At 40.2% G+C, this 243,793-nt stretch overlaps 1 protein-coding gene, 2 long non-coding RNA genes, 1 other non-coding gene and 1 pseudogene across 11 annotated transcripts; 3 read left to right on the plus strand and 2 right to left on the minus strand.

Moving 5' to 3' along the window:
• Positions 1-26,477: 26,477 nt before the first annotated feature.
• Positions 26,478-34,112, minus strand: LOC110122964 (uncharacterized). Its single transcript, XR_002309378.2, has 2 exons — positions 33,991-34,112; positions 26,478-26,918 (listed from the first exon to the last, which is right to left on the minus strand). It is a non-coding gene; the product is annotated as an uncharacterized lncRNA (long non-coding RNA).
• Positions 34,113-62,682: 28,570 nt separating this feature from the next.
• BTRC (beta-transducin repeat containing E3 ubiquitin protein ligase) lies at positions 62,683-243,450 on the plus strand. 8 transcript variants are annotated; one of them, XM_070470049.1, is made up of 15 exons: positions 62,683-62,837; positions 121,833-121,940; positions 158,309-158,386; positions 176,667-176,756; positions 219,552-219,783; positions 225,390-225,576; positions 230,057-230,153; positions 230,795-230,932; positions 231,408-231,526; positions 233,202-233,451; positions 233,939-234,057; positions 235,239-235,349; positions 236,754-236,832; positions 241,011-241,203; positions 243,117-243,450. In XM_070470049.1, the coding sequence occupies exons 1-14, from the start codon at positions 62,790-62,792 to the stop codon at positions 241,170-241,172; spliced, it is 1,818 nt and encodes a 605-aa protein (XP_070326150.1). In that variant the 5' UTR covers positions 62,683-62,789; the 3' UTR covers positions 241,173-241,203; positions 243,117-243,450. The 8 variants fall into 8 exon arrangements, with proteins under 8 accessions (XP_070326150.1, XP_070326155.1, XP_070326156.1 ...); XM_070470052.1 differs by lacking the exon at positions 62,683-62,837 and adding an exon at positions 63,143-63,220; XM_070470050.1 differs by lacking the exon at positions 62,683-62,837 and adding an exon at positions 63,150-63,239.
• On the plus strand, positions 176,195-176,266 carry TRNAC-GCA (transfer RNA cysteine (anticodon GCA)). Its single transcript has one exon. It is a non-coding gene; the product is annotated as a tRNA-Cys (tRNA).
• LOC110139766 (uncharacterized) lies at positions 184,083-196,385 on the minus strand. The gene is made up of 3 exons (XR_002314575.2): positions 196,304-196,385; positions 195,153-195,421; positions 184,083-184,161 (listed from the first exon to the last, which is right to left on the minus strand). It is a non-coding gene; the product is annotated as an uncharacterized lncRNA (long non-coding RNA).
• On the plus strand, positions 206,108-206,754 carry LOC110139807 (large ribosomal subunit protein uL6 pseudogene; annotated as a pseudogene).
• Positions 243,451-243,793: the final 343 nt, after the last annotated feature.

Genomic DNA, 243,793 nt, shown 5'->3' on the forward strand with positions numbered 1-243,793 from the left:
TACTTCAAATAATAGTAATATTTACCATCTATTGATTAGATAGAACAACTAGAAACAACTCTAGAAAGCTGGTATTATTATCACCATTTTACAGATGAGGCTCTGAGTGTCTTAGGAGTTGAACAAATGACAGGGATGATCCATAGTAGAAACAGAATACAAATGCAGAACTACATGACACTAAAGTCCCTGCGGTCCAGATACATCATGTTGCTTCTCTTCTGCCATATAATAGAGAGCAAGACTCTTGTCTTATTCCTCTTGAGATATGCTCTGTGTTGCCCAAGTAAGAGCTTAATAAGGGATTGTTAAATTAAAGGAACTGATGTGCAGGAAGAGACTGGAGCTCTTGCATCAGGGAAGACCAATCTAGGTGTTGTAAATTCCAGTGACTGACCAGATTCTGTTGGAATCTGACAAGCTGCCCTTGGAATCAGGAAACCTAGTTCCCCGATAAAAGAGAGAGACAAAGAAAGAAGGAGAGAAGAGGGGAGGGAGAGAGGAAGGAAGAGAGAGAGGGGGAAAAGGAAGGAAGGAAAGAAGCAAAGGAAAGAGGATTGCCAGTCCAGGTTGGATGCATGAGACAAGTGCTCAGACCTGGTGCACTGGGATGACCCAGAGGGATGGGATGGGGAGGGAGGGGGGAGAGGGGATCAGGATGGGGAACACATGTAAATCCATGGCTGATTCATGTCAATGTATGGCAAAAACCACTACAATATTGTAAAGTAATTAGCCTCCAACTAATAAAAATAAATGGAAAAAAAAACATAAAAAAAAAGGAAAGAGGGAAGAAGGAAGGAAATTTCACTATCTTTAATCAACTTGGGCCACAGCTTCCTCATCTATAAAGTGGAGATAATAATACTACTCCGGCTAGTGAGAGAACAAGAGGTAGGGTTTTGTATTTGTAAACTGCAATGTTAAAAATTGATAGAATTTTAAAATCCTAGCCATCATCTCTGGGGCTTTATAAAATACATGGATTCTTAGGATTCAACCATGGAGATACAAATTGGCTTGATTCAGGGTGGAGGCTGGGCATATACATTTTTTTAAGAGCTTCTCTGGGTGACTCCAGGGCTTGGCTAAGGATAAAAATTGCTAGGGTAAAGATATACATTATTATTATTATCATTATTCTCTTTTGGGGGGTGGAAATGGGGAGACTCCTTTCAGAAGAGTCTTCTGTAAAGCACAGTGATCCATTTTAAGTCCTTAGATGAGGAACACTGTCAGTGTCTTTATACCCTGGCCATCTCTAGCCTGGAGTCTTAAAGGCAGGTTTGTGAGGGTATATATTAGGGTGTGCATGTGTTTTCAAGACTATATGCCTGGAAAGGGCAGTAAGGAGAAAACCAATCATGCAGGGTTTCTATATTGAGAGGAAGACACTAGGGACAGGAAGAAGAATCAGTCAAGTTCAGGGGGGCTCAGGCCCTTGGACTTTTATCCCTAAGAAACAAACAAAAATGACACCAGACTTGGCTCGTGGAGGAGCATGGCTGTTCCTGTCTCCCTGATTTGGCCACAGCTGGGGTCTGAGTGTTACCCGGTTTGGCCACAGTGCCAGCCCTGCCTGCCCCTGACCGCTGAGCTGGGGAGGCCTGGAATCTAGCCTGGAATCCAGCAGCCATCCTTCTTCCTGTTAGTCCTCTGCAGATCCTGTGCACCCAGGATATTGTCCATCCTTGAGCAGTAAGAGAGGGTCAGAGCAGGGCAAAAACCACCTCTCCTACTCTGCTCCTGCCAAGCTGTCCAAGGCAAGCAGTTCACATTTTGGGTTTCTTCCACTATTTATACTCAGGAGAGGGACCCTGGGGACCCCATGGGCCCAAGCTACTGCCCCTGCTCATCCTGGGGTGGGAGGGAGGGGAGGTCCTGCTTAGGTTCAGAGAAGGATGTGGGAGAGAAAAGAGGAAATAAAACAGAGGGCAGGATTAATGAAGTGGCTTCAAGAGCTAATAGTGCATTTACCAACATCTCCTCCTCTGACTCCCATCCAGGAGGAAACTGGCCACAGCCCTGAGGCAGGCTGTCCAGCTCTCAGTCCACCTCTTAGGGATCCCAAGGCTGGAAAGAGGCAGACAGCCTTTCAGATGACAGAGACAACCTCTCTTCTCTTACACCCCAATCTCTGGAAATGAGATTGGTGTCTCAGCCCCTCCTGTGCAGTGCAGGTCCTTTCCCAGAACTACCAGCTTCCAAGTAGCCAGTGGGAGGTACATTATTTGGCAGTGTTTGGGGGATCCTGCCCCCCACTCCAGCATTCAACCACAGGGATACAGCCCTGGCCACCTTCAATAGTCTCTTTCAGCCTGTACCCATCCCATGCCCTCCTCTCTCCCAGGCCTCCTCCCCAGAAGCTGACCTGGAGCTGGATTCCCAAATAAACAGTAACTAATTGGATTAGGAGCTGATAATATTGTTGACCTTTCTTAATGTCTGCTGGCAGTCTTTCCACCACACTGAGGCTTAATTGTATGGGGTGGGGGGAGGGTGGGGGACTTCCAGGAGTGAAATGTGACCCCTGTTAACCTCAGATAAAATGGGCTCAGCGTCTTCCCAAGTGCCTGTCATCCCCCATGGAGCAGGAACACACACATGCTCCCACTCTCACCAAATAATTACACAGATGATACACACATGCATAGGCATGCATGCAGAGATGCAAACACACCCAGAGGCACACAGGCATCTCACCCAAATCCACACCTGACTTTGAACATGGATCCTACATGTACACAAGCCATACAAACATGTGTGCATGCAACATCACATATATGATAGACAAATATATGCACATACACATACACAGTCTCAAATACAAGCACAGAGATACATTTAGGCAAGTATAATTACATACTTGATGCATAATAGGCTAATAGACATACTCATGAATACACACAGATGCACACACATACACTGACATGTGCACATATACTCAGACATGATGCTGAATAAAATGAGCATGCACAATACATGACACGTGTCCACATGCGTGCATAATGTGCACATACCTTTGCCCCCGGACAAGACAGCCCCTGCCGGCCCCCCACATAGATAGTCTGGCCCACCCCACACCCCATCTCTTTCACAATCTCTGTTACTTCCACTTTCTACTTGTTCCTGGGCTTCCTGGTTGTGTTTCTGGGACCCTGTTTTTAATGGGTCTCTTGGAGCCCGGCCCCGTCTCTCTGAGTGTCTCCATCGCTCAGAACCTCTGGGGCCCTGCCGCTGCCTGGATCTCTCTCTGCTCCTGAGATGCCGAAGTTGAAAAGGGCCTGGCTGGCAGAGTGGTGGGGAGAACATGTAAAGAGAAGAGATTAGAAGAGCAGGGTATGGGCAAGGAGGCCAGAGAGGGTGGAGAAGAGGGTCAGGGGGAGAGGACCCGGAAAGAGGGGAGCGGCGAGGGAAGGGGAGCGCGGGGCGGGGGAGGGGCGCCTGCCTGCTCGCAGCAGATGTTGCCGCTCCTCGGATGGAGCTGTTAATGTAAGTGGAGTTTGTGCAATGGTAATTAGGAGGGCCCTCATTACCCTGGCGGAGCCGGCTGAGAGCCGATAAAGCCGAGGGGGAGAGGGGCCGACATCAGGGTAATGGGGGAGCGGGGCCGTTGAGGAGCTGGAGCCGAGCCGGGACCGCTCCACGCGCAGCTGGAGCCCGGCGAGAGGGCCGGGGAGGGGGGCGCAGACCGGGCCAGGAGCCCCCGGGCGGAGCAGGGGTGCGAGCGGGCGAGTGTCGCGCGCGGCTGCCTCTGCGCTGGCCTTGGTGCGGCCGCGCGGGAGAGGGTGTCCTGGAGCGCGAGCTGGAGGACTGGGGCTGCCTGTCTGCAAGGGGCAGGCGGCGAGCAGGGTACCAGGCCGGAGTGTCCGTCTCAAGTGCAGCCCTGGGACGGGGGTTGGGGGGTGGGGGACACCCCCAGAGGCCTATGCACCTATATTCTGAGACCCCTGGTGGCCGGACAGCGGTGGAGCCAGAGGGTGGGGACATGAAAGGACACCCTTCTCCTCTAGTGCCTCCCCTCCCCCTGCTCCAGTGCCTGGGGATCTAGGACTCATCCAAAGTGACCAAGACATGGTCTCTGGAAGAGAACAGCCTGGACGAGAATTAATATCTAGAAGGAAGGTTCCAGAATGTTAGGTCACAGACTGGAGGAGACCAGCCAACATTCAGGAGTTAGCCTTCAGCCAGCATTCAGCCAGGATTCAGAGTTAGGGAGGAGTATAAACCCTAACTCTTGCCTCCTGGGAGTAGGGGGGGTCAGTGCCCCCCCCCCCCCCACCTGATCCTCTCACAGGTCCTCTTTTCCTCCTTCCTTCTCTCCTACCCTTCCTGGCAACCTTCCCTCCCCTGCCAACCCTAGGGGAGGGCCCCAAGCAATGAGAATGTTGAAAGCGGAGCCCCAGCATCCTTAACTAAGCACCTTGCTTCCCTTGGGCTTTGCAGGAAGGGGAGCAGAGGCAAGGGAAGCAGTGAAGCACTTGTACCTCTGCTCCCTAGCTGGGAACCTGGGAGCCCTTCCCAGACCTCCAGACTGGGGTCCAGGGTGGTGAGTCCGTTTTGCTATTTACCATCCAGGAATTTCCAGGATGAGCCCCCAGTGCTTTTCAGACTAAGCATTGAGCAAGCCCAGTCTTCCTAGCTGACTGAGAGCCATCTTCACAGAACGGGCCAAGTCCCCTTCTCCTCCTGCTCCCCCGGCCCAAGGCCAGACAACCCTGGGAAGACTTGCAGGAGGCAAGGAATCTGCCACCATGGCAGGGAGAGGGGAATTGTGGGGGTGTCTTTGAGAGCTCGCTTTCTCCATCAGAGGGTCCATCATCCCCTTTTAAAATCCCTTTTTCACACAGCCCCCACCTGCAGCTGCTTTCAGAAACCCAAGGTCATTGACTCCTGCCACTTCGGTTTACTGACTTCCCAAGGAGTGTATAAAGCACCCTCCCCTCCTCGCCCCCATTATGGAAAGAGAGGAACAGAGAGGGGGATTTTTTTTTCCTTCAAGCTTTGAGGAAGAGAAAGGAAGGACTTGCCACGACCAACCCCAGAGGGAACCACGTCTCCCAGAGAACCAACAGGGATGTGGTATCTCTGAATAGACCTGGGCTGAGGGGAGACCCCAGACGCCCCTCCCCTCTTCAGCAGCGTGGCAGAGTAGGGGTTAACAGGGAGAGGCTGCAAGATAGGAGCAGGCGGTGGCTCCCGCCCCCCCCCCCCCCCCAGAGTTGCTGACTCTTCCTTTTTGTTCGGGCTGACAGCGAGCACCTGGCGTGCTCCTGCAACAATATTGTTTCTGCCTCCCTCCCCCCAGGCCCCAGGCTCCCCTCTCTCTCCCCCTCCCCACCCGCAGGCAGCCTTCCCCTCCGTCTCCTTTTCCCCCAGCCCCTCCTGCCAGCGGCCTCCTAGGAGCACCCCCCCCAACACAACCACAAGCACGGACCCTGCGGTGTCAATAAACACAACATATGCTGCCATTAATGTGAAAATCGTGCCCTCTACTCCATTCATCCCCTCAGCCTGCCCGCCCGCTGCGGGCAAGGGTAGGGGGGTTGGGGAAAGAAAGGTCAGGTGGGAAACATTAACTCCCCTCTTTTTTTGAACTGCTTACCCCTCACCCCCACCTCCAGAGAGGGAGAGGAACTGGAAGAGCACGGATGGGAGAGGGATAGGGGTGTTCTGAGACCTGTGTTCTCCCCCAGAGTCTCCCAGATGGAAACAGGTGAGCACCCTCCTCCAGCCCACCTGCCTCTTGAGCTTCAGGGGGACAGGAGTAAGGCCGCAGTCAGCCCTCCCACAAACGGCGCCGGCGCCGTTGCTGACAGGCTTCTCCTGGGGGCAGACGTGGTCAAGGGGGTCTTCTCCTCTTGCAAGTCCAGCAATCATCTCAGCTCCTGGCAACCTTCTGTCTGTCTACCTGAATTATAAAAGACAAACCAGAAGGGTCCTCCAAGAGGGCTGGGCTTCAGAAAGCCCTTGTGAAAGAAGCCAAATACTTCAGCTGGCTAAGGGAGTGGCCTGGCCTCAGTCTCCTCAACTAAATCACCAGTGCCAAGGCAGCAGGGGATAATAAAGATAAAAATAATACAATAACAACAGCTAACATGTATTGAAGGCTTATTTATGTACCAGACATTGTGCTAAGCACTTTACAGGCTTTATCTAATTTGTTCCCCGGAAGGCCTCTATAGGGAAGTTACAACTGATATCCCCATTTTACAGCTGAGGAAAACAGGCTTGCTTAGGACAGCTAGCGTGTACTGAGTGCTCACTGTCCTCCAGGCCCCGGTTGGAGTTTTCTACATATCATGTCAATGACCCTCTGAGGTTAGCAACACTATTGATGCCATTTTACCAAGGAGGAAACTGAGGCTCAGAGAGGTTCAGTAACTTGCCAAAGTTTCACAGGCAGCAAGCAGAACTTGGCCAGGAATTCAGGTCTGTCTGACAGCAAAGCTTATACTCTTGGCCCCTACACTTTGTTGCCTCCTTTTTCTTCTGTATTTTTCTCCATCTCCAGTAGCACCCGCAGTACCTACAACTCCCTCCCCAACCCAAGCTCACTCCCAAGATCAGACACATAGTGGGACAATGGCTTCCCAGTGGCGCTAGTGGTAAAGACACAGGTTCCATCCCTGGGTCAGGAAGATCCCCTGGAGGAGGGCACAGCAACCCACTCCAATATTCTTGCCTGGAGAAGCCCATGGACAGAGGAGTCTGGCATGCTGTGATCCACAGGGTTGCACAGAGTTGGAGACGACTGAAGTGACTTGGCACTCACACATGCACAGGACAATGGGGAAAGAAAAGCCAGAGTTGAGACTCTCATTCTCTGCCCAGGTCCTCACTCTTTCCACTGTCACTCTCTGGTGTACCCATCCAGCCTGTGTACTCACTCTCCCCTCACCCCCATGGCCAGCCTCATTCTGAGGGGCCGCTGTGTACAGGCAAAGTGCCCCTTTAGGCTCCCAGAGCACAAAGATATTGTGCTTGGCTCTGCAGCTCCTCACTTCTGAGACTCCAGTTGCTTTATTGATACTAACTTAACACATCCCCCACTTCCCCACCCGACCCGGCCCAGTCTGACGGGCAGAAATCTGCTGCCTGGGCACCACCCTGACCTCTCTTTTCCTCTTTCATTATCCGCTCTGGGCACCAGGGAGCCAGCACCAAAATTAAAACAATAACTAAGCCCGAAGTGGACCCAGCAGCCCCCACTCCACCCAAGGGAGGGAAAAAAGCCACAAAAACACCTGGAGAGGAGAATAATCAATGGAAGGGGAGGGGTGACCCACTCCCACACCAGCAGCCCCCCACCCGCCTTAACCCTTTATCCCCTGCACTGAACCAGGAATCTCAGACCCCATCCTATAAAGAAGCAGCAGCTCCTGGCAACTGTTCAGCCATTTAGTGCTTTGGGGTTTGAATAAACAAATCTGGGACAGTGAGGTCCCCAGAAGCCCACAGTTAAGAAGGACTAAGACCCCTAAAGGAAGCCAGTGTTACCATAAACAAGAAGTACCTTCTTGGGCAAATTGCTGGAGAATTGGTTGATCACTTACTTAGTGGTGTGTATCAAATGCTTTATAAAGTGCACTGCTTTATTTGATCCTCAGAACAACCTCACCTGTAGGCATTTTTGCTCCTATTTTTCAGATGAAGAAACTGAGACTAAAATGAAATGACTTGCCCAAGTTCATCTCAGCTAGTAAGTGGCAGAATCAAGCTTCAAACTTCTACTCCAGACTCTGTTTTCATAGCCTACAACTTAACCATCCGGCTGAGCTTTCTGCCTGGACCTTTTCCCGGGGCTAATGGAGTCTGTGTAGACAAGTAGGCTCAGTTCAGGAACCTTCTGGCTTCAATCTCACTGAAAGGAACGGAGATCAGTGAAGGCAGGACCCAGGTCTAGGCCTGCTGAGGCCAGCAGAGGGGGCTGCTGTAGTTGAGGTCAAGTGCGGGAGTGGGAAGCTAGAAGTGCCTATCCCAGAAAAGTAAAAGTGTTCCACAGGGCTCCCCAGGCACTCTGCCCCCTGCAATGTCTATGGGCCAGTTGCCTCAGCGCAGGGTGCCCTTCCCAGGGGAGGGGGAGGGGCAGAGTTAGCCCCGCTGAACTGTCCTAACTGTGGAGCTCTACACAGAGGACCTCCCCTCCTCGTCTTTCTGCCCTACGAGTCTTCTAGAAAGAGTATCTCAGCTACTCCATCCACCCCACAGCAGGATACCCACATCCCCTAGCAGGCCCCACTGCCCCACCCCAACACACTCCAGCCTCTCAGCGTCGTCTTCTTTTTAAAAAATATTTATTTATTTAAAAAATATTTATTTATTTAAAAAATATTTATTTATTTGGCTGCACTGGGTCTTAGTTGCACCAAGTGGGATCTTCAATCTTCATTGCAACATGTGAACTCAGTTGCTTGGCATATGGGATCTCGTTTCCTCACTAAGGATTGAATTGGACCCCCTGCATTGGGAACTTGGAGTCTCAGCCACTGGATTACCAAGGAGGTCCCTCCCAGAGTCTTCTGATTGTCCACTTACCTTGTTATTTTTCATTTTAATTCTGCTGACATAAGAACAGAACTTTTCCAAAAAGTTCCAAAAACAGAAAACTGAAAGAAAGATGAGAAAAAACTAACTCATATCTAGGCACTGTTCTAAGGACTTTGCCTAAAACTTGCACAACAATCTTTAGAGATAGGTACCCCTGTTCTACAGACGGAGGGAAGGAGGGCCTGGGAACTCATAAACTGAAGCTGGAAAATGACATAGCTGGGATTTGAATCTAGGCAATTTGCCCTTTTGTAACACTACTTTTTTCCCCCCAAAAAAGAAATTCTTCAAATTCTTTATTGTGCATTGGACTGCAGAATAAAGGAACAGCATTCTTGCCCACCTTTATATTCTTATAATAGGGTAAAACGTAGGGTACATACGATTGAGCTCATGCTCAATCATGTCCAATTGTTTGCAACTCCATGGACTGTAGCCCGTGAGGCTCCTCTGTCCATGGAATTTTCCAGGCAAGAATACTGGAGTGGGGTGTCATTTCCTATCCAGGGAATCTTCAAACCTGTATCTGTTATGTCTCCTGGATTGGCAGGCGGATTCTTTACCACTGGGGTCACCCAGGAAGCCCTAAACATACTGGGACCTCCACAAAAGTACACCCAAGGCCATGAGGACTGCTTGTCACACCCCACAGGGAGATGGCCTGATGCTCTCAACCTTGGCTGTCCTGGGTGCTAGATCAGCCACGCTGACTTCCTAGTCAGAGATAAGCTGAGCCAATAGAAGAGACAGGTCTGACAAGGTCTTCAGGCCTTTCCATAACTCTTCCCATTGCCTCACTGGTCTCCCTTGACTCTCTAGGTACTGAACTAGTCTTGGCTTCTAAGTCCTCACAGTCCCCCAAATTCCTGCCTCTACCTCCCTCCAAAGACTAGTCACGAGGACCCTTCATGGCGCTGACCTTCAGAAGTTTTGGCTCCCTTTCCCCAGTTCTCTCTGTTCTGCCTTTTGTCCTGGAGCATATTTGTGGTGAGGGTCGGCCCTGCCCTTGGGAAGCTTAGCTCTCTCACATAGCAGCTTGGTTTCAAGCTGTCCTAAGGACAGATGCCCTGGTCCCAGGAGCCCATCCGCTGCACACCTGCCCCCTGCCCACAGCTGACCAAAGACTTTCCTTTGCCACCCCCTCAACACAGCCCTCTATTGCTCTGATCCTGACGTCAGCGTTTCCTCCAAATCCCCACACTGCCTCCCGTGACCCACTTAGAATCCTAACTCTCCAGACTTAAAATAGAAAACACTCAACACAAGCTTTTACACTTTCCGCTACCAGCTGAATAAAGGCTATGTCCTTAGCAAAAACAATAACTGCCTATTACTAACAATAGATGCCCACCAATTCAGTACCTATGGCCATTCATTTGCTCAGCTCTCCCCAAGGCATTTCCTACCTGTACTCAGACTGTATAAGTGCCTGAGTGTCTCTCTGGGTGTGGTACTTGTGTGTGACAGTGTTCTGGGAACGGCTATTGTGTACTATGCTTTCTCTTCTCCTTGGGAAAAACTCTGAAGTGGCTGCTGGCCCTGGGCTCATCTGTAATCTGGGGCATTGATCGGGGTTCATTGATAGCTGATTGTTTTCACACGTGACTCGGTCACATTCCTCTAATCTCCATCCTTCTGCTCAGTTTGCATGACAAGAAGCGGCCTCAGTGGGGAGAGGTCGCTCACCTCTGACCAGGATATAATTGGAAAAAGAAGGTCATTGCTGCCTTTGCTTCTGGGGCAGATCAGCTTCGTTCCATTTGTGTCATGAGCTCTTGCCAGCACACACTCTCAGTGACGTGGAGACAATGGCTGTGCCCCACAATGGGGCCCACAGAGATGTACTCAACACAAATCATGAGACCCATGCTTGCTCTCATCAGGACAGGCATGTATGACAACAGACACACACAACAGGGGCTCTCAACGCTGAGGATAACATCAATGACACACAGGACAACACGTGACATCTACACATAGAGGACGCACAAAGAGATGCATAAAAACAATGATTACTGATGACACAGGTACCCAATGACACATACACACAGTGAGACACATATAGACATTTTGATGAGGGCAAAGAGCCCAGGCTGAGCTACCATACCAAACAGGAAAAAAATGTTCAATAGTCATTCCTTCTTCAGGCAATGCCTGTATGGGAATATATCAGAATTACCTGGATAGCTTTGACAAAGTGCATGTTTCCAGGAACCCCTGCAGGCCCATACACACCCCTTACAATACGAGTGCGTGTGGATCGACAACGTTTATGTTGAAAAGCTCCCTCAAGTAATTCTGATATGCCCCCAGGTTTAGAACCATTGAACCAGGCTCCCCTCTACTGGGTGGCAGAATTTGCCAGTAGGGTTGTGGGGCTGTATTTTATTTTCTCAGTTTGGGAAGGGACAGGCAGGAACTGAGAAAAGGATTCGCCTATAGCTGGAAGATTAGGGGCCAAACAGTGGCCAGGAACCGAAAGAGTTAAAACTGGGCATTGATCCCGGCGACCTTGGCTGGCCTCGTTAGCGCCCGCACAGCACACACAGAAGGACCCTTCGCGCGGGGACTGTCCCAGAGACTCGCCTGCGCTGCGCCGTTGGGTTGCGAAGGCCCAAAAATCCCACATCGCCTCCGAAGCCGTGTCAGCTGCAGCCTTGGGTATCTTTGGGGAACCCTGGTTAGGCCTTGGCCCGGTGATCCAGGCCCCGAGGCACTTCCCCGTACCATGCTGGGCACTGTAAAAAATCAGAAAGTTTCTTCTGTTCGGGGCCCCGGGAGGGGCCGAGCTGCCCTACTCCCAACCCGGCCTCGCAGGGAGGCCTCCAGGAAAGGACAGAGGGCACCGCGCGGGGACCGTGCGTCGGAGGCGACGGGTCACTAGAGCCCCGGCGAGGTGGAGCGGAGATCTACGGGGACAGCACAGGGTCCCGCCGCCCCCTGGCGGCTCAGTGGCAGAGTTGAGGCTGGGGGCGGGCGGCAGCGGGGGTCTGGCCGCTCCGGGACAGGTTCCTTCTTTCCAGAGACGAGTGGGGGAAGGATGTTGAAGAGACACCCCCACGAAGACTGTCCTGTCCCCCCTCACTTCCGCTCTCCCTCTGTCCCTTTCTCAATTTTATCTCTTTATCTCTCTTTCTCCTCCCCCATCTCGCCCACTCTTCCTGCCCTTCCCCCTCCCGTCCTCACTCCCTCTCCTACCCACCCCCCTTCCTTTCTCTCGTCCTTCGCCCGCTCCATCCCGCCCCCGCGGGGCAGCGCCTGGGTGCGCCCGCTTGGCAGTTAGCCCATTAGATCTCGTACTATTGATCCGCTTCTGAGCTGAAGCTGACAGCCCCCCTCTTCCCATTCTCTCCTTGTCCCCATTCCTGCCCGCCCCCCCCCCCCCATCTCCAGGCGGTCCTGGCCTGTGCCTTCCCCCCCCACTCAAACCCCCACGCGGGCTGCGCCGAAGTCTCGCCCTCACGAAGGACAAGAACAAATGTAATTAACGCGACTAGCGAGGGGGGTGAGCCCCTACCCGCAGAGGCTCGAGCCGGGGTCCCAGCGGTCCGCCCCTTGCCCGCCGCCTCCCTCCCGCCCCCACGCTTCCCGCCCCCCGGAGCGGGAGCATTTGGGTTGAGCTGCGCCTGCCCTATAAATCCACATATAATTCTCGCCTTTCCTGTTCAGCTAAGGAAAATAAACGTGTAAGGCTGTTTCTGGGAGCCCAGCTCAGGGACCGCTCTAAATTCTCCTCTTATTGAGTCCAGGCTGGAAATCATTCAGTTCGGCGGCGCGCCCCCACCCTCCCCACCCCCTAGCCCGCCGCAAGCCCGCGCCCGCGCCCGCCGCGCACACGCACGCGCGCACACGGGAGGCAAGAGCCGGGTATATAAATATCTCCAGCTCTCCCCATAGCCGGGCAGATTTATTCCGCTGCCAAGCCTGCAGAAAATTGACTTGTTCATGGAGGCGGCTATTGACACATCACCGGGGGGAGGGTTAGGGGAGAAAGCAGTGGAGCCGGCGCCCCTCCATTATACGTTAATGTAATCAGCAGTGTGCGAAATGACTGCGCGGAAAATAGCATCACTGACATTTATATTAGAGGATATTGATGGCAGGAGCTGTGACCGCATCACTCTGCCTCCCGTTTCCACGGATTGACACAGGAGCCTCTTGTTGGCTCCATCCACGCTCGCCTCCCCTCCCCCCTCCCCCTCCCTTGCCTTCTCTCCCTCTCTCCACCCACTGCCTCTCTCCTCGCCTCTCCCCCACCCTCCCAATTCACTCTTACAAACGCTAGTTTTCCAGATAATTCTTGAGCACCTACTGGGTGCCACGTGCAGGGTCTCTCCCGCGCGCCTGTCTATAGGTTTCTCCCTTTCTTTCTTTCCAACTGTGCCCTTGCCCTCTTTCTCCCTTTTCCCCAGCTCTGCCTCCTCCTCCCCCTTCCCTGGCTCGGTGGTTGGACCGCTGCTGTCAGAGCAGATAGATAATTGAAAAATGGGCCTCACCTTTGCAGCCAGCAGGAGTGGTTCAGGCAGTTACGGCCGGGGTTACCTACTCCATCTCAGGCCCAGGCTCCAAAAGAGATTCTGAGGAAATTGGATTTTACATGGATGTTTTATTCGGGCAGAGGCTTTAGTGTATATAAATACAGCCGAGGAGGCCTTGGCGGCAAGGATGAGTGAGGCGAGACAATCCCGCCTGGGGCCTGGAGGCTCAGGGGAGGCAGACAGGCCATGTGCTCAGCTCTGGTCCCAGACCTGGACATCAGCGCATTTCCTCCTCAGCATCTGACACTAAAAGAGGTTAATGCCTCTGAACAGCTCCTCAAAACCTGCCTTGGGAATTTTAAAAGTGTGTGATTGTTGACAGAACCATGTACTGAGAAAAGAAGGAAATATACTCAAGAAGTTTGAGGACTGATTCAGTAAATATTTATTGAACCCTTAAATTGCGAGGTATTGTGTTTGGGGCACATGAGTATGTTAGACATGGCTGCTGATTTCAAGCACAGTTTGGAGAGTGACAACCTGGGGTTTCAGGTTAGGGACAAGGAAGGGGAAAGGAGTGAAAGTGGTTACTGAGATCATTTCTCTGATCATCCAATCACCTGAGAAGCCTGGATGAAGAAGCAGAAGGGAAGCAGGTCAAGCTGGGGGATGGAGAGTCCTACCAGCTCTCCAGTCTCTCTGTCCTAGGCTGGTCCACAGAGCTTCTGGAACATTTTAGACAACTGTAGTCACCAAATCTATAGGCAAGTTCACATCCAAAATGTTCTCAGGGAATCTGATTAAGTCCTTCAGAGGGCTAGGGTGATAGATCATCAAAGACCAAGGTGAGGCCTTCCAGACAGACCAGCTGCAAGGCATGAAGAGGGCCTGAATGAGAAACCCTTTGTGGGAGACATAAATTGAAGGCACATGAGCCAGTGAGGGGCATCAGACGACAAGGGAGGTGAGATGTGGGTGTGGGAAGGAGGGAGTAGATGCTTAGGGGTCTAGAATAAGGACTCCTCCAGGCGTTTGAATGCCCCAGTCCCTATAGGAAGGCCTCTGTTTCAGTCATGGGCAGGGTCTCTTCTGTGCCTGGTCTGATCTCTGATTAGAGTCTATGTGGTTGACAGCTGTAGCCCGAATCATTTTCGTTTCTTGAAAGAAGAGCTCATGAGCCAACCCATGATTGAAGGACTGGTATTAAGGTGAGAATAACCAGGCTGAATGATCACCGAAGGGCCAGGGGATCCGTCTGCACTCAGAGCAGAGACGACAGCTGCCTTATCCCAGCCACATTGCTGAGAACTGGACCAGTCCTCCCCCAGATTCCAAAGCCCCCCTTCTTCTCCGCAGCCACATTGTTCTACTGTTACATCATCAGCCTGCGGGGGCAGGACAGGTGCTGGATAGATCATGGCCATCCCTCCAGCTGCCCCACACACATCCCAGACACTTCCACATGGTATCTGGGAGCTCCAATCCAGCTCTAGGATGGGAGTACTCTGGGGTAACTGCACTTCCTGTCTGACTTCTGTTAGCATCTTTCCTCTCTCCTGTGGATTACATTCACTCTGACACCTTGAGTCAGACACCCTTCCCAGCTATCAGGAAGCCAGGCCGCTCCCACTCACCAGCATTACTTGTACCTCCTTCTCACCTCTGCTCTCAGAGAACTGCACGAACTCATGTCTCTACCCCTCAGGTCTAATCTTGGTTTTGTCTTCCCTTCCTTGTGACTCATTTGACAAAAGATTCTGTGTCCTGAGATTCTGGTCTTACTCCTAGTCTAGAAACCCTTGAATAGGTTGGTGATGAGAATGTGAATATGTGTGTGTGTGTGTGTGCATGTACCTGTGCTCACTTGGGCACTGCATGCCCAGGGCACAGGGGACATCATTCATGGAGCAGGACTTGGTCCCACCCTGCCTTCCAAATTAGGGAACTGACATGCTGAAGGAAAATGAAGGAGCAACCAGGGAAGTAACCCCCCACAGCAGGAATGATGCCTCTCAGTCCTGCATGCCTTATCCAAATGGGATTCTGGGAGGTCATTCTTCCACAATCATTTGCTCAGTAAGCCATCAGGACCCCGTGACATGGGGGCCGGGGTGGGGGGGTGGGGAGGGAAGAAGGTACTAGAAACAGCCATGTAAGACTCAGCCATTCATTGTGATTCAGAGCCTGTCCATTCCTTCCCGCTTATGTGAGAAGGCAGCTGGAGACAGGGCTCAAAGGAGAATGGACCTTTGAAAGATAGAAAGCCTGTTTCCAGGGGGCAAAGGAAGCCATTAGGAGCTGGAAGGAGGCGGTCTGGTTGGAGAAGCCAGGCTTCATAAAGGTGTGTTTCCAGCCTTAGCAACAAAGCCAGTGTTAGTTATGCAAATATGATGAGAAACACCTAAACCCTCTGGAGTTCAGATCTCTCACTGGTTAAAAAAAAAGGGGGTGGGGGAATGTCCTTTTCAGCTCTAATTTCTGATTCTAAACTGGTGAATGAATATGTTTAGAGAGCCCAACTTGGGATGAAAGAAGGAAGTTCACAGTTAAAGATTGAGACTTACAAAAGGGATAAAGAAAGATAATTGTGGGGCCAGTTTTCTGAAATTGCTCAGAAAACTCTTTGGAGGTTGAGAACCTGTTGGAGCCAGGACAAGTACAGAGCAGGAAAGTGGACCAGGTTTGGGCAGAGGGGAGGCAGGGATAGATCCAGAAAGCAATGCCCCCTAAATTTGTCTCAAGCGGATTCTCTGCTTAGAATTCAGCTGGTACAGCCCAGAGATCCAAGTAACCTAGAAGCTATTAATTCAAACGACAGGAATCTGTACACTCTTACGTTTTGTACTTTGGAGGGTAAGGGGTTAGTTTGTTTCTCTGGAGTTACATAGTCTCTCTGAAACTATGAAGTTTCCTAGTTGAAAAATGTTGTTATAGCATCAGGGTAAAGAACCCACCGACCAACGCAGGATACACAAGAGACGCGGATTCGATACCCGAATTGGAAAGATCCCCTGGAGAAGGGAATGGCAACCCCCTCCAGTATTCTTGCCTGGAGAATCCCATGGACAGAGGAGCGTGGCGGGCTACAGCGTATAGGGTCGCACGGAGTCGGACACGACTGAAGGGTCGCTTCAGTCGTGTCCGACTCCGTGCGACCCCATAGACAGCAGCCCATCAGGCTCCGCCGTCCCTGGGATTCTCCAGGCAAGAACACTGGCGTAGGCTGCCATTTCCTTCTCAAATGCATGAAAGTGAAAATTGAAAGTGAAGTCGCTCAGTCGTGTCCGACTCTTCGCGACCCCATGAGCTGCAGCCTACCAGGCTCCTCTGCCCATGGGATTTTCCAGGCAAGAGTACTGGAGTGGGTTGCCATTGCCTTTTCCGTAGCACACAGGCCCGCACGAGCTATTAGGATAGAGAAGGGATCAGGGCGCCCCTAGTGGCAGAGCCTGGTGATTGGCAGCAGCAGTACCACTTCAAGACGGTGCAGAGGCTGCAGGCAAAGTGAAGCAACCGGAGAGAGGCGGTGGGGGGCCCTATAAGTAACGGATACACCACCAGCCCCTCCCGTCTTGACTCGGAAGAAACAGGACAGGTGACCTGGGAAGCTTTGTAGCAGAAAGCCGCCTTAGAAGACAATCCCCAGAGGGAAAAGACTAGAAGCCCAGAGCACAGGAAGCTAGGAGCCAGCAGGCCGGGGAGGAGAGAGAAGAGGGGAGGGAAGATATCCCTTTCCACGGATGTGCCTTGGCCCCAGCCCAGGCAAAGAGGGGCAGATTTCTGTCTAGTCCCAAGCCCCTGCATCTGCCACCTTGTTTACCTCGTGCCTATTTATAGTTGCAGGCTCCAAGCCCGGCATGGGACTCTGCGATTTATGTGACTATAAACCTCCAAAGGGCACTGGACTCTGGCAGGGCATAGATAAAGACAGGGGCAGGCCTCTCAAGGTCAAAATGGCCACCCACCCAACCCTGTTGACCTTATACCCCACTAAAGGGCAAGAGGTCATAAGACTGGGCTCAGGCAAAGAAGGCATGGGTGGAAAGCCACAGTCACCTCTTTGCCTCTTCCTACCCTGAGCTGGTTCAGTTTAGGATTGCAAGCAGGTTAGAGAGGACCTGTTTGGTTTGATTTTCCCTTTGGGAGGTCGTTGGGAAGCTCTGTGTGGGAGGGTGGATCTCATCAGGGGATGACTGATTTTGGAGAGAGTGGATGAATCTAGCCTTCTGGGAGGGAGGGGAGAAAGGAGCTCTGCCACCCAACTCTCACCTGCCCATCCTCTTAACATTAGAAGGGAAGAAAAATCCTGATGGCTCAGACAGTAAAGAATCTGCCTGCAATGTGAGTTCGATCCCTGGGTTGGGAAGATCCCCTGGAGAAGGACATGGCAACCCACTCCAATATTCTTGCCTGGAGAAGTCCATGGACAGAGGAGGCTGGCGGGCTACAACCCATGGGGTCCCAAAGAGTCAGACACAGCTGAGCGACTAACACTTTCAGAATATTCCTGGCCACTGGCTTCCTTCTGGGAAGGCCTTAGGAGGCCTGAGCCAGCCCACCTCTCACTGAGGACAGGGTGTGCTAGTCTACCAGCTCCTGGGCCTCTGATCACCATGGGATTCTGCTCAAGCAGAATGGCCTGAAGCCTTCCCTTTAGAGGCAACCACTACTCGGCCTCTGGCTGTGCATCTACTTCTTGTCTCTCTCCATTGCCTGATACCCTGCAGCCCCCCATGTGTTCTCACTCCACTGCTTCCCCCCAAAGTACCCACACTGTGCGTGCCAGAGGGAGCCCTGCTCCCTCTGCTATCCCAGCCTCCTGATGTGCCCTCCCCCTCAAACCCTTTGCACTAGTCTCCACCCCATGATTTATCACAGAAGTATGGAGGCTGAATGTAATCCAGCTCTGTGTGTGTGCATGTGTGCGTGAGTGTAAGGATGTCCTGGATAAGTGGACAGTCTCAAATCATAGGCCAAATGGGTATGAACATGAAGGAGAAGAGAGACTCAAAATGACCTTCTCCTCAACTGTTTTGTTATTTTCTCATCAATCTCTGGTCTGCTGGGTAAGTCTGAGGGCTTTTAGAGGGGAAGTACCTCCTTAGAGCCCCTGTGACCCTGTGGCCATTTCTGACCCTGCTTTGGCCTTCCCCTCCCCCCTCCCACCCTTTTGGGGCTCAGCTGCCTCAGGATTGGACTAAACCTGGTGGGAGGTAAGCAGAGCTGGGGGTCAGGGGTTGCCCAGCTGGGATCAACCCACCAGCAGTAGGAGGGGCACTGAAAGATACTGAACCATCAGTTAATGTGGACTCCATCCCACCTGGGCCTGGCCTTGGTTTTGGCCTCAGAGAAGGATTGGTCTCTGGGTAAAGTAAGACTCCAGGGAAAAGAAGATGTCCTGGGGTATAGGCCAATTCTCAGACCTGTTCCTCTGTTTTCCTTTCCCATTGCAGCCCGTGGAGGATGTGAATGAGTGAACCAAGTCAAAGTCCTTTCTTCCTCTGAAGAGGGGAGTCAGGGAATGGAAGAGATTCCAGAGAGTCCCTTTTTGCTCACCTATTAGTCCCCCTTTTCTCTCATACCTTCTGTGGGGGTGAGGGTGAGGGAGTCTGGGAGACAGAGGTCAGGGGTGAGGACAGTGTCCAAGGACCTGAGGAGAAATCAGGGACCTGGGTGGGGATGGGGTTCAGTGGAGAGGAGCCAAGAGGAGGGGCTGGGAGGAGGACAGGGCTGGTCCTCTTGCCCTCTCCCAGAGGGAGGCAGCAGAGGACCATGGGAATTGCCCCAACCAGCAATCAGCAGTTCGGTTCCCTTTGTGTCTCCTGTCCATCGTGGACCCTATTCCAAGGGACTCACTTGGATGGAGTTTGTACAATTCCAGTCTATGCCCCTCTGCTGGAGAGAGATTTGGGGATGTCAGCCTATTTTTGATTTGGCCCCCACAAGCCCCTCTATTCATTCCTATGCAGGGACTCGACTCCTCCTTGTCTAGAGCTTAGAAAATATACCTTTGTTCATTCCTCCACCTCCTCAGCTTTCCCAATTCCCTACCTCCCTTGGAGACCAAGATCCAGCCCTGAGTCACCACCCTGAAGAGGCCCAGTCTATCTAAGGGAACTTCTCTGCGCCTGCTGGGCCATGACCAGATGTTCCAGTCTGAGTGTCAGTCTTCCCTAGGGAGTTCTGAATGAGGGTCAGGCCCACACACTTCTAAAGTCTCTTTTCTCCTACCCACATTTAGGTACTCACCAGGCCCACATACCTGGGTATGAGGACCAAGTCAACCTGGAGATGCACAAGGGCAGCAGCTGGGTGGAGGAAATCTGAGGTGTGACCTTGAGTGAGATGAAAAACCAAACCCTCCCAGGCTAGAAACCCTCTCCCTTCTGCCAGCATGGCATCTCTCAGCCTGGTTGGAAGCTGGGGACAGGGGACAGAGCACAGATGGGTAGGGAGGGCACTGATCAAGGAAACTAACATCTCAGTTGCTGGCAACTCAAAGTTAGGGAAATAGAAGGAACCCAGAGGCCACAAAGTTACACCCTGGGGCAGAGAGAACATCTCCTAAGGGGCCACTTGGGCATGGGGTAGAAGGAGCTAGAGACAAAATGGCCTTGGTAGGAAGATAAGACTGACCAGGTTTTTCAAGAAGAAAGAGGGCCAAAGAGTTTCTTTTGAACCCTTATTCTGGGGTATGGGTGCCTGAGAGAATTGAAGACCTAAACTCTGGGGAGCGGAGCTGAGATCCAACAGAAAGGAGCATATGTGTTTGTAAACCAGTACAGCAACAGAGAGGCAAAGTCAGGGAGTGGCAGGATGGCACTTTTCTCTCTCACCCAGTCTCCTGTTGTTGGTTCTAAGAAACCTGGGACTCGGAGCGCCCATGATGTAAGGCAGCTGGCACCTTACAGATCTCCTAGCCTAGACCTGTTGTTCAGACAGGGAAGGAGAAACTCAGAGAGGAAAGGGAGGCCCTAGTTCCCAGACTGTACCAGCGTCTTGAGTCCTGCTTGGCCATCTACCAGCTTCGTTCTCAGACCCCAGATAAACTTATCCGGTGGAACCCCAGGCTGAGCTACCTTCCCATAGATTTCTTCCCAGATCAAATGGGTGGGTGAATGCCCCCTGCCAGACCCACCCCACTGCTGCTCTAGGTTTAGATCCTTCTGGGTCTGGCTGAGCAAGGAGCCCTGGTTGGGAAATCTCCCTTCTCATTTCTCTTCCAGATTGGGGTTTCTTTGGGGCTCCCTCTGCAGCTTAACATGTCACTGTCTTTCTGTTAAAACATCTTGCCCACTCTGCCTCTGCCTCTCCTCCTTTCTCTCTCCTCCTACCTTCTCTCCCCCCCTCACCCTCCCCCCCCCGCCCCCCCACCGATCCCTCCCCTAGATAGAGCCCCTGAACTGCTGAGATGAATCTCTGAAGCTCGTGGTTTTGGCCTGTGTTCCTGGTAATTGAGTTGAGGTCCCTGGTCGTGATGGGGGTGGGGCGGGGGGAGGGGGAAGTGGCTGCCTGTGGTCCAGGCCTCCTCCCACCATGCACAGGCCGGCTTAGCCCACCCCACTGGGATCCAGCAGAGAGGGTGAGGAGGAAGTGGTGAGGCATCCTCTTCCCCAGTCTGCCTTCTCCAGCTCTCTGCCTCCCTCTCTCCCCCTCCCTGCTTCATCTCCAGCACAAATCACATGGTGACAGCCCCATCCAACCTTTGGGGAAGGGTTTGTAAATGTGTCTTCCTTAGCTCTGATCTCCAAATTGTTCCTTTTATTGCATTTGTCACGGTGAAGATTAAAGTCCCTGGGTGGCCTGTACCACAAATCACAGAGTCTGCTCAGGGAGCAACTGCAGGTTGGGAACCGATGGAGGGGTCTGGGCCCTGTTACCACCTGTATGTGTGTGTGTGTGTGTGTCTGTGTGTGTCTGTGTGTGTGTCTGTGTGTAGGTGTGCACACACATGTATGTGCGTGCACCCACAAGCACACACTTCTATCTGTGCTGTGGATTTGTACCCAGGACCAGGAAGATGTGTCCTTGATGTTGTCATTCTAAGCTGTTGGCCCCCTTTATAGCACAGCTTGTGACCTCTTCCTCCAGGCTGTCTTCCAGGATCACCCCACCCATTCCATGGTGAGCATCGCTGTCTCTCCTATATCTTCCGTTAGGCAAGAGGGGAAGCTATGTTCACATCACAGATATTTCAAAATAGCCTTCTGGGTCTCTGGCCACATCAGTCTCTAGATCCCATCCTGGCAACACTCTGAATGGGTCAAGGGCAGCTAGACCCAAAGCCCCCAAAGAACAGCTGACCTTACCCTGCCCCAGCACCCCTAGACTCTGACATTTTTTTCTCATCCTGGGACATAACTGAATTTAGAAGGGACACAGCTAAGATAGAGGAGACCCAGCTGAGGGACCCAAAGGACAAAAGCTCCCTTGTACACATGCACTGAAAAACAGTCCCTTTCCTTCCCTCTTACGAGGTAGGCTTCCTGCCTGTCCCTCATGCACATTCATAACATTCAAATTTATGCCGTAATCTCCGCCGCTCCATATGTATGAGCCTTTGATGGGTGTTTGGGTTTATGGGATGCACCCAGCCCTCCGCTCCCTCACCCGCCCACCGCCTCCAACCACTGCAAAGACGCTCGTACATAATTGACATCGGCAGATTCTTTCATTATACAAGATTTAGCATCTGCTCGGGGATCGCTCGCTCCTCACTCACTATAGATGACTTTTCCCTGCGTTTCCTATTATCAATTCAAATTAGCCCCATTTCCCCACCGACCAGTGCAGCGTTTACACTTGACAGTGAGGAAACAGCGAGGCTGTAATGGACTTCTCAATTATTTAGGCCCAGTTAGGCCAGGACCCAGAAGGCCTCAACAAGGGGGTATGCAGAGATGGGGTCATCATAGCAGGGAGAATAGGGTCACCATTACTTCGTCTCTGTCTGGTCTTCTTATAACCTTGCACCCTCACTTTCCACCCTGGGGAAGGCTTCCTCTCCCATCTGGGTCTCTAAGGGGCAGGGTAGTCCCTTTCTGTCCACCCACTACTCAGCAGCAGCTTTTCTCCCTCCATCCCACCTTCCCCATCTCTCATTCCATCCGTATTGGCTCCATATGTGTACCTAATGGGCTACCAGTGTAAACCAAAGAAGAGGTATTAGCAGCAGCCAGGTTCTGACCCTCTCCCCTTAAGATGTCTATCTTCAAGTGCATCTCTGTGATAATCTGAGGTGGTGGGCTAGGAATTCAGAGAAAATGGTCAAAAAAAGAAACAGGCATCAGGGAAAGACATTGAAATGGCATGCAGCCCTAAGAAGAGAGAGAAACACACCCAGAAATGGAGAGATGTATGAGAGCCTAAGCGAGCTGACAGAGATGCCTCTGGGGCTTGGGGAGAAATCACAGGAAAGCAGAAGGCCTGGGTGAGGCCCTTTCTCAGACCACGCTGGCTGCGCAGAGCTGTAATTAGGTCAGTGCTGCCCACCCACTGGTCTGACTAGTCCAGGCCTGGTCTCCTGTAGTAACTCATGGGCCCCCTGAGCCCACTAAATGACCTAAGTACAGGGCAGAAGCTCCAAGTCAGTGAGGCACTGGGCCTAAGTCCTGATTCCAGTCAACCCATCTCAAGGGGGCGCCTCCCTCACCCATCTCTTTGGTCCCTACGCTCTCCCCTCCAGCCCCCAGCCCCTCCCCTTCCCCAGACCAGATCAGCTTCCAAGGACAGATGTGGGGGAGAGGAGGTGGCAGGCAGGGTCTGAGAGGTTCTGGGATTAGAGGAGTCTTTCCCATGCTCAGCTTCTTCGGAATCAAAGAATTCCTCCATCTGATTGGATTTACCCTAAGTCACAGGCGTGTGGGACCTTCTTTCCCTCAGCAACAGCTGGAAACAGCCCTAAATATGATTAATTAGCGCTGTAAAAAGTCCCGGACACAATTAAGATTTGTGTGTGTGTGTGTGTGTGTGTGTGTGTGTGTGTGTGTAGAGGGGTCAGGAGTGGGGGGAGTGGGGTGGATTACCAGCTATGTCTAGGGCCCTCCAAGGAGAGTAGAATGACATTTCCTCAGAGACATTCCTCTGACATCCATTTCAGGCAAGGGTCATTTTATCCGGTCTCCAGCTTCTGAGCATATTAGCCCCTTTCTCTGTCCCAGGGGTACTGCTTGATTTTCTGCTTTATTCCTTGATAAGGGGGGAGGGCGCGTGGTTTCTGGGGCAGGTGCCTCACTCTCTTCCCTCTACCACAAGCAGAATGTCCTCTGCCAAACCTCAGTTCCTCTTGCTGGGTCATTCTAGGGATCAGGGACACATGTGCAAATCTCAACATAGCTCCTTAGACCCAAGCCCAGAGGGATGTAAAATAGGAACCTCAGAGAAAGCTGAATAAATGAACTGCCAGCCAAGCTTCCTGCCCTGGGAGATATCTCACTTTCATCCTCTAAGACAGGACAGAGGTCATCTCTTTGGACTTCCCCCTCCCCACCAACCCCGCATCTCTAAGATGACAAAAGCTTATTCAGTGAGTCCTCTCTTGCCTCTTCTGTGATTTGGGTAATTGTTCCCAAAGATGTGGACATCCCAGCTTTGATAAGATGCTGGTTATGATCAATGTTATTTATAATCCTGAAAGTGAAGGAGACAGGAGCACAGACAATTCCCTCCAGTGAATCATCTGAAAATCAGTTCTCAAGAATCTTTGAAGGAGCACTTGATTTTAATTTATTTTCTTTATTACAACGGATCGATAGTCTGTTTTGCTGAGATAACTGAGCCCAGGAATAGGTTGCCTAGGTTCTGGCACTGATGGCCAAAGATGTAATGGACCAGAGGAGTGTGGAAAAGTCCCAGACTTGGCATCTCCTCTCAGAACCCTTCCAGGGTTAATGGCCTGAGTGCCTAGGGCCTCTGCTTTATGGCTGAGTCCCCAGCGGAGGGATCTAGGAAGGCTTAGAGCTGCTGAGTGGTCTTTGGGAGAGAGCTACCACATATACTGATGGACTTTATAACAAGCAGGGACCTAAACCACTGGGATTGTAATTCATTGTCCTGATATCAAGGTCAAGGAGTATATTGACACTGCTTGTCAGTCCTCAGCCCCAATACAGGCTTGCTGTGAGGATCAAAAGCAAGAGGGCTGTTCCAGGGGCCCTGGATGCATGTGTGTTGGCTCTATCATAGGGGTCAACTGTATGGTGCGCTCCCCTACCATTTCCATTTACACCCTTTGGGCTTTATAGTGTCTCACCATCAGGGAGAGAGGGAAGTGGGCACAATGGGGTGAGCAACAGACTTGGGTCCCAGTGGGCAAAATAAGGAGAAGGTAGAGGGTGGGAGATTGGCAAGAGGTTGCCAGGAAAGTAAGCTGAGGATGAGCAGCTCCTCTGTGAGTATCCTATGCTCTGCTCCTTTGGGCCTGATAATGGTGTTTACACAGATGGCTCCATGTATCTTTGTAGCTTAGTCTGTCTCTGTGTTGTCTTTCTACTCTTGTGTCAATACTTTGTGACCCTATGGCTATGGATAAGTGTGTCACCAGAAAGATCAAGAAACTAGGGAGTTATGCAATAGATCAAAATCAGACTTCCTTGGATTTGCTGAGCACAGTATTTGAAACATGAAATTGAATGCCTTTAGGAGAGGCAGTGCCTTTGAGCCACAGATCCCACCACTCCCTATTGCCCTCCACTGGTTGCTTCACATTTATATAATCTGCCTGGTGCTGCAGTCTTGAGTCTATGACCGCTTGAAAGGAAGGAGATACGCTACTATGGGTCCATGAATTGTCTCCTGAATAATTAGTCTCCTTCAGAGACAAAGGCTGGAGTCCAACCATCACCAGATTTCCTGGAAATGAGGGTTACTGGGAACCACTTTTTTTTTCTCCCCAGAGTCAGGAACACCTTTATTGAGGGAAGGAAACAAGTCTCATCTTTCTACGAGAGAGAGGTTCAAGATTATACAGGTGGGAATGGAACCCAAGCTGCATCAGTGGAACTCTTTGCACACTGCCTCTTCCCTTTACCAAGTCAGTTCTGAGCTGAGGTAGAGAACTGAGATATGAGAGAGGTCGAGGGAGAAAAAACACAGAGACCCCGAGGGACTCATTTCAAGCTGGTGTGTCCTGGACATGGGCCTCTGCCAGAGGATGGAGGGGGTTTGGGATGACACCCTAATGGGATGTTTGCTGGGCAGACTGATTGCTCAAACAGCCCATTCTGTGGCCTCACAAGAAGGCAGGGCCCCCTTCCTGTCCAGTATCGTATCACCACCCTGCTCCATTCTCCATCTTTCTGGGAGAAAGGAAAACTTGGGGGCCCAAAGAAGGGTAGACTCTTTTTTGTTCTCGAAGCTTAGAAGAGGTAGCTGGGAATGTGTGAGGTTTGATTTGGGTCTGGGGTTAGGACTTGTTCTTTGCTCCTGCTCCACCTTGGTAACCAGCCTTCCAGAACTCTCAGTGGATCCTGTAGGGTAAGGCCCCTAGGGGGACCAAAGTAGGATCAGATCTACCCCTGGGATCCCCCATTCAGCCAGCAGCTTCCAGAGTAGGAATCCTGATACAAGCCTTTCATTTGACTTCCAAGAAGCTAGGATAGAAATGTGGAAGGACTAAAGGGTGCCTCAGAGGTTATATAAGGGGGTAAGAACTTTGTAGTTATTTACCGAGTGTTTATTTTGTGCCAGATATTGGATTGAGTATTTTACATACTATATCTCAATCATCCTCTGAGGAACGTATTACTTACTTTCTCTCAGTACTCAGATAAAAGAAACTGAAGGTCTAGGAAGTTAAAAGTCACATAGTTATTATGTGGTGAATCTGATTAAATTTGAATTTCAAATAAACAATAGTTTGGTTTTTTTTTTTTAAGCATAAATACCCAAGAAAGCATGGGTACACTTTTGCTAAATTTGTTGTGTATTTGAATTCAAATTTAACGGAGCACCCAGCATTTTCTCTGGCAACTCTAGGGTGGGGCCCGGCCCTGCAACAATCCCCCAGGAAGCCCTGGGGGATACAGGCCTGATGTAAAAGGAAACGCCATGGACAGAGGAGCCTGGAGGCTCTAGTACAGGGGTCGCGAAGGATTCAGACTCGACTTAGCAGCTAAACAGCAGCAGCAAATGGTGGCCTAAGCTTAATAGACTGCTTAGGCTGCGAAGACTGCTTAGGCTGCCCTTTTCTCTCTTGCTGATTGTCGCTGATGCCTCGCAGAGCAGGGCAGGGCTTGGAATCTGGGCTCACCTTCTGCCCCGCCCCCCGTCCCAGCCCGCTCTGCCCTGGGGGTGTCAGAGGTCACACCCCTTCATCAATCAGGAGAGATGGGCTGCTCAGTAGGAAGCGGCAGACCATAGGTCTGCACAGCCGGGAACCATGAAAGAAATTTTAAATTAAATTAAAAATTTCAAGAAATGTGAGCTGGCAAAAAGGCGCTTAAGCAGTCATCACGGGAAAAATTAAAACTGTGACATTTATTGTCCGGTTTCGCACTGAATTATACAATGGGGGCGGGGTGGGGTCCATTGGAGAGCCGGTTCAAGCTTTCCAGCCTCTGAAGGTCTAGCCCAGCCCTCCCTCCAGAGCGGGCCTCGCTCTGGGCTGGCCTGGCGGATGGAGGATGTGAGAGCGACTCCTGGTCCGCATCCCATGCTCTCGCGCCCCGCTCTCCTCCCGCCTTCCATCAGACCCCGTTCTGGGACCACACGCTGGTCCTGCCCGGGCTTCCACTCCGGTTGGCGTCCTCCCTCCTCCGCAGGCTGAGCTTCGCGCGGCTCCAGCCCGGGCTCCACCGCCTGCTCCAGCGCTCGCTCATGCGTCAGCTCCGGTTCAGGCTCCGGCTCCCACTCCCGGCACGGCTGGCTCTGCTAGCTCGGGGCGTCTCCCTACTGAAGAATTATGTTGCATAAAGCAGCCGCCACCATCTTGAACTGGCAGTGAACTTTGCTTTCTACATATAAATACAGATAGCAATCACACCCCAATCAGCGCTGAGGCTTCAGGGCATCATCTCAGCAACTCTAACTTTCCCATTACGATAATGTGATTTTCACTCAGTCTATAATATCACCAGCCATGAATAAAGCAACTGGCTCTTTCTGTCTCTCTCCTCCCTCCCCCCTTTCTGTGCCTCTCTCCCACCCTCCTCAGTCTCTTTCTCTCCCTGGTGCTCTCCTCTCCTGTCTCTCTCTCAAACCCCTCCTGGTGTCACTCTCCATCTGTATCTCTGCATCTCTGAGCATCTCAGCCTTCCTCTCCCAGTCTCTCCTTCCTCCTCCTCTGGGACTCACCTTCCCTAATTACTAAAGACAGGACTAAAGACAGTCCTCCGGGGCCTCAGTAAAGTTCTGTTCCCCACCTCTGTCATCATCTGCCTTTGCCTGAAGGTGAGAAACTGTGGGATTGGAGGTGGTGGGGGTGGCCTGCAAGGCTTTGGGAAGGTGATGAGATGGGGAGGGGAGGCCAGGACTTGGCTGTCTCCCTTCTCTCTCTTTCTCTTTCCTTAGGTAACAGGAAGGCTCTCTGTGAGGATTCCCATCAGGAACTGAAGCATCCAGCAAGGAGAGCTGAAAACTGCCTTCTTAGGAGAGAGTCCTGGCGGTCTTCTGGATACTGGGGGCCCCAAACCCAATCAGGTTCCAAGTGCCAGACTATTGTGAGTACATACAACTGGTGAGAGGATACTCTAGAGAAGCCTGGGGAAAAGGAGAACCTGCCCAACCTTCTAGGGCTACTTCTGAGTACCTTGTGCATGCACTTGGCTATTCAGGCTGGGCTGCCTTTGCCAGGACATGTGTTAAAAGTCCAGAGACAGGGAACTTCCCCAGTGGTCCAGTGGTTAAGAGTCTTCTGCCTTCTAATGCAGGGGATGCGGGTTCAATCCTTGGTCGGGGGAACTAAGATCCCACTTGCCATAGGGTGTGGCCAAAAAGTAAAAAATAATAAAAGTCCACAGACAGTCTTTATCAAGGTGTCAGCCACCTTGTCAGAGCTCCTGGAAAGGCCTTCTCTTGCCTTCTTGGACATTCTCTAGGATGGTGGTAGTGCTAGTTAGGGGGTTGTCTGTGCTGGTGGTTCCTTTATCCATCCCCCTGGGTTTGTATTCCAATTCTTTCACCTACTAGCTTTGAGGCTGTGAACAATGCTCTTAACTTCTCTAAGCTTCAGTGTCCTCATCTATAAAATGTGTAAGGTACAGTTCCAGCGAGGCAGAAAAGGAAAGACGACCTCAACAGAAGTAGGTTACCTTTATTCAGGTAAGGAGGGGCAACAGTCGGCCTAACGACCAGGCTGAGCGCCGAAAGGGATCAGGGAGGCTTCATACTTATAGGGAGGTTTGTGGAAGCGATAAGGGAAACGTCAATCAGGCGGGATCTTTTGAATATTCTTTTGTTGAGATGACACTTGTAGTTGGGCAGGGGGTGATAAGTCTTCTGGGCGGGTGTAGGGGGTGGTAGGTTTCCGGACAGGGGGTGATAAGTCCCAGATAGATGCAACTGGCCTGGAGCATCAGATGGAACTAAAGTTGTGCTTTGTTTTCTCTGAAGTTAGATGATTCAGCAAGGGGCCTTTGAGACTGTTGTTCTCTTTTCTAGGCCCAAAAGACTCCTTCAAAATGAGACTAATTACAGTACCTATCTAGTGAACAAAATAATGTGTATAAAGTGCTTAACACGGTATTTGGCACATTGTTCGATAAATGTTAGCTATTATTATTACTATTACCAAATATTGAATAATGCCATATATATAAAGCAGTACATCATAGAAATTATGAGCCTGGGTTTTTAGAGTCAGACTGAATTTGGGTTCTAGCTTAGGTACTTACCAGCTTTGTGACCTTAGAAAAGTCACTTAGCCTCTCTGAGACTCAGTTTCCTCATCTGTAACAGCAGTAATAATAGTCCCTTCTTCATAGTGTTGTTGTAAGGGTTACTCAGGCTAATCTAGTGTTTGGCACAGTGCTGACGTATGCCACAGGCTCTAGAAGTATTAGTGATTAAGGATCAGACATGGCATATCCAGCCATGAATGAGGCAAACACTGGGGTTGTTCTGTGGGTTATTTTCTGGGCCCTGACCTTTTCTATTACTCTAGACCATTGATGGTCTTGATCTTTTACTTCTGTGGAGGTTGAGGGTTTGCTTTAATTTCCCTGGCTGTTAAATTATCACCTTTTCAGCTGCCCACCTAGCAGAGGAGTGGGACTAGAATTCCCGCTTAGCCCCTTTGCTAGGTAAGAGTGGTGAGAGAAGGGGCTTTTGAATGCCCTGTCTTAGGCAAGGGTGACAGTGTCCAGAAGGCAACTCTGGGATGTGCTCCCTAAGGAAGGGTTGACAAATTAGAATCAGACATCTGCATTCTGTCCATTTCTGTGTTTCTAAGTGTTTATGGATCCATCTCTTTGCTTTTATTTATTTATTTATTTTTGGTTTCTCCCTGAAGATTTCTTTGGAGGCATTCCCAGCCTGATCTCAGATGGAAGAAGGGAATGCAGACTGTTCACCTCAGTTGGGCCCTGAAGGTGAGACAATCAGAACTCCCAGCTCTGGGGCCTGGAGAGGCAGAGCCAGAGGAGGAACCTAGGACCACAGTGTCTGGCCAGTGGGTTATTTGGATCTCTTTGGTCAAACCTAGCCTCTTTGCTTGGCTCCCGGAAGAAGGAAGCTACCCTTCAATATCCAGAGCCATAAGCCAAAGCAGGCTTAAAGAAGTGTTTCAGCCAAGGGAACTTGAACTTAGAGTCTGGTCTCCTCCCTCCTCACCCCACTTGTCAAAGACAAATAAAACATAGTCCATCCCATCCATATGGTCAAAAACCAGTGGGGGAGGCAGGCATGAAAGTAAGGAAGTAAAACAGAGAGACAACAAAGATAACTACAGGTTGCAGTGAGGACAAAAAACAAAACAGTGGTCAGTTCAACCTAACCTGTGTTACCTGAGACAGGTATCACTTCCTAGAGGAACTGGTGCTTCAGCTAATTTGCAAATGTGGGCAGAATGGAAGGGGGAAGGGAAGGAAGGGCCCATAAGGCAAGGGGAATGGCATATACAAAAGCCTTGAGGCATCGAACAGCATGGCACATTTGGAGACCTGCTGTACAGAGGGTGGGGTGGAGAGGTCACTCTGGGGGAAGCTGGGGACAGAGGACAGATAGTAAAGGGCCGTGGGCAGTTGTGCTTTTATAGGGGCATTAGCAGTGGAATGATTTGCATTTCAGAAAACTAGCTGTGAAGAAGGTGAAGAGAATGGAGGGAGGGATGTAGCCAGAAACACTGGAGGCTGGGAGGTCAGTAAGGAGGCTCCTACAACTGTGCAGGCAAGAGACAAAGAGGACCTGAGCTATGGCAGTGGGGTTGGAGGTCCTGAGACCAGGGAGAGCCTTACAAGGGCATGGACAGGATTTTGTCCACTGGTTGGAGGTGGGATGTGATGGGGGAGAGGATTCCTGGATGACATCCTTGGGTGAATGATTGGGAGTGTTGGAGGTGGGGAGGTGGGGAACAGAAGGAGTGGAAGGGGTTTGGGGTGAAGGCAAAATACTGAGTTCTGATTGGGACATGTACCCACTTGGGGGATCCAGAGTACATCTCAGCAAAGATACCCTGGAAGTTACAAGGCTATTAAGAACAATTTTATATCCATACATTTGGAAATAAAGATGTCTGGTAGGGAGTTGGAAATGGGTGTGTGGAATTCAAGAGAGAAGCCTTGTCAGGGTATATGGATTTGAGAGTCACCAGTATATGGACGTGTATTAGGGCCATGGGAAGGAGGTCCGCTACTTGGGAAAGACATGAGAAGAGAAGAGGGCCAAGAATAGTCTTAGGGAATGTCAACACTTAGAGGAGTGTGTGGTTTTCAACCTTGACAGCACATTTTGATGAGTCAGGGAATTTGAAAAGCACCAGTGTCTGGGCCCCACCCTAGAACAACTAGATCTGAAACTCTGGGAATGAGCTGTAAAAGTTCCTCGTGCATGCGTGCTAAGTTGCTTCAGTCCTATTGGACTCTTTGTAACCCTATGGACTGTAGCCCACCAAGCTCCTCTGTCCATGAGATTCTCCAGGCAAGGATACTGGAGTGGGTGGCCATGCCCTCCTCCAGGGGATCTTCCCAATCCAGGGATTGAACCTGGGTCTCTTGGTCTCATGCATTGGCAGGCAGGTTCTTTACCACCAGCGCCACCTGGGAAGCCCAAAAGTCCCTCAGGTTGTTCTAAAATGGAGTTGCGGCTGAGAACCAGTGACTCAAAGGGAGGGCAGAGGAACATGGCTAGCAAAGACTGAGAAGGAATATTCAGGAAGGTAGGAAGAATTTCGAGGAGGGAGAATTCCAAAGCATCAGATGATGCAGAATAACAGTGGTTGAACTCTACCCAGCACTCATGCTCAGTCGGGGACTTGACATGAACTCACTGAATCCTCCCAGGGGCTTAATGAGGCAGGTGCCAGTATTATCATCGCCATTTTAGAGATAAGGAAACCAAGGCACAGGGATGTTAAGTACTTGCCCAGAGTCACACTACCAGTAACCAGAAACCAGGATTCAAGCCCAGGAAGGTGACTACTGAGTCTGTGCTCCTAACTGCTAGCCCACCTTTCCCACCAAGGGTGGAGTGAGGTGAGCACTGCCCATGGTTCTAGCCCTTAGCTGATCCATACAGCCTTCCAAGGGGCCCGCTGTTCTCTTCTCTCTTCCCTTCCTTCTGTCTTTCTCTCTTTCCTTTTTTTATCCCTCCCTACATCACTAAGGCAGCTGCCCTTCATCTCTCTGGCCATCCCCTGGTTGACGGGCCAGGTAGAGCTGGTTCTCCTCTCTGTTGGTGAGACCACACTTTCTGCCCCTAACCGTGTGGCCACAACCATGAGCACATGGCCGGTAGCCTCTTCATTCATCATGCTGAGCTGAGCATCCTTTTTAGGTCTTCACAGTCTAGAAGTGGGTGGGGAATTGGGGTGATACAGAAGAAATAAAGGCTCTGACAGTCCTGGGAAGTAAGTCTTTCTGGGGAATTGATACTGTGATAGATACTGAGGAGGAAAGAGACTGGAATCCATGTTCACATGGAGGGAATATCAGCCTAGTCAGACACCTGGGACACCCCTCTTCACAGCTCCTGCCTGATTCCCCCAGGCCTGGAGGCAGTGGTTCTCAACCAGCCTGCATGTTAAAATGTAAAAACATACTACAAGGACCACCTTCTGAACAACTGGAATCTCCAGGGGTAGGGCCCAGGCACTGATGGATTTTAAAAGGTCCCCAGGGGATTTTAATGTAGCCAGAGTTGAGAACCACAACCTCAAGAAGAGAGGTCTGGATAAGTATAACAAGACAGTGCTTCTAACTCTCACTTTATCATTTCATAGCTGGTGGTCTTGCATAGCCCATCAGACCTCTTTGAGCCTTAATTTTCTTGTATCTGTAAAATGGGAGTAGTAACTCGTCCCTGCCTGCATTATACAAATTGTTATGTTGCTCAGGTAGACTGTTGAATGTAGTATATTTTGTTAATTATATAGAGCATTATATTAAAAGTGAGGTGGAATTAACCTATACAGACACAAATAGATGCAGGTGTTCACTTAGCACTCTAGGGGTACTTGAGTGAGAACACAGACACACATACACACACATACATACAACAGACAGCAGTTGGTTGGGCTCTGAAAGAAAAACTGTGGTTCTCTGGACTTGGCCTTTTATGTTTTTAGCCTTCAGAATATGCCATTAAAATATGGAGCATTGATCTGGGTGTGTGCACACACACGCACAAATGTATGTGCTTAAATGATTGCTAAAGTGTGGCATCATTTGAGTCTGCCTGTCAGCCTATCAGAAACGTCATCTATAACCTTCACTGTTTGCAGTTTAATCTCCCCTGCCTCCCCGAGGGCCCTGTTCTGACATTTTAAACCCCATAAATGACAGTAGTGCTCTAAGCCATTTTGAAAAAAGCCAAGCATTTGGAAAAAACACATAGAGACATACCCCTAAATTCCCCTTCCCTTGAACACATGCTCACTCACGCTCATAAGTGGAGCTCACACCCTGCACTGGCCAATTTAGGAGAAGTCACAGATATGGGCCATCATAAGCACACGTGTGTGATGGCAGGACACAGATGCATGAGAGCCCAGTCGTGTATCTGGGGCCTTTGTATGTGCTCCAGTGGGCACACCGCAAACACAGCTTTCTGCCCCTATCCTCAAGTCCTATTCATTCAAAGTTCCATGGCTTTGAAAGAGAATCAAAGAATCCAGGCTCCTTGGAAGGCTGGTACTGGGAACAGTTGGGTAACATAGGAGACTAAGGGGCCCCAAATCTTGGGTTTAGTGTTAGGCAAGGATGTATCGATACATTAATAGGTTTAAGGTTTCCACTCTTGGAAAGCCTTTGGGTACAAAGGGATAACGAGCAAATTGTACTCCACCCTACCAACAACCAGATAGCACACCACATTTGGGGAACTGGAATGAAAAAAGAAAACCCAGAGATGCTTATTAAAGGGATGAGTGTGTGAGTGTAGAAGGACAAGATGTGGTATAAGATGTTGACAGGAAGCCCCATAAGACAGGGCCCTGTCAGCTCCTGGCTGTATCCCTAGGGCCTGGCACCGGGTTTACCACACACCAGAGGCTCATCAGTACTTGATGAATGAATGACTGAAAGAAGGTGTAAACACTAGAGTGAGTAAGTAGTAAGGGGAGTGTGTATGTGTGTGTGTGTGTGATGGAATTGGGAATGGGGCTGGGAGATTGGATAGTTAAGGACAGTTTCTTAGAATAGATAACTTCTGCTCTAGGACTGAAGGAGAGAGGCCCACATCACATCTAATATCCATTTGTTCCAGGGTAACTGGCTGGCTTTTCTTGGTCTAAACTATCTCTGATTTTGCAGCAAGATCTCCCTACTCAAAGGCAAGACAGACTTTTCTCCTATATGTGAGGAGTACGTACCAGCAGAGGATATGGACTCTGAGCAGCTTGATTCTGAGGGGCTCTGTGGATTCCTCATGGTATGACTGGCTCCTATGGCCCTCCCTCCCCACTCAAGTCATCGTGCACTTTAAGGAACTTGTTTCCATGGCAACCATTTAGTGTCAGAAAATGAGGCCTGTGACGTCAGAATGGGGGATGGGGTGAGAAACCTCCATCCCCCATGTCCCTGGCTCCCCGCTCAGTGTCTGCAGCCTTGCAGGGAAAGCTCCAGAAGAGACGAAGTACACTGCACTCCTGAGGAGCACAGGTTCTGGGTCAGGCAGGGCCCAGAAACAGGGACTGATTTGGAGATCTGACTCACCTGGCAGTGTCCCTACCTACCATTCCACTCCAAAATGCTGGCAAGGCTGAGGGCCCAGTAATGAGACAGTGTGGGCATACTTGGAAGGGTAACAATGATCTGGGACCATTGCCTGTCCCCTGGGAGAGAGGGATCCAGGTTCTCTTTATAAAGGGGGCTGTAAACAAGTAAACATGACATAGAGGGAAGGAAGTCTTGGTTGTAGGAGACCTGTCATCATACCTTAGGGATGGATGCTTTGGTCTAAAGGAGGAAAGTACATACTTTAAATAAAAGAGTAGGGACTTCCCTGGTGGTCCTATGGTTAAGACTCCAAGCTTCCACTGCAGAGGCACTGGTTCATTCCCTGGTAGGGGAACTAAGATCCCACAAACCACACAATGCAGCCAAAAAAATTTTTTTTTAATAAAAGAGGAAGAAACCCAGCTATGAAGGCATCTAGAGAGTGTCAGAGAAAGAATTCAGTAGGCACTTAGCTCTCTGAGTCTTGGTGCAGAGAATAAGACGTAACAGAACTACAGCAATTTAAGCCCCTTAGATCCTTAGGACCATGGCTAGCTTTCTGAGGGAGTCTGGTCTGTTTGGGAAGGTCATTCAAATCAGAAGATGAAAAAAAGAATGCAAAGGACCTTGTCCTTAGGAGAAAAAAGAAGGCTGAGTGTTCATTTACTGGACTTCCTGGCCGAAGTAAGTGAACCTCATCACACCAGCTGGGCAGGCCCTGCTGTGGAGATGATGAAGAGGACAATGATGATGATGATGATGGCAAACAGCAGCAGCTGTGTTTCTCAGGGCACTTGACATTTTCCTCCTTGTGGTAGGCCAGTTGGCAGGTAGGCAGGAGTTGAATTGTCTGTAGGTTGGGTCTGAAAGTGGACTCTAGGGTGGAGATGACTGTGCAGGAGCTTCACTGGGGAGCCCTTGGGATTATCGCCAGTGCAAGGAAGGAATTGGAAAGAAGCAAGACTGAACTGGAGGAGAAGTTGGGTTACGCTACTCAAAAAAGGCCTTAGTCAACCACATGGAGGGCTCTGAGGCTGCAAGGCCCTTCAGGACTGTCTGGAGTAGAGAGAGGGGGCTGGGCCTTCATATGGCTGGGGTGACCAGGCGCTGGATGCAGGCTGCCCAGGGGAAGGGCCTGACCTTAAGCGCAACAGCTCTCTTTGGCAGAGACAACTCCAAGGAAAGCTGACAGGCCAGGGAGGCACCTGGAGATAGTCCTTGAGGACTGAGGGAAGCGTGGCTTTGCAACATGGCCTCCACCACAGCAATGACCACTTTTCCTTTTGAAACTGAGGAAAGGGAAGTTCAGAGAGATGTCATGAACTGCCTACTCATACTGCTGTCATACAGGTAGGGTTGGAGTTTAGTTTCAGCCTCGTAGACTTAGTCTTGGCTTCATGGAGAAGAAATTTCAGTGTAAAACTCCTCTGAGTGACTGCAAGAGCAGATCATTAAGGGAAACTCTCACTGAGTCTCCGTGGAGGACAGGCCACTGGAGCTAAGGGTTCCCAAAGTGGGAGGCTAAATGGAAAGCTGTCCATACTGTCCTTGGGCAGACAGAGTCAGGATGCAGACAGATCCTGAGCCAAGTCTCAGCTCTGCCGGGGTCTAGGGAGCTTCCTCCCCCTCTAGAAAGGGCAGCCCTCGCTTGAGTGTGCTCAGTCACGTCCAACTCTTTGCAACCCAATGGACTGGTAGCCCACTAGGCTCCTCTGTCCATGGGATTTTCCAGGCAAGAATACTGGAGTGGGTTGCCATTTCCTTCTCCAGGGGATCTTCCTGACCCAGGAATTGAATCCGTGTCTCTTGCGTCTCCTGCATTGGCAGATGAATTCTTTACCACTCTGCCACATGGGAAGCCCCTGGGAAGGGGAGGCTGTGATTCTTAGCACAGAAGTCACAGACCTGGCTGATCTGGGCTGTGAGAGAAACTTCCTGACAGTTGTGTTGAGCTGATAGAAAGAAATGGGGCTTTGAGAATATTATTCTGTCTGCTTGATACCTGGTCCCTGGTCCTCAAGGAGTGGAATCTCTGAGGGTCTCCCTGGGAGCTTCTAAAATGGGACAGAACAGTCAGTACCGGTCGAGTCATGGTCAGCCTCAGTCCCAGGACCAACCAGCTGCATCAGGAAAGCCTGGCAGAAGACATTTGTTTGCTGAGGGATTGACAGTGGTGAGGAAAGGAGTGGACAAGGTGACAGAAGGTGAGAGATACCAAGGCAGAGAGAACAGAGAGGGGACTGACTCTCTGTCAGAACCAGCCATCCTGACAGAAACAAGGTGAAGGAATGCAGTCCCTGGGCTGGGCCATCTAGATCCCACTGAGGATTCTGGAAGTCTCTGAAGAGTGTTATGAATATGTGTGGTTGGGGTGGGGCTGTGACAGGATCAGGTGAGTGTAGGAAGTAGAGTGAAGTGAGTCCACACCCCTCCCTCACCTGCACACTTGAACTGAGGGGTCTACGGGCTGTGAGTGACAATGGTTTCTCACAAGTGTCCCTGGCTAGGAGGTGGGAAAGAGCCCTGAGCCATCACTGGAAAGACCCAGAGATGTGAGAGGCAAACGGATGGGAAGCTGATGGCAGCCTGGGAGTTTCTGTCAGGGATGCTCATGAGGATCTGCCAGCCTCTCCCCAGTTGCTCTTTGCCCTGAGGGCCATGGGCGTGTGCCCCCAGGACCTGGTCCTTCTTGTGCTTCTGGGAGGCAAGAGTGAGTGGCCACAGTTCTGTCTAGGAGACTCTGTTCAGAAAGGGACTGTTGATTTTTTTCTTAAAAAACTCTGTCACCTCGCCCTTCCCCCACACATTTCCCTTCATGACCTTGTGACTCCTCCATTAGGTCTCCTTTCTTCTTGCTTCAAGAAAAAGTCAGGTGGGGAGGGCTGGAGACCAGGGAGGGAGGCGAGCCGGCAGAGAGGCTGAGCCAATCGCGGGTCTGCAAGGTGCAAAGCAATCAGCAGAGCCGCTGGTGAGCGGGTCACTCAGTAGTGTGCACATCAGGGTGAAATCCTTTCAGCTCTTCGCCAAACCCCTAGTGAAAGACAATCAGGCTCGCTGTCACCGAGCTAATTCTGTCTATATAAAAGCAGTAATGAAATTCACGGCAGGATTACCCTCTCCATCCAATGGGCCAGCGTCGTGGTGACATATCTCTCTTATTGCCCGAATGTAACACACCATCTAATTTACGTCGTGTAGCGAGCAGGAATGAAATGTTCATAAAGAATTGCTGCATCTCGTCACCTTAACTGCGGCCCGGGGCTCTGAGGCATCTGTCAGGGAGAGGAGCAGGAGGAGGGAGGGCGGGCGGGACTCAGGGAGCAGCAGCCAGGGGCAGGGGTTCTAGGGATGGTTGTTTCTTAATAGGGTGAAGTGAAGGCAGAGGGAGGTGGGGCAGGGGTAGGGTAGGGAGAAGAGTGGGAAAGGGGGCCAATGGAGGGCTTTGGGGGAGACAGGGATAAATAAGGGTAGGATGGAGTGGTCTGGAGGGAGTGTTTGGAAGTCTGTGAGTCTGGGGAGCCAGAGAATCTGAGAGAGTATGTGTGTCTTTGGGTTTGGGTGACTTTGGGCGGAGACATGAGTGCCTGGTTCGTTGGGAAAATGACCCTCCGGGTGCCTCCCAGATACTGCAGGGCCCCTAGTAGTCTCTCTCATTCTCTGGAGGTGGAAATCCATCCGCTTCCGAAGGCTGTCAGAACCAGACTCTTGGTTTTGTGAGAAAGGAGAATTTTAATAGAAGTAAGCAAGGAGCAGGCAGACACCAGAGGCAAGTTTACAAACTTTGGAGTCATCCATGGCCCCTTGGGCTCCTGTGTGCACTGCAGGACAAGACCAGCTGCTAGCTCTCTCACCTCCACTCTAGTGTTTCACCCATCCATCCTTTTCTGTCTCCACCACCCCAGTCCAAAGCCACTGCCATCTGTTGCCTACCTAACTCAGCACCCCACTGACTGGTCTCCCCCCGTGGCCTCTTGCCCCCTCAACTCAGCCAGATAGTGGTCATCTCACTACTATCGACCCTCAACTTGAAACCCCACTATGGTGTCCCCTTGCTCTTAGGACAAAGACTAGAACTCACATCTCTGACTTTGCCCTACACTCTCAGTTTCACACTGTGCTCCAGCCACATTTGTCTTTTCCTATTGTCTGAATGTGCCACATTCTAACCAGCCACTGGGGTTGCTCACAGGCTTCCTTTCCTTGGAAGATGCCTATCAGCGCAGCATTACCCCTGCATGACTTTAACTCCTACTCTCACTTCAGATGTCAGTCGAAATGTTGGGGCCTGGAGAAAGCCTCCTGTGACTACCCACACTTGGTCAACTTGGCTTTTCTAGCATCATTTCCTTCCTGTACAACACAGACCACGTACTGTAAGGAGAAATTTCCTTTTGTGACCATCTGATTACAGCCTGGACTCTGAGCTCCATGAGGGCAGAGACCCTTATGCTTCCATCACCTGGTACAGAATCCAGGGACACTGTAGCCGCTCAATAAGTATTTGTGGAATGAAGGCATGTGGGGTCTGCACAACCATTACAGGCTAGAAGCCCTGCTACTTCCTTCTTCCATTCATTCAGCAAACACCTACTGAATGTCTCCTGAGTGCCAGGCATCGTCAGAGGCTCTGTGGTCACTAGGCTAAACAAGTGAAGACACAGTCTCTGCCTCTGAGGAGCTCACAGTCCAGGGAAGGGGACAGGCAAGCACAGAAAGCAACCAGGGTGCTAAACATGTCCTATGCTGCTTTACTCCAGAGACAAGCCATGTCCTGGGCCCGTATCAGAGCCCCCATGAGGAGGGGTTGATCTTCCTGGGCTATACAAAATTCTCCCAGACTTCCCCTAGACACAACTCAGACATCTATGGGGAAAAAAAACCTTAAGAAAACAAATTTATTAAAGAAGCATAACTGGATTTCTCTTACCAGTGCTAATAACAACAAGAAGCATTTATTAGAATCAATTACGTGCCAAGCACTTCATCTCATGTAATCCTCACAATGACTGTGACTCCTACAGATTATATTATCCCTGATTCACAGATGAGGAAACCGAAGCCAACTGATATAAGTAACTTGCCCTAGAAGGTCACACACCTGGCACACAGTTAATGCTTAACAAATATTTATTGAGTGAACGAGTGAATGAGAATTTAATAGGTAGAAGGGACAGGTGTTAAACCTAGAATTTCTGGCTCCAAAACCCGTGGGCTGTTTATTATTTATTTCAGGCAACAAAATTTTGGGGCTCTCAGGCTCTGGTCAGTGTTAGAAAAATAATCTGAGGTTGGACTTTGAATCTATGCTTCCTTCTGACCCAGACCCTCGTCTGAACATCCATAGCCTTCCTACAGATACACATGACACTTCAGATACCAGGCTTGGCCATGGCAGGAAGATTAGGTTTAGAGAAGACCAGACCTTACTGTATCTAGGGAAATGCCCCCAAGGTGAACCCTTCCCAATCCTGCCCTGTCTTCCTCCAACACTCCAGGCTTAGGTTAGCTTATCAAAAGTCTAGGAAGAGGGAGTTCCATTGTGGCCTCCTGGTTAGGATTCCGGGCACCCCGGGTTCAAGCCTTGTTGGGGAACTGAGATCCTGCAAGCTACCTGGTGGTACCAAAAATAAAAATGTCTTGAAACAGTATGATCAAAACAAAGTCTAGGAAGGTATCTTTGTGGAAGCTAAAATGTCATTCTTATGTGTACATATCAACCACATCTTGTACTCTCGCTCTTGTGCCTAAGCTGTGTTGTCTTTTCCATTGATTCAGAGATATTTACTCACCAGGATGATATATATCTATGTGGGATGTTGAGTGTGGACCTGTGTTCAGGTAAGTATACACATGTATCAGTAAACTCATTCTTTCATTAGCTCTCTCATATCCCAGTGATATCTGTTCTCTGGAGACACCTGAGTCTGTAACCTAACATTCCCTCCCTGAAAGACACCTGGGAACATGGGTCCCTGAAGCTGTCTTTCCCTCTTGCTTCTAGCCGCCACTCCTGAAAACTGTACATGACCTTCCAGCTACTGCTGGCAGGCCACAGAGTGGGATTGTGTGCCATATGTTTCCTCTTATTTTGAGGAAAGTTCTGCTCCCTGGCAGTGGGTAAATGTCTCTTTATCAAAGAGCTAATGCATGGATGTATCATCAAAGAGATAATATATGCCTGACACACAGTAATCTCTCAATTCATGTTAGCTATTAACATTATTATAGCTCATTTGTCCTCCTTGACCAGAGGGCGTCCCTCCTCCCCACAGCCCTCCCAGGGCTGGAAGTACAAGTAACCATATCCACTCCTTCCAGAGAGCCGTGTGAGACTTGGTGCACTTACAAAGACCTCCTGGGGTCAGAGGGCTCCAGGCCATTTTCATCTATATCTCTCAGTAGGACAAAAATCTCACACACCCCTGGCAGGTAGGACTCAATCATATTTTTAAGTTTCTATAAAATAAGTCTCAAGAGTATCTTTAGACATCGCATCCAAAATCCAAAACCTTAAACTTCTTTTTTTTAAAGTCTTTTGCTGCACTACTTGGTATGTGGGATCTTCATTCTCCCACCAGGGATGGAACCTGTACCTCCTGCAATGGCAACATGGAGTCTTAACCAATAGACTGCCAGGAAAACTCAAAACCCTAAACTTCTAAGACCCAAATTGTTTCCTACACCCATCTTCCTGCAGTTGACATCTTTCTTCCTAAACTGGACCGAAGCCAGACCCACTGGACAGTGTCCACCAGGGAGGAGCAGTTGCAATCATAACACCTGATAACCTGAACTCCTTTCCTTTGGCCCAAGTGGCCTATCCTTCCAGCTAGTGATCTGTTTTGTGGCTCTGCCAGGGGTTGACATTCTAAACCAGACCCACTTCTTCAGGTGAAGCAAGATATCATTCAAGTTGGATGGATACAGAGCATTCAGTAGCAGAGGCTGGGAAGGGTGGGGATGAAAGAGAACTCAACTATCCTAAAGAATCAGGATTTGCCAGACAGTATCTGCCCTTAAATTGGCACCAGGCATTCTTTTCAGGGTCCGTGGAAACCCAGGGGTCTGTACCAGAAGTGAATTAAGGCTTGTTTGATTGTTTTTGTACAAGCAAGAGGGGAAAGGAAGATTCTATGGAACACATAAACTAGAGGAGGTTGGTGATGGATTAAAAATTGGAATCCAACCCTGTCAATGTGTTTATTTGATTTCCACATTTTCCTCCCCCCTTTTATTCCCACTCTTCTTCCCCTTCCCCCAGACTGACATAAATGAAACCCTGATGGCTATTTCAACTGCAATCTTATATATCCAGGGAAGCCTGAGCGTCCCAGCTGCTGGCCGCCTCTGATCCTCTAAACCCAGAGAGGCCAGCTGGTCAGAGTTCTCAGGGATGGCAGACCCCAAGTGCAAATTTGGCTTCTGCTACCAACAGACTCTGATCATGACAGATCACTTAACTTCTCTGGGTACTAGCCTTAGCCTCCTCCTCCCCTCTCCAACACCTCACCTCAGATGATAGCAAGAAGCATCCTGAATTTCTTGAAAAATGATTCTAGAAATTCACCTTTCTGTTTCCCCTTATAATTACCAGATCAGAATGTAGTCCCCATGAGGATTAGCAGGATCTTGGGTGGGCCAGTCCTCTTCTCTGTTGGCCCGGACAGCTGTTTAGTCACCAGCCAGCAGGAGAGAGTGCAAGTGGGTGGATGCAGCTCAGCCCTACTGCTGCATTCAAGACCCATTGTGATAACAGCAAAGATAATTGTCCAGCTTCCTGGCTTGTCTGAGGGCTTTGTGTGTTCCTCCAGATACCATATGGTTCAAAACTGTCAGCCTAGGGAATTCCTTAGCAGTCCAGTGATGAGGAGTCTGAGCATTCACCCATGAGATCCTAGGTTCAATCCCTGATCAGACACTTAAGACCCCACAAGCCACGCGGCATGGCCAAAAAACCAAAAAGCTATGTCAGCCCAAAGTAACCACCAGCATCCAGCCTGCTTGGAGTTCAGTATGACAGCAAGGGGATGTCTAATATGTAGATAAAACTCAAAGGCCCTCAAAAAGGAGAATAATTGATGACTTAAAGAAATAGACATAAATTCTATTAAGTATGGCTCAACTCTTTGGCTCTCCAGGCCCTTCCAATACCAGAAACTCTATTTGGTGGTCATTCCCTGCTCAGCGTCGTTAAATTCTCTGGTAATCTGCGGGGATGTGTAATTATGCTGTAGTTAGTGTTTGTTCACTTAGTAAACCCTTGGTGTAGTTACCATGTAAGTCAACGGTATTTACAGGGTATTTTTTCTGCCTGTAACTCAAAGCCTTACCGAAACAAATTGGAATTGCCTTCTGGAGGCCATTGTTATAAATTACAGACCCAACATCTGTCCACATCTGCAATGTCTAGACAGCCTGTCTCAGCTACGAGAGAGGGGAGAGACGGGAAGAGACGAACGAGGGAAAGTGAGGGAGACATGAGGAGTGGCAGAGGGAAATCTCAGAATCACATAATTTTTCTCTGCAGAGGTTTGCCCAAATGACTCCTGTGCTGGCTTCTGAAGTGGATCTGACTCTTCAGAAGCTAACACCAAGCTCTGGAGGGTCCAGGAGCTGACCATCATCCCTGAGTGGGTTGGCAATGCAACCACTTCCTTTGGGCCACCTTTCTGTCCCCGACGGGCTGTCTGGTCACAGTGAAACCTGAAAGTTACAAATACAGGAACTGATGATGGCCCGAGTCAGGAGAGCTGCCGTTTCTCCAAATTCCCTCCAAACCCTCACCCGGCTGCTCCCTGACTCTCATCCCCATCTGGCTCAGCTTTTGGGGGCAAGGCATTCACATGCCTGTCTTTCCTGTGGTCCCTCTCCTGCACCCGCGATAAGGAGCCTGCCCGTCAGCTGAGTGATTGTATTTTTTTACAGTTCCTAGCACAAACCTTCTCATTTATATGTAAAGCAGCCATTAGTCATAGCTCCGTTCCCACACACTGCCTGATGTACAATCACATTTTGCAGCGGATGAATCTTTCCACACAGCTGCTCTGCTATGAATAATCCGTCTCCAGGCCCATAAATCAGAAAAAAATCATGCACCTCGTTCGCCTGATCCTTACACAAAGTCATATATTTTACATGAGGACGAGCTAAATATTCATGAGTCTTAAAGGCTTTCTTCATAGGCACTTGTTGGGGTTGTTTTCTACTACTGGGGGGATACCAAGGTTGTATTTAGGTGAACCAGGGATTTTAAAGAGGATAGAAGAGGGAAAGGAGAGGGAATCTGTGTGTGTGTGTGTGAGAGAGAGAGAGAGAGAGCGTGCAAGATTGATAGAGTCTAAGCTTATCAGTCTAGGAGTCATGTGGGACAAAGGGTGCTCACGTGAAGTCTTAAAAACATGATAAATACTTGTTCACCTGAGCTTCTATCCTGCTCAGAGCCATGAATATTGCCTCGCATACTTTCAAGGTCATTTCATAACCTTTGCCCTCTGACCTATGCAGGAATGACTCTGGCCCTTCACTGTATAGGGAGGTGCCTGGGATCCCCACCCTGATTTGATCAAAGCAGAATGCGGGGTGAGAGACCAGAGACATGGGGAATGAGCAGATAAAAAAGGAACCATTTTGATGCTAACAAAGCCTGTGACCCACACACAGCTTCAGACCTCCAGCAATTTCCAGGGTTTTTGTTTCCAACCTGTTCTGGTGCCAGAGAGCATTTAAGGTGGCTTTGCTGCCCCTGCCTGCTTTATTTCCATCCCCTGGTCTACCTCCCTCCACTCACCCTCTTAGCCCCCCAGGCCCCGATTGCTGCAGTCAGCTCAGAGGGCCCACGCGCTCTGCCAGGAACACTCTCCCAGCACAGCTCCTCAAACTGCCCCTATTTCTTGAAATGCAAATGTTGACCCCTTCAAGAAGCCTCCTTCCAATCTTTAGAGGAGAGGGAGTGTTACCTGCCTGGCCGCGCAACCTCCCCCTGCCGCCATCCCTAGCTAAACCACTCATCACACCAACTCGTCTGCTGGCAGGTACTTTTTCATTTTATTCTGGCATTCGCTCAGCATTTGTCTGTGTGTTCAGTGGCGCTGTCTGTCTGACTCATTATACTGTGGTCCACAGTGGTGGTGATGATGTGTCCTCACTTCTCTGGGAAGGTTGAAAATTCTTCATCCTGGATTTCACTGGCTAGATGAAGGACATGTTTCTAGGTAGGTTTCTTGGATTTAGATTTGGAAACAAACATAAGCTCTCAGACCCTTTCAGCCTTCAGTGGATGATGATGCCTTGTGTTCCATTAGCTGTCCTCTGATAAAGAACTGTCCCCAAACTATAGTGGCACCTCTGTGGGGACAATCACCTCTCTGTTTAACAGATGGGCAAACTGAGGCCTAACCTTGGCGAATTACTTTCTCAAGTCAAATCAAGAGGAGATGACAGGACATTACAATTGCATCCAAATTAACTTTTATGAATTTGACTCAGGTCATCAAGTTTTTTCCACCCACCCCCATGGTAAAAGATCAGACATCAAAGCCTTTTCTATTTCTCCATGTTCCATGGGCTTATGCACTCTGCTCCCCTTTGCTCCTCCAGCTCTCAACCCACTCTTAGTAATGTTCAGAAAGAATAAAGTAAGAAACCTGCCAGAGAGGAGGAAAAAGTCCAAACAATCACAGATGGCCGGCTCGCAAATTTAATTTTAAATCATTCTTTATTATCCAAAATATTAAAATTAAAGCTATAATGCCCAAAGGAAAACACAGATTAAAACCCCCTATGTTTCACAGCCTTTTCCTCAGGGGGTCCCCGAAACACTGAGTAAGAATGCTTTGAGAAGAAAGCAGGCGTGCAGGAGCAAAGAGCCAGCTGTAGATCATTGAGCCAAACTCTCGGTGACTGACCCAATCAGCTTCCCTTAAAGCCAAACACCAACTGTTTCATATGCAATTAATGATTGCCCTGGCAAATGAAAGTGCATCAAGTCATCACAGGCATCGTTGAATGAGAAGACACACAGCAGTCACAGGTAGCTCATCCCTGGCATCTACATAATGATATTACCAGGCTCATCTAGGCTCAGGATTTAATTCTGCAAAACACCATGCACTAAATATTTATATTCATAAAAGGGCTATGGGGGAAAAAAGCCCACATGCTGCCTCTAGACTCCCTATTTGTCTAGAATAAGCTGCTAACTCATTTGCTGGGGTGTATGGTTGGGGGTCAAGGGCATCCATCAAGTGTCAGTAGAATTCCAGTGTTTCTGGCCCCAACTTCACCCTTTGAAAAGGCTCATCGCTGGATTGGGTATTCAGAGATACCCAAGAGAAAGCAAAGCCCCTTCCTTCCCTGGATATGTCAAAGCAGACACGGAGGCCCCCTCATGTTTCAGTGAGAAAGTAGAGCAGATGAGAACGTGTTCCCCTGTCTCTGGTGCAGAAAAATGAAAGTCTAGAGAAGGAACAGAGACTGTTTAGAATCATACCTCACAAATTTTAAATTGCAGATATAATTCCAATTCTTGGCACCACCACATCTGAACTGTAAAACTGAAGAAGAGAGCTTCTCCAAATAATCACAAATAAACCAATGCTGATGGAAAGAACAGGTGTTCTCTTTGGCTTCTTGGATTTGTCTCTATTTTCTCTATTGGATCCTAATTCTGAACCACAGTCTTTACTCAAATGTTCTCTGCAGTGCACTCTTGGGCCTGACACCTCCAGCGTATAAGGCACAGGACTAACGCAGCTTGGCCTCAGGGGTTGCCAGGATCATTTCCACATCCATCCTGAAGGCTGCTCTCCCCAGTTGCATCTCAAACCCAATTCTTTTTTTTAATTGAAGTACAGTTGATTTATAATGTTGTGTTGATTGCTGCTGTATAGCAAAGTAACTCATATATATATGTATATATATACACATTCTTTTTCATATTCTTTTCATTATGATTTATCATAGGTTATTAAGTATAGTTCCCTGTGCTATACAGTAGGACCTTCTTGTTTAACCTTTCTATATATGCTGTTCTTCAGTCACTAAGTCGTGTCTGGCTCCTTTGCTACCCTATGGACTGAAGCCTGCTAGGTTTCACTGTCCATGGGATTTCCCAGGCAAGAATACTGGAGTGGGTTGCCCTTTCCTTCTCCAGGGGATCTTCCTGACCCAGGGATTGAACTCGTGTCTTCTGCATTGGCAGGTGAATTCTTTACCTCTCAGCCACAAGGGATGCCCATTCTACTTAAACCAGCTTGCATCTGCTAATCCAAACTCCTAATTCATTCCTCTCTGCTCCCCTTCCCCCACCACCCTAGCAACCACCAATCTCTTCTCCATGTCTGTATTTCGGCTTCTGTTTTATAGATAGGTTCATTTGTGTCATGTTTTAGATTCCACATATAAGTGATATCATATGGTATTTGTCTTTCTCTTTCTGACTTCATAGAATATGATAATCTCTAGTTACATCCATGTTGCTGTAAATGGCATTGTTTTCTTTTTTATGCCTGAGTAGTATTCTGTTTTATATATCTTCTTTATCCATTCATGTGTTGATGGAAATTTAGGTTGCTTCCATGTCTTGGCTATTGTGAACAGTGCTGCTATGAACATGGGGGTGCATGTATCTTTTTGAATTATAGTTTTGTCTGTGTATTTACCCAGGAGTGGGATTGTTGGATCATATGGTAATTCTATTTTTAGTTTTCCGAGGAGTCTCCATACTGTTTTCCACAGGTACTGTACCAACTTACATTCCCACCAACAGTGTAGGAGGGTTCCCTTTTCTCCACACCCTCTCCAGCATTTATTTGTAGACTTTTTAATGATGGCCATTCTGACTGGCATGAGGTGATACCTCACTGTAGTTTTGATTTGCATTTCTCTAATTATTAGCAATGTTAAGCATCTTTTCACGTGCCTCTCAGTCATCTGTACTTCTTCTCTGGTCTCTTTAGGTCTTCTGCCCACTTTTCGACTGTGTTGTTTGCTTTTTCTGTTGTTGAGTTAAAATCCAACTCTTCATCCAGCCCCCTCTGCCCTTTTTTCTCCTTGGCAGAAAATGCAGATGATGGAGACTGTTGGTTCCCTGTGCACACCATGACTTGGAGCCTTCAGCAGCTTTTCCAGGGGTCTGCATATTATAATCAAGATGAGATCAGCTAATAAAAATTACTTTGGTTACAATCCAAAAAGATTAACCAGCCTTAAGGGTTTCATGCCTATGCATTACACTTTTCAATTTTCCAACAATTAAGCTAACAACAAATAATATTGACAAATAAACTGCCAGATCTGCTAGCTGAAGCCCTGCCATGGCAAGCAAGAGTTGTTCTGCTGCTAAGTGATCTTCTAGCCATTGCCTGCTTGTCAGGTCCAGCCTGTGAGTTCCAACAGGCTGGGGCACTGGCACTCTAGCTGCATGGGTGAAGGGCAATGAGTGAAGCTTGTTGGTTTTGTTTTTTAAAAAGATGATAATCCTGAATCTTGCCCTCCTGACACTTTAGAAGAATTTTCCTCGTTTCCACTGATTTATCAACATCCTGCTAGAGAAAATCCAAGGTAAGGAGACCTATATTCTTGTGAGGCACAACTACATTAACTCATTAACTAAGTCAGAGTCACAAATTCAGGGCCTAATATAAACTAGACCCAGCACTAATAAAATCTGGGGATAGGCCCAAGTCTCAATGAAAACCCTCTCCCACACAGATGCTGCTTGAGGTCTATGGAGGCTAGACTTCAGCCCGCCAGGTTGCCTGGGCATTAGCAACAATAACAGGCTGCAAGATGTTTTGGCTCCTGTCTACAAAGCTAAGGCCCAATTACTTCTCTGGATATTTCTATTACTCAGGTTTGGAGAAGAAGATAGCAGGAGGAAGGGCTAGGAGAGGAGGACTACAAAGGGAATAAAGGTCATTGTTATCATTTAATGAGAGCTTACCATGAGTCAATCACTGTGGTCAGTGCTTTCACTCAGTAATTTATATAATCTTCAAAATAATCCTATGAAGTAGACCCCCATTTTACAGCTTAGGAAATAGAGGCCTGGAGAAGTTAAATAGCAGTTCCAGGAATTGAACTCAGGTTTTGGTTCCAAAGCTTGTCTATGCTCTTTGCCACAAAACCAGTGAAAACTGCTGAACAATTATAAATACAGAAAATATATTTCTGTAGCAGAATCTAAATTATTATTATTATTATTTTTTTTTGGCCAGGTCTCGAAGCTTGCGGGATATTCGTTCCATACCCAGGGGTCAAACCTGGGCAAGCTCGGAGTCCTAACCCCTGGACCACGGAGGAAGTCCCAGCAGAATCTAAATTCTGATCTAAGTTAGAAACAGGACATCTAGCCTCAAAGTCATACTCCCTTTGATACAATGTTTGATCTTCATCAAAATCAGCTAATATATGGGACCTCTGGTGGTCCACTGGCTAAGGCTCCAGGTTCCCAATGCAGGGAGCTTGGGTTTGCTTCCTGGTCAGGGAACTAGATCCTGCATGCTGCAACTAAGACCAGGAACAGCTAAATAAATAGATAATGAAAAACAAATATCTAACAAGAACCCAGTCTCCTAGGCCAAATGGGACAGTGAGAGAGTGTTCTATTTCTTCAATTATGAGAAACAGAAGATAATCTTAAACTAAATAATCTGAGAAACTTGTTAAAAATGCAGATTCATGGGCCCCACCCAATCTTCTTGATCAGAATCTCTGAATAGGGGGCTTGTGAGGCTGCTATTTAACAAGGTCTCCAGATGATTATTATTCATCCAAGAAAGGAAAACCATTGACATGAACTATGAACACTGCCCTCAAATACATGCCAAGCCCTGTGCCCTGGCATCCAGGCCACTAATCTGACCACAGGCAGCCCTCAGCTCCTTCACTCTCCCTCTACCTTCAGTCTTTAATACCTGCTGACTGCATTTCTTCCTCCTGTCTTTATTTTAATTCACCCTGGTCCCTGACCTCATCTGTGCTCTCTCCTCCTCTCCTCACCTGTGTTTGGGTTTTACACCTGCCCCTTGCCTGCTTTGGCCTCTTTCTTTCCTCTCTTTTAAATGTAATTTTTATTTAAGTGTACTATACATACAGAAAAGTGCACAAGATAATAAGGTTACAGCTCAATGAATTTTTCCGAAGTGTATATACCCGTGTAGCCAGCATGAAGTCTCTCTCTCTCTCTCTCTCTAAACACAAATTTGACTCTAAATAGCACTGAAGGGTAATTTAAGTCTGTAGTCTCTTAAAGGGACAGTTGGAAAGGGAACTTCCACCATATATCATTCCTTAAAACCTTCTTGTATAAGCTTCTCACCACCAAAATCTCTCTGCCTTCTTCTCTTCCTTTCACAAGTCTTTATTCAGCACCTATCCTATTATGTGCTGGGTCCATAATGATGAACAAGATATCCCTGGGTCCTGCTTTCATGGCACTTAAAGTCTCACAAGGGAGACAAATGAGACACAGAAAGGAAACAACAAATTGTGGACTTCCCTGGCAGTCCAGTGGTTAAGAATCTGCCTGCCAATGCAGAGGGCACGAGTTTCATCCCTGGTCTGGGAAGATCCCACATACCACGGGGCAATTAAACCCGTCGGCTGCAAAAACTGAGCATGCATACCACAACTACTGAAGCCCGCTCGCCCTGGAGCCTGAACTCTGCAACAAGAGAAGCCACTGCAATGAGAAACCCATGCACCACAACCAGGGAGTAGCCCCTACTCACTCACTAGAGAAAGCCTGTGCACAGCAGCAAAGACCCAGCCCAGCCAAAAATAATAAACAAAATGTACATTAATTTAAAAAATTATAAATTGTGACAATTGCTCTGAAGGGATTAACTGGGTGCTCTGGTGCCTGGAGGGTGAGGAGGTGAGGCGGGGGGTGGGGGGGGGGGAGGAAAGAGTAGTTTATGAACAAACTATGAATGAAAAGGGCAGAATGTGAAGGCAAGGGCAAGGCCGTGAGGTGGGACACACCTTGGATCAAGGCAAGAATTCTTTCGTTTCCTTTCTCTTGGTGACCTCTCCAACTCTCTCCTACCATCTTTACAAATCTCTTCTTTTCCACCCGAAGCTTTCTACCTTGTCTGCCTCTTTTTATAGAAATAAATTACCATTTTCTCTCTTACAGCATAATAAAGTGTTCATCAACCCAAACCCTGACTGTTTAGTGAGGTAGAGAAGGGGAGAAGAATGTGAACTTGAATTTTTTTTTTTTTTCTTTTTCTGGCTCCAGAAATGTTTGAACAGGATTTATTCACCTACTCTTTGGAATCAACCCTCAGTCATCCTGTTGTCCCTGAACTAAGTCTACAGGAAGCCTCTGAGTTGCCTCCTTTCTCTGGTTTCTCACAGTTATCACTGGGAGACCCACAGAGGAGCTCTGTTCAGGAACTCAGATGTTTAGAATCAAGAAGTCTCATCAGTGGTTTTGGCAGCTACGCTGTTTTGTTTCTGAGCTAACACTGCCATCAATGATAGCCCTGTCATTAAAGGCAGGGGGCAGTACAGTCTGTGCCCCAAAGGGTTTGGTTGCGAGCCGTTCTAACAATGATGACTTGAATAAGAGTGTTACAAGCACAAAGAAACCTGAGGATTCAACAGCAGCCCTCTGATTCTGTCATCTGGCTTTCTTCCTGCCCATGTCAGTGTGAGGCCTTTGTACCCTCTGACCCTAGAGAGAGGCAGAGCAAATCCTTCTACTAGTCTCTTCTCTCCTTTTCCACCTCCATCCCCCAGCCTATCCTCAGATCCTCTTACAGTCCTGCCTGCCATGATCTCTCAGTTATCATTGGGAGATTCATCTTTGAAGGACTCCCTCAGTCAGACTCCTTGACAGGTGACTGAAATGGGGAGAATGTTGGGAAGTGAGCCCTCATAACGAAGTAATTAGATCTTTCAAAAGCCCAGCTTTACAGCCCTTTTTGCTTCTCCGGTATTGGGTGATAGAGCACCTCATTCTGTTAACTTCAACGTCCTGGAGAAGGTGAGTTAAATTAAAAAAAAAAAAAACTATTCTTCCATACAGAGATTCAAGTTAAGGCCTCAAAGTCAAATCTTGGTATACAAAATTTTTTATGTCCTCTGTGTTCCAGTCCTTGACAAAATTCTGTCCAGTCTTTATCATCATTATCACCACCATCTAACACTGACCAAGTCCCTATCATAAGCTAGGGCCTGGACAAACTGCTTTATGTGCACCTTTTCCTCCTGGTCCTGCTAAACCTAGACTGCTGAGCCTGACCCATGACAGTGATTCTGTGGGTCAACCTCCAGGACTACGAATGAGGCAGACCCTCAGACTAGCACTGGCACCAGCAGGGAGAACCAGGGAACTGGGGGACAAAGTTTAGATGCCTTGCCCTCTGACACTTGGGACATGATTGGGACAGTTTTCTGACAGACACTGGCGAGCAGTAGCATTTGGTCATGTGTCCACTTAATAACTATGAGGAAGAGATTAGCTTGGGATAGTGGAATTCCCACCTCTGGGAAATGACAGCAGCCAGATAAAGACATCATCAGCTTGAAGGAATGGTAGTGATGGGATCTGGACAAAGGTCTGTTGAAGAGAAAACAACCCATACAAACTTAAAAATCTATAAAACAAGGGAGGGTCAAATAGTGTCTAACAAATTTAAGCAAAGAAATAAAGGAATTACAGCATGAAAATCATTAATATCTGAAGCTGGGAAAAATATTCAACAAACACATAAGCTATCTTTTTATAATCAAATGAATACTCTTTTTGTCTGTTCTGGACAAAGGTTTCTGATTTGGATACTATTGTTAATAAATACCAGACCACCTGACCTGCCTCTTGAGAAATCTGTATGCAGATCAGGAAGCAACAGTTAGAACTGGACATGGAACAACAGACTGGTTCCAAATTGGGAAAGGAGTACGTCGAGGCTGTATATTGACACTCTGCTTATTTAACTTATATGCAGAGTACATCTTGAGAAATGCTGGGCTGGATGAAGCACAGGCTGGAGAAATACCAATAACCTCAGATATGCAGATGACACTACACTTATGGCAGAAAGTGAAGAAGAACTAAAGATCCTCTTGATGAAAGTGAAAGAGGAGAGTGAAAACATTGGCTTAAAACTCAACATTCAGAAAACTAAGGTCATGGCATCCAGTCCCATCACTTCATGGCAAATAGATGGGGAAACAGTGGAAACAGTGGCAGATTTTATTTTTGGGGGCTCCAAAATCACTGCAGATGGTGACTGCAGCCATGAAGTTAAAAGACACTCCTTGGAAGGAAAGTTATGACCAACCTAGAGAGCATATTAAAAAGCAGAGACATTACTCTGCCAACAAAGGTCCCTCTTGTCAAAGCTCTGGTTTTTCCAGTAGTCATGTATGGATGTGAGAGTTGGACTATAAAGAAAGCTGAGTGCCGAAGAATTGATGCTTCTGAACTGTGGTGTTGGAGAAGACTCTTGAGAGTCCCTTGGACAGCAAGGAGATAAACCAGTCCATCCTAAAGGAGATCAGTCCTGAGTGTTCATTGGAAGGACTGATGTTGAAGCTGGAACTCCAATACTTTGGCCACCTGATGCGAAGAACTGACTCATTGGAAAAGACCCTGATGCTGGGAAAGATTGAAGGCGGGAGGAGAAGGGGAAGACAGAGAATGAGATGGTTGGGTGGCATCACCGACTCAATGGACATGAGTTTGGGTAAACTCCGGGAGTTGGTGATGGACAGGGAAACCTGCATGCTGCAGTCCATGGGGTCGCAAAAAGTTGGACATGACTGAGCGACTGAACTGAACTGTTAATAAATGCATTTAGACTGTGGGTTAGACTACCTGCAGGAGAATCTGTATTAGTTATCTATTGCCACATAACAAATAACCCTCTAATTTAACAGCTTAAAATAACAGTAAATATTTATTATCTCATAGGGGTCAGGAATTTGAACAGTTTAGCTGAGTGCTCTACCCAGCATCTCATGAGGTTGTGTTCAAGATGTGGGCTGGGTTTGCAATAACCTGAAAGCTTAACTGTGACCGTTAGATCTGCTCCAAGAGAGTTTGCAAATGTTATTGGCTATTTGGTGAGGACTGTTGGCAGAAGGCTTCAGTTTCTTGCTCTATGGAACTCTCCATAGGGCTGCTTGGGGTTCCTCATAACTAAATGCCTTATATCTCCCAGAGCAAGTACTCCAAGTGAGTAAGGCAGACCCACAGTATTTTGTATACCCTAGGCTTGGGAGTCACCCTCCATCATTTCTGCAGTATCTCATTGGTTACACAAATCAGTCCTATTCATTATAGGAGGGATGTGAATAACAGGAGGCAAGAATTATTGGGGGTCATCTTGGAGGTAGTCACCACCATACCTTTGTTCTTACAGCATTCTATTTAAACCATTCACTTCAGACTGGGACTTGAACCCATGGGTGCCGGGACTCAAACCCAGCCAAAACCTTACTGGAGACTCTAGCCCACAGTGTTTTAATTAGAATCACTTACCTGATGTCTGGTCTTAGTGAGGCTCAGCTTCTATGTGTCTCAGCACAGAAGGAATTCAGTGAGAGGCAAAGTGAGAAGCAAGAAATAAATTTATTAATATAGCACTCTTACAAGAAATGCAAGCAGGCAGGTGAGGAAGCTCTGCCTTGAGGATTAAGTGGGCTGCAGTTTAATAGTCAAAGGAAAGGAAGAGAGGAAAAGAAAAGACTGCCTTCTTCGAGTAGATATCAGGCTTACATCACTAGCTCCTCCTCTGTATCAGGCAGGAGAATGTCTGACTCTATGAGGTCAAACGAGGACTGTCATATTACTGTTGTTGTTTAATTGCTAAGTCATGTCCGACTCTTTTGTGACCCCCATGGATTGTAGCCTGCTAGGCTCCTCTGTCCATGGGATTTCCAAGGCAAAACTACTGGAGTGGGTTGCCATTTCCTTCTCCAGAGGACCTTCCTGACCCAGGGATTGCATCCAGGTCTCCTGCATTGCAGGCAGATTCTTTACCATCTAAGCCACCAGGGAAGCCCCTCTATAGTTAGACAAGCTTGCTTCATTCCACAAGGTTCCGATAACCTTCTTGAGTGATTAATTTACAGTGGTCTCCCAAAGTTTCCCAGGTTTCCCTCTCTATAGAGTCCTACTGAGACTTCTACAGCTATCTGTATATCTATCCTATTTTATCCCTATCACTATCAGGGGCACACAATTACAATTTGCCCCATTCCTGATGATGCTCACTGTTTTTTTTTTTTTTTTCGGGGTGGGGGGGGGCGGCGCATACTACGTCTTGTACAGGATCTTAGTTCGACAATCAGGGGTCAAACCTGTGCCCCCTGCAGTGGAAGTATGGAGTCCGAATCACTGGATGGCCAGAGAATTCTTGATGTTCACCTTGATCTAAAGTTATGTCTGCCAGTCTTCCCCACTGTGAAGTTACTCTTTTCTTTTTCAAATCATTAAGTATATTGGGAGTCATATCTCCATTATTCTTTGAGTACTTCCTTGTGTTCTGGCACAAAATTTTCTAGGTTCATCTTGTATTTTCCTTGTCCTAGCCCTAGAATCAGCTATTTCCCCAAGGAACACTAATTCCTTTTAGTGGAGAATAGTATTTAGAAGCTAAGATCTGGATGCTAAGTCTAGTTACTATTATTGGGTATTGCTGCTCCAGGGCTTCCCTGGTAGCTGAGATGGTAAAGAATCTGCCTGCAATGCAGGAGACCCTGGTTCAGTTCCTGGGTCGGGAAGATCCCCAAGAGGAGGGCATGGCAACACACTCCAGTATTCTTGCCTGTAGAATCCCCATGACCAGAGCAGCCTGCTTTGATACTGTCCATGGGGTCACAAAGAGTAGGACATGACTGAATAACTAAGTACAATGCAGCAGCATTGTTGCTCCAAGGCCCTCACAGTGGGCAGAGCTAGGGAATGTACGTATACAACGTCTCCCTTCACTGCTGCTCGCTTCTTCCTCCACATGGAAGCCCTTACCATATCAGTTGGGCTCCAACACCCCATGCCAGATCATCTCTCAGCATAGACACCAACTTTGTTCTGTCCTGCGTAATAGTTTTAAGACTAAATTATTCAGGAAGAAGGTCCAAACTGAGCCCATCTTGATTGTATTTGCAAATTATATGAAATTTAGAGCTATTAATTGTTAACATTTATTGAGTACTTACTACATGCCAGGTGATGTTCTAAGGATTTTCCATGAATCCTCAGGCCAGCCCAATGAGATCGGAACTATTAGGGTCCCCATTTTGCTGATAAGGCATAAAGAGTTAAAGTAATTGCCCAAGGTCACACGGTTACAGGACTTTTAGAACATATTCTTAAAGAGGAGGAGGTATCCTGTGTCCTCCACAGCATTTCCCTGATGTAGGCCTGGAACACAGATACTGTACTGCTAGATATCCTCTGGGGACAAATTGCCCCCAGCTGAGAACCAGTGGTCTAGAACAACAGTAATCGAATCTAAGTAAAGCTGCTTCTTGATTGTTTGTGCTAATGAATGAAAGAAAGGGGATAAGCATAATCCAGAAGGGCAGAAAATGCAAAAAAAAAAAAAAAATGTCTCTTTTCTCTGTGTGGCAGAGATTGCTTGTTGCCTATTCCAACATCCATCATAAAGGCATTTCTTCAACCTTTCTCCTCCAGCTCTATACCCCACCTGCCTTACCCATACTCTCTCCCTCCATTTCTGTCACTGAAGGCTAATCCTTGCATCTGGATTTCACTATATCTTCTTAGACTCCCCTATTTCTACCTCTAACCACAGTGAAGAGAAGAGTCTCTTCTTCCCTGGATAGCCATATATCTTGTAAGAAGAGACTCAGCAGTCTCCATTTCCTCACCTTTCCTCTTCAACTCACCGCAGTATGGCATCTGCCTCCCCCCATGATTCACACTTACCAGGTTTTCCTCCTGTCTCTCTGGTCACTTCTTGGACTCCTGTTGCTGGCTCTTCTTCTGTTCATCCTGTAAATCTTAACGTTCTTCAGAATTTCATCCTAGACCTGCTGTTCTTCACAATGCTTGCAGTTTTCCTGCATGACTTCATCCTTTCCTTCAATTGCCACCTATATGTTGAAGATCCCTATCTACAGTCCAGGGCTTTCTCTTCAGCTTCAATTCTGAATATCCACCTGCCTCTTTGATGTCTGAATCCATGTAGAAGTCTCACAGGTATCTTGAAGCAATCTCCCCCCCCCAAAAAAAAACCCCATAAAAACTGATTATTTTCCCACTACCTGTTCCTTCTTTTCTGTTCCCCGTCTCAAAAATAGCACTCCTCATTCATCCTGTTTCCTGAACCAGATACCTAGAAGTCATCTTTGACACATCCTTTTAACATCGTCCATGACATATCTAATTAATCACTATGTCCTACAGATTCTATCTCTTCAACATCCCTGCAATCTATCTGCTTTCTTTTTTCATCACCTCCCTCATCAGACCTCCGTCATTCCTCTCAGCAAGATTTCAGCAACCTCATAATCCTTTTCCCAGTCTCCAGCTATAAGAGATTTTCCAAAATTACAAATCGGGCCATGCTGCAGCCCTGCTTTAAAAAATGTTCAGTAGTTTCTTGCAGCCCTCACAATAAAGTCCAAATTCCTTAATTTGGCATATAACCTGGAGTGAAAGTCAAGATATTTTATAGTTGGTAAGGCACAGGCACTGACCCCAGTTAGAAAGGATGTCAGCTGGTTCACCTGACAGTGTATGTTGGCTGAATAATGGCTTTGCCTATAGAGCCCCTGCTATTGTCTTCTGCACCCTCATCTAGTGCCACTCTTCTTCTAAAGCCACCCTAATCTTGTTTTGGTTTTCAAACTGCACCATCAAATGCAACTTGAGACTTCCCTGGTGGTCCAGTGGTTAAAAATCCACCTGCCAGGGCTTCCGTGATGGCTCAATGATAAAGAATCTGCCTGCCAGTGCAGGAGACATGGGTTTGATCCCTGGTCTTGGAACATCCCATATGCTTTGGAGCAACTAAGCCCATGTATTGCAACTATTGAGCCTGTGTTCTAGATGGGGAGCCAAAACTATGGAGCTCATGTGACACAACTACTGAAGCTAGAGCCCCTGTTCCACAACAAGAAAAGTCACTGCAATCAGAAGCCGGAGTATCACAACAAAGAGTAGCCCCCACTTGCCACAACTAGAGAAAGCCTGTGTGCAGCAAGGAAGACCCAGCATGGCCAAAAATAAATAACAAAATTTTTATAAAATGTCTTTGCCTGAAATGCTCTTTTCAGCAGGTTTACCATTACTCCACCCCACCCCCAATCCACAGAACTGCCCTGAAAGGGATTGACTGCTCTATCCAGAAAAGAATGGCTTTGGCCTGTGACAGTGGGCGTGCCTGTTGAAGGAACCCACACTGTTAATGATTCCTTCTACTTAGGCACAAAAGCATATAGCCTCAGTGGGGTTAGCAAACTTCCCTAAATAGAGAACTGACTGTTGATCTTTTATGAGGACAAGGAAGTAAGGTGATGGTGGAGACAGGACGGGAACATTCTTTAGCTCCCAGCTAAAATAGTATCTTTCCTGCTAACTGAAATACAAATAACCTTCCCACCTCCACAGGACCTCTTGACCTAGGATTAAGGCTATCAGATATTCAAATAGTTGATAGATATTTAATCAGTTGATCACTTTACTTCCATTTAGCTTTCAGCTTTGATTGGCTGTTCTTAGGGATTCCCTTGTAGCTCAGTTCGTAAAGAATCTGTCTGCAATGCAGGAGACCTGGGTTTGATTCCTGGTTGGGAAAGAAACCCATGGAGAAGGAAATGGCAACCCACTCTAGTATTCTTGCGTGGAGAATCCCATGGACAGAGGAACCTTGGAAAATAGAGGATTGTGGTGGTGATGGGGGTGGGGATTGTTGAATAGTTCTAGATTTTGGAAGGCAAGGTAGGCTTAGAGGAGAATCTGGATAGCAGAGGTCAGCAAGAAGGCACTGAGCATCCAGACTCCAAGGTAGCAGTCTTAAATCTGGCTGCAGATTAGAACCACCTGGGGACTTTCTAAAATTACCATTTCCAAGGGCTTCAGTTCAGTTCAGTTCAGTCGCTCAGTTGTGTCCAACTCTTTGCGACCCCATGAACCGCAGCACACCAGGCCTCCCTGTTCATTACCAACTCCCGTAGTCCACCCAAACCCATGTCCATTGTGTCAGTGATGCCATCCAACCATCGCATCCTCTGTCATCCCCTTCTCCTCCTGCCCTCAATCTTTCCCTGCATCAGGGTCTTTTCAAATGAGTCAGCTCTCGCAATCCACAGACTTATTAAATTAAGGATAAAGCTTGGGCACCATTTTTTTAAAATAAATTTCCTCAAATGACTTATTTGCAATTAGGGTTGAGAGAAAAATGGCAATGGGATGAACAGAAAGCACAGACATGTGTAGAATATTTCTAGCTCTGTCCTGCTATGTGTTATAAGTACAGACTGCAGAGGGTAAGAGGGGCAGAGTAGTTTAACAAAGGGCAGGATCCTTGTGGGTTGGAGTTGCACAAAGTAAAATATACACATTGGCAAAATAAAAGGGGGGCTGGTAGTTTGGTAACCCTGAGTGTGGTAGAGTAGTGTGATAAGGTGTACACTGTCCTGGTGTTTCTGTACTGCAATTTGGCTCTATATAGCCCAATTAATGGAGAAGGCAATGGCAACCCACTCCAGTACTCTTGCCTGGGAAATCCCATGGACAGAGGAGCCTGGTAGGCTACAGTCTATGGGGTCGTGAAGAGTTGGACATGACTAAGCGACTTCAATTTCACTTTTCACTTTCATGCACTGGAGAAGGAAATGGCAACCCACTCCAGTATTCTTGCCTGGAGAATCCCAGGGACAGTAGCCTGATGGGCTGCTGTCTATGGGGTTGCACAGAGTCGGACACGACTGACGTGACCTAGCAGCTGTAGGCGCAGTCCAGTTAAGTGTCCCTAATAGCCTATGAACCAGCAAATACGGTCTTAGGTGTGTATTCCCAAATATATTCTCATTCACGGAAGAATGTAAGAAGTTGATCACTGCAGTGTTATTGGGAACTGGAGTCTTTTTATTTATTTAGCTGCACTGGGTCTTAGTTGAAGCATGTAAATTCTTTAGTTGTGGCATGTGGGATCCAATTCCTTGACCAGGGATCAAACCCAGACCTGCTGCATTGGGAGCATGGAGCTTTAGCCACTGGACCACCAGGGAAGTCCTGGGAACTGGAGTCTTCACTGGGAGAGTGAATGGGTAGACTGTGGGGAATACACGCCATTAGACTATTCAGTTAGAAGCATCATGTTTGATGTACATAGCAATGTAAATGGATCATAAAACCACAGGTACTAGGTGAAGAAAGTATGAAACACATGAGATACATAACAATATTACATTTGTGAATTAAAATTTTTTTTCCATTTATTTTTATTAGTTGGAGGCTAATTACTTTACAATATTGTAGTGGTTTTTGCCATACACTGACATGACTCAGCTATGGATTTACATGTATTCCCCGTCCGGATCCCCCCTCCCACCTCCCTCTCCACCCGATCCCTCTGGGTCTTCCCAGTGCACCAGGCCCGAGCACTTGTCTCATGCATCCAACCTGGGCTGGTGATCTGTTTCACCCTTGATAGTATACATGTTTCGATGCTGCTCTCTTTAAACATCCCACGCTTGCCTTCTCCCACAGAGTCCAAAAGTCTGTTCTGTACATCTGTGTCTCTTTTTCTGTTTTGCATATAGAGTTATCATTACCATCTTTCTAAATTCTATATGCGTTCATTTGTGAATTTAAAATTTAACATGCAAAACAATATCTATTTTGCAAAAACCATACAAAGCAAGAGAATGCCAATCTCATTGGGCAATATTTTCATTCTTCTCTATGGATAACAAGGGCTTCCCTGGTGACTCAGATGGTAAAGAATCTGCCTGCGATGCAGGAGACCTGGGGTTCAATCCCTGGCTTGGAAAGATCACCTGAAGAAGGGAAGGCTGCCCACTCCAGTATTCTTGCTGGAGAATTCCAGGGACAGAGGAGCCTGGCAGGCTACAGTCCATGGGGTCATAAAAGAGCCAGACACGACTGAGTAACTAACACCTAAAGTAAAATAAAACAAATGACTTCTCAACAGTATTTTACAGTTAAAAGACTGTTAACCTCCCACCCAAACTGAACTCTCCTAGACAATCTTGCCTCTATATTTTCAGACAACATGGTCATCCTGCCTCTATGTTTCCTTTGTCAAGACAGCTCTGATTACTAGGAAGCATGAATCTGAGTCCTGTGTCATTACAGTGTAGTTCAGTGAAAACAGCACAGGCCTTGCAGTTAAGCAGATGGGGTTAGAATCCTGATGATGTAATTTGCTGGGTGACTTGATCAAGTTACTTATCTCTTCTTAGTCTCACTTACTTCATCTGTAAATTAGGGATAATAATACCTGCTTTACAAAGTTACTCTGTATTAGAAATTATGAATATAAGATACCTAGTCACAAAGAGCTAATAAAGTGACAGCTGTTATGATCATCACCACCATCACTATTATTATCCCATCCAGGGGTCCTACTTTACCCTATAGAGCTATATACATATGCCTTTCAATACTTTAAAATACTTGAATTTATTTGCCATGTTATTCCTAAGTACTCTTTTTTCAGAGTAGTCATTTATCAATATTTTCTCTTTCAGTTATCTTGTCCTTGGCTGTGCTCCTGCATAAGATGTTTACAGAACATGGTGCCCATAACTGAACAAAGTACTCCAGGTGTGGTCTTAACGCTTCAAAACAGAGTAAAACCATAAAACTGTATTCCCCAGACACTACTCTCTTTAAGTTGCCTAACTTTCAAACTTTAGCTTTTTTGGCAACCATATCACATACTGCCTATGAAAAGTTGCAGGTAGTTTTCACATGAATGCATTTTGAGTCTTCATTTTGCAATAGTAGTATAACTTAATTTTTTTTTTTTCATTTATTTGGCTGCACTGGGTCTTAGTTGTGGCACCTGGATCTTCCTTACAGCATGTGAACTCTTAGTGGGGCATTTAGGATCTAGTTCCCTGACCAGGGGTGGAAACTGGGCTCAGTGCATTGAGAGTAAGTAGTCTTAGCCACTGGACCACCAGGGAAGTCCCTTTAAAAAAAAATTCAAGCCTATAACTTTTTTTTTAAGAGTATAACTTTTAATTAACTTTATTATATATTAGGAAATGTGTGAGTTCTGAGGACATAGGGATGAGTAGGACAAAGTATCAACATACTAGAAACTTAAGACCAATTGTGTTGACCTTATGGTCAACATAAGGTCAATTGTGTTCACTACTGAATCCCCATCTCTCGGGCATAATTACCTGCACACGGTTATATGTGCTATTCGTTGAATGAACAAATGAATAAAATATACAGTGGAAGATTTCCCTATAAACGAAAAGCTATTTCCCTATTTATTTTATAAACTCTGATATTTTGTACAAGTCTGTCACTTTTAGCACAACCCTAGTGTTTTCGCATTTTACGGTAAGCTGATTTCCAAAATAAATTCGTACAGTCCCCTTTAAGGCCAAACTAAATATTACATGCTTTATTTGCTGGATGGCCATTATATCCCACCATTAAAGACCTTTTGGAAGTACCCATTTAACCCTGAATGCAGGGCTTACATCTCAGGGTTAGCAGTAGCCGGCTATGGTTTCTGAGCGCTAAACACCCGAGAATTTCCTGAGTCGAGTTCTATTAGACTCTGACTTATAGTGGGCTAGAATAAGGTGGAAGTATGGCGCGATGACTTAGGACCTTGAAACTCTGCATTTCAGCATGAAGCTACTGCTAGGTGACCATAGGCCCAGCGTCTCAGTCGAAATCAGTCCCTCAGACGCCAGACATAGGCAATTGCGGGGGGGGGGGGGGGATCCAGTTCTCTATAACAAGTTAGGGAGGCCCTAGCGTCTCTGTCCTCTCACAGCTTTTTCCAGTATTTGGGCTACAGGTGAGGCACTGGTCGCCATCTTGATATCAATTGCCAGGCAAATCGCCACTGGCGTCGCTCGGTAACCACGGAGACACCGATGCCCCTCCCGTTTCTCAGCTCTAGAGGCTGCAAACTACGATTCCCATACGCTGATCCTCTCTACTTGACGGTCAGTTGTCTGGATTTGGCTTGGGAGCCACCGCGACCCTACCGCAGTGAACCGCGGGAGTTGCAGTTCGCGGTGTGGCGTCACTTTTTGCTTCAGGAAGCTCCAGAACCACAAATCCCGTGAGCCAGCGGGCAATACGCACGCGCAAAGGACAACTTGTCCTCCCTGGCCCCCCTGCCAGTGCCTGAGAGGTAAGAGGGCGGAGGAAAGGAAGAGGAGGCGGGATTCGGGCGCTGCGTTGGCTGCGGCCTGGCACCAAGGGGGCGGCCCCGGCGGAGTGCAGACCCAGTGGCCCCTGGCGATTATGGACCCGGCCGAGGCGGTGCTGCAGGAAAAAGCGCTCAAGTTTATGGTGAGGAGAAGGTGCAGGCCGGGGAACTGTGGAGGCGGTGCGTTGGCGGCGTCGCTGAGGCTCGGGCCTGGGCCGCCTGCCCGCTGGAGGAGGGCGCAGCGAGACCCTGGGCCGAGGCTGGCGGCGGGGGCGGCTGGAGGGACGGGACGGGAGCTCCTGGGAGGTAGGAGGGGTTGCGGAGAGGACCCGGGGGTGGGGGCAGCAGCTCCGCCATCTTGCGGATGAGAGGCCAAGTGACAGCGGGAGCTTAATCGGGGAGGGGTCTCTGGGGCGCGCGGGGCCCTGGAGAGTAAGGGGCGTAGGGACAGTTACTGAAGAGCTGAGGAGGCCAGAAGAGACGCCGTGAGGCCGCTGGCAGGGCCTTGCCGGTGTGAGGGTTACGGGTGAGGTCCTGGAGAAGAGGTGCATTCAGTAGTGGGGAAGGGGAACGCTGAACAGTGAGAGGAAAGATCCTGGGAGTGGGAGGTGGGTGGAAAAAACGGGCAAGGCTGGATGCTGATGGATCTAAAGTAGAGCAGAGAGTGGACTGGTGGGAGACTTATAGTCTTGTAGAGTGAGGTGGAAGAGATAGCCTTTGACTTCAAGGTACAATCCCAGCTTGGCCAAATGTTGACAAACTCTGGAAAGAACTAGGCCTTACTTAGGAAGGAAAGGACTGGGGACCGGGATCTAGGACTGTGATGACAGGCTTTGGGAAAGAGAAGAGGTTGACTAGATGCCAGAATTACAAGTATCAGGAAAGGGTATACATCCTCTAGTTTGAAAGAAGACAGAAGAGGTTCACTGGTTAGGGAAACCTAGGTACAGGAGATTAGGGGCAAAATTAATGTCTAATAGGGTAAAACAAAACTTAATGCAATATTGTAGAGACAGTAAAATGTGGAGACCAGGTGCGGTATCACTTTTTGGGAATGGAAAGGCTATGCAGATTAACATCCAAAGACTCATAAGAAGAAATAAAATCACTGGAGAAATTTAGGAGATAAAAGGGGGAATGCAGATAGTGGAGAATAATAGGAAATGTCAGGGTTAGTAGTTACTTAGGAGTTTTAGGTTGAAGCATAGCATGAACTTGGATTTTGTGGGTGTGTTCTAATCCCTTGGAGTCTAGTTCTTTAACTTTGTATCATGTTTTTCTTTTTTTGATATGTGTATGTTTAGCAAATTTGTATAGCTATTTGATGCATTTAATCTGATGCTTCATTTGTATATCCCAGATGTAAAACCAGACTTTGTGGTTACAGCTAAAGAATGATGGGGTGCATAGACTTCTTTCTGTCTTAACTGGTGTCCATAGGGACCATTGATATTATTTGCAGTCTATTTGCTTTTTCAGAAGTAATTGTAACCTGTCACTCCAAATCTTTATTTCTTTTGTTAGATAGTTGTTATTTTGTGTCCTTGCCTTAGACACCAAAACAAATCTAAACAAACCATGGCCACTAACCTAAATGAATTTAGGCTTTAAACTGCTGTGTTTACAAGAATATCATTTCAGAGTTTGGTCAAAATTACTATAACTTTATTTATTTTGTATTAGTGCTTTCTAAAATGCCTAAAGTTCAAGTGTATCTTTAACAAAATTCAATTAGACCTGAAGAAAGTTCTTGAGTTTCTGCCCAATGTTGAAATTCTAAAATATTAAGAGGCTTCGAAATTGTTTTGGACTTCAGAAGTGAGATGAAGTTGCTTTGTATGTACAGCTAGCTTCTGAATTTAATTAAGAAAAGTGACAGCTGCTGATTTTTGTTTTTCGCTTAGAGGTTGACTCAATCCTAATCTTGATATGTGTCAGATTTATGGAATAATGTGGTTTTAACAGGTCATAAAGGGACCTTATGAGATCATCTTCTTTACTCCCTGATAGACCTCAGCCTAGGGACATTTTCAACCAGTTGATCTCTGCTTTGTACCAGTGAGTTGTTTTGATAATGGTCTCCTGATTGAGTTAAAGTTGGAGCTGGAGATGGCCATGAGTAGTTTGAAGCTTTTGGGACACCACACATTATTAAATGTTGAGTCAGTTTCCATAAGGAGAAGCCAGTTTTTCTTCAATTTTAGTTATTTTCATTTTTGACCTTGCCTGCTGTTACGGCTGATGTTTGAGAGAAGGTCAACTGGAAAAGGGTCACCAGGAATGACACCTTAATAACTGAAATGGAATGGAGAGTTAAAGATTTGGTATTCTTTTTCAGCTCAGTGCTGTGCTTAGTCGCTCAGTTGTTTCTGATTCTTTGAGACCCCATGGATTATAGCCTGCCAGACTCCTCTGTTCATGGGGATTCTCCAGGCAAGAATTCTGAAATGGGTTGCCATTTCTTTCTCCAGGGGATCTTCCCAACCTAGGGATTGAACCCAGGTCTCCTGCGTTGCAGGCGGATCCTTTACCGTCTGAACCACCAGGGAAGCCCTTTTCAGCTCAGTAACAGTCTTATTATGAATCTAAGTCACAACCTGCCTTTGGTCCCATTTACCCTGTTATAACATGTTTCTTTACTTAGTCATTTGAGATAGGAAAATATTTTATTTGTGCTTGCACCTGGTAATTAATGCACAGTACACATGGAAAAGACTATCCTTTTAATCAGATTGAAATTTTTGTATAGTATTTGGCTTTATTTTGTCCTTATCCTTTCCCTCAATTGTGAGGTGTGAATGACAATTTTTGTACAGGATGCCCTGATTTCTGCAGTTTAAGAAAATATAAAATTTTGTTTAAAATAGCAGCATGAAATAGATATTCTCTTTTATGAATTTTGCTCACTGCCGTATTGATGTATTAATTTGATTAATTTTTACAATAAAACCTTATCAGTGAGACCGATTCAGATCTGACCATAATTCACACATGGTCTAGACTTTTAATCTTTGAATATCTGTACTATTTCTATATCTGTCTATCCTTCGGTATTTTATCTATTTATATGACAGGTTGAGGGATGGATTAGAAATTTATTTTTAAATGGACAGGATAAACTGGTCCCAGGATCTTAGAACTAGGAAAATTTGACACATGGATGAAATAATTTCAGGAGGTATAAAATAGTTTTTTTATTGATAGATAAGTGAAACAGTGTAAAGGGTAACTTGCTGCATAACAAACATAAATCTTTCATTGATTGGTGCATTTTCTGTTTTGCCTGGTGTTGGCTGGAATGTTCAAAATTGCCACAGTCTCTCGTGGCTGGCCCAAAATGGCCACAGTCTCTCACGGTTGGCGATTGTCTGCGAGTTCAACTGGCAATAAGGCCTTCTTGTTCTCCTTTCTCCACATGGCCTTCTTTTGGATTTCCTTAAAGCATGGTGTCTGGGTTCTAAGAAGGGGAGCATTCCAGGAGATAAGAAATAGAAGCCGGCCAATTCTCTTAAGTCCTAGGTTTGGAAGTTGAGCTATTGGTCAAAGACAGTAAAGGCCGACCCAGAGTCAGAGGGAGGGAAAATAATCTCTCCCTGTAGACAAAAAGAGTAGCATGCATGAACAGAGAGAAGGAAATTGCTGGGGGCCAGGACCTTTTGAGACTGGCTACCATAGATGCTGTTCTAGTTGGACGCTCAGGCTAAAAATACAGATGGGATCAGCCACGTTTGTGGCTATTAACACTTGGAATGCTTTGGAGACATCTCATTTTTGAGATTAACTTCTTAAAAAACTATCGTGCTCTCCTGCATGATTTGTCTTAATAATGTTACTATAGAGATAATACTGGATGAATTGATAACGATTCAGGAAATTTTATTTAGTTGAGAACCATATATATCTAAAAACAAGAAATTGCATTTTAAAATAAGTATTCAGATTTTTCACTGTGATGGACTTTTCTTTAAATCAGTGAGATTGATTACCAGCTGGTTGGATAACATTTGAAGTTAGTTCTTAGTTTGTCAGAGTTTCTGTATATTAATATCTCTTGCATGCATGCTCAGCAACTCTTTGCGACCCCATGGACTTCAGCCCACCAGTTTTTTCTGTCCATGAAATTTTCCAGGAAAGAAGACTGGCATGGGTTGCCATTTCCTACTCCAGGGGGTCTTCTTGGCCTAGGGGTCAACCTCGCATCTCCTGTGTCGCTTGCATTGGCAAGTGGATTCTTACCTGTTCTCAATTTAAATTATCCTTCAGTTTCTTTTCTGAATACTCTTATATAGGCATTGGAGTATGAAATTACAAATTAATGATAATTCTTTGTGCTCATTTTCTTGATTCATGTTTTTGATAGATGTACATAGTAAGTTACTGAAAGTGAATTACTATGTGGAGTAAAAATTCTACTTTGAATGAATGCCAGAAATTTTTTATTGCTAAATTAGAAAGTGAACTTTCAAAGAAGACTACTTATTATTCTATATTATTTATGTATTTAAATCCTTAAAGAAGGAAGCAATTAAGAATTTTTTTCCCTTTATAAAGGGAGATGAGACATGATGTAAGATCTTGATCATGTATAGATAAAATTATTTGTGGTAAATAGCATTATAATTTATAAAAAGCATGAATAAAGAAAAAATAATCTTTGTGGTATTAAAATATTTTAAGATACCATGTGCTTTCTAGCAATATTTTAATACAGCATGAAAGTGCTTTCTAAATGTATATAATAAGAATTCATTGTGGATGAAGTAGAAAATATTTACCAGTGTTTAACAGTCTTGGTCACTATAAAGAAAACTGCCTTCTTAATAAATCAAATCCATCATCCTAACATCAGCAGTGGAGGAGGGAGACAATCTCTATGGGAAAGGTCCGCCTGATCTTACCACTTCACCTAGTATTCTACTAGATTCACCTTGTGCTGAACGAATCGCTGGATAATTTCCTTTAGTTTTCCGAAGTCTGATTGAAACTAAACTAGAACATTTTACAGAAGACTCAGAGATAGCAACAGTGGAATAGATACTGAGAGTAATGTTGAACTAAGACTCTGATTTGTTCCCTGGGGCACTATCACCATAGTTCCTGGATTGCCTTTGTGCTGGCCAGGGTGGGGATGAGGAGCAGAGGGGCAAAAGTCACAGAACTGGGAGAGAATTTCTGTCTGCTTAAGGGAAACCTTTTGAGTTGGAATTTCTTCTTGATTTCTTGCTCCTTTCTGAGATTTGGCTCTCCTTTCAGGTGCACTTGTCTCCCTGTTCCCAGGCTTGTGACCTGATTCTGTCTGTATCAATTATAGGATAAACACAGCAGAAATGGGAGGGTTTTGTTTATTTATTTTTCTTTGTTTTTAAAAAATATGAACAGCCATGAATAGCTAATATGTATGTATTTGGTGTTTACTAGTTGCTATTCTAAATTCTTTACATATACTGTTGTTTAATCTTCCCAATAATTCTGTAAGATAGATTCAGTACTATTGTTGCTCCCATATTTGGATGAGGAAACTGATTCCAGAGAGGTTAAGTAACTTGAGCAAAGTCACTCTGCTTAGCAAGAATCCTGGCAGTCTGACTTGAGACCTACACTGTATTTCATCCTTGAGGCTCAGAGAAACAGTGGAATATGACAGCATATTTCTTTGCTGGCCAAATGGACCAGAGTGGAGAATTACTGTCCAGGTTTATATACAGATTTTCTGATGATCTGAATTATTAGGAAATGAAGTTGCCACAGTATCATTGTATCGATTGGCTATTGCTGAGTGATAAACCCCACAATATGTCATGGCAGTATAATGATAGATACTTATTCTCAAGAACATGTGGGTTTGCTGAACATTGGATGAGAGGCTGAATTTTGTTGGATTTCTCTGGATTTGGCTGCTCAGTCAGGACTGTTTCACATATTTTTCTGAGACTGAGACTGAAGAGATAGTGACTTCCCAGGCTGAGCTGTCCTTATAGCTATAGTAGAGATGCAAGAGAGCAAGACCACTGGTTCAAATGCCTTTCAATCACTGGTTGTATGGTACCTGCTGATATTCCATTAACCAAAGTAAGTCACAGGGTCAAGTGAGGAGGTAGGAAAGTATATGCTGCCCATAGAAGGAGTGGAAGAGAGAGCAACTTGCATAATAATCTACTGTAGTAATAATAATCTGTAATAATTTAATATACTCGATTTGTAGAAGAATAGTAAAATGCTTACCCTTAGAACTATTGTGTTGGTGCTATTCTGAGTAGCACTTTCTCGTTTTGGTTGTCGAATGACACCCAATGCAGCATGTCTCTCTGTATCATGTTGTGTAGAAAAAAAAGTGTTAAAGAAATAATCAGAATCTTGACTTTAATCCACAGTGATAGCCTGAGAAGTTCACCAGTATCACAATACTATTTTTCGGTACTTGGGAAAGGTAAGGTCGATGTGGCTCCAGCAGCATTTGTAACAGAATGTGAAGCAAGGTCACGCATGGTGCCCTAGTAACTGCCTTGCTGTTAGGGTTAGAGCTCTTAATAACCCCTTCTCTGCACCTAAACTGAGGGCTGCAAGGGTACTTTCTGATGTCTGGGAGACTTTCAGGCTTTCTCTGAAAAACTGTGGAAACAATCGTAGCGTGTGGATAATGTTTTTGCAGCATGGATGCATAAATCCTTGTACCTCTCAGGAAGTATGACACTAAACTGTTAATGTGGTTACTTGTGAAATGGTGGATTATGGGTAATATTTCAAAAATTTCATGGCATCTGAAGATCTGTTAGGAAACACACAGCACAAAAAGCGTTACTTAGGTTGTTTTACTTTTTCCTATGTTCCTTAATGTTTTCTACATTTTGACAGTGAATATGTATTGTTTTTAATCAGATAAATTAAAATTTAATATATTTAATGTTTATGTTTAAACTTTTAAAAACGTATATATTTATAAAACAAGTACCCCAATGAAGACCTGTACTTGGTCATGGAGTGCAGCGTAGCAGGTGTACTGGCTAGTGGATTGGCAGTGATGGCTTGAATAGACATCTCACTCACCTCATTTTGTTAACTGAAAAGTCTTAACTGTTAGACTTGCCTACTTAAGAAGGATCTTTCTCTCTCCCATTCCATCCCCCCAAGTTCATTTTAAATTGTAAACTGCTATGTATAGTGTTAACACAGTTGATAAATTATATTACTTAAACTGCTGTATGTATCTAAACTTCACTGGAAGTTTAGAACTCTGTGGTTCTCAATTGTGTTGGAGCACTGCATTTTCCTATTCAGAAGTACTTGGCAAAATTAGTGAGTTGACAACTGGAAATGAGGCCATGGCAGTTGGCCTGCACCATGATTTGATAAAAATATAAACATAATCTAAGTGCAAAACGTGTTATGTGTGGAGGGAGGTGGTTATGGGGGCAGGAGGAGATGAAGACACAAAGTTAAGTAAAACTTCTGTCTTCTCTAGAACTCCACAGTTGGTTGAGAAGACAGGCATTTATAAGTATCTCTTAAGGCACACTTTGGTAAGTGCCAAAGTAGAGGTGCAAAGTGCTATAGAATTTAAGGGAGGGGAAATTAGCCTTTTTTTTTTTTTTTCCATTTATTTTTATTTGTTGGAGGCTAATTACTTTACAACATTGCAGTGGTTTTTGTCATACATTGAAATGAATTAGCCATGGATTTACATGTATTCCCCATCCCGTCCCCTCCCACCTCCCTCTCCACCCCATCCCTCTGGGTCTTCCCAGTGCACCAGGCCTGAGCACTTGTCTCATGCATCCAACCTGGGCTGGTGATCTGTTTCACCCTAGATATACATGTTTCGATGCTGTTCTCTTGAAACATCCCGCCCTTGCCTTCTCCCACAGAGTCCACAAGTCTGTTCTATACATCTGAGTCTCTTTTTCTTTTTTTGCATATAAGGTTATCGTTACCATCTTTCTAAATTCCATATATATGTGTTAGTATACTGTAATGGTCTTTATCTTTCTGGCTTACTTCGCTCTGTATAATGGGTTCCAGTTTCACCCATCTCATTAGAACTGATTCAAATGAATTCTTTTTGATGGCTGAGTAATATTCCATGGTGTATATGTACCACAGCTTCCTCATCCATTCGTCTGCTGATGGGCATCTAGGTTGCTTCCGTGACCTGGCTATTATAAACAGTGCTGCGATGAACATTGGGGTGCACGTGTCTCTTTCGGATCTGGTTTCCTCAGTGTGTATGCCTAGAAGTGGTATTGCTGGGTCATATGGCAGTTCTATTTCCAGCTTTTTAAGGAATCTCCACACTGTTTTCCATAGTGGCTGTACTAATTTGCATTCCCACCAACAGTGTAAGAGGGTTCCCTTTTCTCCACACCCTCTCCAGCATTTATTGCTTGTAGACTTTTGGATAGCAGCCATCCTGACTGGTGTATAATGGTACCTCATTGTGGTTTTGATTTGCATTTCTCTGATAATGAGTGATGTTGAGCATCTTTTCATGTGTTTGTTAGCCATCCGTATGTCTTCCTTGGAGAAATGTCTGTTTAGTTCTTTGGCCCATTTTTTGATTGGGTCATTTATTTTTCTGGAGTTGAGCTGGAGGAGTTGCTTGTATATTTTTGAGATTAATCCTTTGTCTGTTGCTTCATTTGCTATTATTTTCTCCCAATCTGAGGGCTGTCTTTTCACCTTACTTATAGTATCCTTTGTTGTGCAAAAGCTTTTAAGTTTCATTAGGTCCCATTTGTTTATTTTTGCTTTTGTTTCTAAAATTCTGGGATGTGGGTCATAGAGGATCCTGCTGTGATTTATGTCGGAGAGTGTTTTGCCTAGTTTTGGAAGTGTTGGCCACAGCAATCAGGGCAGAAGAAGAAGTAAAAGGAATCCAGATAGGAAAAGAAGAAGTGAAACTCTCGCTGTTTGCAGATGACATGATCCTCTACATAGAAAACCCTAAAGACTCCACCAGAAAATTACTAGAGCTAATCAATGAATACAGTAAAGTTGCAGGATATAAAATTAACACACAGAAATCTCTTGCATTCCTATACACTAACAATGAGAAAACAGAAAGAGAAATTAAGGAATCGATACCATTCACCATTGCAACAAAAAGAATAAAATACTTAGGAGTGTATCTACCTAAAGAAACAAAAGACCTATACATAGAAAACTATAAAACACTGATGAAAGAAATCAAAGAGGACACAAACAGATGGAGAAATATACCGTGTTCATGGATTGGAAGAATCAATATTGTCAAAATGGCTATTCTACCCAAAGCAATCTATAGATTCAATGCAATCCCTATCAAACTACCAACGGTATTTTTCACAGAACTAGAACAAATAATTTCACAGTTTGTATGGAAATACAAAAAACCTTGAATAGCCAAAGTAACCTTGAGAAAGAAGAATGGAACTGGAGGAATCAACCTGCCTGACTTCGGACTATACTACAAAGCCACAGTCATCAAGACAGTATGGTACTGGCACAAAGACCGAAATATAGATCAATGGAACAGAATAGAAAGCCCAGAGATAAATCCACGAACCTATGGTCACCTTATCTTCGACAAAGGAGGCAAGGATATACAATGGAAAAAAGACAACCTCTTTAACAAGTGGTGCTGGGAAAACTGGTCAACCACCTGTAAAAGAATGAAACTAGAACACTTTCTAACACCATACACAAAAATAAACTCAAAATGGATTAAAGATCTAAATGTAAGACCAGAAACTATAAAACTCCTAGAGGAGAACATAGGAAATTAGCCTTAACTGGGAACAGCTTTGGAAGGTTTGAAGAAGAAAGCTTCATATTGGGTCTTGTGGAATATATAGATTTTGCAGACTTATTTCTGAAGTGGCTGTTCCGGGAAGAGGGAGTAGTTTGGGTAAAGGCCAGAAGATCAGGAGATGGTCAGCACAGTAGTAGATACACATGATTTGAACATAAGGTGGCATAGCAGACAAGAAGGAAAAAAGACTGGGAGGCTAGGGAGTTTAGATTGAATCCAGTTTGTATTCAAGAATAATATTTTAGTGTACTTGGTGTATGTCTGTATAAGGTTTTTTTTTTTTTTTCATTTACTTTTATTAGTTGCAGGATCTGTATAAGGTTTTACTGAAGTAAAATAAATATACTTTTTAAAGAAATCAGAAGAATACAGTCCATTAAATTTTTACACAGTAGTCACTTCTGCATAACAATTATCTAATACCTATAGGTTACTTTTTGCCTTTACTGATATTTAACTTCATATAAGTAGAATCTTTCCAGTAAATATACTAGTCTGGCATCTTTTGTCCCTCATAAGGAGATTCATTCAGGTTACTGTAAGTGTAGTATATTCATTCTTGTTGCTGTGTAGTATTCTGCTGTGTTAATTCAGTTCAGTTATTTAGCCATCTCTTGTTGATGGATGTTTGGGTTATTTCCAGTTTTTGGCTACTGTGAGTAATCTTGTACATGTCTTTTCTTGAAAATATGTACCTATTTCTGTTGGGTATGTACCTAGAAGTGGAATTGCTGGGTCATAGGGTATTTTATCTTTAGTAGATTCTGTTAATTTTTTCCATTTGATACTTTCTGCAGCACCATATGACAGTTCCAGTTGCTGTACATTCTTGTAACATTCATTTGCTATTGTCCGTCCTTACTTTAGCCATACTAGTGGGTGAATGATATTGTCAGACTTTTAATTTGCATTTCCTTAATAGCTGCAGTAATCAAGTACCTAAAAAATTATTTAAGAAGGTTCTTAACTTTTTTAAGTTTATTGGCTGTTTAGATATCCTCTTTTGGGTCTATTCAGGGCTTGGTCTTTTTTTTTCTTTTTTAATTGTCTGCCTTTTTCTTATTGATGTATTCCCTATATTCTGGAAAATACAGTACAGATCTTTCATCAAATATATGGTTCTTTTGTGGGAAAACAGTGTGTTTTGTTTTCATATTTTTTCATTTAAGGAGTCAGTAAAAAAAAAGTCACACGATTTTGTGACTACAGAATAGCTACACAGGATTTACAGAGTTACCAATTGTTTTTGCTATACTACCAGTGCTTGAAAAAATAGCACCACTGTCAGCACTATCATTTTATAAATGAAAAAAAGAGCTTTTTAATGCCATAGAAATAGAAAACACATAATCTCAAGAGTAAAGGAAACTCTTTGAGGTAGGGAGAATAATGCCCCATCCCCTGAGCCCCCATTCAGGACAGTCAAATCCCAAGAACCTGTGAATATGTTAAATTACAGGGCAAAGGGGATTTAACAGATGAAATTTGGTTGCTAATCAGCTGACTTTATTTTTTTGCAATACCACGTGGCATATGGAATCTTAATTCAGTTCCTTGACCAGGGATCCAACCTGTGCCCCCACCTGCAGTGGAAGTAAGAGTCTTAACCACTGGACTGCCAGGGAAGTCCCTCAGTTGACTTTAAAACAGGGAGATTATCCTGGATAATCCAGATTGGGCCCAGTGTAATCACAAGGGACCCTAAATATGTAAGAGGGAGGCTGAAGAAGAGGTCAGAGTGATATGTGAGAACTCAATCCATTGTTGCTGATTTTAAAGAGGGGGGAAGAGAACCATGAGCCAAAGAATGTGAGCAGCCCCTTGAAGCAAGAAAGGATAAGCTAAACCTCCAGACAAGAACATAGGCCTACTGAGGCCTTGATTTTTGGCTCAGAGACCCATTTCAGACTTCAAAATTATAGGACTGTCAAATAAAAAATTACTGTTGCTTTAAACCACTCAGTGTGTGGTAATTTTTTACTGCAGCCATGGAGAACTAATGGGGCTTCCTTGATGGCGCAGAGGTTAAAGAATCTGCCTGCAGTTCAGGAGACACTGGTTCAATCCCGGGTCAGAAAGATCCCCAGGAGGAGGAAATGGCAACACACTCCAGTATTCTTTGCTCAGAAAGTCCCATGGACAGAGCTGTGAACTACAATCCATGGGGTCACAAAGAGTCAGACACAACTGAGCGACTCAGTTTGCGCATGTGCACACACACACACACACACAAACATACACACACACGGCAAACTAATACATCTTTGATAGTTACCTTAATTGGAGTGTGTGTATACACACTCCATATATGTATACATACATATAATATCACTATCTTTATTTTTAGTGTTTGCTAACTACCAGTGAAGTTCATTTTCTTTATCCTAATGTTTTATTTTGAATCAACTCAGAATTACAGAAAAGTTTAAAGTACAACACAAATGACATTTTTTTCCTGAACCATTTGAGAGTAAGTTGTCACATCGTCACCAAATGCTTAATGTATATTTTCTGCAAACAAGGACATTCTTTATAACACAACCATCAAAATTCAGAAATTAATATATTTCTGAATTAATTACAGATCTAACCCCTTAGACCCCATTCAAACTTTGCCAGTTGTTCTAATAATGTTCTTTGTAACAAAGGGATCTAATCCAGAATCACATATTGAAATTAGTTGTCATGTCTTCCTAGTCTCCTTCAGTCTTGGAACAGTTCCTGTCTTCTTTACCTTCCATGACTATGGCACTTTTGAAGATTATAGACTATTTTGTAGAATGACCCCTCAATTTGGGTTTACCTGATGCTGTTTCCTTATGATTAAATTTGTGTCCTGTATTTCTGTCAGAAATACCACAGAAGGGTTGCATTGTTTTACTGATTGCCTCCTTTCAGGTGACATGTAACTTTTGTCTTGTGACTTTTTTTACTTGATTAAAGTGGCTTCTACCAGTTTCTTCTTTAAAGCTAATGTTTTTCTCTTTGTAGTAAGTGTGTTATGGGAAAAGTACTTTGAAACCATGTAACTATCTTATTCTTTATCAGATTTTCAACCTATTTATTTCTAATAGAATGGGTTTATGAATTCTCGTTTTATTTGATGGGTTATAATACTGTCATTATTTCTTTTGACAAATTGTTCCCTGTTTGGCTAGTGAGAGTGCTTTCAAACTATTTTCTTTGTCTTTTTGATGTATTTCTATCATTATTTGAGCATTTCATTGTTTTCTGATATAAGATATTTTAGGCTTACCTTGTCCTTTTTTTTGCCCCAGCCCTGAAATCAGTGTTTTCTCTCTCTCTCTCTCTCTTTTTTCCCCTGGTTTCTTTTAGTAGACAATGATACACAGAAGTCAGTATCTGAGTGTTAGGTACACACATTGCTGTGGGAATGTCACTGCTTCCAAGTCCTCTCACTGGACAGAGGTAGGGAATATATGTATGTGTAAACATGCATACACACACATGTGCACACATATTTATATTGCTTTTTAAATTTTATCTATATATTTATTTAAAACCACGAGTTCACATGGATATCTCCAATTTTAATCTAACAGGATTCATTCAATAATTTCCTTTCTATGATTGTAACTCCCTTTTCTGATAGTAAGTTGGCTCTCATTATCCTCAGCATATTTTCTTAATCTTCCCTCTATGTGACCAATCTCTTCTGTTGCTGCTATTACTGACACCCATCATGTGAATGCCATCCTTACCTTATCAGGCTCCAAAATCCCATATCAGGCTGCTGTCTCTAGCTCCCTGTTTGAACACCTTTCTCATTTCAGGCTCTGGTACTGTGCACTGAGTTGCTCTCCTCACTCCGTTTAGACTCTAGCACCCTGTGCAGGGCTATCAAGGCTGCCATATTCCTGTGTAGACATTTTCTTTATCTTGCTGAGGTTCTGACATCCTTCTGTAGGTCACTGCAGATTCCACCATCCCATCTCATGAACCTAACTAAACTGAATACAGATTTTTCATTTTGCAAAACCGATACTCTGTACCCATTAAACAACTCTCCATTTCCCTTTCCTCCAGTTTGTGGCAATCACCATTCTACTTTGTTTCTGTGAATTTCACTATTTTAGATACCTCATTTATGTGGAACCATACAGTATTTGCCTTTTTGTGACTGGTTTATTTTTCTTAGCATAATATCCCAAGGTTCATACATGTTAAGGCATGTGTCAGAATTTCCTTCCTTTTTAAGTCTGAATAATATTCCATTGTATGTACACATCACATTTTGTTTGTCCATTTATCTTTTGTCAAATACTTGGGATACTTTCACCCTTTGGCTATCTGTGAATAGTACTGCTGTGAATATGGGTCTGCAAATACCTTTTCAAGACCCTGAAATGCTTTATTTTGCCTTTTACATTTAGATCTACAGTCTGTCTGAAATTTTTGTGTTTGGTATGAGGTATAAGACAGAATTCTGTTTTGTTTTGTTTTTCCTCTGTTGCATTGCAGGGTTACTTTTGTCATATATCACCTGTCTGTATATGTGTGTGGGCTGTTTCCAGGACTTTTCTGCTCCAATGGTTTATTTATCCTTGTGCCAGTATCACACTTCCTTAATTACTCTGTTTTTATTTTTTTTTTAATAAAATAAATATTTATTTTAAAAAAGAAATCACCTTCTAAGGGGGATCAGTGGTGTTTTTAACACTTGGCAGAGGAGACTGTAATTTGCCATGGGCCCCCCGGTCTCCAGTTATTGGGCAGTTAACATTTCCAAATGCCTGCAATGTATTATCTCCTGCTGTTGCTGCTAAGTCGATTCAGTTGTGTCCGACTCTGTGCAACCCCACAGACGGCAGCCCACCAGGCTCCTCTGTCCCTGGGATTCTCCAGGCAAGAACACTGGAGTGGGTTGCCATTTCCATCTCCAATGCATGCATGCATGCTAAGTTGTTTCAGTCATGTTCGACTCTGTGCGACCCTACAGACAGTAGCACACCAGGCTCCTCTGTTCATGGGATTCTCTAGGCAAGAATACTGGAGTGGGTTGCCATTTTCTTCTCCTGTAATTACTCTGTTTTTATACAAGTTCTTGATATTGGATACTGAATGTCCCTCAGCTTTTGCATGTTCATGTATATTGGAATCAACATAATATCCAAAACATCCTCCTGTGACTTTCATTGGAATTTCACTGAATCTGTATATAAGTTTGGGGAGAACTGAGATCTTAACATTATTGATTTTTATAATCCATGAAAATGATATATCTATTTTAGGGATCTGTAATTTCTCTTTGGGGGTCTTTATACATACATCTTTTGTTAGACATATTCCAAGGTATTTGATGTTTTTAGATGCTATTTTTTTAATTTATGTTTTTGCTGAGTGTAAAATTTTTTTAAATCTGAAGTCCATGGCCTCCATTTAGTATAAACACATGGGAGTACTCTTTTCTGAAAGGTCTATATTTTACATTTGGATCTGATTCCTACCGGGGGCAATACAGCAAAGAAAATTAGAAGACCACTTTAGTTATTTGACTTAGAGTGGATTAGACCAGGAACACAGAGCAAACAGGCAAGGAGGCTACTTTAAGGCTATGTAATAGTTTAGGCAAGAAGCTGTGTGGGCTTAAGCCGGAGCAGTCAATATGGAAAGAAGGAAAGATATTCAAGGAATATTCTGGAGATAGAATGAATAAGGTTGCCTGGAGTAGGATAGGAGAAAAGAAAGAAAAGAGAAGAGTAAAATAAGCCTTGTTTCAGGCAGTGGTGGTTGCTCAGTTGTGTGCTACTCTTTGTGACCCCGTGGACTGTAGCCCGCTGGGCTCCTCTGTCCATGGAATTCTCCAGGCAAGAGTACTGGAGTGGGCAGCCATTCCTTTCTTCGGGGGTTCTTCCCGATCCAGGGATTGAACCTGGGTCTCCACTGCAGGCGGATTCTTTACCATCTGAACCACCAGGGAAGCCCTCGTTTCAGGTATATTTAAGGCAATTAGTTAAAGGGAAGGTTGGGCTTCCCTGGTAGCTCAAACAATAAACAGTCTGCCTGCAATGCAGGAAACCTGGGTTTGATCCCTGGTTCGAGAAGATCCCCTGGAGAAGGAAATAGCAACCCACTCCAATATTCTTTGCCTGGAGAATCCCATGGACAGAGGAGCCTAGTGGACACAACTGAGAGACTAACACTTTGACTTGCCATAGCAGTAGGTATGGCAAAACAGGTATTTGGTGGATAAAAATACTGGAGTACCCCTTCACTTTTTAATAATGAGACTAAATTTAAGATATTCACATAGGCATATGTGCAAAAATGGGCAAAATAATACAATTTCTGGGATTTAGAAGGTGGAAAGTTGAATGATGGGGTTTACTAGGTGCTGTTCTATACTTTTCTGAAATTTTGAAATTTTCTATAAGAAGAAGTTAGAAAAGAAAGATGTATCTTAATAGAACTGAAGCTCCCTGGACCACCTCTACTCAAATTCCTTTATGATAGAAAGATCAGGATTCACCTAAATGTCGTGTAAGTTCATAATCATTGTCTGTTGTACTGAGAATAACGTTTTAAATCAAAGTCAGCCAGATAAGGAGGCACAAAGCTACGGAAGCTTTACTTGTTGAGGTGAGCCAAGCGCTTGGATATAGCTAGGAGCTGAGGAAAGGAAATTTAGCCAGGCACATGGAACATGGTATCTGTGGGCAATTGAAGCAGATCTGAGGATCCAGGGAAGTTTATAAGGGCAGGATATAATTTCAGAGGGGGAGAATAGTGACAAGGAATCTGGGTGCATATAGTCTGGAGAGATCCAGATAGGCAGACAGCATCAGTGAGTACTGAAAAGAGGCAGCAAGTCCCCCATTTCAAGCTTGGGCTTAAAAATAGAACTGGAATACCCAGCAAGGAACTGAAGAAGTTGGCCTACTCATTAGCACTCATTAGCCCACTGCAGTAGCACTATACTTTATTAAGCATAAGAATTATTTGGAGAGCATGTTAATATGTAGTACAGATTCTCAGCTCCTCTTCCATCCACTTTTGTAGGCCTCAGGAATCTTCATGTTTAACAGGCATCTCAGTGTTTCTGATAGAGACATTTCTCTGATCACGTTTTGACAAAACGTCTAGACCACTGTGTCCTGTCCAGTGTATCAACACAGAGGCAGTAGGGGAAATATTGTGACTACAGCCAGTGTAAAAGGTGAAGCCTTGTAGGTGGGGAACATAGCAGGAAGCAGCTGAGCTATCTGGATTCAAGTGTGGAGGCAGGTCGTAATTATTCTATAGTTTAGTTCAGTTCAGTCGCTCAGTGGTGTCTGACTCTTTGCGACCCCATGGACTGCAGCGTGCCAGGCCTCCCTGTCCATCAACCAGTTCCCGAAGCTTGCTCAAACTCATGTCCATCGAGTCAGTGATGCCATCCAACCATCTCATCCTCTGTCGTTCCCTTCTCCTGCCTTCAGTCTTTCCCAGCATCAGAGTCTTTTCCAATGAGTCAATTCTTTGCATCAGGTGGCCAAAGTATTGGAGCTTCAGCTTCAGCATCAGTCCTTCCAGTGAATATTCAGGACTGATTTCCTTTAGGATTGAGTGGTTGGAACTCCTTGCTGTCCAAGGGACTCTCAAGAGTTGTCTCCAATACCATGGTTCAAATATTAGTTCGAGGAGCCAAGATGGCGGAGGAGTAGGACGGAGAGACCACTTTCTCTCCTACAAATTCATCGAAAGAACATTTGAATGCTGAGCAAATTTCACAAAACAACTTCTGATCGCTAGCAGAGGACATCAGGCGCCCAGAAAAGCAGCCCATTGTCTTCGAAGGGAGGTAGGACAAAAAAATATAAACGATAATAAGGGAGTCAAAAGAGCTACGGACGGGGACCCGTCCCGGGAAGGGAGTCTTAATAGAGGAAGTTTCCAATCACCAGGAAACCCTCTCACTGGCGGGACTGGGGGAAGTTTTCTGCATTCTAACTGGGAGGAAAAATTAAACAAGGCCCACAGATTACGTGCCTAAAAGCAACTCCCAGCAGAAAAGAACCCCAGACGCCCGTACCCGCCAGCAACAAGCGGAGAGGAATGGAGAGGAGCGGGCGGCATTGCTTAGGGTGAGGTCCGGCCCGAAGACCCTGAGAGCAATCGGAGGGAGCTTTTTTAAACTGTGGGATAGCAAGGGACAAAATTAACCGGCCCGAACACACTGCCGGCGGTTCGCAAAACAAAGGGACTGAGAATCTCCAGAGAAGAGCCGGCCCATCCCCGCTGGAGGTAGGAGGCAGGGGGGAGGGGAAAAGGGCAAACTCAGCCCCTGAGAAGCCACCCCCTCCCACACTTCAAACACACCTCCGGGTTCTAGCTAAAGACTTCCTGAGACCCGACTGGCGGTGCGTGCTGGGGTCGGAGGGAAAAAGCGCGCCGTACCCAGGGAGATTGCACCCAAGCCTCTTGCTGCCTGGGCCGCTCGCCGCGGAGGGAAAAGGCGCGCCGCACCTAGGGAGAATACGCCGAAGCCTCTGGCTGCCTGGCCGCTCGCCGCGGAGGGATAAGGCGTGCTGCACCCGGGAGAGTACGCCCAAACCTCTGGCTGCCTGAACCGCTCAGGCCGGGGAAGGCACAAAACGCAGGAGCAACCGAATCTGCGCTTTTGTGGAGTACCCAAAAACTGGAACCGCACTCAACGCAGGGCCCGCTCCATATAGAGCAGCCGGGAGCCTGAGCAGTGTAGACGGCGAAAGCACAGACACCCGTGAGCAGGGCAAACCCAGTGTGGCCGGAACACGGTGAGCGCTATCCACACAGAGCGGTATCTGTCTGCAGCGCCCCGCCCTCCCCGTAGCAGGACTGAACTGAACTAGCGAACCTAAATAAGAGATCACCTCCGCCCGCCTGTGTCAGGGCGGAAATTAGACACCAAAGAGACAGCATACAGAAGCCAAATAAACAAAGGGAACCGCTTCAGAAGGGACCGGTACATCAGAAAAGTATTAGTTCTTCTGTGCTCAGCTTTCTTTATAGTCCAACTCTCATATCCATACATGACTACTGGAAAAACCAATAGCTTTGACTAGACGGACCTTTGTTGGCAGAGTAATGTCTCTGCTTTTTAATATGCTGTCTAGGTTGGTCATAGCTTTTCTCCTAAGGAGCAAGCGTCTTTTAACTTCATGGCTGCAGTCACCATCTGCAGTGATTTTGGACCCCCCCCAAAATAAAGTCTGTCACCATTTGCATCTTTTCCCTGTCTATTTGCCGTGAAGTGATGGGACTAGATGCCACGATCTTACTTTTCTGAATGTTGAGTTTTAAGCCAACTTTTTCACTCTCCTCTTTCACTTTCATCAAGAGCCTCTTTAGTTCTTCGCTTTCTGCCATAATGGTGGTGTCATCTGCCTATCTGAGGTTATTGATATTCTTCCCAGCAATCTTGATTCCAGCTTGTGCTTTATCCAGTCCAGCATTTCTCATGATGTACTCTGCATAGAAGTTAAATAAGCAGGGTGACAATATACAGCCTTGACATACTCCTTTCCCTGTTTGGAACCAGTCTATTGTTCCATGTCCAGTTCTAACTGTTGTTTCCTGACCTGCATACAGATATCTCAAGAGGCAGGTCGGGTGGTCTGGTATTCCCATCTCTTTAAGAATTTTCCACAGTTTGTGGTGATCCACACAGTCAAAAGCTTTGGCATAGTCAATAAAGCAGAAGTAGATGTTTTTCTGGAACTCTCTTGCTTTTTCGATAATCCAGCGGATGTTGTCAACTTGATCTCTGGTTCCTCTGCCTTTTCTAAATCCAGCTTGAACATCTGGAAGTTCATGGTTCATGTACTGTTGAAGCCTGGCATGGAGAATTTTGAGCATACTTCACTAGCGTGTGAGACGAGTGCAATTGTGTGGTAGTTTGAGCATTCTTTGGCATTGCCTTTCTTTGGGATTGGAACGAAAACTGACCTTTTCCAATTATGTCAGTTAAATCTCAATAAAGCTGGAAAAAAAGAGTAAAGGCAGAATGAGACAAACTTCATGGTGGAGGCTTGAAATCTTTTTGAATTCTAATTGATTAATAATAAGTTGGCTTCTTAAAAGAATTTACTTCTGGGTACTGTTTGCAGCTGGAGTAGTTGGTGAACCATAAGGGAAGAAAAATTAGCAAGATAATACTGTTTATAAGAGTTATATCTAGTAGAAGAACAATAGCAACATCCTCAAACATGGCTATTCTAGGTATGTTAAAATCACATCACAATAAACTGGTTGTAGATCATTCTAACATTACTTTTATTGTTAATATTCTATGACCCTACCATATGTGAAGATAAATGACAACAGACTACTTCAACAACTGTTTTATACAGTTCTTAAGGTAACATCTTGAGGTAATGTCAAGGAATGAAGGAAGAAATTTGAGGAATCACTGAAGTGTTCCTTAAAGCAATAGACATAACTGAATGGTAGGGAAATTTATGATGAAAGATTAGTCTCTTGTACAGTTACATAGATCGGAGTTATTCTTTTGAGCAGGATTCTCAGGCTGAGGACAGAGCCACCAGCTTGTTGGGTAGTAAGAAATTGTGTCTGAAAATGCCCTTTTATCTTCATCTCTTGGATTATAAGCACCATCAGCCATCTTTAAAATAGAGGAAGATGTATAATTGGATACAAGTAAAGGAGGTAAATGTGAAGGGACTTTCTAGGCCTTAAGGATATGGTGATACTTATACCACAAAACTCTTAACACATAGTAATTCACACAAACTCCCAAGGTTTGTTGACTATACATTCTACCCCATTTATTTTACTGTTTAAACATGTATATATTCATGTCTGCTGTGTATGACCAAAGAACATTTTTGGTTTTAGTTCTTTCTTTAAAAAAATTAACACTTAGTAAAATTGACTATTTTTTTAGTGTACAGGTCTCAGAATTTGAACACATATAGATTCATACATATTCATATAACCAGTACTGTCAGGATATACAATAGCTCCATCGTTTCCCCCAAAACTCCCTTGTACTATCTCCCCATCTCCCTAATTCCTGGGAACTGTAATCTGTTCTACCTCATTTTAGTTTTATTTTTTTGAGAATGCCATTTAATTGGAATCATACAATATATAATCTTCTGGTACTGACTTCTTTTACTCAGCATAATGCCTTTTTGATGATTCATCTAGGCTGTTGTATGTATCAATAGTTCACTTCTTTTTATTGCTTAGTAGTAGTTCATTGAATGGATTGTACCACATTTTGTTTATCCATCTGTTGAAGGACATTTGGGTTGTTTCCAGGTTTTGGTTATTATAAATAGAGCTGCTGTTAATTTTTTGAACATGAATTTTAATTTGTCTGGAGTAAATTTGGAGGGGAATTCCTGGGTCATATGGTTAGTGTTTGTTTAACTTTGTAAGAAACTGCCAAGCTGTTTTCCACAGTGTGGCTGTACCATTTCGCAATACCACAAGCAGTATATTAGAGTTGTAGCTCTGCATGCTTGCCAGCATTTGGGATTGTTGATATTTTTTGTTTTAACCATTCCAATAGATATATAGTAGTATCTTACTGTGGTTTTAATTTACATTTCCTTAGTGTATGCCTCAGTTCTTTTTTTTTTTTTAATATTTATTTATTTGGCTGTGGCAGGTCTTAGTTATGGCATGCAGGATCTTAGTTCCCAACCAGGAACCAACTTGTGCCCCTTGCAGTGGAAGTGCGGAGTCTAGCTACTGGAACACCAGATATGTCCCTACCCTATACTTTTAAAAACTAAGCAGAGTAAGTGATAAATAGTCATGATGATCATGATCATTATCAATCATTATCAGTAAAGAGATTTACTGATCTCTTGTTCTTGGTATAATTTTGAAAAACTTGCTTATTCAGGGAAATAATTTAGATAGTGGAAAGGAGGTCCATTTCCTTAGTAATGTATTTGTTTGGCCCCCTTCTACTTTTTCTCCCTTCTTCATAAATCATCCCAAGCAGAAGTTTGTATTATAAGAAGCAAATCAGATGATTGCTAGTTAAATGTTTAATGTTTTAATAATTTTATTTATGTATTATTTTTGGTTACACTGGGTCTTCGTTGCTGCACCTAGGCTTTTCTCTAGTTGCAGCTAATCTTCATTGCGCTGCTCAGGCTTCTCATTGTGGTGGCCTATCTTGTTGTGGAGCACAGGTTCTAGGTACCCGGGCTTCAGTAATTGCAACATGTGGGCTTAGTAGTTGCAACTTGTAAGCTATAGAGCCCATGCTGAGTTGCTCCATGGCATGTAGAATCTTCCCAGACCAGGGCTTGAATCCATGTCCCCTGCATTGGCAGGCAGATTCTTATCCACAGTGCCACCAGGGAAGTCCCTTAATGTTTAGTGTTTTAGTTAGTTATTAGCTTAAGGTCAAATTTGTTTAATGAGTAAATGTGGAAGAGTTACTTTCTTTACACTTTGAACACATACTTACTGATCATTGGCATGCCACTCCCATTTTATGAAGCTGGAATGTAATTTCTTTATTTTTTAATGACCATATATGTTTATAATTATTGAATCTTTGTTTTGATATTAGGTGAGTCAGTACTTTACTTTGATACCAAGTCCTCAGTTAGGAAATAGCCTGTTGATTAGAACTTGTTTTCCTAGGAAAATGTAGTCCACTTGCAAGCAGTTTCCAGTAATATATGCTGCAAAAATAGTCAAGTAGTGACTCAGGTTTAGTGTTGAGTGTAACTGAGAAAAGATGACTTAAGTAGAGGGGCATTGATACATCTGTTTTTGAGATTGCAGTTAATTATAGTGACAGCTTAGAAGATCTACTTCCTTGTCTCCTGGAATCTTGCTCAACTTCACAAATTTTACATGATTTAGGTTAGAAACAGACAGTATAAAAGTTAGTCAAATGAATTAATTGAAAAGAATCTTGCCTTATCAAATCATGCTTCTAAAGGTTTTTCATACCCTCCAATCATGTTCAGGTGTGACATTTTGAAAACAAGAATGATTGTTTCATTTTTTATCAGAATTTGAGAATAGAAACTCCTTTTATGCTGGTATGTATCATCTTTGATTATATGATAGTCTTCTGGATATCTCCCTCTACTTGACTCATACCAGCTGCATCAATAAATTGTGTGATCTTTGATGTGTTTGTATGTGGTCATGTTAAGAATTGTTTTTTAAGTATTCTTAAATGTGTTTTACCAATATTTTATGGAAAAATACTCATAATCTTTTGAAAGCATTCATGCTAAAAAGAATTAGAAATTGATATTTATCTCATTTGGAACTCATTCTCTTTCAACATATCTTTAAAGTGTAGGTATGAATAAGAATTCCTACAATAGGATCAACTGAGACTTTGATTTAAGTGTATACAAATTGTATATGGAAGCCTGCATAAGATACTACATATTGTTTTTTTCCAAAGAAGCTTCTTTAAATGGTTCTGTTAAGTGTAGGAATGTTCTGATGATTATCTTTTTAATTAAAATGAGAAATCTTTGTTTAAAGTGGCATTCTTTTTTTACGGCCTGTTACAGTCTCTGTAACAATCATTTCTTAAGTCTGAACGTTTTATTTCCAGGAATCCATTTATATGAAACTATGTTTAGACTTAATTAAGGAACGATTCTTACAAAGCTTGTAAATAGCCAGGAAAAAAGGGACCGAAGATAAAACTGACATTCACATTTAACAAAATGATTGTTACAAGGTATGTAATAAGCTATAAAAATACAATAAATCTCTTTTTATAAGAGTTCATATTTTTTGATCCTTGTTTTCAAGGGTATTTAAGGAAAGCTCTGCAAAGTGACATCTGTTTTGCTGAATGGACTAGTGAGAACTTCTTTTGTTTCTAACTGATAATACAGGAGTTCTACCTGTCTTCTTTGTGTGCTTTCTTTGAAATACATTCTAATCAGTTAAGATGGGGATGTAAATTTTATATTGTGCAACAGTGAAAACAAGACCTAGTTCTCATCTCACTTGTACTACTTTCTAGAAGTCAGAAAAAATTTGGGCAAGTTACTTAACCTCTCTGAGTCTCATTTTCCTCATCTGGAAATCAGTGATAATAATTGTCTTGCTACTTCAAAAAGCTGTAGTGAGGACTAGATAAAATTACACACAGTGAAAATATTTTGGAAGTTGTATATAAGACTGTGAACATTCAAGCTACCTTTCTTAATCTCTCTAACCTTGAGTTCTGGTAGTAGTATTAATAGTAATAGTAAAATAACAACAATGGCAGAAAACACTGAGAGCTCAATATGTACAATGTAGAGTTCTAGGCACTGAACTTTATCATGCATTAACTCATTTGATCCTCTCACCTGATTAAGTATGTATTGTTATTATCCCTGGTTTGATGTTAAATTACTTCGTTGAAAGCATACAAACAAAACTTTGTGTGTACCAGGACCCAAGAAAAGGAGCAATGACACCACAAGAGACTGACCCAGACTTGTCCGTGAGTGTCCAGAAGTCTCTGGTGGAAGCATGGGTTGGTGGTGGCCTGCTACAGGTTGGGGGCACTGAGTGTAGCAGTGCATGCATGGGACTTTTTTTTTTTTTTCTGCATGGGACCTTTTGAAGGAGGTCACCATTATATTCATTACCTCCACCGTAGTTTTGCCTCAGGTCAAATAACAGGGAGGGAACACAGCCCCACCCATCAACAGAAAATTGGATTAAAGATTTACTGATCATGGCCCTGCCCATCAGAACAAGACCCAATTTCCTCCTCAGTCAGTCTTGCCCATCAGGAAGCTTTCCATTAGTCTCTTATGCTGCTCCATCTGAGGGCAGTCAGAATGAAAACCACAATCACAGAAAACTAATCAAACTGATCACATGGACTACAGCCTTGTCTAACTCAGTGAAACTATGAGCCATGCTGTGTAGGGCCGCCCAAGATGGACGGGTCATGGTGGAGAGTTCTGACAAAATGTGGTCTACTGGAGAAGGGAATGGCAAACCACTTAAGTATTGTCAACTACAAAAAAAAAAAAAAAATGCTGGGCTGGAAGAAGCACAAGCTGGAATCAAGATTGCTGGGAGAAATATCAATAACCTCAGATATGCAGATGACATCACCCTTATGGCAGAAAGTGAAGAGGAACTAAAAAGCCTCTTGATGAAAGTGAAAGAGGAGAGTGAAAAAGTTGGCTTGAAGCTCAACATTCAGAAAACTAACATCATGCCATCTGGCCCCATCACCTCATGGGAAATAGATGTAGAGACAGTGGAAACAGTGTGAGACTTTATTTTGGGGGGCTCCAAAATCACTGCAGATGGTGATTGCAGTAATGAAATTAAAAAACGCTTACTCCTTGGAAGGAAAGTTATGACCAACCTAGGTAGCATGTTAAAAAGCAGAGACATTACTTTGCCAACAAAGGTCCGTCTGGTCAAGGCTATGGTTGTGAAGAAAGCTGAGCGCCAAAAAATTGATACTTTTGAACTGTGGTGTTGGAGAAGACTCTTGAGAGTCCTTTGGACTGCAGGGAGATCCAGCCAGTCCATCCTGAAGGAGATAAGTCCTGGGTGTTCATTGGAAGGACTGATGCAGAAGCTGAAACTCCAATACCGTGACCACCTCATGCGAAGAGTTGACTCATTGGAAAAGACCCTGATGCTGGGAGGGATTGGGGGCAGGAGGAGAAGGGAATGACAGAGGATGAGATGGCTGGATGGCATCACCGACTCAATGGGCATGAGTTTGAGTAAACTCTGGGAGTTGGTGATGGACAGGGAGGCCTGGCGTGCTGCAGTTCATGGGGTCGCAAAGAGTCGGACACGACCGAGTGAACTGAACTGAACTAAAGAGCATTGCCAATGACTGAACAACAAAGGCGTTTGCCATCTGCCTCTATGGAGATGCACCCGTCCCTTATAGCTCAGTTGTTAAAAGAATTCACCTGCAATACAGGAGACCTGGGTTCGATCCCTGGGTTGGGAAGATCCCCTTGAGAAGGAAATGGCAACCCACTCCAGTATTCTGACCTGGAGAATTCCATGGACTGTGTAGTCCGTGGGGTTGCAGAGTCAGACACGACTGAGCGACTTTCACTTTCTATGACATTGAACCCCATGCTGCTATGGCTGTTGACCTTCAACAATCCCTGAGCGAGTTCAGGGTGGAGTGAGGCACTCTGCTGCAGGGAATCTGGTGGGACAGGTCTTTAGATAGTTGGATGTTTTTAGAAACTGATTTTATGATCTCAATCCTTGCATCTCCTCATATCTAGAGAAGCACTAAATCCCTTCATGGTGACATCATATCCAAGGCAAACCATTCAATACCTCAGTAATCCAAGTCTGTGTCCCGACCAGTAATGCTGAAGAAGCTGAAGTTGAATGGTTTTCTACAAGGGCTTCTAGAACTAACACCCAAAAAAGATGTCCTTTTCCTGAAAGTAGGAAGTCAAGAAATACCTGGAGTAACAGGCAAATTTGGCCTTGGAGTACAGTTTGAGGCAGGGCAAAGGCTAATAGAGTTTTGCCAAGAGAATGCACTGGTTATAGCAAACACCCTCTTCCATCAACACAAGAGAAGACTACAGATGGACATCACCAGATGGTCAATACCAAAATCCGATTGATTATATTCTTTGCAGCCGAAGATGGAGAAGCTCTATACAGTCAGCAAAAATAAGAACAGGAGCTGACAATGGCTCAGATCATGAACTCCTTATTACCAAATTCAGGCTTAAATTGAAGAGAGTAGGGGAGACCAGTAGACCTTTCAGGTATGACGTAAATCAGATCTCTTACGATTATACAGAAATAGATTCAAGGGAATAGATCTGTTAGAGTGCCTGAAGAACTATGGACAGAGGTTTGTGACATTGTACAGGAGACAGGAATCAAGACCATCCCCAAGAAAAAGAAGTGCAAAAAGGCAAAATAGCTGTCTGAGGAAACTTTACAAATAGCTATGAAAAGAAGAAAAGCAAAAAGCAAAGAAGAAAAGGAAAGATAAACCCATTTGAATGCAGACTTCCAAGGAATAGCATGGAGAGATAAGAAAGCCTTCCTCAGTGATCAATGCAAAGAAATAGAGGAAAACAATAGTATGGCAAAGACTGGAGATCTCCTCGAGAATATTAGTGATACCAAGGGAACATTTCATGCAACGATGGGCTCAATAAAGGACAGAAATGGTATGGACCTAACAGCAGATGATATTAAGAAGAGGTGGCAAGAATACACAGAAGAACTATACAAAAAAGATCTTCATGAAACCCAGATAATCAGGATGGTGGTCACTCACCTAGAGCCAGACATCCCAGTGCCAAGTCAGGTGGGCCTAAGAAACATCACTACGAACAAAGCTGGTGGAGGTGATGGAATTCCAGTTGAGCTATTTCAGATCCTAAAAGATGAAGCTGTGAAAGTACTGCACTCATTGTGCCAGCAAATTTGGAAAACTAAGCAGTGGCCACAGGACTGGAAAACATTAGTTTTCATTACAATCCCAAAGAAAGGCAATGCCAAAGAATGCTCAAACTACTACACAATTTCACTCATCTCACACACTAGCATAGTAATGCTCAAAATTCTCTAAGCCAGGCTTCAACTGTACATGAACTGTGAACTTCCAGATGTTCAAGCTGGTTTTAGAAAAAACAGAAGAACCAGAGATCAAGTTGCCAACATCCACTGGATCATTGAAAAAGCAAGAGAGTTCCAGAAAAACATTGACTTCTGCTTTATTGACTATGCCAAAGCCTTTGACTGTGTGGATCACCACAAACTGTGGAAAATTCTTAAGAGATGGGAATACCAGACCACTCGACCTGCTTCCTGAGAAATCTGTATGCAGGTCAGGAAGCAACAGTTAGAACTGGACATGGAACAACAGACTGGTTCTAAATTGGGAAAGGAGTACATCAAGGCTGTATATTATCACCTTGCTTATTTAACCTATATGCAGAGTACATCATGAGAAATGCCGGACTGGATGAAGCACAAGCTGGAATCAAGATTGCTGGGAGGAATATCAATAACCTCAGATAGGCAGATGACACCACCATTATGGCAGAAAGCGAAGAAGAACTAAAGAGGCTCTTGATGAAAGTGAAAGAGGAGAGTGGAAAAGTTGGCTTACGCTTAAAAACTCAACATTCAGAAAAGTAAGATCGTGGCATCTGGTCCCATCACTTCATGGCAAATAGGGAAAAGACGCAAAGAGTGACAGTCTTTATTTCCTGGGGCTCCAAAATCACTGCAGATGGTGACTGCAACCATGAAGTTAAAAGACACTTGCTCCTTGGAAGAGAAGCTATGACCAACCTAGACAGCATATTAAAAAGCAGAGATTTTACTCTGCCAAAAAGGTCCGTCTAGTCAAAGCTATGGTTTTTCCAGTAGTCACCTATGGAGGTGAGAGTTGGACCATAAAGAAAGCTGAGCGTCCAAGAATTGATGCTTTTGAACTGTGGTGTTTGACAAGACTCTTGAGAGTCCCTTGGACAGCATGGAGATCCAACCAGTCAATCCTAAAGCAAATCAGTCCTGAATATTCACTGGAAGGACTGATGCTGAAGCTGAAACTCCAATACTTTGGCCACCTGATGTGAAGATCTGACTCATTGGAAAAGACCCTGATGCTTGGAAAGATTGAAGGTGGGAGGAGAAGGGGAGGACAGAGGATGAGATTGTTGTGTGGCATCACTGACTCAGTGGACATGAGTTTTAATCAATTCTGGGAGTTGGTGATGGACAGGGAAGCCTGGCGTGCTGCATTCCATGGGGTCGCAGACTCAGACACGACTGAGCACCTGAACTGAACTAAGAGCATACAGTTGGAGAAATATGGCTTTGAAGAGTAGAATGAGTGGTATCAATCCTTTTTCAAATCCATAGAAAAATTGAGAAAAGCGTAATGAACCTCCATATACCCCTCACCTTGATTGACCAAGTGTTAACGTTTGCCAAATTTTTTGCTTCTCTGTATAGCTATACTTGTCTGTATATAGACATCATCATGATATTTCATCTCTACTATGCTTGTATTTCTTGAGAACACAGTATTTGTCTTTCATAACCACAATGCAAGACCCTACTGAGGTGATTTAACAGTTTAACGTTTTATTATTCAATTTATTTGTTGTTGTTCCTTCACTAAGTGATGTCTGACCCTTTGTAACCCCATGAACTCCAGCACGCCAGACTTCCCTGTCCTTCACTATCTCCTGCAGCTTACTCAAACTCATGTCCATTGAGTCAGTGATGCCATCCGACCATCTCATCTTCTGTCACCCCCTTCTGCTTTTACTATCAGTATATAGTTTATGTTCAGATTTCCCCAGCTGTCTCAATAGTGTTTCTTTTATAGCCTCCTTTTTTAACATCCATGATCCAGTCACATGTTACATATAGTTATGTCTTTTAAGTCTCTTAATTTACAGTAGTTTCCTAGTCTCTTTATTCTTTTTCAAAAATTTTAACTTTTTTTTTAATTGGAGGATAGCTGTCTTTTTATTCTTGAAATTGACATTTTGGGAGAGTCCAGGCTATTTTTACAGAATGTCTCTCATTTGGATTTGTCTGATTGTTATCCATGATTAGATTCAGGTTAAAAAATTTGGCAGGAAATACATGTTGTGGTTTCTTTCTCATTGCATTACATCAGAAAGTACATGATGTCATTTTGTTCCTTTATTGGTGTTGCTGTTTGATCATTTTATTATGAAATCACCAGATTTCTCCATTGTAATGGTGTATTTGAAATTAATAAATGCCCAGTGGAGCAAAACTTGGAAATTGTGTAAGTAACTTGCTTTTCCAACATTGTTCCCCCCAGTAGTTATGGCATCTACTGATGATGATTGTTCTGTAGAAGTTTTAAAATCTGCCCATTTATTTTTAGGCAGTTCTAAGTGGTTTTTTTTTTCTTCTTGAGTTTGAAATGGTGACTGTTTCCTATTTTGAGAAGATGTTGGGTAAACTTTGTCATTTTATTTTTGCTTTTGAACCTAGACTAATTAAAACATACTTTTAACATTCTAATTTATAGGTTATATACTTTGTAATTTTTATCTTTAGTGGAAAACATTGCCAAAGCTGCTTAAATAATTGGGTTTAGTTTTTAAAGGCTTGTGGTATAAAAGCTGTATCAGAAGTTCCTGGAGGGCTTGTATTTTCCATTCCGTAGGTCTGGTGTGGAGCCTGAAAATCTGCATTTCTCACTAGTTTCAAAGGATGCCTCTGGTTCTGGAATCACATGTTGAGACTCACTGTGGCTTCTTTAGGCCTTTCTCGGCAATTTGCTTGTAATTATTTGGGCTTCCCCCCTACTTGTTTGCTTTCTCTGGTAGACATGAGAGTAGTGTGGATATAGAATAGTGGAATTATTTGAAGTTTTTATTAGTTGATTTTGGTTAATGTTTGAAAAATTGTGGGAATTGGCTGACTTACTGCATAGGATCTCATTAATCTGATTTATCCAAAATTGTATTGTAATGAAAATGGCTTTAGGCTGTTTTAAAACTTACTGTGGCATTTATGTTTGTAGGAATTTTCTTCACTTCACTTAATGGAACACTGATTCCTTAGTTCTGACTGAATGAGATGTCCATAGTGGTCATTTTTTGCTTTCAGGACTCAAGTGATCCCTCCGTACATTTCATCAACGTGGTCCTGTTAAGTCTGTGCAATTAGTAAAGCAAGTGGCATATTCGTTATGTCGTCGAGATAATGTTGCTTCTACAGAATTTGGCCAGATGGTCCTCCTCCCTTTCTTCTCCTATTAGAAATACTATAAACATCAACTTAATAAAAGGATGACCTTAATATTTGCTTCCCAGACTAAATCACAGCCTTGAAGCAGTTATTTCCTTCCAAATAAAAAGTTTAATTTCACGCCCTGATTAGTGCCAGTACGTGCAGGTAGATACTCATTTTGTGCAGCTAAACTGATCTGCTTTTGCAAATTACTTGCCAGTCAGCAGAGCTATAATTTCTTATGAGTAGTTGGTAGTAAATTATAGTTCTTATTAGTATGTTTTATGTGTGTGTGTGTGTTTTTTCAGTATGCGCTTATGAAGTAGGAATAGGAATCGGTCACCAAACTTTGGCCAGATTAGGATTTGACTAGTAGCTTTTTTTGAAAACTGAAGGATTGATGAATTTGGACTAACAATTCTAATTAATTATGTAAACCAGTTAGAAAGAATGAGATCTTATTTTCAGTTGTGAAAATGTGCCCAGAATCTAGAAAGAGTGATTCCTGGTGTAAAAGAGTAAACAAGAAAAATTCTCTTTCGTATTGAGAAATAGAATATATTGTAGTTAACATTTGAGTTTTGAAATTGAAAGGCACTATTGAACTGAATTTTTAACTGCTTAATTGAGGCCATTAAGTTAAAATATTTTTTATTTTAAAGTGAGACTGACTTTTATTAAACTTGGATTAAGAAAAAATGCCATCAGTCAGAAGGAGGCAAAGTTCTATTTTTTAATAAGTGGCTCAGTTATTTGCTTTAGCTGAGATATCACTAAATTTGTGTGGGCTTTGAGTCTGGAGGGGTCATATGGCTGAAAGCTTCATAACCTTTTTTGTTCATGGATCTCACTAAAATATTTTGTATGTCATGAGATAGTGCCCCTGGACATGTACACGTATATACCTTTTCTACATGATTTCAAGAAGTTCACACATCCTTGAATCCTGTCCATGGGTTCTGATCTAGATTTATTTTAATTTTTATATAATGTATTTCAATTTAAACTTTGTTGTTGATTTATCATTTAAACATACCTAGTTGTGACTTTTAATAATGATGTGACTGTCAGGTCTGAGCTTCATCATAAAATGTCATTTTGAGAAGCTAATGAAATATCGAGTATAGTGTTTTGGTAGTGTCAGGAAAAATGGTACAGAAATGACTTGACTGGTGGCTATCAAAAATCCTATTGGAATTTCCTGTTCTTAATTTTCTTATTCCCCCAGCCACCCAGACAAGCAGCGACAATTTATCCCTGCCTATGATGATGGAATTTTACTTGTCAGGGATATATGGATAGATATACTTAAATCCTTTAATTGCTATCCTACTGATGTTCCCAGGCTCTTTCTACTTTTATCAGTTTTCTTAAAGAAATATTATGACCAAGCAAATTCCCAGCAAGGTCAGTGTGCCCTAGAAAGTGCACATTTAGTTACATTTAGGAGATTTGGAATACTCTCTTTTCTATCAAGGTGGACCTTAAACACTGTCAGCATGTTTAGTTATTTATACTCTGCAGTTCTCAGAGGGCTAGGAAATATCATTTTCCCTTTTTCTTCATCCTTTTAAGTATCAGCACTGGAAATCTGTCCACCTACTTAGCTCATTTGAGAAACAGTGGTTTACAGTCACTTTAGATCAGTAGTAGTACACTTTGGGCAAAAGACCTTGTTTGGATCGTGGTCTGATTTGGGCTTTTATAAACAAGCAAACTGAGACCAAAAGAAGCCATGTAGCTTGTTCAAGATTACAGGTGACTAGAGCCCACATTTCCCTATTCAAACCCCAGTTGGTACTCTTTTGACTCTTTGTTTTGTTTGTGGTTGAGCTTATGTTTCTTCCATTTGATCTGATTGATGGATAAGTTGAAGTGTGTTTTTGTGTTTAACCTATGACTTTATAGTTGCTCAGTTGTGTCCAACTCTTTTCGACCCCATGAACACCAGGGGGTCCTTCACTATCTTCCAGAGTTTGCTCAGACTCATATCCATTTAGTTGATGATGCCATCCAACTATCTCATCCTCTATTGCTCCCTTCTCTTCCTGCCCTCAATCTTTCACAGCATCAGGGTCTTTTCCAGTGAGTTGGCTCTTCACATCAGGTGGCTAAAGTATTGGAGCTTCAACTGCAGTATCAGTCCTTCCAATGAATATTCGATATTCCAATGACTTTTTTTAAGAAAGCCTTTTCTATCCTAAGTTTATGAAAATAGTCTCATGTTTTCTACTAGAAGCTTGATTGTCTTGCCTTTCACGTTTTAGAATGTTAGTCCCCCTCACTCTAGAATTGATTTTTGTGTTTGTGAGGATGGAATTTCATTTTTTTTCATATGAACTTCCAGTGTCCCCCAGCATCATCTACTGAAAGATTATGTATTCTTCTCTGATCTGCAGAGCTACCTCCATCATAAATCATGTCCTTCCATGCATTGGTCTGATTTTGGATACATTATTCTATATATTGTTCTGTTTATCTCTATATTAGTACCATGCAGCCTTAGTCACATAGCTCTATAATAAGCCTTGATATATAGTATTTAACTCTTGATAGAAATCAAAACATGGAGTTATTTTTAAAATATTTGTTTTTGAATATGTAAAACATGCAGCACAGTGCAAAATTTAAAAAAACACAAAAGGATATATATAAAAAAGTCTCTTTTACCTGTCTTTTTAGCATTTATTTTCCCTCCCCAAAGGCCACCACTTTTTATTTCTTGGAGATTAGTTTAAATTAGATTCTATAAGAGTTTTTCTAGGACCCACCAAGAAGACCTCTACCATGGATTAAATACTAAAATTTTAAAACTTTTGGCTAGGGGAAATGACTTTGGTTTCTGTTTTATTTATTTATTTTTTAATGTTAAGAGGCAATGGTGTATAATGAAAGAACACTCTCTTGAGCCAGATAATTTAATAAGCATTTGACTCTTAGACAAATGCTGGAGTTTTTTAGCCCTTAGTTCTTTTTCTTGTCTGCACTTTCTTCCTATTTCTCACCTTATAAAATGAGGGTAATGATAAATCACACATCCTACTTCAAGAAGTCAGTTTGAGGTCTTTTGTGTCTCCATACAAATTTTAAGATTTTTTGATCTAGTTCTATGAACAGTGCCATTGGTAATTTGATAGGGACAGTGCATTGAATTTATAGATTGCCTTGGGTAGTATAGTCATTTTAACCACATAGATTCTTTTAATCCAAGAATATGGTATATCTTCCCCATCTATTTATGTCATCTTCGATTTCTTTCAGTAGCATCTTACAGTTTTCAGGATACAAATCTATTGTCTCCTTGTTGTTGTTGTTATTGAGTCACTATGTGGTGTCCAACTCTTGAACCCCATGGACTGTAGTCCACTAGGCTCCTCTGTCCATGGGATTTCCCAGGCAAGAATACTAGAGTGGGTTGCCATTTCCTTTTCCAGGGGATTTTCTCCAGGGATCAAACCTCAGTCTCTTGCATTCATAGGCAGATTCTTTACCACTGAGTCACCAGGGAATTTCTTTGTCTCATTTGATAGGTTTATTCCTTGGTATTTTATTCTTTTTGATGCAGTGGTAAATGGGATTGCTTCTTTAATTTCTGTTTCTGTTGTTAGTATATAGGAATGCAACAGACTCCTGTGTATTAATTTTGTATCCTACAACTTGACCAGATTCATTGATGAGCTCTAGTAGTTTTCTGGTACCATCTTTAGGATTTTCTGTGTATAGTATCATGTCATCAATTTTACTTCTTCTTTTTAAATTTGGATTCCTTTTTCTTTGTTTTCCTTCTCTGATTGCTGTGGCTATAACTTCCAAAGCTATGTTGAATAAAAGTGGCCAGAGTGGGTATCCTTGTCTTTTTCCTGAATTAGAGAAAGAAAATGCTTTCAGTTTTTCACCATTGAGTTTGATGTTAGCTATATGTTTGTCTTATGTGGCTTTTATTATGTTGAGGTATGTTCCCTCTATGCCCACTTGCTGGAGAGTTTGTATCATAAATGGGTGTTGAATTTTGATAAAAATTTTTCTGCATCTATTGAAATGATCATATGGTTTTTATTCTTCAGTTTGTTGATGTGGTGTATCACACTGATTGATTTGTGAATACTGAAAAATTCTTGCATTCCTGGGATAAATACCATCTGTATGATCCTTTTAATGTATTGTTGAATTTGGATTGCTAGTATTTTGTTGAGGATTTTTGCATGTTCATCAGTGATATTGGCCTATAGTTTTCTTTTTTGTGTGGTATCTTTGTCTGACTTTTGTATCATAGTGATAGTGTCCTCATAGAATGAGTTTAGGACTGTTCCTTCCTCTACTTTTTTGGAATAGTTTCAGAAGGATAGGTGTTGACTCTTCTCTAAATGTTTGACAGAATTTGCCTGTGAATCCATCTGGTCCTGGACTTTTGTTTGTTGGGGTTTTTTAAATCATGGTTTCAATTTTAGTACTTGTGATTGGTCTGTTCGTATTTTCTATTTTGTCCTGGTTCAGTCTTGGGAGTTATTCTTTAACACCATACACAAAAATTAACTCAAAATGGATTACAGACCTACATATGACTGGATACTGTAAAACTCTTAGGGGAAAACATTAGCAGAACACTCTTTGACATAAATCACAGCAATATCTTTTTTGATCCATCTCCCAGAGTAGTTTAAATAAAAATAAAAATTAACAAATGAGACCTAGTTGAACTTAGAAGCTTTTACACAGCAAAGGAAACTACAAACAAAGTGAAAAGACAGCCCACACAATAGGAGAAGATATTCTCAAATGATGCAATTGATAGATTAGTCTCTAGAATTTACAGACAGCTCATGCAGCTCAATATCTAGAAAACAAACAACCCAATCAAGAAATGAGCCGAAGACCTAAATAGACATTTTTCCAAAGAAGACATACAGATGGCCAAGAGTCACATGAAAAGATGCTCAACATCACTAATTATTAGAGAAGTGCAAATCACAACTACATTGAGATATCACCTCACAACAGTCAGAATGGTTGTCATCAAAAAACTTACAAACAAGGAACTTCCCTGGTGGTCCAATGGCTAAGACAGCGCTTCCAATTCAGGGGTCCCAGGTTCAACCTCTGGTTAGGGAACTAGATCCTGCATGCCACAGCTAAAAGATCCTGCATGCTGCAACTGAAAGATCCCTCATGCTGCAACTAGAGATTAAAGATCCCCATGCCACACCTGAGACCTGGCACAGCCAAATAAATACATATTTAAAAAAAATCTACCAAAGTAAATGCTATAGAGGGTGTGGAGAAAAAGGAACTCTGCTACATTGTTGGTGGGAATGTAAATTGGTACAGCCACTATGGAGAATAATATGGAGTTCCTTAAAAAACTAAGAATAGAGCTACTGCATGATCCAGCAATCTCACTGCTGGGCATTTATCCAGAGAAAAACATGGTCCAAAAGGATACAAGCAATGTGTCATTGCAGCACTGTTTACAATAGCCAAGACATGGAAGCAACCTAAATGTCCATCAACAGATGCATGGATAAAGATGTGGTACACATTTACAATGGAATATGAGCCATTAAAAAGAAGGAAATGATGCCATTTGCAGCAAGGATAGACCTGGAAATTTACCATACGAAGTAATTCAGAGAAAAACAGATAAATATCACATCACTTACATATGGAATCTAAAAAAAAGGTAGAAGTGAACTTTTTTTAAAATGAGGAAACCAGTGTCAATCTATATTATAAAAATCAGAAAACATTAATTTCTTTTTGAAATTAATTTTAATAAAAGTTTAATTTTTTCCCTGGCATCCCAAAGGATCATCTTGCCTACCTCCTGGCATAATACCTACATCCCACTTTGTAAACCAACTGGTCTAACATAAGAGTAAGATGCATTATGATAGAATTGAGTTCTTTGCCTTTTTTTCACATTCTCTTCAAATTTCATACATCATTGAAAGGCATCTACATAAGAGAACTAATCTTTAAAACAAGCATAGCCAGTGTAGTATAGACTTCTTATACTATATATCATACTCTTCTAAAACTAAATGTATGCCCTGAAATCCATACCTAGGTCTTCCTTTATCCTAAGGTTTTAGGAGCTAAATTAAAGGCTTTATAAAGTGTGGATTGTTTAACTGGCAGATAGTTCCATGTGAATTCTCTGTGGAAAGTTAACATTCTTCTCGGGCCAGATGTTGAAATTGATGACTAAAGATACATTATAATTTCTTATTAAAGAAAGTGATTCTTTGATAACTTTTTTTTTTTGGATAATGTTTTCTTTTAACTTGGAATGGTTCAAATAGCAATAAAATTATTTTAAAGTTTTGGTAATTGGATCTTTCATATCTAATTGCCAATGACTGATATAATCAATCTTTAAAAAATCAAAACATTATACCTTGAAGTGTATAAGTACATTTAATTCTCTTGTGTATATGTAGAACTCTTAGCCCCTAAAAATCAATCATTTTGGACAGGATGTAACATACTCTTGAGAAGAGATGGTAGGGGCTTGTTCTAGTAGCCTGCAAGTTCCTAATGGAGTGTGTGGCTAAACATGTCAGATTGGGGCAGGAATAGTAATTCCACCAGTGAGTTCCAGCAGATGTGACATCAGTAGCATAGATCTGAGTGCATGTCGGCTCACAACAGACTGTCCTGATGATGAGGCCAGAGGCTCTCTTTTGAAGGGTACTCTGGATGAGTCATAGCTGTTACCAAGAATGCTAGGCCATACATGCACAGGTAGTTCACCAGTCTTGTCAAAGTGCATCACAAAAATTCAGTCTCAAGATTCTATGATTCCAACAGCATTAGCTCCTAAATTCACATTTTGCTCTATAATAAAACTATGTCATCTTGCTTACAGCCTAGGATCTAGTGGCTTCAGCTAATTGAGGAGTCATAGCAAGGTAGCAATTACTTGGGAGTTTAAGCCTTAGAAGATCTTCCCTGGTGGCTCAGATGGTAAAGTGTCTGTCTACAGTGCAGGAGACCCAGGTTCAATCCCTGGGTTGGGAAGATCTGGAAAAGGAAATGGCAACCCACTCCAGTATTCTTGCCTGGAAAGGAGCCTGGTAGGCTACAGTCCATGGGGTCGCAAAGAGTCGGACATGACTGAGTGACTTCACTTTCACCTTTTCAAGCCTTAGAAAGGAGGATTTTCTTGAGGTTCCCTGATGGTAATGCTGGGCTGAATGAATCACAAACTGGAATCAAGATTGCTGGGAGAAATATCAACAACCTCAGATATGCAGATCTGATACCACTCTAATAGCATAAAGTGAAGAAGAAAAAAGAGCCTTTTGATGAGGGTGAAAGAGGGGAGTGGAAAAAAGTTGGCTTAAAACTCAACATTAAAAAAATTAAGATCATGGCATCCAGTCCCATCATTTCATGGCAAATAGAAGGGGAAAAAGTGGAAGCAGTGACAGATTTTATTTTCTTGGGCTCTAAAATCACTGTGGACGGTGACTTTAGCCATGAAATTAAAAGATGCTTGCTCCTTGGACGGACGGCTATGACAAACCTCAACGGCATTTTAAAAAGCAGAGACATCACTTTGCCAACAAAGGTTCATATTGTCAAAGCTATGGTTTTTCCAGTAGTCATGAAACAGATGTGAGAGTTGGACCATAAAGAAGACTGAGTGCAGAAGAATTGATGCTTTTTAACTGTGGTGCTGGAGAAGGCTCTTGAGATTCCTTTGGACAGGGGAGATCAAACCAGTCAGTCCAGAGGAAATCAACCCTGAGTATTCATCGGAAAGACTGACGCTGAAGCTCCAGTACTTTAACCACGTAATGCAAACAGACGCCTCCTTGGAAAAGACCCTGATGCTAGGAAAGGTTGAAGGCAAAAGAAGAGGTGAGAGGCAGAGGATGAGATGGTTAGATAGCATCACTGACTCAGTGGGTATGAACTTGAGCAAACTCCAGGAGATAGTGAAGGACAGGGGAACCTGGCGTGCTGCAGTCCTTGGGGTCACAAAGAGTTAGACACGACTTAGTGACTGAACAACAGCAACCAATACTATGGAAAGAAGAGAGCAGAGTTAGGGATGGGCTTTTGTGTATGATTTTAGCCCAGTTGTTGGTTTCATTTTCACTTGAGTGTCTATCCAGGTTGCCCAGGATTGAAATCCATTTGGTCCTAGATTCTCTCCTTTTCTGTCCATACCCTTTGTGCTGCCATTCCCCCTCTCTCATCCCTCCTCTAAATATAGTGTAACCACCATTTTGCTCTAGCTGCTTTAAAAAAAATTATCATTGTTTTGAGTTTCTCATTTTCCTGTGTGGAAAAGATTCTAAAGAAAAGATCTTGATTCCGTCATTATTTTAGCTCTTTATATTTGCCAACCCTCTCCTCTTTAGTCTTAAAAAAAAAAACTGACTTAAAACTAAATTGTTAAGCTGTTATTTCAGAATTTGGAAGAGTGGATTTTTTTTTCTTTTTTTTGATTTTTTTCTTTAAAAAATGAACTTAAAACGATCATGCTATGATCTTCAGGTTTGGTTAAATAAATCATCTTTTTCAGTTCACAGCAAACTACAAAATTTATTGAATTATCTTAGCTGTGATTAAAATTAAAGTGTGTCTCCTTACACTAATATGTGAAAATTAGTTCAATCCTGTAAAAATACTACCATATTATAAATAATCTTTTATATGCCTGTAGGGAACTAAGGGGGAACTTAGTAATATTTGCATATTTTCTCCTCAAATAGTAATATTTCCATATTTTGTTTGTAAGCAATAAATATGTATATATATTCATGGATATTTGTATTATGGGAGAATTTTTTTTTTGGTTGCACTGCTGTACGGTTTGTGGGATCTTAGTTTCCTAACCAGGGATCAAACGTGTGCCCCTGCAGTAGAAGTGCAGAGTCTGAACCACTGAATCACCAGGGAATATCCACTATCTGAAAAATTTTAATGTAGCTTTGTCAACTGATCAAAGGACTTAAAAGATCTGAATTTAATGATTTAATTTATTAAATTAAGATAACCTTTTTCATATACAGAGTCCTGTTATCTCAAATGCTGGTACAACGAAGGGTAGTAACAGTTGATAGTTTTTTTTCTTTAAACACACTATGTCCTGGCATGATGTTCCTAGTAATGGATATGGTGATCCACTAGCCAAAATACTTAAAAAAAATTTTATGTTGCTCTTTAGAACAATAAATGCTTTTCTTTGATCTTTTCTATGGATATCAGTTTTTATAATACACAGTTTATACTATAAGAGAATTTGAACTGTATGAACTTCTTCAGGATTCTATTAGCATAGAAAGCGTTGAATTGAAGGTAAAGATTTTAAAATGGCATTTGCCTAATATAAAGCTCATTACTCCCAGCTCTGGTATTGCTAACAAATGATGTTGGATTACCATGGCAAGGTATTCAGTATAGAACTGTATTCATTCTTGATTGTTCTACTTGGGACGGGTATTAATGGACACTTTACTGTAGCTCATAATCATGATGATATTGCTATCTTTTGCTTTGGTAAGTTTGTGTAAAAGTAATTCACTACTAATGGTAGATAGTTTTTGGATTTTAGGTTTCAGGTATTGGGTTTTTTTTTTTTTTGAGGGAGGGGTTAATTTTATTTTTTGTATGATGAAAGTTCCTATCAAAAATAACTTCCCTCAAAAGCTTTTAAAATTGGATTTTTATTGTTCAAATAACATTTTAATCTAAATTCTGTTGCTTAGTTTCTTCATGGGGAAATCCAGTGTCCTTAAGAATACAGTCCTAAGAGAAAGTTGTTACATACTGGAGAAAGGCAGAATGATTGTGTTGTTATGGCAACTCAAATGGAGAAAATGAAAACAGCACAGATAAGCTGCATCCTGTTGTCATAGCAGCCATAGTTGTGAAAATGATTAAAGCTGGTCTAGAAAGGATGTATTGCAGTCTTAATCCGTCGGAAGTAAGTAGTGTGAGAAAGGACAGGGAGAACTGGTTTTAGACAAAAGTTAAATCCCTCTGGTGCCACAAGTTGCTAGTATCACTCACTGCATGTGATCTCTGTCCTTTCTAATTATATTTCAGCTCAATTTTATTGCCTCAGATCATAACAATAGTATGAAAGAGAGAGAAATGAAATAACCATATGAAAAGCTTGTGAATAAAGATTTTTTTGGGTGTACATTTAAGAAGAAATTGAAGTCACAAAATTTTGTTAACTGAAAGTAGCTTTAAAGGAACAGTAGAAAGTTTCATTTTTCTCCTCTTTCCCTTCTCTTTTCCCTCATTTTTCACCTAATTCTTTATTTTGTTTCTGTATCGTTTTAGTCTTAAGTGTTGAAGTGCAACATAAATACCTAGTGTTACGGCAGTTTGTAAAGCATCAAATGCAGCATTGTGACTGCAGGTAAACAGATGGGTTTGATGATGAATGATAAGCATCTTGTAGGTGAAATTTATTTTATCTGTATCCTTCAAGCTTTCTCTCGAATCAAAGCTTCTTAATTATTTTAAATGCCATTATTTCTTTCTCAACTTCTACTTGCCCACCATAGCAAAATATTTCCTCTCAGTGGAGTGGAGACCTGTTAGGAATGAAAGCTGTGCTCTTTGTTCAGTATCTGGCCGGTTGCACAGGTTTTTGTGGCAATGGAATTGTCCTCTCTGTGTGAAGAGTATTGATCTACTGCTTGGTAGGTACTGTGTAAAAGAAGTATCTCAGTAACAATGTGTTAAAGTGGTTTAAGAGCAGTTTATATTACAAATGAGGTAGAGGAAGATGGAGTTCTGCAAGGTTGGATACGTGCTATAAATATCTATAAAGCTGAGAGGTTGATATAAAAACTGTGGTGTTGAAATTCCCATATTTCTTCCACATTTAATTGCAAATAGCTGAACACTATCTGAGCATGAGTACACGAATGCCATTGCCCTTTTGCCCTTTACTAGAGGTTTTTATATTTAACATTCTTGTGTTGTAGTTGAAAACTATGGTGTGAATGTCAGTCAGTTATGAGACATAATGTTGACTGACCATAAAAGCAGTGTTTTGAAATGATCCATTGAATATTTTCAGTCAAAATCCAAATATTAATGTTGACTTGCTTAAATATAAGTTGATTTTCATAAATAGGCTCTTTAAACAATGCTTGATTTTGCCTGACTAAGCAGAATCTGTCTTTTTGTATAGGCACAGGAAAGAAACTTCTTTTTAAAAAAATTGGAAAAGATGGGGAAAGAGAAGAGAGAACTGGAGTTTTTGTTATGAGAGATCTGTAAAATATCCTTTCCTTTTATGCTGTTATTTAATAGTAGTAGGTTGCAGCACTGACTTTCTGGTTGTGGTGCATGAGCTCCAGAGTGCACGGACTCTCTAGTTGCAGCCAATGGGATTAGTTGCTTTGAGGCAGGTGGGATCTTAGTTCCCTGACCAGGGATCAAACCTGCATCCCCTGCATTGCAAGGCAGATTCTTAACCACTGGACTACCAGGGAAGTCCCTTGAAGTGCTGATTTTAAGATTGGTGTCTGAAAGTGGACAGTATCATCAAGTTGTGCATTTGAGGCTTACTAGTTTGCATCTTGGCTTGTGCTAAATTAGATTGTGAGATCAGGTAGTTAATTTTCTCAGAAGAAAAAAATATTAGCCATACTCATCACTCTCCAGTTCATAATTTCTTGTCATATTTCACTTGCTTCAGAAATACTCATTTTGGAACCTTCTTGTGAATGATAACTCTTAATGCTGATGTCCTGAGAGAAGCATGGAGAATTTCTTATCTAACCTAAATAATAATCATGCCATCACAGAAAATAACCTCATAAACATCAAGCAATCAGGTAGCCAGTTTATCTGTTCTTCTGCTAAATTCCATAAACTATTGAATGGAGAGGGTAAATAATGTTCATTTTTGTTTCTTACTAGGGAACATGACATTTGAAATGGTTATTTCTTATATTGTAGCTGCCAATCAGCCAGCCATTTGCAAATAGTGAAATAAACACACTGCCGAACACAAGTTTCTTTGTGGACCTGTGGTGCCCAGGAAGTCAGATGTAATATGGTTCCATTTATTCTCTTTCTAGTGAGCAAGTAATTTTCCTTTCTCTACTCCTACACAGAAGTTAAATAAAGGAGTACCCAAAAAGGGCTGTGATACTTGGTTTGTAGTAGTTGAAATACCATTTGATATCAGGGAATCTTTTCACGAAGAGTTTCCCTCTCATTTAAGAAGAAAGCTCCAGATAGCACTCCCTCTTGATCTCATTGTTACAGCAGACACATCTGTAGAAAAGGGGATGTTCCAGAAGTCCAGCATGAAGATTTGTCTCCTCTCCCCCCACTTCCCATTCAAATATTTCTTTGTGGCTGCTTTTGCTCTTTTTGCCTGTGAAAGGAGGGATAAGACCTGATTGGTCGAATGGCAGCCAGTCTGCCCTAATATGTGGATTATTGACATGATACTGACCTCTGTTGAGTCATAGCAACTGCTATGAACAAATGTGTAAATTCCTATTGAAAAAAAGTGTTGCAAATGCCTTTCATCAAAATGGAAGACTGCTTCAACTTCTCTTTACTCCTCTAGTTGCAACCAAGCTTTTTTTTTCTCTTTTTTTCATTTTCCTCTCTTTTCGCTTTCTCCCTCCCTCCCTTTTTCAGAAATACATAAAATCTAATACTCCCAATGAGGACTCTGCTCATTTGAAGTCTTTGTATAGGCCAACCCCATATCATCAAAAATTGTTGTGTGTGATTCCCAGGCCTTAGCTGGTGGCCTAGTTATTTCAAATAATATTTAATGCAATAAATTCTAGTGCAATAAAGGAATTTGGACAGTCCCTTTGAGCTTATTGCAATGGGATTTGACTTGATTTTAATAAAATAAAATTCCAGTATAGCCAAATAATTTCTTTGTGGCATGAGTTAAGAGGTCTTTAAGTACAGGTATAGGAGATTGAGTTTGTAAAACCTGATCTGAGATAATTGCAGTTTTATTCTTACTGAATAAATGAGCACTTCAAAAATGTAGGCATTCTCCTTACTTAGCATAAGGTGATTTTTAATAATGTAGCAAAGAAAGTGTAGGCAAACAACCTTACTTTTTGTACTGTTATGGGGAGAATAAAGATACCACCTGGCTGTATGCATAAATTTGTTTACCAAGTTGGTTGATTTCTTGTAATGGGTATTAAAAATGACTTTTCTGGTGCAGAAAGCATGTGGCATCTAGGTATTATTATGAGGCTATGCTGCTTGCTAATGTTGAATATTTTATATGATTTTTTTTAAAAGAAAATTTCCTTATTCAAATTCAATAATCTTATGGTAAAGTGAGCCATAGACCAAATATTTAGGACTTATGTTGATACAAATGAAAGAAAAACACAACACAAGCATTTGGTAATTAAGAAAACCAGAATGTCAGTGTTAGAAATTTGATCATAATCTTGGACTCTGGAGATCTTATCTCAAATCAGTGGCTTTTAAGATCTTTTGTTTTCTGTAGTGAAGCAGAATAGTGAAAATGTTTTTATAGAAAGTTATGAAAAAAAAAGTATGTATTAATTTGCTTTGGGTCATTCTAATCTCTCTGGTAAATTCATAATTAGGAAGGCCCTTTAAAGACTGTGTTCTAGTCTCACAGGTACACAGCTACTCCATATCTGGTGAATCTAAATTCATATGTGAGGAGGTTATGTTTTTTTAAAGCATATTATTTACACAATTCACTGGAATGGCTCCTTTGGAAGTTGGGTGGCTCTCTTATGTAATTACGTACTTACTAACCCTGCACTACACAGCAGTAGAAATTCAAGTAAGAATAATTTACTGCTTATGCATAGTTATTAGAATTTTAAAGCATTTGTTTGTTCAAAATTCTAGTTTATCAGAGTGTTATATTTGAATAATTGCATACTTAATAAATAATAATGAATAAAATTTATTTTAGAAAGCAGCCAGATTTGAATCCTAATAGTTTTAAAGAAGCATCAAGAGCTGCTTTCTTCTCTCCCCCTTCACCATATTGTTTAAAGGAATTTCCATCCCTTTAGGCCAGATTTTGTGGTGAAACTAATAATTTCTTTTTTAAAAAATCAATATTTAGATGTGTTGCAGATGGACTTAAATAATAGAGTTTTTTAGAATTTTGTTGCTGCAAAGTATCGGTAGAAATATTTTAATCTACTCCATTTTGCCAGTGGAGAAGCTGGGGCACATGGAAATTAAGTGAATTGCTCAAGAATCTTACAATTGGTTTGATGATGAGTCTGCACCTTTTTCTGGATTAGTGTCTTAACTCCTCAATTAGTGTCACACCTGTTCTCAGTTGTTACAATAATTCAACAGTTCACTTCACCAGGGATTTCTTGAACACTTCTGTTGGACTCGGCAGTGGACTTTGTATCCAGAGATTATAAGAATAGTGTGAGTTTATATGGGCTAGCAATAATGATACCAAACTAGTGATACTTTACAGTTAAATTCTGATTTATGTAGTGTTTTTCAAGTTTATAAATGTTTAAAAGTGGCTAGCACTTAAATCTAAATTTTCTACTAGATTATAATCTCCTTTAAGGCAGGGATTCACTTTTCATAACGTTAATCCAGTTTCATTTTAGAAGGCTTAAATTAAAAAAACATTATTTTTGAGCACTGATGGCATTGTTGGAATAAGTGTAGCTTCCCATGGTGTTTACTCTGGGGATTATACTCATTTTAGAATTAGGTATTTGTCCTCATTGAATACTTTTGGTTTCCAGTAACAAGTTGTCTCATTTCATCCTTAAGCAAGAAGGAGGACCTATTTTAAGGGTACAGAGATAGCTCATGGAAATAAAGGGGAAGATGTAAGGCACAACAAGGACATGGAGCAAGTATTGAAACACTTTTAGGGCTCAAGGCAGCCACCTTGTATTCCGGGGATAACTTTCACTTGGTCATGATGTATAATCCTTTTTATATGTTGCTGGATTTCATTTGCTAGTATTTTGTTTAGGACTTTTGCCTATATATTCATGAGAAATTTGTTGTTTCATCACTAACTTGTGTCTAGCTCTTTGCAACCCATGGACTGTAGCCCTCCAGACTCCTCTGTCCGTGGGATTTCCCAGGCAAGAACACTGGAGTGGGTTGCCATTTTCCTTCTCCAGGGAATCTTCCTGACCCAGGGATGGAACTCCAGTCTTGTGCATTGGCAGGCAGATTCTTTGCTGCTAAGCACCAGGAAAACCCTTCCTGGAAAATACTGGTCTACTAATAGCCATTCTTTTACTGAGTCTGTATAATAAGTTAAAAATTTTTATTATTTTCAGTTCTTATATTTCCATTTGGTTCTTCTTTATATGTATTTTTTTTTTTTTTTTTGGCTGACACTCTCTGCCTTTTCATTTCTTTCTAATGTTTGCAGTGAGTGTTGAAACATTTTATACTATCTAAAGTCTTTGTCTTTAAAGGTAATTCAACAACTGTGTCATTTAGTATTGGCATCTGTTGATGTGCATTGAGATCCTCCACACTCTTCTTTGTATGCCTAGTAATTTGGGGGTTGTATCTTGGACATTTTTCATATTATAAGACTCTGAGTTTATTTAAATCCTAACTGATATTTTTGTTTTATCAGACTCTCAACCCTGTTGAGTTCAGCCTACTAGTTCAGATAACCATATGAAGGGCTGTGAGTTCAATATCTCTTCCATTTTTAAAGCTTTTACACTGTTCTTGAAATCTGTTCCATGTGTGTGCCACTCAGTGGCCAGTCTGGGATATGGATGGTAGTCTGTCTTGCAGTTCATTTCTTAGTGTCTGTGGCTTGCTGTTTTAGTCTCATGTCCATGTATGTAAAGCTTGCAGGTGAGCACAGGAGTTCATAAAGCACTTTATGGGCTTGTTTTTCTGAGCTGCCCCCTCTCCATTATCTCCCTGGTACTATGTAGTTCTCTGGGATTTCCTTTTTCGCTCCTCTTGCCAGAAAGCTGGAGCTTTATTTAAGCTTCTCTACCTGAATATGTTATTGCATCTGAACCTAAATGATGAGGATGGAGGTGGTGGTGGTGGGGAGCAGTGAGGTTTCTTCTCAGTCTTTTAGGATCAAAACTCCTCTGATCAAAAAGAGTTTCCTTAACTCAGAACTTTAGGCTACTTTGGGGCCCTGCTTCTCCTGTGGTTTTCATCATGGTATTGCTTGGAGAGAACAGAGAGAACTTTAAACAAAGAAGAATGGAAGATTTCCACTATTCTCCCTGAGTATTAGGATAACCCTTCTACTTATTGGACCAGACCTAGAGTGCTTCTCCTGGGTCTTTCTTTGTCTACACTAATAATAACCTACTTTTGGTTTTCAGAGTGCAGTCTAGGCTCATGGATACTGGAGAAATAAAAATTTTTTAAAGAAAAATTCGTTGTTGAGATCAGTACTTGATGAAGTCATCGTCCCCAGTCTGCCTACTCCTGTTCACTTTTCAAGGAGTCCTCAAATAGCTGCACTATCCATTCTGTCCATTTTTAGTAGTTAAATTCAGTGGGAGATAAGAGGAAAGAGTATGCTTATTTCATCTTCCTGGAACCTGGACATTAGTTGAAATTTGAGTTGAAGGTAAATGGAGTCATGGAAGAAATAGCTGACCATAGAAACGTTGATATTGACACCATTTGATAAACTCTAGATATGCAGCCAGAGGAACATAGTGAAAGTGGACTTATCAACATAAATGAGGAAAGTAGTTGTGCCAAAAAAGATGAAGATGTCCTAGGAGAAAAACTTCACATGAACGGCAAAGAAGTTTACATTAAAGGAACTTTTAGACATATTTCACAACATTGAAAGTGCAAAGGATAAAACTGATCCAAACTTAAGAGTGACAGGCATAGAAAAGATGCTTGCTTTTGTTTGTAGAGATTCTTGAATTCTGTGGCTTGATGATTTTCATCAGTTTTTTGAAAAAATTTAATATTTCTTTAAGGTTGCTTTTGCCTCATTTTTTTCTTTTTCTTTCTAGGAGTCCAAACACATGTATGTTTACTCTGTCCCTTATATCTCTGACCTTATTTTTGGTATTTTTCTGTCCTTTGTCTCTGCTTTAATCCTGTGATTTTCTACTGACCTACCTTCCTGTTCACTAATTTTCACTTACTTTGTTTCTAATCTGCTCTAAACCAATGTAAATAATTCTTTTATTAAAAAAATATTTATTTACTTGGCTGCGCTGGGTTCTTAGCTGTGGCATGTGGGATCTTTAGCTGTGGCATGGAGGATCTACTTCCCCAACCAGAGATCAAACCTGGGCCCCCTGCACTGGGAGCACAGAGGTCTTAGCTACTGGACCACCAGAGAAGTCCCCAGAACTTTTTCATCTTACAAAATTGAAACTCTATGCTCATTAAATAACAACACCCTCCCACTTCCACCCCCCACTGGCAACCACCATTCTTTTTGAATTTGATTACTACACTTGAGTTATTTCTGGTTTTTTGACTATTTGGGTCTTTCCCCCCACCCTTCCGTTTGGGGACATTTGATCTTTTTTACTAGAATTCTTAATTATTTTTATTGAATGCTAGACATTTTTAAAAATGAGAATCATACAGAATTTAGATGATATCTTCCTTCAGAGAGGATTTAATATTCCTATCATGGGCATATTCCTTTGATTCAACTGAAATAGATCTGTTTCTGCTGCCCTTCCTTGGTATTGACTGAAAGCCTAATTTTTTTTGTTGTTGTTTAACCAGGGCACCTTGTCCTTGATGGGGTTTGTATTCCAATTTTTGGCTCCTTAGCACCATGATATTGCCAAAATGTGCTTTCAGCTTGATTTTCCAGTATCTGGCTCTTTGCATTGCAAACCCTAGGCGTCAGCAAATGCCTCAAGGGGAATTGCGTGTCAGGTTAACCACATTTTTCTCCTGCTCAAAATTTGGGCCCTTAAAGTCATGGCTGCATTTGCTGTTTTCTAATGCTGTCAAATAATTTTCTCTATTGTATTCAGGTTTTTAAATTTTTATTTATTAATGTATTTATGTAGCTTTTATAGTTGTCTTTTTATGCATGGAATTTAGTCTGGCAATTACCACACCATTGTCAAAGGCAAAATCCCAATATATATTTTCATTAATTAATTTTTCATATTATTTCAAGCATTTTCAAAGCTTAAGGAAAAGTTGCAAGTAAAATGCAAATATCATTTTTTCATAGGTCGTTTGAGAGTGAGATACTGTCATGATGTCTAACCACTCCTAAATTCTTTGATTTGTTTCCTATAAACAAGAACATCTTCCTGTCAGTTCAGTTCAGTTCAGTTGCTCAGCCTGTCCAACTCTTTGCAACCCCTTGGGCTGCAGCATGCCAGCAGGCTTCCCTGTCCATCAGTAACTCCCGGAGCTTACTCAAACTCATGTCCATCGAGTCAGTGATGCCAACCAATCATCTCATCCTCTGTTATCCCCTTCTCCTCCTGCCCCCAATTCCCTCCCAGCATCAGGGTCTTTTCCATTAAGTCAGTTCTTCGCATCAGGTGGCCAAAGTATTGGAGTTTCAACTTCAACATCAGTCCTTCCAATGAATATTGAGGACTGATCTCCTTTAGGATGGACTGGTTGGATCTCCTTGCAGTCCAAGGGACTCTCAAGAGTCTTCTCAAACACCACAGTTCAAAAGCATCAATTCTTTGGCACTCTACTTTTTTTATAGTCCAGCTCTCACATCCATACATGACTACTGGAAAAACCATAGCTTTGACTAGACGAACCTTTGTTGGCAAAGTAATGTCTCTGCTTTTTAATATGCTGTCTAGGTTGGTCATAGCTTTTCTTCCAAGGAGCAAGTGTCTTAATTTCATGGCTGCAGTCACCATCTGCAGTGATTTTGGAGCCCAATAAAATAAAGTCTCACTTTTTCCATTGTTTCCCCATCTAATTGCCTGAAGTGATGGGACCAGATGCCATGATCTTAGTTTTCTGAATGTTGAGTTTTAAGCCAACTTTTTCACTTTCCTCTTTCACTTTCATCAAGAGGCTCTTTAGTTCTTCGCTTTCTGCCATAAGGGTGGTGGTATCTGCATATCTGAGGTTATTGTTAGGCAGTCTTGATTCCAACTTGTGCTTCATCCAGCCCAGCATTTCGCATGACCTCTGCATATAGGTTAAATCAGCGGGGTGACAATATGCAGCCTTGACATACTCCTTTCCTGATTTGGAACCAGTCTGTTGTTCCGTGTCCAGTTCTAACTGTTGCTTCTTGACCTGCATACAGATTTCTCAGGAGGCAAATCAGGTGGTCTGGTATTCCCAACTCTTAAAGAGTTTTCCACAGTTTGTTGTGATCCACACAGTCAAAGGCTTTGGAGTAGTCAGTAAAGCAGAAGTAGATGTTTTTCTGGAACTCTCTTGCTTTTTCGATGATCCAACAGATGTTAGCAATTTGATCTCTGGTTCCTCTGCCTTTTCCAAATCTACATCTTCCTGTAGAACCCAATAATAACCATAAAAATAAGGAAATTAGTATTGATACATGACTGCCAGCTAGCTAATCCACAGACTCCAATTTTTTCTTTCAATTCCAATAAATGACCTTTTTATACGTAAGGATCTAGTCCAGAATGACATGTTGCATTTAGTTATCATGTCTTCTTTAATCTCCTTCAGAAGGGGACAATTCTTTAGTCTTTCCTTGACTTCCCTAACATTGACATTCTGGAGGATTACAGGACAGTTATTTTGTAGATTATTTTTCAGTTTGGGGTTTTCTGATGTTTTCTTATAATTAGATACAGGCTGTGTATATCACTGGCAGAAATATCACAGAGGTGATGCTGTGTTCTTATTGTAGTCTATCAGGTGACACATTATTTTAATTTGTTTCATTATTGGTAACATTAATAATTATCCCTTGATTAAGGTGCTAGGTTTTTCTACTGTAAAATTGCTGTTTTCCCTTTTGAAATAAATATTATATGGGAAAATATTCTGAGACCATTTAAGTATCATATTCCCCATCACACTCTTCAGTTTATTTTTTATATATTACTAATTTGGATTTCTGTTTTATTCAGTGTGTTATTATATTAGTTTTTGTGGCATACTAAATTACCACAAGTTTAGTGGCATAGAGCACACATTTATTATCATAGAATTTCTTTGGTTCGGGAGTCTGGGCATGCCTGATCTGGGTCTTCCACTTTAAGATCCCTTCAGTTCAGTTCAGTTCATCGCTCAGTCGTGTCCGACTCTTTGCAACCCCATGAATTGCAGCACGCCAGGCCTCCCTGTCCATCACCAACTCCCGGAATTTACTCAAACTCATGCCCATCGAGTCGGTGATGCCATCCAGCCATCTCATCCTCTGTCATTCCCTTCTCCTCCTGCCCCCAATCCCTCCCAGCATCAGGGTCTTTTCCAGTGAGTCAACTCTTTGCATGAGGTGGTCACGGTATTGGAGTTTCAGCTTCTGCATCAGTCCTTCCAATGAACACCCAGGACTTATCTCCTTCAGGATGGACTGGCTGGATCTCCCTGCAGTCCAAGGGACTCTCAAGAGTCTTCTCCAACACCACAGTTCAAAAGCATCAATTCTTCGGCACTCAGCTTTCTTCACAGTCCAACTCTCTCATCCATATATGACTACTGGAAAAACCATAGCCTTGACCAGACGGACCTTTGTTGGCAAAGTAATGTCTCTGCTTTTTAATATGCTGTCTAGGTTGGTCATAACTTTCCTTCCAAGGAGTAAGCGTTTTTTAATTTCATTACTGCAATCACCATCTGCAGTGATTTTGGAGCCCCCCAAAATAAAGTCTCACACTGTTTCCACTGTTTCCCCATCTATTTCCCATTTAAGTGATGGGACCAGATGGCATGATGTTAGTTTTCTGAATGTTGAGCTTTAAGCCAACTTTTTCACTCTCCTCTTCCACTTTTATCAAGAGGCTTTTTAGTTCCTTTTCACTTTCTGCCATAAGGGCGGTGTCATCTGCATATCTGAGGTTATTGACATTTCTCCCCGCAATCTTGATTCCAGCTTGTGCTTCTTCCAGCCCAGCGTTTCTCATGATGTACTCTGCATAGAAGTTAAATAAGCAGGGTGACAATTTACAGCCTTGACGTACTCCTTTTCCTATTTGGAACCAGTCTGTTGTTCCATGTCCAGTTCTAACTGTTGCTTCCTGAGCTGCATATAGCTCATATATATGCTGCTCATATATATATGCTGCTCATATATAGCTGCATATAGGTTTCTTAAGACCCTTACAAGACTATAATGAAGGTATTGGGCAGGGCTGAGGTCTTGTTTGAAGGCTTGATTGGGGAAAGAGCCACTTCAAGTTTACATGGTTTTTGGCAGAATTCCTTTCCTCAGGAGTTATTGGAGACCCAATTCCTAGCTGGCTGTTGACTGGGAGCCACCATCAGTTCCTTGCCATGTGAACCTCTCCAGTATGACTACTTGCTTCATCAAAGTATGCAAATCAAGGAGACAGTGGAGTCTGTTAACAAGATAGAAGTAACAGTCTTATATAACCTAGGAGCAAGGTATTAGGCTATTCTGCACTCAAGGAGACAGGATTACTTACAAGTTTCATGAATATCAGGAGGTAGGAATCATTGAGGGGCATGTTATAATACTCGTATTACCTGCCAGTATTATAATCCATCATCATCATTATTTGTTCTTATGTTCAGTATGTCCTGGAATTAGCCTGTGAGAGCCTTTGCACTGGCCCCTGTATCATCTTGCATGTCTCCATCTTTCTTTGAGTACCTCAATAAGGTACTCTGCACTTATCTTAAACTTTTCCTGCCCAAGTCCTGGAGTTAGTCATTGTTCTAAGGAGCTCTGATTCTTTTTAGTGGAGGGTAATATTTAGAATCACTAAATGAGTGTGTGTGTGATCAGTGTACTCATTATTATTATTGATAGAGCCAGGGGGTATGTTTGTATGTATATGTATATACGTGTACATATATCACTTAACCTAGAATTGTCTCTTTCTCTGGTACAAAGCTTTGGATTCATAACATCTAGTTCAGCAGCATAGTATTCACTGTAGCTTTCTTCATTTCTTCTTCTCTGATGAGAAGTTTGGGTTTTTTATTATCCTTAATATTTGCTCTTATTAGCCTTATTATCCTTAATATTTGCTCTACCCCCTTAATTCAGTGAATCTTTCCATATAACTCATCTCCCATTGCTGACATAGCTCTGTCTCCATTTCTCACCCAATACTCTGTATGGATGCTTTCCCCAACCTTTTGAAATCTATTTGCACTGAACTGCCCCTTCCACCCTTTCCCCCATTGAGTCTGAAACTCTGTGGTGGGCCACTATCCCTCCACTCTGTGAATGTCTTCTGTCTGCTTTGGAAACTCTTACTGCCCCGCCCTTCCCCATTATGTGGACGCGTCATAATCCTGCTCACTGTCACTTCAGTCCCCCATGTAGAAGCTCTCCTCACTCAACTAGAACTATAGAACTCCATGACAGGCCCGTCTCTTGTAAGGTTTTTTTCCCTCATTCTACTTCGACTGTGAAACTCTCTTACCCCTCAGGGACACCTCTCTCACACGCACTTGGACTCCAAAAACCTGTATTGGGCTGTTGTTGCCATTTAATTTATACCACTCAGTTTGATGCCCACTTGGCTTGTACTCACTATTATAATGACTGTCAAACTGAGTTTATCAGGTAGGAAAGAAGTTGAGGGCTAAGAGGAATCATTTTATTTTTTAAATTAAAAAAGTCTCACTAGTATTTTACAACAGATGCTTTCAACCTAGTGAATTATAATTTATGCAGAAGCCAGTGATGCTGCATTTGTGTAGCACTTACAGCTTTCTACCCATGCCATATTTTCACTCACATATAAGAGGTTTATTTTCATGTTATATTTATGATTTCTGACCTTACCTACTCCATTCCCAGCCCAACACCCCAGAACCCACAGAGCATTTTTAATTTATGTGTGTCTGTCAGTGCTACCATCATTCTTCTAGTCATTCCTTTGAAATCTTGGGGCTTATTTCTGACTTACCTTTCTTCGTTCTTTTCATTAGTCATCAAGTCCTGTTGATCTTCTGCTTTATGTAAGTTTGTCTTCTATTGGGCCACCACACTGTTAATTACCATGGCCTCTTGGGTGGGATTCCTTTTCTTTAGTTTCTGAGTCCAGTGCCCCTAAATCCACCTTTGGCTCTGTATTTCTTAATAAATGAGATAACTTCATGTCTGACTTTTTAAATGCCATTTTTGTGTGGCATTATCCTAGTAGAGTATCTAGCTTTGAATCCTAGATTTACCACTTGCATGATACCCATTCATTTTCAGTAATTTATTTAACCTCTCTGGATCTTACTTGCTGGCTAGATTGTCTTACAGGTGGGTAAGATGATAAATTATGAAAGAGATTTATCCAACACACATACCTTCCAGCCTGGTAAGATCAATCTCAGTAAAGTAACCAGTGTTATTTTACCAGTTTTCTCACTGTTATATAAGCAAAAACTGTCCTTACTTCTCTCTTTATGATAGGTAGCTTTTGCTGATCTTTTGACATTAAGAGCACTTTTATTATCTGATCATCTACTCTGATCAGATGCTGGAGAGTTAAAAAAAAAAAAAGACATGACTCATATCTAAGAAATACAGTCTGATAGAGGAGGCAAATGTAATAAATTTACATATTGTAACAAGTTCTACAATAAAATTAAAGCCTTTGTCTGAACTTTTATAAAAATTAGAATTTTTAACTAAACTTATATAGCATCAATTGTGTGACACAATTTAGTACATTGTTGTATTTTTTCTTGTCATTACTATTTGTGAATTTATTGATTCCATGATCTATACTTCTTAATGGCTTCTGAGAACATTTTGAAATGCGAGTGGCATTCATGGAATCCTGTTCTTGGTAATGATGCACTTTATATTTTTTCTTTTGTACTTGAAGTTTTAGATCCCTTCTTTTAATTTTACCAAAACCTTGTGCCTTAAGTGTAGGCAAATATGATTATCATATATGACACTTTGGTGAGTGAACTAAATTAGGATTCTTAAGAGGCAGGTCAATGAATTTGAATAAGTAGAGACTGAATATATTACATGATCTATGGAATACTATAGTTCTCTTGGCCTGAATTTTTTAGTTGATATAGTTGTAAAAAGGGAATTCTTCTATCCCATGGCTTAAGGATACATAAACTCTCGATGCGGCAATCTTTTTATTGTTGATTATTATAGCTTCTATTACTCCTAGAAGTTGACCAACAGGGACCTGAGTTTAAGGGATTTTGTCATTCAGCTTTCATATAGTAAATGCTAAGGCCAGCCCTTTGCCTGCAGGGCGTTCTATCAGTGAAGAGAAACTGGCTTTTTCCAGGCAGCCAAATAAGGGGAAGAGTCAAGATTTTCAATGTTCTCTGTGAAAATGAGTTTGTGCTGTTGAACCTGATGGACCTTAGATACTTTCTCCTTAAAGCACTGCAGGCGCCTTGTTGCAGCATTTCAATCTCTTTTTCTTTGATTTTTCTTGATTCTTTCAAGTAGTAGAAAACATGTTTTAGGCATTTAAGAAAATGCTGTGTATGTTTTTTAAAAGCTGGTAAACTCATTCAGTTGAGTAACAAACTTCAGTTGTAATAAATTATTGTAGTTTTCAACCTTATTTTTAGGGTTGCAGTGGAGAGCCATTTGGGGTGAGGTTAAGTAGAAAGTGAGCTGAAGAAATAAGTCTATGCTGTGTAGGGCTAGATTTGTGTTAGGGGGCGGCACATGTGTGATCCAAACTTCATTGTAGCTTTTGAGATTGCAAAGGAGAAATACTTAAGGAATGGTCATTCACAAGTTCTTTAACAGATAATGGAAGTTAAATATTTAAAAGTGAGAATATAGTTGCTGGATTGCAGTTTAGTTTGGAACCTACTTTTATTAAAAAATTATTTTAAGTGTAGAAGGAAAGTCTTAGGAATTTCCATATAGTTTGCAAGGAGAAACAAACTTTTACTGCCTCAACTTTAAGTAGAAAACTTATGTGGGTTTTGGGCATTTTAAGGAGGATTATTTATTCATTGTTGAAGGACAGAGAAAGTCATACATTTTTGTCAGACAATTGGCCAATCAGGATGTCGGTCAATTGAAATGTTTAGAAATGTTTAGACTACATAAAGAAGAGTAACCACAGTGGCACCCTTTTCCACTCTGTTGCTTATTGCCTAAATTTCTTTTGATTTCCTTTTTCATTTAGAAAATGCTGCTAAATATGAAGATAGAAGGGAAAGAGGTAGAGTTAGAAATTATAGCCTATTCCATTAATTTTGTAATTATATCTTTTTTCCTCAGTGTTTTAAAGTGGCATTTACCAGTATGGGTAAGATTAATTGTTACAATACAAACCAATTTGAAAATTGGTTTTTAAATTGAGCTATAATATATAAAATCTTACGGTAATGTGCAGATCAGACTATATTCAAGTGTGGTTATCATACCCACACCAATTGTCTTGTAATAATCGGGAATGCATCCTCTGTGTGGTGTTTGCAATTTAATGCTATTTTAGAAATCACACCAGTATATCTAGTGACTTTCCTGGGTGTATGTGGCTTATTATTGATTATAGTTTTATTTGGGAATTTTATATTAGGGAGGTGGGGTAAAGCCCTTTCAGATTGTTAGTTTTTAGGAGTTCTGATGGACAATAGGGGTGAATGAATGAGGAGAAGGGCGTTAGAATGAGTAGTAGAAAGGACAGTTGGATAATGATTAACCAAGTACGTACTGCAAAAATAACGCAGAGCCTAATATAAAAAGAAGGAGACAAAACATTCAAAAGAGGAATGCCTTAAGAATTTATCAGGGAGCAGTCATAAATATAAATAAAAATGTATATTTTAACTTAAAAGTGGAGATCATGCACTTAGTTTTTGCCAAAAGTATATGAGCCTTCTACCTCTTCTGAAGAGAAGTCAGAAAAGTGACAGGCTATTTTTCAGTGCCTACTCCATTTTCTTTCACTGTTTTCATTTTCCTTTAAAAAATTTTTACTTTATTTCTCTCTTTTCTCAAATTCAGTCCCTTCAGCATGAACATTGTTCTACCCAGGATACACAGAACTTTTAACCACTTGATTAATAATATAGGTTGTCTCATTAACAATGAGAGAAAGTCACTACCAATGAATTTCTTTTCCACTAAAGATTTTAAATATAGAAGAGTTTATGATTGAGAGACTTATCACCAGAATATAAAGGATTTTTGTTTCTTTTGTTCATTGTTCTATCCCTAGTGCCTAGGACAGTGCCCAGCACTAGGAACATTCTCAACAAGTACTTGTCAGATAAATGACCAAAACATTAGATTTAGAAACTTTTAATGTCATCTTTCTTCTTAACAAAAATTATTTTGGCTAAGAATTTGGTGCTTGCAGTATAAAGTCATACTATGAATAGAACAGTGGTTCTCAAGTGGAAAGAAACTTTTTTTAAAATCCTGCTTTCCCTTGTTCTTTTCTCCGTGCTGCCTTCTCACAAAATGAGATTATCTGCTGCTGAGAACCACTGGATGAGACTGAAATTAAGTAATTCTTAGGAGCTCATGCTCAGTCATGCCTGACTCTTTGCAGTCCCATGGACTGTAGCCTGCCAGGCTCTTCTGTCCATAGAAATTTCCAGGCAAGATTACTGGAGCAAGTTACCATTTCCTACTCAAGGGGATCTTCCCGACCCAGGGATCAAACTGAGTCTCTTGCATCTCCTGCATTGGCAGGTGGATTCTTTACCACTAGTGCTACCTGGAAAGCCCCAAAATTCTTAGGAGACAAATAAGTAAATGGTAGATGCAAGTATGCATGTGCGTGGTCAGGGTGAAAGGAAGAAGGAAGTTACAAGTTCAAAAGTATGGAGATAAGATGTATATTTGAATAAAATATCAAGGTAATTCATTAGAGTTCCAGGGCCAACTGTGAAAGGACAGAGAGGGTGAGTTGATGTAGGCAGTGGGGAAAGGTCAGATTAATAGAGTGCTTGAATTTTTAGGGAGCCTTGTGAATTATTGACGAGAGTGACACGATCACAAAGTGAAGACAATTCTGTTTAGCTGCTGTTTGTAAAATGGATTGTAGTTTGAGGTGAAGAAACATTGGAAACAGAAAAATTAGGTGATTTTTGTAGTAGTTCAAAGCAGTTTAGCTGTTTTGGTTGTTAAGTTATACAGTGATGCCTTTAGTAGATAACCTGTTTTTGAAGTCTTGATGCCTCCACTTTATGACCTAGGGTGGATAGAGGCAAGAGGAAGAGTTCTGAACTGAAAAGCAGTAGGCCAGGATTCTAGTTCTTACTTCTTTACTTTCTAAATTCTATGATCATGGATAAATACTTAATTTCTCCTGGGCATCAATCACGTGAACTAAAAAATAAGAAAATAATGATCTGAAAGCTGGAGTCTAAACCAGTTTTTGAAGTCCTTTCCAGTATACCATCCTTGTATCAGTTATAGATAGTGAACAATGAATACCATATTTTGTTTCCTTAATATTTCCCCAACCAAAGTGTTTTAAGAAGAAAAAAGTCCCATGATGATAATAAATAGGTCAAAACTTATAATTTAAAGTTTAGTATTATGTGCACTGACTGTTGTGCTTTAAAATGTTTTTCTGTTTTTATATGTGCTGTGATCAGGTATTTAGTTTTTTAGTATTACTAGACTGTAATAGCACCCAAGTTGATGGACAAAGATTCAGCCTGGGATACATTTAGGGAAATCTAAAGACTGTAAAAATTCTTTTAAAAGAACAGTGTTTTATAAGGTACAGGAACAGTACCACTAATACTGTTTAATTAGTACTACTAGCACTCATAATTTCTACCTTTTTTTTGTTTGCTATTGAATACACTGTATGTATATTTACACTTACACATTATTTGTTTATTTATTTACAAGGTTTTAGGACCAGCAGCTTTTTAGGGTCCTCTTTTTCTGTCCCTGTCTCTCCTTGCTTTGTTGTTGTTTTCCCTTGTTTGGATTGTTTCTTGCCTCCTCCCGCCATCCCTCCCATCCCCCCCCATCCCCCTAAATCCATCTGGAAAGATAAAGAGGCAGCTGCTATGGTAACTTATGCATTTTGGTTAATGAATAGCAGACTAACAAGATAAATAAAGCATATGCAAACTGTGCGGTGTTAGTTGCTGTCAAACTGTAGGGGTATAATACCTTTTCTTTTCCTTCCTCCCACCTTCTTGAAATTCTTTTAACTTTCTTGTGATATTTTGTTTTCTAATTTACCATTTCTACTGTTGAAATGCTACTATGAATGATTTCCTTTTTCTGCTTAGTCTGCGCAATATTTCACTTTTGTGGTGAGTTTATGGGAGATGAGTTGAGGTGCGTAGAGGAAAAGAATTGACTGGATTAAGAAGTAGATTTCCTTTAGTTTCATACACAGAACAGGAATAAACTTTTTTATTAAATATTTTGCTTTTTGACCTATAACTTTTTTTTTCTTTCTTTTTTGGGCACTAGTGCTCCTTTTGAGCTTCTGTCTGGGGTTAGAACTAGTACATAGTGTGTTTCTTGAATATGTTTCTGTCATAAAGGCAAGCTGCAACTGGAGTATTGTATTTAGCCCAGCTCTGAGAAGTCCTGCAATCTGTGCCATCCTGTCTCATGCTGTCCCATCTCATAGTTGTCCTCTCTCTGCAGTGCTCTATGCCCAGGTCTCTGTGGCTGGGCTGCTCCAGCCTGGCGGACAGCATGCCTTCGCTGCGATGCCTGTATAACCCAGGGACTGGCGCACTCACAGCTTTCCAGGTACTTTCTCTGTCTCTGTGGGTTATTTGTGGGCATTAGTATGTGTGTGTTAATTCATTAGTGTGTCTCTCCTTCTTTCCCATCCTTTACTTAACTTCGCTTTTCTCCTTCATATTGCCTGTATTTCACATCACTCAGTTCTCCTTTAATTTTTAATGTAAATCCAGACTGATCCACTCTTGAGATATATTTGTTATGATTGGTTTGCCGAAATTGACAGAGCACAACTTGACTTGTTGGTTTTCATATTTAGTAGAAGTATGTTAGTGAGTTTTAAAGTAATCTCAATAAATAGCATTCAATATGTAATGTTTGCTCTGGACCTACATAAAACCAATTAATATAATCAATTATTTGCAACCACTTGCCTGGGCACTTTCTTATGTTTTTCTTACGATTACTAAAAACATAAAGTGCTCAATTCAGTGTCTCTCCTGGTTACTATACTATTATTTATGTGTGGGTGTATGTTTATGTATATATATGTGTATATTTTGCATATATAAGAGCTGTGTTTATTTATATCTTGATTAATAGGTCTAGTTTCAAGGTGGAAAGGCCTTCATGACCTTTGAGTATAGCGTTCGGCTTGAGACAGTCCAGCTGGTCTTGCTTGGACCATCAGATCCTAGTTCCATTTGGCCTTTCTTAGAGGCCACTAGGACAGTTCCAGGATGTGAGAGAAAACTATAGAAGGAAAGAGGAAAACTTGTAGAGGAATATGTAAGACAGAGCTCGATGCCCATTCTTTACAGATTAGGGTATGATACATAGTGATTTTTTCGGTAGAAGTGTCATATATCTACCTTAGGTATTTGGAATTTGTATTAGCATTTGGGCTTCCCTGGTGGCTTAGATGGTAAGGAATCTGCCTGCAGTGCAGGAGATCCTGGTTTGATTTCTGGGTTGGGATGATCCCTTGGAGAAGGGAATGGTTACCCACTCCAGTATTCTTGCCTGAAGAATTCCATGGACAGAGGAGCCTAGTGGGCTACAGTCCATGGGCTTGCAATGAGTCAGACACAACTGAGCAACTAACATTTACTTAGTATATGTAACAAATTAGTGATTTAAATTTGTTTTTAACTTACGTAGCTCATATTCTATTAATAATTTCGAACACAAGTTGTAAGTATCAGAATGCTTATGACTGAGTCATAGTTAAAGGTTGGAGAACTTAAGTATTCTACATTCCTGACCAGTGCTAACAAATAGTTACTTACCTTTAATGATACTATTTTAGTGATGGTATTACTGGATATTTGTTTGTCCTTTGCAAAATATATTAAATTTCCTTTGTCTTATGAGATACAATATGATGCTGTACGGGCTTTAAAATTAGTTAAATCAGGACTTATATACTGTTTGTCACTAGTGGTATGATCTTAAGCAAGTCATTTCACTCTAAATTCATCTATAAATGGACACTCTAGTTAGGGCATGCAGTAAATAGTTGGTGTTTTTATTATCCTCATCTTCATCATCATTAATGTTAGAAAATATTAATATCCTGAGTATCAATTTATTTCAAATATTGTGTGTGTGTTTTTTTTTTTTTACTATATATCATATTGATGAAGTTTCAGCTCTCAAGAAACTCATACTCTAACCTTTTTTTTTTTTTAACCTTTTCGGAGTTGCAGTGAGTTTCAGCAGAGTGGAGTCTGAGAGAACAGTCCCTATAAGACTGCTGTCACTTCAGATACCAGTTGTAAGGACACTTCCCCCTCTGCTCCTCTCCTCAGATTTGATAATTCACTAGAAAGGACTCAACAGAACTCACTGAAAGCTATTATATTCAAGGTTTATTACAAGGAAGAGCTACAGGTTAAAATTAGCCAAAAAAGGGACATAACAGAACAGAAACTGGAGGGAACCAGATCTTCCACCATCTTGGATCTAGTTAGTTCTAATCAGTTTTTGTCATGTCCTTTTTCTGTCATTCTTTTAAAGGTTGCATCCTGTCCCCCCTTCCTTCTGTTTCACTTAGAACAGGGTCTGGCAGATTAATGGGTTCTATATTATTAGAAACATGCACGAAGGACTAGGTTTGGAAACTTTCAGCAAATACTGTTTCACCTTGCTATACAACATTACACTATGAAATGAAATCTTACTTTTTTTTTCATGCCTTAACCAAATTCTGTATCATAGCAAAGCCTACTCTGGATTCAGGTATTGATGAAAAACTTTGCTTTCCCCAGTATTGCTATAAGTATGAATGTTTATTTTTCTTTTCTTATCTTCAGAGAAATCATTAAGTTTTATGTAGTAAAAATGGGAAAAAATGGGGTTATCTGCTGGCATTCTCTTAATTCAGTGGTTTTTTTTTATATGTCAGGTTCATTATACACAGGTACTCCAAATTGCTGATTGACTAATTGGCAGATATAGACTTAAGTCTAGTTTTTTCTGTTTTTACTACTAGAACTATAACAATCTTAAGTATATTTGCATTTTTCTGGTTTGGGTTTTACCTTATTTGCTTATTTGTGTAACCCTCACTTTCAAAATATAGAGCACTTCCATAATCTGAGAAAGTTCCTTTGTACCCTCTTCCAATTAGTACCCATGAAGTGAAAGTGTTAGTTGCTCAGTTGTGTCTGATTCTTTGTGACCCCATGGACTGTAGCCTGCCAGGCTCCTCAGTCCCTGGAATTAGCCATTCCTGTCTCCAGGGGATCTTCCCGACCCAGGGATCTTCCCAACCCAGGGATCGAACCCAGGCCTCCTGCATTGCAGGCGATTGTTTACCATCTGAGCCACCTACATTTGTGTAACTTCACTCTTTAATAATCCGAAAAAATTCCTTTGTACCCACTTCCGGTTATTACCCATATCCCATATGCAGTTACTGTTCTGATTTGCCACCAAAGATTAGTTTTGCCTGTACTTGAGCCTCATATAAATGTAGTCATACATTTTGATCAGCATAATATTTTTGAGATTTCGCCTTTTTGTTATGTTTATCTGTAACTTATTCTTTTTTATTGCTGAATAAATTGGTACTAATATACCACAGTTTTTCCATTCATCTATCGATAGACATTTGAATTATTCCCATTTTTGTCTACTATGGCTAAAGCTATTGTATACAGTTTGTGCATCTTTTTGTGGACATGGGTGTTTATTTCTCTTGGCTTAATACTTAAGAGTGGAATTGCTTGGGTTGTAGAGTATTTAAGAGATATATTTCAAGTAATTCTTCAAAGTGGTTGCCCAGTAGGAATACTTATTTCTACTCATGTTGCCAAACATCTTTGAGGAGATGACTTAGTAATAGCGTCATGATAGTTTTTTCTTTGAAATTATTGCATTACTTTAGCAAATTTGAAGCACCTTCAAAATCAAAATTCTTTAACAATGTAAAAGGAAGAGCTGTTGCTTAATTTGTTGGATTATCCTCATTAACTCAGATGGAAATGGCAACATTGGGATGGTTTGATTATTGACTTTTCCAATCCACACGTTTCAAATTAGTACTGAGAAGATGCTCTAAATATTCTTTAAATACAGTAGATTCTTTGAGGACTTGTTTATAGTTTGAACATATTTTCATTTTCATCTTTTTGCTTCGTCCTGGAAAGTCTATAGGTAATTAAGAGGATTTCTGTTGATTAACAGTGGGTGTATTTTGTGGAATCATTTGTTTGTCTTCAGCACCTGGTAGTCTTATAATCTGTACTATTAAATGAGACTGAGCAATAGCAAGTGTTTAAAAGTAGCTGAGTAATTCAGATCCTTTATTTTCTTTAGACATTAAAGAAGAAGAGAAATTCTGACAGTAATAATTTAGGTAATTTATATGACCTTAGAATGTTTTTGGTGTTACGTATAGCTAGTAATTTTAAGGAATTTTTGAGCTTGAAGCATGTAATATTTTAATATTAATCTAGTGTCCGTTGTCAAAAGTTGAAATTGTTGAGAGTTGACTTCAGGAGAGGTAATGTAATGTGTTTTACTGTTTAAGAATACTTAGATGTCAGGGAACTATATTCAATATCCTGTGAGAAGCCATAATGGGAAAGAATATATATATATACATGTATATATATATTTGCATGCATAACTGAGTCACTTTGCTATATAGCAGAAATTAACACAACATTGTAAATCAATTATTCTTTAGTAAAGTTAAAAAAGAAAAATACTGAAGTCTACTAAATCTTGCCATCTATTATGTGAAATGTTCACATGGAAGAATACTAGGAAAGTTAAGCATTATTCAGAGTATGGGTATATATACATATGGAAGATTTATTTTACATTTGAGGTTTTAGAGGAATATGGATTATCACACTGAATGTAAATGAGCACACAAATTTTTTTTACAAAACACTACCATAGGAAAATTACCCGATGTCAAAAATGCTCACTTATCAAATCCTAACTGATGCCCCCCATTATATATAAATCATCTCAGTAGTGTATAATTTCTGTTTAATAAAAAGTTCAGTTCCTTTTGAACACTCCCAAAGATGTTCTATGGAACCATCACCCTGATACCAAAACCACACAGAGTACCAAAAAAGAAAATTACAGGGCAATATCTTTGATGACTGTAGACACAGAGGTTCTCAACAGAATATTAGGAAGCCAAATCCAACAACGCTTAAAACCACAACCAAGTTGGATTGATCCCAGGGTCATAAGGACGGCTCAGCATACACTGAGCAATCAATGATCAACCACATCAACAAAAGGAAGGATAGAAACCACATGATCATCTCAATAGACACAGAAAAATTTGCCTTTGATAAATCACATCCATTCAGATAAAAACTCTAATGAAAATTGGTAGAGAGAGAACATGTCTCAACATAATAAATGCCATTTATGACAAATCCACAGCCAGTATAATACTCAATGGTGAAAAGCTGAAAACATTGCTAATTATTAGAGAAATGCAAATCAAACTACAGTGAGGTACCTCCTCACATTTAATGGCCACCATTAAAAAATCTACAAAAAACAAATGCCAAAGAGGGAATGCTCTTACACTGTTGGTGGGATTGTAAATTGGTACAGCCACTATGGAAAACAGTATGCGGGTCCTTAAAAAAACAAAAATAGAATTGTCATGTGATCTAGCCATCCCACCCTTGGGCATATACCCAGGCAAAACTATAATTCAAAAAGATACATGTACCCCTTTGTTCATAGCAGCACTGTTTATAATTGCCAAGTATGGAAATAACCTAAATATCCATTGACAGATGAATTGTAAGATGTGATGTATGTGTGTGTGTGTGTGTGTATACATATATATATATATGTATACACACAATGTAATGTTATTCAGCCATCACAAAGAATGAAATAATGCCATTTACAACAATATGGATGGACCTATAGATTATCATACTAAGCAAAGTAAGTCAGAAAGAGAAAGAGAAATACCATATGATATTGCTTATATGTAAAATTAAAATATAATACAAATCAACATATCTGTGAAGCAAAACATATTCATAAGTATAGAGAACAGGCTTGTAGTTGCCAGGAAGTGGAGGTAGGGGACGGAAGGAATGGGAGTTTGAGATTAGCAGAGGCAAACTACAGATATGGGTGAATAAATAAGAAGGTTCTACTGTATAGCATAAGTAACTATATTCAGTATCTTGTAACAAATCATAATGAAAAAGAATATGAAAAATAATATATATATGTATAACCGAGTCACTTTGCTGTACAGAAGAAATTAATACAACATTCTAAATCAACTACAATAAAATTTTGTTTTCAGTGCATATGTTAACATCTGACCTATGTTTATCCTAGCTATACCCTTTACATAAGGAATTTGCATGTAGTGACAAATCAGAAATGTTTTTGTTTGGTGGGAGGGGAACCCTACATTTTCGTCTGCTAATAAAACTAATTGTTTGTAGTAGAATGTGTAAATTATTTGGTAAATATGTAAACAAGAAGGTATTACTCGTACTCCTGCTTTAAGATAATCATAAATCAACATGCTAGCTCCTTCAGTCTAGAATGACTTATCCATTCATGCATGCACACACACACACATAGACATGCCCAGACAAATATAATTTTGTTTTAAAATATATTTATTATTACCACTTTATTATAAAATTATAAAACAAAGTAAAAATAATTATAAAAAATACAGAGAAATAGAAAAAGAAAGGATCTATTTTAAATGTCCTCCCAGATATTACTATTTTACTGATACTATTACTTTCTGATTTTCAACTCTGTTCTGTGCTTTATTAAATTCTATGTTTGTCACCTGGTTATACCGATTTTTATCCCTCTTTACACGTATAATTTTTAGCCATTTCAGATTCATAGTTCTCCAGCAGTACTGTGTCATGCTCTGTGTCTTGGCATATCCTGTTCTTTACCTGGAGAATGCTACTACTGAAAACAGCTATCATCCCTTTCCCCTTGCCTTCCACTTTTATCTAACCTGGCTAATTCCTAAATTCCACGGTTCTGCTTAAGTTGTTTCACCTCTAGAATAAAGGCCCTTACTGATCTTTTTACCTTTCCCTACTCCCTTAACCTAGTCAGAGCATATGTACCAAGGACATGCAATAGATACCTCTGTCATAAACACTGATATGCTGTTGTAATTGTTCAGTTTCTTGAGAGTACAACTATGTTTTGTTCAGTTTTACATTTCCAGTTTCAAGCCACAGTATCAAGTGCTTGGCACTTGAAATGTAAAAGATTAAATAACATTGATAGGATGGGAAAAGAGAAAGCCTTGAATTGCTGGGAGTACCTGCACATACATATACACGAGTATTTTATATTCCGAAAGAAGTTATGATAATTAAACAGTCATTCCAAAGACTACATATTTACGCAGAATAAAGGAAAACTTGTTGAGTCTGATTTATGGGCAGTCCTCAGATTTTATACATTTGACTTTTACATGACTCACTCTATGATGAGCCCTTCTGAATTATATTTTGTATACTGAATTTGGACTCTTGTTGATAGACAAATGCACATTTCAGGCTATTAAACACTGGCACTGCCAGCCAGCTGAGTTCAGTTTCAGTGATGTCAACATCTTTATCTTCACAGCAGTGTGTGTTTGTACAATTATTTGACTATTTTACTGCATTTTACCCTTATTCTATACCAGAATAGACACAGGGAAAATTAAAATGATAGTGGTGATTAACAATAGTTTACAGAAAGGATAGAGATAATACTGAAAGTGACCCTTTAGTCTTGATTAGGAACAAAATTAAAGTGTATGTGCAAAATGTTGGATATTTTATTATACTATGTATTATTGAAGCTCATTTATTTAAAAGACAGTATAATTATGAATTTTAAAACATTTTAGCAGACCTTGAAATTTATTGTTCAGCTTCTGCCCTTTCAATTTATATATATAACTCAGAAAAGTTAGAGATGACCTGAATTTGGTATATTTTACTTTATGCTAGAAAGTCTGTCTTGGGAAGAATGACACCATTAGGACTGATATGTCTTTCAAGATGCTTACTTGATTGTTTTTAATCTTCTGTTTCAAGTTTTGTTTTAATATTCTGTTTCAAGAATAATGGATTCTTCCATTGCTAAGTATTTTGACATGTTAGTGATGCAGGTAATGTTCATTTACAGGCTAATGTGCAGCATTGTCTAGTATTTGCATGTGTGCATGCTCAGTTAGTCATGTCCGACTCTTTGAGACCCCCATGAACTGTAGCCTGTCAGGCTCCTCTGTCTGGAATTTTCCAGGCAAGAATACTGAAGTGGGTTGTCATTTCCTACTCCAGGGATCTAATCTAGATCATCTTATTGTGAGATGATCAGATTTCCTTTAAAAAAAATTTTTTTTTCCTGATGGATCTGAAAAATTAAACTTTTCACTCCACCAAGAGGGCTTATTGCTTTTATGTTGAATAATGTTGGATTTTACCTAATAGCCCTGACTTCAACATGACCCCATGGCAGAAGGGAGACTATAGTTACCCAAGGAGGCCTGAGGTCGCCCTCAGTAAGTAGCACAGACTGGAAAAATCAAGTTGATGAAAACTTTTTTTTTTTGTTTTAATTTCATAGAGTTTTATTTTTCAAAAGTAAGTATACAAGGAATTTTCAAGGATAAACATCAAAATGCTTTATATGTAGTCTGTGGGCACATGGATTTAAAGCAAGTAGGATTTGTGGAGTTTTCTGTACCTTCAAATATTTCTATTGACAGTGAAGTTGCTCAGTTTTGTCCGACTGTTTGCAACCCCATGAACTATAGCCTACCAGTCTCCTCTGTCCTTTAGCAAAAACAAAAGTTTCTACTTTTTTTTTTAAGTTGAACCTTAATTCACTCATTGTAAGTAGTATATGTCACATAAATCTGTACCAAAGTGAAAGATATATGTAGAATACCCTATTAAGAAATATTTGTCTTTCCAACCTTCTAACAGTGTTTGAGGTAGATATTTATATTTGCCTTTTCCTAAAATGGAAACTAAATTGTATCAAGGTTAGTGATCTAGTTCACCTGAATAATAGGAGTTTTTTTTTGCTTTTTATTTTTAATTTTTAAAAATTAATTTATTTATTTTAATTGGAGTTTGAATACTTCACAATATTGTGTGGTTTTTTTGCCATATATTGATATGAATCAGCCATGGGTGTACATGTATCCCCCCATCCTGAACCCCCCCTATGACCTCCCTCCCCACCCCATCCCTCTGGGTTGTCCCAGAGTACCAGCTGTGAGTGCCCTGTTTCATGCATCAAACTTGCACTGGTCATCTGTTTTATATATGGTAATATATATGTTTCAGTGCTATTCTTTCAAATCATCCCACCCTTGCCTTTTCCTGCATAGTCCAAAAGTCTGTTCTTTACATCTGTGTCTCTTTTGCTGTCTTGCGTATAGGGTCATCATTACCATCTTTCTAAATTCCATATATATGTGTTAATATACTGTATTGGTGTTGCTCTTTCTGACTTAATTCACTTTGTATAATAGTCTCCGGTTTTATCCACCTCATTAGAACTGACTCAAATACGTTTTTTTTTTTTTTTTACATGGCTGAGTATTATTCCACCGTGTATATGTATCACAACTCCCTCATACATTCATCTGCCGATGGACATCTAAGTTGCTTCCATGTCCTAGCTGTTGTAAACAGTGCTGCAGTGAACACTGGAGTACATGTGTCTCTTTCAGTTCTGATTTCTTTAGTCTGTGTGCCCAGCAGTGGGATTGCAAGGTCATATGGCAGTTCTATTTCCAGTTTTTTGAGGAATCGCCATACTGTTCTCCATAGTAGCTGTACTAGTTTGTGTTTCCACCAACAGTGTAAGAGGGTTCCCTTTTCTCCACACCCTCTCTAGCATTTATTGTTTGTAGACTTTTTGATGGCAGCCATTCTGACTGTTGTAAGATGGTACCTCACTGTGGTTTTGATTTGCATTTCTCTGATAATGAGTGATGTCAAGAATCTTTTCATGTGTTTGTTAGCCATCTGTATGTCTTCTTTGGAGAAACGTCCATTTCGTTCTTTGGCCCATTTTTTGATTGGGTTGTGTATTTTTCTGGTATTGAGCTGCATGAGCTGCTTGTATATGTTGGAGATTAATTCTTTGTCAGTTGTTTCATTTGCTATTATTTTCTCCCATTCTGAAGGCTGCCTTTTCACCTTGCTTATAGTTTCCTTCATTGTGCAAAAGCTTTTAAGTTTAATTAGGTCCCATTTGTTTATTTTTGTTTTTATTTCCATTACTCTAGGAGGTGGGTCATAGAGGATTTTGCTGTGATTTATGTCAGAGAGTGTTCTGCCTATGTTTTCCTCTAAGAGTTTTATAGTTTTTGGTCTTATATTTAGCTCTTTAATCAATTTTGAGTTTATTTTTGTGTATGGTGTTAGAAAGTGTTCGTTTTTTCTTTTACAGGTGGTTGACCAGTTTTCCTAGCACCACTTGTTAAAGAGATTGTCTTTTCTCCATTGTATATTTTTGCCTCCTTTGTCAAAGATAAGGTGTCCATAAGTGCATGGATTTTATCTCTGGGTTTTCTGTTTTGTTCCATTGATCTGTTTCTGTCTTTGTGCCAGTATCATACTGTCCTGATGACTGTTGCTTTGTAGTATAGTCTGAAGTCAGGAAGGTTGATTCCTTCAGTTCCATTCTTCTTTCTCAAGATTGCTTTGGCTATTTGAGGTTTTTTGTGTTTCCATACAGATTGTGAAATTATTTGTTCTAGTTCTCTGAAAATTACCATTGGTAGCTTGATAGGGATTGCATTGAATTTATAGATTGCTTTGGGTAGTATACTCATTTTCAGTATATTGATTCTTCTAATCCACGAACATGGTATATTTCTCCATCTATTTGTGTCGTCTTTGATTTCTTTCATCAGTGTTTTATAGTTTTCTATATGTAGGTCTTTTGTTTCTTTAAGTAAATTTATTTCCAAGTATTTTATTCTTTTCATTGCAATGGTGAATGGGACTGTTTCCTCAATTTCTCTTTTTATTTTTTTCATTGTTAGTGTATAGGAATACAAGGGGTTTCAGTGTATTAATTTTATATCCTGCAACTTTACTATATTCATTGATTAGCTCTACTAATTTTCTGGTGGTGTCTTTAGGGTTTTCTGTGTAGAGGATCATGTCAGCAAATTGAAAACTTCTATGGGTGATGGGAGCCTTTATGGAGGTACTGTCCTTACCAGAGAAATTCTTCCTGTGGGCAGTTAAGGTTCACCTGTATGCTCTGGAGAGGTACATATTACTTTCTTTATATTCCAGGATTACCTTCTTGTTACTGCAATCTTTGTGCTGAGTAGAGGCCAGGGTACCACAGGAGTTCTTTATGTGCTATTTAGGAATCATTGTTGGTGGTTTTGTGACTGCACAGTCATTTGTACCTTCTTTCACCGTTGTGCTTTTTTTATGTGATAGTGTTTTATTGTCTTGCTGTCCTTCCTTGTGTTAATTTCTAGATTCGGTATTATATGTGGACTGTCAGGATATGGAATCTTGGTAGATAGGCATCATTTAAGAAACTCTTTTCTTTGTCATTTTTCATGAAGAGAGAAACCCAGTTTATTTGTGTTGGCCTCATTGGGGGGAAAAAGGACCAATCTCTTGACTATTTAGCTGCTTAGGCCTCTAAGAATTGCAGTGCCTTCCTCATGGGCAGTGACACCCATACCCATGAATTCTGTTTTTCCTAAGAGTGATGTTCAGTAGCTATGAGCTTTTCTATATTCTCTGGCCGAGTCCTCTGGAAACCAAGTCTATATTTTGAAATAGTTATTTGGGCCTAGGATGTTGTAGATCATCAAGAAATGGGATTTTGCAGTGTACCTTCCCCAGCTGTGTTATCTGTCACTTGCCTTTGAACATTCTCAGGTGTACCATTCAAATTCTCAAGACCTTTCTTGCAAATCTAGTATGTATGGCTTGGTATGAATTAAGTTGGAATTCTATATGTAGTAAAATTGTCATAAAAAAGAGTAAATTTATTTTTATATGTGATCCTTTAGCAAAAAGTTCACATTTTAGCCTGATTTAGTCTAATTTTTGTGGGTGTTGGAGATCATAAACAGAAGGAGTAGAGGGATAACTACTCTTTTCATGTTTCATATACACAAGTATACATTTCAGTATTTAAAACTAGTTTATGCAAAGCTTTTGCATATGAACATGAGAAATTTTATGTTTGAAAGAAAGCACATGATTAGTTTTACTAAAATACAGTTGCTATTGTTTATTCCAGTTTCTGTCCTTTGCATGAGCTGTGTTTAGGGAGCCTGTTTCTTTACTGGTAATAAAACACAAGGGAAATTTCTGGTATAAATTAGTATATTTCCTCTAGACTTTTACATTGTCAGGTCATTAATTTTTTTTAAGCATTTCAGTTGCAGAATAGTGCAGTCCTTTGGGGAGAATTGGTAAAATGAGGATAAAATGGGTACAGGATTCCAACAGCTTGAAAATAACACAGTATTTGACCAATATCTCTTTTGTATTCCCTACTCTGGTTCTATTCCAGGAGTCTTGGAAATGTGCCTATGGTCTATTTACAGTGAGATTATAAAACTGAATCATGATTTTGGTGAATAGAAGCCAGAGCATGTGGCTCCAGCACCCCAGCTGGCAGTAAGCTCTCCCTAGGTTTATGAATGTAGTTAGATGGCCCCCAACTGTTTACAAGACAGCAGAGGTGAGATCTTTGATTGACAAGTCAGAAATGCATTAGATCATTCTCTCTGCCAGTCTCTGGTTCATGCTGTTAAAAATGTCAGCCTCCAAGTTTGAATGGCAGCCTGAGGGCCTTAGAAGCTTTTTGTTTTCTGAGATGGAAACACAAATTGGATGTGTGCCTGAGCGCTTCATCCTGGGCTGTAATTTCATCTTTTAGCTAAGAACCACAAGGTACATGAGCAAAGCACCCTGTAAACAATAATACTGTGGAAAAAAAAATAAACAAGGTCGTGTTTCTGGTACGTTGATCCGATGGTGTCCTGACCTCTATCACGTTGAACATCTCCACTCTGATTGCTGTTCCCTTTGGCATTACAATGAGAGAAAGAGAGACTGACATAGGAGGAAAAGATTTAAAGTTGCAGTGTCGTTGCACATTCCTTGTATTGGCTATGAAATATTGAACTGTCAGAATGTGACACTTGGTTTTTTAAGCAACCTTTCTTGTTTGAGGTGTTTGCAGTTCATTCCTTTATCCCCCATTTGTCTGTTTTCATTGATAGGGTTGGAAGTAGTTGCCTTAAATGCATGAAAAGGGACAATGTTAAAGAGAAGCGGTGCTGATGGAGCCAACAAATAAACTTAACACTAGAACATAAATTCAGGCTGTGAGGTATGGACAAAGGAGACGAGTTGGGTTAGTAAACTAATTTGGAGGTTTATGGAACGTACTCAGTTCTAAGGAGGAATCAGCTTAGGTCCTGGTTCTGTTTTTGTGGAGGCAGGAAGTTTGGAAGGAAGTAGTGTAAAGATAAGAAATGGAGTGACATAGCTTGTTAGGCTGATATGGTAGTATTGCCAGTCAAATAAAAACCCAGCTATGTTATTTATTGCTCTGTTTATCCAAAGTTCTTGTTCATTATTGGAAGCCTTAAACTTCTGGGAAGAAGAAAATACTTTTTTTTTTTAAAGTGCAGAATTCATATTTATAGTAAGAAGGTTAATGAGTGGATAATATGGAAGAGCCATTACATTTGTATTAGAACAAGTTAGTGGCACATGAAAAGAAAATTTTCGTTGAAAAAGCGAAACCATAGATTTCTTGGAAAATATTTTCTATTAATAGTAAGTTTCTTATTGCTATTTAAGTTGCAGTATATCTCAAAATAACATTTTTCAGAAACAAGTTTATTTTCATTCTATGAAAGCAACTCTTTTGACTGATATGTGATGTGCTTTTATCTTAATTTGTTTTGGGGACATAGACCTTACAGGTAAGGTTTTAAGTAAGAATGACCTTTTGGAATTCTTCTGGAATATGAAAAAGTAGGAGTTTGTGTTGAAAGTACTTGAATTAACTCTTACTGATGCTTTTAAAGCACAGCTATTTAGCTTAGTCCTCTCCCTATGCAAATGTGAAAGGCAAGAGCTATTCTCTATCATGAATACATAGTGAAATGCACTGGAAAAATGGTAGTAATCATTCCTGACGTTTCTTAATTCCCTGCTTTGAGGTCATGCTGAAAAGAGAGGAGATAATATTTGTAAAATGATGTCCTGCTCCCTTGTACCCAGAATTATGTCCTGTCACAAGGTACAGTGCAGAGAAAGCAAGACAAAAGGGAGGGATATTGAGAATTAGTTACTGTTGTTTTAGATATTGTTCTGTATTTTTAAAGCATAAATATTGATGTAGATTTGCATTTAAGCTATGAGAACCCAATATCTTGACCTAATGGAGGATTTTTAAAAAATCATTCTTCTAGAAATTGATTTCTCATTGGCTGATTTCCTAAGGATAAGTAAAAACAAACCCTTCTTTCCAGTCTTGAAAGAGCAAGAGGAGTGCAAGTGCTTATCTAAGAAATAAGACTAGAAATATGTACATTTATGGCACCTCCTAAATCTTAGCAGAGAGAAAGTATACAGATTTCTTCTTCCTTTCATGTATTATGCAGCAATCACTATCAAAATGCCTCACAGCCCATGGGCTTTGCTATAGCCATTCCTCCTTAATGATTATCTTTATTACTTAAAGTCCAGGTTTCCCTTATAAGCAAAAATCAGTATATTCATAGAACCATAGAATTTCACTGTTGAAAATGAGGTCAGGAGACCATCCAGTCACATACAGGAATCCTTTATGAAGTTTTTTTGGCAAAGGGTCATCTAATCTCTGCTTGATCACTGCCATTATTGGCAAGCTGAATTTCTTGAGTCATCTTGCTTTCTTCTTTACTGTTGGTTCTGTTAGAAAATTTTCTCTCGAGGAGTCAAACTTCTTGTTCACCTACTGATTCTAATTTTACCTTTTGTATAATATGAAGTAATTGTTTTCTTTTTCATGTATTTTGTTTGAGGATAGCTATCATGTTGCTTATGTTTGCTGTTCCCAGAGTGAATATTCCCAGTTCTGATAGCATTTCTTTGGAAAATGCTAATAATCATTCCTGCCATTTTCATAACCCTGTATTTTGATGGGGAGGGTGTTAATCATTCTGATTGCCTTTCCTTGTGGGTGCATTCCACCTTGACAGTGTCCTCATAACAGAGTGGCATGCATAACTAGAGACAGTACTGCAAAATAAGTAATAGTGTAGTATACAGTTTGAACATAATTTGAATTATGTAATTTAATTACTGCAGCCTAAAATTGAATATACTTCTTTGGTGTAGATAATGGAAAAATCTCTAGGAACTTAGCCTGAGTGTGTTTCCTCACCTTTTCTTTGAAGTCAGAAAAGCATATGTAAGCACTTTGACAAATGACATAATGTAGTGGCATATCTGAGTGATACAGGTATTTTAAACCTAGCTCCAGTTCGTGAAGATGGTGAACATCTGCTTAGAGGTATTGTAGAGCTCCACAATGCACTAATTGAATTACTTTTTTCTGGAGTTGCCGACTGCACTAATTGAATTAGAATCTGTGTGTGTGTGTGTGTGTGTGTGTGTGTGTGTAGCCAAGATAATTCCAACCTTAACGGAAGAGACTTTGCGAGATATGACTGATGGTGTGTACTGTGCTGCTATCTAATGGCAGTATGTGGAACTACTACGTGGTCTCCTGGGAAGACAGAATGCAGTCATCTGATCTAGCGTGACCTTAGTCTAACCCCATCCAGTTTAGTTCAGAAGGTCCCAGGACGTATTTTTGTAGTTCTCAATCTAAGAAGAAAAAATGTGAATAATTAACCTATTAAGAATTAAGATATATTTGTTAGGCATAAAGTTTTTTTTTTTTTTTTTTTTACAAAATATTGTCTCAAACATTCAACTGAATTAAAAGCTTTGGTGAAACAAATCCAAATGTACTGAGTCAGTGGGTCATGTTTTTCCTCAGTTTGCTTTTCATATGACATAAATGTAAAAAAGAATTGCCTTTTAAAATGTCATAGCATAAGAGAGGAGCTTCCCCGGTGATACGGTGCACAGTAGTAAAGAATCCACCTGCCAATACCAGAGACGCAAGAGATGCAGGTTTGATCCCTGGGTCAAGAAGATCCCTGGAGAAGGAAATGGCAATCTGCTCTAGTATTCTTGCCCGGAAAATTCCACAGACAGAGGAGCCTGGTGGACTGTAACCCATGGCGTCACAAAGAGTCGGACACAACTGAACAACTGAGCACACACACAGTATTATAGAAGGTTATGAATAGGGCTTGTGTTCTTAAATAAAACTTCTTTACAGTTGTCAAAATACTGAGGTCAGTCAATTTAAGGGTGTTATCAAATTTTACTGTATATAATTATGCTGACATAAAATTTTAAAATTATTATTGGAAATATTTTAATTATAGCAGTCTCAGAGTAAGTTCTCCAAATTTCTGCTGCTCTAGTTACTTGTTTAAATTTTAACTTTATTATAAATTTGGTCAAGTTTGAAATTCTCAGAAGTGAAATAGGTAATTTTCTTCCTTTTCTAAAAACAAACAAAGAATTCATTAATCACAATTTAATTTTTGTAAAACATCATGAAAATATAATTCTCCACAGCTTTATAAAGCAAATACACCAGGGAGACCTCTGCAAGAATGAACTGTATTTTGATTCAGTGTAACTCGAGGCATCAGTCATTTCAGTCGCTCAGTTGTGTCCAACTCTTTGCAACCCCATGGACTGCAGCACGCCAAGCTTCCCTGTCCATCACCAACTCCTGGAGCTTGCTCAAATTCATGTCCATTGAGTCGGTGATGCTGTCCAACCATCTCATTCTCTGTCGTTCCCTTCTCCTGCTTTCAATCTTTCTCAGCATCAGGGTCTTTTCCAATGAGACAGTTCTTCGCATCAGGTGGCCAAAGTATTGGAGTTTCAGCTTCCAATGAATATTCAGGACTGATTTCCGTTAGGCTCTCTAACTTATACAGTATTGCCTCACACGTTTGATTGCTTGATTTGTAGAGTGTGTATGTGTACCTGTAATGCCACTTCAACAGTGTAAGAGTGCTATTGGATACCTTATCTTATATAAAAGTTTCAATCTCTTATATATGGTCTTCATTATTGAAACAAAAAGTAAGTTTTACTGTTTCAATATTTTGTAGGCTAGTTTGGTTTTATTGTAAGATTGAGCTACTTAGGTTTCTGAGCTATACAAATAGCGTTAATTAAAATAACTAAAATATATGATAGACACTCCATATCTGCTTTTAAGGGAATTTTACTGATTTAGAAAATATATTTTGACATTATGTAGATCTAAATCTTTACAAATAACATTGTCACTCACAACTAGCCATAATTCAGTTTAATTCATGTATTGAGTACCTTCTGTGTGCCGGGTACTGTACAAATTACTGGGCACAAATTAAGATTCAGACCCTGCCCTCAAGGAGCTTATAGTTATTTATTAGACATTCATTGAGAGCTTATGTACCGGGCACTATGCATATAACTTGTGGGGACTACTGCTGCTTCCCAGGTGGCACTAGTGGTAAAGAACCCACCTGCCAATGTAGGAGACGTATGAGACTGGATTTGATCTCTGAGTCAGGAAGATTCCCTGGAGGAGGGCGTGGCATCCCACTCCAGAATTCTTGCCTAGAGAATTCCATGGGCAGAGGAACTTGACAGGGTATAGCCCATAGGATCGCAGAGTCAGACGCAATCGAAGCGACTTAATGGCATGCGCTGCTGTGAATAATCATTCGTTTCATGTATTTTTCCCATTCATTGAGCTAGATAAGTTCTGGCTTAGTACAGCTCTAAGGAAACAGTATACCTATTTTCATATCAGATATAGCTCATGTCAGCAAAAATAGACATCTTAAATGATTTTCTTTTCTGCCTTTACACCTTCCAAGGGAGCAGTGATGTTTTTGATAGCTTTACATGTAGCTTTAAAAAGAGATGGGTAACATTTATAACAGTGCCTCCTGCTGGTAGATCATAGATTTTCAATCCTGTTGTCTCTAGAATTTGTAGTGCCCACTTGTGGTTTGGTAGTTACTTCAGGGTTTCTTCTAAGGCCGTTAAGTGGGAAAGAAGTCTATTGCATACAAGGTATAAAGTGCTTCTTTAAACAGTCTATTTCTAGAACTTAAATTGTCCTGGGACCAGGTCTTGATATAAAAATTCACAGAAGCCTGTTTTTCACAGAGTGTGGTAACTCCTTGCCTAGTGCTGTAGTGTTAAAATTCACATTGGCCAGGTTGTTCTGTAAATTAAACACTGACAGCTACCCTCAGGGGAACAGCCAATGTATTTATGATGATGTGCTGATTACACAAAATACACTGCAAGCAGAAAACAGCTGCAGAGAACAAACCTCTTAAAAAGAATACAATTACAAATAGCACCCTCAGTATTTCTAGTGGTAAGTGTAGAATACAGCATGCTAATGCAGGTTTCTTACTTAGTCTGCCTGAAAACAAAAAATCTGAAGGAGATAAGTTAAATTATGGTTGGTTGCACACATGGTGCCAAGATTAGCAGTGAACAAATTCTGTTTCTGAAGAGCACAGCTATGAGTGCACAAATATAAAATGTGGAGTAGTTTTACCCACCATCCCCCCATTTTTGTTAGTATGCTTTATTAGTGCTTTTCTTATATATTTTATAGTAGAGCGTGGCCTTGAGGTGATAAGGGTTCTGGACTTTTGAAGGCTTCTATACAATGAATTGAGCAGGAGAGTATCAGAATTGTTTTTTAAAAATTCAGTAGGAATTTCATATGTTAGAGCTTGGATGTCAACATTTCGTTAGAAGGTGGAGCAGTATATTTTCATTATTATTAACGGTTTTGAAGATGTTTGCCCTTGGAATTAATAAAAGGAGTCATGAGTCTGAATTTATGATCTAAGATCTCAGATTTCTTAGATTCTCTTTTTCAAGAATTTGGTGTTTTAATACACTGTAGTAACTGTGCGATTACATATTTTTAGGAGAATCAGTTCTCAAGTATGTCCCCTTTCATCCCTGCATGTTCCCAGTGGTGTGCAGGCAGGTAAAATTTTTTTAGGAAAAAAATTTGGTTTTCCCTGTTTGAGACTCTCTCTGTTACAGTTTAGGGTCTGTATCTATAAAATATTTCAATCACTGAGCGTGCTAGCTTCTGTTTAAATCAGTAGAAAATAATGTTGATCTTCCAAGACATAAATTTACTCAAGCCAGTGGTGAGGTATATAGCAGGAGGATATAGTGATTGGAAACAGTTCACTTCACCCACCTGAAACTAAGAATCAACTCTTCAGTATATGGATCACTGGTATGTAATAATCGACTATTATTGGTCTGTCCGTTGGTCTCTTTTTAAATCAGTTTGGAACCTCCTGGAGTTATTTTCTTGCTCTGCTGACATCAATCCCATGTGGCAGAGGAGTTGTGTATAACCGCCTTGGTTTAATCAATAGAATAATTGATAAACCAGATAAGATTTAAACTGATTATAGCCCCAACAGAATTCCCCAGAGGCCTTGGACTCTCTTAATTTTGACATGTGTGTTGTGTACCCTGAGGATGGAGTGCAGTTTGAATTATCTGTTTTTATTTGCTTAATGACGGGGAGGGTGTTAAAGTCAAATGTTTAATTAACCCAGCAATGGGCTGCGTTGTCACTTACACACAGCTGATTGAGATATCTCATGGAGAATACTGAATAGGAATGATAATGTGGCACTGGGACGGAAGATTGCTTTTTCAATCCATTTGCTGGGTCACTGCTTTGAATGTCTTATTGGATGAAAGGCATTCAGACTGAAGAAAAAATTCAGCATTTAAGTACATTTTGTTCTCTTCTCCTACTCTAACCCGCCCTGCCCAGAAGTTGACTAAAACAGATATGTTCTAGGTTTAATAAGCCATTCATGTACTAGTAGGAGACCAGGGTAGTCAGTAGCCTCAAGCTACATAATTTCCCATGGAAACAGAAAAATCCTAGTAGCCTCCAAGGTATTCTAAATGTGAGCTCTTTTGTCCCTTACATCCCTTGTCCTTTGCCATTATTGTGGAGTTGTCTTTGGTCACTTGTCTCTTGCCTCTTTCTTAAGTGTTTGCTTGATGTGCAGCTACCTGTAGGGCCACAGGCAGACCTTTTCCTCCTAAAAAAACATTCTCCAGTACATTTTTTGCCGTTCATGCAGTTGGGTTCTATTTGGTTATATTTCTGATCAAATATTATAATGAGGTTGTTGAACTATTTAAAGAGATGAAAATGTGAAGCATATAGATTCTTGTTCCCTTTGCTACTGCTGTTATAAAACAGTTGGTTCCATGTATGTTCTATTTATTAAGAAGCAGTTTGCTTTCTGTATGGACTAAAATCTAGGCCAGGAAAGATTCTGATAGCCCACACATCAAAAATGCAGTTCAGGCAATTGGAGTTTTAATGACTTGCTGCCCACAAAAAATTCCTGACTAGCTTTGTAATCAATGTAAAATTCTTTGGAGGCATATTGAGCAAAACTTAAAAAATTTTTTATCATGACTTTCCTTCTTTGTAGTTCTTACATATCTTCCTTCTATCCCCTGAAGATCTAAGCGAGGAATTTACTAATTTTTTTCTTTGCTTTAGTCATTTGTATTCCAGAGAGCACAATAGGGAGAAGGATACAAGATTGATTTTTGTGTGTGTATGTGTCCTCTTGAAAGCATAGTCTGGGGCATGACTACTCGGTGGTGGGGGTGGGATTTACTAAGCAACAGAAGCATGCAGCTAGTTTTCAGGCGCAGGTTGGACTTTTGCAGGTCAAGGCAGACCAGATGAGTAGCTTATCTTAAGGGACGCAAGTAATATACCAAATATAGAACAGCTATTTCAGGAATCATGTAGGTCATTTAATTATCCATTATGATTGAGTAGCTAATGCTCTTTTGGCAATTACATGACCTCTGTTATTCCTGAAACCTTTCCAGGCCCCCATGGGTCGAATGACCCACCAGTCAGTGCTTGCAGACTATTCCACTCAAAAGGAAAGGAGATTCTGGGAGCTACTGGCATTTAGAAATAGCTGTGCTTTCTTTACCAACCACTGCCCGGAATATTCTTTGTATTGCAGTCAGTGATTAGCAGCTGGTTTTGAAGTCTGTTGTGTCTTCCTTGTCTGCAGGAGCACGAGTTACATTGGTTTCCACATAGGGCAATTGTGGCAAGCAAACTTTAATACCAAAGTTGGCTACGATGGTATTCAGTATACAGAATATGATGGTTTACAGAAGAGTACTGGTTCTGTACTGCAAGAACAAGTACTGCAGTATTAAAACTAATGTTTAGTATTTGTCAAACCAATTATTCATCACAAAACTCCGAAGTTCTGGTGATTTTTTCATTCCTTAGCTCAACAAAATACCATTGACAATACTAATAATAGATTTAAGAGACTATTGATTAAATTAGCTTGGTCTGAATTGGTTAATCACTATTTATTCAATTAAATAATCATGCTTATATGTGAAATCTAAAAAAAAAAAAAGATACAGATGAGCTTATTTGTGAAACAGAAGTAGGCTTACTGATATAGAAAGAAACTCATGGTTACCAAAAGGGAAAGGGTGGCGGTGATAAATTGGTGGGAGTTCAGGATCAACAGATACACACTGCTGCTGCTAAGTCGCTTCAGTCGTGTCCGACTCTGTGCGACCCCATAGACGGCAGCCCACCAGGCTCCCCCGTCCCTGGGATTCTCCAGGCAAGAACACTGGAGTGGGTTGCCATTTCCTTCTACACACTACTGTATATAAAATAGATAAATGACAAGGATCTACTCTATAGCACAGGGAACTATATCTAATACCTTATAATAAACTATATGGAAAATAATCTGAGAATATATATATACATTTGTGTGTGTGTGTGTGTGTATCTGTATCTGAAGAACTTTGCTATACCATGAAACTAACAACATTATAAGTCAACTACTCTTCAATTAAAAAAAAATCATGCTTAAGTGTTTATCTAATTTTTAAAATTTAGATGCTGATCCAAGACAGAATAATTCTGGAACATTCAAATGAATGTTTCTGACTTTTTTTTTTTTTCCATTCTCTAACATTCCATAGGCTTAAGAGAAAATAATTTTGTTAGAATAACATATAACCACCATATCCTTTAAGTAGAGAACATTTGCATTGTTATAGGAATAGTCTTCTATTGGAGAAAAAGAAAAACCTTTAAAATTTTGTTAGACATCAAAGAGCATTGTTTTTTTTTTAGAATAAATACCATTTTATTTCCAGATGATAGAATTAACAATAATTTATTGAACACATTTTGAGATTGGCACTGTTCTAAGCACTTTTGTGGGAATTCTCATTTAATTTTCAAAGCAACAATTATTATTATCTTTTTTTTGTTGTTTGTTTTTTGCCATACATTGACATGAATCAGCCATGGATTTACATGTGTTCCCCATCCTGAACCCTTCTCCCACCTCCCTCCCCATCCCACAAAGAGCATTGTTTAAAACAACAACGCTAACAACAACAACTCTACAAAGTTGTTTGTCCCTGGGGTAGTAAAATTTGCTATCTTCCCAAATTTATCAAGTACTCACTCCAGGTTGTCAGCTTTTTATTTTGTTGTTTGGTAATATTAACAAATGAAAAACTGAGGACATGAATTGATGTTTATAACTTTTGACCCTTCAGAAATAGAAGCCTTCTCACTTAAATTTTAAATCCTTTAGGCCAATACTGCCTTGGTGTCTGGCTAAAGACCTGTAAGAAGGTAGTCATTGTGAATTATATTAGTTTTTTTCTGTTTAAAAACATAGTTTTCCTCATTATATATTAATATATGTGTGTGTGTGTATATATATATTCCTGTAATAGAGATGAGCAGAAAATGAAAAGCAGAATTTACAGTTAAAGCAAAAGTTATAGCTTAAACGCAAGTATCTGAATAAGGAGTATAGTTTGTCTACTTAGCATTTTAAAAGGAAAGCAAGGGCTGTAAAGCAAAATATGATGTTTGATTTCTTATTGGTAAGTTTCTATTCTTTAAGGCACACTCTTCAGGACCTATGCTGAACCATGTTTATTCACCATTGAAAACCAAAAATCTGTATAAGTCAATGAGTGGAGATGATATTTGTAATTTTAAAGACCTGAAAATTCATTAAGACTTCGTATAATTAGTGGAAAAGCTCACAGCATAACAAACCCACAGAAGAATAATTTCTTAATAATAAGGGGAAAAAGAGTGATTAAATAAGGGACAATGCACAATAGAAATATACCCCTAAATATAAATCTTAATCTAGCCCAATGTGGTTTCCACAGATTTACTTATTTACTTGGGATGGTTTTATTTTCACTCCAAAATGTATAGACATTTGGGCATATTACAGTTTATCAACTTTAAAGGAGCCCTAAATTTCTTTTACAGTGTTGTTGAATTATAATAAAATGAGAATATACTAAAACAGGGAAGACATCCAAGGTGATGAAAGTCATTTAGCAGGAAAAAAACTCAGGAACAGGAATGACAGAAATAACTTTTGCAGAGAGAGGGATTTTGGCATACATCGTAAGGGTTCTATAGTTCTCGATCCATTTTGAGAAATCAGAAAGATCTGCTGAATGCAGATGTCCTTGAGTTACAAAAATAACCAGATGTCCTTATTAGTAGAAGCAAATGTTTGCCTCTTAATTCACACAAAAGTATATGCATAGGGTCTCTGGATGAAATACTGTGTAAATATGGCAGCAAAGAAAATTGTGGCGTGAACGGATCCTAAACATATAAGCATAAAGGTTCTATCTTGAAAAGGAAAAAAAATTCTTTCAGATTCATGTAGGTTTAAAAGTAAAGAGAAGTAAATTAAACTATTTATACTTTTGTTCACCATGATAGATGGGATTGGTTTTTATTATTATTATTATTATGTATGCCTTTCTATCCCAAATACCCCTGCTGAATTTTTATTCATTTTATTGTACTTGTTTAGCTACTTTGTACCTTTTCATTGTGTTTTAAAAGGTAAAAACATATGCATGAAACTAATTTTTTTTTTTTAACAAATGATAGTCATCTTGGTTGCAGTAGAATATAAATGCACCCTTTACAAGCCTATTGGGATTTTAAAAATATTAAGCCACATTGTTAGAAATAGATGTGATTTGGTGACTGCATGTTAAGCAGAATAAAGTAATAAAAAAACTACTTGAAAAGGCAAGGTATGAAGTTTTTCTGTTTGTTTTTAAATCAGGCCTTTAGAGTCAAAAAATCCTTTGCAGTTTGAATGGACTGTTGCTTCTGATGTGGAGCATATTAACATAATTACAGACTCTTTTATATAGTACTCATAGTTATTGCTAAGTTGACGTTCAAACCTTTGATTAAGAAGTCACAAAGCTGAATGTGTTCAGACAGCTGTGTAATATCTCTCCTGTTCACAAAACAGAACTGTTCTGGCTTTTTTTCCCCTTGTTTCTCATATTTATTGATAGAAATCTCTAATCCTATACTAGCTATTCTTTTAATGGTGCAATATTAAAATGCTGTATTATGATACATTCTGTAACTTGAAAGTTAACAAAAGCAGCTCTGCTCCTTCATCTCCTTGCCTTGTCACTCCCTGGTGCAGCTCTCTCTTCCATCCTTCTTATCAGAGTATCTCAGTGCTTAGTTGAGCATGTTTATCTTAAAAGAGCAGGAGGCAGGCTTTTAAGGGAGTAAAAGCTGCATGTTCCAGTATAACAGGCACCAATGCTGTTTGACTTGAAAAACATTTGATCTCTTACATTAACAGCCCATGTCACTGTAATAGGACTACAGCCGGGCTGTTGTTCAGTTTTCTATTATTTTAGCTTTGAAATAACTGTTAGAACTGCTCCAAAATCTCCGTGTTTAAAATTATATATTGGCTGTCCCTCCAGGACTCGTAAGTAAACAAGGTGATGTGTGTGGCCAGAGGCAACATATTTTGTTAGCTTTGTTTTAAATAAGAACTTTCCCTATCTAAAGGTGGTTTTTGTCTGATCCCTGATAGTGTGCGGCATGACTTTGCTTTTGTAAATTTGCGTATCTTTAAACAGATCTTTGTTTGTTTTTAATGTGTGTGCTCAGTAACTATTAATTATGAACTTTAATATTTTTCTCAAATAATGAAGCATTTAGTTTTCTCATGAAGCTTAACTTGAAATAATCCTGCACAATTTCCCTAAGTACAGCAGTTTGTGCAGCAGTTGTTGAAAATGGGCAAGCAAGAATTTAAAGGGGTATGTTTGCTAGACTTAAATATTATTTAGGTTTATTTTAAAATATTCAGTTCTTGGTAATTTCTGTGCCAGAGATTGTTTGATGGTTGGAATCAGGTAGCAGTATTTAAAGAACAGAAAATAAAATTTGTAAAATCAGGTGGTTATTCTCTTCCTTTTTAAGAGTACCTCACATTGTAACAGCAATAGAATGGCAGCATATTGTAGTGGTGGTGGAATGGCAGCAGTTTACTCCTTCCTTTTTTCCTTCCTCTATCTGTCTGTTTTCAAGAACCTAGTTTGTTTTTCTGTTCTAATTCATTTCTCATATGATACAGCATTACCAGACCACCCAGCCCTTTCTTTGCATTTTACCTAAAATACATATATCAACCAGCACAAGCATAATTGGTTGAAAGGCAGCCGTCTATCTGGGGAGTTCTTCTAAATACTGAATGTGTCATGTGCTTTGACATGACATATCTGTAATATCTGAATACAGAAAGCACTTTTTGCGTTAGCTGTACGTGTTGAAGCAGTAGTGTGTTTTAAGAATGTGAGCTGTGCAAATTCTAGCTTGTGAGGTAATGGCAAGTGTTTGCCTGCATAGACAATATATTTTTCCCCTTGAGGTACCCACACACCTAGTTTCCCTCAAGCTCATCATCTCTGTCAGGTTAATCAATAGGCACCGTATGGCAGAGGGTCAGTAATCAGTGTCATCGTGCCTTTAAATCGTGTTGAAAATTTGCTTAAAGCCTGGGCCAATTAACATCGAGATGATGAATGGATGGGAAGATGGGAAGAGCCTGACGCTCAGGGGCTTTGTGAGGAGGAGATGCTCAGCTGTTGAGCAGCAGACACCAGCGAATAAAATCAGCCATTCATGTGAGCTCAGTCCACCCACTCTTAATGATAATGTCAATCTAGCAAAATATATACACATTGGAGTTGTCACGAGTTCATAAATCAAAGGAGTTTGTCAAAGGCATTCAGATTAACGAGGCAGCAGCAATAACAAGTCAAATTTGCATAGAGAATTGCTCGAATCTCAGTAAATTATGATCCTGTTTTTCATTTGATTATTTGCTAATGTCTCAAGAGGGAGAATGATTATATTAGCATGCAAAATCTACTCCAGAAGTAGAAATCTGAGGTATAGAAGACCAGCACACTATGACAATTAATCAGTTTCTGCATACTAGCATAAATGCACAAGGCCCAGAAATGAACTTCTTTTTTATTATTATTTCTCCTTGCCACTGATCCAAATGGTTCAGCTTGACAGAGACTTTATATTGCTTTAACAGTGTTTTGAATTGTGCCTGCAGGCAAGACATAGTTATGCAGCTATAACCAACCTATCCATCTGCCAACCAGATTGGAATTCTCCTATCCAAGGCTTCCATTAACCCCCACTGACAGCTCCAAACAGGATTAAGAATTTGGAAGCATAAAAAAATAGTTGTTCTTTGCAAATATACACAATCCCTTTGCATTTTGAGAAAGGCTGCATCTGTGACTTATAATTAGTGTTGGACAATGTAGCAGAGGGGAAAACCTACTTGGTGTCTTTTGGACTTTTGTCACAGGGAGTAAGGTGGTACTAATGGAAGTTCTGTGTTTGGTTGCCCCCGAGAGTGCTTTCCATTCCATCCAATTCCTAATACTGTGCTTGGATTGGTGTATTACTAGAAAATATCACTTCTGGGAAACTTTAACTGGTGGATCTTGTTGAAGTTGAGCAATATAGGGAGACTTCGAGGTGGCTGTGGTTTAATAGAATATGTCAAATGATAAACATGCTGGAGAAGCAATGTACATGAGAACATGCCAGAGAATATTATCTTATGAGGACACTTGAGGCCCTCCTTAAAACTGATCCTAGAATAGTATTCTTCAGTCAACTTCTGAACTTAACCTAAGTTTTCTCCATTGTATCCTAGAAGAATTAATTAAAATTTGTTTAAACACACAATATACACACTATTCCCCCCATCCCCAGACACACCTTTTTTGTCACCTTTCATTGAATAGTTTGAAAGATTTTTATCCATGTAGCTAACTCACCTTTTAAACTTGCAGAAGAATATTTGTTCCTATTTTTGAAAATTGTAGGTCGTATATATTTTTGGAGGTTATAATTAGCTCCAAATCATATAATAAGGTAATGAGAAAAATATTAATCCACTTAATTGCTTTACAGATCAAGCCCATGCATGATATGATGTTTGCAACTAGCTATAGAAATTGGCCTCAACATTTTTCTCTTCACATGGTTTGTCATTTTACATAATGATAAACAACTGATTCAAAATCAGAGTTTTAATTCACCACAATTTGCCTGCTTTGCTAAGATGATAGTTTTTCCTGGCTACGGAGACCATTGAATTCTCCCAGTAAAGAATGTGGCATAGGTGGAAAAAATAACTTCTAGTTTTAGAGCTGGTTATTTTATTTATAGCAGATGTCTTTTCAAACAGATTTAGGCTCTGTTGCACCGTCCAACCTTGAGCAAGATGCTTACTCAAAGATTATTATGAGTCATTATGAGTGGCTTGACTTTTCATCACTGTGTAAATTAGTTTAGTTTTTTATTTGATTATATAATCAACTCTTAATTATCCATGTCATCAGGAGTTGTGTGTTCGAATAGATAACTGAAAACAGTAAATAAGCCACTTACTAGGTAGTGGAGAATATTGCTCCAGCCATAAACCTCTGAAAAGTTAAGAGTGCTTTACCAACTGAAGAACTTTTCCTTCTTAATGAAGGGTTGGCAAACTTTATTTGTAAAGGACCAGATAGTAAACATTTGAGGTTTTGTGGTCCATAGGATCTCTGTCCTGACTACCCACCTCTGCCATTGCAGTGTAAAAGCACCCACAGGTAAATGGTAATAAATGAGGATGGCTAAGTTTCAATAAAACTTTATTTAGAGCAGGGGCTTACAAAGTCCTCCTGTAAATTATACTGGCATTAAAGTGATAGAATGAAAAGACTGTAGTTGGCTCTCACTTTGAAGTTTCTCTGCTGTGGAAACCATTTTGAAAGCTAGCTGGATGGTGTGGGTGTAGGGTTTCAATTATTTATTAAGATCTTATTATCTGTATATTATGTAATGTGTTGGGAGGTAGAGGGAACCACAAAGACTGTCCAGTAAGCTTTCAGTCTTATTGGGTAGTTGAGAGTAAATACAGACATTCATCTATTTAAGTGCCAAACTGTGTGAACTAAGTAAAAATGTTAAGAAATTTCCAGTAAGATAAGATGGAATAGTTGTATATTTTTTAGAGGAGAAGTTGAAACTCATTTTAAGAATGGGTAGGACTTGAATTGATTAAGTAATTATGTTTATAATTCTAGACTAGCGTTAATAAAGATCCTTCTAGCCTGGAAATTTCAAGACCAAATCATGTTTATGAGACTATGAAGAGACTTGCTTAATTAGGGCAAAAAAAAAAAAGAGAGAGAGAGAAGTATGTTGAGGGAAATAACTTGATATAATGTAGCAGAAAATTCTGGAAGATCTTGAAAACCAGGCCTAGAACTTCATATTTGATTTCATGGAAACAAAGAGCCACTATAATTTTTGAAGAAAAAAGTAGTGGTGATTAAGAAAGATTAATCTGGCAATAATACTCAATCTAATAAACATTTAAAAACTCATATTATGCTCTCAAGCTTTGTGGGAAATATTAAAGGCAAAGGAGAAGAGGGTGGCAGAGGATGAGATGGTTAGATGGCATCACCGACTCCACAGACATGAATCTGAGCAAATTCCAGGAGATAGTGAAGGACAGGGGAGCCTGACTGGCTACACAGTCCATGGAGTTACCAAGAGTAAGATATGACTTAGCAACTGAACAACAACTACTGGAAAATGAAGGGGGAAAAGAAACTGGCCCTGCCTTGAAGAAACCTACAATGCAAGGTTGGGGTGGAAAGCTTATTCAAACAGAGATATAATAGAGAAATGAAACAATGTTTCCAAATAGAAATAAAGCGGCAATTCGAGTGCTTTTCTTATTTTGGAGAATGATAAATAACATGTAAATAGTGCAGGAGACTTTAATGGAAAGGTAAATTGGCCTAATTGTGGATGCTATCTGTTCTAAGAAGTTTGGCTTTATCCTACAGGTGACAGAGAGCAATAAAAGGTTTTTAGCAGGGGAGTAGTCTTTTTAGAACAATGATTCTGAGAGTAGTATATGAAATGGAGCAGATACAGATTTAGGCAAGAAGGCGATCTCAACAGTAGTAACACTGATAAGAGGTATTGGTGGTCTAGACTAGAGTAAAATGCAAAACTAAGGTTAAATCTATTAAAATACATGACTCAAAGGAAAAATTGAAGACCTAAAATTGGCTTCAGTCTATTTAAAGAAAAAAAAAAGGTGGGGATGGGAGGGATGAGTAAAAATTGACTCTGAGAATTTAAGTCTGGGATAGAAAGTTGAGAAGTAAAGAGCTAGCCTAAAATGAATGAGAATGGTAGAGTGCTTTAAATTTGGATATGTTGATTTTGAGACAGTTTTTTTTTTTTTTAATGTGATTCCTTTTTTCTTTTTTATTCACCTCCAGGTTACTTCTGGAAACATTTTATCCAAAATACGTAACATCCCTGAGATCTAACACATGAGCTTTAGTAGTATTTCATTTGACCTACCACGTCTGTTTTACCTATCAAATTTCTGTTACCAAGTCTGCATGTCTGCAGGTGTTAAAACTCTAATGCTTCCAGTTTGAAATTAAATTCAAAGTTATTAGTGAGGCTTTTATTCTGCCCTTAAAAATTCTAAACTAGTGAATGCTAGGTTAAGGCATAAATATTCAAGTTAATGTAAAATCCTTTACAGAAATATTTTAATGCTAATATTTATACACTATTGTTACTCTAGAACTACACATATATTCTGCAAATAATTTGCTATAATGAAATGTTCCATCTGAGTATTGTGAATGAGTTGTTTTGAGCAGTCAGGTTTTTCTAGTTGGCTCAAGGTTGAGTGGTAAAATACAACTTTTATTTTATTTTCTTTTCTTACAACTTTTATTTTTATTGAAACAATTTTTTCCCTCAGTTTATTTTTCATTTATCTGACTTCCGTTTTTCCATTTATTAACGTATTTTCTTCTGGATTTCATCTGTTTGGTTAATTTTTATTTTGACATAATTTCAGATGTGCAGAAAAGTTAAAAGAATAGTAAAAAATAAATAAATAAATAAAATCCCGTTATACTCTACATAGATTCTCCATATGTCAACACATTTGCTTTATCTCTGTACATGAAGTGAAGTGAAGTGAAAGTCACTCGGTTGTGTCTGACTCTTTGCGACCTCATGGACTATACAGTCCATGAAATTTTCCAGGCCTACTGGAGTGGGTAGCCCCTTCTCCAGGGGATCTCCCACATTGTAGGCATACACATATATATATATATTATAACAGGCTTCCCTGGTGGCTCAATGGCAAAGAATTTGCCTGCAATGCAGGAGGTGCAGGTTCAATCCCTGGGTCAGGAAGATCCCCTGGAGGAGGGCATGGCAGGTCACTCCAGTATTCTTACTTGCTGAATCCCATGGACAGAGGAACCTGGCAGGCTACAGTCCATAGGGTTCCAAAGAGTCAGACACGACTGAAACAACTTAGCATGCACATGTATATATTAACACCAATTTATTTATTATTTTTTCTGAGCTCTTTTAAAGATAGTTGCAGACACATGTCCTTTTATCCCTAAATATTTTCATTGTATGTTTCTAAAACCAAGGACATTCTTTTAAATAACCACAGTACAAATGACACAAATGAACTTATTTACAAGACAAAAATATTAAACTCACAGACATAGAAAACTAACCTAACCTAGGGTTACCAAGGGGAAAAGGGGAAGGGGTAAATTTGGAATTCGGGATTAACACTACTACCATATATAAAATAGATAAACATAAGGACCTACTATATAGCACAAGGAACTATATAGTTAATATCTTATAATAACTTATAATGGAAAAGAATCTGGAAAAGAATAAATATAAATGTATAGCTGAATCACTTTGCTGTATACCTGAAACATTGTAAATCAACTGTACTTCAGTTTAAAAAAAAAATAACCCCAGTACAGACTGTTGAAGTCAGGAAGTTGAATGTATAAACAAACTTTGGTACATCCATACAGTGCTACTCAGTTCAGTTCAGTTCAGTCGCTCAGTCATGTCCAACTCTTTGCGACCACAGTGCTACTACTTGCCAATAAAAAGGAAAGAACTGCTGAAATATGAAAGAACACAAATGAATCTCATAAGTGAATGTATTATTATGTTAGGTGAGAAGACAGGCTCAAAAAATTACATCCTATATGATTCATTGTATGACACCTTAGAAAAGACAGAATTATTGAGATAAAAAATACATCAGTGTTCCCTAGGGAAAGGAGTTGACTGTATCAAGGGGAAATTGGAAGGTAATGTAACTGCTTTACATCTTGATTGTGGTGGTGGTTGTATAACTTTATGCTTTTCTCAAAACTCAATAGAACTATACACCAAAAAAAATTTTTTTTCCACATGTTAATTTTAAAAGTGGAGAAACAACCAGGAAATTAACATTTATATTTTATTAGTTCATCTATAGACTTGTTTCAAATTTTTCCAATAATTCTTATATTGTCCTTTATACAAACCTTATGTCCCATTTATAATACCCACTCAATAATTGTCCATCAAGAACAGATGAAGTAAAGGGTGGAGAAGAAAGAAAATTGTGGATATGGGCTCGATAGTCCTTACTCACCCTCTTAGGCTCAGATCACTTGTTTCTCACTATGTAAGTCAGTGCAGAGGAGTTTACCATCAATTTTGTTTCAGCTCCTCCCCCCACCAAATAACTTCAGATCACAGGCTGCATTCAGTTTTGTCTCTTTAGTTTTCTTTAACCTGTAACAGTTCCTTAGTCTTCCTTTGTATTTTATGACCTTGACACTTTTTTTTGTTAGGTACAGACTAGAAATTTTCTAAGATTTCCCTCAATTCAGGCTAGTCTGTTGTTTCTCATGAGCAGATTGAGGTTATGTGTTTTGGGCAAGGTTACCTCAGAAGTAATAACGTGTTCTTCTCAATATACCATATCAAGAGGCACATAATGTTAAGGTGTTTTCTACCAGATCTCTCTTCTGTGAGGCTGTTTTTTCTTTTGTAATTATTAAGTATCTTATGTAGAAATATTTTGAGATTATGTGACTATCCTCTTATTTGTCACCTGCTAATTTGTATGATGAGTCTTACCCGCATCTCTTAATTACCCATAAGTATATATGGATGTGAGAGTTGGACTATAAGGAAAGCTGAGTGCCAAAGAATTGATGCTTTTGAACTGTGGTGTTGGAGAAGACTCTTGAGAGTCCCTTGGGCTGCAAGGAGATCCAACCAGTCCATCCTAAAGTAGATCAGTCCTGGGTGTTCATTGGAAGGACTGATGTTGAAGCTGAAACTCCAATACTTTGGCCACCTGATGTGAAGAGCTGACTCCTTTGAAAAGACCCTGATGCTGGGAAAGATTGAGGGCAGGAGGAGAAGGGGATGACAGAGGATGAAATGGTTGGATGGCATCATCGACTCGATGGACATGGGTTTGGGTGAACTCTGGGAGTTGGTGATGGACAGGGAGGCCTGGTGTGCTGTGGTTCATGGGGTTGCAAAGAGTCAGACATGACTGAGCGACTGAACTGAACTGAAGTAGAACTTAATTTAGCTTGATTGGACATGATTTAGAATTGGACATTTAGCTTGATATGACCAAGGGCAGCTGTGAATATTGCTTATTGGAATGCATCATAGTTAAAGATACAAGGAAAACTGTGCTACTGAACTGGGTGATGTTGGAGAGCACAGTCTTTGAGAACCACCAAGGTGACTATCAGGTATGTTGGCTGTTTCATCATTCCCGGCCATCCTCAAGACTGTAGAGCTATTAATTTCTTATTCACTGACTTTTTGGCTGTCCTCTTCACTCTGAGAAGGATACCTTACTTCTTACTCCTGATAACATGACTGTTTAATGTCACTACCTCTGTTTTAAGCAACAACATAATTGAATTTTTTTGTATTGATTTGTTTTCTCATGGTGGATGTTCCAGTAAAAAGTAAAAAATGATTAAAGAAGTCAGGAAAAAGAGCAAAAAATGTTGGGTTAAACTCTCTAAAAAAGAACTAACTATAACAGTGTTTTTCTCCTTTTCCTGCGTGTTAATGTTAAAGTTACCTTTTTTTTAAACAACAAAATAAATAATATATATATCCTTTGCCCTGATGGGATGGAGAAGGGAAAGGAGCTCCTCTTCAGCTCTGTGTTCTGCTCTAATGTAGTAATCATCCTTTAGCTCCCTTCATCTTTTAATACCTTAGACGTTCTTATAATGCTCACTCAACAGTTTCCCATCTAAATCAGAAAAAATAGAGGGTCAGGAGGAAGAAAATTGCTGATTTGGGCTAGATAGCCATTGAGCACAGAAGAATTGATGCTTTTGAACTGTGGTGTTGGACTAGACTCTTGAGAGTCCCTTGGACTGTAAGGAGATCCAACCAGTCCATCCTAAAGGAAATTAGTCCTGAATATCCATTGGAAGGACTGATGCTGAAGCTGAAACTCCGATACTTTGGCCACCTGATTCGAAGAACTGACTCACTGGAAAAGACCCTGATGTTGGGAAAGATTGAAGGCAGGAGGAAAAGGGGACGACAAAGGATGAGATGGTTGGATGGCATCACTGACTCAAAGAACATGAGTTTGAGTAAGCTCCGGGAGTTGGTGATGGACAGGGAAGCCTGGCGTCCTGCAGTCTATGAGGTCGCAGAGTCGGACACAACTGAGCAACTGAACTGAACTGACTCATCGCATTAGGTTAAGATCACAGTTTTTTTGCTATGTAATTTAGTGTAGAGAGCTTGCCATCAGTTTTGTTTCATCCCAAGCACCTGTAGAGTAAAAATGTGCTTTATAATGTCTTCAGTATAACAGACTTTCACCAGAAAGTAATTAAGCTTCCAACTTTATTATGATGACATTAAAAAAATTTTTTTTTGAAATATAGGAGCTTACATTGAATTAAACAGGTTTAGGTAATCTGAAATGGTATTTTATTTAAAGGAGGGTGCGTAACTTCATGGACTGGGAAGTAGTTACTTACAGATTATAAGTTTAAAATTGAATATTGGCTTAATTGAATACAATTCATTTGTATTGGAGAATAAAAGCAGTTAGAATTCTGAAGTTATTGAGCTTCTATCCCTAGCTTGTAACATAACATTTTTTTTTCTTTTTCTTTGTATTGATTTTAGGGACCTTAAAGTGGTCATTACAAATGTAAAATATTAAGTTAAACCTCATAAAAGATTTCTGGCCAAAAGGAACACCTTAGTGTGCTGGCCTATCAAGGTGTGACACAGAAGGCACACAGATGTTAGCCATAGAGGGCCTCTTGATATAAAATGCAAAAAATGTATACTAAGTTTAAAACACCATTATGATCCTGTATTCGATTTCATACTTGTATGAAATTTTTCCGTTAAACTCATGTTGGATATAATTTTTGGATCTGAAAGTAACTCCTCAGTTAGAATATGATGAATATATGTAATATAATAAGTAAATCAGCTGCACTTTCTAAAATATTAACATTACACATGTAATTGGATGAGGGCATGGCAACCCACTCCAGTATTCTTGCCTGGAGAATCCCATGGACAGAGGAGCCAGGCAGGCTATGTCCATTGGGTCACAAAGGGTCAGGCACGACTGAAATGACTTGGCACACACTCATACATGTAATTGTGGAAAATAGAGCCCAAATAATGTGTATTTCAATTTTCTGTATTTTGCCTTGCAGATAGTGATTTACATGTGTGGATTGCCAGATTTTTTTCAGTTTTTTTTTAATGTGGTAAAATACACATAGAATTTATCATCTTAACCATTTTAAAAGTATATAGTTCAGTGATATTAAATACATCCATAATGTTGTGCAACCATCACCCCCATTCATCTCCATAATTCTTTTCATCTGGTTAAACTGAAACTCTACCCATTGAACAATAATTCCCCATTCCTTCCTTCTCACAGCCCCTGGTAATCAACATTCTACCTTCTGTATGAATGATTTTGAACACTCTTAAGTGTGTTATGTCAGTGGAATCATGCTGTATTTATCTTTTTATGACTAGCTTATTTCACTTAGTATAATGTCTTGGTATAATGTCTTCAAGATTCAACAATGTTGTGGTATGTGTCAGAATTTCCTTCCTTTTTAAGGCTGAATATTATTCCATTGTAAGTATATACTGAATTTTGCTTAACCATTCATCCATCAGCATACACTTGCATTGCTTCCGTGTTTTAGCTGTTGTGGATAATGCTGCCACAAACACAGATGTACAAATATTTCTTTAAGACTCCTCTTTCAGTTCTTTTGAGTATGTACTCAGAGGTGGAATTGTTGGATCATATAGTAATTCCTTTTTTAATTCTTTGAGAAACCATACTGTTTCCCATAGTAGATATACCATTTTACATTCCCCCCAAAGATGCACGAAAGTTCATTTTTCAACAGCCTCATCAATACCTGTTATTTTTTGCTTGTTTGTTTTTGATAATAGCCTACCTAATGAATGTGTGGTACCTTGTAGTTTTGCTGTTCATTTATGAAATGAGTAGTGATACTGAACATCCTTTCATGTGCCTGTTGACCATTTGTATATATTCTTGGATAAATTTCTATTCAAGTCTTCATCCACTTTTGAATCAGGTGGTTCTGTTTTTTGTTGTTGAGTTTTCACAACGTCTGTCTATATTCTGGATGTTAATTCTTTATCAGATAAATAATTTGCAATCTTCCCTCCATTTTATGGGTTGCCTTTTTACTCTGTTGATATTTAGAACTCTGAACTTGCTTCCAATTGAATTGTTATTTCCCTCTTTTTAAGTATTAAACATCTCATTGACATTTTAGGGTCTTCTAGCTGCTATTTGAGTTTACAGTGGCAAGAGTGGATTTTAACTGTTAAACCCTGATTAAATTTTATTGCTTTAAGCTAACTAAGCACTATTTTTAATAAAATCAAATCTGAGAGAGGAAGAGAAATAACTAAATTTTTTTTAGGATCCGACTTTGAGAACTTGGACCAATCAAACTTTACTATGGTTTAAAACTTTTAAGAGAAGGCAGTAATCCTGGCTTAAGTTGTTATCAGCTAAGTATAGATTGGAGCTTTTTCGTGTCCAGTGCCAACCTACATTTTCAAAGAATGATAAACTAGACTTATAATGAATATGATCTGCTGGGCAGTGCTTAAATATAGATGAAATACTTTCCCACCTAGGTCCCTACATACATTTATTTATATACATGGGCATATGTTTTCCTTTACATAAGTGTATGTCTATATGTATATAAATCTTCATATGAACAAATGCATAAATATACACGGTATTCTAGCTTACAGAATTAGAAATGTAATTCAGTTTACTCCCACAGAATAAGATTGAAGATAATGAGAACTGAATTAAAGCTTACTTTCTTTCACAGAATTCCTCAGAGAGAGAAGACTGTAATAATGGCGAACCCCCTAGGAAGATAATACCAGAGAAGAATTCACTTAGACAGGTATGAAATTCAGTCTTACTTAAAATAAAAAGCTACCAACAACAAAACAAAAGACAGGAAACCCTCAATTTGCCATTTGTTAAGTACTGGAGCTTAAATTAAGAATACTCTGAAGTTTGTCTGGCTCTCAAGTCATCAATTTCAATCAGTTAACATTGTTTTCCCAGTCATTTAAAAATTATCCTAAGTGTACAAGTACAGGGCAGTCAGTTGTTTACACGTAGTGAAAACAAAAATCAAAGGAAAGTTTTCTTATTCAGGGGAAAATAACTTGAAATGTATCTTAAATGCAGATAGTAGAATAGTTTAAACCTTACTTTTTTATTAAGATTCTTCATACGCTGAAAAATAATAAAAACTAAAAGGGATCTGCCAGTAATGAAGTTAGCTCCTATAAGTCTGAGCAAATTTGTTTGCTTTTTCTGGAAGTAAAGGCCAATATTAATGACAACTTTAAAATAATTTTTACTCACCACAGTGCCCGACTTCTCAAAGATAATATTTTCTTTGAAAGTTCAATTCTGTGGTGCTCTGTTTTTAAAAACTAAAATGTTAAAAAACATTTGGTCAAAAAATTGGTTCTTCTCACTGCCTGTAGCAACCTCTAACATCTTCCATCTCCCACTGGCAGCAAAAACAAGTTCTTACAGTGTTGCCAGAGAATAGGTATGCACAAATATTTATTTTAAATATAAAATTGGAGTAAATGAGCACCAGCAGTAGTAAAAATAATTTTAATTTACTTGCATCTATGGCATTATTCTAAGAAGAAGGAGAAGAGATTGAATATTTGTTGAGCACCCACTGTGAAGCTGATACTTAATTTTACTTAACCCTCACAAGAACCGTATAAAGTTGCTAGATATGATTTCCAGTTTATAGATGAAGAAAATGGAGGCCGAGAAAGATCTGATGACTTGTTTAATTATCAAGTCAGTGATTTGAAAGATCTCAGTGTTGCCAAAGCATTTTTACTTCCGCCCTCTACCTCTAGTCGGTAGACAGTGTTAATTTAGGGGGAAAGTAATTGAAATTGTGACACATCACTTTTTATTTATGTTAAAACAATTTTGGATGGAAATTTTTTTAATAAAAATAATTGTAAGTAGAATTGAATCTGTTCAGGAAGCTTTGTTAAATAGCCAGAGGATCATCAAGCATTGATATTGTTCAGTTAGAGTTTTAACTCTTAGAGATAAACACCTGATCTATAAATCTAAATATATAGGATGAAATTGAATAAGATAAATTTGGAAGTGGAAACACTCTGCCCACTACACAGAAACAACTGTCAGAAAACAATGACATGACAAAAAGTTTTGGCAACTTTATTTAAGCTAACAAACGAATTTTCACTCTGCAAAGTTATAAATTAATTTTAATAGGCTGATCCAGATGGTCCATTTGGAAAATGGATAGGCTGATCTGTTGAAAATTAAACTAAATTTATCTCTCTCATACTTCAAACTGAAGCAAGAGAGAGAATCGTGCCTATTAAGTCCAGCACATACAGATGGACCAGTAGGTCACACATGGGACTAATCTGATTCATTTTAAAAATAAATGCATACATTATTAAATCATTTTCTACTTGCAAGATCTGTTTTGTGCAGTGTTTGAAAAAAATTTAATGTTTTTATTTTTTCATTGCTTTTTTAGCAGGTTCTCTTTACCCCGTCTGCTTTAATTTAACAAGCATTTTTTAGTTTTGTTTTTATCCTCCTAGTGCTCCAAAATTATTTTTCTAATATCTGTCATTCAGTGTTGAGATCCAAGCTCTGAAGATTAATTAGGTCATGAGGCTTTCCCCCCTCCTTTCTTTGTAAAGGGTTTTATCTCTATTCTCTTTGTGAAGAGCATGAACTCAGTGTTCTTGGAAAGAGAAATGGCCTTTAGAAATGGGGAAGTAAGAGATCCTCCTGGGGCCCTCAGAGTCTTTTAGCTTCTGGGTGTTTTAACAGCCCCATGAATGCAGATTTGTAAATTTATTGCAGTGCCATCTGTTTTTTTGCTGGAACCAGATTACTGTTGGCTTGTGTCTGTCTATTGTGGTGGTCACTCCCTAGGAGCTTGCCCTCTCAATCTTAGGGATGAGTGATGAATAACAGGGGTCAATACTAGAGGGTCACAGGGCAGCTGTCCAGGACTGCTCTGAACTTGATTACCCCATCACTGAGTTTTTAATGTAGGATATAGTATAGAAACTGTTTATACGCCCTCTTTTCTCTATGCATAGGACAATAATGAAATGCCATTTGCTCTCCATACCCCGCCTTTAGTCAAGTTATATAGATAAAAAGGTGTCAGAGCTGCCTTTTACCTCATGTCGATATAAGTAGGATTTGCATCATGTGGCCTAGTCCCTTAACTTGAGATTGTTTTGCATACTATTTCTAGTATGCAAGCCCCTAGTATTTCTAGGGGCTTACCACTCTTTAACCACTGGTTTTAAAATACTGTTATGTTCTAATAAATTTAGTGTTGTTTTGAACTAATTTTAGAGTTTATATATATTATTCTAAAGTATAGTTTAATCATTGTTGATAGGATATGAACACTGCCTGTTAATTTAGAGTTATTTAACTGTTAGAGGAACTGAAAGAAGTATCACTACAGTTCTTACATTAAAAAAGGTAAAAGGGAATATTATAAATAACTTTATACCAAATATTTGGCATCTTTGATGACATGGACCAGTTCCTTGAAAAACACAACTTACTGATACCAAAACAAGGTGAAATAAAATTTGAAGAGCCCTATGTCTGTTGAAAAACTGAATTATCAAAAGGCCCACATGGTTTTCTGGTGAACTCTATCAAACATTTGAGGAATAAATAACACCAAAATAGAAAACAGAGTAGAAAAGAACCCTCCCTGACTTGTATTATGAGTTTACTGTAACCATAATTCTAAGGCTTGACAAAGACATTAGCAGAAAAAAGATTGAAAGAGAAAGTCAGAAGACATTACTCCCTATGTCACCAAGTTGTTTTGTATACCTGCTTTTCCATTTTATATCCAATATTAGAAGGCAGTGGGGGGTGTGTGATTATTTTTTTAATTTTCTAAATTTCTGAATAATCTTCTGACCTCTTGTTGTTATAAGTGTAAACTTTTATTTAAAAGATGTACAGAGTAGCTACAATTTTTTTACTTTTATTCCTAGAATGTGAAGCCCAGAAAACCATAGCAACTGTGTTCATAGTATTCATATCTACAAACAAGGGCAAAGGCCTGAGAGGATACATGAAAGTACTCATTACTTTTTGAAAACATAGCCTTACAACATGCATACTCCTTCTTAGCTTTACATTGGTGCTAATAGGATCTGTCAACTCTGCCTTTCTCTGTAATTGAGTAAATTGTGACCTCGGTCTAATCCCTCCCCCATCCCCCATTCCCTTTGTGTATGTGTCCACTTACCATCCTGAGAACGTGGGTAGTGATAAATAAAGCATTGAGTAGAGCCCTCTCAACTCTTTGAAAGCAGCATGATGCCAGCCCTCTAGTTATATTTCTTTAAGTGTTTACGTTTTTCTGTATTCTTTCTCTTGTGTAGCTGGAACCCTGGGGATGCAAAGCCATGAGAGAGGCCAAGAAGCTAACAAAGTAGCTGTCTCCCTTGTTAGCTTGTTCCTTTATTCTTTAAAAACAAGATAAAAACCATCTGGCTCAGGGCATTACATTTTCCTCCCCCATGCACCTCTATAGATGGAGGCTTCACCTGCAGTGAGGGTTTACATTGATTAGGGAGGGAGCAGTAATTCAAGCTTCCATCCTCTTCAAGGATACTTTGCAGTCTTTAAAGGTGCTGACCCACTGAGTTAAACTGTCAAGGGAGGATAAAAAAGTATCTTCATCCCAGGAGGTAACAGCTGCCAGGTTTTCAACACCTTGCAGGCTGCTGGAAAAATGTCGCAATTGTCAGCTGAAGAAAAATGACTCTCTTGTCATCTTCTGTTAATGACTGGGCCTTATAAAAGGAACTGCATAAGCCTTTTAGAAGGAATAAGTAGCTGTTTTCCTTTCCTACCACCCCACCCCTCCCCTAAATTCCTGTGTTGTTCTAAACATTAACTTGGAGTAGATGCACAGAAACCAGCAGTAAAGAACTTAAAGTTAAAACAATCCAGTGTAAGCATGGAGGTCTGATTGGCATAGCTCCTTTATACAGTTGGATGAGTAGGAGGAACAAGCACATCGCTGACACAGAAAATGACATTATCATGTGTATGAACAAAACAACAACAACAACAAAAAGTCATTCATAAGCCAGTGAACTGAGAGAAAACATACTGTATTTCTGCTCTTAGGAGGACAATTTGTTTTCAAGCAGCATCCAGATGGGTAAATACCACGACATTTCTTTTTCAAGAGAGCCACTTCCTTTATAAACAAAAAAGTAAGAAACTCACTGAATTTACTTCCTTTAATAGCTCTGTAGTGTTTGTATAATATGTAATGGCATTGCCTTCTTTCTGATTTGATTGATGAGGGGGAAAGGTTTAATGAAGTCCCTCATATCAGGCTGGCAGGTTTTTTTCCTATTTGTTTTAGGTTAGTCATTTTAATTGTATTGAGTAATTAGAAGGTACACACAGCCAAGGGAGCTTTGTTCTGATAATTGCTCAAGAAAACCCGTTCCATATCTGCTGTTGCCTTATGTTAAGATATTTCTCCCCCTAGTGGAAATAGTAAGCACTTTGATTTGGCAGTAGGCAAGGTGTAATTGCAATATGACAAACTGTGCTTCAGGGACTATCTTGTAAATACTTTAGTTTGGAGTTTGGCATTATTTCATTATATATGTATGCTTTTTCCCCCTATGAAACTTCCTACTTCTTTTTTTTCTCCTGAAGTGCTTTGGGCTTTGGATGGGAAAAAATTGCCTGAGATGTTTATTAAAAAAACAACAACAACACAAAAACATAGTGCATCCTGGGTAATGTTCTGCAGCTTGACTTAATTTTAGTCATCTGTTTTAATTACCTATTTATAAAAATGCTTTTGCATTTGTAGACATTATTTAATACTTCAGAAGAAGCACCTCATTTGAAATAAATAAATAAATTGTACTTCTTTTAAATAGTCCATGTAAAAGACCTTAAAGGTAATTAATGTAGGTCTCTTAAGTAAGACAGAAGTGATCTTTCCAAGTCTGATGAAGTGATTTGTTTATTTAACTTCCCACTTTGGCTGAATCCTTCAGAGTCTAATAACTTTTTTTGTTTTTTAAACATGGCTTTTGCAATTTGTGTCTAGCTACAAAAACCCGTTTTCAAAAAGAAGCAATTTAATAATCAGCAGTCTTAAAATTACTTTGAGGAAGGAAGAGTGTATAGGGGGTTGATTTTTGTTTTATTTTTATTTCGGTGTAATCATTCTTTGATAAATTGTGTAATCACTGACTTAGTAGAAAAAATACTATTGAACTCCTGGGTTGCAATGACCATAAAAAGTGTATTTTCATATAGAGACATAAGATACTGTGAATAAATTATAAAAGAAACAGTTTATATGCTGGTTGAAGTCCATATGGGCCCAATTCATTTTGTGTTCAGTGCTTAATCTGGATGTACCATTAAAAAGGTAGGAGGGGCTATTGTACCAGTTGCATGAGTCCTTAAAAAAAAATCTGCCATAAGAGCAACATGGAATGAGATCAGATACAGCTTTGCATCTATTGAATGAGATTTGATAGCATCATTGTGGCATTTTTAAAGCTCAGTTTCACCTTCCCTAGATGTCGCTTTTAGTTTGCTTTTTCTATCCCATATATATATATATATATTTCTATATATATCTGAAGGTCCCTGTATACGTGCCTTCCCACCCCCCAATCACTAGCCATTTTCATTATAGTATGTCTTGTTTTGCTATAGGACTGCTGAACAGATTTCTTAAGCAGCTTTTTGCAAGGTTAAAAAAATGCAGCCTGGTAACAAGTTTGTGTCATTTTAAATATATACCTTCTAGTAAATAAGGAGAAGTCTGGTAATCAATCCCTTTTAGTGTGTTATATGTTTCACCTGACAACTAAACCTTCTATTGATTAGCCATTACTTTGTTAGATAATCCTATGTCATTGAATCCATTGTAAAAAATTAAACTCTTTAAAATGTTTTACCCTAGCAGCAGTGTGAAAATTGAAAACTTGTTCAGAATTACAGCCTGCTTTTACAAAGCAGGTAGTTTTCAGCAAGGCATCTTACTGGTTTATGCTTATGTGCTTTATATGCAATATAAAAACGTATTAAAGTACTCCAACGCAAAGCTCTCTGCCTCTGGTTTAGAAATGAAGCTACCTTTTCAGATGCTGTATGGAGATAGAACCTATCTTGCCTGTGGCTGTTATACTCACTAGTTTATTTTAGCTGAAAGGAGTCTTATAATAGTAAAATTCTGAAAGTAAAATATTTGATTCTTTGGCCTTTTTGTTTCAGACTGATCTAAGGACTCTGACCAGTTGTAGTTTAGTAATCTAGGTGACTTCCTTTGGAGAAAAAGATCATATACCCATTTTACAGATGGAATGTCTAGAAAATAAAAACCTGTATATATCCTTGGGCTTCCCAGGTGGCGCTAGTGGTAAAGAACCTGCCTGCCAGTGAAGGAGACTTAAGAGACACGGGTTCAATCCCTGGGTCGGGAAGATTCCCTGGAGTAGGGCATAGCAACCCACTCCAGTATTCTTGCCTGAAAAATCCCACGCACAAAGGAATATCTCAGGCTACAATCCATAGGGTCACAGAGTCAGACATGACTGGAGCAACTTAGCATGCATCTGCATCCCTACTCTGGAAACTCCTAAAAGTTTCCTGAATCTAACTAATGTTCCCCCTGAGTTGTATTATACTCATTTCTGAGGGTAAAAGAAATTTTGGAGAAAAATTCATTTTCTCCCTGCCATGACTTTTTTTTTTTCTTTTCAGAAAAATAAAATAACATTTTTATTAACTGTTCAAACCTCTAGTACTTTATCCCTGAAATGTTAACTGCATACTTTTATATTTTCATTGAAATAAAGGTTTCATACAGTGAATTACATATATATTAATTGCATAAGTCACTGAATTTTTGACATCTTTTCGGCTATGTAACCACCACCCCAATCAAGCTATCAGTTCAGTTCAGTCGCTCAGTGTCAGACTCTTTGTGACCCCACGAACCACAGCACGCCAGGCCTCCCTGTCCATCACCAACTCCCGGAGTCCACCCAGACCCATGTCCATCAAGTCATTGATGCCATCCAACCATCTCATCCTCTGCCGTCCCCTTCTCCTCCTGCCCTCAATCTTTCCCAGCATCAAGGTCTTTTCAAAGGAGTCAGCTCTTCACATCAGGTGGCCAGAGTATTGGAGTTTCAGCTTCAACATCAGTCCCGCCAATGAACACCCAGGACTGTAGGACATTTTCATTACCCAAGAAAGTTCCCTCATTCTCCTTTCCAACCAGTTTCCCTGCCCACAATGAATCAAACATTGATCAGCTTCCTGTCATAGATTAGTTTCACCTTGCTTGAATTGTGTGTAATAGAATCATACATGTTGGGGTCTCACTCTCACTCAGCATAATGTTTATGAGATTCACTATACTACTGTGTTTATCTAGTTGTTCATTCTCTTTTACTGTACAGTATATTCTATTGAATAAATATACCACACTTTGTTTTCTTCCTTTGATAGACACTTGAGCTATTTCCATTTTTTAAAATGAAGTTGCTGTGAATGTCCTTTAAGCTTTTTTGGTGAGCATGTGTTAAATACTTTTTCATGTGCTTATTGGCTATTAGGATATTATCTTTTGTTAAGTATCTGGGGGTTTTTTTTTGCATTAAACGAATTGCATTGTCTGTCTTCAGTTGCTCAGTCGTGTCCGACTCTTTGCGACTCCATGGACTGCAGCACACCAAGCCTCCCTGTCCATCACCAACTCCCTGAGCTTGCTCAAACTCATGTCCATTGAGTGGGTGATGCCATCCAACTATCTCATCCTCTGTCGTCCCCTTCTCCTCCACCTTCAAACTTTCCCATCATTGGGGTCTTTTCCAAAGAGTCAGTTCTTTGCATCAAGTGGCCAAAGTATTGGAGTTTCAGCTTCAACATCAATCTTTCCAGTGAATAAATAGGACTAATCTGCTTTAGGATGGACTGGTTGGATCTCCTTGCAGTCCAAGGGACTCTCAAGAGTCTTCTCCAATACCACAGTTCAAAAGCATCAATTCTTTGGCGCTCAGCTTTCTCTGTAGTCCAACTCTCACATCCATACATGACTACTGGAAAAACCATAGCCTAGACTAGACAGACCTTTGTTGGCAAAGTAATGTCTCTGCTTTTTAATATGCCATCTAGGTTGGTCATAACTTTCCTTCCAAGGAGAAAATGTCTTTTAATTTCATGGCTGCAGTCACTGTCTGCAGTGATTTTGGAGCCCCAAGAAATAAAGTCTGTCACTGTTTGCATCATTTCCCCATCTATTTCCCATGAAGTGATGGGACCAGATGCCATGATCTTAGTTTTGTGAATATTGAACTTTAAGCCAGCTTTTTCACTCTCCTCTTTCACTTTCATCAAGAGGCTCTTTAGTTCTTCTTCACTTTCTGCTATAAAGGTGGTGTCATCTGCATATCTGAGGTTATTGATGTTTCTCCCTGCAATCTTGATTCCAGCTTGTGCTTCATCCAGCCCAGTGTTTCTCATGATGTACTCTGCATAGAAGTTAAATAATCAGGGTGACAATATACAGCCTTGATGTACTCCTTTCCCAATTTGGAGCCAGTCTGTTGTTCCATGTCCAGTTCTAACTGTTGCTTTCTGACCTGCATACAGATATCTCAAGAGGCAGGTCAGGTGGTCTGGTATTCCCATCTCTTTAAGAATTTTCCACAGTTTGTGGTGATCCACACAGTCAAAGGCTTTGGCATAGTCAATAAAGCAGAAATAGACGTTTTTCTGGAACTCTTTTGCTTTTTGATAATCCAGCAGATGTTGTCAGCTTGATCTCTGGTTCCTCTGCCCTTTCTAAAACCAGCTTGAACACCTGGAAGTTCACGGTTCACATACTGTTGAAGCCTGGCTTAGAGAATTTTGAGCATTACTTTGCTAGCGTGTGAGATGAGTGCTATTGTGCGGTAGTTTGAGCATTCTTCGGAGAAGGCAATGGCAACCCACTCCAGTACTCTTGCCTGGGAAGTCCAATGGATGGAGGAGCCTGGTTAGGCTACAGTCTATGGGGTCTCAAAGAGTTGGATATGACTGAGCGACTTCACTTTCACTTTTCACTTTCACGCACTGGAGAAGGAAATGGCAACCACTCCTGTATTCTTGCCTGGAGAATCCCAGGGCCAAGAGCTTGGTAGGCTGCTGTCTCTGGGATCACACAGAGTCGGACACGACTAAAGCAACTTAGCAGCAGTAGCAGTTGAACATTCTTTGGCATTGCCTTTCTTTGTGATTGGAGTGAAAACTGACCTTTTCCAGTCCTGTGGCCCCTGCTGAGTTTTCCAAATTTGCTGGCATATTGAGTGCTGCATTTTCACAGCATCATCTTTTAGGATTTGAAATAGCTCAGCTGGAATTCCATCACCTCTACTAATTTGTTTGTAGTGATGCTTCTTAGGCCCACTTGACTTCACATTTCAGGATGTCTGGCTCTAGGTTCATACCATTGTGATTATCTGGGTCATGAAGATCTTTTTTGTCTGTCTTAGTTCTAGATAACAGTCCTTTGTCATCTGTGTGTTCTGAATATCCTCTCACAATCTGTATCTTGCCTGTTTACTCATGGTGTGTTTTTGATGAGAAGTTTCTGAGTTTTGAATGAAGTTCAGTCTATTAACCTTACCTCATGATTATAAAGATATTCTAGATTTTATTCTAGAAGCTTTATAAATTTTAGCTTTTGCCTTGAATTCTGGCCCATTTCAAATTAATTCTTAAGTGTGCTGTGAAATATTTTGAGGCTCATTATTTTCTCCATAGTTTTTTTGGACTGAGAATTATTAAGATAGTTTATTTCTTCCTTCAATTTATTATTAACATTTTATTGTACTTATTTTCTTATTTGTTTGCTTGGCTAGTGATTATAGTATTTATTTGTTTAATTATTTATATTTTTATTAAAATACAGTTGATGTATTTCATACCACATTATAATAAGTTACAGGTGTACACTATAGTGACTCACAGTTTTTAAAGGTTATACTACATTTATAGTTACTATAAAATATTGGCTATATTCCCTGTGTTGTACAATCTCCAACTTTTTTATTCACTTGTTTTGGAACCATTGCTGAAAAGACTTTCCTTTCCTCCACTGAATTACATGGGTGCCTTTGTCAGAAATCAGTTGGCTGAACAAATGTAGTCTATTTCTGAACCTCCTGGAAAGGAGACTGCTTGCTGCTGTATGCAGAGCAAAGGGTATCAGTGGCTGAGGCACTGACCAACTCCTACTTCATGTCCCTGCGTGACACAGAAGATGAGTTCAAGGTCTTCTGTTTTTTTAGAGGTGTCTGTCCTTGCACTGAACACTGCACTGTCTTGATTATTGTAGCTTTGTTAATTCTTGAAATCAGGTAGTGTGAGTCCGCCACATTTTTAATACTGTTTTGGCTATAGGTACTTTATACTTCTATATAAATTTTAGAATTGTTAGAATTTCTATTAAAAGAAGTCTATGGGGGTGTTGATTTGGATTTTTTTTTTTTGAAGCTCAAATATCTATTTGCATAGAATTAACTGCTCAATAATAGAGTCTTCCAGTGTGCAGACATGGTCTGTATCTCTGTTTGTCTTTTAAAATTTTTCCAAGCAATGTTTGTTTTCTTTTTTCCAGTTTTCAGTGTCCATTTTGTGTATGTAGTTTGTTAGATTTATTCCTAAGTATTTAATGTTTTTTCAGTGCTATTATAAACTTTTCTCATTCTCTGATTATTGTTAAGAGTATATAAATGCAGTTGGTTTTTGACTGTTGTCTTTGTTTCCTATCATTTGTGAATAAAGAGAATTTTTTTCTTTTCAACTTACTTGCCTTTTGTTTCTTTTTCTTTATTTGAATTGCTAAGGCCTCCATATAATGTCGAATAGATGTGGTAAGAGGACATCTTTGCTTTGTTCCCAGTTGTGAGAGAGTTTTAAATAGTCTTTCACCACTAAGAATGATGTTCGTTGAAATTTTTTAGGTGCCCTTTATGGGATTGAAGAAGTTCCCATTTATTTCTAGCTTGCTGAGGTATTTTTTTTAAGTTATAAATTGGTGTTTAATTTTGTCAAATGCATCTCCCATTCTATTAATGTGGAGAAGCACATCAGTTGACTTTGTTAAGAAGTTTTGTGTCAAAACTTTTGTTTTGTGTCAATCCCTTTTGTTCAAAAGGGATTTTAGTTTGTAGGTTGTTTTTTTGTTTTTTTTTTTTTCTGATATCTTTGTTGTGATGTTCTTCCTTACTATTAAGTAGAACTCACCAGTAACACTGTCTGGCCCAGAAGGTTTCTTTGTGGGAAGATTTTTTTTTTAATTTATGTGTAATGTAGTGTGCTTAATTGCTTAGTCGTGTCCAACTCTTTGCGACCCCATGGACTATAGTGCCCCAGGCTCCTATGTCCATGGGGATTCTCCAGGCAAGAATGCTGGAATGGGTTGCCATGCCCTCCTCCAGGGGATCTTCCCAAGCCAGGAATCAAACCCAGGTCTCCCACATTGCAGGCTGAGTCTTTACTGCCTGAGCTACCAGGGAAGCCATTTATGTGTAATAGTTTCTAATAATTTCAGCTTCTTTAATAGTTATAGAGCTGTCTGTTGTTATTTAGTCGCTAAGTCACGTCCAACTCTTTTGTGACCCCATAGCCCACTAGGTTCCTCTGTCTGTGATTGGAGTGGGTTGCCATTTCCTTCCCCAGGGGATCTTCTCGACCCAAGGGTTGAACTGCATCTCCTGCATTGGTAGGCAGATTCTTTACCACTGAGCCACCTGGGAAGCCCCTATAGAACTGTCCAGATTTTCTGTTTCTTATTCTGTCAGTTTTAGTCATTTGTATCTTTCAAGAAATGTATCCTGTTTTATTCAACAGATTGTAATCCATTAATATTTTATTTTAATACTCTTCCATTTTGTCAAATGAGAGCCCATTTAGGCTGGCATCTGTGCCCCTATGATATATGTCCATTATTCCCTGAGTATTTCCAGGTTCGTCTTGTATTTACTCTGTCCATTCCAGGAATCAAGCATTTCTCCAGGGAGCTATGGCTCCTTTTAGTGCCGAATTGTATTTAGAAGACAGGATTTAAATGTTAACTTTTATTTTACATCTATATTATATATTTTGTTTTTTTTTTCAAGTATTCTTTAAATTTATCAAATTATATTATATATTTTGAAAACCATGAGTTCACATTGATATCTCCAGTTCCAATACAGTGTCAACAGAGTTTGTTTTAGGCTTTTCCCTTTTCATATTTGTAATTCTCCTTTAATGGTAAGAAACCTGGTTTGAGTTTTTCCCTCTTAGCACTTTAAAAGTCCCTGTTCCTTGGGAACTCCGTGGTGGTCCAGTGGTTAGGACTTGGCGCTTTCACTGCCAAGGGTTCAGTTCAATCCCTGCCACTGAGGTGCAGCACCCCCCCCTGCAAAAAAAATTAAACAATGTGTTCCTTTGTCTTCTAGACTTCATTGTTTATGGTGAAAAATCTGCCATTATTTACATTGTTGCTCCCATATATATGGAATCCCCTTTTGCTGCTTTTAAGGTTTTGTTTTTGTTACTGGTTTTCAGCAGTTTTGACTGTCTTGGGGACCTAGGTTTTATTTTCTGATATTTAGGGGCTTTTTGTATTTAATCTTTTGGGGTTTACTGTTCTTACAGTAGAAAGCCAATGGTTTTCACCAAATTTGAGAAATAGTTGGTCACTATTTTTATAACTTTCTGTGCCCAATTTTTGCCTCTCTTCTGGGTCTCCAATTCCATAATGTTTGATCATTGAAAATTGTCCCACAGGTGACTGAGACTCTGTTCTTTTTTTTTCTTTTTCCCTTTCTATTCTTCAGATTATTTCAGTTGATCTGCCTTTTAAGTTCATTGGCCTTTTTTTTCTGCCATCTCCAACCTGCTTTTAAGCTCATCCAATAAATTTTTAATTTCAGGTAACATATTTTTCCATTCTAGAATTTGTTTGGCTTATTTTAGTTTTTTATTTTAATGGTGAAAATTTCCATCTGTTTACTCACTGTGGTTGTATCTTTCCTTAAGTTGTTGAACATACTTGTTATAGCTTCTGTAGAACCTTTATGAACTGATTCCCATAACTAGATCATCTCGTGGTCATTTTCTGTTGATTTCTTTTTCTCTTTATTGTGGGTCCCTTTTCTTCTCACGTCTAGTAGTTTTTATTGTTTAGTGGACATTATAAACAATACATTGTGGAGACTCTGGTTTCTTTTATCTTCCTCTGTTTATCTTACTGGCTGATCACTGTGACTTCATAAGAGTCTTGGTTTTATGTTTGTTAGGGCAGGTGTGTTTTGGTTTTGCCCTTAGTCCTGAGGCATATCCCTTAGTCCTAAAGACTTACCTTTAGTCTGAATGCAGTGTCTTTCTAAGCTTTCAATAGAAAGTTTGAGTTGCTTATGAAACTCCTCTAAACTCAAATTCAAAACCCTGTGTCTCCTCATGCGCAGCAGCTGAAATCTCTTCTCATATCTTTCAGTCTTCTAGCTATTACTTTATTTTGGAATATTTGGAGTCTCTCATTCATGTAAGTAGAATTTGAAGGTTAGCCGTAGATTTGAGAGAAATTTATATGCATGTTTTGATGCTTCCTCCCTGCCAGAGGAAGGGCTGGCTCTTCCTGTTTTCTATTTTTTGTCTCAATTTCAAGCCACTGTGGCTGCCCTGAGCTCCCCAAGCCAACAGACTGTCTTTCTAATTGAATTTTTAGCCATCCTGCATCAAATAGCCTGTGAGTACCCTCATGGAAAAAGCACGTAAACATGGATATTACTAAGTGTGATTCTCCTCTCCTCTTTCTCAGTCTTCTTCTCCCCCCAGTTTCCGCCTACTTTTGGTCAACCTGTAGTGCCTTTGTTTTTTTTAAATATTTTTTCCATGGTTTATAATTGTTATCTGAGAAGAGTTAATTTAATATAAACAAACATCTCTGCCATTATTGGAACTAATACTCTTTGGCTTAAAGTTTTATTTTATTTATTATACACCAGTTGCTTCATAAATGTCTTAAGAACACAGTTTAAAAATTGTATTGTCTGTACATGAATAGTTTGTGTACTATTGTCTGTACATGAATAATTGTGAATAGTTTCACAAATATTAGCATTTGTGAAAGAAGTACTGAACCCTGAGTCCAGATGTACATGTGCCAATAGCACCTGTACACTAATGTCAAATGATCCAGTTTATTCTTTTAAAATATGTGTTTGAAATAATTTCAACTTAAATAATATAAGAATAAAACAATTAAGTGGATAAATTTCAAAAAATTTAACTTGTTTAAATGGAAACTCAAATTTATAATGTTATTTTTTCTATTTCCTTAAATTTTATTCTTATCTGTTCTTTTCCAAAGAATGATAGTTGACCAAAAATGAATTATTTAAAATATCTGTGTCCATTGCTAATATAAATAAGTACATAAATGAATAAGCAGACAAATGGAAGAACTCATAGCTCTCCCTTCAGAAGAATCCCAATTAATTAACGTAGAAGGAAAGAGAAATTAAAAAATAACCATTAGGACACAACAATAAAAATGACCATAGGCACAATCCAACAGTATGCTAAAACTGGCATGTAAAAGTTGAAGCAGAATCAGAATATTTGCATAGTCTTAAAGTATTTTCCTCAGCATATTTAGTAATTTCTAAAGGAAAAATATTTAGCTAATAATAGAGAATCTTGCTAGACACAATCTTAGGCAATTGGTCAAGGTTAATGTCAGTCAATTTCTGAATACTCAGCAGTGTACCTCCTGACATGGTGCATTGAGAAAAGCACCTCACGTCTGTGGTCTCCTTCCCAATAATCTACAACCTCAATCTGATCTTGAGGAAACATGAGACAAACCCAAATTGAGGGACATTCTATAGATTAATCAGTACTCTTCAGCAGTGTCAGAATCATGAAAGACAAGCAAAGATGGGAAAATTGTCACAGATTAGAGAAGACTAAGGATACATGGCAACTAAATGCAGTATGGGATCTTGAGTTAGATCCTGAACGGAAGAAGAATGTTAGTGGAAAAACTGGTGAAAGTCAAATAAGTTCTTAACTTTGTATTGTACCAAGGTTAATTGGTTTATTTTGGTAAATATTCTCTGGTTGTGTAAGACCTCAAAGTAAAGGAAAGCTGGGAAAGGCTGAACAGGAACTCATATCTATTTTGCAACTGTTCTATAAATCTAGAATTTTAGAAAGTTGATATTTTCTTATTATTGGTTATGAGATCCACTGTGTCTTAAGAATTTTCTCTTTAATTTCAACACATATGTGTATATCAAGAGTTCTCAAAGAGTGTTCTTAGACCAGTAACGTTAACATCAGCTGGGGATTTGTTAAAAATGCAAGTTCTCAGAAGCTCCAGGGATGGGGCCCAGCAATCTGTGTTTTAACAAGTCCTCCAGATGATTGCGATGGGCACTAATGTTTGAGAGCCCTGACTTGTACTTTCAGTAAAAACATAAGACTAAAAGGAAACATTTTAATCAATATATTGGCCAGTTATATTACAATAAAGTATCAGTTCAGTTCCGTCACTCAGTCCTGTCCAGCTCTTTTCAATCCCATGGACTGCAGCACACCAGGCTTCCCTGTCCATCACCAACTCTTGGAGCTTGCTCAAACTCATGTTCATTGAGTCACTGATGCCATCCAGCCATCTTATCTTCTGTCATCCCCTTCTCCTCCTGCCTTCAATCTTTCCCAGCATCAGAGTCTTTTCCAATGAGTCAGTTCTTCGCATCAGGTGGCTGAAGTATTGGAGTTTCAGCGTCAACATCAGCCCTTCCAATGAATATTCAGGACTGATTTCCTTTAGGACGGACTGGTTGGATCTCCTTGCAGTCCAGGGGACTCAAAAATCTTTTCCATCACCACAGTTGAAAAGCATCAATTCTTTGGTGCTCTGCCTTCTTTATGGTCCAACTCTCACATCCATACATTACTGCTGGAAAAACCGTAGCTTTGACCAGACGGACCTTTGTCGGCAAAGTATTGTCTCTGCTTTTTAATATGCTGTCTAGGTTGGTCATAGCTTTTCTTCCAAGGGGCAAGCGTCTTTTAGTTTCATGGCTGCAGTCACCATCTGCAGTGATTTTGGAGTCCCAGAGAAAAGGTCTCTCACTGTTTCTGTTGTTTCCGCATCTATTTGCCATGACATGATGGGACCAGATGCCATGATCTTCATTTTTTGAATGTTGAGTTTAAGCCAGTTTTTTCACTATCCTCTATCACTTTCATCAAGAGGCTTTTCAGTTCCTCTTTGCTTTCTGCCATAAGGGTGGTGTCATCTGCATATCTGAGGTTATTGATACTTCTCCCGGCAGTCTTGATTCTAGCTTGTGCTTCATCCAGCCCGGCATTTCACATGATGTACTCTGCATATAAGTTTAAATAAGCAGGGTGACAATATATAGCCTTGACATACTCCTTTCCCTATTTGGAACCAGTCCATTGTTCCATGTCTTGTTCTAACTTGCTTCTTGACCTGCATACAGATTTCTCAGAAGACAGGTAAGATGGTCTGGTATTCCCATCTCTTTAAGAATATTCCACAGTTTGTTATGATCCACACAGTCAAAAGCTTTGCTATAGTCAGTAAAGCAGAAGTAGATGTCTTTCTAGAACTCTCGTTTTTTTCTATGACCCAACGGATGTTGGCCATTTGATCTCTAGTTCCTCTGCCTTTTCTAAATCCAGCTTGGACATCTGGGAGTTCTCGGTTCATGTACTGTTGAAGCTTTGCTAACCAGCGTTTTTGCTTTTTTTTAATTACGGTAAAATACATGTAACATTTACCACTTTAATTAGCTTTAAATATGCAGTTCATGGTATTAAATACATTCACATTGTTGTACAATAGCCACCACCACCCATCCCGTAACTTTTAACATCTTATAAAACTGAAATGCTGTACTCACTAAACAGTAACTTCCCATTCCCTCCTTCTCCCATTTAGTTGAAACCACTATTTTACTTTGTCTCTATGATTTTGACTAAATGGAATCATGCAGTATTTGTCTTTTTGTGACTGGGTTATTTCACATAGTGTAGTGTCCTTAGGTTTCATCTGTGTTATAGTATATGTCAGAATTTCTTTTCAAGACTGAACACTGTTCCACTGTATTTATGTACCACATTTTGCTTATCCATTTATCTGTCAGTGGACATTTGTGGATCTTAGCTATTGTGGATAATGCTGTCATGAAAGTGAGTGTACAAATATCTCATAAAGACTCCACTTTCAGTTCTTAATGTACCCAGAATTGGAATTACTGGATCATAGGGTAATTCTGTTCTTAATTTTTTGAGGAATCGCTACTGTATTGTTTTTTTTTTCCCACCATGGCTATACCATTTTGCATTCCCACTAACAGTGCACAGGGGTTCCAGTTTCTCCACATTTTCACCAACACTTGTTTTCTGGTTTTGTTTTGTTATTAGTAACCATCCTAATGGACATAAGGTGGTAACATATTGTAGTTTTGATTTGCATTCCTCTCATGATCAGTCATGTTGAGCATCATTTCATGTGCTTTTTAGCCATTTGTATATCTTCTCGGATAATCTCTATTTTGGTTCCCTGCTAGCTCAGGTGGTAAAGAATCTGCCTGCAATGCAGGAGACCCAGGTTCGATCCCTGGGTTGGGAAGATCCCCTGGCGGAGGGTATGGCAACCCACTCCAGTATTCTAGCCTGAAGAATCCCCATGGACAGAGGAGCCTGGTAGGCTACAGTCCATGGGGGTCCGACTTAGCACAGCACAATCTCTGTTTAAGTCCTTTGCCCATTCTGAATAACTGACACCTCTACCTTTCATATATACAGTGAAGTTACTACTGCCCACACACTTGTTCATGGTACATCAGTGGCACTTTTGGGCTGTCGCTTTCTTTACTTCCCCATGTCTGCCTTGTCCCTCAGCTCCCATAAATCTAGAATTTACACATAGGATCTATTTGTGTGTTGATTTTTAGAAATGGGGCAGAATTTGAAAACTGTGTGACAGTATTTCAGTACCTAATCTTATTTCAAAAAAATTCTCTCTGCAGACATACAACAGCTGTGCCAGACTCTGCTTAAATCAAGAGACAGTATGTCTAGCAAGCACTGCTATGAAGACTGAAAATTGTGTGGCCAAAGTAAGTAATATTACACATTAATATATGTTACGTCATAACAATGGTTTATCTATAGATATCTTTACTCAGTATTGCTATTAAGGAGTATTATAGGATTGTTAAAAAGAATACAGCAGGCATCATTATGTCCAAAGCAGATTGCAAGTTGAAGTTTCTATCTCTTCAGTTGCAGCAGAATTTTTCGATTGCGTGCTCTGGTCACACTTTAGTCTAATTCACATTTGTTGCTTGACACTAATTATGGATTATTACAAATAAGATTTTTGTGGGACGTCCCTAGCTGTCCAGTGTTTAAGACTCCAAGCTTCAACTGAAGGGGGCACAGGTTCGATCCCTAGTTGGGGAACTAAACATCTTACATGTCAGTTCAGTTCAGTTCAGTCACTCAGTCATGTCCAACTCTTTGCTACCCCATGGACTGCAACATGCTAGGCCTCCCTGTCCATCACCAACTCCCAGAGCTTGCTCAAACTCATGTCCATCGAGTCGGTGATGCCATCCAACCATCTCGTCTTCTGTCATCCCCTTCTCCTCCTACCTTTAGTCTTTCCCAGCATCAGGGTCTTTTCAAATGAGTCAGCTCTTTGCATCGGGTGGGCAAAATATTGGAATTTCAGTTTCAGCATCAGTCTTTCCAATGAATATTCAGGACTGATTTCCTTTAGGATGGACTGGTTGGATCTCCTTGCAGTCCAAGGGACTCTCAAGAGTCTTCTCCAACACCACAGTTCAAAAGCATCAATTCTTCAGCGCTCAGCTTTCTTTATAGTCCACCTCTCACATCCATACATGACTACTGGGAAAAACCATAGCTTTGACTAGACGGATCTTTGACCAAAAAAAAGAACAGATTTGTGTTAAAAAAAATAAAATTATTTTCATAAGTCCATTGATTTTAAAATGTAATTGAGTATAGAGTACACCATTGTAGGATTGTGAAATATACTATAGAAAATCCAGTTATTTTCTATCACTATTAATATTTATTGAGTAGCTATTGATAAATATATTGCTTTGGAGGTCTTGATCTGACTGGACAAGTATGTTTAATCATGCATATGGAGCTACTTCTTTCTCATGTATAAATGTGTGCTGTATCAATAGACTAGATACAAAAAATAATCATAGGTATTAGAGATCTTACAGTCTAATAAATGTAACAGCTATGCCTCAAGTTTTCCATCTCTAATTACTTCGGAACTTTGACCTAAATTTACATATCAGCCATTTTGCTTATTCCAGAAGTAAGTGAAATTCCCATATGGGCCCTGTTTCCAAACTTTTACTCTGTATATCTGCAAAATTACTGCCTTTTATAACTATTCAGGAATTTGTCACTTTTACAACACTCCCAACTTTAACTAATTTAATCTATTATGTTATACATTCAGGCTGTCTCTTACTATTATTATTAGAGCCAGGCTTGGTATCATGTGTCTGCATTCTTTGCTACAAAAATCGAAGGACGGCAATATTTTTTATTTTGTTTTATTTCTTAAAACATGTAGTTTCAGTTGGTAAAGGACCTACTTTATCAACTGGAAATATATCATGCAAAATATAACCTTTGAGAATGATCCATTGAGAAATGTCAAAATTTATTAAAAATTATGGTGAAATAGGTAGAATTAGTTAGTTAAGTTCATAAATTAGAACATCTTAATGATTTACTGCAAAATCTGAGTATTACAGTTTAACATATTTATTTTTTTCAGTCATATAGTCACAGCCATCAAGTGCTGATTCACCCTGTTTTGTATCCAACATTTGTACATTGAGATGGGGGACCAATAATTTGGGCCTTTGAAAATAATCTCTTTATTTTTTGGCCATGGTGTTCTCAGTTTTCATCACAAGTGGGTAACTTCTGGCTAAACAAGGTAAAATCTTGGCATGAGCACTGATCCAAGGACAGGGTGATGATTTTAATGAGTTTCATTGAGAGCTGGCCAAGTGAGCATCTGTTCCTTTTGTTTTCTCAATACTTTGTAAGCCAGGATCTCTAAGCTACATAGTTATGTTGGTGTATGTCTGTATGATGGTTTTTTGCCCCCTGCTCCTACCCTCTACTTCAGTGGTGCATGTAGGCACAATGGCATAATTTCTTCTATGCTCTTGGGTGAGGAAATAAGTTTGCTCGTTGCTGCTCATCAGTCTGTTTTTGTTGCTCCCAGATGGTGACCCTCTCATCCCATTCTTGCTTGTTTTAATATTACTCTGCCACCTACATCTTTTCATCGTCTCCTTAAATGTACTAGTTTAATAATGAGTTCTTTATTTCCTGTTGGAACCCACTTAACTTTCTGGTTCCTTTTATTGAGACACATCTTCATCTTTTGTTTCATTGCTTCAGATTTGAGCCAAATAATCTGTTGGTCAAGGCAAATAAAAACATGTAGCTGAAAAAATTTCTTTCTTGCAAGTTTCCAGTGAGGTGCAATAACATGGGAATAGGAAAAGAGTTTTCCCTTTTTTATTTGCATATTTTATATGTATCTCAGGATTCTGTGCTGCTGCTCTTGGCCTCATTTATTGCTTGCCCTTTGAAAAATAATGAGTTACCAATATTTTTGTAGGTCTGTAAGCTTGTCCCTATTTCATGCTCTTCACCTTTGGCCTTTAACGGGATAGTTTCACCTGCTGTACTTTATATATGGCTATGGTTTTTAGCTTTGTACTGGTATCTATTATTGATTCAGACTGTGCTCCACAGTGGCCTTGAATGTCCAGTCATCTCCATAGAGAGCAGCTATAGTACAGTGATATCAACCATTTTTGTCCTCTAGTTCAAAACAACTAATTCTGATAGGAGTGACTTTGGTTTGGGTGGAAATGGTAATTGAAGTCTAAGATCTTATTGAATACTGTTTATATGAGTTTTAGAGAAGACATTAATACCAGTTAGTCCCTTTAAATATAGCAATACTGTTAGGTTTGGACCCCTGACCTAACCTATGTATGCGACTCTTCTTTGCCAGGGGTATCTTAAAGTACATGTTTTATAATAGGTCTATGAAAAGAGACCCTTAGTCTTCTTTAGGATACAAGAAAGTAAAGTTGTAAGGCAAAACTACAGCTACTCTGGGTTAATCATAATCATTGAATCTCTAAGAATGAGTCTTAAAATATTTTAAGATAAAAATGGAGAAAGAGTCATTTCATAGTATAACTTAATCCAAGTAATATTTGGAGGCATTGAGATGTTTTTTATTTCTTCCATAGCCTTCCTTCTTACTAATTATAGCCCTGTAGTTCATGAGATTTGTGTTTGGAACATGATAAGCTCTGTGTTTATTGTAGCTTTAAATGGACAGTCATTATTGACTGCCAACTTAGTCTTTAAAATCAATAATCATGTTGTACCTAATTGTCAGCCTTTGTGATGTTTTTTAATTGGTAAAGAAAGCTAACTGGAAAAATACAGAGCATTAATTTTTATCTTTTTGTTGACTTTATTTAATTATTGAAAATTTTTGGTTTCAAGCTTTTCCATAATATACCCTTCCACACAAACATACAGTTAAAACTGAGTTGTTTTGAACCATCTGCCTAGATTTCTGCCTGGGTCAGAGAAGTTCTGCCTCTTTGTATTTAGAAAATAAACCCCTTTCACAGGCCTTTGTAGATGTGTTCTATATTATAGTAGTTGTTGTTTGTTACTGTTTTTACTTCAGACTAATAATCTTTTTGCAACTGACTGAGACAGAAAAATGTGATGTTCCTTTCCACTCACTCCAGATTTTGATAGAAGACTTGTTTTATTTATTTCCAAAATTATATCCGCAGGAAACAAGCTGTTTAAATTCAGATTATGCTGAAGCAAAATGGTCCTGGTATGAGAAGCAACGTGCTGTTTTACGAGCACAGAGTCCCTTTTCTCATAACTGATTGATAGTAAATATTTTCCTGAAGAATTATTGCCAACCATGAACAGTGCAACTGTTTCACTTTTTTTCTGTGCTACTTGCTGTACCAGCCATTGTCGGTAATTAAGATCTACAATTCACAATGCAGACGTTTGCACTTCCTCTGGGTCTGTGCTATTTATAAGGCATTTCAGCTGTTCAGAGTTTCTTTTGAGTTTTAAACTACATGTTAACAGGCTTCTTTAATATACTGTTCCACAAGTAGCATGTCAGATGGTTTGTTCTATGCACAAGCTCCTCTGTTGGGTCTAAAGAGTAGCTTTGTGGAGAATATATTAAGATTTCACCATATCACTGAGGCTGATATGATTGGAAAAAGTATAAGATATACATATTGTAAGTATTATAAAGTGAAGTATAAGCATTACACATTAGGCTCATTGCTGTTTTAAAGAGGCAGGAATTAAGGTCAGAAGTAATATTTTTTGTCTTTAACTATTTATATGAATTTAATGAATGCTAATGGGGGTGACAGAGAAGTGCTGAGAAATACTAGTACAGTGACTTTTGCAAGCTCACTTTGAAGTAATAATATTATCAAGGACTCATTATAGATAAAGACTGTGTGTATTTGATCTGACTAAGGATATGAGAATATGTAACCTTCTAGATGTGCATGATATTTAAGAATACAAACACAGGGCACCAAAATGGATCAGCAGATTGACTGTGCATTTGCTGTGTAATCAGCTTTAGGAATCCTAAGTAGCATATGCCACTGGAGGAGAAAGTGTAAACAGGAATCCTGATCTCTATTAAAATCGGTAAAATTCTAAGTCATTTTCAACCATTTCAAGAAAGTTAATTAAAAAGAAAAGTCAAGACACCAGTGAGAATCTTCATGCATTATGGTCTAGAGTAACAGACCATAATGCATGAAGACTTGCTACCTGGACTCATTGTTACACATACAAGAAAAAGAAACTGAAAACTGCAAACAAAGTATGTTAAACTTTGCCCTGAGTGGGGAATCAGGCTGACTGTTTTTAAGCCTGAAGTCAGAGGCATTGATTCTGCACATCAGCCACCAGCATCTTCAGCAGAGCAGAGCTGCGGAGAAAGGCAGGATAGGGGTTTCAAGAGCTGATTTCTTGATGGCTCCTTGAATAGACAGAACTTAGAGCTTTTCCAAGGCAGTTTTGTTTGCCAGAACCTAGGCTTTCTGTAGTTCTTTTGAACTATGGTGTTTCTGTAAACTTTTTCCCTTCAGTGAATTGTTTATGAACCATTTTTTAGATAGCAGCAGAGACTCAACTGTTGGGAACCACTGATATATCTGACTGAGGCACTTCAAGATGCTAGAACGTATTCACATTTCTATCTAGCCAGGGTGCTAATAAGATTGAGTTTGTCTTTGTGGGTTGATCTAGATTAGCATGAGATGAGCCCAGTGTCTCCCTCAGTGAAAAAGGAAAGGTTGGGAGAGAGCGGGAGGAAGGAAGGAAGTTTTTCATCAAGAACTGACTGCAGTATTGCCTGCTGATGCATGTCGGATCACCCGCACCGAGAGATCACATGGCTTCTCCAAAAGTCAAACGATCAATTCGCCTCGTTTTGGCTCTGTACTTAATGCACAAACAGTGCGATCTGCGGGGCTGTAATTGCATTGTTAGGGCCAAGGAACAAGCCTGTGCCTTTTCAGCAGACAGCTGGCAGGGAGAGAGGCATGTTGTTAGGAAAGAGAGAGGCAAGGCAAATAAAATTACTGCTAACGCTCAGAGATCGGCAGGAGTCCTACTTGCCTAATCTTACCGGTGGGAGCAAGCGGCTGTTGTAATCCAATTATAGCAGCATAAGCAATTTGTTAGACACTCCGCATAATGTAACAATTTCCCAATAAACTCTGACTTGTAATAACGTCGGCAAGAGTCCGCATAAATCTGCCCGAATGGTGGGGGCTGGAGCGTTCGGCTGGGGGCTTGTAATTGGCGCCATCAGCACGTTTTGCAGAGTGCAGTATGGTGCAGTCTTTTAGTGCAGGAATTTTAAGGAGAAAAGCGTGGCACACGTTTCTTAGAAAAAGAAAAGTGGCCATTAAAAGGGGAGCAGCAAGAAGGGCATACTCTTGCCTTCACATTACCTAGGAGTCTTAGTATAGAAAGAAAACAAGAGGAGGCCATGTTTCCTTCTAATACTAAATAGGGGGGTGGGGGGTAGAATGTGTGGATTAAATTCCTTTATTTAAAAGGCATCAGTTTCTGTTATTTAAACCCTCCTCTAGCACCTCCCCCCACCAAGTGCCTTTCAGGCAGCATTTAGATAACATTTTTACAAAATGTTCTTAGCTAGGCAAGCCTAGAAATGCCAAATTAAAATATATTTTCTTCTAGAGTTTAGCATTTTCTTTACAACAGGAAAATATATTTTCTTTATGCCCAGGACAAATCTTTTAAAGATATTATCTCATTGACTATCAAACTTTTGTACAGAATTCTGTCTTCTGCTTTAAGAAACATCTTTTAATGAAGGATTTAAAACCCAGATAATTGTTTGCTTAGCTGGCTTTATTATGCTTCTTATTTTCTAATTCTGAAAATATATTGTGAATTTCTATGATACTAGGATTAGTAATCTTTCTTGTTGAACACTAACATTGTATAAGAATACAGTTTTTATTGTTTAGACCTATACCTGGATGATCATTATAAAAATCATTTTGATTCCTAAGTCATAAAATTACTGTTTTAGAAAAATATTTGTTGTTGTATTGTACAAAGTAGAACCTCTATTATTTATTGATTGATGAGCATTTGTAGTCACAGAATAGTTTCTTATTATACAGGGTATAGGAGGTAGAGAGTGCTCACATATTTGAGTTAATAGATTTTCATGCTACTGTGTGTGTATTAAATGTTATCTACTTTCTTGTGTGCTCGCTTCAGCAGCACATATACTAAATGTTATCTACTTTCTTGTGCCAGCCCAACTCTTCATTGTTGTTAATTTGTGTCAAAACCAAGCTTATGAAATAAGTACAGGATTCTTCAAAATATCATGTTGCTGTGGGTATTATTGCGATAAATATTTACTTTCAGTATAAACATTTCCTTCTAGTGAAGCAAATGCCTCCTTGTTTGAATGGAGCTACATCAATAAACTGCAGTGCCTCTAATAAAGCCACTCAGTGTCTGAGTTTAACTAATGGCTGATTTTCATGGCTTTGACAGTGAGCTGTGTGCGTTATTTTCTCCTGATATTGTAAAAATAATGAGAGCAAATTAGAACAATCAGTTTACACAGATAGCTCCTGATTGGAGGCGATGGGCAATATGGCAGCAGGTAATCCATCTTCGGGCTCCTGTCACATTAACTTCAGCAGTGTGAAAAGATCAGGTGGGGTAAGCAGGGATCCTGCCCAATCGGAACACTGAAATTAATGAGAAGACCATTGTTCTGTGATCAACCTTTTAATTAGCAAGACTGGAAACAGAGGGAGTGATGAAGGCAACACCACAGCTGCACAGTGCCAGGCACAATTCCTGAAGAGGAAATGAAAAAAATAACTTTGGGTTTTACATCACACATTTGTTGCAGTATATACAGGCATTGTGGAGCTGGTTTGCAAACTTAAAGAAATACTACCTATACACTTGAAACTAATATAATGGTACATGCCAATTTTACTTCAACTCCAAGAAAGAAAGAAAAGGCTGCCTACTTTCCAAAGTATTGTCACAAATATGGTTGCTATATTAATGATTTATAGATTGTAATTCTATCAGGAGTCATTGAGAACTTTGATTACCAGTACACTTTCTCCAGCATTTCACTCTGGCTTTTAACCTTTAATTTTTTAAAAAAATCAAGTAACCAGAGAAATTAAAACTTAAAAAGGTCTACCTTGTCAGCCTCCCAACATTCCACCCCTCCAATATAGTTTTCCTTGCAAGTAGCATATGGGTTTTCTGATTTGGAGGACTTGTCATTTTTAATTGTTTATGAAAGGACCCTCATCCAGGCATAAGCTATGGCATGTTTAAATTTTGTTCCTTTCCTGATTCTGTTTATTAGGAAATTCACTGTTTGGTTTTTTTCACTGTGCCATTGATATCTTCGTGTGGGGGACTGTGTTACTTCAATTTATATAATTGAGAATTGAATATCAATGAATGGTGTCTACAAGAGGAAGAGGGAGAAAAAAATCCAGGTAGTAACTGAAACTAAAGGCTAGTTCATCCACTTAACGCTCACTTTTACTAAAACAGTAACCTTGTTAATCATCCCTAAAATATTAGGAAGTATGGTATAAGACTACGAAAGACATTAATGAGCCAGATTTTCTCTACCAAATCAGCGCCCATTTTCTTGGCTGCCTTTGGCAGCCTTTGGGAAAATAAACAAGGCAACCAGGATTTGCAGTATTTTAGAATTTGTATCTTAAGTTTAGTGGTTTACTGTAAAAGCAAGTAATATAGTTTATGTAAATGAATCCAGATATCTCCCAAAGATACATAAAATAAATTTGTTTTCTTGATATTAATAGTCAGTTGTTTTAGGGGCTCATTTAAAGTAATAATATGTAAAAACTAGTTAACAGGTACCCATCTGAGTATAGAATTAACAGAAAAGAGCCTATAGTATGAAATATTCAGGTTAGGTGTAAACTAATTTTTTTTATCATAGTTAATAGGACTTTTAACATAATATATATAACTAATGGAAATTCATTATTGCAACCCTATGATACTGTAGTTGCAGAATGAGTCCCTGATATTCTACTTCTTTGCAAAACTCATAGAACAAAGGCCCTTTACTTCCTCCTAGTGCCCATCTCCCTACCTTCTTTCCCCCTCTAAAAATCTTCAGTACTGCTCTTGCAATTCTGTCAGAAACTTGATTTTTTTTTTAACCAATAATGAGCTTTTCCTGAAAATATTCAGTAAGACTTAAATGTATCAGTATTTTAGAATCAGTCGCTTAATACTAAATAGTCTTTAGAACTTCCCCCCCTACATTGTCTAAGAGATCTATGCTACTATGTATATTAATATGTTAAAGCCCACTTGTTAGAATTTTGCATGATTATTTTTCTACATTCCTTAATCTAGAAGAGAGATTTTTATTCTTACACTTTTATGGATTTTTGTGGCTTTTCATTCTCCTTTCTCCTAGTTTGACAGTTCCAGAAGCCTAGGTTCATAAGCTCTCCATGAATAAGTACGTTCTTAGTCATATGGTGTAAATAGATCACTTATAAAGCTTATGAAACCCGAGCTCTCCTTTTGAACCTTTGAGTACTCATGAGCTCAGTATTCACACATGTAAAATTTTATTCTTGTGTCATGACTTCAGTTTCTTGTAAGGCAAATGAGCTATGAATTTAAATGACTGTACTAAGTTTCCATAAAAATTAAATTGTATTTTTCCATTTTGCTACATTTGTGGAATTCCGTCTGACCTAATGATCTTGCCATATTTGTTGTTGTTGTTAGAGCTCTCTTTCAGTAAGATTTATTTCCTAAGATCATTGTTAAAATAGATGTGGTTTTTTTTTTTTTTTGAGAGCATCTTGTTTTATTTGTTTATACTGGTAATAGCATAAATTTCTAACTGACTGAATGACCAGGAAACTCTCTTTTAATTTCCTTACAGAGACAGAGTTGCCAAGTCACCTTAAATTCTACTAATCCCAAATCTCAACAGTAAGGTTTTCTTTAGAGAAAATTTCATTAGTCTAGTCCTTTGGAGCTCACCTAATACTCCCTTATTTAAAGTTCTTATGTATGGAACCAGTTGTATCTCTGATGCTATGATAATCTTTCCTAAATTCCTCATCGCCCTCAGTTATTAGTTTGGGATATATTCCTACATATGGAATTTTTAAAGATCCATTTTCTTTTTCTTGTATCTTCAGAATGAAGATATTTATTTTTACTTTTGTACTACTCTATGCAAATGTAAATGCTTATTACTCAGTAATAATCACCTACCTTATAAATACTGGTCTTTAAAGGATTGAAGATGACCTCATGTCATTGGACTTAGTATCAGTGTGGTAACCTTAGTATGAGTCTGGTACAATCAGTTGAAGGTGGTAACCTTACCTTAGTAATTGTTTTATCAATAGAAATTGTTTTGGAATACAAATCTCATCTGAATCTATGTGTCAGGATTTACAGTGTAAACATATATTGGCAGTCCTTTTACACCAAGAACTTATTTTTCCTGGTTAAACTTGGTAATTAGTTTTATCAGTTTTTTTTTTTTAAATGTCCCTTCGAAGTCCAGGCTGTGTGTGATTATACTTCAGTAAATATTTTTTTTTGTAAGCATGCATGCTTTTAGACAGTTGGATGATTATAAAGACAGGATGAGGGTATATGAATTAACAGTTGGACTTTGAATCTCTTGTCTGTTTCAGACAGTAAAGAGGAGGCTTGGGACAATGAGTAATTAAGAAACAGGTTCATCAAAAGCAAATGAAGCAAAAAGCAAACAAACATGACTATTATTCTGTGTGTGTATGTGTATATAAAATCTCCCTAGGTATTCTCTAATGGAAAGGATAGAAGTTTTTGATAGTTAAGATTGACATATAAATATATGTAAGAAGCACTTGCTCACGTGGAGCACTAAGACCATGATAAACAGAAATGTTTAAATATTTCTAGAAGAATGAACATAAATTTAATTATGTTTTATACCTCGGACATCACTTCTTTAACTTTATCCACATTTTCTTGGAATATCTAATAGCATAAGAAATTTAATTGTAAAGATTAAAAGAAATAAGAAACAAAACTTGGGAGCAAGCCTAAAGGGAAATATAGAGAAAACCGTGTTTAAAGAGAGATGGTTCCTACAGTGTTAACTATGGAGTGTGTAGCGTGACTCTGTAATGGAATATCATGGCAGGGGGTATAATACTGTAAATAAGATGAATATGCCACTTGTGGATTAATGGGCAACCTAAAGAGTGGCTTTATTTACATCTATTTGTGAGGTTCATTTCCAGTTTGTGTATTTTTTCTTATGGTTGGCGTACTTAAAAACCTGACGGATTAGGGAACTTTAAAAAAAAATCAGTTTCTAAGAGACTCAGATGTATAGAACAGACTTGTGGACTCTGGGAGAAGGCGAGGGTGGGATGTTTCAAGAGAACAGCATTGAAACATGTATATTATCTAGGGTGAAACAGATCACCAGCCCAGGTTGGGTGCATGAGACAAGTGCTCGGGCATGGGAAGACCCAGAGGGATCGGGTGGAGAGGGAGGTGGGAGGGGGGACTGGGATGGGGAATACATGTAAATCCATGGCTAATTCATTTCAATCTATAACAAAAACTACTGTAATGATGTAAAGTAATTAGCCTCCAACTAATAAAAATAAATGGAAAAAAAAATGGCTCACTGAGAATATGGGTCATCTGTGATGGAAAAAGCTCTACTATCTCTGGAAAATAATAAAGCATGCCATTTTCTTAAAAAAAAAAATAAATAAAGGGAGTATGCTTTGACCTAAAAAAAAAAAAAAAATCAGTTTCCTTGAATCTTAATATGTGTGGGTTTGGGGCTTCTTTTTTTGGTAGGATTAGTATAGTGTTGTTTGTTTTTTTGTTTTTTTACTTCAAATTTGATAGGTTGAAGGAATTTTCTTTTTCCTCTAGGTAATTAGAGAAGAGGTAGGTTCTGAATATAAGTCCAAGAAATATAACTATTTTTTATGTCTTACATTTTGATAGGGGATAGGTATAGACATCATATTACAGACCATAGTAGATTTCATTTGCAATAATAAAAGGATATGGGAAATTTGAATACATCTAGCCTGGACACTGTAGGAGCCACTGTCTCAACATTATAACATGAGAACATTGCAGTAAAAGTAGATCCTAAGTGAGAGCTTTATATAACTAATTTTTAAAATTTGTTTTATTGAAGTTTAGTTTATTTACAAGTTTGTGTTAATTTCTGCTCTATAGCAAAGTGATCCAGTTATACATAAATATACATTCTTTTTCATATTCTTTTCCATTATGGGTTATCACAGGATATTGAAAATAGTTCCTTGTGCTATATAGTAGGACCTTGTTTATTCATTCTATATATAATTGTTTGCTTATGCGAGTAATCTTTTAGTCAGCTATTTAGGTTGCTCTTGGCTTCCAATTAATGCTATTATTTAGTTCTCTTGAAACTTCAGAAGTTTGAATTTTAGAGTTTTTACTCTGCTTCTCCTCAATTGAAAATATATGGTAGAAGTTACCTATAAAAGGCAAATTGTATGCAAAAATAAATTGCCTTCAATGTAGAGTTTTAGTAGAATTAATTTTAACTTGCAGAAGGTAGATTCTCAACTTATATTTGTTGAGTCTGATATATAGTATTTAAAGTATTAAAATCCAGAGATTATGTCATCAGATTTGACAGCCTTTTGCACCATTATTTATTGAATGTTTACAATGTGCCAGACACTAAGGGTTAAGAGTTTTATATACACTCTAACTCGAATCCCGATAATGATCTCATTAAGCAAACACAGCCCCATTTTATATACAGATTAACTATAACTGAGAAGTATTAAGCAATTTGCCCAAGATATGTTGCAAAACTAGAATCTGAACCCAGACTATCTGACCCCATGTCTGTGTGCTTTCAGTCACTGTGTTTAGTGTTTTAGTACATAGAAATTAGGCCAGATGAAGCAAATGTGTGGGGATTTTCTAAAAAGTTTTCTGTGGTGCCTATTAAGTGTTAGCAATTTATTAACAAGTAGCCATGATTTGGAAAACACAGAAGTATGCAAATTGGTTCTGTAAAATCATGATACAGTAATACATTTTAGGTTTGGGTTCTCCTCTTAAACTTACAGTGCTGATATTTTCCTTTTCAGCATTCCATATGAGATAAAAATTTAAAATATGTCAATTAGCAACCACAAAAAAAGTAGAACTATTAAGTGAACCTTGTAATCTCCTCTTACTATCTGGGCTTTTCTTTTCAGGCTTTTGATTGTGTGTAATAAAACTGTTGCTTAATTAATGCCAGGGTTCTGAGGCCTTTGGATGCCACGAAAGAGAGTGAAGTGTAGAAACCAAGAGGCAGCATCAAATAGCTTTTCTGTTGTGTTAATTTAGATCTGTCATTCTTGTTCTAGTTCATGATATATGGCTCCCAGCAGATACTAGGTGAATTAAAAGAGAAGCAGTAGTGGATCCTATCTTAGGAAAAACAACTCATGATTGAAGCTCTCAGTAGCTTAATGAATCACTGTTTTCAGATAATATTTCACCCCTAGTTTGAGCTGCCCTTGGAGTGAATGTGGCCATGTTATGTGACCAGCAGACATGATGCAAAACCAAAGTAGTGGTAACTTGGCATCGTGACTTTGTGGTGGTATGTGCAGGAAAGATCAGTGCTGACATCCATGCCATACTATCTTTGGCAGAGCAGTGCTTGTGTGTAACCAGAGCATGAGAGAGGAACTCGTACTGACTTATATTAATCTCCATTTAAAATGCTAACAAAAAAAATGATAAAAATTTCCCTTGGAAATTGCTAAAGTTTCCTATGACTTTAGACATACTTTTTGAGAGATCTGTATGCTAAAAAAGGTTTATAGGAAATATTTCTTATTATAGCTCAAAAATGTTGTTTCTTAACTTTAGTATGCAGGATAATGAATAACACATAATAGTCTTGGCTAAAATGAGTATACTTTAAGATAATTCTTTATATTCTCTATTTTTAATTCTCTCCTTGATTCAAGGAACTTATTAATTAACTGGTTTTCTATGTGTATTAATTTTAACCAGAGTGTTGATAAACAGTGTTTCTTTCAGGGAGGGGAAGATTTAAAATCCAACAATGAAAAATGAAGCCCCTTTTATTTCTGGCTACATTCCCAGATGGTGTGTATTATTATCATTGAACTTTCAGAGACTGCTCAAATTCTGCCTGAAATGTGTAGGATTGCAACATCATAACTAAATTATACTTTCTGGCATATCCAAACATGAAACAGACATTCCTGAGTGGAAACATTGATAACATAATTTCCATTGGTTAAGATTTCTGTGGAGAAGGGAGTTTACAAGCATGGGAAAAGAATACAGGCTAATTTGAATAGCCTCTATTGTCCAGGGGGTTATTTAATGCTAATAAATACTTGTTTTAGAATGGATGGAACTGGGTTAAGTGTTTACAGCCAAACCTTCCTCTTCTCCTCCACTGAAGAGCAGGGTTCTCCTAACACTGACCTACTTTGCTCTTATCTGGTACTATACATACAATGGTTGTGAAGCCATGAAGAGAAAAATTGATGAAGATTAGAAGAATTTTTTAGTAGGAAGTGCTTGGTAGCATGCTTCTTTGTTGGTGAGACATAAATGTTGCCACAAATTATGAATAAATGCTCCAAATTCTCTAATATTATAGCAGTTATAACCATTTTTAAGCCTCCTTTCTAAGTAGATATTTCTCTCCTGGCTTTCTGTATTATGAACTTTACAAAACTGGCTTAGGCAGCCTATTAATTATTCATACCATAGCAACAATTAAAGCAAATTAAAAATAAAAATCGCCATATTGCATTTAACCGTGGGCAGCACCAAACTGTGTCAGCTCTGTAAGGGCCTGTGATGTTTCCTTAGTTAAAAGTGCTAGAGGGAGCTCTAACCTTGTTCAGAGTAGTGGCATATGGGAACAGTTGTCTGTATGTGGCCAAAGGGTCGTAAGTGAAAATAGAGGCTAAAGCTGTGCCTTGGCAAAATTGTAAATCTTTTTTATAGGAAAAAAAAAAATCTTTTTTATAGAACTCCCTGTTTCCTTTATATCAGAAAATAAGGGTTAGGGCTATGTATCTGTAACCAAACAGGACTTTATCCACCCTTATTTCTCTTTTTATGAATACAATAAGTTGTTTCCAATACAGTATTCAGGAGAACCCTGAGTTTGGCTGAGCAAATTTTCACAAAGTGAACATATCTGTGTAACCACTAGCAAGATTAAAAAAAGGAAGAGGAGGAAAGGAAAAAACCCGTACCAGAAACCCATTCCTGCCTTCTTTGTCATTCCCCTCCCAAGGCTAGCCATTCTCCTCACTGCTTAACATCATGTGTTAGTTTTGCCTGGCTTTGAACTTTGTGTGAATGGAGTCATACAGTGTATATTCTTTACTGTCTAACTTACTTCCCTAAACGTAATGTTTTTGAGAATCATATTATTGCATATAGCTGTAATTTATTTATTTTCGTTGATGTGTAGTATGTCATTATGTATATATACCAAATATATGTGTCCATTCAGATTTTGATAACTGCAGAATTTTTTGGTATTTATCTTTTGGTCAGTATGTGCAATGAATACATGTATTCTGTTGTGTGTGTCACTAGGAGGGAAATTAGAATTTCCTGACTGGTGGTACCAATTTATACTCTCTCCAGCAGTTAATGAGAGTTCCATTAGGCACTTACACATAGGAAGTCCTCAATATATTTGTTTAAATGAGATAACTCAGTACACACAAAAATTCCCTAAGTTGTAGTTTTCTCACCCAGAGCCTTTGAGCTGTTCTTACAGTCTAATCACATCTTAAATTTTCTTTTTTTCTTCACAGTTCTATCCCCAATCACATCAGCTAATGGTGGCCAGACAAGTTAGCATATTTTAAAATATTCCAATTCATATTTCCCTTTCCTGGGGAATTTGGTATGGAGTTTCAGTTAAAATTTTACTTTCAAAGTTTGACGGGCAGGTCCTGATACAGGCTGAATTGCTGAGATGGTCTCTACATACCAGCAAATGGTAACAATTACCTTCATTAGGCATTTATGTGCCAGACCCTGTGCTTAGTGTTTTATACATAGCTTCCTTTATTACAGCAGCTAATATATCACTTTGTCCTTGAGGACACTTGATGGCCTTTGGAATCTGACAGAAAAAGGTGTCTCAGGTAGAGCCGGCTGTGGGCTATAAGGCTGAAAATTAAACCAGCAGAGAGCAGCAGCCATCAGATCATGACCACTATAATCTTGATAGAAAGCATTAAGAGGATCCCAGTAATTTTTTCATATCTATTTGCAGACTCTTCATGTAGCCCTACTATTTTGATTTGGCCCTAAATGAGACAAACTGATGTATTAAATTGATAAAATATTTTATCTCCTTGTGAAATAAAGGAATTTTTAATAGGTACATTTATTTCTTTACAATTTTCTTGAACACCTTAAATACCAGGAACTATAGAGGAAGATGGAGAAGGAAATGGCAACCCATTCCAGTATTCTTGCCTGGAGAATCCTGTGGACAGAGGAGCCTGGTGGGCTACTGTCCATGGGGTCGCACAGAGTCAGACACGACTGAAGCAACTCAGCATGCATGCATGCATGCATGCATGCACTGGAGAAGGAAATGGCAACCCACTCCTGTGTTCTTGCCTGGAGAATCCCAGGGACAGAGGAGCCTGGTGGGCTGCCGTCTGTGGGGTCGCACAGAGTCAGACACGACTGAAGCAACTTAGCAGCAGCATAGAGGAAGATGGATGGGGAAATAAGAGAGTGAATTATGAAAGAAATGAGGCACATTGAGACACAAAGTGTCACGATATCATTAAGTCTTCACATCTGTGTCAGCCCTGAGAAAAGTTACACCATAAAGTTTTAAATTCTTAACTATGGAATATTTTAGCCTCCAGTAAAGTAAAAGAATAATAAGGTTACCTGTGTAACAGTCACATTCAGAATGATAGCATTTCTTTGCATTAAAAGCTCAATTGTTGCAGGAAAGTTTGACTTACTCTTGGGATTTTGGAATATATTGCTTGACTGAATAATATTATGAAGAATACTTCTTTTTGCTTGAGGTGTGTGTTCCTAAACTCTGATATGTTAGTTTTTTAGTAAGAAAATGTGAAGAATGATTCTCTTTGTAAATGTATTCCCTCAGCTCTATTTTAATTTACATGGAACTGAACCGTAAACTCAAAATATAAAAGCCAGACTGAGCCTCAGATTATTCCATCCACCCACTCATTTTATAGAGGAGATCCCAAACAGTAGAGACTTAGCCAAGATTACATAGCTAATTAGTGATGGGACTAGGCCACCGTGCTGTCTAACTTTTGCCGTTTACATGTGACTCAACTATAAGAGAACTTTTTGTAGTGGTTTGTTTCCAAAGCATGAAATTTCCAAAGCCTCTGTTTATTCCTTAAACAGAAATTGGAAGTAGACTGCATTTGGCTCGTAGGAAAACTTCACTGAAAAAAGTTGTTATCCTTGCGTTTCATATTTATAGTGCTGCATGTGAGCTTAAGCCACACCTAGGTGAAGTGAAAAATTGGGTAGTAAACCAGGAAGTGTCTTTATATAAACTATTTCATCCTTTAAGAAAAGCCAAGTTTTGCAAAGAAAAGACCACAGTTCTATTTCTTAAACAAGCTTGTAAACAGTGTGGAAGTAACTATCTTCCTGATTTTCATTTTCTCATCCCACCTCCACTCTTAGTAAACAAATGCAAAATCCCTGGTAGAGATTTGTTCCGTTTAGAAAAAGAAAATTTTTTGTGACACTCAAGATTCAGTATTTTCTCCAGAACACCAAAAATCTGCAGTCTCTGGCCCATGAAACCCCACAAAAATAGTACCCATGTGGGGGAAATATAAATAACCTTCAGACAAAAATCACAGAGTAATCGTTTTTCTGCTAATTTTTGAAAAAAAAGGAGGATAAGTGCTGTTGACAGCTGGAATTTCAGTCTGGTTTCTGCCCTCTCTCTCTTGGCTGATGACTAAAATGAAGTACAAAGTCTAAAGGAAGCAAAAGGTACTCTATACCCTACAGGATGGAGGAATCATCCTGTATTTACTGTAGAAATCAGAAAAGTGAATTTTCAAAATTAGGGTACTGTGTTGAGAATCTTGTTACCATGCTAATAACTTCCTTATTGTTTTTCCCTCACTAGATTTGAGTGTTGTGGGAGTGTTTTGGCAATTGTTCTGAAAGATTGAAAATGAAAAAAAAAAGTCAATGTTCAAATGTCTTTTATTTCATATCATGAAACATATTTCGAAGTCTTTCTTTTGCTCTTTCCAATCTTCCCCAATTGTTAAATGTCACTCATTGTAAGTAATTTTACTCTCATTCTTGAATTTTTACATAGTAATATTTTATGTATTTTTTTACATTAAAATGTTGAAACTAATCTTAGAAAACTGTGGATTAGAGTATTTACTGACAAAGCATCAATGTAGTGATAGTAGCATTCTTATTGGTAAGAGAAGGTCCAAAATATCAGTTTAGAAAAACTATACACTTAACACAACAACTGCATTTTGCAGTCTGGTCTGAAATCTAGTAACTTCTGTGAATTTGAGCAAGTTATTTTGATCACCTCTGCTTAACAAAAAAAAAAAGCAGATGCTGCATCCAAACTAAGCCTTTTCTGGATAAATTAAGAAGACAATTACCCACGTATTCCAGAGAGAAATGTCTTTTGTCCCTTGATGCTCCAAGGGTTATTAAAGTTTTACCTGCAGATAACCAAGACTTCCAGAAGTTACAAGTCATTTACTTCATTCACTGCAGCTAAGAGAGGCCTGTGCTGCTGCCTCGTAGGATTATTTCTTGCTGCATTTAGCATGCATTAACAAGCATTTGGAAGGAGTTGAATTTCTTCTAGAAAGCTGAGTTGGTTTCTTGAGATCCTATCCCAAAAAGCCTTGTATTTTCTTAATCCAGGTTTTGGATGTAACTTCTCAAAGGCTTTCTTCAGGAGCAAGTTTTACCAAGTCATTGAGACCTTTTTATTGGACAAAAAAATGTAAAGGATTAGTGCACAAAGAGGAAGAGGATAGTTTTTTCTTCTTTATTTTAAATTAACTGTATTTTCCTGTGTCCTTTTTAATTGCATTTTAAGTGTGTCTCTGTGTTTCTCTCTGGCAGCCATTGCCTCTGTCATTCCGTGTTATTTATTGGTAGAACTTAGCTTTCTGATGTTAAAATAAAGGGAGGATATGAGGGGGAAGTCAGGGAGAAGACTCTTAGTTAAAACTTTCTCCATCACAGGAATTTTATTTTGGTACTTATTAACATTATTTAACATCCAGATAAGCAACCTCTATCTGAGGAAGTTTACAGAAAGAGCAACAAGATTCCAGACAGTTAAACTTTATTACTCTGCCTGAAACATTAAGTAGCAGTTTAGAAAAATAGTTTTTCATCCCCTCTCCCTCTTGATGTTTATTGTGTGGGAGAGGACCTTTTCGCCTGACAGGCATATTGTTTTTCTTAGGGCAGGTGAACTTAGTAATGCTAGGCCCCTTTTGCATTTGGTTATATTTATTCCTTTTCCCCTCATCTCTCTTCATCTCATACCTACTTTCTGTCTCTCCCTCCATCTCTTCCCTAGCCCCTGACCTCTTTCCCCTTAGCCATTTCTTCCTACCCATGCCTAACCTTTTCTTTTCTTTCCCGTCTCTCTCCTACCCACTCTCTACCCATCCCCAGTCAATTTCATCCCTCTCCTTGTTCACCTTTCCTCTCTTCCTTGCTCACTGCCATCTCCCTCCTTCCCTTCCCTTTCTTCTCACCCTTCCCCATCCTTCTCACTCCTCCTCACCCCCTCCCTCCTTTCTCCTCCTCTTCCTCCTATCCCCTGCTTCCTACACCTCCAGTCACTTACAATTCTGTATCCTATGGGATCAGATCTTGACTTCTTTGAGGTGTTCAGCAAAGGAGATAAATTTTGCCTACTCTGATTGCTTTGATGTCATAGAGAGAGAATTCTCTAGGTGACATAGAAACACTCTCTCAATCAAATAATGCACTAATAATTTATTTAGACCAGAAAGATATATACCCACCAAAATGTGCATATTATTTGTTGATGATGGAAATTATGGGCCATTTTTGTGTTCTCTGTGCTTCTGTATTTTTCATATTTTCTAAAGTTTGTTATAAATGCTGTTTTTTTTTAATCAGTCTTTCTTTGCTTGACCCCCATAATCCTTATTTAAAGAAAGTAAAAACCAAAAAAAAAAAAAGGAATCAAATTTGATCCTCTGCTGAATGTGAATTTGCTGTTTTAATGTCAGTCTTCCTTTCAACTTTCAAAATGGTGGCCCCTTGATTGCAGCATGAAGCCTTCAGCTTTTGAGGCTAACATATCAGATAATGGATTTTAAAAACTATCTCACAAGTTAGGTTTAAACTCATAAGTCCTGTAAGACCTTTTGTGCCTTTCTCTACTTTTCCTAGAATTTAGTTCATATTTTGTTTTATTGGTAATATTTCTGTAATGGGAGGGTGGTCAGTATAACAGACTTAGCAATTTACATACAGATTTGTTTTCAGTCCTGAGGGATAGAGGGGACTGACACTCATGAGCAGGTATTCTATTATTGTTACACCTCATTTTTATACCTGACTATTTTCCTTGCTACCGTTGGTTATTAAAGGCTTAAAATTCATACTGTACTAGGCCATGGTACCAACTTGCTCAGTTAAATGTTAAAATTCCAAATTCAGATTCAAATTTGACCAAAAGGGGAAAAAAAAAATCCAGACTGTTTGCTTCTCAATTGGCTAGCTGAGGTGTGGAAGGTGGATAATGTAAGAATAGATGAAGTTCTCTAGACAGAGTTATGCATTTCCTAGCTATAGTGTACTTGTTTCAGAAAGGGTTAAGTGGTGTAGTTAGTAAATGGTTTTCTAGCTGCAGGGGTTTTTGAGAAGAGATCTAGGAATTCTACAGTTAATTGGATTCTTCAGGCATGGACTTATGGTCATTGAAAAAATCTGAGTGAGTGAAATTCTCTCGCTTTGCTCCTAGATATAGTTCATACAGTGTTTTATTATTTTTTAAGGATTTTATGCCTATTTGTGCTGGTTGAACATTTTATATGATAAACATGACATTTTAAAAGATTTTACACAGTATATTCCCTTGCTTTGCCCTTCTCCCTATTTTTTTTTTCTTCTTCCCTCATTTCCCCAAGTCTGCATCACTGCTGCTTTTTCTCATTTTTCCCCATCTTGTGAGCAAAGTTTTAACAGTATGTAGAAAGTTAACTGCCTGGAGTCTTTTAAATATAAGTAACACGCAACCAGTAATAAGCTGTCGGTTGTTGTTTTTTATTTTTTTTTTTTGCTGCCTGCAAAGAAACATAAACACAGCGCTCATTTCTGGCAGGTTTTTACTGTCAGAGTTTCTCCTATTATATTTATCTTACAATTTGCCAGGGGGTGAAGTTATTAAGTTTTAGCAGCAGCCATCGATCAAGTTCACAAGTTAACACGATAAAGGCTCTGTGCCGCTCCGATCCGGGGAAATGATGATCCTCACTCGGTAATTAACTAAATGAGAAAGTTAAATCTTACTTGAGAGCTGGGAGAGATGAAAGAGAGGTGTTTGTCAGTTTCTCAGTGGAAATTAGAACCAGTTTTCTGCAATTCCCTAAGCTGCTGCTCTGTCATATTTTACATAAGCACTGGGAAAATGTCTTGTAATTAGTGCTGTCATGGAGGATTTTTTTTTTTTTTTTGCTGAAAGATGTTGGAATAATTCATTAGATTATCAAGAAAGGCTTGTGTCCTGAAATGATTAGCACAGTGAAATTTAAACCATTAACGATAACAAGTTTAGAGCTTGCTGCAGTGCAGAGGCACCCGGGGTATGTCTGTGCCTATTTCAATCATTTCTTATAATTAAACATTATGTCCTTTTTTCCCCCTCATCACTAAGACCCATCCAAAAATCCTTTTAAGGTGGCACTATCTACATCAGTGGGTTTACCAGCCTTGGAGGTGTGTGTAGTTAGTAGCTATGATAATGCAGCAGTAAATTAAACTGCTGTGAAGCTCCTTGGTTTAGAACAAAAGAACCTATCACCCTGAAAGCTATGAAGTTCCATGAGAGAACCCACTGCAGAAACAAGAGCCCCTGTTTGAAACTTAAAAATGTTAAGTGACTATCCTATCCCTTTAATTTCCTCAGAAATCCAGAAATAATAGAAATGGCTTTGTTGTGGCTTTGGTAAATATTTTTATATGACTTTTCCTATAATTAAGAGGGGAATAAAGATTGCTACGTGTCCAGTCTTTAATCATTTATACTGGGGCATTTTTGAGTTCATTTTCTGGTGAGTTTTATTTAAAAGAATTGGAGTGATTGCAAGCTTTTCTTGTTGGTTATTAGAAACCAGTCAAATTTATAATGTGAACTTTCCTTCTGCTGACAAATCTGCCCCTTCCTGTCTTCCATGTTCACTAATCAGATCTGACGTATTTATGAGTTCACCCAATATGTAATCATATTTAGTAGAAGCTGTTAAAATATTAATGCAATAATCCTACTGAGAAATGTGATGTTTACTCCTGTTGAAATGTTTGTCCCATTCTGTACCTATAGCCACCATTTTCTTTTCATTTGCACTCTTACCCCTTGCCCCAAAAGATAGACTACTTCTTTGGTCACTGAAAGATATATAGAGATTTTTTTTTTTAAGTGGAAATGTTAAAAGTGATGGTTCTACTTTTGAGCATTCATTATCTTTTACTCTGCATGTTCAGCTTATGGCCAGATTATCTCCATTTCTCTTGAAACTCTCTTGTTAAAGGATGCTCAAGTGCCAGAGAGCTCTACTGAGCCTTCTCAGTGTCCCTTTCTGTTTTCTACCCTAGCTCTTTGTAAATTCTAGAACTGTTCTGGATCTCTCTGTTGTCACCATCACCATCATTAGGTATACTTACTTATTCTTTCAGTCCTAATCAAAATGTAGACAATATCATTTCCTCTTAATTTAACCAAGACAGTATTGACTTTTTTAAGAGCTGTTTTTACAGAGAAATCAAGGGAAAACAGTAAGAAAAAGAACTTTAAAACCAATGTTTTTATATCCTTATTTAACTAAAGCCTGGCAATAGCCAATAGAGAATAGTATAGACCTTTAAAAAAACAATCCCCCCCCTCCACACCATCCCCTGCAGAACTCTTGAATTTGTTTTATTTTTATCTTGTTTCTTCTGGCCACAAGGAGCAAGAACCCTGGTTTTGTCCCTATCCAGGTTGATGTACCAGATTAAATATTTGAAGGATTGGCCCTACTGAAGAAGTAAATCACTATACTGAAGTAAATGTGTATTATAACCCAGATTTATAATTCTCAACAGGGCTTTTCTCCTTCTTCCTCTCTTGTAACGGTAAAATAGCTTTCTTCTAAGCACTTCCTAATCTGCCTTTTCTAACGTTAGCCATGACTGCTTCTTGCCTTGATTATGTTATCAGCTCTAATTGGTCTTCCTTCCTCTTCTTTCAACTTGTTCTTCTTCTTCTCTCCCCAATGCCCCAGATGCCCTACTCCCTTCTCTGTGTGGTACCTAGTGTGAGTATTTCTAAAGGGTAAATCAGATGCTGCCATATTTAACTACCTCAAAACTGCCAAGGGCTCTCCTTTACACTTAACAAGAAGTCCAAACTCTTTACTGTGACCCAGAAGTACTTACATGATCTGGCCTCAGGTCACCTCACTAACCTCATTTCCCACCACTTTCTTCCTCATTCAGTTTGCCCCATCCATACCATCTGCCTTTCTTTCTTTTGAACACACCATTGACTTGTTCTTCCTTCTGTCCGGGAGATTTTTTCCCTACATCTTCATAAGACTTGACTCTGATCTTTCAGATCATAGTTCAGACATTACCTACTTCAGTGTCATTGCATAAACACCTCAGTTAGGGTATTTTTTGTTACCTTGTTTTGTTTTCTTCACAATACTAACTGGTTTCAAGATTAAAATATTTATTATATATTCTCCCTCTACTTCTTGCCAGAGAAAGTAAAGAAAAATTTTGTCTACCTATTCACTGGTTTCACTAGCACCTAGAAAAGTGCCCAGCACAGACTAGTCACCCAATAAATAGTTGTTAAAATTATGGTTATTGGGGGGTAAAGAAGAAAGGGATAAATTGCAAGATTGAGACTGATACATGCACACTACTATATATAAAATAGATTACTAATAAGGACCTAACCATATAGCACAGGGAACTCTAGTCAGTACTCTGTAATATATGGGGAATATGTGGGGAAAAAATCTAAAAAAAAGTGAGTGTGTGTGTATATGTATAGCAGATTCACTTTGGTATACACTTGAAACTAATACAACATTATACATCAACTATACCCCAGTAACAATTAGATAACACAGGGCGGCGCAGGGCGGGCCAGCCTAGGCCGAGCCGTCACTGTGATCCCACCAGCGTAGCTCTGTGTCCTCTCCCTGTGTGTTTGGTAAGGGTTTATGTGGGATGGGTCTGCCTCAAGTAAGAGCAGACTGATAAGAAGTCTGGTGGGCCGATTATGTCCACACCCCAGTTCAAGCTGGCTGGGTGGGATGTAGAGAGCCCAGGCAGTGCCCTTCTATCTGAGGTTTATACCAAGCCCTTCAGATGTATGTCTTACCTCCTGGGTGTTTATCTGAGCAGACACAGGTCTGTACCTGACCTGAGAGCAGAAGGTCAAGTGGACAGAAGAAGCAGTGATAAGATGATGGCCTGGCAGGGCTCTGATGCCTCCGGGCAGGGCCAGCTGCTGCACTGTCATTGCAGAGCCCCAGCCCAGAGATCGGTGAGGAACTGCTTGATGGGGACACCCGATCCATCTTCCCAAGTGCGGGGCCCATGCACCATACTGCCACCGAGGGCCAGCATAGGCTCCTGTTGAATGTGGCCACTGAGGGTTCCCCAGAGTCAGGGCCCAGAGGTGAACAGGAAAGGCCTTGGGCTGGGACACCACCCAGGCTACTCCCCAGGGTCCTGTCCTGGGCTCACACAGAGCATAACACATCTACTTCCACGTAGAACACTGTATCTGCCTTTCCCTGAGTCAGCTGGAAGACCTGGAGCCCACTGAGGCAGAGCCTGAAGCTCCGGCAGGAGACCCACTGGGCAGAAAATGATTTCCCACTCGGACGGGGAAAATCCAGCTACTCCTGCAGGAGACCCAAAGCCAGGTCAGAATTCACCACTCCTGGGTGCAAAACAGGCTCTTCAACCACCATCGCTGTTGGTTCCTAATCTACACCATGAACTGGCTACCCCACCCAAAATTGACTTTCCTTCCTCAATCTTTGTGTTTGATGTGTTGTAGTTTTATCTTTTTCTTCCCCCTTATTTATGGCATTCTGTTCTTTATGTTTTAAGTGTAAAGTAATAAAATTTAAACATTTTGTTTGTTTGTTTTTAAAGGTTGTTGATTGATTGATAACTCTAAAGTTCCAGCCTTAGTCAAAATTCTTGTCCTATCCCTCTTAGGCTATAGCCTGAACTCAAGCACAACTGTTGCCCACTTTGTTCTTATATTCATTCATTCATCATCTTAATCATTATATCCCTCCCTCACTCCACCCCCCCACCCAGGGTTTCAATACCAGAGTCTTTCCTTGGAGCCCTTCTGAAGACCAAACAGAATCCTTAAATATCATTTGCACCTCTCTAGTCGTTAGTGTTATTCTCTTTATCTAGTCCTTGCACCCGCAATTCCAAATGTTGTCCTATATCTGGAACATTTTCTTTTCTCTACTTAACATACACCCTTCCTTGTGGTTTACATGCAAACTAAAAACATCTGTCATCTTACCATTAAGTTCAGCCAGTCTGTGCTGTATCTTCCAGCATACACACAGTGCACTTAGCAAAGTCAGCACACTTAATGTTGCCGAGGCGGTGGTTAGGCTAGTTGGTATCTGCAAGTGTGTATTTTTCCTTCCTGGTCCAGGCAGAAGCTTCAGAGAAATTCATGGTAATTTTGAAAGTGATGCTTTAATATATTTTCAGGGAAGGAAATGTCAGCCCTTGGCCTTTAAGGACTAAGCTGAGAACAGTCGTATAAATACTTAAGTCTTTTCATTTTGTGTGCTTGTCACCTGACAGCTTCTTTCTTTCTTTCTTTTGGAGATAACTGTTCATTGTAAACAGAATAACAGAACAGGAGATGTGCAGGGTTGGCAGAAAGTTAGTGTTACCATTAAACTGAGGTTGTTTGTCAGCTTTCCTAGACATTTGAAGAGTAGTGGTTGAGTCATCAGGCTTTTGCTGGGAAAGCCAAATCAATTCTATTGCCACAAGTAACCATTACCTTCTCTCCCGCTCTAATATACAACCTTTTGATTTTTTAATAATTGAACTTTTTCACTGTACCCTTGTGGATTTTCTGAGGTTCCCAAATTGAAATTTTGCTGCATTTACTTTAGGCATTAGTAGAAAAATCTGTAAGGGAGAGTGATAGAGAGAGGAGACTTGATAATAAAGACCTTTATCTCCAGAATTCTCTACAAATATACCTTCATTATGAATTAAGTTAATATTACAATGGCATTTATCCTTAGGAATACCCTATACTTAGAATTTTTAAAAGTCTATTTTCATTTTAAATATACAGTTTGATGAATTTTGGTGAATGTATACACCTGTGTAACAGTCAATCAATAGAACATTTTCATTCTATCCAAAACTTTACTGGTGCCCTTACCCAGTCAATCCCATCCCCATATCCAGTCCCAAACAACCTCTGTTCTATTTTTATCATTATAAATCAGGTTTGTTATTCCTAGAATTTCATATAAGTAGAATCATAAAGTATATTCTCTTTTTGTGTCTGATTTTCTTTCATTCAGCATGTTTTTGAGATACATCCTTGTCATTTGGTATATCTGTAGTTTGCTCCTTTTATCATTGAGTACTGTTCCTTTGTCCCCTTCATGGATCACAGCCTTGTCCTGATTAAGGGGCTTGCATAACTCAGTGAAACTATGAGCCACGCCATGCAGGGACACCTGAGACTGATGGGTCACAGTGAAGAGTTCTGACAAAACATGGTCCCCTGGAGGAGGAAATGGCAACCCACTCCAGTATTCTTGCCTGGAGAACCCCATGGACAAGCACAAAAAGGCAAAAAGATATGACACCAGAAGATGAGCCCCCCAGGAAAGGTGTCCAATATATTACTGGGGAAGAGCAGAGGGCAATTATTAATAGCTCCAGAAAGAATGAAGTGGCTGGATGAAAACAGAAATGATGCTCAGTTGTGGATGTATCTGGTGATGGATGTATCTGGTGGTAAGAGTAAAGTCCGATGCTGTAAAGGGCAATATTGCAAAGGAATCTGGAATGTTAGGTCCATGAATCAAGGTAAATTGGACATGGTCAAGCAGGAGATGGCAAGATTGAACACTGACATCTTTAGGAATCAGTGAACTATAATGAAAGCTGAGTGCCAAAGAATTGATGCTTTTAAACTGTGGTTTTGGAGAAGACGCGTGAGAGTCCCTTGGACTGCAAGGAGATCAAACTAGTCAATCCTAAAGGAAATCAGTTCTGAATATTAATTGAAAGGATTGATGCTGAAGCTGAAGTTTCAATACTTTGGCCACCTGATGCAAAGAACTGACTCATTAGAAAAGACCCTGATGCTGGGAAAGATTGAAGGCAGGAGGAGAAGGGGACAACAGAGGATAAGATGGTTGAATGGCATCACCGACTCAATGGACATGGGTTTGAGCAAGCTCTGGGAGTTGGTGACAGACAGGGAAGCCTGGCGTGCTGCAGTCCATGGAGTCACAAAGAGTCGGACAAGACTGAGCAACTGAACTGAATTGAACTAAACTATAATAGATGGGAATGGGCAAATGTAATTTAGATGACCATTATATCTATTACTGTGGGCAAGAATCCCTTAGAAGAAATGGAGTAACCCTCATAGTCAACAAAAGAGTCTGAAATGTAGTACTTGGGTGCAGCCACAAAAACAACAGAATGATCTCAGAGTTGTTTCCAAGGCAAACCATTCAACATTATAGTAATCCTCAAGTTGTACCCCAACCACTGATGCTGAAGAAACTGAACCTGACTGATTCTATGAAGACATAGAACACTGTCTAAAACTAACCAAAAAAAAAAAATAAGATGTCCTTTTGATCCCAGGGGATTGGAATGCAAAGGTAGAAAGTCAGGAGATACCCAGAGTAACAGGCAAGTTAGGCCTTAGAGTACAAAATGAAGCAGGGCAAAGGCCAACAGAGTTTTGTTACGAGAACGTACTGGTCAGAGCAAATACCCTCTTCCAACAACACAAGAGATGACTCTACACATGGACGTCAGTAGAGCCAGTACCAAAATCAGAGTCAGTACCAAAATCAGAATGATTATATTATTTGCAGCTGAAGATGGAGAAGCTCTATACAGTCAGCAAAAACAAGACCTGGAGCTGACTGTGACTCAGATCGTGAGCTCCTTACTGCAGAATTCAGGCTTAAATTGAAGGAAGTTGGGAAAACCACTAAGCCTTTTAGGTATGACCTAAATTAAATCCTTTATGATTATACAGTGGAGGTGATGAATAGATTCATGGGATTAGATGTGGTAGAGAGAGTGCCTGAAGAACTGTGGGCGAAGGTTCATAATGTTGTACAGGAGGCAGTGACCAAAACTATCTAAGACAAAAAGAAGTGCAAGAAAGCAAAGTGGTTGTCTCAGGAGGCTTTACAAATAGCTGAGGAAAGTAGAAAAGCAAAAGGCAAGGGAGAAAGGGAAATATACACCCAACTGAATGCAGAGTTCCAGAGAGTAGCAGAGAGAGATAAGAAGGACTTCTTAAATGAATAATGCAAAGAAATAGAGGAAAACAGTAGAATAGGAAAGACTAGAGATCTCTTTGAGAACATTGGAGGTATCAAGGGAACATTTCATGCAAGGATGGGCATGATGAAGATAGAAGCAGTAAGGACTTAACAGAGGCAGAAGACATTAAGAAGAGGTGGCAAGAATACACAGAAGAACTTTACAGAAAAGGTCTTAATGGCCCAGATAACCACAATTGTGTGGTCACTTAACCTAGAACTGGACATCCTGGATTGTGAAGTCAAGTGGGTTGTGGGAAGCATTACAATGAGCAAAGCTAATGGAGATGACAGATTTCTAGCTGAGCTATTTAAGATCCTAAAAGATGATGCCATTGAAGCGTTGTACTTAATATGTCAACAACTTTGGAAAACTCAGCAGTGGCCACAGGACTGGAAAAGGTCAGTTTTCATTCCAATCCCAAAGAAGGGCATTGCCAGAGAATGTTCAAACTACCACACAATTGTTCTCATTTCACATGCTAGCAATGTCATGCTGAAAATTCTTCAAGCTAGGCTTCTTCAGTATGTGAACCGAGAACTTCCAGATATTCAAGCTGGATTTAGAAAAGGCAGAGGAACCCAGAGATCAAATTTCCAACATCTGTTGGATCATAGAAAAAGCAAGGGAATTCCAGAAAAACATCTGCTTCTGCTTCATTTACTATGCTAAAGCCTTTGACTGTGTGGATCACAACAAACTGTGGAAAATTCTTAAAGAGATGGGGATACCAGACCACCTTACCTGCCTTCTGAGAAACCTGTATGCAGGTCAAGAAGCAAGAGTTAGAACCACTCTTTGCCGCATCAACTGTGAGAATGAAGACCATTCTCAGCAGTCAGACTGTCGACATCCCAGAAAATGTCGACATTACCTTGAAGGGACGGACAGTTATTGTGAAGGGCCCCAGAGGCACCCTGTGGAGGGACTTCAATCACATTAATGTAGAACTCAGTCTCCTTGGAAAGAAAAAGAAGAGGCTCCATGTTGCCAAACAGTGGGGAAACAGAAAGGAACTGGCCACTGTCTTACAATCTGTAGTCACGTACAGAATGGGATCAAGGGTGTTACATTGGTCTTCCGTTACAAGATGAGGTCAGTGTATGCCCACTTCCCCATCAACATTGTTATTCAGGAGAATGGTTCTCTTTTGGAAAGCTGAAATTTTGGGGATGAAAAATACATATGCAGGGTTCGAATGAGGCCAAGGGTTGCCTGTTCAGTATCTCAAGCCCAGAAAGATGAGTTGATTCTTGAAGGAAATGATATTGAACTTGTGTCAAATTCAGCTGCTTTGATTCAGCAAGCCACCACAGTTAAAAACAAGGATATCAGAAAATTTTTGGATGTATCTATGTTTCTGAAAAAGGAACAGTTCAGCAGGCTGATGAAAAAGATCTCAGTGATCCTGCTGCAGAAACCACAAGATGGAAGATGGTTCTGTGGACTCAGTTGTGATATTTTAAAGAGGCAATAAAAACTCTTGATTTGGGGGGAAAAAAGAGAGAACCAGACATGGAACAACTGACTGGTTCCAAATTAGGAAAGGAGGACATCAAGACTGTTTATTGTCACCCTACTTATTTAATTTATATGCAGAGTACATCATGTGAAATGCCATGCTGGATGAAACTCAAGCTAGAATCAAGATTGACGGGAGAAATAGCAATAACTTCAGATATGCAGATGACACCACCCTAATGGCAGAAATCGAAGAAGACCTAAAGAGCCTCTTGATGAAGGTGAAAAAGGAGAGTGAAAAAGCAGGCTTAAAACTCTACATTGAGAAAACTGGCATCCAGTCCCATCACTTTCTGACAAACAGATGGGAAAACAATGGAAATAGTGACAGACTTTTGTTTTCTTGGGCCTCAAAATCACTGCAGACAGTGACTACAACTATGAAATTAAAAGACGCTTGCTCCTTGGAAAAAAAGCTGTGAGAAACCTAGACAGCGTATTAAAAAGCAGAGACATTACTTTGCTAACAAAGGTCCATATCATCAAATTTATGGTTTTTCCAGTAGTCATGTACAGATGTGAGAGTTGGACCATAAAGAAGGCAGAACACTGAAGAATTGATGCTTTTAAACTGTGGTGTTGGAGAAGACTCTTGAGAGTCCCTTGGACAGCGAGGAGGTCAAACCAGTCAGTCCTAAAGGAATCAACCCTGAATATTCATTGGAAGGACCGATGCTAAAGCTGATGCAAAGAGCCGACTCATTGGAAAAGACCCTGATGCTGGGATAGGTTGAAGGCAGGAGTAAAAGGGGACAACAGAGGATGAGCTGGTTGGATGGCATCACTGATTCAATGGACATGAGTTTGAACAAACTCCAGGAGATAGTGAAGGACAGGGAAGCTTGGCATGCTCCAGTTCATGGGGTTGCAAAGAGTTGGGCACAACTGAGCAACTGAACAACAGCAACATGTATGTTGTCAGATTTATTCCTGAGAATTACATGTTTTTTAATGCTACTGTAAATTGTATAGGCAGTTTTTTTAAATATATGTATTTTAATGAAATGAGTATAGTGGCTACCCTTAGAGGGACTAGTGACTTGAAAAAAGGAGCTCAAGGCAGAGTTTGTGACCAAGGCACTAGTTGCACAGTATGCTCACCTTGTGGAAATTCATCAAGTTATACACTTAAGATTATGTACTTTTACGTATACTATACATTATACTTCATTGAAAATTAAAATAGAAAGACATACTACCCAGTGAAATGAAATGATATACTTTCAAAAAAAAAGAAAGAAAGCATAACTCCAGCAGTGTCATAAATTCATGAAGAGTGTCGATTTACTGAGCACTTTACTCTGTGCCATGCAGTGAGCTAAGCATGCTTAGATTATTTTGATCTTCACAAAATCCCAGTGGAATAGATTCTGTAATTGGCCCCATTTTACAGATGAGTGAAACAGAGACTCAGAGAAAAATCAAGTTATTTATTCTATGTCACATAACTAGTAAATTGAGGAGCTTAGATTTGAAGCCAGGTCTTTCTACTCTAAGGCTAGTGCTCTTAAAACAATGTGGTGTGGTGTAGTGGTAAACTCATTTGAAGTGATGATGGATCTAAGGTATGTGTCTTTCTACCTGCAATGAAATACTCTGTTTTGAGGGGCGGTGACTAGAGTGTATTACCAGCGGACAGTTGGCAAATACATGAACTCTCGGGTTATGCTTCATTTCTAATAGTGTTTTAACTCCCATTTATGGTTGAATCATTGAAAGTATGAGAAAGTCTTGACTGAACTTTAACTCCTGCAGTGGGATAATCAATTTGTGACATCCTTTAGCACTTTTATCTGTTAATAGTCTAATAGACACTGATCAAAGCATGAACCCCATTATTTTAGTAATATCTGGTTTATTTACAGTATAAACAAAACACTTTCATTACCTTTCTGATTATTGTTCTCTGTGACTGACGTTTCTGGTCTTTATCCAGGATACAATACTCTGGTGGCATCCAACTCCAATCTATTTCTTCCTTTAAAAGACAAATGTATAAAAGATGATGATAAGTTTTGGTTGTTGGGATGAGAAGTGTTTGGTCAAGCTTGCAAACCCACCTATTTATTAGCTTTCAAACTCTTACTCCATATTTCACAAGTTTTCCTTTCCTGAGATGCAAACAAATAGTCTACACAAAACAGCCCAGAAGTCCCTCAATGCCTGTGTCCAACAAGGTTCTTATTAATCATTTTTGGTCTTATATCATAGATAAAAATGGTATTTATGCTGGAAAACATCCAGCTCTGTGTACATCAGGGCTTACTGTTCATTTTTTTTTTCCATTTATTTTTATTAGTTGGAGGCTAATTACTTTACATCATTGCAGTAGTTTTTGTCATACATTGAAATGAATTAGCCATGGATTTACATGTATTCCCCATCCCGGTCCCTCCTCCCACCTCCCTCTCCACCCGATCCCTCTGGGTCTTCCCAGTGCACCAGGCCTGAGCACTTGTCTCATGCACCCAACCTGGGCTGGTGATCTGTTTCACCCTAGATAATATACATGTTTCGATGCTCTTCTCTTGAAACATCCCACCCTCGCCTTCTCCCAGAGTCCACAAGTCTGTTCTATACATCTGAGTGTCTTTTTCTGTTTTGCATATAGGGTTATCATTACCATCTTTCTAAATTCCATATATATGTGTTAGTATACAGTAATGGTCTTTATCTTTCTGGCTTACTTCGCTCTGTATAATGGGCTCCAGTTTCATCCATCTCATTAGAACTGATTCAAATTAATTCTTTTCAATGGCTGAGTAATATTCCATGGTGTATATGTACCACAGCTTCCTCATGCATTCGTCTGCTGATGGGCATCTAGGTTGCTTCCATGTCCTGGCTATTATAAACAGTGCTGCGATGAACATTGGGGTGTACGTGTCTCTTTCAGATCTGGTTTCCTTGGTGTGTATGCCCAGAAGTGGGATTGCTGGGTCATATGGCAGTTCTATTTCCAGCTTTTTAAGAAATCTCCACACTGTTTTCCATAGTGGCTGTACTAATTTGCATTCCCACCAACAGTGTAAGAGGGTTCCCTTTTCTCCACACCCTCTCCAGCATTTATTGCTTGTAGACTTTTGGATAGCAGCCATCCTGACTGGTGTGTAATGGTACCTCATTGTGGTTTTGATTTGCATTTCTCTGATAATGAGTGATGTTGAGCATCTTTTCATGTGTTTGTTAGCCATCTGTATGTCTTCCTTGGAGAAATGTCTGTTGAGTTCTTTGGCCCATTTTTGGATTGGGTCATTTATTTTTCTGGAGTTGGGCTGCAGGAGTTGCTTGTATATTTTTGAGAATAATCCTTTGTCTGTTGCTTCGTTTGCTATTATTTTCTCCCAGTCTGAGGGCTGTCTTTTCACCTTGCTTATAGTTTCCTTTGTTGTGCAAAAGCTTTTAAGTTTCATTAGGTCCCATTTGTTTATTTTTGCTTTTGTTTCTAAAATTCTGGGATGTGGGTCATAGAGGATCCTGCTGTGATTTATGTCGGAGAGTGTTTTGCCTATGTTCTCCTCTAGGAGTTTTATAGTTTCTGGTCTTACATTTAGATCTTTAATCCATTTTGAGTTTATTTTTGTGTATGATGTTAGAAAGTGTTCTAGTTTCATTCTTTTACAGGTGGTTGACCAGTTTTCCCAGCACCACTTGTTAAAGAGGTTGTCTTTTTTCCATTGTATATCCTTGCCTCCTTTGTCGAAGATAAGGTGACCACAGGTTCGTGGATTTATCTCTGGGCTTTCTATTCTGTTCCATTGATCTATATTTCTGTCTTTGTGCCAGTACCATACTGTCTTGATGACTGTGGCTTTGTAGTATAGTCTGAAGTCAGGCAGATTGATTCCTCCAGTTCCATTCTTCTTTCTCAGGATTACTTTGGCTATTCGAGGTTTTTTGTATTTCCATACAAATTGTGAAATTATTTGTTCTAGTTCTCTGAAAAACATCGTTGGTAGTTTGATAGGGATTTCATTGAATCTATAGATTGCTTTGGGTAGTATAGCCATTTTGACAATATTGATTCTTCCAATCCATGAACACGGTATATTTCTCCATCTGTTTGTGTCCTCTTTGATTTCTTTCATCAGTGTTTTATAGTTTTCTATGTATAGGTCTTTTGTTTCTTTAGGTAGATATACTCCTAAGTATTTTATTCTTTTTGTTGCAATGGTGAATGGTATTGTTTCCTTAATTTCTCTTTCTGTTTTCTCATTGTTAGTGTATAGGAATGCAAGAGATTTCTGTGTGTTAATTTTATATCCTGCAACTTTACTGTATTCACTGATTAGCTCTAGTAATTTTCTGGTAGAGTCTTTAGGGTTTTCTATGTAGAGGATCATGTCATCTGCAAAGAGAGAGAGTTTCACTTCTTCTTTTCCTATCGGGATTCCTTTTACTTCTTTTTCTGCCGATTGCTGTGGCCAAAACTTCCAAAACTATGTTGAATAGTAGTGGTGAGAGTGGGCACCCTTGTCTTGTTCCTGATTTCAGGGGAAATGCTTTCAATTTTTCACCATTGAAGGTGATGCTTGCTGTGGGTTTGTCATATATAGCTTTTATTATGTTGAGGTATGTTCCGTCTATTCCTGCTTTCTGGAGAGTTTTAATCATAAATGGATGTTGAATTTTGTCAAAGGCTTTTTCTGCATCTATTGAGATAATCATATGGTTTTTATCTTTCAATTTGTTAATGTGATGTATTATATTGATTGATTTGCAGATATTAAAGAATCCTTGCATTCCTGGGATAAAGCCCACTTGGTCATGATGTATGATTTTTTTAATATGTTGTTGGATTCTGTTTGCTAGAATTTTGTTAAGGATTTTTGCCTCTATGTTCATCAGTGATATTGGCCTGTAGTTTTCTTTTTTCGTGGCATCTTTGTCTGGTTTTGGAATTAGGGTGATGGTGGCCTCATAGAATGAGTTTGGAAGTTTACCTTCTGCAATTTTCTGGAAGAGTTTGAGTAAGATAGGTGTTAGCGCTTCTCTAAATTTTTGGTAGAATTCAGCTGTGAAGCCATCTGGTCCTGGGCTTTTGTTTGCTGGAAGATTTCTGATTACAGTTTCGATTTCCTTGCTTGTGATGGTTTTGTTAAGATCTTCTATTTCTTCCTGGTTCAGTTTTGGAAAGTTATACTTCTCTAAGAACTTGTCCATTTCTTCCAAGTTGTCCATTTTATTGGCATAGAGCTGCTGGTAGTAGTCTCTTATGATCCTTTGTATTTCAGTGTTGTCTGTTGTGATCTCTCCATTTTCATTTCTAATTTTGTTAATTTGGTTCTTCTCCCTTTGTTTCTTAATGAGTCTTGCTAATGGTTTGTCAATTTTGTTTTTCAAAAAACCAGCTTTTAGCTTTGTTAATTTTTGCTATGATCTCTTTAGTTTCTTTTGCCTTTATTTCTGCCCTAATTTTTAAGATTTCTTTCCTTCTACTAACCCTGGGGTTCTTCATTTCTTCCTCCTCTAGTTGCTTTAGGTGTAGAGTTAGATTATTTATTTGACTTTTTTCTTGTTTCTTGAGGTAGGCCTGTAATGCTATGAATCTTCCCCTTAGCACTGCTTTTACAGTGTCCCATAGGTTTTGGGTTGTTGTGTTTTCATTTTCATTCCTTTCTATGCATATTTTGATTTCTTTTTTGATTTCTTCTATGATTTGTTGGTTATTCAGAAGCATGTTGTTTAGCCTCCATATGTTTGAATTTTTAATAATTTTTTTCCTGTAATTGAGATCTAATCTTACTGTCAGAAAATATGACTGGAATGATTTCAATCTTTTTGAATTTACCAAGACTAGATTTATAGCCCAGGATGTGATCTATTCTGGAGAAGGTTCCGTGTGCACTTGAGAAAAAGGTGAAGTTGATTGTTTTGGGGTGAAACGTCCTATAGATGTCAATTAGGTCTAACTGGTCCATTGTGTCCGTTAAAGTTTGTGTTTCCATGTTCATTTTCTGTTTAGTTGATCTAGCCATAGTTGTGAGTGGGGTATTAAAGTCTCCTACTATTATTGTGTTACTATTAATTTCCTCTTTCATACTCGTTAGCGTTTGCCTTACATATTGCAGTGCTCCTATGTTGGGTGCATATATATTTATAATTGTTGTATCTTCTTCTTGGATTGATCCTTTGATCATTATGTAGTGTCCATCTTTGTCTCTTTTCACAGCCTTTATTTGAAAGTCTATTTTATCTGATATGAGTATTGCGACTCCTGCTTTCTTTTGGTCTCCGTTTGCGTGGAATATTTTTTTCCAGCCCTTCACTTTTAGTCTGTATGTGCCCCTTGCTTTGAGGTGGGTCTCTTGTAGACAGCATATATAGGGGTCTTGCTTTTGTATCCATTCAGCCAGCCTTTGTCTTTTGGTTGGGGCATTCAACCCATTTACATTTAAGGTAATTATTGATAGGTATGGTCCCGTTGCCATTTATTTTGTTGTTTGGGGTTCACATTTATACCACCTTTCTGTGTTTCCTGTCTAGAGAAGATCCTTTAGTATTTGTTGAAGAGCTGGTTTGGTGGTGCTGAATTCTCTCAGCTTTTGCTTGTCTGTAAAGCTTTTGAGTTCTCCTTCATATCTGAATGAGATCCTTGCTGGGTAGAGTAATCTAGGTTGTAGGTTATTCTCTTTCATTACTTTAAGTATGTTCTGCCATTCCCTTCTGGCCTGAAGGGTTTCTATTGATAGATCAGCTGTTATCCTTATGGGAATCCCTTTGTGTGTTATTTGTTGTTTCTCCCTTGCTGCTTTTAATATTTGTTCTTTGTGTTTGATCTTTGTTAATTTGATTAATATGTGTCTTAGGGTGTTTCGCCTTGGGTTTATCCTGTTTGGGACTCTCTGGGTTTCTTGGACTTGGGTGGCTATTTCCTTCCCCATTTTAGGGAAGTTTTCAGCTATTATCTCCTCAAGTATCTTCTCATGGCCTTTCTTTTTGTCTTCTTCTTCTGGGACTCCTATGATTCGAATGTTGGGGTGTTTCACATTGTCCCAGAGGTCCCTGGGGTTGTCCTCATTTCTTTTGATTTTTCTTTTTTCCTCTCTGCTTCATTTATTTCCACCATTTTATCTTCTAACTCACTTATCCTATCTTCTGTCTCTGTTATTCTACTCATGGTTCCCTCCAGAGTGTTTTTGATCTCATTTATTTCATTATTAATTTTTAATTGACTTTTTAAAATTTCTTCTAGGTCCTTGTTAAACATTTCTTGCATCTTCTCAATCTTTGTCTCCAGGCTATTTATTTGTAACTCCATTTTGTTTTCAAGATTTTGGATCATTTTTATTATCATTATTCTAAATTCTTTTTCAGGTAGATTCCCTATTTCCTCCTCTTTTGTTTGACTTGGTGGGCTTTTTTCATGTTCCTTTAGCTGTTGGGTATTTCTCTGCCTTTTCATCTTGTTTAGATTGCTGTGTCTGGAGTGGGCTTTCTGTATTCTTGTGGTCTGAGGTTCCTTTTTATTGTGGAGGTTTCACCCAGTGGGTGGGGTTGGACGATTGGTTTGTAAAGGTTTCCTGGTTAGGGAAGCTTGTGTCAGCGTTCTGGTGCGTGGGATTGGATTTCTTCTCTCTGGAGTGCAATGGAGTGTCCAGTAAGGAGTTTTGTGATGGGTCTCTGTGTTAGGTGTGACTTTGGAGAGCCTGTATGTTGACACTCAGGTCTATGTTCCTGCATTGCTAAAGAATTTGCGTGGTATTTCTTGTACTGGAGCTTATTGGCTCTTGGGTGGTGGTTGGTTTTGGTGTAGGTATGGAAGCTTTTGGATGGTCTCTTATTCCTTAATGTTCCGTGTAGTCAGGAATTTTCTGGTTTTCTCAGGATTTGGGCTTAAGTCTCCTGCGTCTGGATTTCAGTTTTATTCTTCCAATAGTCTCAAGACTTCTCCAACTATACAGCACTGATAATAAAACTTCTAGGTTAATGGTGAAAAGATTCTCCACCGTGAGAGACAACCAGAGAGGTTCACAGAGTTACATGAAGAATAGGAGAGGGAGGAAGGAGATAAGAGGTGAGCAGGAGGAGAAAAGGGGGACTCAAGAGGAGAGAGACAGATCTACGCAGTTATCTGTTCCCAAAGTGTTCTCCGTAGCCCAGACACCCACAAAGATTCACAGAGTTGGATTGGGAAGAGAAAGGGAAAGGAGGAAATAGAGGTCTTCTGAGGTAGAAAACAGAGTCAAAAGTGGGGAGAGTATCACCACACTCCTGAATAGAAATGGGAACTGAATATTGGATTCTTAAATGACCAAAATTTATATCACATACTACTGAAAAACAAAGATTAAAAATCCAGTGTAGAGGTTAGACTCTTTGAAATACAATATTTAAAAACAAAAACAAAAAAAAAAATTTAGAACTGTATATGAAGTTCAGTTTAAAAATAGGGTTTCTCTCTTTTTTTTTTTTGCAAGGTTATAGTGAAATGAAAATGAAAATCAAGGAATAATAGAGGAGTATTAGAGGACTTTAAAAGGAAATAGGAAAGAAAAAGAAGAAAAAGAAAAAACAATTCTTTTTCCCTAAGTAAAAAAATCATAAAAATATATGAAAATGAAAGTTGAGGAGTAATGGGGGAGTAATAGGGAATTTTAAAAGAAAATAAAAGAGAAAAAATTTAAAAAAAAGGAAAGAAAATTTTTTTTTAATTAAAAAAATATATATACATATATATCTAGGAATTTCTCTGGAGTTGTTGCGGTCAGCATAGGTTCAGCTCAATTTCAGATAGCTCCTCTTTCCAGCTTACACTTCTCGATATCTGTAGGCCCCTTCCGGTGTAGTCGGTGTTACCTTCAGGGATTTTAATCTGTTGCACGGCGGTTCCCTTTGTTTATTTGGCTTCTGTTTGCCGTCTCTTTGGTGTCTAATTTCCGCCCTGACACAGGCGGGCGGAGGTGATCTCTTATTTAGGTTCTCTGGTGCAGTTCAGTCCTGCTACGGGGAGGGCGGGGCGCTGCAGACAGATACCGCTCTGGGTGAATATCACTCACCATGTTCCAGTCACACTGGGTTTGCCCCGCTCACGGGTGTCAGTGCTTTCGCCGTCTACACTGCTCAGGCTCCCGGCTGCTCTATATGGAGCGGGCCCTGCGTTGAGTGCGGTTCCAGTTTTCGGGTACTCCACAAAAGCGCAGATTCGGTTGCGCCTGCGTTTTGTGCCTTCCCCGGCCTGAGCGGTTCAGGCAGCCAGAGGCTTGGGTGCACTCTCTCCGGATGTGGCGCGCCTTTTTCCTCCGCGGCAGGCAGCCAGAGGCTTGGGCGCAATCTCCCCGGGTACGGCGCGCTTTTCCCCTCCGCGGCCCCAGCATGCACCGCCAGTCGGGTCTCAGGAAGTCTTTAGCTAGAACCCGGAGGCCTGTTTGCAGTGTGGGAGGGGGTGGTTTCTCAGGCAATGAGTTTGCCCTTTTCCCCTCCCCCCTGCCTCCTACCTCCAGAGGGGGTGGGCCGGCTCTTCTCTGGAGTTTCTCAGTCCCTTTGTTTTGCGAACCACCGGCAGTGTGTTCGGGCCAGTTAATTTTGACCCTTGCTATCCCACAGTTTAAAAAAGCTCCCTCCGATTGCTCTCAGGGTCTTCGGGCCGGTCCTTACCCTAAGCAATGCCGCCCGCTCCTCTCCGTTCCGCCCCGCTTGTTGCTGGCGGGTACGGGCATCTGGGGTACTTTTCTGCTGGGAGTTGCTTTTAGGCACGTAATCTGTGGGCCTTGTTTAATTTTTCCTCCCAGTTAGAATGCCGAAAACTTCCCCCAGTCCCGCCAGTGAGAGGGTTTCCTGGTGATTGGAAACTTCCTCTATTAAGACTCCCTTCCCGGGACAGGTCTCCGTCCGTAGCTCTTTTGACTCCCTTTTTATCTTTTATATTTTGTCCTACCTCCCTTCGAAGACAACGGGCTGCTTTTCTGGGCGCCTGATGTCCTCTGCTAGCGATCAGAAGTTGTTTTGTGAAATTTGCTCAGCGTTCAAATGTTCTTCCGATGAATTTGTAGGGGAGAAAGTGGTCTCCCCGTCCTATTCCTCCGCCATCTTGGCTCCTCCTCCAGGGCTTACTGTTCATAGTGCCTATTCCTTCTGTATAAATAGAATGGTTCATGCCATTCCTTTTTTAAAAAAATATTTTTCTATTTCTTTGGCTGTGCGGGGCCTTAGTTGTGGCACTCAAAGATCTTCAATCTTTGTTGCAGTGTATAGCATCTTTAGTTGTGGCATAGGAACTCTTACTTGCAACATGTCGTATCTAGTTCCCTGACCAGGGATCGAACCTGGGCCCCTTGCATTGGGAATGTAGAGTCTTAACCACCAGGGAAATCCTGCTAATGCCATTCTTGAAAATATACTTTCAGCTGAACTATGACAACATTGTTAACTGGCTATATCCCAATTTTAAAAAAAAAAGTTTTTTTAAAAATAAATAAATTTAAAAATAAAACAGATGCTACAGGAGATGTTTATTTAAGCACAGACAGACAGCTTCTAGAATCTGTGGTGGTTCTTTGTGGTTTATTAAAATGTATCAGTAATATAATCTAGACCCCCCCCAAAAAAAAAGGAAATATACTTTCAGCTATGTATTGGAAGTCATTTGTAAAGAGGCCTATGTGTAGGAGTTAACCTGTAGAAATTAAACCAAGTCTGTGCCTTTAATAGCAGAAGTTGATTATCCAAATTTGGTACAGTTGGATGGTATATTCAATATGTTTAGGCAGGTAAGAACTCCATAGTTACTCAGGTCTTCTTGCCACATTGGGATTTCTTCAGACAAATATGCCAAAGATCCATCAAGTTAGTTTGAAAAGTGGTATAAGTACCTAGCTGTACCTGCCACTTTGTGGTTATCCTCTAAAGAAAATCAGCTTTCTTTAGAGCAGCAAAATTTTCAGTTGATTATTGAATCTTCTCCTAGTGTTCCCCAGCTTCAAACTTGAGTATAATCTTTGTCTCTCCCCACCCCCCACCTCATACCCTATATATCCAGTTGATCAGCAAATTCACTTGACTCTGCCTTCAAAATATACATTGAATCCCAGTTATTTCTCACCACATCTATACCTGCCACATAGTCCAAAAGATTGTTGTCTCTTCCGTGGACTACTGTGAAGTAGCCAGGTATTTAATTAGTCTCCTGATTGCTGTTCATGTCCTCTACAGCCTATTCTCCACATAGCGATGATCCTTTTAAAAGGTTTCAGATCATGTAATGCCCAGGCTTCTAGGTGCTTCTCCATGTGACCTCTTCCTGCAGAACTTCTCATCCTCTCCAGGAGAGTAGCCTCAGTTTTTTACGTAGTGGCTCAGGGCTCTAAGGCAGAGTAAGCAGAAGTTGTCTAAGCCCAGAAGTCCCAGAATGTTACTTTCTCGGCATTCTTTTAGTCAAAGCCCAGATTCAAATGCTGGGACAAACTACTTCTTGATGGGAGGAGAAACAGAATTTATATTCAGGGAGGAATGGAGTCCTTTGTGACCAAATTGTTGCATTGTGGTTTTTTTTAATTGCTACATAACAAATTACCACAAACTTAACAATTTAAAATAATACCTGTTCATTAGCTCACTGTTCTCTAGGTCAGAAATCTGATATAGCAAGACTGGGTTCTCTGCTCCAGTATCACAAGGCTGAAATCAATGTGTTGGTCTGAGCTGAGTTCTCATTTAGGGAGAGAAATCTCAGCACGTTGTTGGCAAATTCGGCTCCTTGCCTTTGTAGGATTGAGGTCACCATTTTCTGATTGGCTGTCTGCTGGGAGATGCTCTCAGCCCCTAAGGCTGATCAAATTCCTAGCCTGGTGGTCCCCTTTCTCTTCTGCAACCAATTGGAAAAAAAAACCTCTGCTTTTAAAGTCCTCGTGTCATTAGGTCACACCCACTGGAGTAATCTCCCTCTTAAAGTCCTGATTTGGGACCTTAATTAAGTCACAGCAGTACCTACATGTTGGTTTGAATAACAGAGAAGAATTTCTTTGCCTGTCAAAATGGTATTATTTTTTCTATCCCTTTATCCTGCATTATTTTTCTTCATTATTTGTATGGTAATGTTTTTAGCTTGCTATACCTACTATAATGTGAGTTATTGGTGGTAGAAACTATGTTATTTTTGTTAAGTGCTGTATTCCTAGCACCTGGGACAGTGTTTAGAACATTATAGATGCTCAACTAATATTTATTGAATGAACCAGTTAATATTAAAGACTTTATGGCATATAATTTTGATGACAACAGGATTTGGGAGGAGTGGGGAGAAGAAAAGGGTATATTGAGCATTGATGTTATTTAAGCTTTATCTCTAAAGGTACCGGGGTCTCAAATTTTTCATTGGCTTTTCTTTGCATGGAGGATTTCTTAACTATTAAAAAATAAGTTGTGAGTAAGTAATTGTATAAATGCACAGTAACGGGTATATACAAGAAAAAGCAAATTAGCATTTTTGCTTGCTAGTCATAACATGCTTTCATTGGTTTTCATCTACATATCTCCAAATAATGTTTTCCTATGAACTTTTGGAAATGGATGCCTTGTCATCCAACAGTATTCCTGATTTACCAATTTACTGTGGTTATTTCTGTGGCTTTTTCCATATAATTGCTGTTTGCAAACATCTAGTTACTAATAAAATAACAGAGTGAGCTCCATCAAACAGACATACATAACATAGCATGCCAGACTGGAAAATCATATAATTTCCCTTATTTCAATACTGACTGTTACATGTTTCTTTCAATCCACCTCTTCTGCAGACAAAACTTGCCAATGGCACTTCCAGTATGATTGTGCCCAAGCAGCGGAAACTCTCGGCAAGCTATGAGAAGGAAAAGGAACTGTGTGTCAAATATTTTGAGCAGTGGTCAGAGTCCGATCAAGTGGAATTTGTGGAACATCTTATATCCCAAATGTGTCATTACCAACATGGGCACATAAACTCATATCTTAAACCTATGTTGCAGAGGGATTTCATAACTGCTCTGCCAGGTACGTGTACAGGTGTTTGTAAGGCATTAATTTGCCTAAAAAATATGTTACACTAGTAATTATACTGAATCTTCAGTTCTGTTTCTCTTCAAAAATCTTTGTTGGCTTGATTTTTATGAACTGTTTTAATTGTACCTTCTTGGGATATGAGTACAAAAAATTCCGACTCTATAAAGAGACTCCTTTTTCCCCTCTCTTATCTCTGTCTCTATTCACCGTATTTTTACTCACATGTAGGTTTAAATAACATCTTTTCTGAGATGTTATCTGGTTTGAGATGTGTCTTTTATAGTGTCTTAGTTTTAAGGTATGTTAACATATTTGAATTTCTTTGGGAATTTATCAACAGAATATTTACTTTGTATGAATGAATAAGAAGCATTTTTTATTGAATATTTTAGAAAGAAGTGTATCTCAGGAGCCTCGTTGTAATATTAAGTATGTAAATTCCAGGCTTTACAGTCTCACTGCTCAGTAACTAAATAGCTGTTATAAACTATTGTATATTTTTTATTGTATGTTTTTTAAGGTATATTTGTGCATACACACACACACACACTTTTGAGAGTGCTGTGGTTGTTTCACTGAATGCTTAATGGTGATCTGGGATACTCTGTAGGCATCAGTATTTGGGGAAAATGATGTATCAGGAAAATACAAGGTTCTCACCCGTGTTAAAAGTCTGTTTTTTTTTTTTTTTTTTAAGGAGTACAAAAAGGAGTGGATTTCTAAAATGTAGTCTATCTTTTTTTTTTTTCAGTTGTTTCCTGATTGTAGCACTTAGAGGAAATTTAGAAAATTCAAAAATGTTTAAAATGTGAAAACATTTTCTAGAACCCTGCCATTCAGAGAAAACTACTAGAGTGTTCTTAATATTTTTCCTAGGTGTATATACTTCCCTTATAAGTGTTTGCAATATTTTTTTTCTTACTATATTCTCTTAATGTGTTTTCCTAAGTGTTGGTTCTTTTAAAAAACAATTTTTTATAGTATTGTGTATTATTTATGATGGTTGAAACATATCATTTAAACCCTTTATTGATCAGGTCAGTTCAGTTCAGTCGCTCAGTTGTGTCCGACTCTTTGCGATCCCATGAACCTCAGCACACCAGGCCTTCCTGCCCATCACCAACTCCTGGAGCCTACCCAAACCCATGACCATTGAATCGGTGATGCCATCCAACCATCTCATCCTCTGTCATCCTCTTCTCCTCCTGCCCTCAATCCTTCCCAGCATCAGGTGTTTTCCAGTGATTCAGCTCTTCGCAGCAGGTGGCCAAAGTATTGGAGTTTCAGCTTCAACATCAGTCCTTCCAATGAACACCCAGGACTGATCTCCTTTAGGATGGACTGGTTGGATCTCCTTGCAGTCCAAGGGACTCTCAAGAGTCTTCTCCAACACCACAGTTCAAAAGCATCAATTCTTCTGTGCGTAGCTTTCTTTATAGTCCAACTCTCACATGCATACATGACCACTGGAAAAACCATAGCCATGACTAGACGGACCTTTGTTGGCAAAGTAATGTCTCTGCTTTTTAATATGGTGTCTAGGTCGATTCTAACTTTCCTTCCAAGGAGTAAGCGTCTTTTAATTTCATGGCTGCAATCACCATCTGCAGTGATTTTGGAGCCCAGAAAAATAAAGTCAGCCGCTGTTTCCACTCTTTCCCCATCTATTTGCCATGAAGTGATGGGACCGGATGCCATGATATTAGTTTTCTGAATGTTGAGCTTTACGCCAACTTTTTCACTCTCCTCTTTCACTTTCATCAAGAGGCTCTTTAGTTCTTCTTCACTTTCTGCCCTAAGGGTGGTGTCATCTGCATATCTGAGGTTATTGGTATTTCTCACAGCAATCTTGATTCCAGCTTGTGCTTCCTCCAGCCCAGCGTTTCTCATGATGTACTCTGCATATAAGTTAAATAAGTAGGATGACAATAGGAGCCTTGACGTACTCCTTTTCCTATTTGGAACCAGTCTGTTGTTTCATGTCCAGTTCTAACTGTTGCTTCCTGACCTGCATACAGATTTCTCAAGAGGCAGGTCAGGTGGTCTGGTATTCTCATCTCTTGAAGACTTTTCCACAGTTTATTGTGATCCACAAAGTCAAAGGCTTTATAGTCAATAAAGCAGAAATAGATGTTTTTCTGGAACTCTTGCTTTTTCGATGATCCAGCGGATGTTGGCCATTTGATCTCTGGTTCCTCTGCCTTTTCTAAAACCAGCTTGAACATCTGGAAATTCACGGTCCACGTGTTGCTGAAGCCTGGCTTGGAGAATTTTGAGCATTCTTCACTAGTGTGTGAGATGAGTGCAATTGTGTGGTAGTTTGAGCATTCTTTGGCATTGCCTTTCTTTGTAATTGGAGTGAAAACTGACCTTTTCCAGTCCTGTGGCACCTGCTGAGTTTTCCAAATTTGCTGGCATATTGAGTGCTGCATTTTTACAGCATCAACTTTTAGAATTTGAAATAGCTCAACTGGAATTCCATCACCTCCAATATCTTTGTTCGTAATGATGCTTCCTAAGACCCACTTGACTTCAGATTCCAGGATGTCTGACTCTAGGTGAGTGATCACACCTTTGTGATTATCTGGGTCGTGAAGATCTTTTTTGTACAGTTCTTCTGTGTATTCTTGCCACCTCTTCTTAATATCATCTGCTTCTGTTAGGTCCATACCTTTTCTGTCCTTTATTGAGCCCATCTTTGCATGAAATGTTCCCTTGGTATCTCTCATTTTCTTGAAGAGATCTCTAGTCTTTCCCATTCTGTTGTTTTCCTCTATTTCTTTGCATTGATCGCTGAGGAAGGCTTTCTTCTCTCTCCTTGCTATTCTTGGGAACTCTGCATTCAAATGGGTATATCTTTCCTTTTCTGCTTTGCTTTTCACTTCCCTTCTTTTCACAGCTATTTGTAAGGCCTCCTCAGACAGCCATTTTGCTTTTTTGCATTTCTTTTTCTTGGGGATGGTCTTGATTCCTGTCTCCTGTACAGTTCATGAACCTCCATCCATAGTTCATCAGGCACTCTGTCTATTAGATCTAGTCCCTTAAATCTATTTCTCACTTCCACTGTATAGTCATAAAGGATTTGATTTAGGTCATACCTGAATGGTCTAGTGGTTTTCTCCACTTTCTTCAGTTTCAGTCTGAATTTGGCAATAAGGAGTTCATGATCTGAGCCACAGTCATCTCCTGGTCTTGTTTTTGCTGACTGTATAGAACTTCTCCATCTTTGGCTGCAAAAAATATAATCAATCTGATTTTGGAGCATTTAGGTAGTTTAAAATATTTTTTCCATTATAAACTATACTGTGGTGGTATTCTTACCTGGAAAATCCCAGGGACAGGAGCCTGGTGGGCTGCCGTCTGTGGGGTTGCATGGAATTGGACACGACTGAAGCGACTTAGCAGCAGCAGTAGTGGGCATTCTTATTCATCTTTTGGGCATCCTAGAAAAAAAAATACCAGAAGTGGGATTCCTATATTAAAGAATTATGAACATTTTTAAGGCTTCTAATATATGTTCTAAACTGTCCTCTAAGAAGCGTATACCAACTTAAACCCTCCCTCAAACTACATTTTACCATTTTGTTTAATCTTTGCCAATTATATCTTTTTAAAAATTTGTTTTTCCAAAATTGGAATTTAAATTGCCCTTTAAAACAAAAGAAATGCCTATTTATATCTTTGAAATAAACATTTTCAAGTTGAATTTGTACTTACATCTTTTGTTAAATAGATTTCTGCCCATTCTTCACTCATTGGATTTTATTTTAGCCATAGGCAAGCAGTTTTCTTTGTGCAATCTGTGTGTACCTCATTATTGTGCTCTCCCCAGTCACTGAGACACATTACAATCTCTAGCATATACCACTAAGAATTGAACAGGAGGTGATTAGACTTGTGTACTCTCTGCCTAATACTGATCTCTGATGTATATCTGCTAACCACTTTATAAGATACTAAATCATCAGTCTAATGCTTTATGGCCACTTTAACTTATGAACCTATACCATCTGGCTACATTTAGTAAACCAAACTACTTCAAAAAAATGCCTGTAATCCATTAATGTAATGGGTTTGTTTGGAGTGTTAGGTAAAATTATTTCCAAAGAGTTATTATAGGGACATAGTGAAAGATCAGGAGCAATTTGATGCTAGCCACTAAAAAGGCAGGAATGCATTTTGGGAACTTCTGACAGTATAGAAAGCTCAATATAAAGATGGAGAAATTGAACCAGTACTGTATTTTGTATGACAAACTAATTATTATATCTTTAATTGGCTTATAGTCTTGTTTCTTTAATAAAAATTAGGTGATGAATGCCTCCATCTGCTTGTGCTTAAATATGAACATGTGATGCCAGCCAAACAAGATCCATTTAATGCTTTCTTTTCCAAATCTGTTGAAGAATGTGACTGACATCCATATAATTTTTATAATTAAAATAATGTTTAAGCACATTTAGATTGTTGCTAATGGCGTCCAAATGTATCTTTGTATGATTCAGGGGAAAGAAACAAAACGAAATGTGATATTATCTCTCTTGCTTGTTAAGTTTGTGCCTAAGGTAATCAGAGTATCAAGGAATCTTTCTGCGCTATTTAAATCTTTAGCAAATCTCTAATACATTACCTGTAAAGAGAAATGACTTTGAATATTTTTTGTCTCACTGTGAATTAGAACAGCAGCCAAAAGGTCTGTTAATATGAACATCCTATTTTATGGGATCTGTTCCTCTGAGGCCCCAGTACAGATTTGGGTGATAGAGAATTTTAATTGGGAAGCCCACCCAGTTTACACAATCCAAGATCTACTTCCCCCGTTTTTCTCTGTATATCCTTCAAAAATAGTCTCTGAAATTCTAAGTTGTCTATTGGTCCGGGATTTTTTTTTTTTTCCTCATTTTTGGCCAACTGTCATTTAGGCTTAGCAGCAACTGTTCTCAAATAAACTTCTTAAACCTCTGAAATGAAACTCGAACTTAAATATGCCTCTCAGTCATTCCTCTTGGGATGTTCCTATACCAACCTGTATTTTCTTTTTCTCTCCTTTCTGCATGCCCAGTATTCTATAGTCCAGAACATTCTGACTTAGTGCCTCTCCCACAGTACATTTAAAGGATATTTCTTTTACTGAACAGCTTTGGAACTGCAGCAGTAATAGAAACAGAATGAGAAATGGACCTAATATAAAGAATTGGGGTAGAGATGGGGGGGTCTGAATCACAGAGTTTGAGATGCCATCCATAGAACATCCCCTAGTGCTGAAATCCATATAGATAGATGTGAATTGTTTTCTGGAATCCTTTTTATTTTTAATGTCTTGGGGGGGTTTGCTGGTTGTTAGTTTTCACTTCCTTATCTAAAGGAAGATGGAAAATACTGTTCATTTCTGTAACCTTATAGAAAAATTATTGACACTCATTTTGGCCAAGTCTATTTGAAAAAGAAACTGGACCACACTAGGGACAGTGATGTGCCTTCATAGCAGAATAAATGCTGCTCCTGTTTAAAGGACTTTCTGTTTAAAAAAAAAAAATCATTCACTACCATCCGTATCTTTTTTTTTTTTTTCCTTTGCTTCCTTTCCCCACCAAAAGCTCGGGGTTTAGATCACATTGCTGAGAACATCCTGTCATACTTGGATGCCAGATCACTATGTGCTGCTGAACTTGTGTGCAAAGAATGGTACCGAGTGACGTCTGATGGCATGTTATGGAAGAAGCTCATCGAAAGAATGGTCAGGACAGATTCTCTGTGGAGAGGCCTGGCAGAACGAAGAGGGTGGTGAGCCTTTTAACATTCTTACTCTTTAGAGAGCTACAGGATCTGGCCTTTCACTCTCTGGAATACAGTATTATTGGGAACCAGCAAGACCACTTATCTTTTGATACACTGACTTTGCTCTTTTACAGCAAAAAGTGTTAAATAGTTGTTCATGTACTTGGCAGTTTTTCTTCTGACCAGTCACTCATAAGTGATATAATAATGTGTTAATGCTGCTTTGCAAAAAAACGATTAAAAAAAAAAAAAACTACCAGCCCTCCTCTTTGACTATTTTCTTTTTCAGATTTTTTGCCTTTAGCCTTTGCCTGTGGTGTTCTATCATCTTTGTAATCAAAATTATTTTTATGCCCAACTAGAATAAGAACTCAAGCCTTCAGAAAGAGAAGAAATTGGAATTTAGTATATATCATTGTTTCTTTTTAAGACTTAAAATTTCTCAAGATTTTTCACTGCTTAATCCTGAATCCTGTAAGACATTATGTAATTACCAGCCTAAGAGCAACAGAATTTACCAGTTTTGTTCTTGTTCTTTTAATGTAATGGTACCATTTCATTAGAACTTCTGGAAGATGTCTTCTATATATAATTTTCTCTTGGATGATTCTCTATAATGTCATTATAAGAAAGTTGGGTGTGAATACTTCCTAAATAAAATAAAGGTGGTGACATATTAAATATTTTAGTTGATGCACTAGCAGGCATGTGTATGCTCAGTGATATCCTGAGCAATTTCATGAATTGTTTATCTTGGATCATGAAGAAATACAGAACAGTTGAGACTGGAGGATCAGCTTTTCTTAACAATTTTTCATAAAAGTATAGTTGGCTCCCTTTTTTTGCATCTTTTAAATTCATTAATGTACAATAAATATAATGACCTCCACATATTATACCAAGTAATTCAAGAGATTTCTGTCATTCTGGCTATTAGGTCTTTAAAATTTCTCCCAAATTCAATTAAATTAGGAAGCAAATGCCAGGGAATTTTTGGCTATAAAAAATTGCATAAATAAAAACATATTATTATTTCTCCCTCCCAAGTATGTTTCCCTTTCACTTATTTCACTGTATGGAAGAATGGAAACTTATCTTTGATAACTTATTTCATACTTTGGAAATAAACTATATTGTATAATAAGCAAAAGACTATACAGGTATATGGCATTCAAAGTTCATCATTTTCTTAAGGATGTCAGGACTAGCCTTAGAAATAGAGGAGGCAGTTGCTTACTTGGGAAAATTTTAGGGCAACTAGGAATATCCCTCTATCCTTTGGGGAGGTGGGGGGAATTAAAAGAAAATCTTCTCCAAATAACTCCTGACCCAAAATTTCAGTTGTAGAGATGCATTCTCATAGCTTATAAAGGTTCCCTGTTAAAATGTACTTTGTTCCCATTTGGACTGTAAATGACAATAAACCTTTATCAGATGTTGGGACTTTACAGTCTCTTTTTGAAGGCAGGGAGAGTAAGAAGTACATGGGCAAATCTTGACAGATATGTATGAAAATGCCGAAGATAAAAGGCTCCAGAATTATGCTTAGAGTTAATTTAACCCTAAAAGAGGGTGTAAACCCTTAAAGAGGGTTAGAGATCCCTTATATTAGTTACACAGAAGAAAAAGAGAAGATCATTGAACAGGTGGCTTCTTGGCCTTTTAAAAGGGTATCTGAAGGTATAGCTGAGAAATAATTTAGGATCAGCACTAATTATCACTCTTTCTCCTATCTCTTCAACCACAGAAACCCACTCCTGTTTTTTTGAGTATCCTTTAGAGTTCTGACTGTATTCCTTTGTCTTTGGCCATATATATCATCTTAGCTTGATATAGATCCCTGAGATTTCAAATATTTGTTCACCCCATGAAGACTGCCTCTGTTATCCCCTTGACAGTATGTGGCTGCTTATGTTTACGTGTTGCCTTTCTTCCTGTGTTAGTAGTTCTTCCTCACTTTAAAAAATAATAGTCTGTAATCACTTTTTCATATTTTTCTTGCAAGTTATCTTACTAAGCCTCCTTTGTCAATAAAGCCTTTCTGTTATACTGCCTCTCCCCAAATGCTGTCTTTGAAAACTTCTTCCATTTCCTCCAACCAAAAATAAATAAATACAGTTTTCTAAAAAAGCTTTGAGTTTAATTTCCACTCTACAGTTGTATTTTATATCTAGATGAATTTGACAATCTGCCCCTAGGACATGAGCTCTTATTTTCTCTCTTGAGTAATACTGAAGATGCTCTCTCCGCTTAGTAATGGTAACTCTTAAAAGTGTAATAAAAGACCACTTGGGATAAGTCCATTTTCTTAATCAGCAGATCACATTTTATGATAACATTCTGAATTTAATATTTAGCATTTCTCATGTCCTCACACTCTTAAAAGTACTAAGCATTTCACACAGAAGTGGTCCCTGTTGTCAGAGAGCTTCCATCATGAAAGGTTTTAACTTATAAAATATAGATATAGACTGAAAAACCAGTTTTCAACTCTTAGCCACCCTTTTTTGTAGCATCTTTAATTTGAAGAAATTCAGATGTTTTAGCATGGCATGATAAATACAGTCGGATAGAAAATGAGATCAGAGGTTTACATGATTTCTCTTTCCTTAGAATGTAGAGATAGTTTCATTGTATATGAAAAAAATCCTGGGGTCCCTGTATGCAATTGCCAGAGGTTAAAAAGAGGATAAGAATGAGGAATGGTGAGCTTTGAGAGACAGTACAGTAGTTAAGAGTGTGACCTCTGAAGTCAGACTTAGATTCAAATCGTAGGTCTTCTCACTAGCTGTGTGACCTTGGACAAGTTGCTTAACTTCCTTGACATTTGATTTCTTCACCTGCCAAACGAATATAGTTATTCTTAACCTCATTAAAGGATGTTGACATTGAAACTATTAAATTTTAATTATTAACCAGATTTTTTTTTCTTTGGTGGGGGTTGGCTTGCTATGGTGGCCTTTGGGATCTTAGTTCCCTACCCAGGGATTGAACCTGGGCCCCTGGCAGTAGAAGCGCTGTGTCCTAACCACTAGACCACCCAGGAGTTCCCTAATAACCAGATTTAGGACCTCTTCATTCAAAATTTGTTTGCCTACAATGTATTTGTAGAATAATTGTTATTTAGAAAACTGTTATCTTTAAGCCTGAATTATTTCCAAGTGTGTCTTTTTTGTCCCTTTCTTTGTGTTGGTGTGTCATGCTTCTTGCTCCTATTATAATCCCTTTAAAAAGACAATTATTTTAGCTTCTCTGTTGTGGATTTCCCTTTCTGTATCAACACAGAAGTCAGAGCCAGCTACCTTCCTGATAGGAAATTTTCTCAACTAATTTTCAAGGTGTATAATAGGAAGAGGGCAGGGGAGAAGTGCTCCTGGAGACATTGAACAATTAATTACATTGTAATGGAGCTATTGAGGGAGGCGTGGATGACTGGCCCAGAGAAAACATGATTTCTCTGGTGCCAGGATTACACTCAGAGGCATTTCTGCCTGTCTCCACTTTGCAAGGCACAGTGCCAGTGAGAACAGCAGTTAGTACACCCATAGTGGGATTTACTAGCTTCCACACCGTGTTTGGTGGGTTCTTAACTTCAGGATGAGGAATTAAATTTTTTACCCAGCAGGAAGTGATTGCCATTTACTGATTTTTTTTTGTAGCAAAGATCTAGCTTGGGATATGAGTATTCCAGAGATATGCTGTCATAAGGAAGGAGATGCTAACAAATGTTGCTCACTGGAGTCAAGGAAAGGCAATAAAATCCATGTATGTATGTATATAGCCAGGAACACACCTGTGAAAGTCAATTTTGTGCCTTAGACTTGACAGCACAGTGCTCTCAGGCATTTTTTTTTTTCTGCTTTCATACTTGCTGCTGGACACTCCTGTGATCCCTTTGTTTTCTGTTGAAATTGCTCCTTTTAAAGTATACCAGCAGCCTGGGTGCCTGAGTCGCCAATACACCTTTCTCCATATAACTGGAGACTGGTAAAAGTTAACTCTGTGACAGAGGCATTCCTGCTGCCCACGATGCTAGGCTCCACTTCACTGGCACAGCTTTACTCAGTGAGGGAAGTCTATGGGGCATGTGCCTAGTTCAGAGTTTGTAGTTATCATCACTAACAAAATTTTCATAAGTCTAATAAGTCTAAGAGGTCTGATAGTAGATGAATTGTGACTATACAGATTCCATTTGTCTATTGACATAATATTCCTGAAGGCCTGACACTCTGATGTCCTACACTAGAAATCATGATGTTTTACCCAAAAGCAAATCAGTGTTGGCAGAATTCCTTTAGTCCAGAAAGTTGCTCCTTGACATGGGAGCAACTTTCAGGGAGTTGCTCCTGAAATCGACTTTAACTTTGCACTTCTCCAGGTTAGTTATGGAGATTATATGGAATGGTAATTGTGAAATAGGAAGTTCCTTGTAAATGTATGGGGGAGGGAATGTGATTTTTACTTAGAAATATTTGTTGTTTTTTAGGGGACAGTATTTGTTCAAAAACAAGCCTCCTGATGGAAATGGACCTCCCAACTCTTTTTATAGAGCACTTTATCCTAAAATTATACAAGACATTGAGGTAAGAATCTATGTATATTTGGGTATTTGCCAAATACTAGAGAATCATCAGCATTCTTCAGTAACAGCATTGTTACAGCAAACCCATTAGGGTTTATTGATGTGGGTTAAAAATCAATTTCTTTACAAGTGAATAGGGAGGTAAAATATAGTAAATAGCCAGGCAAAAAATTTAAAACTTTTGAAAATTGTTTATTGCTAGATAAATAGTTAAGATATGATAACAGCAGTGGAAATGTTTAAAAGTTGCACTTATAAACCATTATTCAAATATCTTCTGAATTGAGTCTCTGTGGAAGTTCACTGGTAGAAATGCCACCTCAAATGTAAGATGAGCACTGAGTAGGTAACCTCATTGTGGTTCATAGCTTCCCCTCTGCTGGTGAACAGTCTCTCTCCAGAAGGTTTATTATTTAGTCGAATGAGTTGTATACAGGAGAGTTCTAGGAAATAAATCTTTAATTACTTTGCAAATGAAAAAATGTTTTACAACATTAAATAGAAGCTTTTTTTAAAAATGCCTTAAGTTCTATATATCCAGTAAAGCACCGAGCATTTGTCACTGGTTGCTATGAAAGTCAGAAAAGAGTTTAGTTCTAGTCCTTTCCTAATTACTACTTCTTTACCATTCCTTCTTCTCAGACAATAGAATCTAATTGGAGATGTGGAAGACATAGCTTACAGAGAATCCACTGCCGAAGTGAAACAAGCAAAGGAGTTTACTGTTTACAATATGATGATCAGAAGATAGTAAGCGGCCTTCGAGACAACACAATCAAGGTGAGGTCTCTTCAGTTATGGGGAGGTAGCTGAAGGGGTAAGAATGACCACAGTGTAAAGCAACCCAAAGCATAAACTCTAAGCGATATTTCCAGAAAGTGAAAGTTTTAGATTGTTTCCAGTCTGAAAGCCAAAATCATTTCCTTAAAGGAAAAATGCCTGCTTCTCCCCAGAAACTCATACATATGGATAGTGCTAGTGTTAAATTCTGTCCTTGAAGTGCACTGAATGGGCTGTTCCTCTTTTGGCCCTCACATAATTATAGGCCAACCCTGTTCCTGAATGAAAAGGATCAAGTCTGCCTTATACTGAAGCCACATAGGTAGAGGTGCTTAGCTCTACCTGCAGGAAAGAGTGCATTCCACACTACTTTGAGCTTTGATTCTTTGGGGGAATCAAATACATAATTGAGCCTGCAAGTCTCTGCACCACCCCATTATCATGGTGATCAAAAGGATCTTGTTTGCCATCCTAGATCTGGGATAAAAGCACATTGGAATGCAAGCGGATTCTCACAGGCCACACAGGTTCTGTCCTGTGTCTCCAGTATGACGACAGGGTGATCATAACTGGGTCGTCGGATTCCACGGTCAGGTAGAAACTTTCAAATGATCTTTTGAACTCTGAAATATCAGATTCACTCTGTTCTGCCTTAGATAGTGATTTTGTTTGTATCTGCATGAACACAATTATGAAACTTCATAACCAAAGAAGAATAAGCAGTCAGCTCCCCCCATCACTGTGTCAGTCTAGAACTGGAAGACTTGATTTAGGAATGGTTACGGTAAGTTTACATTTTTGTACATTTAAGAAACTACATATTCTGTTTTAGTTTGGGGGAATCATGTATTATAGAAACTTGGTAAACTTAGCATTTTTTACAAAAACCACCTCACAGGGGAATGACATAAATGGAATGAAGCCTTCCTTTCAGGTGGTTATAACTGTAGTACAGGCATGCATTATCTCCTTTAAAATGTGTACAGGTGAGCAATACTCTTTCTTGCCAGCCCCTCCCCTGCTGTCCCTGCAGTTTTTAATGGCAAGCTTCCCTCTGGGAGGGGCCTTCAGTTTCCAGAGGCGTTAGCGATTTGATGACACAGCCATTATGCTGCTGGAGTCCAGTGTAGCTTGAGTGCTGGGAACCAGCAGAACTGCTGGAAACCTCTGTTAGGAATTTTGCCTTGAGCTAAAGGATTTAACAAACATAATGCATCAAAAGTAACTTTAAAAAAAATAGGGAGAAAAAAAGCAGTTAACTGCATTGTTAGATTCTCTGAAGTTAAATTTTTACCATTCCGAATTATCCTCTGTGAATAGAAAAGGCTATTCACATTTTCTTGTCTTTTGACTTAAAGGCATAGCAAATTCAGTTCTTAGAGTTATCAGCATTTAACATTTACTGTTGCTTGTGGAGAGCCTCAAGGAAGCTTAAAGATTGTAGAGGCTGTCATTTATTGGACTAGGGAAAAAATGATTTTCTAAAAGAGAGGGTTAAATTGGAAAAAAATAAAATGTGTTGTAAAAAAACAAAGTAAATATACAAAAACAGTGATCAAAGTAAAATATACCTTCACAAAAATTTATCAGTCTATCCAAGCGTCCTACACTCTGCTGTGAAGCCCGTATTTATATTGGGGTGGCTGGTCTTGATCCCTACACTCATTCAGAGCACAGAAATGGGTCCTTATGTTTAGAGTCTAGGTAATTTTAGGCCTTGATCTGTGTGGTGAAAACTAAGGCCCAGGGCCATCAAGCTCAAATCCACAGTACTAAGTCAGTCTATTACAGAAGGTTCTTGGCCTGTGTCAGTTCTCGGACCCGAGGGCTATCTGTGGGACCACCAGTGCTGCAGTTATTAGCAAAATTCCCACCAGTTTAAAATATATCAGATTGAATGTCAGAAGGTTTATGATAATCTTGAAGTTTGGGACCAATTCACTGGTGATGGTCGCTGCCCCCTCATTTCAGCACCCTGCAACTAGCCCAGATTTCAAGTTGTGTTGTCTTAAGGATTGCATACTGGCAGTATCCCATCCCCTTCCTCTTCCCGCTTTCCCAGTCCAGTCCTCTAACTACCACTTCCTCATGGTCCATCAGTACACTTTACCTCAGCTCAACTTTAGAACTACAAAAAGAGAGTAAGGTATACCATTAACTGTGAGAAATAGGGTGGGAGGGGTGGGCAGTGAGGTAACCCAGTACTTAAAATAGATTATAGCATGAATTTCACCAAAATCTCAGATAATCGTAATATTGTTTGTTCCAGGGTGTGGGATGTAAATACAGGTGAAATGCTGAACACATTGATTCACCATTGTGAAGCAGTTCTGCACTTGCGTTTCAATAATGGCATGATGGTGACCTGCTCCAAAGACCGTTCCATTGCAGTATGGGATATGGCCTCCCCAACTGACATCACCCTCCGCAGGGTGCTTGTCGGACACCGAGCTGCAGTCAATGTTGTAGACTTTGATGATAAGTACATCGTTTCTGCATCTGGGGATAGGACTATAAAGGTAATGAGGCATTTTTCAGTAAGTCCCCAACTTAGAATAGGGGAGTTCATATGGATATCTTCTCAAGGACAATTTTATATTTAACCCTCACTGTAGAATACTTAATATTTATTTAAATCAGATACTAGTTTATGTAATGAATGAGATAGGTCATGTGACAATTTGGGTTAGGTTTTTATTCCTGTAAATAATGGTGAGTATGAAAAGGGAAGGGGTAATTTTAGGTTCAAGATTTGTCTACAAGGCAAGACTAACCCCATAAGAGTACATCAATCTGAGGATTTCTCATATGATAGCAACCAGATACAAATTAGCCCTATGTTACTGTGCATTAAACTTGTCATTTGGGGTTTGATTTGGATTGGTTTAAGATGTGGAATTTCCCCTACTAGTTCAGTCCCATCTTCTGCTTCCATAAAACTGCATTTGCCATAGATTTTACTAATAAAAGCATCAAATCAACTGCCAAATGCTATTTCTGTTTCAGGTATGGAACACAAGTACTTGTGAATTTGTACGGACCTTAAATGGACACAAACGTGGAATTGCCTGTTTGCAGTACAGAGACAGGCTGGTTGTGAGTGGCTCATCTGACAACACAATCAGGTGAGCAGCAGGTGCCCTTGCCCAGAAGGGATCACTGTTATCCTGCCATTCATTGTTTGTGCACAGACCAAACGAATTGTTGACTGTGTTCTGTTTATAATATAACATTTTTCAGTTTTCCATGGCTTCTTACAGGTTAAAAGTTTGCCCCAAGCAGAGAGACAGCACAGCAAAGCCTTTTGTTGATGTGTTTCCTTCCTGTAATAGTTTTATCACCAGATAGACCTATTTAAAAGGAACTGCTTGAATGAGGAAGTGAGCGAGAGAAATAAAAATGGAAGTTGAAGGCTCTCTCTAAATTTCTCCTGTCTGCAGTTGATAAGTGCTAATAAATAGCTAAAGGGCTTTTCTCTTTGCCAGTGTTTAAAAAAGAAAAAAGATTTGTTCCCCTACTAGAAGTTGTACAGTTTTGGGTTTTTTTAGCATTACATAATGGGCCAGGGAGCTACCAATCTTTGAAATTCTGAACAAATTATGAAGAATCCACAAATGAAGTACTTTTTGGTGTTTTCCCTTCATGAAGATGAACGACACACAGATGCATAGAATTTGAAAGGTTTATCCACCCTCTCCCCTCCTTCAAAGAAGTACTAAGGAAGAGACCATTGAAAAAATGACAGATATTGTTATAGCTAAGGAAATTAGCATTCCTAGAAATCATTTGGATTGGTCAGAAGGCATACCCAATTTAAATTAGTATATAAAAGTTTTTGAGAACTTACTTTGCATTTCCATTACATGAGAAAAAGTGTCCTGAACAGTGGGGTGAAAGCTGGGGGTGTCCTCAGTGACAGGTAGACATATTTTGTGAGAGCAGGATGTCACCATTCCTGCATCTCATTCTTATTTAATTGTGGTTTCCAGAAACATGTTTCTTGGCTTGGTCCTTTCATTCTTAGGCAACTGTGTACATTGAATTTATCTTTTATATTCCTTGGTGACCCTGAATATTCAGGTCTATATGAAGCTTGAAACATTTACAGCATATTTGAACTTAAATCGTACATTTTTCTGCTTATATGGCAGAAAGTAAATATACTGAAAGTAATACATTTGTATATGAGTGTTGATTGGTTTTTATATTTTGGATATTTTAAAAGACATACGATGTATGTTGTTATAACATTGCAAGCTTAGAAAAGAATGCATGGAAATTCACTCAACTCAGTGTTCTCTTTCAGATTATGGGATATAGAATGTGGTGCATGCTTACGAGTGTTAGAAGGCCATGAGGAATTGGTGCGCTGTATTCGGTTTGACAACAAGAGGATAGTCAGTGGAGCCTATGATGGGTGAGTGTGCTGACAGGGTTTTTAAAAGTTCTCTTAATCCCCCCGCCTTAGAATGTTAAACATAGCCTTTCCTTGTCTCCAAAAGATTATAGATATCACAGAAAGAATCTGATATGGTATGCTTGTGTCTAATCCATATATTCACATCTCCTTTGTTCACTCTTTTCCAAATAATCTTCCCAGTCATTTAATTATACTTATTTGCTCATGATTTTCATTAGTATTTTGGATTTTTGGTCATATATTTATTTTGTTCTATAAAGCAGAGAACTGGATAAACCCCAGTGTATCAGGATATGGATGTAAAATAGTGACTTGTTAATAAAACTGAAATGTTGGAGGATAGTATCTTTGGAGGGGGCTTAGTATGGGAGGGTCTTGTCTTCACTGCTGGCATTTCAGTCACAGTGCGTTAAATAATCTTTACTTTCCTTCAGTCTACTTTCCAGTGGTTACAGACTCCATTCATGTTGTGGATGGATCCCACATCCAGCGACGCTAAAAGCACATAGTAAATTCTTACAAGAGTGAACTCACTTATGAAATGCTCTCTGTCATTTCTTCTCATCAGGGTGCCTGATGTGGAGGACGGGAAGGCCACAGTTCAAATATTGACAGCTTTTTAAAAATATCAGAAACTAACTTACAACTTTATCTTAGTTTACGAGCTGGCTATACTTGACTCATTAAGACAACTCAAGCAGCAGTAAGTGTTAACAGACCCATCTCCTCTGCTTTGAGTCAGCCGTCACTGTCTCAGACCCTTGGGAAGTTATTGGGGGTATGACGACATGTTTCAGCTAAGTCCACGATTGTATTTTTCACTGCCTTTATTTTGATCTGTACCCTTTTCTTGGGTTTTGTCTGTTACTTACCTTGAGGAGACAGGACATACAATTGATTCATAGAAGGGCTAAACTTTTCTTGTTTAAATATTGCTTATATAAACTCTAGAGCCTTAACAGAGACCCCAGTCCTCTCATATGTGTGACCTGGGCCACTCTCAGAATTGACCAGGAAAAAAATGCCTCAGAATTATAGGTTTCTAGGTCTAAGTGATCTCAACTACCATTAAGAGTTCTAATACATAAGAACCCCTTTTGGTCCCAAGATATGGTGTGACTTCACTGTTCACTCTCTTCAGTTTGTTTAAAGCTAATCTATTTCTTGTTTTTAGGTTAATCACGTACATTTTCCCCTTTTAAGACTCATAACCTCTACCCAAGAATGAATGCATGAACTGAGTCTCCAAATCAAAAACGTTTTTAATATATCCTGTGAGCTGCATTTATCATATAAACTATCTTCACCATATACATTTATTGCCGTGACTTCTTGCTATTTTTCTTGTGTCCCCTTAATTTTGCTTTTTACTAAGATTTTGGTTCCCTCTTTGATCTTTAGAAAAATTAAAGTGTGGGATCTTGTAGCTGCCTTGGACCCTCGTGCGCCTGCAGGAACTCTTTGTCTACGGACCCTTGTGGTAAGAGCCATATTGTTTAGAGGGATTTGAGGAGCAGGAAGGGGAAGAAATTAACACTGATGTGCTGTGGAATACAGATCTAGATTTGATAGTTAGAACCTCACAAAGTCTACTGCTAAGTGGAAAGGCAACAAGTACTTGACAATAAAATATGTTTGTATAGCTGCCTTTCATCCAAAAGTGCTTTAGAGACTGTCTATGGAGAAGAATGTGGCAGCTGTTCAACAGCTGCGCAGCAACTCTACACAACAGTTTAGTACAGGAAGTGAATAAGAATTCTGTATCCACTAGAAACAGTAGGGGGTACTTGGGGAGAGAGAACATAATTACTCAGATTGGAACCTGTCCAGAATTTGAGGACCTGCACACCTGTGCCTGCAAAAAGTGCCATGGGGAGCCTGCTTGAACCCCGTGGTCCGCCCCTGAGTTCGCTTCCTATCTAAGACATGCTGCCTCCAGCAATTTGAATCCTGTCTCTTTTATTCTGTTATACCCGCTGGCCCAAACATCTTGACATTTGGCGAAAGACATGACTTAGAAGGAAGAACGTCATCTCGAAAGCACCAAGTTCTTTATCATAGTGTTAGCCAAAGGCCCAGATCAGAAAATGGCCCAAATGTTTGAAAGCTGCTTCCGTGATAGAAAGAGTAGGTGGGGTATCATGGAGGACAGAATCTTCTGCACAACTCAGGAAAAGATGAGAGCAAGGATTTGAAGCCCATCCTGAATCCTGCCTCTCAGCACTTTAGGCAGCCTCTGCTCTGGAGAAGAGAGCGATACTTTTGTCTTCCTTGTTGAATATAAAGCTCATTCTTTCAGCACTAGACCTGTTTTACCTGCATGTTTCACACATGGTTTTTTAAACATGTACGTTTATTTGTTTGATTTTTGAACTATAATTTACATACAGGAAAATTTGTTCCCTTTTTTGGTGTACTTCTGTATATTTTGCATAGAAATTTGTAGCTTTGTAAACCCCACAGTCAAGATATAGAACAGTTTCATCACCTTAAAAATGATACCCCTTCATATTAATCCCCTCTCCTCAACCCCTAGCTACTATCCCTGTAGTTTTGCTGTCTTATAAGTGTCATATATACTAAATTAATGTAGTTTTTGAAAAAAAATTTATTTATATTTAATGTTGGCTGTGCTGGGTCTTCATTGCTGCGTGGGCTTTTTCTCTAGTTGCAGCAAGTGGGAGCTGCTCTCCACTTGCGGTGCTCAGTCTTCTCAATGCTGTAGATTCTCTTGTTGTGGAGCATGGACTCTAGGCACATGGGCTTCAGTAGTTGCTGTGCGCAGGCTCAGTAGTTGCAGATCCCAGGCCCTAGAGCACAGACTCAGTAGTTGCAGCACACAGGCTTAGTAGCTCCACAGCAGGTAAGATCTCTTAGACCAGGGATCAAACCCATGTCTCCTACATTGGCAGGTGGATTCTTTCATGCTGAGCTACCAGGGAAGCCCATATTTATGTAGCTTTTTGCATTTTTCTTTTTTTTCACTTCTTTTGAGATTGATTCACATTGTGGCATATGTTAATACTTTGTTCCTTTTTATTGCTGAGTGGTATTCCCTTGTGTAGATGAACCAATTTCTTTCTTCATTTACCAGTTTAAGGACATTTTTGGAATGTTTTCAGTCTTTGTGGTACTGAAAACATCCCAATATAGGCTTTTGTGTGTACATCTTTTTCTTTCATTTCTCTTGGGTAAATACCTAGAAGTATGATTTCTGAATATACATTGAAATTTAAAAGAAACTACTAAGCTATTTCCCAAAGTAGCACTTGGGGAGTTTGCAAATGTAAACCATTTCACATTTCCACTAACAATGTGTGAATGTCCTATTTTTCCACATCCCTGACAGAACTTGGTTTTGTCAGTTTTTAAAAACATACAGCTACTTGGGTGGGTATGTAGTTTTAATTTGAATTTCTGTGATAGCTAATGGTATAGAGCATCTTTTCCTGTGCTTATCTTCTTTTGAAGTGTCTTCAAATCTCATCCTAATTTATTTATTGAGTTGTCTATGTTTTTAAAAATAGATTAATTTTGATATAATTGACATACAATAACATGGACATATTTAAGATGCAACTTAATAAATTTTGACATATATACAAAACAGTGAAAGCATGCCAACCAAAGAGTGACTGTATCTTCATGCCCACTATTATGTAGTAATCTCTCCTTCCCTTAACAATGCTGAATCTTCTTCTAAATAAAGACCACGTATTTAGGCCTTTTTAAATTTCTCAACAATGTGTTATAGCTTTCACTGTAAAGGTTTTCTATGTCTTTTGTCATATTTATCCATAAATATTTCTTACTTGTAATGCTATTATAAATTATATTTAAGATTTTTTATTTCTGGATTGTTCATTGCAAGATATCTACATACACTTCTTCTTTTCCAGTCTGCATACTTTTCATTTTTCTTTTTTGTTTTGTTGTACTGACCATCAGTACAGTGCTAAAAACAGTTGTTAAGAATGGATATCCTTATCTTTGGGAAAAGATATTTGGTCCTTTACCATTTTACATAGATATATGTTAGCTATAAGTTTTTCATAGACACATTATCAGAGGATTAGGAGATTTGTTTCAGTTCCTAGAATAGAGAGCTTTTATTAGGAGTGGATAGGGTTTAGTTAAATGCTCTTATCTGCATCTGTCAAGTTGGTCAGTGTGGTTTTCACCTTTATTCTGTTAATTTTTATGTTTTTGAATACATTGATTTTTGAATAGTAAACTTTGTATCAGTACAGATCCCATAGACATTAAAAGGATTATAATAAAGGAATGCCGTGAACAATTTTGTGCCTTCCAAATTGATAACCCAGATGAAATGGACCAATCCCTTGAAAGATACAACATTCCACAACTTAGGAAGAAATGAACATTTTGAATAGACCTAACCTTATGAAAGAAATAGAATAAATAAATAATAACTGTCCAAAACAGAAAGCATCAAGCCCATATAGGCTCACTGATGAATTCTACCAAATATTTAAGGAAGAAATTATACCAATGCTCTATCCTTTCCTCCAGAAGATAAAAGCAGTGTGAATATTTCCTACCTAATTATGTGAGGCTGGCATTACCCTAATCCTGAAACCAAACAAAGATAAGAAAACTACAGATATGTCTACCAGTATGTCTTATGAACACAGATGATCATGTATCTAATGAGCTCATTTACATCTTGTAAAGAATGTAAAATAGTGCAGCCTCAATGGAAAACAGTATGTGTATGTGTGCTTATCACTCAGTTGTGTCCGACTCTTTGTGACCCCATGGACATATAGCTCACCAGGCTCCTCTGTCCATGAGCTTCTCCAGGCAGGAATACTGGAGTAGGTAGCCATTCCCTTCTCCAGGGGATCTTCCCAACCCAGGGATCAAACCTGGGTCTCTTGCATTGCTGGCAGATTCTTTACCATCTGAGCCAGCAGGGAAGCCCAATTCCTCTGTGTGTGTGTGTGTGTGTGTGTGTGTGTGTGTGTGTGTGTGTACAGACAGGGAGAGAGAATAGAATAGAATATTATCCAGCCTTAAAAGAAAGGAAATGCTGTCACATGCTACAACATAGATGAAACTTGACATTATTTTAAGTGAAACAGGTTTATACCTGCTTCTTAGAGCCAGTTGTTAGATTTTCATGAATTCTGCAAGCTGGTTGAACTCAGATGGATAGCTTGAAATTGGCTAGGATAGAAATTTTTAGACTGTAAAATGTGGAAATGCTTTTACAAATTGGGGATAGTTAATTGATAAATACATACCAGCACAGTACTGCTTATTGCTCATCAGCCCTTGGCCTATGATTGTAATAGAGTCCTAGAGATACAGAGAAGAGGATAAAGCCTGAGAGGTACTGAGGAATGTTCTCATTGAGGCTAAGTCTAGGAGAGTTAGCAATGAGAAACTCGTGTACTGTTTGACATGTGTCAGCTCCAGTGAATATTATTTTGACTGTATATGAAATCAACTACCCAGTATTTGACTTCTATATCCTGCCTTTAATCCTGATTAAGATTTTTATCTGTATTCCTGAAACAGCTAAATGGTAAAGACTATCTGCTTCAGCCTTTTCATAGACTCCTTTTGACATGTTGCTGAATTTGTGTTCTTTTGATTTTGAATAGTTCAAAAGTTCTGTTTCTGCTTCTTTAGGAGCATTCTGGAAGAGTTTTCCGACTCCAGTTTGATGAATTCCAGATTGTCAGTAGTTCACATGATGACACAATCCTCATCTGGGACTTCCTAAATGATCCAGCTGCCCAAGCTGAACCTCCTCGCTCCCCTTCTCGAACATACACCTATATCTCCAGATAAATACTCATACACTGACCTCAGACTCGCCCAGGTATGAAAAAGAATTGTGTACATAGCACTGAGGGTAAGCGATGGAACACTGGCTATAAGGTATTGTGAGTTCATAGAGCCTTCTCGTGCCCTTTATAACTCCAAGTCCTATAATATAGAGAAGCTGACACCACGAGACAGGGCTGGGCTGCACATTGGATGCTGCCCTTGATTGAGGTAGCCAGCCTTGGTCCTTAGATAACTCTTGAGCTAGATCTCGATGATCCTTGTGTAGTGGAACTAATAGTCCTGCCTCAGTAACCCAGTTGGATTGTTAAGGAAATAAAATGAGATTTAAATCAGTTTCAAAACTAAGAGTATTGACCCCAAAGCCTGTGGCTTTGTAATTCCCAGATTAAACTAGTAACTACAGTGGAAGCTCTTTAACCCAAGTAGATAATCTGATGTTGGAAAGAAAAAAAATCTCATGGCAAAATAGCACACAAGGCTGCCTTCTCATAGCTCTTGTCAGTGTCATTTGATAAGAGGGAGCTTTTCTCCATCCCTCTTATCTGCATTCCCTGCCCCCTCCAACTGTTTTTTGACCTTGGAAGTAGCTCTGGAGTTGGTGAGAACCTCGTATATTCTCCCACTCAAATCTCCATCCTGTCTCTGGGGCAGAAGAAGATCCTAATATTCATCTTAACCTATATCCCTGGGATACTCAGATCATACCTGATGGTCCTGAGCAGGTCAGATATAGGTAATCACTGGTTTGGGAAAACTGTACTAGCTACTGGAAATACTGCCATTATTATGATTTCTCATTTCCTATACTTGCCTCTGTTCTTATGGCAGAAGCACACATTCAGTACACTCTTCTGCATATCTTTCTGCAGTGGTTCTTCTGAACAGGGTGTTTTAAGCCTTGCTGGGCAAGCTTTAGTACTCACTTCTCTCACGGAGGATGTGCCGTTTCCTCAGCCAAGGCATACAGACAGGCTTGGTGAGAATTCTAGCCATGTGCCCTTGGGCAAACAACTTCCCCAAGCCTGAGTTTCCTTGCAAATTGTAATACCTACCACACAGAGTTGTGAGAATCAAATGTTATGCATCGAAAGCTTAGTGCTTAGCACAGTGCCTAGCAGGTAACAGACCCTCAATAAAAAAAGTAACCATTAGTTAGTATCAATATTGAAATTGTCATATAGTTATCCCATCATTTTGCCAAAATGTTGTCCTCCTCAGATTTCAATGGCATTTTGGCTCTCTCATTGTTTACATTTCCTTCTTTGTCTCACTCCTGAAACTTAGACATCCACTAAGAGTCTGTCTCAGGCTTTTCTTCTTTATCTGAGTTCCTTTCTTTGGCTCCCTTATCTCTCCCCCAAGCTTCAGTTCTCATCTCCAATTTGTATGTGTAGTCCCACCCTCTGCCTTAATCTCCAGGCCACATTTCTAGTCACTACCTACACACCTATCCTTGACGGTACCAGGGGCGCTTATGGGGCACACATCTAACACCCAGGCTCTCCCCTCATCTACACTACCATTGCCCTCCAGCCAGGCAGCCAGAGAGCCTCACCCTACTCCCCCACTTTTTTTAGTGGCATACTGCATTCATGGCCACTAAGGCCAGAACCTCAGAGCTGTCCTCACCTGCTCTACCATTATAGGAAGCAGGTGAAAGCTCAGTGCTACACCCACCATAGTCATTGTTAATCTCTAGACATCAGAGTCACTCTGCATGAGCACTTAGAGTACTGAGCATGTCAGTGAGTCCTGCTGAGCTCCCAAACAGGCCATGTAGCCTTTGACAGAAATTCCTGTGTGACATGGACAGAGAGCAGGTATTAGGAAGGACCTCTGAGCCTTTCTCCCAATTGACAGCTAGTTTAATATTCTTTTCCTCTTAGAGAAAGTGAGAAATACAGGAAAAGGAACTAATGACTCTGTGCTCTTGTTTTCACACAGGACTTATTAAAGTTGCGGTATTTAACATATCTGCCAATACCAGGATGAGCAACAACAGTAACAATCAAACTACCACCCACTTTCCCCGGACTAGCCGAGGAGCGGGGCTTTAAGACTCCTATTGGGACACAGTTGGTCTGCAGTCGACCCGGGATGGTCTACTCAGCATAGCTGACTGCTTCCGTGCTGCTATCAGAAGATGTCTTTTATCTTTTGTGAATGATTGGAACTTTTAAACCTTACCTCCCTTCTTTCTTTCCCCTCTGCACCTGTTTTTTCCTCATTTGGTTCCAGACAAAGATGACTTATAAATATATTTAGTGTTTTGCCAGAATCTCTCTTGCTTTGCTCTTAAGCAGAAGAACTAGTTTCCCTGTGTAGCATACTAGGAGAGAGCCACTTCTAGGGGACGGGCGATGCAGCTTCAAGCCAGACAGCACCTAGTGTCTCCCTGTAAACTGCAGGTGTGCCCAGCACCCAGCAGGACCTGCCCCAACTCCACTCTGTGGAGGAGGCAACTGTGTGTATAGCCTCTGCAGTAAGAAAGAAAGAAAACAAGAATATACGCCCTGGAAGATCTGGGCCTCTTTCCTTCCATCTCTTTCTCTGTTTCTGTCCCTCTTGCCCCCTGCTGTCCCACTCGCCTTCAACATGTTTCTCTGCTCCACCTGAGAAGA

The sequence above is a fragment of the Odocoileus virginianus genome, chromosome 7, assembly GCF_023699985.2.
Source record: "Odocoileus virginianus isolate 20LAN1187 ecotype Illinois chromosome 7, Ovbor_1.2, whole genome shotgun sequence".
In the NCBI taxonomy this organism is placed as follows: domain Eukaryota; kingdom Metazoa; phylum Chordata; class Mammalia; order Artiodactyla; family Cervidae; genus Odocoileus; species Odocoileus virginianus.

Bases quoted from the DNA above. Each gene is read 5' to 3' on its own strand.
- BTRC (XM_070470049.1), top strand. From the start codon at position 62,790: ATGGACCCGGCCGAGGCGGTGCTGCAGGAAAAAGCGCTCAAGTTTATG. The intron at 158,387-176,666 runs GTATGAAATTCA...TTCTCTCTGCAG, and splicing joins AGAAGAATTCACTTAGACAG to ACATACAACAGCTGTGCCAG. The intron at 231,527-233,201 runs GTAGAAACTTTC...TGTTTGTTCCAG, and splicing joins TCGTCGGATTCCACGGTCAG to GGTGTGGGATGTAAATACAG.